This window comes from Lontra canadensis, unplaced genomic scaffold (assembly GCF_010015895.1).
Source record: "Lontra canadensis isolate GAN:19392208 unplaced genomic scaffold, GSC_riverotter_1.0 scaffold7, whole genome shotgun sequence".
Lineage (NCBI taxonomy): Eukaryota > Metazoa > Chordata > Mammalia > Carnivora > Mustelidae > Lontra > Lontra canadensis.
In genome coordinates this window covers 13,176,219-13,441,491 of record NW_022631001.1, presented here as the reverse complement: position 1 = coordinate 13,441,491, position 265,273 = coordinate 13,176,219, and the positions used below count along the sequence as shown (strand labels likewise).

Here is a 265,273-nt window from a genome sequence, read left to right as displayed (position 1 = left end):
AGAAAAACATGCAGCCAAGAATACTATATCCAGCTAGGCTATCATTGAAAATAGAAGGAGAGATTAAAAGCTTCCAGGACAAACAAAAACTGAAAGAATTTGCAAACACCAAACCAGCTCTACAGGAAATATTGAAAGGGGTCCTCTAAGCAAAGAGAGAGCCTAAAAGTAGTAGATCAGAAAGGAACAGAAACAATATACAATAACAGTCACCTTACAGGCAATACAATGGCACTAAATTCATATCTCTCAATAGTTACCCTGAATGTTAATGGGCTAAATGCCCCAATCAAAAGACACAGGGTATCAGAATGGATAAAAAAACAAAACCCATCTATATGTTGCCTACAAGAAACTCATTTTAAACCCGAAGACACCTTCAGATTTAAAGTGAGGGGGTGGAAAAGAATTTGCCATGCTAATGGACATCAGAAGAAAGCAGGAGTGGCAATCCTTATATCAGATCAATTAGATTTTAAGCCAAAGACTATAATAAGAGATGAGGAAGGACACTATATCATACTCAAAGGATCTGTCCAACAAGAAGATCTAACAGTTTTAAATATCTATGCGCCTAACGTGGGAGCAGCCAACTATATAAACCAATTAATAACAAAATCAAAGAAACACATCAACAATCATACAATAATAGTAGGGGACTTTAACACTCCCCTCACTGAAATGGACAGATCATCCAAGCAAAAGATCAACAAGGAAATAAAGGCCTTAAATGACACACTGGACCAGATGGATATCACAGATCTATTCAGAACATTTCATCCCAAAGCAACAGAATACACATTCTTCTCTAATGCCCATGGAACATTCTCCAGAATAGATCACATCCTCGGTCCTAAATCAGGTCTCAACCGGTATCAAAAGATTGGGATCATTCCTTGCCTATTTTCAGACCACAATGCTCTGAAGCTAGAACTCAATCACAAGAGGAAATTTGGAAAGAACCCAAATACATGGAGACTAAACAGCATCCTTCTAAAGAATGAATGGGTCAACCAGGAAATTAAAGAAGAATTGAAAAAATTCATGGAAACAAATGATAATGAAAACACAACGGTTCAAAATCTGTGGGACACAACAAAGGCAGTCCTGAGAGGAAAATATATAGCGGTACAAGCCTTTCTCAAGAAACAAGAAAGGTCTCAGGTACACAACCTAACCCTACACCTAAAGGAGCTGGAGAAAGAACAAGAAAGAGACCCTAAACCCAGCAGGAGAAGAGAAATCATAAAGATCAGAGCAGAAATCAATGACATAGAAACCAAAAAAACAATAGAACAAATCAATGAAACTAGGAGCTGGTTCTTTGAAAGAATTAATAAGATTGATAAACCCCTGGCCAGACTTATCAAAAAGAAAAGAGAAAGGACCCAAATAAATAAAATCATGAATGAAGGAGGAGAGATCACAACTAACACCAAAGAAATACAGACAATCATAAGAACATATTATGAGCAACTCTATGCCAACAAATTTGACAATCTGGAAGAAATGGATGCATTCCTAGAGACATATAAACTACCACAACTGAACCAGGAAGAAATAGAAAGCCTGAACAGACCCATAACCAGTAAGGAGATTGAAACAGTCATCAAAAATCTCCAAACAAACAAAAGCCCAGGGCCAGACGGCTTCCCGGGGGAATTCTACCAAACATTTAAGGAAGAACTAATTCCTATTCTCCTGAAACTGTTCCAAAAAATAGAAATGGAAGGAAAACTTCCAATCTCATTTTATGAGGCCAGCATCACCTTGATCCCAAAACCAGACAAGGATCCCATCAAAAAAGAGAACTACAGACCAATATCCTTGATGAACACAGATGCAAAAATTCTCACCAAAATACTAGCCAATAGGATTCAACAGTACATTAAAAGGATTATTCACCATGACCAAGTGGGATTTATTCCAGGGCTGCAAGATTGGTTCAACATCCGCAAATCAATCAATGTGATACAACACATTAATAAAAGAAAGAACAAGAACCATATGATACTCTCCATAGATGCTGAAAAAGCATTTGACAAAGTACAGCATCCCTTCCTGATCAAAACTCTTCAAAGTGTAGGGATAGAGGGCACATACCTCAATATTATCAAAGCCATCTATGAAAAACCCATCGCAAATATCATTCTCAATGGAGAAAAACTGAAAGCATTTCCGCTAAGGTCAGGAACACGGCAGAGATGTCCGTTATCACCACTGCTATTCAACATAGTACTAGAAGTCCTAGCCTCAGCAATCAGACAACAAAAAGAAATTAAAGGCATCCAAATCGGCAAAGAAGAAGTCAAACTATCACTCTTCACAGATGATATGATACTATATGTGGAAAACCCAAAAGACTCCACTCCAAAACTGCTAGAACTGGTACAGGAATTCAGTAAAGTGTCAGGATATAAAATCAATGCACAGGAATCAGTTGCATTTCTCTACACCAACAACAAGACAGAAGAAAGAGAAATTAAGGAGTCCATCCCATTTACAATTGCACCCAAAACTATAAGATACCTAGGAATAAACCTAACCAAAGAGACTAAGAATCTGTACACAGAAAACTATAAAGTACTCATGAAAGAAATTGAGGAAGACACAAAGAAATGGAAAAATGTTCCATGCTCCTGGATTGGAAGAATAAATATTGTGAAAATGTCTATGCTACCTAAAGCAATCTACACATTTAATGCAATTCCTATCAAAGTACCATCCATTTTTTTCAAAGAAATGGAACAAATAATCCTAAAATTTATATGGAAGCAGAAAAGACTGCAAATAGCCAAAGGAATATTGAAAAAGAAAGCCAAAGTGGTGGCATCACAATTCCAGACTTCAAGCTCTACTACAAAGCTGTCATCATCAAGACAGCATGGTACCGGCACAAAAACAGACACATAGATCAGTGGAACAGAATAGAGAGCCCAGAAATAGACCCTCACCTCTATGGTCAACTAATCTTCGACAAAGCAGGAAAGAATGTCCAATGGAAAATAGACAGCCTCTTCAATAAATGGTGTTGGGAAAATTGGATAGCCACATGCAGAAAAATGAAATTGGATCATTTCCTTACACCACACACGAAAATAGACTCAAAATGGATGAAGGACCTCAATGTGAGAAAGGAATCCATCAAAATCCTTGAGGAGAACACAGGCAGCAACCTCTTTGACCTCAGCCGCAGCAACATCTTCCTAGGAACATCGCCAAAGGCAAGGGAAGCAAGGGCAAAAATGAACTATTGGGATTTTATCAAGATCAAAAGCTTTTGCACAGCAAAGGAAACAGTTAACAAAACCAAAAGACAACTGACAGAATGGGAGAAGATATTTGCAAACGACATATCAGATAAAGGGCTAGTGTCCAGAATCTATAAAGAACTTAGCAAACTCAACACCCAAAGAACAAATAATCCAATCAAGAAATGGGCAGAAGACATGAACAGACATTTCTGCAAAGAAGACATCCAGATGGCCAACAGACACATGAAAAGTGCTCCATATCACTCGGCATCAGGGAAATACAAATCAAAACCACAATGAGATACCACCTCACACCAGTCAGAATGGCTAAAATTAACAAGTCAGGAAATGACGGATGCTGGCGAGGATGCGGAGAAAGGGGAACCCTCCTACACTGTTGGTGGGAATGCAAGCTGGTGCAACCACTCTGGAAAACAGCATGGAGGTTCCTCAAAATGTTGAAAATAGAACTACCCTATGACCCAGCAATTGCACTGCTGGGTATTTACCCTAAAGATACAAACGTAGTGATCCGAAGGGGCACATGCACCCGAATGTTTATAGCAGCAATGTCTACAATAGCCAAACTATGGAAAGAACCTAGATGTCCATCAACAGATGAATGGATAAAGAAGATGTGGTATATATACACAATGGAATACTATGCAGCCATCAAAAAAATGAAATCTTGCCATTTGCGATGACGTGGATGGAACTAGAGGGTATCATGCTTAGCGAAATAAGTCAATCGGAGAAAGACCACTATCATATGATCTCCCTGATATCAGGGAGAGGTGATGCAACATGGGGGTTAAGGGGGTAGGAGAAGAGTAAATGAAGCAAGATGGGATTGGGAGGGAGATAAACCATAAGTGACTCTTAATCTCACAAAACAAACTGAGGGTTGCTGGGGGGAGGGTTGGGAGAGGGGGGGTGGGGTTATTATGGACATTGGGGAGGGTATGTGCTATGGTGAGTGCTGTGAAGTGTGTAAACCTGGCGATTCACAGACCTGTACCCCTGGGGAAGAAAATATATGTTTATAAAAAATAAATTAAAAAAAATTTAAAAAAAATGATGGTATTATAAAGACATTCAGCCAGAAGACTGAGGAATATTTGGGCCTTATCTTGGCATAATCTGACCTCCTCCTTCTGACGTACCCCAAGAAAAGCAGGTAACTATTTGCCAGCCCTCCCTAAAAAAGTTTAGTCCTAGAACTTCCAGTGCATTTGAGGACCAGAGAGAAAGGAGCCAGAGATAGAACGATTCAAAACCCATGTCCCAATGCCTAGATTGCAGGCTGGGGGAGGTCTTAGAATTTTAAGAAAGAAGAAGTGCTACTAGTTGCAGACTCTGTCTTAATTCACTAGTCTGTGGGTAGAAGAGGAGGAAGTGGACTGCGCACAGGCCATCTTGAACAGCCGTGTGGTTTGGGCTATCTACGAAGGTGCCCAGTTCCCAGTTTTCTGTTGTTGCTGTAACAGATTACCACAAACCTAGTGGCTTAAAACAATATAAATTTATTCTCCTACAGCTGTAGAGGTCAGAAATCTGCAATCACTTTCATGGGGCTAGAGTCAAAGCGTTGGCAGTGTTCCTCTAAAGGTTTGGAGATGAGAACCCTTTTCCTTGCCTTTTCTAGCTTCTAGAGCCTTTCTTTGCCTTCCTTGACTCCTGGCTCTTCCTCCATCCGCAAAGCTAGTAGTGGAGCATCTCCCAATCTCTCTCTGCTTCTGTTGTTACATGGCCTTCACTTCTCCTCCAGCCAAATCTCCCCCTGCCTCTCTCTCAGCAATAGTTTTGACTACCTTTAGGGCTCACCTGATTCTACAGGATAACTTGCCCATCTCAAGATCCTTAATCACATTTGTGAAATCCTATTTGTCAGAGAAGGTGACAGGCACAAGTTCCAGGGGTCAGGATATGGGTGTTTAGGGGAACCAGTATTTGGCCTACCACAGGGTGGATGGGATCTAAAATTCAGCCCCAGCTCCACTCCACGCATCATGCCCTGCATCAGAAGGTAGGTGGTAAGACACTTGGAGCTGCTGCCGTTTTCCCTTGGGTCTAGGCTGCATAGCTGTATCTGAGGGCTTTCTTAGGGGTTTGGTTGGATTATGGAGGATTATGTTGGGGAGAAGGAAGGACATTCCACAATTCACGTGTTAAAGGCTTATTATGGTTTGTTTATGATGTTCTAGTCATATTTTGTAATGTTCTTTTGGTTTTTGTATAGTCTTAAGTTTTGATATCAGGGTAGTAATGACCTCATAAAATGAGTTGAGAAATGTTTCCTTTTCTTCTATCTTCTGAAAGACACTGTATATAATTGGTATTATTTCTTTCTTACATATTTGGTAGTACTGAGTAATGAAAATTACTTCCGGTCTTCTTTGCTGGAAGGGTTTAAGTGATGAATTCAATTTTGGTAGGTTGCATTAAGGACTCTCAGCTATTCCTGAATTTAAGGGCATAGAGTTGTTAGTAGTGTTCCCTTAAAATTTTTAAAAAAATCCTATTCATTTATTTGATAGAGAGAGAGCATGTACCGGGGGAAAGGCAGAAGCCGACTCTTCACTGAGCAGGGAGCCCAACACGGGACTCCATCCCAGGACCCTGGGATCATAACCTGAGCCAAAGGCAGATGCTTAACAGACTGAACCACCCAGGTGCCCTAAAGCTTTTTTTTTTTTTTTTTAAGATTTTATTTCAGACAGAGAGCAAGTGAGAGAGAGAGAGAGAGAGCTTGCACATGAACTGGGGGCAGGGGCAGAGGGAGAATCAGACTCCCCACTCCCACTGAACAGGGAGCCCAATGCAGAACTCAATCCCAGGACCCTGAGATCATGACCTGAGGTGAAGGCAGATGCTTAACCGACTGAGCCACCCAGATGCCCTTCCCTTATTATTTTTTTTAAGATTTTATTTATTTATTTGAGAGAGAGAGAGAGAGAGGGAACACAAGCAGGGGTAGTGGAAAGGGAGAAGCAGACTTCTCGCCGAGCTGGGAGCCCAACGTGGGGCTTGATCCCAGGACCCTGGAAGCATCACCTGAGGGGAAGGCAGACACTCAACAACTGAGCCACCCAGGCACCCCTTCCTTATTCTTTTAAAGTCTGTGGCATCTATAGGGAAATCTCTTCTTTGGTTCTCAATTTAAGTAATTTTTGTCTTCTTTTTTTCTTGGTCAGTCTAACTAGAAGTTTTAAGAACTATATTGGTCTTTCAAAGAACCAGGTCTTTTTTTTTTTTTTTTTAAGATTTTATTTATTTGACAGAGAGAGCACAAGTAGGCATAGAGGCAGGCAGAGAGAGAGAGAGAGAGAGAGAAGCAGGCTCCCCACTGAGCAGAGAGCTCGACCCCAGGACCCTGAGATCATGACCCGAGATGAAGGCAGCGGCTTAACCCACTGAGCCACCCAAGCGCCCTCAAAGAACCAGCTTTTGGTTCCATTAATTTTTCCCTATTCTTTTCTTCTCAATGTGATTAATTTCTACTCTTTATTATTTTCTATCTTTTGCTTGCCTTGAGTTTGTATCTGTGTCCTAATTTTCATCTCTTATGAGGACATCAGTTCTACTGGATTAGGGCCTGCTCTACTGCCCTCATTTTAACTTAATTTAACTTGATCTCTATTATTATTTTTAAAAATATTTTTATTTATTTGACAGAGAGAGAGAAAATAAGCAGGAGGAGAGGTAGGCAGAGGCAGAGAGAGAGGGAGAAGCAGGCTCTCTGTTGAGCAGGAAGCCCAATGCAGAACTCGATCCCAGGACCCTGGGATCATGACCTGAGTCAAAGGCAGAAGCTTAAAGACTGAGCCACTGAGGTGCCATAACTTAACCTCTTTAAAGGCTCTATGTCTAAAATAGTCACATTCAGGGGGCTCATGGGTGGCTCAGTCGTTAAGTGTCTGCCTTTGGCTCAGGTCATGATCCCAGGGTCCTAGGATCAAGCCCCTCAGCGGGAGGCCTGCTTCTCCCTCTCCCACTCCTCCTGCTTGTGTTCCCTCTCTCGCTGTGTCTCTCTGCCAAATAAATAAATAAAATCTTTAAAAAAGTCACATTCAGAAGCACTGGATGTTAGGACTTCAATAAACAAATTTTGAGGTATTACAATTCAGTCTATAACTGTATATTTTAGTCTTCATTCATCTGACAATGTCTTTATCTTGCTTTTATATCTGAAGGGCATTTTTGCTGGAAATAGCATTTTGAATGGACTTTATTCTACTGTTTTGGTTCCATAATTTCTGATGAAAAATTCAGCCTTTTAAATCATTGTTACTCTATATGTAATGTGTCCTTATCTGGTTGTTTCAATATTTCTTTATTTTACTTGTCAGTAGTTTATGATATATCTTTGGTGTGGTCTGTGGGGTTTATTATTTTTAGTGTTTACTGAATTTCTTGAATTTAAAAATTTTGCCTTTTACCAAATATGGGAAGGATTTGTCCATTATTCACGTATTTGTTCTGCACTTCTCTCTTCTCCTTTTGGGAACCCAATGAAATGCTTGTTAAACCTATTGATATATTCCCACAGGTCTCGAAGCCTTTATTCATTATTATTTTTACTTTTTTTCTGTTTTTCAGAGAGGATAATTTCTGTAATTTATCTTCAAATTCACTGATTCTTTCCTCCATTGTCTATGTTCTGTTGTTGAACCCACTGAATTTTACATTGTATTTTTTCAGTTCCAAAATTTCCTTTTTTAAATAGTTTCTAGTTCTCTTCTGAGAACATCTATCTTTTCATTCATTTCATAGTTTTTTTTTTTAATTTTTATTTTTTATAAACATATATTTTTTTCCCCCCAGGGGTACAGGTCTGTGAATCGCCAGGTTTACACACTTCCCCACACTCATCATAGCACATACCCTCCCCAATGTCCATAATAACCCCATCCCCCCCAACCCCCCTCCCCCCAGCAACCCTCAGTTTGTTTTGTGAGATTAGGAGTCACTTATGGTTTATCATTTCATAGTTTTTAATCTCATGGATTATGGTTATAATATTTGCTTTAAGGTCTTTATCTGAGAATCCCAATATTGAGGTGATCTCCGGTTGGTATTTGTTATCTTTTTCCTTGTAAAGAAGTTAAGTTTTCTTGCTTCTTTGTGTGTTGAATAATTTTGCACTGTATCTTGGACATTTTGAATATTATGTTGTGAAACTCTGGGTCCTCTTAAAATCCTCAGGAAAATTTTGATTTTTTTTTTATTTTTTTATTTTTGTATTGTTTTGAGCAAGCAAAATCTTCAAGTTCAGGATCAAGTTCTATCTTACTTTCTTTTTTTCTTCTTTTTTTTAAGTTTCAGAGGCAGAATTTAGTGATTCATCAGTTGCATATAACAGTCGGTGCTCATTATATCAAGTGACCTCTTTAATGCCCATCACCCAATTATCACTTCCCCCCACCCACCTCCCGGTCCAGCAACCTGTTTGTTTCCTAGAATTCAATGTTTCTTATGGTTTGCTTCCCTTTCAATTTTCATCTCGTTATAATTTCCTTCCCTTCCCTATGTTCATCTGTTTTGTTTCTTAAATTCTACATATGAGTGACATCATAGGTATTTGTTGTTCTCTGACTGACTTATTTCGTTTAGCATAATACCCTCCAGTACCATCCATGTTATTGCAAATGAGAAGATTTCATTCTTTTTGATGGCTGAGTAATATTCCATTGTTTATATGTACCATATCTTCTTTATCCATTCATCTGTCAATGGTCATCTGGGCTCTTTCTATAGTTCAGCTATTGTGGACATTGCTACTATAAACTTTGGGGTGCATGTGATTCTTCCATTCACTGTGTGTGTATCCTTTGGATAAATACTTAGTAGTGCAATTGCTGGTTTGGAAGGTAGCTCTATTTTCAACTTTTTGAGGAAACTCCAGACTGTTTTCCAGAGTGGCCACACCAGTTTGCATTCCTAACAGTACAAGAGGGTTCCCCTTTTTCTGCATCCTCACCAACATCTGTTGTTTCCTGAGTTGTTAATTTTAGCTACTATGACCAGTGTAAGGTGGTATCTCATTGTGGTTTTGATTTGTATTTCCCTGATGCCGAGTGATCAGCATTTTTTCACGTGTCTGTTGGCCATTAATATGCTTTCTTTGGAGAAATGTCTGTTCATATCTTCTGCCCATTTGTCTGGATTTTTTGTTTGTTTTTTTTGGGGGGGGAGTTGTTGAGTTTGATAAGTTCTTTATAGATTTTGGATATTACCTCATTATCTGATGAGACATTTGCAAATATCTTCTCCCATTCCATAGGTTGCCTTTTAGTTTTGCAACTGTGTCCTCTGTTGGGCAAAAGCTTTTTATCTTGATAAAGTCCCAGTAGTTCATTTTTGCTTTTCTTTCCCTTGCCTTTTTCTTCCCTAGAGGAGTTGTATCTAGCAAGAAGTTGCTGTGGCTGAGGTCAAAGAGGTTGCTGTCTGAATTCTCCTCTAGGATTTTGATGAATTTCTGTCTCACATTTAGACCTTTCAGCCATTTTGAGTTTATTTTTGTGTATGGTGTAAGAGCAAAAAATCCAGTTTCATTCTTCTACATGTGGCTGTCCAGTTTTCCCAGCACCATTTATTGAAGAGACTTTTTTTTCATTGGATATTCTTTCCTGCTATGTCAAAGATTAGTTGACCATAGAGTTGAGGGTCCATTTCTGGGTTTTCTATTCTGTTCTATTGATCTATGTATCTGTTTTTGTGCCAGTACCATATTGTCTTGCTGATTACAGCTTTGTAAATCAGCTTGAAGTCCGAAATTGTGATGCCAACAGCTTTGCTTTTCTTTTTCAACATTCCTCTGGCTATTCAGGGTCTTTCCTGGTTCCATACAAATTTTAGGATTATTTGTTCCAACTCTAGGAAAAATGCTGATGGTGTTTTGATAGGAATTGCATTGAATGTATAGATTGCTTTGGGTAGCATAGACATTTTAACAGTATTGTTTCTTCCAATCCATGAACATGGGATGTTTTTCCATTTCCACTATACTGATATAGTGTCCTTCATCTCTTATTTTTGTCTGATATAAGAATCACTACTCTAGCTTTCTTTTAATGTCCATTAGCATGATAGTTCTCCCCCACTCACTTTCAATGTATAGGTGTCTTTGTGTCTAAAATGAGTCTCCTATAGAGAGCATATTGATGGGTCTTTTTTTTTTAATCCACTCTGATACCCTGTCTTTTGATTAAAGCATTTAGTCCATTTACATTCAGAGTAATTATTGAAAGATATGAATTTAGTACCATTGTATTTCCTGCAACATTACTGTTTCTGTAGAATGTCTCTCTTCCTTTCTGGTCTTTGTTACTTTTGGGCCCTCTCTTTGCTCAAAGGATCCCCTTTATTATTTCTTGCAGGGCTAGTTTACTGTTCATTAATTCCTTTAGTTTTTGTTTGTCCTCTTTATCTCTCTATTTTGAATAAGAGCCTTGCTGGATAGAGTGTCCTTGGCTGCATATTTTTCCTATTTAGCACCTTGAATATATCATGCCAGTCCTTTCTGGCCTGCCAGCTGTCTGTGGACAGGTCTGCTGCCAGTCTTATGTTTCTACTCTTAAGGTTAAAGACCTCTTATCCCAAGTGGCTTTCAGGATTTTCTCTGTATCTCTGAAATTTGTAAGCTTCACTATTATATGTTGAGGTGTTGACCTATTTTTATTGATTTTGAGGGGACTTCTCTGTGCCTCCTGGTCTTGGATGTCTGTTTCCTTCCCCAGATTAAGGAAGTTTTCAACTATAAATTGTTCAAATAAACCTTCGGTGCCCCCTCTCTCTTTAATTTCTGGGGTTCCCTATTATCTGGATATTATTTTGCTTTATGGAATCACTGAGTTGTTGAAGTCCCCCTTTGTGATCCAGTAGTTGTCTTGCTTTCTCCTTCTTAGCTTCCTTATTTTCCATCATTTTATCTTCTGTATCACTGACTCTCTCTTCTATCTTGTTTATTCTTGCTATTAGAGCCTCCATTTGTGACTGCATCTCAGTAATAGCATTTTAAATTTTGAACTCATTAGATTTTAGTTCTTTTATTTCTCCAGTAAGGGATTCTCTAGTATCTTCTATGCTTTTTACAAGCCCAGCTAGTATCTTTATAATTATTGTTTTAAATTCTAGTTCAGACATCTTACTTATATCTGTATTAATTAAGTCCCCGACAGTGAGTACTTACTCCTATTCTTTCTTTTGGAGTGAGTTTCTCTGTTTCATCATTATGTTGAGAAAAGAATAGAAAAAAGAGAAGACAACAGTAACAACAATAGAAAAAAACAAACAAAATAAACCAGAAGAAAACAAAAACAAAACTCAATAAGAAGAAAAAAAAAAACAACAAGAAATAAAACAGAACAAAACAATGAACAATATAGAATATTATTAATTCTATAAACAATTTATACAGAATAAACAATAAACTAGATTCTCAGTGTATTTTGGTCTGTTTGTTAAAGGAAACTAGATCCCAAAATAAGAAAGAAAAACATATATATATATATATATATATATATGAAACAAAAATATGGGGAGCCTGGGTGGCTCAGTCATTCAGCATCTGCCTTTCGCTCCGGTCATAATCCCTGGGTCCTGGGATTGAGCCCTGTGTCAAGCTCCCTGCTTGGGGTGGGGTGGGGGCTGCTTTTCCTTCTTCCACTCTCCCTGCTTGTGTTTCCTCTCTCGCTGTGTTTCTCTCTCTCAAACAAAACCTTAAAAAAATACATATATACCATATAAAAAAGGATTAAAAACGGAAAAAATAAGAATATAGCTGAAAAAACCAGAAAGACTAAAGAATAATGTACCCCTTCCCCCATTCTATATACTCTTTTCCCCAAGAATGGAAGATTTACAGCTCTCTATGTAATCAGTAAACCTGGTGTGACTGAGCTGTTTGTGCTGGTCTTCTGGGAGAGGGCCTGTTGAACTGATTTTCAGGTGCCCTTGCACTTGTGGAAATGCGCCGTCCTTATAAGGGACTCTGGATTCCACTACGCGGCGCTGTTTTGCTCCCTGAAGGCTTTCAGCACTGGTGGACAGGATGAAAATGGCGGCGCCCAGCTCTCCAGCCCCAGAACTGTAAGTTTGCATCCTCCACTCTTCAGTGAATCGTCGCAGAAAAGCAGTCAGTCCCTTTTGTCTCCCTGGTCTCTGTCCGCAGTCTGTGTTCACCCAACCTTCGACTGAGAATTTTTATCTGAAGCACTGCACTAAGTTTCAAGGCGCCAAATTTTATAGACTGCGGCACTGTTCCTCTCCAGGGGAGGGGGTGGGGGTGTCACAAGGGGAGGGAGGGGGTTCTTGCTTTTTGCTGGGCGCTGCTCACAGAGTGGTTGCTTGACTGTGCAGTGGGTTCATCATTTATGGCAACACCGAGCAAAAATCCAGTGCCTACACTCGCTGTTTGCAGCCAGTTTCCCCGCTCCAGTGCCTGGGAATTCTGCTGCACACAGGCACCCTCATTCTTATGATCCTGGGGATCCTGAGACCACATTGTCCCACCTGGGATTCCACCTCTTCACCTCCTGAGCACCTTTTGTGCAGGGACGTCCTCCACTGGAGCAGACCTCTTAAAGTTGTAGTTTTGCACTCTACTGCTTACAATACTTTGCAGTAGTCCCCTTAAGCTCCCTCCTGCTGCCATATCCTCTGATATATTACCCCAGTTCAAGGCGCCTCACCTCCTACCTTCCAAAAAGTGATTGCTTTTCTGTTTGTAGAATTGCAGCATTTCTTTTCTCAGATCTCTGATTGACTTCACAGGTGTTCAAAATGATAACTATCTAGCTGAATTCCAGAGACCAGACAAACTTAGGGTCCCCTACTCCTTCACCATCTTAACTCCCCTCCCTCTATCTCACTTTCTGTGGATAATAGTTATGATGTTAGTTCAGTTCTGAAAGCCTGTGTTTTCACAGGTGCAACTGGGGAAGAAGCCTGAGTGAGGCTTATAGTGACTCACATGTAGAATTAGAGGATTTCTTTCTCTAGCTCTCTGTTCACTGGAATTTCTCCCACATTCTCAAGTCCCCTATTCCCAGTCCTCTGGCTATAAAGCCAGGGTTTTTCCTCAGAGTTTTGACTCCCTTTGTTCTCTCAAAGTTCTATATGATGGGCTGACCTTGGGGCAAAGCAGTGAAGGACAAGACAGTAAAATAACAGAAATTACTCTCATCCTACTGAAGAGAAGGGTCCCCTTTCCTTGTTTTTCTGGAAAAGACCGGATCCCTTGAGTCCAGGTGCTTGGAAAGTCTCCACCACTCCTGCTGCTGATGTGACCCCTGTCCAGCTTCATGATGTTGCTGGCCTTGCGGGCATGCCAGGGAGGGACAAAAGAGGAAATTAGGGTATTCTCTTCATACTGCCCAGCCCACAAGGAGACTTTTCCCTGGCTCCTTGGCTAGAAAGCTTTGCTATTAGGTCAAAGCAAGAGGAGGAATAAATTCACCAGTAAAGTCCTCACTATGCTACTCATTCTTCAAGTTTTAACTTACTTATGCAATCCATCAGCTATTGTGTACTTTTCTGTGTCCTCAGTAACTGCTTTTTGTGTTCTCTTCAGTTTGAGTCAGTTGGGGAGAAATACTATAGAGGACTTACTCCATTTTGGCCAGCACCAGAAGCGTATTATTGTCGTTTTGAGTCCTTATTCTTCCTGCTTTCCCCTTTTCTCCAAATCAGGTTGTACCTCAGTCCTTTTTTTTACATTTTGTTAGGATACTGCTTTAACAGAGATCAAATAACAGTGGCCTAAACAAGACAGAATTGTGTTTTCCTCCCAAGGAACAGTCTAGAGGTAAGCAGTCTAAGATAGTAGGGTGGCTTTACTAGGTTCTCCTGTGCTTTCTACCACTGGGTAGAGGCAACTGCTCCATTTCTCACCATCTCCCAATTAGCAACTCGGGAGCAAAGGGCAGGGGAACCAGTGTGCATTTTTTTTAAAGGAGTATAACCTGGAAGTGGTACCATTATTTCTGTCTATGTCCTAATTGGCCAGAATTTAATCACGTGGCCACACCATGCTGCAAGGGAACTTGGGAATTGAAGTCTCTAGCTTGGTGGTAATGTCTAGTGAAATACTCAGGGAATGCTAGTATTAAATATGGGGAAAATGGAACATAGGGGACAATGCCAGTCTGCCATAACCTGAAATTTTGGGGGGGGGGGTGCTACAGAATCATTAAAAATACTAGCTAAAATATTTTTTTAAAACTTTTTAAAATTTAAAGCTCTAAAAATATCTCCAGAGGCAAACACAAAGTGAGAATGAGAATCCAAGCAGAAAGCATCAGATAATTAGATATGACCTAGGCCTTTTAAATTAATGCTTGTTAAATTTCTACTTGAAATTACTTTAAACTTACAGAGAAGGTTGAAGAATGGTAAAAATATCCTCCTATCCCCCTAAATCCCAGGCAGAACTAAGAGCGAGCAAGTTGCTGACATAGGTCTTATCGCTTCTGAATACTTCAGGATATAGTACCTTACAAATAAGGATATTCTCCCATAAAACCACAATATAATTACCAAAATCAGAAAATTAACATTGATTCACTAGTATTATATAATTTAAAGACTCGGGACACCTGGGTGGCTCAGTTCGTTAAGTGGCTGCCTTTGGTTCAGGTCTTGATCCCAGGGTCCTGGGATCGAGTCCCCCATCTGGCTCCTGGCTCAGCAGAGAGCTTGCTTCTCCCTCCCACTCTGCTTGTACTCTCCCTCTCTGTTAAATGAATAAATAAAACCCTAAAAAAATAAAGACTCAATTCAGATTTTTCTAGTTGTCCTAATAGTGTCTTTTTTAGCAAAAGGATCGAAATCTATGTTAGATTTAATTGCCGTTATCTCTTTAATCGCCTTCAACTTGGAAAAGTCTTCAGCCTCTACTTGACTTTCATGGCTGACACCTTTAAAGATTTTAGTCCTTCCATTTGGATTTGTCTGATTTTTCCTCATCATAAAATTCCAGCCATGGTTTTTTTTTTTTTTTTTTTTTCCAGGAATATCACAGATGGGATGTGTCATAATCATCCTAACAGGTGCTTCACAACTCAATTTGTCCCATTACTGGTCATGTTAATTTTGATCATTTGATTAAGTGATACCTTCAAGGTTTAACGCTATCTTCTTTAATGAATTATTGTGTGTGTGTTAGATACTTTTGAATGCTAATAAGTAACTCATTCCTCATCAACTTTCACCCACTGGTTTTAGCATCTTTTGATGTTTCTTTGCTGAATAATTGTGTTGACACTTGTTAAATACAGATTTTACTAATTCTGCCATTCCTGTTCCATTTATTAGTTGGCATTCTACTAAGGCAGAGTGTTGGCTTCTCCATATTGATTTATTTGTATTGGTATGGATTTAAGGATTTCTATTTTATTCAATGAGTTGATATAAAAATCATGACCAGTGAGGCCCTTCAAACTGACTTCTCTGCTTTTGTTATATTTTAAATAATTAAAAAAAATCTTAGAATTGTTTCAGATACTTCCTTGTATGCTCCTCATCTAGTTTCCTGATTGCTAATATCTTACATTTCTATGATACCTTTGTCATAATTGAGGAAACAACATTGGTATTTTACCATTAACTAAACTTTACACTTTATTCAGATTGCACTAGTTTTTCCCAAATGTCCTTTTTCTGTTTCAAGATCCCATTTGGACATTAGGAGAAGGAAAGGGAATATGAAGGGGTGGGGGTGAATTGGAGCGGGAGACAAACCATGAGAGACTGTGGACTCCAGGGATGAAACTGAGGGATTTTTTGGGGGAGGGGATGAGTGAGCCTGGTGGTGGGTATTAAGGAGGGCACATATTCTATGGAGCTCTGGGTGTTATACACAAACAATCATGGAACACTACATCAAAAACGAGGTACTGTATCGTTATTAACATAATAAAAAAAAGTATAAAAAATTCCCATTTGGGATACCCAATTACATTTAGTTGGCAGGTCTCTTTAGTCTCCCTTGGTTTGTGTTCTCTGTCCTTTTGTCATATTCCTGTCATTCTTTGAACATTTCCTTACTTTCTGTCATAACAAGATGTTCCAGGCTACTCTAGTCCTCTTGTACACACATCTTTATTTCCATAACTATCTTCTCTATTGAAAATTAAGAGTTCACACAGATGCAACCAATTCCAATCCAAAATCCTAGCGTTAATTCTACTTTTCTCTCTATGTTTGTAACTCATATCTGACCGTGAGAATATGGATTCCATTACCCTCAATGTGTTACCAGATAAATACTTATGGAACACTTACTTATATGTTCTCTCCACTCTGCTTGGACGCTGATAGTCTGTACCAGGCTACTATTACCATCCGACCCTTGCGTGAAAGCCCTTTTTTTTTTTTTTTAAAAGATTTTATTTATTTGTCAGAGAGCGAGCAAGCACAGGCAGACAGAATGGCAGGCAGAGGCAGAGGGAGAAGCAGGCTCCCTGCCAAGCAAGGAGCCCGATGCAGGACTTGATCCCAGGACACTGGGATCATGACCTGAGCCGAAGGCAGCTGCTTAACCAACTGAGCCACCCAGGCGTCCCCGTGAAAGCCCTTCTTACTCACCCCTAGACTCCAGTATCCCCGCCTCCTCACAGACAACTACCTTGCTACACTTCATCTAGTGGACTGAGTTATTACAGAAGAAATGAAGGAAGGAAAAAGGAAGAAAAGAGTGAAGAGGGAGGGAAAGTGAAAGAAGAAAGAAATAGAGGTTTATTGTTATAGGCCATGCATAGACCAGGAAACAAAGCCTAGACATTTTATTTCATTTTTCTTGAAGTTTGGTTAACATGCAGTTTTACACTGGTTTCAGGTATACAACATAGTGATTTGACAACTCTGTATGTTATGTAGCTCATCACAGACGTAGCTACCGTCTGTCCATATACAATGCTATTTGACTATGTTCCCTATGCTGAAACGTTCATCCCTGTGACTTACTCATTTGATAAGTGGATTAAGTGGGAGCCTAGACCTCTCACCCTCTTTCACCCATTTTGCCCATCCCACCAGCCCCTTCCCCTTTGGCAACTACTGGTCTGTTCTCTGTATTTATGGGTCTGTTTCTACCTTTAAAAAAAAAAAAAAAGGACACCTGGGTGGCTCAGTGGGTTAAGCCGCTGCCTTCGGCTCAGGTCATGATCTCAGGATCCTGGGATCGAGTCCCGCATCGGGCTCTCTGCTCAGTGGGGAGCCTGCTTCCCTCTCTCTCTCTCTCTGCCTGCCTCTGTCTACTGTGATCTCTCTCTGTCAAATAAATAAAATAAAATCTTAAAAAAAAATTAAAAAAAGAAATATAATTAACATACATTGTTCTATTGTTACATACATTGTTATATTAGTTCCAGATGTACAACATACTGATTCAACATTTCTATACATTACTTAGTGCTCAAAGTGTAAGTGTGGTCACCATCTGTCGCCACATAATGTTGTTACAATAGTATTGGCTGTATTTCCTATGCTGTACATTTCATCTCCATGACTTATTTATTCCATAACTGGAAGTTTATCTATTCCACCCATTCCCCAACCCCCATCTCCTCTGGCAACCACCAGTTTGTTCTTTGTATTTAAGAGTCTTTTTTTGTTTGTTCATTTGTTTTGCTTTTTAGATTCCACACATTAGTGAAATCACATGATGTTTATCTTTCTCTAACTTCTATCACTTAGCATGATAGCTTCTAGGACCATCCATGTTAACACAAATGACTAAGATCGCCTTCATTTTATGGCATTGCATACATAACCACTTTTTCTTTATCCATTCGGTATCAATGGACGCTTGGGTCACTTCCATATCTTGTCTATTGTAAATAGTACTACAGTAAGCCTACAGGAGCATATATCTTTTTGAATTAGTGTTTTCATTTTCTTTGGGTAAACACCCAAAAGTGGAATTATTGGATCATAAAATATTTCTATTTTTAATTTTTTGAGGAACTTGCATACTGTTCTCTAGTGGCTGCCCCAGTTTACATTCCCAACAACATTGTATGAGGGATTCTTTTTCTCCACATCCTTGCCAAACTTGTTATTTTTTTGTCTTTTTGATACTAGCTATTCTGACAGGTATAAGGTGATATCTCACTGCGATTTTGATTTGCATTTCCCTGATGATTAGTGATTTGAGCATGTTTTCCTTTGTCTGTTGGCCATTTGTATGTTTTCTTTGGAAAAATATCTACTCATGTCCTCTACTCAATTTCAAGTTGGGTTATTTTTGGGGTGTTGTTTTGTTTGGTGTTGAGTTGTATAAGTTTTTAATATATTTTGGATAGTAACTCCTTATAGGATACATCATTTGCAAATATCTTCTCCCATAGGTTGTGTTTTCACTTTGTTGGTGGTTTTCTTCATTATACAGAAGCTTTTTATTTTGGTATACTCCCAATAGTTTATTTCTGCTTTTGTTTCCCTTGCTTGAGGAGACCCATCTAGAAAAATATTGTTAAGGCTGATGTTAGAGATTACTACCTATGTTTTCTTCTAGGACTTTTAGGTGTCAGGCCTCACAGTTCTGTACTTAATCCATTTTGAATTAATATTTAAGCTGTAAGAACTTGATCCGGTTCGTTCTTCTGAATGTAGCAGTCTAGTCTTCTCAGGACCATTTGTTGACCAGCCTGTCTTCACCCCATTGTTTGCTCTTGCCTCTTCTGTCATAGATTACATGACCATATGTGTATGGACTTATTTCTGGACTATGTTCTGTTCCATTGATCTAGGTGTCTGTTTTTGTGCCAGTTTGGGTTATTACGGCTTTGTAGTATGTCTTGACATCTGGTATTTTGATACCTCTAATTTTGTTTTTCTTTCTCAAGACTGTTTTGGCTATTTGTGGGCTTCATTGATTTCATACAAGTTTTAGTATTATATGTTCTAGCTTTGTGAAAAATGCTATTGATATTTTGATATGGATCATATTGAATGCAATGGCTTTGAGTAGTATGGACCTTTTAACAATATTTGTTCCAATCCACAAGCATGGAATATCTTTCCATTTGTTTCTGTCATCTTCAGTTTCTTTCCTCAGTGTCTTCTGATTTTCAGAGTACAGGTCTTTTACCTCTTTGGTTAAGTTTATTCTCAGGTATTTTATTCTACTTGGTGCAGATTTTTTTTAAGATTTTATTTATTCATTTGATAGAGATCTCAAGTAGGGGGAGAAGCAGGTGGGGTGGGGGGAAGCAGGCTCCCTGCTGAGCAGAGAGCCTGATGTGGGGTTTGATCCCAGGACCCTGAGACTATGACCTGAGCTGAAGGCAGAGGCTTAACCCACTGAGCCATCCAGGTGCCCCTCTTTGGTGCAGTTTTAAATGGAATGGTTTTCTTAATTTCTTTCTCCTATTTTGTGTGTGTGTGTATACATAATATAGAAGTGCAATAGATTTCTATATTAATTTTATATCCTATCACATTAAGATATTAGGATAAAATAGTGTTTATTTACTCTTAACAGATTCTGGTGGAGTCTTTAGGGTTTTCCATGTATGGTATTATGTCATTTGCAAAAAGTGATAGTATAACTTCTTCCCTACTAATTTGCACTCCCTTTCCCCCCTTTTCTTGTCTAATTACTGTTGCTAAGACTTCCAGTACTATGTTGAATAAAAGTGGTGAGAGTGGACATTCTTGTCTTATTCCTGATCTTAAAGGAAAAGTACTCAGTTTTTTACATTGAGGGTGATATTAGCTGTGGGTTTGTCCTATATGGACTTAATTGAGCATTTTCCCTCTAAATCCACTTTGTTGTGAGTTTTTATCATGAACAAATGAGTTTTGACAAGCACTTTTTCTGCATGTATTGAAATGATCATATGATTTTTATTCTTTATCTTGTTAATGTGGCTCATTGTCTTGCAAGTATTGACTCAAGAAATTCTACTTGATTATAGCAAATGAGGCTTTAATGCATTGTTGAATGTGGTTTGCTAATATTTTATTGAAAATCTTTACATCTATGTTCATTAGGGATATTGGCCTATAGTTTCCTTTTTTGAACTGTCTGGTTTTGGTATCATGGTAATGCCCAAAGACTAGATATTTTAGAAAATTCTACAGCTATTAGAGAGGAAACCTGAAGACAAGGAATGTCTTCAAGGGACTATGAAAATAAATGTCAATGCAAAATTATATACCCAGCAAAACAATAAGAATGAAAACCAAATAAGAGAATTTCAGAAAAAAAAAAACTCATTAAAGAACCAAAGGGGGGGGGGCAAGTCTACCAACAATTTCAGTAGTGAGAGAATGCATATTTTTAAGGTTATATAAAATATTGTTCAAAGTTGATCTTATACTAGGAGCTAAGGGAACCTCCAGAAGATGCTCCTGGGTAAATAAAGAATAATCTTACAAGAAAGGGTGGCGGTGCAAGGAGGAATAGTGAGCAAAGAAGCTGATCACATACTGAATAAACTTTAAAGACTGATTTTTATAAACAATGTAATAGGTGGTGTTAAAATGCTTGACAACATTAATATTTAAAGTCTATTAAGTTCCTTGAAGACATGGGAAAGTATTTAGAATGTTTGACTATTTCTAAGCTATTTTAGTAGTAAAAGAATAAAAAGGTATATGATAGGACATATATATGTTAGAGAAGTAGACTCCAGAGCCAGAATTTCACGATTTAAATCTTAACTCTGACATTTACTAGTTGTGTAACTTTGGGCAAGTAACTCTTCTGTGCTGAAGTTTATTATTTTTTTAAAAAATCAGAGCTATAAAAATAAAACTATCTAATTCATACAGTTGTTACAGCAAATGAATTTCTTTAAAGCCAGTTAGATTTAGAATGGTATCTAATCGGTAGCAGTTGGTAAGCTAAAACCACAATCACAACATCCCCAACACAGCAGAGGATTTTGGATACAGATTCAGAGGAGCAAAACCCTAATCCAAAAAAAATCAAGAACGGATGAAAGAAGGGATAAATATATGAAATAGTACAAAATGAGAGCAAATATAGCAATAATTAACATAATGTAAAATAATAAAATTATGTAAATTAACTAAATTAAAAGCATTAAATAAAATAATGTAAATTAAATTAACGAAGGTCTTCAGTTAAAAGACCAATATTGTCAGACTGGATTAAAGAAAAAGTCTAGGAACGTGTTGTTCCCGAGTCAGCTAAAACACGAAACCGCTGGAAAAAGATTTATCGTTCAGAGCCAATGGATGGGAATGGATGGAATTCTTCCCCCAATACCTTCTCTTCCCTCCCATCGTGGCGTCTCAGTCTGCACCACGCCTTCCTTCCCCAACCAGCCGGCCCGCTGGGTCTCAGGCTCATAGCTTCTCGGTGCGCCCTGCCGCGATTGGTGGAGAGGAGCCCACGTCACGCCTGCTGTGAAAGGGCGGGCTTGTGACGCAAGAACGCCTCCGCTCGCGGATTGGCTCCTTCGAGGCTGGAGCACAGTAGAGCCTGGTGTCTGGTCACTGCTGCCCCACGGCTGCCACTGCCACTCCCTGCCCCGCAGCCGAGGTCACCACTGCCGCCTGTGTCGCCGCTGCGGGACTGGTTGTATGATTAGGCCACAGTCTTTAATGAGTAAACAGGCTCCTGTCTGTGGTGTTCTCGGTCGCGCCTTTATGGAGTTTCTGAAGGGCCCCAGAGATTACTGCCAGGCACAGCATGACCTTTACGAGGACCAGTGAACTGTAGAGGTTCGTTGCTCCTCCCCCGAGCAGCCGCCGGCCGATCGGTTATCCTGGACGCGCACGTGTAGAGTTGAAATCCTCGGAGCGTTTCCAAGAATTAAGACCTGGATGGGGTAAACCTGGGCGGGCTTCCTTTCCACTGACTCAGTATTACTGAACTGAAGGACTGCTGCTTGCGAGGGGGCTCGTTGCGTTTCCTGTTACTCTCAATTACATTTTCCCAAGCATTGAGAATTTCCAGTGGAGTATATATATGGGTGTATACTTCAGCTGCTTAACATCACTTCTGCATTCAAGTATTGAAAACATTTCAACTAAATGAACATGGCTCCAACGAGCCCGCCAGCCCCCGTGGAAGTCACATACAGGAACATGAGATTTCTTATTACACACAGCCCAACCAGTGCAACCTTAAACAAGTTTATAGAAGAACTTAAGAAACACGGAGTTACTACAATAGTAAGAGTATGTGAAGCAACCTACGACACTGCTCTCGTGGAGAAAGAAGGCATCCAGGTTCTGGATTGGCCTTTCGATGACGGGTCATCGCCATCTAACCAGATTGTCGACGACTGGTTGAGTCTCGTACACATTAAATTTCGGGAAGAACCTGGTTGTTGTATTGCTGTCCACTGTGTTGCGGGTCTTGGGAGAACTCCAGTGCTTGTTGCCCTAGCACTAATTGAAGGTGGAATGAAAAATGAAGATGCAGTACAGTTTATAAGACAAAAGCGGCGTGGAGCTTTTAACAGCAAGCAACTTTTGTATTTGGAGAAATATCGTTCAAAAATGCGGCTGCGCTACAAAGACTCCAGTGGTCATAGAAACAACTGTTGCATTCAATAAAACTTGGCTCCCTTATGCTGTTGCCTTGGAAATGGAACTTGAGACAGGACTTAATTATCGTACATATTAGCCAACATGTAGGCTTAATGAATGACAAGTCTAATGAAGCTTCCATAGGAATCATGAAAAAACCACAAGCATGACAGAATTGCAGCCTCTATATTTGGCTTCATACTATTCCCATGCCAGAAAAAAATATGTAAGAAGTTGAGAGCTTAGGTGCCAAAATATCCAGCACAATACTTGTATATTTTTAGTATCCTACGTAATTAAAATCCTAGTAATTATGAACAGCACTGTAAACCATATGTGGTTTATTCCTTTAGTCCTTTCAAACATTGTAAGTAGGGCCATGTGGTTATTTTTTCCTTCATGTTTACCATCCCACATGAACACCACTATACATCAGATTTTAGCAAAAATCGATTTTTATTGGATTCCTACCAAGACTTAAGGGATTATTTAATGTCTTTCTATAAAACTCATTTTGTGCTGTTATGAAAGCCTCCATTTTGAAAAATCACAAATCTGTGGTTGAAAGTTCATGTAAAATACACATTGTACAGAGCACATGTGTGTAATGATTTCAGACAAAAACGTCTTACAGTTACTTTAATGTTTACACTTGGGGTGCAACTTAGAGGGGGAGGGTTTAAAGAGAGAGTGGGAGGAGGCTATGAAATATCTCCAGTAAAATATTGCCTTTGTTTTGGCAGGGTGTATAGAATAGGTCTTTTATTTAGCAAGAAAAAAAATTCTTTTTAAAGCAGAGATGCTTTATAGCCCAAACATTTCTTATTTATAAAATTTCTGAAATCTTGTAATTCCTTACCATGTCTATTAGAAGTTGTTCATTAACTGTTTTTCTTGGAAGCATGTTTTTTCCTTGTCTTCCCAATCAAAAGAGAAGTGGGTTTCTAGTAATGAAATGATCAGGCATCTAATATTTTATATGCTTTTTGAATTGTGTAACTTTGTATTTGGATACCTGATACTTTGTTTTATTGTGGAATTGATAAAATGATGACCTGTCTTAGCTCTAGTTTAACCATATATTCACACTGTCTGGGAATATAGTTCTTCAGAAATAATTTCAGTGTTCACCATTCACCTAGTACAGGAGCTTAACCATCTAAATAACGAATTGCAGGAGGGAGAAAGGATGGTAGAGATGTGTTATATTAGTAAAAGTAGAAGCAAAGGCGTTACTAGAGATAAAAATCTTAAAGTTTCAGTTCACCAGGAAGTTATAACAATTGTAAACTTCATGCATCAAACAACATTGGTCCAAAATGTATTAAGCAAATACAGAGAGAACTATAAGGAACATCAACAAATTTACCACAGTGATGGGATATTTTACAATCCATCTTGCAGAAACCGATCAAGTGGACAAAAATCAGTAAAGATATAGATTTGAACAAAATGATTAAGCTTATGAACATACAAGGGGCATTGCAACCGACAGTGAGAATCTATATTTTTAGGAGTAAGTACATGAAATATTTATTACATTTGACCATAAAATTTCAACAAATTTAAAAATATTTAATACTAATAACTTCTTTGACTATCATTCAATTAAGTTGGGAAAAAAGTTAATATCCACACATTTGGAATTTTGAAAACCTGTGTCTAGAGACTTCCACTTCCAGATAGTGTGTAGAAGTTTGCAGCATTATACCACCTACACTATAACAACCAGAAAAATAAGGAAAAATTTGTAAAGGAGTATGTTTGAAGACATGTCGGAGAGCTGTAAAAGCAACAAGAACTAGGTGAACAGGAGTTCCAGAGAGGGAGGAGCTCTCCTGAGGTTAGTGGTCAACTCCACCCCCTTCACCACCCCTCACCCCCACTGGGGGCATTCAGTGATTCTGGATGTGGACTAAGAATCAGACTTGGTCCAGGGCAGTCAGTGGGTGGGGGGTCTCTACTGAGGGAAAGAGAAACCCAGAGAGGCTTTTGGTGGTCATGTAGGACTGGTACAGCAGATTAGAAAACTGAGAGGTTTGTCCATTTTCCTCCACATGTAGCAAGTTGAGTTCCTCAGGAAACCTATACTACATCTGATATTTGCATTTGGAGATTTACTGGGGAGTTGGCTCAACACCTGTGAGGGAGCAACAGAACCAGAAAATGGTGGCAGTTGTTGAATGGCGATACATACAGTTAGTTGTAAAACTGGCCTTAGCCAATCTTGTAAGGAGCTCTCGAGCTGGGATGACCACTTAGAGATGTCCCCAACTGAGGCAAAGGGGTTGAATATTTGGACTTGAGTCAACCAGTCATTGTATGCAGGCTGTCTCTGGGGATGAAGCCATACCCTTGAATGAAGTACCTTCCTTCAGCCAAGTGCAATTCCCAGAGAGGGATGCAGCTGTGAACCTTCAGCTAATAAATATTTCTGGCAGCTGGGGAATAAGTGTTTCAGCCCTGCACAGGGATCTGGGTGGCACAACCACAACATCCAGTATCCTAAATGACACATGCTGAATTCTGGGGCTATGCCTGAGAGCCTGGGGAGTTAGAATGAAGATTTATTTTTTAAAAAAAGATTTTATGTATTTATTTTACAGAGACACAGTGAGAAAGGAAACATAACCGGGGGAGTGGGTGAAGGAGGCTTCCTGAGGAGCAGGGAGGCCGATGAGGGGCTCGATCCCAGGACCCTGGGATTGAAAAGACAAAGGGAGCTTTCTCTGAATTTCATAGTGCTTAGGAGACAAAGTGCTGTTAGAAGAGGTTCCAATCTTCCTCAACACCTACCGTCTTCTTTATTATAGCCATTCTGGTAAGTGTGAAATGGTTTTAATTTTCAAATGACCAGTGATATTAAGCATCTTTTCATGTGCTTATTAGCCATTCACATATTTTTTGTAGTATGCCAGTTCAAACATTCATCAACCTTTTTAATTGGGTGGTTTTGTCATTTTCTTACTGAACTATAGAAGTTCTTCATATATTCTGGACACAATACCTTTCTCAGATATATAATTTGCAAGTATTTCCCCTCAGTCTGTTGCTTGTTTTCTCTCTTAATCATATGTTTCAAGAGGAAAACTAAAAAAAAAAAATTGAATTACAATTTATCAATTTTTCTTTTATAAACCATGCTTTTGAACTATCTAAGAACTCTTCTCAATCACAGTTTTCTGCTCTATTTTCTTCTAGAAGTTTTATAGCTTTAGCTTACATTTAGGTCTGTGATCTATTTTAAATTAATTTCTATGTATGGTGTGAAGTAAATGTCTCTTTCAAATTTTTTTGACTTTTTGCATGTGAATATTCAGGTGTCGCACTATTGTTGTTCAAAAGACTATCCTTTCCCCCACTGAAGTATTTTGGTACGTTTGTGGCAAATCAATGTGCCATAAATGTGAGGACTTAGTTGTGAATTCTCAGTTCTTTCCCATTGATCTACATAACCATACCATCTTGATCAAGTTTTATAGCAAGTTTTGAAATTAGATAGTGTACTTTTTCTTTTTCAAAAATTTGGCTTTTTATTTATTTTTTTAAAAAGTATTGATTTATTTGAAAGACAGAGATCACAAGCAGGCAGAGAGACAGGCAGAGGGAGAGGAAGGGAAGCAGGCTCCCTGCTGAGCAGAGAGCCTGATGTGGGTCTCGATCACAGGACCCTGGGATCATGATCTGAGCTGAAGGCAGAGGCTTTAACCCACTGAGCCACCTATGCACCCCGAATTTTGGCTTTTTAGATCCTTTCCATATAAATTTTAGTATCAGCCTGTCAGTTTCTACAAAAAAAAAAAGTCTGCAGGGATTTTGATATAGTATTGAATTTACAAATGAGCTGTGGAGAAAGTTGCAGCCTTAACAATATTGAGTCTTCAAATCCATGAATATGGAACATCTCTCCATTTATTTGGATTTTTTTTCAGATCTTTAATTCCTGCCAGCAGTGTTTTATAATTTTCATCGTGCAAGACTTGTACTTAACTTTCTAAGTATTTTTTGATGCTGTTATGAATGGAAGTATTTTACTTCTAGATTGTTTATTGATCATATATAAAAACACAGGTGATTTTTGTTTATTGACCTTGTATCTTCTGACCTTTGTATACCGATTGGGGAGAAAGAGCGCTAGTGAGATAAAGGGTTCTATTCTTTGGCATTTTCTACATATAGCATTATGTCATCTGTGAATAAAGGCCGTTTTATTCTTCATTTCCAACTTGGATACATTTAATTTCTTTTTCTTTTTTTAGTGAACTGGCTAGATCCTCCATGTTGATGAGAAGTGATGACAACATCCTTGGCTTGTTCCAGATCTTAGGGAGAAAGTATTCATTCTTTCACCATTAAGTAGGATGTAAGGTGTTGGTTCTTCATCAGGTGGAGGATGTTCTCTTCTCGGTTTGTTCAAAGTTTAAGCATAAATGGATGTTGGATTTTTTCAGATAGTTCTATCACATCCATTGGCATGATCTTGTGGTTTCTGTCTTTCACTCTATTAATACCAGGCACTGTGAGGATCAGTTTTAAAATCTTAAAAGAATTTTGCATTCCTGGAATAAATCCCCCTTGTTCCTTGTGTGTAATTCTTTTATATTGATGGATTTGGTTTGCTAATGCTTTAAGGTTTTGCATCTATATTCATGAAGGAAATTGGTTTGTAGTTTTCTTGTGTTGTCTTTATTTGGTTTTGATATCAGGGTGATTCCAGTGTCATAGAGTGATTTGGGAGTGTTCCCTCCTCTATTTTCTGAAAGAGGTTGTGAAGGATTGGTATTATTCCTATCTTATTTTATTTTAATTTTAAGATTATTTATTTATTTATTTGTCAGAGAGAGAGAGAGAGAGAGCGCGAGAGCGCACAGGCAGGCAGAGTGGCAGGCCGAGGCAGGGGGAGAAGCAGGCTCCCTGTCGATCAAGGAGCCCAACTCGGGACTCAATCCCAGGATGCTGGCATCATGACCTAAGCCGAAGACAGCTGCCCAACCGACTGAGCCAGGCATCCAGTACTATTCCTATTTTATTTTATTTTATTTTATTTTTTTTAAAGATTTTATTTATTTATTTGTCATAGACAGAGAGAGAGAGAGCGAGCAAGCACAGGCAGACAGAGAGGCAGGCAGAGGCAGAGGGAGAAGCAGGCTCCTTGCTGAGCAAGGAACCCGATGTGGGACTCGATCCCAGGACTCTGGGATCATGACCTGAGCCGAAGGCAGCCGCTTAACCAACTGAGCCACCCAGGCGTCCTGCCTATTTTAAATATTTAATAGAATTCACTAAAAAAGGCATCTGGGCCTGTGCTTTTCTTGGTGGGAAGATTTTTAATTACTAATCAAATTCTTGTTATAGATCAATTATTTCTGTTCTAATCTTAACTTGCTTTGGATTTTGTTTGTTTCTGCAGGGACTTCATGTTATTGCTTTGAGACTGTTCTTACTGACAGAGGCATTTGTTTAGAGCTACAGAATTTTCCTCTAAGCAGTGTTCTAGATAAAACTCATTAATTTTAATATTTTTCATTCAATTCAATATATATATAATTAACCCTGTGACTTCTTCTTGGAACTGTGGGTTATTTAGAAATGTATTATTTAATTTACAAATGGTTAGAAATTTCCCATTTTTTTCTGATTTCTAATCTAATTATTAACTCTGTCCAGGATGACTTCAGGAACCAGTTGCATTTGAACTCCAAAGATGAATGAGGTCTCCAGCAGAAAGCTGCAGTGAGCTGCTATTTAATTGATAAAGGGCAGGGAATGGGTGGGGGAAGAACTTGGCAGATGGAGACCAAGCATTTAAAAGTGTACAGGCCTGAAAATGTCTGTGTTTAGTGTGATTGAAACAAAGGAAATGTACTTTGTATCTTCTTTGTCTGGTCAGTATAGCTACAGTTTATTTATTTAGTTGATCTTTTCAAAGAACCTGCTTTTACGTCATTGCTTTTCTCTACTACTTTTCTTTTCTATGACACTGAGTACAAAGGACATGCAGCTGGGGTACAGAAGTGGTGGGCCAGGACACAGAAATGACAGTGTAGAGGTTCTCTGGCATTGAGATTGCAGCTTCACTTCAAATCCTCTTCTGAAGAAGTTCTCATTCTCCATGAGCCCAGGGATTGTAGAACAGGGATGTTTTCTCAGGATGTGTTTGGCTGAGCACCAGCACCAAGGAAGCGGGTGTTGGAAGAATAAGACCTGGGCAAGGGGTGACTAGTGTGTCTGCTAATTACTGTGCTAGGAGTCCGACAGTCCTGTGACTGGGAGGTGGGGATCTTGAGGCTGAGCTGGCAGCAAGAGTTGGGGGTGGTAGTTCCCTTAGCATGGTTTACTGTTTTCTGTGTGATCCAATAAAATTAGAGGTTGAAAGAACCAATAGGTTCTAGAAATTTATCAGGGCCTTTGATTGCGACAGCCATAGGCTTTTCTCCACCTCTCCATCCCATGGTGTAGTCTCTGCTAGACAGGACGAGGTGAAAGCTATAGTTGAACTTGTCTAAGAAACCCCCATGACAGACTGAAGGCATTCTTTAAGAATACTGCTCTGGCTTGCTGAATTCCTTCAGAGTGAAGGGTGGGAGGGAAGGAGAGAGGGAGGGAAGGAGAGAGGGAGGGAGATAGAGAAGAGTATCAGAGTCAGGAAAATGAAATCAGGGCTTCCCTAGAACTTCATGATTCTCTTCCCCTCACTGCCTCTCTTCCTCCTCACTCCTTGGCCTGCTGACATGCCCACATTTCTCTAGTTTTCCTTTTAGTAATAACCAAAAAGGAATCCTACTATTCAGTAACCCACATGTGAGGGATAGTTTTTGATTAGTGAGTTGCCTTCAGCCCCTCAGCCTTCATATGCACCTGATTCTTGAAGGGTGCGTGTTCCTCCAGCTGGGATTGTGCTCCCTCACAGGTGGGCTGTGCTCTCTGCTCAGTGGCTGCCCTTCCCTTCCTCAGGTTCCCATGCCTCCTATCCATCTTTACTCTTGGGACTTTGCACACATTTCTCCCCTTGAAGCCTTCTCTTATGTTCTCATAGGAAGTATCTGCTCCCTTCTGTGAATACCTTTGACCTTTATCTGCACTTCTTTCATGGACTCAACCACTTTCCCCCTTGTGAAAAAATGAATTGTGTCCACATCTCATCTCCTTCACTAGACTCTGAGCTCTGTAAAGGCAGAGTTCTAGGAAGGATTCTAGATTTCCCACAAGATCTAGCTAATTGTTGGCAATTAGATGAAGAAATTCTTGGGCAGGAAGTCGGAAGAGGGTTATAGAAAAGTGAATTCTCAGGGCCTTCGTGGGCAAGGATGTCATTCACTATGTGCCTGGATATATCCCCTCACACCAGAAAGTTCAAAGGAAAAACACAGTGACAAAGATGGCCATTTTAGAACCCATTTATATTGTCGTCGTTACTCTGGGCTTGCTCCAGACTCACACAGCCTCTGAGACTGCATCAGACTGTTTGAATATTCATGGCTTCCTTAGGCCACGTGTAGCTGTCCAGTGTGAAGGAGTCATAGTCTGGAGTGTAGACCAGGGATCTTACAAAAGCCTCCTTGTCCTTGGGCTCTGGGTAGTAGGAGGCTAGGTTGTGTTTGTACGCGAAGTCGAGGACCTAGGGAAAAACATACAGGCTGAGGAAATGGAACTAAGGAGGAACCTGCCTAAAAGTTGCCTAAAGGGTACTTGGGAGCCTGTGGAAGGGTAACTGCCCCTGAGCAACCATAAACTGTCGTCCTTGAAGCCACTGGCTAGGAGGGATTTGGAGCTTTCCGCCGGGGTAGGGAGCTGTGATGCAGTGAATAAGCACTAGGCTGCATTCAAGAGGCCTCAGACTCAAGTCTGCACCTGCTTCCAACTGCCTGTGCGTCCTCGGTGGTGACATTATCCTTGCTGAGCCTCAGTTTCCTCATCTCTAAAGTGGGAGTTAGGAGACCTTTCTCTGGAGTAGTGTGAGGATAAAATTAGGCAACAGGCCACATCAGGTGTCCAGTACCAGATATCCACCCCCCCCACCCAATGTGGGTTGAATTGGGAGAAGAGCCTAGACACTGTTCTCTGGGTGTCAGGTTTGGTTTCAGAAGAGCATTAGTCTCTACATCCCCAAACAGAAGGAAATGGACAGTGCGGAGCTGGGGCCATGAGCTGGACTGTTAGTCTTCAGGGCTGACTCTCGAGCCTACGATGGACAGCTCATGGGGAGCACATGCGGTTGTGCAATGCATCTTCTGAAATTACAATATATATATAATAAACCCTAACGCAACCCTTATTCAACAGTTATCCATGTTGGGCCAGTCTTGATTGCACTGTGTTCTGATTCTCTGAAAATGTACCATTTCTGCAAGGTCTTTAGGAAGACATTTTTCCTTGGACTATTCCAGGAACCTGATCATCGTGTGGCCCAGGCATTCTGAGAAAAGGGGGAGGAATAAGCATTTACCCTACACTGAGTGTGGAGCTTTCTTGCTGTCCTCTTTAGTCTTCAGAACTCAGAGAGAGGAATTACCATCTCCTTTGGAAAAGGAAGAAACTGAGGCTCAGGAAATGAAGGGATTCCTAGAGCTCTTTTCATGATGCCATGAAAATTGGCCTTTCTGTATAAATAGGCACTTATGATTCAGTTTTAAAAAATTCCACCCACATTCTGGTCCACAAGACTGTGGACTTTGTTGACCTTTTTGCCTGGTGTTTGAGGGGAAATCCAGGAGCTTTCCCAGAATTGGCCTGAGTGGGTGTGGGGGTGGGGCTCGAGATGCAGGCAGGCATTTCTTGGCCAGAGTTGGCGTGGGAGCTTAGGATGCCACTACGGCTGCCCTCCCCTTAGCTCCCCTAAACTCCCAGCGAGAGGAAGTTGTCGAGCTGCGCTGGCCATACCACTGGTGGTAGGATGCTCCTTACTTTGATGGCGATTCTCAGAGACACGTCTCGGATGGTGCTGAGTGGGGGGTACAGTCTCCCCTGTGACAGATGCTGCTCGGAGACCTCTTGGGCAATTTGCTGGGGGGAGAGAACCAAGAGGAGTAAGCGGAGTTTCCATCTTCCCAGAACAAACCCAAACCATTACCCCAGAGACTCCCCTCACCCCTCAGCGGTGGCCAACCTGTGCAGTTCCCATTGTAGTCTCTGCCCCCTCAAGGCCCCAGGGCAGCTTAATGTTTGGACTTTTATTATTTTTTAAAGATTTATTTATTATTTTAGAGAGAGGGTGAGGGGCAAAGGGAGCAGGAGAGAGAGAATCTTAAGTAGGCTCCATGTGCAGTGTGGAGCCCAATATGGGGCCACATCTCACGACCCTGAGATCATGACCTGAGTGGAAATCAAGAGTCGGATGCTTAACCAGCTGAGCCACGCAGGCGACCCCATGCTTGGGCTTCTAAGCAAGGACACATCCTTTCTGTACTGTGCGACTGGCTGAGAGATTAAACTACATGGACCCTAAATTCTAAAGGCGATTCACGAAGACTGAGACGAATATACTTGAGACTTGTGAAGCAGACTCTAGGCTCTCCCCATGGCTGGTTCAGCCTATTGCACAGAGATCGCGGAGACCCTCCCCGAGTTCCAGCCTCTCCCCCGTGCTTAGTAACATCCTGGGTGCCCACCTAGGCCATCTTGTTTCCCTGTATTCAGAGCTCCTGCTGCTAGCTCTTCCAGTCCTGAGCAAAGCCTTCTTCCATCCGCAGTGAGTGACCGCGAATGCCAGCATCCTGGGAACAGCGCCTCCCACACCTTCCCTGGTTCAGAGCCGGTCTCTGAGGCCCAGTTCTCCACCTCAAGTCTCCTCCTCCAGCCTCAGACGCTGGAGCTCAGCCAGCCTTGCGGAACAGCCTCTGTTATGTGCCGGCTTGAATCCACTCCCGCCCAGTCATCTTGTGTCAGAGTTAAATCTGGGAAGAGCCATGGTACTCTCTGAAAACTGTCCCAGAATGGATGAGCCAGAGCAGCTGGTCTTGTCTCAGAGTCTGGCTGACCTCAGGGGCGTGGGCTTCCTCCTCTTCAGCCTCCGTTCCCTGCTCCTATCTCTCCTTTCCACTCATTCATTCAAACACTAACTGAGCTCTAGGATATGCTGGGCTCTGCACTCCTTGCTGAGGGTCTGTGGCAGAGAAGCCTTTCTCCTCCTGTAGTCTGGAGGCAGTGGACAATGACCAACAAACAGGTACAACAGTTATAACACGGAAGTGAGTGCAAGCACAGAGGAAGGCAGGGCCTGGTCGGCCATGTACAGGAAAGCTTCCCAGGAGATGGGACGGAGGATGAATTACTCGAAAAGGGAGAGGCAACAGCACATGCAGTTTCTTGGAGAGAGGCAGCAGGAGGGAGCATGAGTTCTAGATTGTAAAAAGAACATCGGCTTGGTCAATGGGAGGGCGAGGCTGAAGGCTGGAGAGAAAAGGAGGGCCTGGTGATGACATGCCTTAGATGGAAACCTTATGAAGGAGTTTGGGTTTTACCCTGTAAGCATTGAGGAGCCATTCAAATGTCTAAAATGAGGAGAGAGATGAACTGCTCTGGGTTTTTAAGGATTTTCTTGGGGGAGGTATGGAAAATCGGATCACGGTGAAGCAGGATGTCCACGGCGAGATCTGCATCTGGAGGAGTCTTCCTGTGGACTGGAGTGGGATGGTGGCTGGTGGTCCCTTCTCAGATGCTGGGCACTGGTGAGGCTCTGCTGTAGCTCGGAGGAAATCCTCTGGGGCCCTCCTGGTGCTGTTGCTCACGCACCTGGTGACCTTGGGCATGGATTAGATTCTCTGTGCCTTACTTTCCTGGGTATCCCATCGGGATGGTCACTGTATCTGGTTTAGAGAGTTGTCAAGGTGGAATGAGATATAGAATTCTCCTAAAAGTTACATCATTTTTTTTCCATAGGAAAATCAGGTTCAACTTTAATGGTCTTAAACTTTTAAGTACCCCTTTCAGAAATGTAACTTGCCAGCCCTTTAAAGACCAGACTGTCAGCTCCTAGGAGGGAGGGATCTTGTCCCGACTGCAGCAAGAGATTAACGAGTGGATTGAGGAGAGGTTCCTGACACCATTCATGAAATGATGGCGCTGACCAACGCCCTAAGCTCTAGGGGGTGAGGGTGTCTCTTGGGGTTACAGAGGAAGGCTGGAGCAGCCATCTTTCTGCACCACAGGGGAGTTTGCTTTAAGGCTCCTTCCAAGCAGGAAATGACTCCTCCCATCTGATGGGGGGATTCGCACAGCTCCACCCATGGCCACGGGGCACCACCACTGACAGAGCAGTAAGAAGAAAGATGCAGGAGGGTCACACAAGATGGGCAGATGCCTGGGCACAAAGGCATAGCCAGTGTGCACACGGCCTGGGGGAGGCTGACAAAACTTCAGGAGACATCATTTGCTGTCCTTGTGGAGCCAGTGCTCAAAGACCAGGGCTTCTAGAAGAGGAGCTGGCTAAGGCTGCGTGGGAGCCGTTCCCGTGTCCTGCTGGCCTGGGGCTCTCACCAGTGCCACGGGGAGGGGGAAATGAGAATGTGTCAGAAATCACAGAGCCTTTGAAGCTCACTGGGGATAAATATATTTAGTGTGTGTTTATAGTTTTGATTAGTTTACCCTCCCTGAAGAGACCTTTCTGTAGTTTCCTCAGAGAGAAGATGTCAAGTGCCTGTCGTTTAGTAACCACGGGGTGGATGTAAGCCACTGCGACTGGTAGGATTCACAGCCAACATTAGGAACATGAGCTGTCATTCTTAACAAATTCTTTCCTTGGTTTCCTCACTTCCAGCAAAGACTCATTTTGACAGTGTTTCTCGGAAGGTGCTCGGAGCAGAAGCACCCCTGTATCTGTGCTCCAGATCCCGGTCCTCAGAGCAGGCAAACCAGGCTTGTGGCCCATCCCTTCCTTAAAGAAAGTTGCCCTGGTGGGCTTTATTCTGCAACAAGTTCCCCCGGTAACGTGGCCAAGGTCAGTGGTCAGAAGACTCCGCTGCTGGTCATGGTCCATGAGCCCCGTTTGCGATGGCTCTGGTGGCCTCGCCTCTGTTCTGGGCATGCATGTGGACACTGCTGGGAGGCGAGGAGCAGACAGACAGACGTTCCTGCACTGCTAGCGCCTCCTGCCAGCACCTCCTCCCATGGACTATTCCTTAATTTCCCTTAAAAATGTGTGTGTTCTGAGAGATGTTTAAGCCTCGAGGGGATCTTGAGAGAAGCTTGAGGTTCACGCATCTTGAGGATCTACTGCTGGGGTGAGGGGCAGGCAGGTAGAGGGGATGAGAGAAGGAATCTCTGGGGGCTGGCATAGCACCTGGGAGAGATCACAGACCTGACTGGGAGCACGCACGCAAGGGAGCAGGGATGGGGCTACCTCTGCCGTCAGGAGGAAGATCTCGTCTGGGATGTGCCGAACGCCACCAGCAATGACTCCCAGAGCCACTCCTGGGAACACATAGGCATTGTTTCCTTGCCCAGGAATGAAGGTCCTGCCATCTTCCAGAGTCACGCTCTTAAAAGGACTTCCACTGGCAAAGATCCCTCGGCCCTGGAGGCAGGAAGAAAAGCAGAGATGGAGCCTGGAGATGGGTTTCAGGCAGTAATGGTGGCCTACCCTTCTTCATTCTCTCCCACGTGCTCGGCACAGGCACACAGCAGGTGCTGGAAGCACACTTGTTCCTTTAACCAGAAAGCTTAGCTCTCACTGAGTTACCTGGCAGCCAAGAAATCACTGAAAGGTGGAGGTTTTTAACCTGTCACCTCCCGAGAGGGCTAACCCAGGACACAACAGGAGTGCAGGTGACCTAAAGTCTATGAATGCCTCAGGTTCTGGTCAAAGCTCTGAGTCTCTAGAGGACCCTTGAGCAGTATGACATGATGGTGAGAGCCTGGGCTTTGGAGCCAGACCTGGGTTTGAGGGTCAGCTCCACTCTTTAGCAGCAATGTGACCTCAGGCAATTTATTTCATCATTCTGAACCTCAGTTTACTCATCAGGAAAGTGGGGATTTTTCTTCACCCTCATAGGGTTACTCATAATTATTACTATGTCCTCTCAGCCTGGGGAAGGAAGGACTCCCCGCTGACCTCAGTGACCCGGTAGCACTTCTCAGCTGTGCACTCGGCCTTGCTGGTGGGGTTGCTCAGGGCAAAGATGATAGGGCGCTCGTGGAAGGAGGCCATGTCCCTCAGAATCTGCTCCGTGAAGGCTCCTGCGATGGCAGCAACACCTACAGGGAAAAGGGGGGTAGTAGGGAGGCCTACTCTTTATAAACACCCCATTCCTCTTGGTGCAACATGGAAGACGCAGGAATCTTGGAGATAGCATCCACCATAGGGATGGATGCAGGAAGCCAAAGAGAAGAGGGTCTTCTTGTTTGAGCTAGGCAAGACCTCCTGTTCATCCCTGAGGGAACACTGGTCCCTTCAGGTCCCTGCCTGGTCCTTGGCAAAGTCCTTTAGAGTACGTGGCTCTCCCAACACAGGGAGAGATGCCAGGGTCCCCTCTTCGGGACAGCAGTGCTCACCTCCTCTCAGACCAGCCCTGTGCTTTTCCACTGCACTGTATAACTCTGCATCACTAAGCCCCAACTTGGTGCCTTAGTTTTATGATTTTTATAGAGTCGTCCCTCAGCGAAAGATGGTGGCACTGCGGTGGCCATGGGGTCGGGGGGAGAGCGTGGTTTCCATCGATTCCTTGCGCCTGCTGAGTCAGGCTGGGCCTTAGCTTCCACCTGCGAGTGAAGAGGGTTAGCTGGGCCGGCCGGCGGGCCTCCTGCCTCCTCCTACCTATGATGGCCGTCGGCTTCACCAGCCTCACCACCTCCTCCAGACTGCTCACTTCAGGATGGTCCTGGGCAAACATCTCCTTCTCGTGGTTCAGTTGGCTCCTCCCCTGCAGGGAAAGGAAAACATGATGCCTGTCAGTGAAAACACATGGGTGCCTCTGGAGATCCCGAGAACATTCCCCGAGAGCCCTGCGCTTTGGTCTGAGCTCTCAGAAGCCTTGTCGCTCACCCTCTTGACCAGATCTCCTGGGAAAACCTGCGGTGGAATCTAAGGATTGTAATGTGTGCTTGTGTCACAGTGTGGGGTTGTGGGGGGGATTTCTTTAGCTCAAACCACACATGGAGAATCCATAAAGCCTTGCTTTGCACATTTAGGGTCATGGTTCCCAGGCCAGGGCCGAAAGGCTCTCATGAAATGCCTGAGCTTGACCAAGACCTTTGGCCCCAAGGCAGCCAGCACTCAGGGCCAGTTGAGGGATGGGGGCCTGAGCCATCAGGATCAGAAAGCTAATTTGAATGTACTTTACAAGAGCCATGGACCGCCCTGTGCATAATAATAAGCTAAGCCCTAGGACAGGCTTGCCATAGCTGGCTTTTGCCAACAAGCTTAGGATCCTTTCATTTCTTCAAATAGGACTCAGGGGTTGACAGGCTGGCAAATGGTACAGGTGTTCTGATGACTCCTTTGGGTCAGCTGTCCTCATGAGAATCAGAGTGAAGACATCAGCTTTGAGATTGACTTAAGTAGGGATCAGCTTAATGGGATAAACAAAATAATGTTGAAAGGTGGCAAGAGGGGAGTGTGGCAGCCTCTGGCATCTTCTTCCTGTGCCGCCTTGTGCTTTGGAATGACCTGGGGTGTGAGGAGGAATTCCTTCTAGTGGTGATCTAGCTCCAGATGAGACAACAGAAGGTCAGTTTCTGCCGAGGGTCTCTTCTATTCTTGGTTGAGAGCCCCCTGGACTTCCCCCATTCTTATCTCTGTCATCTTTTTAAAAAGTCTCTCACTGACATTCTCTGTTAGTGGAATTTGGGGCACTAAAACGTGGAGCTGTCAGTGAAGTTCTAAGTTTGGAGGCTATCTAAACATGCCCCTCTCTGTAGCCCAGTCCGAAGTTAGATGGTTTCTTATTCATTCTTGCACTCATACCTCAAACATCATTACAGACTCATTACATGCCAGGCATTGATATGAAGACTACAAAGCCTAGTGGGGAGAGAGACAATTAAAAGGGCAACTGCCTTACAGTGTGGCAAGTACAGCGTATGGTGGGGGACGGCTACATGAGCGTAAATGTAGGAAGTGGACTGAGACCTAGATGCTCAGAGAAAGCCTCTTGGAAGAGGTAACAGCAAGGAGGAAACAGATGGGGCTGTGGGTTGAGAGTGGGTGTTTGGCAAAAGAGAAAGGCATTTCAGGCAGAGAAACAAAATATGCAAGGATGTGGACAGGAGAGCGCGTGTTACTTTTGGAAAATTATGATTTACTGAGGTTGGAGGTTAGTCCAAGGCAGGAAGGGGTGGGAGATAAAGCTGGAAGGGGCATGCATACACGCAGTCGCCCACATATTAAAGCTTTTGGACAGAGCAGTTAAGGCTACTTTGGGATGTATCTTCTGCTTTGGAGGGTAGAATATTACCCCCCTGTTGTACTGTGTTCTGTCTGAGAACTTTCTCCCTTGGAGACCTCTTACAGTCCAGTTCCAGTAGCTGTAGGTGTCAGGAAACCTCTAGGTTTCCAGACTGACCGTACCTTGACAATGAGCCCCTTGGAGTCCACCATCCAGATCTTCTTTATGGCCTCTGCCTTGGGTACGCCTTCTTTCTCTAGGGCCATGACAAGGAGGTGGGCGATACCCATGGCTGCCTGGGAGGGATCGTATAGTGGATGTTCAGACACAAGGCAAACAGCTGCTCAGCATTTGTCAGAAGCTTTACCAAGTTTCTCTCTTCTCTGCACCTTCCCCCCTCTTTCTAGGAGGCCCAGGAGTCCTTGGGACACCCAAATGTTGGTGCCCAGGCAGCAGCACTTAACACAGTATACCTTGGCTGCTTCCTCTTCTCTGAACCCCTGAGTACCCCCCTTCCTTCATGCTTCTCCACCCATCCTTGTTCTCCTGATGGCACCTACCTCACCCGCACCTTGAAAAACAAACACGTGATTGGAGAGCTTGTTCTTGGTGATCCGCAGAGCAGCTAGGATCCCTGCCACAGCGACAGAGGCCGTGCCTGCAACAGAGTGCCCTGAGATCAGTCTCTGGCCACTGGCTCCCCACCCTGAGAGAAGACCGTTGGCAGAGTCCCCCACGCCTGGAACGTGCGGCAGAACAAGCACCTCTCCTTAGCCCTTCGGAGGTCAAGGCTGCAGGCACGCAGGTTTGGGAGCAAGAATACGCCCTGTTCGTAGGTGCCTGTTCTTGGAGAGACAGCTCCTGGGTTGTGACTGGACCCTGGGAGGGAGGATGAGATAGTCAGCGGCTGCTCCCTCCAGCATTCATAAACGAAATGATAAGGACAAATATAATAGAAGCTGAAAAGAAGTGTGGGCCTCACAGGATAATTTAAGGGATAAATAGATAAAAAGCAAATTAAAAATGAGGCCACCAACTTGCCATGAGACATGAAGTGACCCTGTGATCTGAGCTGTCTCACCCACCAACCCATGCTGCTGGTGTGCCCAGCAGCATGCCATCATCAGTGGCTTGAGCCCATCTGGAAGGTACAAGTAAGTCCCATGAGCAGGTGGCTCAGACTCGTTTGACACCTGCTGTGGCACGATTTCTTCTCCTTCGATCCACACCTAGGGCCTTACTAGGGATTCCTTATGACCAAGGAGAAAGAAGCTTGGGCTTGGTCTTACTCTTCATGATACACCGGCATCAATGGGAAGTTTATGGTTGCAGCTGCACAGCCCCAGCAAAAGGTAGCCCTGAAGAGTGAGAGTGAGAAGAGTATTTCCTGATGGATAGGACTTGAAGTGGTAAATTTGGTGGTTCATTTTGGTCTAAGAGATGGTTAGGTCTACAGTCTACACTGATACATGGGCCATTGCTAATGGTTTGGCTGATGGTCAGGGACTTAGAACAGAATAGTAAGCTTGGCGATGAGGAAGCCTGGGGAAGGGTGGGATTGGTATAGATTGCGAACATATTTGTGCCATATAGCAAAGTTCACCAAAGGGCATGATGAAATAGATTCCCTCGATCACGCGGGCGAAGTGGCATGTCGTGTGTATCTTAGCGTCCTTCTCCAGCCACCTAGGGATTACACAGTGAGTTTCTGTATAAAGTAGTCATGGTGGCAAGGATGGAAGCTATGCATGGACGCCTGGTCACCAAGGCTGACCTACTATTGCTACTGCTCAATGACTAACCTGTCAATGGCAGAGGCTAACATGGAGCTCCTGGTATGGCACCATTCCCTGGGGTCCACCTACTGGGCAGCATGATTGCCTTGGACTCTTCCCATTATAGAGAGGAAAGAGATTTCTCCTCCCTGGAATAAACAAATACTCTGGATATAGGTTTTCTTCCCTTGTATATAAGACTCTGCCAGTGCCACAGTCTGGGGATATTTGGGATCTGGGGATGCCCTGTCATCAACCTGATAGATACCAGACAATAAGGCTCTAATCAAGGAATTCATTTCACAGTAACAGAAGTGAAGCAACAGGCTTATGCCCATGGAATTCAGTGGTCTTGACTTGTACTTGGCCACCCAGGAGCAGCTAGCCGAATAGATCGTAGAATGGGCTACTGAAGACTTACTTAAGACTCCGGTGAGGTAACACTCCACGAAGCTGGTGAAGTTCTGTCTTACAGGAGGCAATATAGGATTTGACTTAGCAAACAGTATATTGTGTCCTTTCTCCCACAGCCAGAATACTTGGGTCTGGAAATCAAGGGGTAGAAGTGGAAGTGGTTCCTTTCATCATTTCACCTAATAACTCATTTGCAGAAATTTTGCTTCCGGTCTCTTTAATTCTGTGCTCTCTGGATTGGAGGTGTTGGTTCCCCAGAGACAAGCACTTCTATAAGAGTTCACAACATGGTTCTACCAAACAGAGTTGAGATTGCCACCTTGCTATTTGGTTTTCTTTTTGCCACAAAACCGTGGACAAAGAAAGACGGGGTTACTTGACGGGCTGTTATCAGGCTACCTGATGACTGAGGGGCAACTGAGGGCAGGAGGGTCTAGATCCAAGCCCAGGGGATCCTCTGGGGCATGTCCTAGTACTTGCAAGCTCACTAGGGGATAGTAGTGATTGCTATGGCAACCAGAGAGAGGCAGGACCACTGAGGATTCACATTCTTCAGAAAGAAAGGTTTAGGTCACCCCACTAAAGAACCCTGGCCAACCGCGGTCCTGAGGACAGGAAAACATGGGATGGGAGGTTGAGCAAGAAATGCAGAAGCATTGACTATGGCCTCATGACTGATGACAGAAACAAGGACTATAGCATCTTGGCATAGTTTCTGCCTTGATGATGATGTGATTTACGTAATGGTATAAGCTAATTTAGTCTCCCTTCTCCTTCCTCTTATTTTTTTATATAAGTATTGTTGGAGGTTAATTCTACAGTTTAGTCTTTAGGTGACAGAATTTTCAAATGTGATTGTGACTGTGTTTAAAGGATAGTTAATCCTGCCTAGAGATGGGTAGTGTGACTATTTTCCAGAGACAAGTAAGAGGACTGTAGAGACTTTGTCCCTCCCATTCTGGGGAGAAGGTGAGAATGTTTTCATTTCTTGGAAAGATGTATTTTATTAGGTATTTTGTTAGAGTTGTTTTTGTTGTTGTCTGGAAGTACCAGGGTATAGAACTGTGTGTATGGAGGCTGAATGGTTGAAAGGATGGACTATGCCCATTATCGGGTAATTGTTTCTTAGTTTCAAACCCACCCTTCACTTGGCTTTGTCTGCAAACCACTTCTGAGCTTTGCCAACTGGCTCTATGCTGGGCTCTGCCAATAATGGGCACCACGGTGTGATGGAAAGGCTAGGTGAGGGGGACAGATGCTTTTTCCAGCATCATCCTTGCCATGTGAGATTGACGGATAAAATGTAGGACCCTTAACTTTGAATTTTTGATAAACAATAAGTAACTTTTTTAGGATACCTCCCAGGCAATATTAGTACAAATGTTCTAAAAAGTTATTCATCATTTCTCTGAAATTCAAATTTAAGTAGACATGTTGCATTTTCATACTTCTAAATTTGGAAACCCCACAGCCTTGGTTTTCCACTTCTACAGCAACAGAATGTTCCAGAAGCAGCACCTGAATTCAGTTTGCAGTTTGTCCATCACTTGCAGCACTAGCCTTGTAGCACACACCTTGGAGACACTAACACTAACCGGTTGCCATCTGGTCTTCTCTTTGTGCCCTAGCCTCAGGACTGGGAACAAGTCCTTAGGGCTTTTCATTTTCAAAATACATAGTAAGCAATATTTTGTACTAAGTCTTCTCTGTTAAAGCAACTGGTGGAGACACTTACTGATAGAGTTCACAATAAAGTAATCACATGGGCACCGTTAGCCTCCATGACAGTCAAAGAAAAGGAAGTTATAGTGGGACTGCTTATGGACTGTTAAACTTGCACAAATTGAAGAATTTGATGTCCTCCAAGCCTGGTGAGGGAGTGGTGAATAGTAAAAAGTTGCAGCATAAGTTGGATTTTAAAACACTATGACCTTTTTTGGGAAGCTATTTCCCAATATAGACCAAAGGCATAAAATGCTTGTGCCCTTTAACCTCATACTTCTACTTCTGAGAAGCTATGTATGGAAAAATCCACAATGCATGTCCTCGGATATTTATGACTGTGTTATTTATAATACAGAATGACTGGAAATAACTTAAACATTTAACAAAGGAGTAACAGTTCAGTAAATTAGCTAGTGCGGACACTCAGAATATACTGCACCATTAAGAATGATCATATGTAGATGATATGGCAACAGAAAAATGCTATTAAGTTTGTAACTAATGTCAGATACTGTTCCAAGTGCTTTACATGTCTAACTGCAAAGATGTTTAGTTATTTAATCCTATTATCATCCTCGTTTTATACCCTGGGAAAATGAAGTACAGAGTAGTTTGCCGAGTTATCCAAGATCACATTAACAGAATGAACATTTGAAGGGAATCCCAGGGAATCGGGTTCTAGGTCTTGTGCTTTTAACCATTAGACCATGCTTCATTGAGTTAGCTGGAAGGAAGAGAACCTTAAAAGGTTTAAATATCATGATTCTGTTTGCAATGAAACACACACATGGAATCTGGAAGGGACAACAAAATACTCAAGATGGCAGAGTGCAAATATGAGTGAATTTTCTGTTTTCTCTTTCCAGTTATCAAAGGCATTTGCATTTTGTAGCTCTGGGGGAAGGGCCTTCTTCCAGAATATGGGCTGGATTTGTACCTGGCTTAGAGGGCATGTGTTGGGCTAAGACAGGGGACACAGCAAACAGCTGGAGCCTAATAAATGCATGTTCATCACTGTGGCATCAGAAGGCAGGACCTCGAGGTAGGGACACAGAAGACAGGGTGCAGGCTCTCCAGCCTTCACACAGAAATGGCCTGGAGGAACTGCTCAAGTGACACTGGGTCCCACAGCCTGGACTGAGGATTGCTGGGGGCTTTTCTAACACCCTTCTGAGGGTCCCCAAGGAGCTCACAGTACATGTACAGAGGGCCTACCAGGTGACGGGCACCATGCTAGGCACTAGGGAAGGTGAATCACACATGGTCGCTGCCTTTGGGGAACTCCCTCTTCTCCAGGGCTTGGGCACCAATAACCGTAACATAATCAGTAGTCAGAGGTCATTGTGTGGAACTCATTGCCTTCATTTATTTATCAAGCATCAATTATGTACCAGACTCTGAGGTACCAAGGACACCCTTGGTAACAAAATAGGTTCATTCCTGCTTTGTAAAGAAAGTATTAGCTGGAAGTATAACTTTGTAAAGGAAGTCTAATCAGTATTAACTGATTGCAAGTGTGATGACAACTATAAAGAAGTTGTTCACGATATGCTTTTTGTTAGTTCATGTATAGAAAAGTATATCATCAGCATCAGCCTGCCTTCGCCTCCTGCCTCCCCGTGTACTCGATGTACCAGGCATGTTAGCGATCATTCCCTAACAGGTAATGTCTCTTTACACTTCTGTGCTATGCCTGTGATGTTTACCATCTGTAGGACCTTCTGCAGTTCCTTATTTATTCCTTAAGACTCAGCGCACAGGATCTCCTCTGCCAGACGCTCTGTTTTCCCTGGCCAAGCATCCCTAACCTCCCCTTCTTTTCCCAGGTCTAATTTTTATCTAATCTCAATAAATGGGGCTGAATCTTGGCCAGGCCCAGCCCTGTACTGCACTCAAAAGGAACACCAAGCTGACAGCCAAGAAAGCATCAAAGAGCAGTGAAGTCATTATTTAAATCGCTTACACAGGTAGTGAGAATTGCATGGTATGACCCTCCTCCAAATTCCTAAATACCCTTGTCTATGATTTTCTTAGTCTTATGTCAGACTAAGAAAAACTCCCGTTTCTGTCTTGATGTAAACACCTCCACTCGTCCTCGTCTCTGGCTCTCAAGAGCCACTTTCATTTTAGTTCTTCTGAGTCAGAGTCTGTATTTCCGAAGATCTGCAGATGATTTATATGCCCGTTTAAACCCGAGATGCACTGAGCTAGACAGCTTCTCTAGGTGAAGTACTAGTAGTTCCCTTCCCCTGGAGAGAGGGTGTTTTCTGCTCAACCGTGTTTGAGACCATCTTCTGCCTCCTGAAAGGAGATGTGCAAGACATCCACCACCAGATGGCGCCAAAGACATTCCAACAGAGAGACTCCAAAGACCACTTGCGTGTTGGGTCCTTTCCTTCTCAGACGCCAAGTAACCTGTGTTAGAACCTACAAGCTGAACAACTGGGCTTACCTGCAGAAATTCAGTGCTGGATGGGGACCGGAGAACATGACCTCCAACAACCGCACAGAGGGAACAGGCCCCTGCCAGTCACCCAGTCGGAAGCAAAGCAGGGCAGGGGTAGCCGGGTGCTACTTCTACCCCTTCATGGTCTCTGAAGCTCTGCCAGCTTTTCCTGACTCTGGACTGGAAGGCCGCAGGAGGGGCGGGAGGGGCTTTCCTGGGGGGCGGGGGGACAACTAGAGGGTGGGGGCATTGGAGGTAGAAGGAAGAGAATTTAGGCAGTAGTTGCGATGGAAGGGGTGGAGAACACAAAACAATGAGAAATCTGATAGGGAAGAATGGAACATTTCCATGAAAGGGTGCGAGGGCAACTGCCATTTATTGATCACTCACCGTGACCTTGACTCTGGGTTACGTGTGTGCTTAGCTGCATCTGCTCATTTAATCTTTACAACAACTCTACCAGGCAGGTGTTATGAGCCCCTGCCTTTTTTTTTCTCCTCTCAAAAGTGGAAAGTGAGGTTCAAAGAAAACAAACAAGCAGGAGAGAACTTCTGAATCCCCCTACCACTAAGCCTAGAAACCCTCTGCCTCCATGTCTATACATTTTGCTTTTCTTCCTGTTACCACCTGTTCCTAGCTCAACCACCTCTAGGCGTGGGCTAGATCCTGTCCGTTTTGCCTGCGCAAGGAATTTGTCTTGTAATTTTCTTTCTTTCTCTTTCTTTTCTTTCTTTCTCTTTCTTTCTTTCTTTCTTTCTTTCTTTCTTTCTTTGGATCCTCAATTTCTCCTCCGCTGGATCATTGCCATCAGCATGCAGGTACGTCATGAAGCTTCCATCTTTAAAAGGCTTTCTGTTGACTCTGCATAGTCCCACCCTATTTCTTACTTGTAAAGAACTGAATATATTTGTTGCCTCTATTTTTTTTCTCAGTCTCCCTGAAATCCATCCCAATCAAGCAACTGTCCCCATCTCTTGACAAGATCACTTGTCCCACCACATTGCCAAATTCAGCACTCAGTCTTCAGCTGCTTCTTCCCTTGACCTCTCAGCTGCTTTGGATACTGCCGCTCATTTTCCTTTTGGGAAACTCTCTCTGCACTTGGCTCCTGGAGCCCCACTCTCCTGCTCTCCTTCCTGGGCTCTTCCTCTGGGGCCATCCTATGAGGTGGCAAGTTACCCTAGTTACAGACCAGAGCCCAAGAGGAAAAACAGCAGTTCTCGAGCCCCATCTTTTAAAGTTTGGCAAATTGAGGCATCTCCATCATGAAGTTTCATTTTGGGCAGCTCTTGGGTAACACGTCAGGGATTTAAAAGTGGAGAGCAGGGGTGCCTGGGTGGCTCAGTGGGTTAAATCTCTGCCTTCAGCTCAGATCATGATCTCAGGGTCCTGGGATGGAGCCCTGCGTTGGGCTCTCTGCTCAGCAGGGAGCCTGCTTCCCCCTCCCCGCCTGCCTCTCTGCCTGCTTGTGATCTCTGTCAAATAAATAAAATCTTAAAAAAAAAAAAAAAGTGGAGAGGAAGGAAGCGATTTACCTTTCTGGAGGTAACCACCTGGAGAGGCCCAGGGGTCCAGGGATGTTGCTGAACCTGGCTTGTGCCCATGAATGCCACAGGCCACCCAGAGTGTGACTGGTTGTTTCCTATTCACCATGAAAGAAAAAACAAGTTTTCCTTTTCAGAGGGAGCTTTCCATAATTACATTTCCTGCAAATGGAGTATTAGAGGTGGTATGCTGAAGAAATAGCACACAAGGCCAAGCCGAAAATGTAGTTTCTAACAGTCACATTTGACCAAGTTATAGGAACTTCTATGCTGGACAACAGATTGTGGAGAAAAAGGGAAGAATGAGCTGTTTCTCACGTGAGGCAAGGGGGCTGTCTCAGACGGGGAGTTAGGCGTGGTCAGGGTCTACTTGTGGTGGCTTCGGAGGCTGGGGGCCATGAGGGGGATGGGTGTTGTTCCCTGCAAGGCCAGGCCTGCTTCCGCCTTCCCACAGCAGCTGGCTACTGGCAAGCATTTGTTCATACCATTCATTCATTCATTCGTTCATTCATCATTTGTGCCCTGGGGGCCTGTCCTGGGCCTTCACTGTGCTAGGCCTTGAGGCTAGAAGGATAAATAAAACTGTCCATTTGTAGGTAGTTAACAGCACATATGTTCAGAACATTCAAGTTCCTTTAATTGGATACCAAGCAAAGACCTTCTAGACCACTGCAGCTCTATTTCTGTGTTATGAAGAGATTTTCTGGAACCCATGGACTCTACAGAAGGCAGTTCCTGGCTTGTGCAGATGATGGGGTAGACCTCTTCTGACACAATTTGGGAAGAACCAGAGGGAATAATTACCATCTTGGCTGCTTTGGGGTTTTACCTGATGCAGCAGGGTAATGGGAGGTCCCCAAGGAGCCAGGATCAGATGCAAGAGACCTATAGGAACCTCAGGGCTAGAGACAGCCCGGTAAGGGAGGAACAGCCACAGAACACAGGGCTTCATGGGGGAAAAAAAAAAAGGCTCTGGAGAGAAGGTTGAGAAGGCCAGGGGAGGCCTCACTGCGAGGGAGAGAGATGGGAAAGGGCAGAGACTGCTGCTCTCTGTGTGCGGTGATGGTGTGAGGGAGGGGACAGCAGACCCCTGCGAGCCAGAAATAGCTCCTGGTATCTTGTAAACAGGAGAAACTGGCGGGAAAAGGTCTCCAGAGCTTGGCCATTCCTCATCTGCCCCTTTGGTATCATGTCGTCTGGGCTCTGGGGAACTTGGAGGCATTTTGCAAAGTGGGTGAGCCCTGGGCTCTGGGGAAAGGGGCGGTCAGCCAGACCACTGTGGGACAAGCCTGACCCTGGAGGTGGGACCCTGAAGGGGGTGAGGCTTGAGCCTTTAAGGAGACACAGAAGTTAGCCAAGAACAGAAGAGAATTCTAGGCAGAGGGTCCAGCCCGTTCAGAATCAGAGTTGGCAAAAATTCAGAGAACAGGGAGAAGAAGTCAATGGTCTGGAAGAAGAGGGGATACGTGGCAAGCGGCTAAAGGCTCTGCCTATCTTCTTAGGTCTGCCCGCTCCTGCGCTCTCGCTCGTCTCTCTCCTCACCCCCTGCAGAGCCACTCTGTGTTTGGCTCTCAACCCTTCCCCCGACTCTCACCTCTGTAGGAGCCTACTCTGCACCCCGGGTCTTCGTTCTCACACTGAGCACTGTTACATGCCTGTCCCTGTCTACACGTCACTGCTGTCCTTCGAATACCCTGGGCCCGCTAACAGTGGTCACGATGGAAACACCGCACGGTGAATCCGTGTAGGCTCCAGCCACCCAGAAGAAATGCTGACTTTGTAAAAGCATCCTGGTCATTCTGTCCATCCTGGCTGTTTATACTGTTATGTCCATTTTGCAGATAAAGAGGAGGAGGCTGTGAGGATTTAAGCTGCTTGGTCAAAGCAGAAAACAGAAAAATGGGGATGCAGACCTCGGCTTGTCTCAAGCCAAGGTCTGAGTGTTAAACGCTCTGGCGCACAAATTAAATAAAACTTGAAAATGTGCAAGGGTGACAGTGGTCTGACCTACCACGCGGCAGCCTGATGGCCCTCTGGCCCCGGGGATGTGCAGTGCAGGGCCAGGGCAGGCTGGCGGGGTAGGCGGATGCTGGGGAACAGACAAGCCAGCTCAACTTTCCTGGCCCTGTGCCCACGGTGTGCACAGCTCTCAGCGCGGGCTGGAGGGCCAAGGTCACTAGGCCAGCAGCATTCTGCATCTGACTCCTGGGGAAGGATACAGCTGGCCTGTTCCCCAGCATGACCATTGCTGTTGCTGGTCCCCTTCTGTGTCTCTCTCCCCTCCCCTAAGACAGGATGCTTCTCTGGTCCCAGATGAAACAAGTCACCTGAGCCCCTGCCTTTTCCAAAATGCCTGCAGACACTGCCAGCCATAGGTCAGCGCCTGAGCAGCCTGGCTCACAGAACCAGCCTGGGGCGGCAGAGGCTTTCTGAGTCAGCTGGGGTGGGGGCAGAGGAGACCGCTGGCAGCCCTGGGGAGTGCCTGACCCTTCCAGCCCTCGGGCACCTGAGGCCCTGCCCTGCAGACGGCCCTGTGGGGTCAGGGAAGCCCAAGCGTGTGGGACAGCAGCACTGGCCAGGACACCATCCAGATTAGGTGCTGGAGCTCCTGGTCAGCCCCTGGCATGCCCTGCCCTGCCCTCCCAGAGCACCGTCTGGTGGGATCCTGAAGCCTTCAGTCAGATCTTCCTTGTTCTACCAAGGAGGGGAGGCCGGGCTGGTATTCAGAGCAGGCAGCGTGGCCCCAGTCTCATTTTCACGTGGGCAGCCTGGTTCCAGTCCCTGCCACGTGTGGGGTTCCGGGCAGAGTCTGGCGCTGAGTCCCGCTGGGGTGGGCTGGGCCTGGCCCCAGCAACCACATGCGATTTGTTCCTCTTGTCTGTTTGCCCCCGTCATGCCTCCCTCCTTTCTTCCCTCCCTCCTCCTCTCTCTCAACCCTCTTCAGTTGTGCACTGGACGTTCCTTCTCTAGTTTCGAGCATGACCATAGAGCTCTAGGTCTCACTCCTCTTCACTGTGTATCTGGAGGGAACAGGGGCCGATCCTAGCATGAGCTCACTCATCCGTGTTGTCCCACGAGTCCCGGGATCCCTCGCCCATCTCCTAATTGCCCACTTAGCACCGAGAACACACATCATAGGCCTCCAGTCCCGGACCCGTCAGTAACCAGCCGGTGATGGCAACAAGCCCCTTCCCCTCTCTGGGTCTCCTTTTGGTCTGTAAACTGGGGGAGTTGGAGGAAGGGATGGGGAAGATGGGAGCAGCAGGCTGCTGGGGATCAGGGACAGCCCCATTTCTGTGGCATCTGGAATTTAATCCTTAGCAAGAAGACTTGCTGCCCCTCCTCATGCCCATGGGGGAACAGACAGCCCCTTGTCATGGAGACAGATGGAGAAGCCGAGTCGGAAGTAACTAGGTTCTAGTCCCACCTTGTGCCTCTCTGGCTATGTGACCGGGAGCAAAAGGTGATCCTTGAACTTCAGTTTCTTTACCAGTGACATGAGACAGCAATGTCTTCCTCCCTGAAGGGAGAGGAGCTATTCTGAGGAAGTTGTGAGGTACTGTGGACAAAAAACACTTTTCACAACTAAAATCCAGTGTGCATGCAAAATGTTATCACTTTGCACAGGTTGGGCTCCCTGAGAAGCAGATTCTGAGCCATGTGGAGTGTTCTGGAGGTTACCAAGAAAAGCCCTTGGGATCAGCACCTCTGGAAGGGGCTGGGGGGAGCAGGATGGGGCAGAGGGAAGCGGGGCTGTATGTAGTCCTCAAAGCCTCAGCCGACCCCGTGGGAAGCTCTGGAGTTCAGATGTCCCCTCTGCACTGTCCTGCACTAGTCCACAATGGTTGGACTTTTCTATTCCCTCATCCCTATGTGAGGGCATCTCTGGCAGGCAGGACCGTGGGCGAGGCGGCTCTCTCTGGATGAGACTTTCTGCCTGATGCAGCCGACAGCTCTGCCAGCAGGTGGGACAAGTCTTTTCTTGACGGAAGGTCCGGGGCGGAGCAGAGTGGGGGGCGTCCTCCTCCATGCCCATCTGTTTACGGTTGTCACTTACACGGTCGTACCTAATGTTCAGGCTGTCCTGATCAAAGACTTGATATTACAGGGGTCCTGACATTCTGGAACTATTTGTTAGTTCTTGCTACGCATTTTAGATTCATGACTTCAGTCTTTAATATCTGAGAAAAGAATGGGAAATTCCTCTGCGGTCTGCTGTGGGGTCCGGAAAACTTTCCCACCTGGCTTGCCTGGGAGCAAAAGGCAGTCTGCTGGAACTGGCTATAGACAGGAAACAAAACTGGTGAACTGATTTAATTAAAAATGCTACACGTGTGTGTGTGTGTGCGTGCGTGAGGGTGCACATGTGGAGATATGTCTGCCTCTGAGCGTGCATGGGGACCTGGACAGAGAGAGGCTGCAGGGGCAGGTGTCTGAGCTCAACCCGCCCACAGGAGCTGCAGGTGGGCTTCTGAGGAGGTCCGTGTGCGTGTAGACGGCATTCATTCACTCACTCTCCCAGTTCCTTAAGAAGCAGCTCCGATGGGCCGGACACCATGCTGGGAACTGGGGAATAAGAACGAGTGATGCAGTCTCTGCCTCGGGCGGCTTATCGTCTCCTGGGGAGACAGACGATTCAGTGTGGGCGTTTGGGGTACAGTGCGGTAAGAGCACTAGCCGGGCACCACGGGAGCTCCCGGTGGGGACCCAAGTCAGACTGGGGGAGCAAAGGCCGATGTGAGGTCTTCCCTGGGACAGGAGAGCCTGCCGCTGGGTGGTGGATGCCAAGCAGGGGTTCCTCAGGGGATGATGATGGGGAAGGACTGAGGATAGGAACTTCCATGTGGAGAGAGAACAGACAGGGAAGGAGGTCAGAGGAGTAACAGGAAGGGTGGGTCAGAGGACAGAGAGGTTGGTGCGGATGTAAGGGGGGCCTTATGCTTCTGGGGCGGGGGTGGGGGATGCAAATGTGCTTGTGACTGGGGAGTGGACAGCCCTAGTTCCATCCTAGCGGGGCTCTCTGGCAGCGGTGGGGGGCAGTGGAGGCAGAGGGTGGCAGGGCCCGGATGTGTGCCTGTGCCCGTGTTTGTGAGGTTGTACACACGTGACTGAGCACATCTGGAGTGCACCAGGTGTGCGGCCCCTGCGGAATTGTTTTCCACTTCCCCCTTCTGACCTCGGCAGCCTCGTGGGCCCAAGGGGACGGCTGTCCCCCTGCTGACTCACGAGTGAGGGCCGCAGCGGGGAATCGGTCAGGGGCCAGCCAGCAGTTGTTTCCTCGAGGGCGCCGTCCCACCCCTGCCCCCTGGGCTAACAGGGAGGTGCCCGGGGGGCGGGCAGGGAGTGAATGGGCTGTTCTGTCCATGCAGAGCACCCCACTTTCTGGGTGAGGCTGGGCTGGCGGCCAGTGCCTGGCCCAGGCCCATACATCTGGGGGGACAGCATCCCCTGGGTGGGCAGGGGTTGCCATGGGTCAGCTTCCCTAATTGGGTCTCCCCTCTCTGGCTACCCACTCTTCCAAGTGCTGAAGTCATATATTTTGATCTTAATTGTCTAATAATATGCTTAACTGTACTATCCCGCCTCTTGAAAATTTATGACCAATAAAAAAAAGTGCCATTTATCACATTTCTTTAGCCCTTAATGTAGGTCACAGGAAAGGAAGGGGCCTTTGCTTCTGTAATAGTGTAAGGTCTCAGAACAGTGTGTGAGTGATTATGAACTCAGAGTTTAGAGTCCAAATTTCAACGCTACACTTTCTATGTAAGCTACTTATTTTCTTTGTGGCTCAGTTTTTTCATCCCTAAGACAGAGATGATAAAATCTCATAAGATTAAAGGTGTAAAGTGCTTAGAACAGTGATGGATGTACAATAAATATTCAGCTCTAAATCTTAGCTATTACTATGTGGGTTTGAATTCTCCTGGGTGTAAACCTAACTGATGTGATGAAAAGTTGTGACCTTTTTGGGTCTCATCTGCAAAAAGGAAGTGTTGGCCAATCTTTTATTCCCAAGGACCAATACCTGTCCCCCACTAACTTGTTCTTGTTCTGACATACATCTTTGCTTTTGAAAGATTTTGCTTGCCAAACATCATTTGTTAAATAATAATCTGTACGTCCTGAGGTTTCTCATAAACTTATAAAATACTGAGATTTCCCAAAGTTCTTACTGAGAGGGTCTGGATCAGGAGAGATGATGTGTGAGCCCCGCCCCCCCAACTCCTGCTCCCTCCGGGTTCACATATTGGCATCTCCAAGCAAGAAACAAGTGCCTTCAGATATTTTGGGCCATAGAACAGGTAACCCGGTTGACCCTGAACTAGAAGATGCTTCTCATTGGCTTCTGGAGTGCCCTGGTGTCAATGTATTTCGTAGTTATCATTCTGAGTAGCATGTATGCCAGCCAAGCTAGGAGACAGGACTGTCGTGATTCCCTGAAGGGCTATACCCAGATTCCCTGAAGGGCTATACCCAGAAATCCAAGGGTGAGTTACTGTGGCTGGGAAAGGCCATTGTTATGGGGACTGATGTTCTGGTCTCATGAGTCCTACGTACCAGTACTTTCTATACATTGAAATGTATAGAATTTGAAATTCTATAGCTCTATATAGCTCTTGAAATTTTCATAATAATCTTCCAAGACAGTTCTTACCATTCCCAATGACCAGATGATACAACTACAGCTCAGAGATGTGATTAGGCCAAGTTCAACTGGCTAGAAATGGCAGCCTTGGGGAGTCTTTCTCTCAGATAAGGAATCACGTAATTCTGACTTTCCTCTGAAGCAGTAATCATATCACTTGTTGGTGAGGAAACTGAGGCCCAGCAAAGTTAAGGGACTTTTCCATAGTCAGAGAGCTAAGAATCAGCCAAGTGGGAACCGGCTCCAACACGAAGGCTCTTTCTTCTCCAGTGGCTGGCAGCAGGCGAGCGGGGGTTGCCCCCACTCTGGCACCCAGGGTGGCCTGTTGGGGAGGCCTTAGTCCTCAGTGGCTTTGTCAGGCAGGGCGAGCCTTACCTTGGATGTCATCGTTGAACATGCAGTACTTGTTGCGGTATTTGTGGAGCAGGCGGAAGGCATTGGCATTGGCAAAGTCCTCAAACTGGATGAGGCAATTTATTCCAAACCTGTAGGTGGGGAAAGGGAAGAATTCGTGATTGCCTTCCCACAGCCAGTCCCTGGCAGATCCCAGCCTGCCCTGGGGAGTGAGCAGGCACTGGACAAGAGGTAGTGGGGCTGGCATGGCTCCTGGACTGGGGTTCTTTGCCATCTGGCTGGCTCCTGGACCCCTGGGTTCTACCTGCCCCATTATGGATGAGGATCGGGATGGGAGAGAGCAGGAACGCCAGGCCTGGTGGTCCTCTGAGCCCCTAGCCCTGACTCTAATGTAGGCTGGGGCTACCATGAGCTATGGATGGCAGACCTCGGCGGGTGATGGAAAGACTGAAATGGGGCCTGCCCTTCTGGGGGTCTGCAGCCATCTGAAATCCCAGGAGCAAGATCACTCCCACCCAAGTGCATGCAGAGACCTCAACTTCCCAACCACTGGGGCCTGGAGAGCTCTGCAGCCTGCAGGTGTTTCTCCGGGTCTGAGACCGGGAGCTCCTCCACTAGAGACTCTGCTGGGTTCAGGTATTGTGTCCTCGTTCAGATGCAGGAAGGCTGGTAAAGGCCACTACATGAAGCCACTGTCATCTCCCCACCCTTTAATAGGGGTGTTGGCCAACTTATAGGGACACATGAATCAGTTCGTGACCTTATTCGAAATACAGAGCCCAGGATCATCTGCCAGAGCTTCTCACTCAGGGAGTTAGGGGCACAGCTCGGAAATGTACCTTAATTCCCTCCACCTTTATTGTGGTAGAATTGACAAGTAACAATCATCTATTTAAGCTGTACAGTGGCATACTGTGATACATGTATACATTGTGCGGTCATGACCACCCCCAGATTGGATTCTGACCATCCAGAAGTTTGGAGAAATCCTGCCTTTGTGGGTGAAGGCCTTGCCTATTAAGCTGCTTGACAGGCCTTATTCAAAATCTATCCTACAGTTAACTCTTAGACTTCAGGGTCAGGGAAAAGTCCGTATTTCCTACAAAGCCACTGTATCCGTAACCCCTTTTTCCTGTTGACGCTGTGAGACTGCTGAGCACTTGGTTTTCTGCTCCTGTGCTGTGGGTAACCTCAGCCTGCCCTTCTGCACACACCCGTCCCCTGACTCCATTCTTGCTCTTGGTCCTCATTGTGAGAGTTTCGTTCTACTGTGCCTTTTATTGGAAACAAGCACGGCACAAATTATTAGAAATTACCTAATACATAGACATATATACATCGGTCCATTTGTGTCTAACAGTATCTGAGTTCATGTTCATTGAGAAAAAGTGCCCTGATTTATCAGCTAGGAGTGCTCGGGCAAGGGATAGAGAGAAGGGGTCTGCCACTCCCCACCTGGTGTGAACCAGAGGCTTAGGACTAATGTGGGACCTGAAAAGATTTATGCCTCCTGCTAGCTGGGGCACGCAGCTGGGGGGCTCCCTGTGCTACTGGGGGCATGCTTCCGATGAGTCTGGTGGCTATGAGGGGTGCGTAGTACTGAATTAGCCCAGAAGCTTCTTTTTCAAACTCCTAATTTTGTGCCTGGCTTACCCTGCATGATAGAAATCCAGCGGCAGGTAAATACTTTCTCCTTCCACGGTCCTTCCAGAATCTTAGTGAGTTGAAGCTGTTGGGGGGAGGACTTGGAGGTGGGTTCATGTGACAGGGGCAGACATGAAGAGACTGTGACTTCCATGGTCAAGGTACTAACAGTGCTGGGCATGGGTCAGCAGGTTGGTGTGCCTGATCTCGTTCAGAGTGGTCTGACACCTGTCACTTCACTCCTCAATTCTGCCTCAGTTTTCCATCTGTTATTGGGCACAGTCATGTCTGCCTGGGCAACTGCCGTGGGCTCTTGTGAGCATGAAAACTGGGGTGATTTTTAGTTGTGACGTGCAAAACACACATGTGCTCTTGGCAACAATTCTCCTTCACAGTCACAGAGCAAGGGCTATTTGGGGTGAGGAGAGGGGCTTGCTATCTCTCCAGACCCACCATCCGGCCCCCCTGCTCCTATACAGTGGAAAAAACTGAAAAAGAAAACCCCCTGTGCACAAACCTAATGCTATTCTTGCTGAGCCAAAATTTACTGTGAATTTTTTTTCCAGGGTGTGAATTTCAAGTATTTGGTTTGGGAGGGGGACAGAATGTCTTTGGTTGCTGGTGACATTTTGCTATATATAATCCTCACAAGATGCCCAGTGTTGCCCCATGACTGGCCTGGAGCTAAAATTCTGAAAAGGTCAGACAACAAAGCAATGGGATGCACGTTCTTTCTGTCTTTCTCTCTCTCTCTTATACACACACACTTGACCTTTAAGCAACACTACTCTGAGGTAAAAATAAGGCAAGAATTAGAAATAAATACCTTTGTTCAGTGCACTATTACTCTTTCATGTTAAACTTAGTTTTTTAGGAGTAAATTTTTATCTTACTTTTTATTTTTTACTTTTAAATTTATTTTTTAATTCCTGTGTCGTTAACACGCAGTGTTATATTAGTTTCAGATGTATAATGCAGTGATTAAACAATTCTATCCATTACTCAGAGCTCATCAAGATAACTGTACTCTTAATCCCCTTCACCTATTTTACATATCCCGCCCCTCCCCACCTCCGCTCTGGTAACCACCAATTTGTTCTCTGTAGTTAAGAGTCTGTTCTTTGGTTTGTCTCTTTTTTAGCCCGTTGTTCACTTGTTTTGTTTCTTAAATTCCACATGAGTGAAATCGTGTGGTATTTGTCTTTCTCTGACTGGCTTCTTTTGCGGAGTGTCCTCCTCTTTTGCTCCATCCATGTTGTCGCAAACAGCAAGATTTCTTTCTTTTTTTTCGTGGCTGAATAATACTGCATTGTGTATGCAGACCACACCATCTACCGATGGATACTTGGGCTGCTTCCATAATATGGCTGCTGTAAAGAACACTGCAATAAATATAGAGGTGCATGTATCCTTTTGAATTAGTGTTTTCATATTCTTTGGGTAGATACTCAGCAGTGTGATGACTGGGTCATAGGGTAGTTCTATTTTTAATTTTTTGAGGAACCTCCATACTGTCTTCCACAGTGGCTGCACCAGTTTGCATTCCCACCAACAGTGCCCTAAGGTTCCTTTTTCTCCGCATCCTTGCCAGCACTTGTTTCTTGAGTTTTTAATCTTAATGATTCTGACAGGTGTGAGGTGATATCCCATTGTGGTTTTGATTTGCATTGCCCTGAAGATGAGTGATGTTGAACATCTTTTCATGTGTCTGTTGGTCATCTGTGTGTCTTCTTTGGAGAAATGTCTGTTCATTTCTTCTTCCCATTTTTTACTTGGATTATTTATTCATTTTTTTGGTGTTAAGTTGTATAAGTTCTTCATGTATTTTGGATACTAACCCTTTATCAGATAGGTCATTTACACATACCGTCCCCCATTCTCCCATAGGTTGTCTTTTAGTTTTGTTGGTTGTTTCTTCTGCTGTGCAGAAGCTTTTCATTTTGATCTAGTCCTAAGACTTTATTTTTTGCTTTTGTTTCTCTTGCCTCAGGAGACATATCTAGAAAGAAGTTGCTTTGACTGATGTCAGAGAAATTACTGCCTGTATTATCTTCTAGGATTTTTATGGTTTCAGGTCTGACACTTAGATTCTTACTCTATTTGGGGATTATTTTTGTGTATGGTATAAGGACGTGGTCCAGTTTCATTCTTTTGCATGTGCCTGTCCAGTTTTCCCAACACCATTTGTTGATAAAACTGTCTTTTTACCACTGGATATTCTTACCTGCTTTGTGGAAGATTATCTGATTATGTAATTGGGGGTTTATTGATGGTCTTTCTGTTCTGTTTTATTGATGTGTCTATTTTTTTTTTTTTTTTGCCAGTACCATACATACTGTTCTGATTACTACAGCTTTGTAATATATCTTGAAGTCTGGAATTGTGTTACCTTCAGTTTTTTTTTTTTTTTTTAAAGATTGTTTTGGCTATTTTAGGATTGTTTATTCTAGTTCTGTAAAAATTTTAGGATTGCTTTTTCTAGTTCTGTAATTTAGGATTCCCTACAAATTTTAGGATTTTTTTTTCTAGTTCTATAAAAAACATTGCTGCTATTTTGATAGGGAATGCATTAAATCTGTAGATGGCTTTGGGTACTATAGACATTTCAACATTATGTTCCTCCAATCCATGATATGGAATGTCTTTCCATTTCTTTCTGTTGTCTTCAGTTTCTTCCATCAATGTTTTATAGTTTTCAGAGTATAGGTCTTTCACCTCTTGGGGTAAGTTTATTCTTAGGTGTTTTATTCTTTTTAGTGCAGTTGTTAATGGGATTATTTTCTTAATTTCTCTTTCTGTTGCTTCATTAGCAGTGTATAGAAATGCTACAGATTTCTGTACATTGTTTTTGCATTCTATGACTTCACTGAATTCATTTATTAGGTTCTGGTAGTTTCTTGGTGGAGTCTTTAGGGTTTTCTACATCTAGTACCATGTCATCTGCCAATAGTGGAAGTTTTACTTCTTCCTTACCAAAATGGTTGCCTTTTATTTCTTCTTCTTGTCCGATGGCTGTGGCTAGGACTATGTTGAATAAAAGTGGTGAGACTGGATATCCTTGTCTTGTTCCTGACCTTGGGGGAAGAGTTCTCAGTTTTCCCCCACTGAGTATGCTGTTAGCTGTGGGTTTTCATATTTGTCCTTTATTATGTTGAGGTATATTCCCTCTAAGTTTAGTTTGTTGAGGTTTCTTTATCATAAATGAATGTTGTACTTTGTCAACAGCTTTTTCTGCATAACTACTGAAATAATCATGGTTTTTATCTTTTTTCTTATTGATGTGATGTATCATATGGATTGATTTGCAAATATTGAAACTTCTTTGCATCCCAGGAATAAATCCCGCTTGACTGTGGTGAATGATTCTTTTTTTTTTAATTTAATTTTAAAAATTTTTAATAAACATATAATGTATTTTTATCCCCAGGGGTACAGGTCTGTGAATCACCAGGTTTATACATTTCACAGCACTCATCATAGCACATACCCTCCCCAATGTCCATATCCCCACCACCCTCTCCTGTCCCCCCTCCCCACAGCAACCCTCAGTCTTTTTTTTGAGATTGAGTCTTTTATGGTTTGTCTCCCTCCCGATCCCATCTTCTTTCATTTTTTCTTTTCTTACCCCCCAACCCCCCCACATTGCATCTCCACTTCCTCATATCAGGGAGATCATATGACAGTTGTCTTTCTCCGATTGACTTATTTCGCTAAGCATAATACCCTCTAGTTCCATCCACATCGTCGCAAATGGCAAGATTTCATTTCTTTTGATGGCTGCATAGTATTCCATTGTATATATATACCACGTCTTCTTTATCCATTCATCTGTTGCTGGACATCTAGGTTCTTTCCATAGTTTGGCTATTGTAGACATTGCTGCTATAAACATTTGGGTGCACGTGCCCCTTCAGAGCACCATGTTTGTATCTTTAGGATATATACCCAGTAGTGCAATCGCTGTGTCATAGGGTAGCTCTATTTTCAGTTTTTTGAGGAACCTCCTCTACACTGTTTTCCAGAGTGGTTGCACCAGCTTGCATTGTGGTGAATGATTCTTAATGTGTGGTTGGATTTGGTCTGCCAATACTTTGTTGAGGATTTTTCATTTGCGTTCATCAGAAATACTGGCCTGTGGTTCTCTTTTTTGTGGTGACTTTATCTGGTTATCTGGTTTCTGTATCAGGGTAATCCTGGCCTCGCAGAATAAATTTGGAAGTTTTCTTTCTCTTCTAATTTTTTTTTGTTGTTTTCTGGATTATTTACACTAATGTGAGTGTTATCTAGTTGTAGTCATAGGATGAGGTAAATTTATAGTCCTCTTAAACCACCATCTTGGCCCCCTCCTACATTCCATTTTATATAAGAAAAATATCTCCAGGAAAAATTTGATGAGATAGAGTAAAACCTCATTAATTCAGGTCACTTTAATCCTAACTTGCACACCGCACATTTTGTGCAATTCTAATGTGAATTTTCTACTCAATAACTAGACTTAGTTCCCAGAACTTCATGGGATTTAAGGACCCTCAGAACCCTTAACCACCTCAGATACTCTTCCTAATAGCTGCTCCCTGCGTATTTCCTTTCCAGGAGCCACTCCTACTCCAGAATGTCTACTGTCCATGCTGGTCTCTGACAGCCTGTCCTTTGCTTCCCTCATTCCTACTGCACCTTGCATCTTTTGTCTCCATTGAGAACTTTGGGACCTTTACAATTTTTTTTCCCAGTTTCTCAGCCCCTCATGGCTTTTCATAAAACCAAACTACTGGCCTGTGTGAACCAAAAGTGACTACTTCAGTTGCTTTCAGCATCTTCCATCCATCTATTCATCAACACATCCATTCATCCTTCCAAAAGCATCTACTGAACACCTGTGATGAGCTGATAGTTTAGTTATCCAATAAATGTTTTATAAAGGGTTAGATATATGAAGGAATTGGTAGATGAGTGAGTTTGCCTGCCAACTTGTTAATGTAATTAAGAGCCCATTAAGAACAAAAAATTTTAAAGTGAAAAATCTAAATTGTCTAGATGAAAAAAACTTGTTCTCAGTTCATCCATGTACATTCAAATACAGGTAATGGACTTCACCAAAACACCCGTTTAAATGTTATAGAGAAGCAAGATGGTGGAGGAGTAGAAGAACCTCTTTCAATCAGCCCCCTGAATTGAGCTACATATCTACCAGAGTACTCTGAACACCATGAAATCAGCCTAAGATTTAAGATTATACACTTCTGGATCTCTACAGGGGAAGAAGATCATCAGTGGAGAGGTACAGAGGAGGGGGGAATGCATGGGCTGATATTGCATGATAAACAGAAGGGGGAGGGAGCCACCTGAAATGAGCCATTGGAAAGTAATACCCAATGTGAAAATGCCTTCTGCTAGGGGACCAGCAATAGCCTGGAGACCAGTGACTATGAGTTGGGAAGGGATTAATAACAGCACTCAAACAGAACAAAGGGACTTAAGGGACAATTGTTGGGACTGGGTGGCTGCAGGCATGGACCTAAGCCCACGGTCCCAGGATGGCCACAGCTGGCACCTGCTGGTGCCTGGGAGCCTGGCATGGGCTCGAGTAAGTGTTCCCTGGGGCTGGCAGCTGCCATGGCCACCACAGCTACCTCTAGTGCCTCCACCACCACCGGGGCTGAGTGCACCGGGCATGCGCTCCAGTCAGCAGTCCTGGAATCGCAGCTGCTGGGACCGGGCTCACCCTGACCAGTATTGCTCATGGTTTTTGTGGCATGGGGGTACAGAGACAAGTGGAGGCCTTGGGCGACCACTGAGAAGGTGGCTGGGGGTGCACCCTGCCTGTGGGAGTCTGCCATGTTCAATGGAGTTTGCAGGGGGGAGTCTGTGTGTTCTGGAACATTCAAGTAGGAGCAGACTGTAGCTTCTCTCTAAGGGGGAAGTCTGGGTACAGGCAGTTAATTTTGCTCTGACCCTCTGAAAAGGTGTGAAAAGCTGCCAAAGAACAAAAACCTCCAGAGAACAAAAGCCTGAAAAACCAGTTTCCACAGAGCCCAGCCCCTTGATAGGGGGTGGGGCAACTCCACCCAAGCAGCACTGACCGAAAAACAGTGAGCAGGTCCCTCCCCAGAAGACAAGCTGAAAGCACAAGAAGACAACAACCAGAGGGTCCCCATAAAACTGTAAAAGCCTGGGGGAGTAGGGAAGATGGCAGAGAAGTAGGAGACCTAAATATTATCAGGTCCCAGGAGTTCAGCCAGATAGTTATCAAACCATTCTGAACACCTAGAAACTCAACAGGAGATCGAAGAAAAGAAGTACAGCAATTCTAGGAACAGAAAAGTGACCACTTTCTGGAAGGTAGGACGTGTGGAAAAGTGAATCCGAGGTGATATATGGGAAGATAAACCCTGGGGGGAGGGGCTGCCTCCCAGCAGGCAGCAGAGCAGTGGAGCACAAAATTGGAACTTTTAGAAGTCTGCTTCACTGAGAGTCATTGATCCTGAGTCTAAGCAGGAGGTTGCGGGGGGGTGGTGGTATGGAAACATCGCTGCGACAGGGTTTCAGGACCCTCAGGGTTACAGAGATCAGGGGTGTCTGGGTGTGGCAGAGCTCCCCAGTACCAGAGTGGGGAAGCTGGCTGCAGAGAAGATGCTCAGGAGAGGGCTCTCAGCTTGGGGTTACTTTAAACTGTGATCTAAGGCACAGTCAGGTCACTGCTCTTTGAGTAGGGACCCCACAAGTGGCAGATCTGGGGAAACACCCACCTTCCTCCACCGGGAGGAGCAGTGCGGTATCAAGCTGCAGAAATCTGCTGGGTTTGGAAACTCCAAATGGGCCTGTGTACCAGAGATAGAAATGCTCAGTCACAGGCTGGGTGAGCACGGACTGTGGCCAGAGACCTGGGAGACAGGAATGATGGACTCCTTTTCTCTGAGGGCACACTGAGGAGTGGGGCCCCAAGCTATCGGCTTCTCCAGGCCAGAGATTGGGAGGCCACCATCTTCATTCTGTCCTCCAGAGCTGTACAGAAAGTGTTCAGGGAAGGGACGCCTGGGTGGCTCAGTTGGTTAAGCCACTGCCTTCGGCTCAGGTCTTGATCCCAGAGTCCTGGGATCGAGTCCCACGTCGGGCTCCTTGCTCAGTGGGGAGCCTGCTTCTCTCTCTGCCTCTGCCTGCCACTCTGCTTGCTTGTACTCTCTATCTCTCTCTCTGATAAATAAATAAATAAAAAAAATTTTTAAAAAAAAAAAAAAAAAAGAAAGTGTTCAGGGAAAAAAAGTTCCTGAGAGCAAACACCAGCTGATTGCTTAGCCTGGCCCCTGGCAAGGGTGGTACAATCCCCTGTCAGGCAAAGACATTTGAGAATCACTGCAACAGGCCCCAACCCCAGAAGATCAGCAGAAACATCCCTTCAGGACCAAGTCTCCTGAGTAACAGAGACAATCTGAGACTGAAACTATAATACACCAATGTTAGCAGAATATAGCACATAGAATTCATGGCTTTTTTCCCCATGATTCTTTAGTCTTTCAAAGTTAAATTTTTAAAAATTTGTTTTTCTTCTTTTTCTATTTTTTGGAATTTTTCCTTTTTCCTATTTTAACTATTATCAATACCTTTTTAAAGATCTTTTTTTCATTTTCATTTTTATAGTCATACTGAATCCTTTCATAGTATTTAACCTTATTTTTTGTATAGATATAAGTTTTTCTTTCTCTAAAATTTCAGGATACAGTTTCTTCTGACAGGCCAAAATATACTTTAAATCTAGCATCTGGCTTTGTTCTAGTCTCCAGCCTGATTACATTCTCTCCCTTTTCCCCCCATTTTTCAACCACCTTCTTATCAATTCCTTTTTTAAAATTTTTTTATTTTTTAAAAGATTCTTATTTATTTGACAGACAGAGATCACAAGTAGGCAGAGAGGCAGGCAGAGTGAGAGGGAGGAAGCAGGCTCCCTGCTGAGCAGAGAGCCTGGTGCAGGGCTCTATCCCAGGACCCTGAGATCATGACTTGATCCAAAAGCAGAGGCTTTAACCCACTGAGCCACTCAGGTGCCCCTTATCAATTCCTTTTAAAAAATATTTTTAAATTTTCATCTTTACAGTCCTATTCTATCCCTTCATCGTGTTTACCTATAATACATACACACACACATATGTTTTTTAAAATTTTGGAAGGCAGTTTCTTCTAACAGACCAAAATACAGTCCAAATCAAGTGTGTGGCTCTGGTCTAGTCACCAGCCTAATCATATATATATATATATATATATATATATATATACACACACACACACACACACACACACACACACACTTACATACATACATATACATACACACACACATATAATACACACACATATACATAGACACATACATACATATATACACACACACACACATATATATACATGTATATATACATATAGATATATGATATATATTACACACACACACACACACACACACACATATATATATATATATATGTATATAAAATTTATTTTCTTCTCCCCCTGGTTTTGGGTCTCTTCTGATTTTGTTAGTGTATATTCTTCTGGGGTCATTGTTACCCTTCTAGCTTTTTGTTTTCTCATTCATCTATTTTTCTGTGGACAAAATGACAGAAGGCAGAAAATCTCAACTCAAAAAAAAAAAAAGAACAAGAGGCACTACCAACTGCTGGGGACCTAATCTATACGGACATTAGTAAGAGGTCAGAACTAGAGTTCAGAATGGTGATTATAAAGATGCTAGTTGGGCTTGGAAAAAAGCACAGAAGATACTAGAGAATCCCTTTCTGGAGAAATAAAAGAACTGAAATCTAACCAAGTTGAAATAAAAAATGTTATTAATGAGGTACAATAAAAAGTGGAGGCTCTTACTGCTAGGCTCTTCCTGCTAGGATAAATGAGGCAGAAGAGAGAATTAGTGATATAGAAAACCAAATGATGGAGAGTAAAAAAGCTGAGAAAAAGAGAGATAAACTACTGGATCACAAGGAGAAAATCTGAGAGAGAAGTGATACTGTAAGACGAAATAATATTAGAATAACTGGGATCCCAAAAGAAGAAGAGGGGGGCAGAAGGTATATTGGAGCAAATTATAGCAGAGAACTCCCCTAATTTGGGGAAGGAAACAGGCATCAAAATCCAGGAGGCACAGAGAATCCCCCCCTTGAAATCAATAAAAATAGGTCCACACCCCATCATCTAATAGTAAAACTTATAAGTCTCATAGATAAAGAGAAAATCCTGAAAGCAGCTTGGGACAAGAGGTCCATAACCTACAGCAGCAGAAATTTTAGACTGGCATCAGACCTATCCACAGAGGCCTGGCAGGCCAGAAAGGGCTGGCATGATATATTCAGAGCACTAAATGAGAAAAATATGCAGCTAGGAATACTATATCCAGCTAGGCTGTCAATGAAAATAGAAGGAGAGTTAAAAAGCTTCCAGGACAAACAAACAACTAAAAGAATTTGCAAACACCAAAGCAGCCCTACAGGAAATATTGAAAGGGATCCTCTAAGCAAGGAGAGAGCCTAAAAGTAACAGACCAGAAAGGAACAGAGACAATATACAGTAATAGTCACCTTACAGACAGTACAATAGCACTAAATTCATATCTTTCAATAGTCACCCTGAATGTAAATGAGCTAAATTCCCCAATCAAAAGACACAGGGTATCAGAATGGATAAGAAAAAAATAAGGTCCATTGATATGCTGTCTGGAAGAGACTCATTTTAGACTCAAAGACACCTCCAGGTTTAAAGTGAGGAAGTGGAAAACAATTTACCATGCTAATTGACATAAAAAAAAAAGCTGGGGTGGCAGGCTTATATCAGATAAATTAGATTTGAAGCCAAAGACTATTAGATGAGGAAGGCCACTATATCATACTTAAAGGTTCTGTCCAACAAGAGGAGGTAACAATTTTAAATATCTATGCCCCTAACAAGGTAATAGTCAATTATATAAGCCAATTAATAACAAAATCAAAGAAACACATCAACAATAATACAATAATAGTAGGAGACTTTAACACCCCCCTCACTGAAAAGGACAGATTACCTAAGCAAAATATCAACAAGGAAATAAAGGCTTTGAATGACACACTGGACCAGATGGACAACACACATATATTCAGAACATTCCATCCCAAAGCAACAGAATATATATTCTTCTCTAGTGCACATGGAACATTCTTCAGAACAGATCACATCCTAGGTCACAAATCAGGTCTCAATTGGTGCCAAAAGACTGGGATTATTCCCTGCATATTTTCAGACCACAATGCTTTGGAACTAGAACTCAACCACAAGAGGAAAGTTTGAAGTAACTCAAATACATGGAGGCTAAAAAATACATCTTACTGCAGAATGAATGGGTCAACCAGGAAATTAAAGAAGAATTAAAAAAATTCATGGAAACAAATGAAAATGAAAACACAACTGTTCAAAATTTTTGGGATGCAGAAAAGGCAGTCCTGAGAAGAAAGTATATAGCAATACAAACCTTTCTCAAGAAACAAGAAAGGTCTCAAATACACAACCTAACCCTATACCTAAAGAAGCAAGAGAAAGAACAGCAAAGAAAGCCTAAACCCAGCAGGAGAAGAGAAATTATAAAGATCAGAGCAGAAATTAATGAAATAGAAACCAAAAGAACAGTAGAACAAATCAATGAAACTAGGAGGTTGTTCTTTGAAAGAATTAATAAGACTGAAAAATCCCTGGCCAGACCTATCAAAAAGAAAAGAGAAAGGACCCAAATTAATAAAATCATGAATGAAAGTGGAGAGAACACTACTAACACCAAAGAAATACAAACAATTATAAGAACATATTATGAGCAACTATATACCAGTAAATTTGACAATCTGGAAGAAATGGATACATTCCTAGAGATGTATAAACTTCCAAAACTGAACCAGGAAGAAATAGAAAACTTGAACAGATGTATAACCAGTAAGGAGATTGAAGCAGTAATTAAAAATCACCCAGCAAACAAGAGCCCAGGACCAAAGAGCTTCCCAGGGGAACTCCACCACATGTTTAAAGAAGAATTAATATCTATTCTCCTGAAACTCTTCCAAAAAAATAGAAATTGAAGGAAAATGTCCTAACTCATTTTATGAGACCAGCATTACCTCGATCCCCAAACCAGACAAAGACACCATCAAAAAGTAGAATTACAGACCAATATCCTTGATGAAAACGGATGCAAAAATCTCACCAAAATACCAGCCATTAGGATCCAACAGTACATTAAAAGGGTTATTCACCACAACCAAGTGGGATTTATTCCTGGGCTGCAAGGTCAGTTCAACATATACAAATCAAAGTGATACAATACATTAATAAAAGAACAAGAACCATATGGTACTCTCAATAGATGCTGAAAAAGCATTTGACAAAGTACAGCATCCTTTCTTGATCAAAACTCTTCACAGTGTGGGGATATCATAATATTAATATCATAAAAGCCATCTATGAAAAGCCCACAGCAAATATCGTTCTCAATGGGAACAACTGAAAGCTTTTCCCCTAGGGTCAGGAACATGGCAGGAATGTCCACTCTCACCACTGCTTTCAACGTAATACTATAGAAGTCCTAGCCTCAGCAATCAGACAACAAAAAGAAATAAAAGGCATCCAAATTGGCAAAGAAGTAGTCAAACTCTCACTCTTTGAAGATGATATGATACTTCATGTGGAAAACTCAAAAGCCTCCACTCCAAAACTGCTAGAACTCATATAGGAATTCAGTAAAGAGGAAGGATATAAAATCAATACACAGAAATCAGTTGCATTTTTATACACCAACAACAAGATGGAAGAAAGAGAAATTAAGGAGTCGATCCTGTTTATAATTGCCCCCACAACTGTAAGATACCTAGGAATAAATTTGACCAAAGAGGTACAGAATCTATACTCAAAAAACTATTAAGTACTCATGAAAGAAATTGAGGAAGACACAAAGAAATGGAAAAATGTTCCATGCTCATGGATTGGAAGAAAAAATGTGAAAATGTCCATGCTACCTAGAGCAATCTACACATTTAATGCAATCCCTATCAAAATACCATCAATTTTTTGCAAGAAAATGGAATAATCCTAAAATTCATACGGAACCAGAAAAGACCTCAAATAGCCAGAGGAATGTTGAAAAAGAAAGCCAAAGTTGGTGGCATCACAATTCCAGACTTCAAGCTCTATTACAAAGCTGTAATCATCAAGACAGTAGGGTACTGGCACAAAAAACAGACATATAGATCAATGAAACAGAATAGAGAACCCAGAAATGGACCTTCAACTCTATGGTCAACTAATCTTTGACAAAATAGGAAAGAATGTCCAATGAAAAAATGATAGTCTCTTCAACAAATGGTGTTGGGAAAATTGGACAGCCACATGCAGAAGAATGAAACTGGACCATTTCCCTATACCACACACAAAAAATTAGATTCAAAATGGATGAAGGACCTCAATGTGAGACAGGAATCCATTAAAATCCTTGAGGAGAATACAGACAGCAACCTCTTTGACCCCAGCTGCAGCAACTTCCTGGAAACATCACCCAAGGCAAGGAAACAAGGGCAAAAATGAACTTTTGGGACTTTGTCAAGATCAAAAGCTTTTGTCCAACAAAGGAAATAGTCAACAAAACCAAAAGACAACCGACAGAATGGGAGAAGATATTTGCAAATGACCTATCAGAAAAAGGGCTAGTATCCAAAATCTATAAAGAACTTATCAAACTCAACACCCAAAGAGCAAATAATCCAATCAAGAAGTGGGCAGAGGACATGAACAGACATTTCTGCAAAGAAGACATCCAACAGGAAATGACAGGTGTTGGTGAGGATGTGGAGAAAGGGGAACCCTCCTACTCTGTTGGTGGGAATGTAAGACGGTGCAGCCAATCTGGAAAATAGTATGGAGGTTCCTCAAAAAGTTGAAAATAGAGCTACCTTACAAACCAACAATTGCAATACTGGTACAAATGTAGTGACCCCAAGGGGCACGTGCACCCAAATGTTTATAGAAGCAATGTCCACAATAACCAAACTATGGAAAGAACTCAGATGTCCATCAACAGATGAATGGATAAAGAAGATCTGGTATATAAATACAATGGAATACTATGCAGCCATCAAAACCCTGAAATCTTGCCATTTTCAATGACGTGGATGGATCTAGAGGGTATTATGCTAAGTGAAATAAGTCAATCAGAGAAAGACAATTATCATATGATCTCACTGATAGGAGGAATTTGAGAAACAAGATAGAGGATCATAGGGGAAGGGAGGGAAAAATGAAACAAGATGAAACCAGAGAGGGACACAAACCATAAAAGAATCTCAATGTCAGGAAACAAACTGAGGGTTGCTGGAGGGGAGGAGGGTGGGAGAGATGGGGTGATTAGGTGATGGACATTGGGGAGGGTATGTGCTCTGCTGAGTGTGGTGAATTGTGTTAAGACTGATGAATCACATAATAAGATTGATAAACCCCTGGCCAGACTTATCAAAAAGAAAAGAGAAAGGACCCAAATAAATAAAATCATGAATGAAAGAGGAGAGATCACAACTAACACCAAAGAAATACAGACAATTATAAGAACATATTATGAGCAACTCTATGCCAACAAATTTGACAATCTGGAAGAAATGGATGCATTCCTAGAGACATATAAACTACCACAACTGAACCAGGAAGAAATAGAAAGCCTGAACAGACCCATAACCAGTAAGGAGATTGAAACAGTCATCAAAAATCTCCAAACAAACAAAAGCCCAGGGCCAGACGGCTTCCCAGGGGAATTCTACCAAACATTTAAAGAAGAACTAATTCCTATTCTCCTGAGACTGTTCCAAAAAATAGAAATGGAAGGAAAACTTCCAAACTCATTTTATGAGGCCAGCATCACCTTGATCCCCAAACCAGAAAAGGATCCCATCAAAAAAGAGAACTACAGACCAATATCCTTGATGAACACAGATGCAAAAATTCTCACCAAAATACTAGCCAATAGGATTCAACAGTACATTAAAAGGATTATTCACCACGACCAAGTGGGATTTATTCCAGGGCTGCAAGGTTGGTTCAACATCCGCAAATCAATCAATGTGATAAAACACATTAATAAAAGAAAGAACAGGAACCATATGATACTCTCCATAGATGCTGAAAAAGCATTTGACAAAGTACAGCATCCCTTCCTGATCAAAACTCTTCAAAGTGTAGGGATAGAGGGCACATACCTCAATATTATCAAAGCCATCTATGAAAAACCCATCGCAAATATCATTCTCAATGGAGAAAAACTGAAAGCATTTCCGCTAAGGTCAGGAACACGGCAGGGATGTCCGTTATCACCACTGCTATTCAACATAGTACTAGAAGTCCTAGCCTCAGCAATCAGACAACAAAAAGAAATTAAAGGCATCCAAATTGGCAAAGAAGAAGTCAAACTATCACTCTTCGCAGATGATATGATACTATATGTGGAAAACCCAAAAGACTCCACTCCAAAACTGCTAGAACTGGTACAGGAATTCAGTAAAGTGTCAGGATATAAAATCAATGCACAGAAATCAGTCGCATTTCTCTACACCAACAACAAGACAGAAGAAAGAGAAATTAAGGAGTCCATCCCATTTACAATTGCACCCAAAACTATAAGATACCTGGGAATAAACCTAACCAAAGAGACTAAGAATCTATACACAGAAAACTATAAAGTACTCATGAAAGAAATTGAGGAAGACACAAAGAAATGGAAAAATGTTCCATGCTCCTGGATTGGAAGAATAAATATTGTGAAAATGTCTATGCTACCTAAAGCAATCTACACATTTAATGCAATTCCTATCAAAGTACCATCCATTTTTTTTCAAAGAAATGGAACAAATAATCCTAAAATTTATATGGAACCAGAAAAGACCGCGAATAGCCAAAGGAATATTGAAAAAGAAAGCCAAAGTTGGTGGCATCACAATTCCGGACTTCAAGCTCTATTACAAAGCTGTCATCATCAAGACAGCATGGTACTGGCACAAAAACAGACACATAGACCAATGGAACAGAATAGAGAGCCCAGAAATAGACCCTCAACTCTATGGTCAACTAATCTTCGACAAAGCAGGAAAGAATGTCCAATGGAAAAAAGACAGCCTCTTCAATAAATGGTGTTGGGAAAATTGGATAGCCACATGCAGAACAATGAAATTGGATCATTTCCTTACACCACACACGAAAATAGACTCAAAATGGATGAAGGACCTCAATGTGAGAAAGGAATCCATCAAAATCCTTGAGGAGAACACAGGCAGCAACCTCTTTGACCTCAGCCGCAGCAACATCTTCCTAGGAACATCGCCAAAGGCAAGGGAAGCAAGGGCAAAAATGAACTATTGGGATTTTATCAAGATCAAAAGCTTTTGCACAGCAAAGGAAACAGTTAACAAAACCAAAAGACAACTGACAGAATGGGAGAAGATATTTGCAAACGACATATCAGATAAAGGGCTAGTGTCCAGAATCTATAAAGAACTTAGCAAACTCAACACCCAAAGAACAAATAATCCAATCAAGAAATGGGCAGAAGACATGAATAGACATTTCTGCAAAGAAGACATCCAGATGGCCAACAGACACATGAAAAAGTGCTCCACATCACTTGGCATCAGGGAAATACAAATCAAAACCACAATGAGATACCACCTCACACCAGTCAGAATGACTAAAATTAACAAGTCCGGAAATGACAGATGCTGGCGAGGATGCGGAGAAAAGGGAACCCTCCTACACTGTTGGTGGGAATGCAAGCTGGTGCAACCACTCTGGAAAACAGCATGGAGGTTCCTCAAAATGTTGAAAATAGAACTACCCTATGACCCAGCAATTGCACTGCTGGGTATTTACCCTAAAGATACAAACGTAGTTATCCGAAGGGGCATGTGCACCCGAATGTTTATAGCAGCAATGTCTACAATAGCCAAACTATGGAAAGAACCTAGATGTCCATCAACAGACGAATGGATAAAGAAGATGTGGTATATATACACAATGGAATACTATGCAGCCATCAAAAGAAATGAAATCTTGCCATTTGCGACAACGTGGATGGAACTAGAGGGTATCATGCTTAGCGAAATAAGTCAATCAGAGAAAGACAACTATCATATGATCTCCCTGATATGAGGGAAAGGAGATGCAACATGGGGGGTTAATGGGGTAGGAGAAGAGTAAATGAAACAAGTTGGGATTGGGAGGGAGACAAACCATAAGTGACTCTTAATCTCACAAAACAAACTGAGGGTTGCTGGGGGGAGGGGGGTTGGGGGGGGGGGGGTTATGGACATTGGGGAGGGTATGTGCTATGGTGAGTGCTGTGAAGTGTGTAAACCTGGCGATTCACAGACCTGTACCCCTGGGGAAAAAATAAATATATGTTTATAAAAAATTAAAAAAAAAAAGACTGATGAATCACACACCTGTAATCCTGAAACAAATAATATATGTCAATAAAAAACAAAACACGGAATCATATTGAAACAAATAAATTCAGCACATTTGGGGAAAAAAAATACCACCGTAAAACCCCAACATCAGGGGAAAACAATATATTAAGCTCCTGGTACTGCCTCAGAGCCCGTATATTTCTTATATACAACTTTCTCTCACTTTTTAAGAAAAATTCGTTCTCATGATTCTTGTTTTTATTTTTTTACCTACTTACATTTCAACTAGATGTTTAACACAACATATTCCATAGTAACCTTTTAACTTGAACTTTTTTCATACATAAACTTTTTTCTTCATATATATGTATGTATATATATGCGCTTCAAGGTAGTCCTTTTTCCCTATTCAGTTACACACACACACACCAGTTTTAATTTCCCTGTATCTCTGGAAAGTTGAGTACTCCAACATAGATAACAAAATACACCCAGGAAGAACTGAAATACCCTTCCTCACCCACATTGAGGGATTATAACCACCTTTCCATCAGCCCCCTTTTTGCTTTGTCTTTTTGTTTTTTTTCTCTTTTGCTGGTCTTTCTGTGTGCTTGTTTTTGTTTTTGTACTCTATAAATGTTATTCTTGGGGTTCATTTTGGCTGTGTTTTTCTTTTTCTTTTGTCGGTCTTTTTGTTTTTCATTTTTTTGGTACTTTATAAATCTTACTGTTGGGGCTCATTTTAGCTGTTTGGGTGTTTTTTTTTCCTCTTTCTCTCTTTTTCTTTTTTCTTTCTTTTTGGTGGTGACTTCCAATTGTTCTGAAACTTTTCAGGGTGTCCTTTACCTGGATCATGGTTGATATTTTCAGCTATACATCCCCTCAACCACCTCTCACCAGAATGACTAGGAGGAGGAATGCCCAATAGAGGAAAAATTCAGAGACTGTGACCTCTGCCACAGAACTATTGGATATGGACATAAGCAAGATGTCAGAAATAGAATTCAGGGCAATGATTATCCAGACAGTGGCTAGGTTGGAGAAGACCATTAGTGGGAACATAGAATCTCTAAGGACAGAAGTGAGAGCTGATCTGTCAGAACTTCAAAATGCTGCCAATGAGATTTAATCCAAATACTCTAACAGCTAGGGTAAATGAGGCAGAAGATCGAATTAGTGATCTAGAAGACAAACTGATAGAAAAGAAGGATCAGAAGGAGGATCAAAAGGAAAAAGAAAGAGGATCAGAAGGAACAAACAGCTTAGAAGCTGAATTAGTTCTAATTAATTAATTGTTAATTAGTTAATCTAATGAATTCTAATTCTTAGAACAGAATTAGAGAAATAAATGATACCATGAAACATTCCAATGTTAGAATAACTGGGATCCCTGAGGTGGTGGGGAAAGAGAAAGGACTAGAAGATACAGTTGAGCAAATGCTAGCTGAGAATTTCCCTAGTCTGGGGAATGGAACAAATGTTCATGTCCTAGAGGCAGAGAGGATACCCCCTCAAACTCAACGAGAGTAGAAAGAGGGTGAATTGATTGTGATTGTGAAATTCATGAATGGTAAATTCAGAAAAATGTTTTAAGGGCAGCTAGGGAGACGAGATTCCTTACATACAAAGGGAGGAACATCAGAATAACATCAGACTGTCCAAAGAAACCTGACAAGCAAGACACATTCAGGACACTAGATGAGAAGAACATGTAGCCAAGAATACTTTATAGGGAGAGCCTGACATTCAGAATGGATGGAGAGATAAGAACTTCCAGACCATCAAAGTCTAAAAGAGTACATGACCACCAAGCCGGCACTACAAGAAATATTATGGGGGGTTCTATAAAAAAGGAAAGACCCAAGAGTGATAGAGAACAGAAATTTAAGGAGACAATCTATAGAAACAAGGTCCTCACAGCAACATGATGACAATAAAAACATACCTTTCAATAATCACTCTCAATGTGAATAGCCTAAATGCTCCCATAAAGCAGCACAGGGTTGAAGGCTGGATAAAAAGACAGGACCCATCCATATGTTGTCTACAAGAGATACATTTTGAACCTAAGGATACATCCAGACTGAAAGTGAAGGGTTGGAGAACCATATTTCATGCCAGTGGGCCTCAAAAGAAAGCTGGGGGTAGCGATTCTCATATCAGACAAATTAGATTTTAGCCTAAAGACTATAGTTAGAGATGCAGAAGAACACTACATCATTCTTAAAGAGTCTATCCAACAAGAAGATCTAACAGTTGCAAATATTTATGCCCCCAACATGGGAGCAGCCAACTACATAAGCTAACTGTTAATCAGAATAAAGAGACATATTGATAAGAATATGTTAATTCTAGGGGATCTTAACATGCCTTTCTCAGCAGCAGACTGATCTAAGCAGATAATCAACAAAGAAACAAGAGCTTTGAATGACACACTCGGCCAGATGGACCTCATAGACGTATACAGAACATTCTACCCTAAAACAACAATACTCATTCTTCTTGAGTGCACATGGAACTTTCTCCAGAATAGACCACATACAGGGTCACAAATCAGATCTTAAACAATACCAAAAGATTGAGATTGTTCCCTGCATATCCTCAGACCACAACGTTTTGAAACTGGAACTCAACCACAAGAAAAAGTTTGGAAGAAATTCAAACACTTGGAAGATAAATACCATCCTACTCAAAAATGTTTGGATCAACCAGGAAATCAAAGAATAACTTGAACAATTCATGGAAACCAATGAGAATAAAGACACATTGGTCCAAAACCTATGGAATACAGCAAAGGCAGTCCTAAGGGGGAAATACATAGCCATCCAAGCCTCACTCAAAAAAAAAAAAAAAAATCCTGAATACAGAAACTCTCTTTACACCTTAAAGAACTGGAAAATCAACAAATTAAGCCTACCCCACACATGAGAAGGAAAATAATTAAGATTAGAGCAGAGATCAATGAGTTAGAAACTAGAGATACAGTAGAACGCATCAACGAAACTAGAAGCTGGTTCTTTGAATTAATAAGATCAATAAACCACTGGCCAGACTAATCCAAAAGAAAAAAGACCCAAATTAATAAAATTATGAATGAAAGGGGAAGGTTCATGACTAACACCAAGGAAACAGAAACAATCATCAGAAATTATTATCAACATCTACATGCCAATAAGTTAAGCAATCTAGAAGAAATGGATGCATTCCTGGAAACCTATAAAATTCCAAGACTGAAACAGGAAGAAATCAACAACTTGAATAGACCAAGAACTAGTAATAAGATTGAAGCAGTGATTAAAAACCTCCCAAAAAACAAGAGTTCAGGACCTGATGGATTCCCTGGGGAATTCTACCAAGCATTCAAAGAAGAAATAATACCTATTCTTCTGAAGCAGTTTCAAAAAATAGAAACAGAAGTAAAACTGCCAGACTCTTTCTATGAAGCCAGCATTACCTTGATCCCCAAACCAGGCAAAGACTCCATCAAAAAAGGAGAATTTCAGACCAATATCCCTGATGAATATGGATACCAAGATTCTCAAGAAGATTCTAGCTAATAGGATCCAACAGTATATTGAAAAGATTATCCATGAGGACCAGGTGGGATTTATCCCTGGGATGCAAAAGTGGTTCAACATTCGCAAATCAATCAATGTGATAGAATAAATTAATAAAAGAAGAGAGAAGAAACACATGGTCCTCTCAATTGATGCAGAAAAAGAATTTGACAAAATACAACATTCTTTCCTGATAAAAACCCTTCAGAGTATAGGGATAGAGGGAACATTCCTCAACTTCATAAAATCTATCTGTGAAAAACCCACAGCAAATACCATTCTCAATGGGGAAAAGCTGGTCTTCCCACTGAGATCAGGAACACGACAAGGATGCCCACTCTCACCACTGTTGTTCAACATAGTATTAGATGTCCTAGCAACAGCAGACAACAAAAAGAAATTAAAGGTATTCAAACTGACAAAGAAGAAGTCAAACTCTCTCTCTTTGTAGATGACATGATACTTTATGTGGAAAAACCAAGACCCCACCCCCAAATTACTAGAACTCATACAGCAACTCAGTAATGTGGCAGGATACAAAATCAACGCATAGAAATCAGTTGATTTCTTATACACTAAGAATGAAACTGTAGAAAGGGAAATTAGAGATTCAATTCCATTCAAAATAGCACCAAAACCTATAAGACACCTTGGAATAAATCTAACCAAAAAGGTAAAGGATCTATAATTGAGGAACTATAGAACACTTAGGAAAGAAATGGATGAAGACACAAAAAGATGGAAAAACTCATGGGTCCATGCTCATGGATTGTAAGAATAAACATTGTTAAAATGTCTATGTTGCCCAGAGCAATCTATACTTTCAATGCCATATCAATCAGAATACCATTGGCATTTTTTCAAAGTGCTAGAATAAATGATCCTAAAATTTGTAGGGAACCAGAGAAGACCCCAAATAGCCAAGGAAATGGGGAAGAAGAAAAACAAATCTGGGGGCATCACATTGCCTGATTCCAAGCTTTATTACAAAGCTTTGATCACCAAGATAGCATGGTACTGGTACAAAAACAGACACATAGACCAGTGGAATAGAACAGAGAGCCCAGATATGGACCCTCAACTCTATGGTCAAATAATCTTCAACAAAGCAGGAAAAAAATATCCAGTGGAAAAAGACAGTCTCTTCAATAAATGGTGTTGGGAAAATTGGACAGCTATATACAGAAGAATGAAACTCAGCCATTCTCTTATACCATACACAAAGACAAACTCAAAATGGATGAAAGACCTCAATGTGAGACAGGAATCCATCAAAATCCTAGAGGAGAACATAGGCAGTACCCTCTTCGACATTGGCCACAGCAACTTCTTTCAAGAAACATCTCCAAAGTCAAGGGAAACAAAAGCGAAAATGAACTTTTGGGACTCCATCAAGATAAAAAATCTTCTGCACAGCAAAGGAAAGAGTCAACAAACCAAAGAGGCAACCCATGGAATGGGAGAAGATATTGCAAATGACACTACAGACAAAGAGCTGATATCCAAGATCTATAAAGAACTCCTCAAACTCAGCCAAAAAACAAATTATCAAGTCAAAAAATGGGCAGAAGATATGAACAGACACTTCTCCAATGAAGACATACAAATGGCTAGTAGACACATGAAAAAAATGTTCATCATCATTAGCCATCAGGGAGATTCAAATCAAAACCACATTGAGATACCACCTTACACCAGTTAGAATGGCCAAAATTAACAAGACAGTAAACAACATGTGTTGGAGAGAATGTGGAGAAAGGGGAAAACTCTTACAATGTTGGTGGGAATGTAAGTTGGTGCAGCCACTTTGGAAAACTAGTGTGGATGTTCCTTAAGAAATTAAAAATAGAGCTTCCCTATGACCCTGCAACTGCACTACTGGGTATTTACCCCGAAGATACAGATGTAGTGATAAGAAGGGCTATATGTTCCACAATAGCCAAACTATGGAAAGAACCTAGATGTCCAGCAACAGATGAATGGATAAAGAAGATGTGGTATATATATACAATGGAATACTATGCAGCCATCAAAAGAAATGAAATCTTGCCATTTGTGACGACATGGATGGAACTAGAGGATATTATGCTTAGCGAAATAAGTCAATCAGAGAAAGACAACTATCATATGATCTCCCTGATATGAGGAAGTGGAGATGCAACAAGGTGGGGGAGCTTGGGGGGTAGGAAAAGAATAAATGAAAGAAGATGGGATCGGGAGGGAGACAAACTATAAGAGACCCTTAATGTCACAAAACAAAATGAGGGGTTTGGGGGGAGGGGAGTAGGGAGAGGTGGTGGGGTTATGGACATTGGGGAGGATATGTGCTATGGTGAGTGCTGTGAAGTGTGTAAGCCTGGCGATTCACAGACCTGTACCCCTGGGGCTAATAATACATTATGTGTTTATAAAAAAATTAAAAAATAAAAAGTCATTTTGGCTAGAAAAAAAAAGAAAAAAAAGGGTTATATGTATCCCAATGTTCATAGCAGCAATGTCCACAAGAACCAATCTGGATAGAGCCGAGATACCCTTCAACAGACGAATGGATAAAGAAGATGTGGTCCATATATACTATGGAGTATTATGCCTCCATCAGAAAGGATGAATACCCAACTTTTGTATCAACATGGACGGGACTGGAAGAGATTATGCTGAGTGAAATAAGTCAAGCAGACAGTCAATTATCATATGGTTTCACTTACTTGTGGAACATAAGGAATATCATGGAGGACATTAGGAGAAGGAAAGGAAAAGTGAAGGGAGGAGAAATCGGAGGGGAAGACGAACCATGGGAGACTGTGGACTCCAAGAAACACACTGAGTGTTTTAGAGGGGAGGGGGGTGCGGGGATGGGTGAGCCCAGTGGTGGGTATTAAGGAGGGCACAGATTGCAGGGAGCACTGGGTGTTATACACAAACAATGAATCATGGAACACTACATCAAAAACTAATGATGCACTGTATGGTGACTAACATAACACAATAAAAAGTTAATTATAATTGCCTTACATGTTCATTAAGATACAACTACTAACAACAGTAATAAAAATTGCTAAACTTTATCAAGTACTTCTTACTGGCTGGGTATCATGCTGAGCTATTTACATACATTATTTCAATTAATCTTCACATGACCTTATGCAGAAGGCGCCCTTTCAGAGAAGGAGTCCTGAGCTACCAGTGTGAGGCTCTTTGCCCAGGGTTTACTTACTCTCCTGCAGTTGGAAAGTGGTGGAGCTGGAATCTGAATCCAGCTCTGACTCCAGTGCTTATCTTAATAGCAATGTTACTGCTTCAACTTACCCTTAACTTAATGGCAATATGATTTTGTAAAAGATACAGCTAAACAGGTGACAGAGCTGGCTTTCTTTCTCCATCGGGAAAGACAGGGCCATGCGGTGAGAAGAAAACACCAAACCAGGAGACAGGCAAACTGCTCACTCTCTGTCTCTGACATAAACTCTGAGTCTTGGGTGAGTCCTCCTCTCTGTCTGGGTCTCAGTTTCCCTCCCTGAGAGTGGGGAGTTGTAGAGGAGCTACTCAGGGGATGGCTAGAGTAGATACACTATGAGCTTCATGCATATTTTTTTCTCCAAGTCTGAAGTAGGGAGGTTTGACCACTGTCAGGAAGAGCGACATGTGGCAGGAACATCTGAAGAGGGAGTATTTTCAAGTCTGCTTGGAGCGGAGACACAGCAGACCAGCTGAGCTCGTAGGGCGGAGGCAGGCCCCCTCTGGGTAGGACAGCAGCACAGAGGAGCCCCTAGGAAGGGGACCCGCTCAGGTGCGTGACTCTGGGCTTGGGGCAGTTTCCTGATTTTACTTCTGGCAGCATACGGCTGGCCTTCCTTCTTTCCTGCCTGAAGCTACCCGTCACCGGGGAGGCCCCTGCATCTCTGTCTCCTTCTGCACGTCTCAACTCTTCAACCTGAAGCCCTGGTGGGTGCTCAGGGTTACCTGGTGCTTCTGCGGTGGAGAATCGCTGTCCTGGAGGAGGAGGCCCCACTCCAAACCGGCGTGGAGCTGCCCGGACTTTTCCACCCTGCTGGGGACTCAGCTGGGAAATGGCCTTGGAGCTGCCAGGGAAGGCATTTCATGGCCAGGGTTCCTTTAAAGACACAGGGCTGATGGGTGGCTGGTTAGTATTGCTCCCCCCAGTGCTCGGGCATGAGGAAGCCTGCAAATGGCGACCTGTGTCCGGGAGCCTGGGACAGCTGGGTATGACACTGTGACAAGACCCAGACCGGCACTAACAGAGCTGGGTACCTGCCAACTGCCTAGGATGAGGAGATTCTAAGGTAGATGCTCTGCCCAACCCCCCAGCAAGCAGAGTGTTGCGTGAGGGACGCCATGTGAGCGTCCCAAAACCCAAAACATTCCTGGCGCTGCAGACCTGGTTTCTCTGTTCCATAGGTCAGGACCTGCCATTTTTTCAAACACCTGGGTCTAACCTCTTTCAGGCCTGAACAAACACAAGGGACCTGGGAGGAGCAGGTGAATTTGCTCAGCCTGTCTCCAAGCCAAATGACCAAAAGCAACATTCCTATTTCCAGGGGAGGCCAGTCTGGTCCCCCAACACAACCCCCACACACAGATTCTCACAGCAGCGTGCTCAGTGAGAACATCAGTTGTCACCCAGTGGAAAGCTATTTCTTTGATTTATCTTTTCCTCCCAGGAACTAGAGCTGACAGAATCATGAAAGCTCTTGGACTTTTTTTTTTTTTTTTTAATTTTATGTATTCCATTAAGCCCCAGTCCCTCGAGATATTCCCAGAAAGCTTCTGTGGCTTAATGTATTTGAGACACTCTGAATATTACATGTAACATATGCAATATATTTTGAAGGCTCTGAAAAGTCCTGTATTAAGAAACCTGTTAAATCTAGCATTCTTTAAACTTTGACCAGAGACTTTACCTTCTGTGTCCCACCCTCCCCACCTATGGAAGAGCACACTTTGACAGATGCAACTCTCCACAGAAAGAATTTTGTACCATAGGGGTCTGGGTGAATTCAGAGCAAGGCCATCTCTCTCTGGGATTACTGCAATTGCCTCTTCTGGCTAGGATCCTACAATAATAATCTTACCTCCCCCAGGTTTATTCCCCTTCCCCCAATCCATCCTCCTTGTCTTTCTAAACACAAATCTGTGCAGGCCACTTATTTTCTGAAAATCCATACGGGGCTCCCACTGCCTTTAGGATTATGTCCAAAAACCTTGGCTGGTACTCACTTTGGCCCCAACCTTAATGCCCAACCCCTGCCCATCCCATGTCTTCCCATACCCTGGACACATCCTGCTGTCTCCCAAATATCGTGGGTCCTTGCATAGCTCTGTGTTTTTATTCAAGGGTCTAGAAGGCCCCTTTTCACCCAGACCAACTCCTACTCAAACTGAAAGGTCCAGCTTAAATGTTACCTCTTATAGGAAGGCGTCCCTGTGCCATTGCTTTCCCTATCCTCAGGGTAGTACTAATTCTTTTCTTCCCTGGACTGCCGTGACACTCTGGGTATATCTTTATCATAGCATATATCACCTTGTGTTACAATTCAATTTTTTTTTTCTAGAGAGAAAGATGGGGGGTGGGTAGGGAAAGGCACAGGAAGAGGTAGAGAGGGAATCTTAAGTGGGCTCTGTACCCGGAATGATCTCCCACGACCCGAGATCATGATCTGAGCTGAAATCAAGAGTCAGACACTTAACAAATGGACCCTCACAGGTGCCCCTCTGTTTCAATTATTTAAGAAACGTATTCAGCAGAATATCCCCTTTGTCCTAGGATCTATCCTAGGTATGACCTAAAAATCCAATCCAGCAAACATGTCTAAGTGTCCGCTGTGAACAAGGGACCACCTTACCTGCAAGATCACAAAGGCAAATACAAGAACCTCAGTCTGATGGGAACCCAAGAAAATAAAGAAGCTATCGTAACCTACTGTGGCCAGGGTAATAATAAAGGTATGTGCTAGGTATGGGGAGGTCCTGAAGGGAACAGGCAGCTCTGCGGGGGGTGGAGGGTGGTGAGGGGCAGTGAGGGTTTCACAGGTGTGGCCTGAAGGAAGAGCAGGGGTTCACGGAAGGCTGTGTGGGTGGGGGAGGAAGAACGGCATCTCAGGTAGGAGGAATAACAAGTGCGTGTGGGATGAGAATAGGAGGCCTTCCTGGAGCTGCAGGAAAATACACAGAGCTGGAGCTTGGGTGGAGGGTGTGGAGAAAGGGGGGCAGCGGGGGGAGACCAGCCTGGGTACAGGCCTGTTTAAAGAGTCTAGACAGTCTGGAGGGCAGTGGGCCCCACTGAGGGGCTGGAGGCAAGAAAGTGCATGTATTTTAGGGAGTTCGTTGTCACAGTACAGTGGAAGATGGGGTGGACAGCTGGGAGGACAAACTAGAGGCAAGAAGACAGGTCAACTCCTGCAAGAGACCATGGAGTCTTCCTGGAGCCAGGCAGCACGGTCAGTGTGGGACAGAAGGCGCAGGCTAAACGGTGTGAAGGAAGACTGGCAGAGTGTCAGGGAGTGGAAAGAACTTTGGGATCGATGGGTTTGGCTCCATTGCACAATAAATGTGTGACCTTAGGCAAGTTATTTAATCGAAATTTCAGTCTTCACTGATGATAGAGCGGGCTAACAATACCTCTTTTGCAGTCCTGTTAGAATTGAGTAAGATAATGTGTATAAAGCGTAGCATGGCACAGGCGCAGTGTGCAGGGAGGGGATGGTTTTTAACGGCAGGAATGCGTTAACAGGCCAGGTGCAGAAGATGAAGGAGAACGGGAAGCCCAGGGTGGGGGACAGGGATGTCCACTGCTCACTGAGGTTGGGGATAGAGAAAGACTAGCAAACTTACTTGGTGAGACAGGCTTGGCACATGTGGATTGAGTCTGAGGTGCTGGGATGTCCGAGTGGACATGTTCCCAAAGCATTAGGCGCTCCATGAGGCTCCACAGACAAGAGCATGAAGTTCAGGGCCTTGTGACCAGTCAGAGTCATGGGACTGGATGAGGGTCTCAGGCAGAGCACATGCAGTGCACAGGAAGCAGGGTCAAGGACAGAGCCCTGGGATGCATGTATGTCCAAGGAGCAGAGGGAAAGAGAGTCCAGCAAAAGAAAGCCCACGGGGAAGCCAGTGAGGTGGATGGTGGGCCAGCAGAGCAGCTGTCACAGGAGCCACGTGACGGGCTATGGTCAGGAATGTCAGATGCTGCTAGGATGTCAAGTGAAAAGGACATCTGAAAGTATCTATGGAGGCTGGTGTTTAGATGATCACCGTGACCTTTTCCAAACTACATTCAGTAGAGTGGTGTGGTGGGGGAACCATGCTGTAGGGGGTTAAAGGGTAAATGGAAGGGGAGGAAAGGTCAGTGATTATCAGTTTCAAGAAGCTTGGCTATGAAGGAGGGGTGAGAGCCATTGGGGGATAAGGGACTGAAGGATGGATTCATTTTTGAGATGGGGTGTGCCTATAAGGTAAAGGAGCTAGTGGGGAGGAGAGGTGAGAGAAGCAGGGTTGGGGGAGATCCCAGGGAAATGGGGGAGGTAGGAACCAGTTAGAGTGTGATGAAGACATGGTCCCTCCCTCTGGGACCCCGCCGTCGTGGAGGGGTGGATATGAAGCCCTTATACCACAGCTCCACCCCAATGTGCACAAGGGAGTGACTCATTCTGCAGGGGGTTGGGAAGTTGGGAAGGGAACCACAAGCATGGTGGGAAACTATTCTGTAGGCGAGGAAATTGGAAACCATGGAGTGGAGAAAATGGGAATACTGAGCCTGAAAAAGAGAAAGCCAAGTGGAATGAGGCATCATTATTATCTTCAAAGACATGAAGAACTGTTCTGTTCTGTGGACAAGGACTAAAGTAGACTTATTTTATGTGGCCTTGGGGGAAAGAGCAGAGCCAACAGGTGGGAATTGGAAGGACCCACATTTCAATGCTCTCTACGGCACAGTTCAAACACTGGATGGAAAGAGGCTACCAGTCGCTGGAAGTGATGCTGTGGTCATTGGAAGTTGGCGACTGGAAGGTGTGGTCCTTTTTACTTGGCACAGAAGTTGTAGAAGGGATTCCAGCCAGGAGGTGAGGGTGGACCTCTGAGGCCCTTCCCTTCCTAGGTCCGGCCCTGGGAGATCCCCCTGATGTGCTGGGCTCTGGCAGCCAGACTGGCTGGCTCCTGTGGCTGGCGTTCTGGCCCGATGGGGAAAACTCCCATTGAGTAACAAGACAGTTACAGGAAGCAGCAACTTCTAAGCAAAAGGACCAGAATAATGTGGCCATTCCTCAGTCGCTGCTCTGACGGCCACCCCTAGCCAGATAGAAAACACTTCAGGAACAGTTTGGATTTCCTCCTCAATTTCCCAGTTTGTCTGAGCTCCTGGGCATGCATGCAAATGGCAACAGAAATCCCAGTGCTAGGAAGAGGATGGTGGCCCGTCTGCTGATTCCTTGGCCTCTCAAAGGTCAGAGGTCAGCACTGGGTTTCTCCTCTAGGACACAGCATCGTCACTTCTCAACCCTCTGCTTGTAAAGCCTGTGCATGTTTCCTAGCCACCAACCTACTGGCTGGTTCAGGGGTATCAGCATTTACACCAGCTCTGATCTGCCCAGATGCTGTACATTTGAGTTGTCATAAAGCCACTGAGATCGCACGAACCTTCTCTGACCAGCGTGGCCCTTTGTGATCGCTCTCTTCAGGTGGTTGACTGCCACATCCATCACATCTCAACCTCCTTAGCGTCTCAACTGCTCCTCCCCCACAAACCTGGCTAAATTTTACCTTGACTTACACTGGACTGGGGGGGAGGACAATAAGGTTGGAAATCCTGGTCCCGTGTGTTGGGCTTTCAGGACAGCAGAGAGCCACTGCGTCAGGGGTGGGGGAGGGGGGAGAAAAGGAACTACTCGGCTAGGTCAGGGGACAGATTAGATCAAAGCAGCATGGGGCAGTGTCCTTGAGAGAAGGGAGTGGTCTTATTTGCCCTTGTGGGACACAAAAGCTCAAGAAGGAGCTCTGAATGACTTCCTTTTCCGGCCTCCAGTGCTGGGCAAACAAGCAAGACCAGTGCCCTCTGTCTGCCCGGCCCAGTCGGTGCTGGGAAGGAATGGAAGCACGAATGACCGAGGGCGGAGAACAGTCCCTCCGCCGAGTGCCCCGCCGCGCACATCCATAAAATGACAGCTCCCCTTGGAGCCACACGCTGTTCCTCCAGAGGCCACAGCAGCAAAGTAGCCTTGGGTCACCTCCGTTCAGGCTGCTCCCTATACCTGCGCTGCTCAGGTTAACACAGGTGGGACTTCCCAGCCAGGCAGGGAGAGCTGGGGGGGGTTGTTGTAAACTGCCTCAGGTTTCGGACTCACATGGGTTTGGGGCAAGTCCAAACTCTTGTAATTTCTAGCTGGGTGATTTTGGACAAGTTACTTAACCTTTCGAGCCAGAGTTTCTTTATCTCTAAGGGCACTGTGATAATTAAAGCCCCCAGCACAGAGTGGGTACTCCGTAAAAGTGAGTGGCCAGCTCCTTTTCTGGGAAGAAGGCCATGACTTTTAAATCTCACCCAATGTCCCAAGGCCTTTGACCACTGCATTCCCCCAGCCACCCTGATCGACGCTGCAGGCAGAGCCCTTGGCCAGGCGCATGCTAGATCTACACAAACTCAGGGGAGAGATTTCTTTTTTTCCCTAATCAATTATAAAGTCCTTGAGACAAAGTCTATTTCTGACTTCTCACTGTGTTGAATAAATATCTGTCCTCTGAATGAACGCATATATGGTTAAACACAAAGAAATAAGCAAATGCTACTTAGAACGACTTTCTGATAATTGTTTGTGTCCAGAATACAATGTCAGGAAACAGGACTTCTCCAGGACAGGTCTACTCTTTGTTTTGGCCACCACTGGGGAACAGAGAAAACACATGATAAATACAGGCTGAAAGGAAGCTTGGAAGCAATTTCAGGAATTATGCGATCCAGAGCAAGCAAATGGGTAGGTTCCCCTTGACTTCCCACTGTCTTTATCATTATCTGACCATGGGGAAATAATTTTCTTCCTGGGCCTCAGTTTCCCCACCTGTAAAGGGACAGAGTCGGGTCAAGTGAACCGGCTGTTTCTTGCTCTGGTATTCTAAGATTGTGAGATGACAGTCCTAGGGAGCCCTGGGTGGGAAAATTTGGTAAGACACAGCTCGAACAGCAGAAGCTGTTCCTAAAATTCAGTATATACATGAAAATACTGAATAGTGACGGTCTCTGCTAAGAGGGACTCAGAATGGGAACACTCCCTTGAAACCTTATAATCAAGGCTGGGAGTGAACGCTCATGCTCTTTACAAGCTCTTAAAATTAAAATAAAATCTTGAAACTTTCTTTGTAGTCTGGATGCCATAAGCTTAGGGGTTTTCCTTTGTTTACCATTTAAAAACCACCAGAAGCTTAGCGCCAGAAAACCTCAGCTTTTCCTGTTGGGGATGACTGCATGGGGGTGGGCTTGTAGTTTCTGAAAGGACTTGGAGGGGGCTCCCAGCCTGGTGAGTGATGGGGCAACAGGACCACCTGCCATTTGGTGATTAAAGAAGGAAGAACCAAGAAGGGCCAGCTAATCAACCCAGGTGCTGGAGAATTTTCCCATCACAAAAAAGAAATGATAATTATGTGATGTGACAGAGGTGTTCGCTAACCCTGCGGTGATCATCGTATTGCAATATATTTATCAATTCCGGTCACACACCGTAAATTTACACAGGGTTCTATGTCAATCATATCTCAATAAAAATAAAAAGCAAACACAAAGTTGGTGTTTTCCTCACTGCCGACAGCTGCGGAGTTTTGAAAATGGGAGTTGACAGCTGATTCCTCCAGAGCTCCCCTTATGGTGAAGATGGGCAGGGCACTAACCCTGCCCTAGCACAAGCTGGGAAGAGTATGCTAAGTCGGATAGCTTCCAAAAGACCTTCCACGCATTTATCTTCCTTGCCTATTGTATCAAGAAGCTGTCTGGAGTATGTTGGACTGTCTTTCATGTAAAAGAACAGAAACAGAAAGTATCCAAATGAGAGGGTGGGTTCTGGAGTTTGACTACCTCCGTTCACAGCTTGGTCAACCATTAACCAGAGGTGTGACCTTGGACAAGCTCCCCAACCTTTCCATGCCTCAGTTTCCTCATCTGTAAATTGTGCATTCATTCAACAAGTGTTTATTGACAATCCAAAGCACACTCAGCATTGTGATGGGTGCTTGAGATGTAACAGTGAACGGAACAGTCAAAGATCCCTCCCTGCAACTTCTATTTTAGTGGGACAGGATAAAAATTATCTACTTAATAGGATTAGCATATTAAATGACATAATGCATGCGAATTGCTTTGTTGTCTGCAGGAGCTTAGGTTAGCCCAGCACTGAATTCACCAGAGGGAGATGGGGTGGGATGTTTGCTTGCTTCTTTCTTTCTTTAATGGACTGTTTTTGTTTTGTTTTGTTTTGTTTTGTTTGTTTTTTAATACAAAGAACTATTTCTGGGAAAGAATTGATGCTTAACTCATCATAAAAAAATTCATTATTTTTTCTAGTCATAAAAGAGATGCTAGTGCACAATCAAATGATATAGAAATGAATGGCTAGGGAAGCAAAAATTCCAGGCAACTTCATCCTTTAACTACAGGCACTGTTACCAGCTTGGTGTAGATGCATCCAGATACTTTTTTCTTTATAGACCTTATTTTGATGAAATCTTTTGTTTTTCAGAGTTTTCCAGTTATCCAACCTTATCAAAAAACAACCTAGTTAACCTAATAAAATGCATGTGGCAGAATAAGAAGAAACCGTGTGTGTGTCTGTGTGTGTGTGTGTGTGTGTGTGTGTGTGTGTGTGTGTGTGTATGAACGAACAAGACACAGAGAAAGAGAGACAAAGAGAAAGTGAGAGGAAAGGACCATGCCATGGGATTGTTTGGAATTGCTATATCCCCTCTGGCATGGAATGAGGAGGCTTGGACCTGGGGCCTCCAGTCTTATCCACCTTTTCTTTCCCTTGAGAGATGCTGTGTCATCAGTAGCAGCTCAGAAAAATCTTCCCTGAGTGGCGCCTGGGTGGCTCAGTGGGTTAAGTGTCTGACTCTTGATTTCGGCTCAGGTTATGATCTCAGGGTCGTGAGGTTGAGCCCATGTCAGGCTCCCTGCTTGGTGCAGAGTCTGCTTGAGGATGCTTTCTCTCTTGCCCCCCACCATTCTCTCTCTCAAATAAATAAATAAATCTTCAAAGAAAGAAAGAAAGAAAGAGAATGAATCTTTCCAGATAAAACACCTTGGTGTCCCATTTCATTTCTGGATAATCAGGCAGAAGAATGGAGAGTCTCTGAAATGCCCCAGGCAGTACTTTTCCTTCTTTCTTTCTTTCTTTCTTTCTTTCTTTCTTTCTTTCTTTCTTTCTTTCTTTCTTTCTTTCTTTCTTTCTTTCTTTTTCTTTCTAAGATTTTATTTATTTATTTGACAGACAGAGATCACAAGTAGGCAGAGAGGCAGGCAGAGAGGCAGGTGGCGGGGGGAGCAGACTCCCCGCTGAGCAGAGAGCCTGATGTGGGGCTTGATCCCAGGACCCTGGGATCATGCTAAGCCACCCAAGTGCCCTCCTCCAGGCACTACTTTTGAGGACATGGATTTTCTGATGGTGTCCTGCCCTAATGCTCTGCTGGATTTCTACGAGTCTGTTTTCCATTTTCAGAAGGTTTTTTTTGTTGTTGTTGTTCTTTTTCAAATTTGCTTGCTCTTTGTTTTTTTTTTCTACAATGTTGTGCAGTTTCCTTATTACTTCATTCTTGTGAAAAGTATCTCTTTAATATATTAAGCAGAGCTACTCTCTACTCTTTCTGAGAATATTCCTTTTCCTAGGGTTCTTCTACTAGTTGTGTATCTGATTTTCCCACAGTGCAGACTGTTTTCATGTGGATTATAGTGAATCATGAATTTATTTTCACTGGGGAGTTGTTTTTCCCCTCGAGGAATTCCACACAGCATGGCCTGTGGGAGTGTCCTCACAGAGAAGTGTGACTCTGCCTTCTGCCAGGAAGGTTCTTCAACCGAATCGCTGGCAGGACACAATAATTTACACTCATTTCTGAACCATGTGTATCTTATAAATGCAGACCCTAAATCTACACGTGGTGAAGGTTTCGTGTTTTGGTTTCTTCCAAGAGACATTCTTTCCCCACACAAGCTCTTTGTCGTTTGCCGGACTTGCCCAGCAGAGCCTGGCTCTTCTCTGAGGGCGGAGTAGCCCCCGGAAGGTTCCTAGTTTCCTGCAGGACTCTCAGCACCAACATCCTGCCTTGTGCGACCCTGCTGCCTGGGTGTGGACCCATCTCCAAGCCTGAATCGATTGGAAGGAAACAGCCCTGAAAATGGAAGGATGGGGTTGCCTAGGTGGCTCAGTAGTTAAGCATCTGCCTTTGGCTCAGATCATGATCCCAGGGTCCTGGGATGGAGCCCCTCATCGGGCTCCCTGCTAAGCAGGAAGCCTGCTTTCCCTCTCCCACTCCCCCTGCTTCTATGCCATTTCTCACTGTGTCTCTCTCTGTCAAATAAATAAATAAAATCTTTAAAAAAAAAAAGAAAATGGAAGGACATTCAAGACTAGGGAAATAAGCGTGTAAAGTCTCTGCGTGCAGCTCTCACAAAATGACATGTGGGGGACATGACAGAGGCTGAGGGAGCAAGAGAGCCAGTGGTGGCAGGTGAAGCCATCTAAGGCTTCCTTCTGGCTCCAAGAGCAAAGCACAGGGGGGCTGGATGGGTAGCCTCTTAACAAGTCAGTATCAGTGGGTGGATCTTGGAGCAATCTAGTAATTTTTTTTTTTTATCTTTGGGAGAGTCTCCCTTTCTCATTTTTGTATTAAGAAATGTTGGGGCACCTGGGTGGCTCAGTGGGTTAAAGCCTCTGCCTTCAGCTCAGGTCATGATCTCAGGGTCCTGGGATCGAGCCCCGCATTGGGCTCTCTGCTCAGCGGGGAGCCTGCTTCCTCCTCTCTCTCTGCCTGCCTCTCTGCCTACTTGTGATCTCTGTCAAATGAATAAATAAAATCCTTAAAAAAAAAACAAAACAAAAATAGAGATAGGGAAAGTTTTTTGTTTTTTGTTTTTTTAAAGAAATGTTGTCACATGAAAAGATGTTGGGTTTGCAAGGGGACAGTGATGCCCCATAGACCATGCCTCCTGGGATTTTTGTCTTGTGTTCTCCCACCTCTTGGAATCTGGTAGGATCTGTGATCTTGTAGGATCTTTCATAGTGGAATGTGGTGGACATTTTATTGTGCCAGTCTTACTCTGGTGTGAACTTCAGGTATCAAATGTAGGGTGGTGTGTGCACGTGTGTGTGTGTGTGTGTCTGTGTGTCTCTGAGAGAGAGAGAGAGAGACAAAGAAGGACAGAGAGAGATTGAGAGAGACTGAGAGAAAGAGAGAGAGAACCAGACATATATAGATGCAGAGACTGAAAAAGAACATTTTCCTGGTGCTAAAAAGCAGATGATTTTTTTTTAAAGTCAGGTTTGTTATTATTTTTTAAACTATCATTTACCTTCTTTTTTATCACTCCTCCCAGCACCTTAGGAACCTCTATTTTAGGGTTGGGAGCCAGAGGAAAGGGGGTGGCTTCCCTCCTGAGCCCATGGAAAGGCAGGAGCTGCTGCTGACCTCACCCTCTGTCCAGGCAGCAGACGGGGCTAAGGCCACAGGTACAAATGGAAAACAGACTGTTCCCATCAGTTCTACTGTAAGTAACCCAAACAAAAAAAACACATGGTAGTGGAAAGGGCCAGGGAAAGTGTGTGACTCAGGCACCAGGTTCCAGTTCTGCAGGGCAGAAAGAGAGAGAGAGAGAGAGAGCAGGGATGCCGGAATGACTATGTTCACCCTGGGAGCCAGGGGAACCGAAGGCTTTGTCTCAGCTCTGAGCCCGCGGAGATTCCTTCTGTCTGGGTGTGCCCTCCCCAGCGGCCAGACTCCAGGATAGTAATGGAGCCACAGTGACTCTTTCTCTGGGCCAAAACCCTTAAGTTCTGCCCCGTTAGTGGACAGGGGCAAGGAGGTGGAGCTTCTCAGTAGCAGGATGTTTAGAAAAAGACAAGAAAGTTGAAGGCAGGAGTCAACATCTCCAGAAGGGCTTTCTTAAAATACATTGTGTTTGGCTTCAAGGCTGCTGACTCATACCCCATCCTCTCGCTTCCAGGCAGTCCATCCTGGGGCTACAATATTCCCCAGAGTGCCTGGGGAGACCAGCTCATTTCCCACCTACAGTATCCACAGAAACATCTGCTTTAGCTTATTAGACAGTCAAAACAAGCAGCTGTCAACCCATCATCATTTCCACTTGAGGACACATTCCTCCTGGCTGATGCGTGCCCCTCCCCAGACCTCCCCACTGCCTGCTTGCCTGTGAGACTGGCAGCTGATTCTGATGATAAATGGGAGCCCTTCTCACAAACTCATTTACCTAACCTCCTCACACGAAGAGCGAGACTTCTCTCTGGGGAATCGTGGAATGACTTCTGACTCATTGGAGCTGCAGCGCGCCCGGGGCACAGGAGGCAGAAACCGGGCTCTCCAAGCCCATCGCATCCCCCTTCTCTTCCTCCGCAGGGAACTCAGCAGGGTGGAAAGCAGACTGCCTGTGTGGCCAGCACCCACGATCCCCCTGCAGTCCCGGTTCCTTAGACTCCTGGGGCCCCAGTGTCCTCCTCCATGAAACGGTACAGTAATACCTATCCTTGCCAGCCCCACAGGGATCTTGTGTGGTCTGAATAGAATCCCGGGGTAGAAAGGCATCTTAAAGAGTCTCTGAGGCTTACCTTTCCTCCTGTAACAGCACCACCCACAACCTACACTTGAACACTTTCTGTGACAGAGAACTCATTCCCACAGAGAGTCAGGTGTGCTGTGAGATAGCTCTGATTTGTTTTCAGCTGAAAACTGCCTCCTTTGCCATTCTACCAACTGGTTCTTCTCCCTGTGGGTACACGGAAACGAGAGGAGCCCCTTTCTGGAAGAATAGCTTTCAGATATCTGGATATGGACAGAGAAGTCCTTAAGTCCTCTCCCCACTAGGCTAAGCTTTTCTCTCCCCTTGCTGTCATGGTGACTGCTCTCCAATGGCACACAAGGTCTTTACAACCCTCACAATAGCCAGTCTGGAACCGAATGTGGTGTTGAGGATGGTCTGCAAGGAGGAGCATGAACTGTGACATTCACCTCTCTTGTTCTAGATGCTATGCCTCTATTAATGCAGCTGACCCTCAGTTTGCTGCTTTGGTGGTTACTTCTCAGTAGCAGTGCCTCCCCTATGATCTCAGCTGTGAACACCTTACTTCCTGATGGCCACCTCCTCTCTGTCTAGCTCATTTTACCTTTTACCCAACCCAATCATTCCTAAGCCTCATTAGGACTTACCATCCCTTGATCATGCATGCCACGGTCCCCTCTCCTGCCCACAATGTCCTCATGTCCCTTCTTACTCAGCATACACCCCAGGACACATCATCATAATCAGCCCCTTGAATATACTCACAATTCTTTTCTCTTTTTCTCTCTTGCCTATCAAAATCCAACCCTGATAAAATCCTACTCTCTGCCTCTTCCTGTCCTGCATCCAGACACTTGAAACTGGCTAGAGAAAAATACAGAAATCGTTAAATTTATGACCAGCGATCTGCAGGGGGGCAGATCTGGGGGCCCCAGGGGGCCATCCAGCAATCATCCCCTAGTGCCCTAGTTTGGACACTGTGGGTCATACCTTTTCCAGGCTTAAACCTCCCCCACCTCCGCCCCTATCCTCCCTCTCAGTGGATGACCTTGCCCTCAATCAGTGGGCCTCCCACACATCCCCACCCCATCTCCCCACCTGCCTGCACCTGTGCCCAGCGCTCTGCTCCCTGTCCACCCACCCCAACACATCTGTGCTCCTGTCTAAGGCTAAGCCCTCCAGGTGTGCACAGATCCTCATCCTCTCACGCAGGACCTTTGGCCCCCCTACCCTACACTCCCTTCCTAATGACTTCTTTTCTATAAGATCCTTCCCATCCCATGTAACAACAGTATTATTTTCTTTCATCTTAGGAAACAACAACAATAAACCATTACAATGATAAAATGCTTGCTTCTTATCCCCAGATAAGGAGACTTACAAACTCAGTCACCTGCTCCATGACGTCACAGACCTAGATGTGGTGGGGTCAAGAGTCAAATCCAATTTTCCTGCCCCCAAAGCTGCAGATGCTGGAGCGGCGCCCTCCCCAGCTTACTGCTTCCGTTTGTTCCGAGGAGCGCAGTCAAGGGAGGCCTTTGCCAATGACGACCGGGCTAGCCCTGCCATGACCTGGGCACTCTTGGGACAGTGAGAAAGGTTGGAGGTTTTCAAGAGACTAGGGGACCTGCTGGGTCTGCAGGGGCCTGCTGAGTTGCCAAAACTCTATCCTCACTGACTTGCCCATCAGACTAAATGTGGGTTGGGGGAGGCACTGTTTCCAGAACTCCATCCCTGTGCCACTCCAGCCACAGCAGGGTGTGTGTGTGGCCGTGATGGCAGACAGACGGGGCAGGTGATGGGGCAGAAGCTGCCAATTATCACATACACCAGTGCGCAGATGACACCTCATAAATCTTGCAGGCCGACAGCCCATGTGGCCTCCCTGATGGCTAATTAACGCCATCGGGTCCTCACGTACGGGTGGAAAAAGATGGCTCATGTGGCAAGCTGCCTTCCAAAGCCAGTTTGTCAGATGGGTACACTTCTTTTCTCCACCACTCACCACATCCCTGTTCATGCCAGGAGACCAGAACAGCTCAGCCAAGGGGGTTTTCTTCCTGGGACATCCGACATGTAACCACCGCCCAGTCACGAGCCTTCAATCATTGGCCCTTTTCTTTCTCTTATCGGCTCACAAAGGTTCTCCACAGAACAAATCCACTGGCTTTGTGTCTGCCAGAGACGTGGGGTAAAGTTGCAATTTTCAGACCACCCAGAGAAACATGCATTTCTTACCTCTTGTTTGTGTGTCTGCTGAAATCAGTGTTGACTTGAGTCATTCTATCTCTGCAGAGTCCTCTTTCAAAAGGAATAAGATGACCCACTTACTTGTCCGTCACGGCTTGCATGAACTCGTCCAGCAGATCATCGTACTCCTTCCCACGCACGCGTTGGTGTTTCAGCCCGATGTACAGAGGGTCTCTGAGCAGCTCCTGGAACCGAGAGCATCCGTTTGCCCAACAGTCCTGCTTCAGCGGGAAGGACCAGAGAGCAGAAGGGAGGAGGCAGCTGGAAGTGGGCTGTCCACCGCCTTGTCAGGTGTCATCTCTGGAAGGGTCTGGAGGCTAAACCATCGGCTGAGGTGGGACTCCTAGGTGGTTCCAACTTCAGGAACCAAGGATGATTTGATACAGAAAATCCTCTCAGACTAAGTCTCCTAAATCCTGGCTGCAGGTGCTCTGGGTTTATTTTAAGGTTTTTCAACAGTGATGCTCTTAACATTTGGGCTTAGAATTCTTGGATGGGAGGGCTGAGCTGCACACTGTGGAATATTTAGCAGCATCTCTGGTCTCACTAGAAGTCAGCAGCATCCCCACTGGTGACCAAAAAAAAGAAAAAAAAAGAAAAAAAAGAAAAGTCTCTAACCATTGCCAAATGTCTATTTGGGATCAAAGTGTCCCTGGTTGAGAACCGCTCCAGGCAGCATCTAGATTGAGGTATTGGGTCTTGTCCAAAGCCACTGATCTGGACTTGAGTTAGAAAACACTTTATTTGCTCAAAGAAAGCTTACTGAATACCTTCCATGGGCCTGGCACTGCACTAGTCCCTGAGGGCACAAGGGTAGATCGTACACCAGAGATTTCAGGTCAAGAAAGAGGCCCATCTGAACACCGGCCTGTGGAGGTAACCCCTACTCTACCTCCTGCAGCTCTTTCTGTCACAGCGCTCACACACTCTTCTCTGTCTGCCCCTGGACCCCTCCCCACTTCTCTCTACCTCCTCACACATACACCCTGCACAGAATCAGTGGATGCAGTCACATACATGTACAGATCGTCTATTGCTGCTGACGACCATTCTCTCATACCATACACAAAGATAAACTCGAAATGGATGAAAGTCCTCAATGTGAGACAGGAAATCATCAAAATCCTATAGAACACAGGCAGTAACCTCTTCGACATTGGCTACAGCAAGTTCCTTCAAGATACGTTTCCAAAGGCAAAGGAAAGAAAAGTGAAAATGAACTTGTGGGACTTCATCAAGATAAAAGGTTTCTGCACAGCAAAGGAAACAGTCAACAAAAACTAAGAGGAAACCCCCAGAATGGGAGAAGATATTCGCAAATGACAATACAGACAAAGGGCTGATACCCAAGATCTATAAAGAACTTCTCAAACTCAACACACACAAAACAGATAATCATGTCAAAAAATGGGCAGAAGACACGAACAGACACTTCTCCAAAGAAGACATACAAATGGTAACAGACACATGAAAAAATATCATCACTAGCCATCAGGGAGATTCAAATCAAAACCAGATTGAGATACCACCTTACACCAGTTAGAATGGCCAAAATTAACAAGTCAGTAAACAACATGTGTTGGAGAGGATGTAGAGAAAGGGGAACCCTCTTACTATTGGTGGGAATGCAAGTTGGTGTGGCCGCTTGGGAAAACAGTGTGGAGGTCCCTTAAAAGATTAAAAATAGAGCTACCCTTTGACCTGGCAATTGCACTACTGGGTATTTACTCCAAAGATACAGATGTAATGAAAAGAAGGGACACATGCAACCCAATGTTCATAGTAGCAGTGTCCATGATGGCCAAACTGTGGAAAGAGCCAAGATGCCCTCCAATAGACAAATGGATAAAGAAGATGTGGTCCATATATACCATGGAATATTACACCTCCATCAGAAATGATGAATACCTAACTTTTGCAACAACATGCACGGGACTGGAGAAGATTATGCTGAGTGAAATAAGTCAAGCAGAGAAAGTCAATTATCATATGGTTTCACTTACTTGTGGAACATAAGGAATAGCATGGAGGACATTAGGAGAAGGAAGGGAAAAATGAAGGGGGGGTTAGAGGGGGAAATGAACCATGAGAGACTGTGGACTCTGAGAAACAGACTGAGGCTTCTGGAGGGGAGACGGTGGGGAATGGGTCAGTCCAGTGATAGGTATTAAGGAGGGCACGGAGGATTGCATGGAGCACTGGGTGTTACATGCAAACAATGAACCCTGGAACACCACATCAAAAACTAATCATGTATTGTATGGTGACTAACATAACATAAAATTAAAAAAAAAAAAAAAAGGTGGGCCCTGCCCTTCATTTCTCATTCTCTTCACCCTGGACTCTCCCTCCTTGAGACAGGTTAGGGTTCCGCCCTGGCAGGATTGTGTGTTTGTGAGCTGAAGGATGACAGGAGGCACATTGGTGCTCACCCTCACATGCCCCCTTCAAGGTGACCCTCTGAAAACCACTTAGAGGCAGCAAACTTCCAGCCAAGGGTGAACCGTAAATGTGATGCCTTGATGGAAAGCCATTAAAATTGATGGAAAGCCATTAAAATTGGTGGTTTTTAAGATAAGGCAGCTACCTGGACTCATGTGCATGAGATTATCAAAAGTGAGAAAGGCGGGATGCAAAACTACGCAGATGTAGCTTAACTCTGAAACACACACATGCAGCCCAGAGGGTGCACACAGAAACCATAAAGCCGGTATCACTCCTGACACCTGCAGGGAAGATTCACAGTTTTAGTTCTTACAGAGACTTCCAGGGGCCACAGTGAGTTGTAACCTGTAATGTTGCCCAGCGACGGATCGGGATCACTGCTACATCAGGCAGCAAAAAAGGCAATTTCTCGGTGCTGCATGTGTGGTTTGTGGGGCAAATGAAAATCTCCAGGAACATTGAAGACTTTTAGGATTTTCCAAAAACTTCTCAGTATATCCGTGTTGAAAATCAAAGGTCAACCATAATAGGTTACCACTGAGAGAGACAGGTGGCTCTGACAGCTTTAAAGCACTCCTTATATTGAAACGTTTTATGCCTGAAATATTTCCTACCTAAGCACACACACACATACACACGTGGGAAAGAAAGTTTCTATATGGAGAGAATACTAAAAACGAGCTCCTTCTGTTTGTATAGAACTTTCAAGTAATTCACTCCTGAAGCAAAAGTAATTTGATCCTTCCACCCCCTATGCTCATCCCCACCTTACAGACGAGGAGGGTGGAGTTGGCCAGAAAGTGGCTGAGCTGAAATGGAGCCTTGCTTTGACTGGATCTCAGGACAGGGCCCCTTTCCCCCAATATTCCATGCTGTGGGGGCCAGGAGACATGGTGGTTGTTCCGCACCCCCTGCCCGGTCCTCTGGAGGACCTCAGTTGTGGCAGGGAAGATGCAGGCTGTGATCCTGTAGAGGAGGCAGGGAAACAGGGACAGCCAGAAAGGAAGCTGGAGTTGCTGTCGCCCGCCAGCTGGGCCCACAGCACACGGAGGACACTCCTGGCTGTGTCGGCACAACATGAAACCAGAAGTCCCCGTCTTGCCCTCTGTCCCACTGAGTGACGCAGCCATCAGAACGGTCACCAGCAAGGTGTGGGACCTTTAACCGGCCTGGACTCTCTCCTTGCGGCCCTCCTCAATCCTTGACTTTCTCCCATGAATGCTTAGAAGTGTTTAGCAGGAAGTACTGCTGGATAAAATACAGAATGCCTGGTTAAATTTAAATTTCAGATCGGCAAGAATTTTTTTTTAGCCTCACTATGTCTCCACAGTTTTGCATGGAGCGTACATGGGACATCTGCAAAAATACAATTAGCTATTTATCTGAAATTTAAATTGAACTGGCATCCTCTAGTCTTCTTTGCTAAATCTGGTGGCCCTCGCGGGAGAGGCAGAAGGAATCTTGAAAGCGGGCAGGAGGTGTCTGTAGAATCTTGAAAGCGGGCAGTTGGGCAGCCCTGCTCAGGGTGCCCCCTCTGAGCTCCCTCAGGCCGGTCTGGCTTTAGAATCAGAAGGGGGTCTGGGCTTTGGAGATGGACAGACATTGGTCCAAATTTAGGCTCTGTCCCTTTGGTCTGTGATTTTAAGTTTTCCTTGGAGAACAATTGTCATGGAAAACAAAAATGGTTTCCTCCTCTTTACTTGCCCTATACTTGCTGAGCACTGGCTTTAAGCGGGAAGAGAGATGAAGCTGCTGGCTGGGAAAAATACTTCTCTCCTGTAGCGACAGGCCCACGGAGAGGTTCCTCAGGGAGCATGGGGGACTGGGGAGGTCCTGGGATTAGGTTCACGCTGCAGACACAGCACAAGTTCTCCCTCTGGGTGCAGGCCTGCCTACCCTTCTGTCTTAGGGGCTCCGTTAAGCCCAGGGGTCAGCTACGAAGATCCTTGGAGGGGTGCCCTCGAAGATCACGCGCACACAGAGCGAGCGCGTCTGACAGCACCGCAGGCCCAGTGCAGGCTGTTCATCAGCTGCGGTAATGATACTCTCTTGTGAGGTGGACATGGCCCTTCAACCCCAGCTCTGCTGGCAGACCCATGCTTCCCCGGGACTCCAACAGCACCCCCAGGGCCCCGGTGGCTGGGCTCTGTGGACAGTCTGTCCCCATGTCTCTCCAAAAAGACATCCACCCATTAGAATCCACTGAGGCTCAGGCGCCTGGGTGGCTCAGTGGGTTAAAGCCTCTGCCTTTGGCTCAGGTCATGATCTCACGGTCTTGGGATTGAGCCCCGCATTGGGCTCGCTGCTCAGCAGGGAGCCTGCTTCCCTCTCTCTCTCTGCCTGCCTCTCTGCCTACTTGTGATCTCCGTCTGTCAAATAAATAAATAAAATCTTAAAAAAAAAAAAAGAAGAATCCATCAAGGCTCAAGACTTCTGCCAGGAGAAGCCTGCTAAGGCTCAGAGGCCACCTTAAAGCCAAGCCGGGTGTCGCCCTGCAGGACCGATCATGCAGAGTGTCGTGAGCACTGGGCTTGGAGTCAGACCTGGGGGAAGCTATTTCTGCTCTGTGCCCCTTCTCCTGGGTGAAATGAGGGGTTTTATGAGAAGCACATCTGATCCTTGAACAACAGCTTTGAGTGGCACTTGTCCACTCATCTGTGGATTTCTCCCAATCAATAGAGTACAGTGCTGTAAATGTTTTTTCTCTTGTGATTTTCTTAATAACACTTGCTTTTCTCCAGCTTACTTCATGGTAATGGTACAGTATATACATACTGTACAACACACATCATACATACAGCACACATGATATGGGCTAACTGGCTATGTATGGCATCGGTAAGGCTTCCAGTCCACAGTAGGCTATTAGTAGTTAAGCTCTGGGGACTGGAAAGTCATACATGGATTTTCAGCTGCGTGTGGGTCAGCACTCCTCATTACTGTGTTGGTGAAGGGTCAACTGTAGCTCAGACCCCTTCAAATGTGGGCAGCCTGTGACACTATCTGGCTGCATGTGGATGAAAGAAAAGATATAAATCAATCCATGCACAGCCACCGAGGCCGCCAGCTGGCGGGCTTATCTGGTGGTGGGGGACTCCCTGACTTTGTCCCTTTAGAACTTAATCATGGGATAGCCCCTTTTCATGGGCTCGCTGCCCCACATATTTATTTTTCCAAACTTCCTTGGGGTCGGCATGTAAGAGTGACTCAGAATTTCAGGGCGGTGGAGAGCAGATGTTTTCCTTCAATAGGAAACATCAAGGGCTGTTGTCCTTGACTCTGTTCAGAGCTCCTGTAGCCTCAGGCGTTTTCACAGAGACACACACACATACAGACAGTCTAGTTATCCTGACACCATAGCTCCTCAAACAGCACCCTCCCTGTATGGACACCTGGATGAGAGGTTAAGCGTCTCTCTCCTATCGCTCTGGCTTACTCTGAGGGAGAGACACCCCAAGACTTCCAGGGAGGAGGAAATCTTGCAAATGGACTCAGTTAAAAAAAAAACAACAACACAAAACTATAGTGTGGGAGATCACATGGTAACTGCATTTGAACAAGAACGCAATGACCATCTTCCCAACATTGGCCACTTTGTAACTCTGGATTTTTGTGTCTTGAATTTTGTGAAGAGGGTCCGGTGGGAGTTTGCCTTTCTTTGGGGCAGGAGGATTGTGCTCATGGCATCGGTAACCCCTGGGCCTGTGCATGCATGGGGCCCCTGCCTGCACCTCCTTTTCTGGTCTTCAACACCAAGTCTATAACACAAAACACCTAACCCCTTGAAGCTGTGAGCCATGGTGGACAAGGGAGCTCCAGAGCCAGAGAGCGGGTTCCAACCCTGGCTCTGACACAGCACTGGGGGGCCTGAGGTGTATAGCTCACGTGTGTGGGTCTTGGTTTCCTCATCTCACACAGCTGCGGGGAGAGTGAAATGAGATTCAAATCCACAACGGCCTCGAGCTAGGCCTGGCACACTGCAGTGCTGGGAGCTGCTTTCTCTCCCCTGCCCTGGGGCGCGTGTGCCTGCTCTCAGCTGGGGACTACTGTGGTCCTTCCTGACAGGAGGGGGCAGCCCCAGGGAAAGTGCTCTCCCTTCCACACCCAGGAGGGAGAAGTGATTCAGAGGCCCAAAGCCCCAGGGGGAGAAGCAGACATGGGGAGAAGAAGGAACATGTTAGCCATTAAAAGTGGTCAGTCAGGTGCTGGCATTGAAACACTGATGACTAGAATATCCTGCCCACGCCCTGGCTCTCGCGTATTTCCCTCATGCCAGGCAGAGTGCCTGACACCTACTAAACATTCAGTGAACTTTTGCTAAATAAATAAAAAATGTTCATAAAATAACATTAATCAAAAAAAAAAAAACCGAGAACAAAAATACAGGCACATTACTCCATCTATGTTGATGCATAGATGAATATTGGAAAGGAACACGGACGGATCATGGTGGGAGAGATGCCATTTCCCTTTCCTTTCAAGATTCTGAATAATGCGTTTGGGTTACTTTAGTAGCAAAAATTCTAAAAATCATGAAATGACCTTTACTTCTGAAGCCGCAGGCACTCAGGCAGTCAGGTGTGGTGTGGGCAGAGGAGGGCAGAGACGAGGATCACGGCCCTGCCACTCCTGGCAGATCTTTTTGGGCAAATTCATTTCTTGGAGTTGTCAAGCTTAAACAGGGTATGGCCTGTGAAAAGTGTCTGGCCATGACTTACTCTGTGCTTCCTGCCTGTCTTCGTGTGGCTTTATTACAAGTTGGGGCTAGCTCTCAGGTCAGCACATCATTGCAGTGTTAGACCTTCAACGACACGGGGTCTTAGGCATCTGCTAGAGGCAACCCACGCCCTTCCAGGGGATACAGTGGCCTTAGCCTCAGACTCAGTCTTGCTTGGAGCCAGCTTTTAGGAATGAGTGAGTCAAGGTCTCTATTAAATCCAGGAGGAATACAGCAAGAGGACCTGGATGAGAGGAACAATCAAAACAAAATTCACTACCCTCATCCTCGCTGGCATGATTCAGTGCATGTTGTGACCGAGGGACCATTTCAGCAGGACCCAGGCATCCGGTCTAGGGAAGAGAACCACAGCACACAGCAGACCTTGAAGACTGCTCTTGCCACCCTGCTTTCTGTCTCCTAGGCTGGAGGGGAGGCATATGGAGAAGAGCTTTAGAGGCAGAAACCCTCAGAAAACTTCTGGTTCAGTTCCTCGTTGTACCATGAGGAGATCAAGTCTGAATAGGTGTGGGGACTCACCTGGCTGCCCGTACTGTCAGGACCAGGGTCCCACTTCCCAGGGCAGTCCTTCTCCCCCTCCCCTTGTCCTCTCTCACCCCACTCCCACCCCTTAGGATTTCCCAGCTCTTAAGTGACGTGTGCCTGGCTGTCCTCTCACTTGATGGCATCTGTGGCTAAAGCCCGCATAAGCATCATTCCACCCGAGGAGCCACAGTGCTCACTCTTGTTTAGAAATAGGGGGATGGCCACGCAGAGACACGGCAAGTGTCTTGAGAAAGATCACTGCAGAATGCGAATAAGATAACCTTTTCAACAAATGTGAGTCAAGAATCTAAAAAGTGACCACTCCCTTTGCTTCAGCATTTCTGCTTCTAGGAAATCATCCTAAGTACATGATCACACACGGAAACAAAGACTGATGTGCAAACATGGGCTCAGAGTAAAGATTGTATTTGCAAAAAGGCAAGAAGCAACCTGAGTATCCAGCTGTGGGAGCTTTCCTTCGTAAACTATGACACACCAGGGAGCTGACATTGTGCAGTAATGGCTAATGACCTGGGAGAAAATTCCATACATATAAAGTTTCAAAAAGCATATACAAAGCTATATATTCAATATAAACCCTATTTTGGTTTTATAAATGTTTGGGGGGGTGGGAAAGGCTGCAAGGAAATATATCAAAATGGAAAGCATGATTGGTACTGGTGTATAACTGATATTTTTAACACTTCTCTGATTTTCTCAATTTTTTTTCCCATTTTAAAAAAGATGAATTTGCACCAACTTTAAACTCAGAGATGCACATCATTAAGAAGGAACTCTTGGGCAGTGTTTTGTCTCCCCTGACACAGAGACCCAGAGCAGAGCCTGCAGACATGCACAAACCCCATGGCCCAGGATGGTACCTGGAGGAGCAAACTCTTGCCTGTGGTTTGAGCTCCTTAAATCCCAAACCATGTGGAATCTGTAGGAGGATCTCACCCACAGCTTGGGGCACCTTCTCTCCCTGGGCCTGCAAGACCAACCTGACTGATTGAGCTATTTCAGCCCCTGGCCCTGGTGCTTTGAGCCTTAATTCTTTAATTGAGGCAGTCTACCTCTACAATGCTGGAAAAATACCGCCTAGCAGCCTCTGTCACCTGGATCAAGGGACCCTCTTCACTAGTGAATCAGAGAGAGAGGCCACACAGGGCCACAGAGTGGGCAAGCAAACAAGGCCCAAGCTGGGGTCAAGGAGGGCACAGAGGGCCTTGAGGAGGGAGGAGAGCCAGGAGACCCAGTAGTTGGGGGAAAAGGAATGGGCTGGGCCAAGGCAGGGAGGAGAAAGGTCCCTACCTCTCAGCCAAAGGGAAGGGCATTGGCGAGGGGGACCCAGGAAAGAAATGTCCCAACGCTGTGTCGATATAACTGTCCCTCAAAAGTGCCTCCCCCACCCCACCTCCAGCCATCAGCTTCTGGCCCCAGGGCTCCGGGCCTGGGCAGTGCATTACCTCATTGTTGGTGCCCACATCCAGCAGGACGGGGAGGCACTGCTGTGGGCTGACCCCTCCGCACGCCGTGTACAGCGCCAGCTTGCCCACGGGGATGCCCATGCCGTAGCAGCCCAGATCTCCCAGGCCCAGGATGCGCTCGCCGTCGGTCACCACCACAGCCTGGAAACAATCAGGGAAATGCCTCTCGTGACAAAGTGCTCGTTTTGTCACTCCTCCCATCAGGCCTGACAACTAGGCGCCCACCTCCTTGGCTGGGGGATGGAAGGCTGGTCAGGATAAGGGCCAAGGGATTCAGTCCATGGCAGGTGGCAGTCCTTCTCCCTGTCCTCAACCCTGGAGGGCTGGTGAGAAGCCCCACTGAGCTGGGCGGACACCTTCCCCCCATTCGGAGGTTTAGGGTGGGGGCTGCAGAAACAGCTGGAGGGAAACCATATCTGGTCACTCCCCCTCCATGAAACTAAGCAAATATTCCCAGCTCGAGATCTGGGCACAGGGACATATTGAAAGGAGACCATGAGGGACGAGTGTTCATGCTGCAAACACAGGCCCAGGGTTTCGAGGCTCCTGGGGTACAGCAAGTCCAGCCTGCAAAGGGCAGGGCTCTTGTGGCAGCTGCTGGGGTCACTGCTTCCTATGAACCCCGGAGGGATCTCAGGCTGTCCTGGGGTTACCACTGTGATCTGGCAAATAATCGCTGGAGGCATACTATGTGCTAGCTTGGGCTTACTTGCTAACAGATGCCGGTGAGGCTGACGGTGGTAGAAATTACTACGATTTTGACAGATATTCATTTACTCATTCCTTCACTACATATTTATGAAGCAGCTACTTGGCAGACACGAGGCCAGATCCTCTGCTCATCTGTAATCACAAATCTGTATGGATTCAGGCCTTAAAGGACTAAGGGGCAAAAAAAGAGATGAAACATGCCTACTTTGAATTAATGACTCTGGGGGGAGACTGAGGGTACGGAGCAGCACAAGGGCAGTGGGACTGAGAGAAGGGAGAGTTACTACCTGTAGGGTAACCTTTTGTAAGGGAGAGAGGACCCATGTGCCACCCCTTGGACAGGGGGTACAGTGCGGAGGAAGGAGCTTGATACGAAAGGAAATTCAGAGGCAGGATAGCGGCGGGGAGGGTGTGGGTGTTGTGTGGGGAACAAGGAGATGCTGGTCACATGAAAGGAGAGAACAGGAAGTCAGGCAGGAGTCAAACCGTGAAGGGTCTTGAAAGTGAGACCACAGAGATGCCCCCGGGTGACAGTGAAGTTGTTCATAGGTCACCTCAACCCACTCACCATCATTGCCTTCCTCCATCTTGAAATGAGACGTTTATGGGGCCACCCCTCCCTCCACTGGAGCCTGGCTCTGACCAGGGCTTAGGAGGAGCTGAGGGATGGATGTCCCGGAGCCCCACATGTGGTGATTCCGGGCATCATGGGGCTCAGCTCAATCCAATGCAGGTGCCACACTGAGCTCTGAGAATAAAGACATGAAGACCCATTCTTGCCCTGGGAGAGTTTATGATCCAGTGCCCAAAAGGCCCATGGCATCTTAAGCACTTCTATTCTCCAGCTCTCTAAGGATAAGGGCACGCAAAGGCTGGTGCTGCCTTTTGGTAGCAATTAAGTACAGAGATTCTTACAAACACTCCTCTGCTTCTGGAAAGGGGACTTGGGGAGGAGGGACAAGAGACCCACGACCATCATGATTGTCCCCCTCAGACTGATCCACTGCCTCTATGGGGAATGTTCTCAACCTGCACGCACCTGATTCTCCCCACGGCCCTGGCAGGTAGGTGAGTCTGGGACTCTTATCGCCATCTCACAGGTGAGCAAACAGAAGCTCTAAGATACTTGATACATATGTTACGTATCAGCCAGATGCCAGGCACTGGACTGGCTGTTTCCACATTAGGTATCTTAGCAAGATTAGATGGCCTACCACAGTCACCTTGCTTGTGCACAAGGCAGATCAGGATTCTAACCTCCGTCTACCACCATGGCAACCAGGTTAAAGCACCTGTGCTCTTGGTCAAGTTCTGCACTGTCTCTGTGTGACCCTTTCCACAGCTTGCCTCTGACCCTCCCACCCCTGGGGGAGCCTGTTACTTCATGCTGCCCAGACTCGGGGCATTTCTCTACCACCTCTCCTGATCAAAGCTTCCATATTCGATTCCCATCCTCTCAGAATTTCTCTCCATTGAGGGGCAGGGCATTAACCAGAGGTGCGGTAGCTCCTACTCCAGGGATTTATCCCTACAACTCTGGGGCCTTTCCAGATGGTGACTGGGATCTGCAGGGCTGCCTCCCAGCCTGAACTGGGCAAGGGCCCTCTCCTGCACGGCCGCCACCTCACTTCTGCTGCTGCCCTCTCTCCATTGCACGGAGCTGGTGGCTGGGTTATTACAACAGCTTCACCCCCAAACTCATCTTTCCTCCTTCCAGTCTCTCCTGCCAACCAATGTCACATACATTGTGTCAGAAGCCCATTTTCATTACTCTGTTCCCAGGCTCAAAGACCTTGAGTGACTTCGAACTGTCCATAGAATAGAGTCCAAAACATTTAACGTCTTAATGATCGGAGCCCAGGATATGTCCTGACTTATCTCTGGCTACTCATCTGCACACAAGTACCTACGCCAGCCAAACTGGCCTCCTCACACCTCCCAGACATACTCTGAACTCACATATGATCTCCTCCTTCTCGGCCCAAGTCCTCTCTGCTAGAAGGTCCTTCTCTTTCTCCTGCATGCAAAGCCTGCCCATTGCAATCTATTGTGGTCTCCCCTAGCACTTACGGCTGCCATGCAGCTGGCCTGCTTGTCCCTCTTGAACGCCTGCCTGCCACCAACATCGACGGGATGCCCACCGCTGCCAAGCCTGCACCAGGTGCCGCATAAACGTTTGGGTTCTTATTTAACATTTTTAAAAATGCACATTTTATCTCACCCAACAACCCAAAGGTTAATGGCAGGGGTCCTGGAGTCTGATAACCAGTATTTAAATTTAGGCTTCTCGATAATGCACCATATGTAATCTTGGCTAAACAGATCATTTTTCTGAGTTTTAATTTTCCACAAAATGGTGGGTAATCAGACCTAACTCATCATATTTTTGTAACGATGAAGTAATATGAGTCTCATTTTAACCAGGTGCCTTTAGTAAGTGATCAGTGAATGGTTGCTGCTCTTTTGATGATAACAATGGTTATAATTTGGGACAAAGATCCTATATTGGATTTTTAGTTATTTTATCATCTCTCTAGTTCAGCATTACCACAAGAAGGGCATGCCATAAGCATCTGTTAAATCAGTGAATGAAATGGAACCAAGAGGAGATCATGGCCCAGATCATGGCCAATGGCCCAGAAAGTCAGCCATGCAAGTCTTGGGGCTTCCACTGTCCTCTCGAAGTGCACATTGCCACTTGAATGTCCAATAGTCCTCCCAAATTCCTGAGTCCCTAACCAAATGAATCTGCTTTTCCCTTTATTCTTTTTATTTTTAGTTTTTTAATCAAAAATTTTAAAAGATTTTATTTATTTATTAGTCAGAGAGAGAGAGAGAGAGCACAAATAGGCAGAGGCAGAGAGAGAAGCAGGCTCCCTGCCAAGCAAGGAGCCCGATGCAGGACTCTATCCCAGGACCCTGGGATCATGACCTGAGCCAAAGGCAGCAGCTTAACCGACTGAGCCACCTAGGCGTCCCTCCCTTTATTCTTCTAAACCTTTCACTTCTGCTGTCCTCCCTCCCTCTGTTACCTTGTATCTCCCAAGCTCAACACTGTCCTGTTACAACTCCTCTCTGTCATTCGTCAACCACAGCCAACTGGTCACCAAATTCTGCTGAGTCAATCTGCTCCTTACTTTTCTATTTGTTCCATGCATTGTCATTGCCTTGGGTGCGCCCATCCATCTCATCTGACCACTGCAATGGTCTCCTGATGGGTCTCTCCACTCTTGGATTTCCCCTTGGTCCATTTCATTTTCCAAAGCACACCCAGCTTTGTCATTTCCTTACCCCAAACCTCCAATAGCTCTCAATGCCTATGAAATAAAGCTTAAACATCTTCAACTGGTGGTTAAGGCCTTCTGCGGTCTAGGTCATCTGCTTTTTGAATTTCTTCTTTATCCAAATAAAATAATTCCAACCTTGTAGAAGGTTTGTACTTTCCCGACTACATGCCATTTTACCCCTCAATCCCTATGATCTTCCTGATCCGAATCCTACCATCCTTGTGTGCTTCCAGGAACAGTATGGAAGTCACCTTCCTCCGTGCTGCTCCCTTTCCAGAAGTTGTCACTCCTTCCTCTGAGTTCCCATGGCATTTTTCTCTCCAGAGCACTTATCACTTTCTTGCTTGTATTATAGTTAGATGAGAACCTCATCTTTCATAGGAGTTCTAAGCTCTTATGGGCAAGTAAAGGTTCTTGTCATCTTTGGTTCTTCAGGTGCTTAGCATGTTGCCTGCAGTGTGAGAGGAACTGGATAAATGGTGGCCAGTGTGGATCCAACATGGAGAACAGAGGCTCTCCATGGGACTGCTTCAAACCTGGTGTGAATGAACAACTTCAGGGAGAAGATGATGGGTCCTATTTTTCATGACATCAATGGAGTTGGAAGCCAAGGGCCACTAGTACAGTAGAGGTCAAAATCTGATGACAAGCCTGAGCACGGTGGGTTTTAGAGTCCAGAAGTAACTATCAGTGAACTGCAGGATCAGCGTTTTCTTGTTTGGATGGCATCTGAGACTCATACCTTCTCTGTATCTCAGATGACTAAGGGGGAAGTTGGGCCCATTCTTGCTCTGTCCACCTAGCTTGGACCTACAGCTTTTTCTGACTTATTGCCCATGTCCCTTAGCTTAGGTGGACCCAATGGGGATGACCCGAGACTGACCTTTCTTGCTCTAGCCCCAGTTTCTAGCCCCTGGACTTGTAGATGTGTCATGGGCTCTCCATAGACCTCATTTCCTCCCGCCCTCTCATCATTCCTTTTTTCCTCCCCTTCCTCTTCTCTCTTGCTCTCTCTCTCCACGACATAACACACAGTCTGCAATTTCAAATCTTGGTTCCACCCTCCATAAGCAAACAGCCAGCATCTTTATCTGTAAAATGGGGGTAATAATAATCCCCTCCACTTACAGGTCATTAGAAGTTGATGAAGTCACTTACGTAAAGCACTTAGAAGATGCTGCTTGTGGAGGATATGAAGATGTGCCCCCACATCTCTCTTTCAGAACCCAAGGAGTCATTCCCTCAGCTGAGCCTCAGGGGTCAGCCCACTCTGTGAATTTCCTTGACCGAAGAGAGCCACTTTGCCCAAGTCACACCCAGTTCTGAAGGGCACCCGCCCACAACCAATGACTGATGGATGCAGGGCTATAAGGCCCGGCTCCCCTGTCCTGACTAAGGGCCACCCTAACTCCAGAGGCTCCTCATGGGCTCAGCTGAGTCTTCCTTAAGGCTTCACTCTGCCCAACCTCTCCCTTGGCTTTCTCCTGTTTCTCTCCCCTCTAGAGGTACTGATCCCTGATAGACTAACATCCATCTCAGAGAATGTTTCCAGGGACACCCCCCTTCTGACCCCGAGGACAGAGTGGGTTTGTCACATGGTGGGCCTGGGCATAGCAGGCAGGCACCTGGCACCAGCACCTGGTCCAAGTTGGGATGCCCACTTGGCTGGTGCTCAACCCCAGAGGCTGCTCCCAACCCCCACCCCCCATCCAGCTGTCTCTCAGCACCTCCCCCGGAAACTGCTGCTGGGCCTGGGGTGAGGGAGAGATTTAGGAGACTGGGAAAGCTGTGGGGAGGAGAGCTGTTCTCAGCTCAGTCTTCCTCAGGCTTGAGGCAGTGTCCACTGTGGGAAAGAGTCAGAAAAGCAGTTCTCACTTCTCTCCATCCGTGATTTATGCCGGACAGCTCTCCGGGCGGCCTGGCCCACCCCCTCCCCCCTGAACAAGAGCGGCCTGCAAAACTTCGTGGTCCCCTAGCCCTGGGCTTTGGCCTCACCTCCCTCCCAGCCTGCTTCTCCGATACCGCGGTTTGCAGTTCTGCCTTCTGGCTGGGAAACCACGGGAAGTCACCCTTTATCTTCTGAGTTGGTTCAGAAGCTCCTCTGAACCATTCCTTCCTTCCAGCCAAGAGGCTGCCGCCATCAGGGTGTAAAGATACCCGTGCCCTGGAAAACCGCCTCCTCGACTCAGCAGCTGGGGAGAGGGTGGCTCAGCTATAGGGCTCTGGGGGTGTCAACTCCTACTCAAGGATGACTGTGGGCAAGTCACGGACCTCAGCTCGCTCACCTGAGAAACGACACACCCCTACCCGTCCTTCAGGACCCACTTTGGGGGTGTCAACTGCACCCCTTCCTTCTCCACTCTGATCTCAAGGATTGTGAGAACCGAAGGATACAATGAGAGGGAATCCACACCAACTCCAAAGTACCCTGAAGGGGATTCCCTGCCTGGGGAGGGAGACCTTCATCTCTTTTTAGGGCAATTGGAGGTAACACACAACAAACAAGAAAGACTAGGGCTTAGAACATTCTGAACCTTTGAAAGGGCAGCCTTAGGGGTGAGGAGAAAGGACCCTCTAGAAAAGGGAGTGGACGGGGCAGGTGGGAGACTCGGGTAAGCTGGGGGTGGGGGGAGGTGCCTGAGCAGCCCTGTCTTATTTACGTGCCCAATTACGGGCCCACTATTTAGCCAAACTATGAGCTCCTGGTTTTTCTAGAGAAAGCCATAAATCCAAGTTTGTATGTTTCTTTTTCTAAATGAAGTCTCCAGATTTTAAAATATTGCTTACAAATTCAAAATTTTCAAAAATAACCGAGGGCCAAGTCAAACGTGTCTAGGGGCCTCATTGGCTGCCCCTTGGTGGCCCGTGATTCCCAGGTAAGAGGGCCTCCTCCTGGGCTGCTCTTGGGCGTCTACTCTCTCTGCCCTGCATGGCTGCATGTGCCAGAGCCGTCCCTTCCACCTCCAGCAAGGACAAGGCCCATTCGAGTGCCTTCCAGTATTGTACAGACTTCATAGTTCGTCCTCACCATAACAGAACAAAGACCAGAGAGGTTATCTGCACATCCAGCAAATGGAAGATTCCCGATGTCTGACTGCAAAGCCAGAGCTGGGTCGTCTATATAGTTACCAGGGACTGATCTCAGGGTCTCTCCAAAGGGAGATAGAAATAAAGGGCGGAGGGGAGGAGGCAGCCCCAGGCATTCCCTTGTCTGCTCTCAGCTCCTGCAGGGGTAGAGGCCAGCCAGTTGTCAGGATGCTAGCTCCCTGCCTCTGGGCTCCTCTCTTGGGCATCACAGACACAGTCTATGCAAGTGTTTCCGGGTCAGTCACTCCCACCAGACTTTGGGCCTGTACACCTTCTTGATTTTGAGAACTACAGGGAAATCCTACAGATGTTTACTCAAAAAGTGTGGAGGGTAAGGGAATTAGATGCATTGGTCCAGATGTGCCCATGGAAGCTCTGTTTTCCCGAGAGGCTTCAGACACCTCTCTCTGTCTGAGGCCTGCTCCAGTCCCTCCTGCTCTGCGATGACCTAAAGCTCCATTGTTCTTCCTCTGAAATTAAAAAAGTGGCTGTCTCCAGCTAATTGGTACTTAACACTCACTATGTAGAAGGTTCTCAAACTACGTGTGTTGAAGTCAGGCAGCAAATATTTTGTGAGTTGTGCCCTGACCAAAGGAGCAACTAGAGCCTGAAATCCAGCCCATGAGCCCCTCACCGAGCCTCTGTGCCAGCCCGGAGAAAGGAGCACCTGCTTCCTACCGGTTAAGAGGCACCGGCTTCCTGTCTTTCTCTTCAACAACTCGTAGGTTTGTGCAAAGGCGTGCATGTGTTGGTGGGGGCTGCACGCCCCTGCTCCGGGCTCAGTGCCTGTGGCCTCGGAGATGCTCCTCACGGCTGCTCCCTGGTTTCAGGCTCCTTGGACGCCTACTGCGTGCCCACTCTGCACAAGCTTTCACCGTGGGTGAGCAGCCCAGGCGGGAGTCCGGATCAGTCCATACGGCCTCAGCAGCCTGTCTGCACAGGGCAGGCTGGAGTTGCCTATCTGTCCAGTGAGCCGGTTTCCCTGAATGTGCTTAAGATTTTATTAGAGCTTCATCTTTGACATGCCCTTGCTTCTTCTGGGACTGAGACCAACACCCGCAAGGCCCAGGCCTGCACATTCCGGAGTCTGAGCAGATAAGCAGAGCAGAAAAGCCCACACTCAGACAGAGATGTACGAAATGAGCTCTTCACTGCAGCCCTAAAGGCCACGGCCCGGGCAGTGGCTTGAGCCCGGCTCTTAAGAGCCAAGCTTCTGCCTTTCCTGTTCTGGCTCCGAATGCTGCCACTCCCTAGATGGCCAGAGGTGTGTAGGGAGAAGCTGAGCTCAGCACCTAGCGGAGGGAGACGGGGGTAACTGAGGAAACTGGCAGGAACGGGAGGGAGAGCCTGGGGAGGAAGCCATGATGGAGGGCCTCTGCCTCCCATCAGCTCCAACCCTTCCCCAGCTCGTGTGCCAGAAATGCCCTTGCCAGGCAGCTAGCAGGTGTTTTGCATTTTTGCGCCCGTCATTTGCAGAGGCAACGATGATCGTAGACGTGAAAGCCCATCATACTCTTCCACAGACGTTCCCTGTGGCAGGAGGTGATCTGGGCATGTAGCCAGAGGCTAACAAGTTTCTACAGAGCTGCAGCTTTTAGATTTCAAAATGAATATATACTTTGCATATTATAATAATCCTGCTTATTATACAAAAATGTTTTCTCCTTAGAGTATTTGAGTACAGCTTGTATTCCAGGCAGAAGTGGCAGGTTTCTTTCATCACTCTGCATACAACTACCACCTGTCCCCCGTCCCCCCCCCCACACTTCTGTGTGGGCGAAGGTGGGCAAGTTCTGTTCACCATAAGCTTTGCCTCTTCTTGCAGAATGTCCCCACTCTATATCCTACACTCTCCAAAGCCTTATCCAGTCAAACTCTATCCCTCAACTCAAGGTCCCTGCTCCAATGTCACCTCCCTCATGGAGTCTTCCTAGATTCCCCTGAGGCTGAAGGTAATCTCTACCTTTTGAGCACACCCTCAGCTCTCTCAGTGTGCTTCATTTACCTCTGACCAAGTTCCTTGTTAGTCTTTTGTGTCTCTGTCTTATTTTCCCCAGAAAAGTCAGCTACTTGAGAAGAAGGTCTGTCTGATTTTCCCGTATCTGCCATGGAAGCTGGCACTGTATATACAGTAGGTACACAATACATGCTGAACAGGATCTTCAGAACACTGCTATGAACAAGAACAATGATGAGGGCAATGTCCCCTGGGTGTGGGTGGCGGAAACCTCTGCTCTGTGATGCATTTCTGCCTGGCTCTAACCTGTCAGGCTCTGGGCCTGGGAAAGCGGGGCAGTGTCTTGCCCTCCATGTCACAATGGCTCATTTTCTAGCTGGCTATGACACTGGTCCAGGTTGAAAGGATTCACCTAAGAACAGAGCAGTAACAAAGAAAACAGGATCATACCTTAATATCATCTTCTGGCCAAGAGTTCAGCATTGTTGCAAGGTGGCCCTTGTCATGAATGGTGATGAACAGGCCACTAGGAGAAAAAACACGTACACACAGAGAAACCAGGCAGTCAGACCAGAAGACTGTATACCATTGCACTGTTTAATTTTTCCCACAGACCTGGGCAAGGGAGGGTTCCCTGGCCCCAAGAGTTGAGAGGGCCCAGCCCTGGCCTTCCTCCAATTACTCCTCTCCACCAAACAAGGACTCCATGTGCCCCTATGGGGCTTGTGCTCTCCAGAGGTAGCACCCTTCCTTCTTCCATCTAGACCAGGCACACAGGACCCCAGAATTCTTAGACTGAGGGACCCCAAGGCTGCTTCCAGAAACCCATGTTGGCTTCTTCTCCAGGTCCCCCCTTCTGAGCACAGACCACACCATGGTGGGCATACCCCTAGGCCTGGGGCTGTGACTGGAGCTTAGACATGTGGGTTGTGGTGTCAGACACAGGTACAGGATGCCCCAGGCAGTGGGGGACAGAGCTGGGGCAGGGGTGGGCTCCCAGCTGTGAGCCATGTCTCCCTGTAGCGCTGAAGCATGGGACTTCTAAATTCAGACGTGGCCTTCCAGCCTAGTGGGAAAGTACGTCTATAAAGGCAGGAGGGTGGATTGTATTTTACTTAACAGTATATTCGCTTGGATTTAGAAATTTTATTTATGTTTAGACCTCTGTATGTGGACCTGGGATCAGGGGTGTGAGTGTGTGTACCTGGGCTGGTCTGTGCTGCTTCCTTCCTTTCCTTTGTTCCTCCAAAGCATCTAGAACTGCTCTTCTTGCGAACAAGGCACTCACTCTGGGTTGCCAATGTGAGTAGGCTGGGGAGGTGTGGGAGAGCAGCCTCCCCCACTCTCACTGCCCTCACTAACTCAGAGAAGACTTCCAAACAGTACTTTTCATGGCTTTGTGAGAGGCTAGGATTTTGGATCCATTATTTAAATCATGCCCTAGTCAACACCGCAAGGCTCGTGGCCCTGCTCTTTGGTCCCAGCAGTCTTGTAAAACTCCCAACCCTGGATATACCTACTGTCTGTTCCCCGAGTACTCCACCCAGGCAGCCAAGGGCAGGGGGAGAAAGCCTGACCACGAGGCAGGCTGACTGGCATCACCATAAATGCTTCACCTGCAACCCATGTGCACTGTCGATCACTGTCCGGTCTTTGCTCTTTCAGTGTTTCTCTGCTCAAGAGTCACTCTTTCCACTCTTTGTAAAGACCATTTTAAACTTTTCCATTCTCAAACCTCCAACAGCCTCACCTTGCCCTGACTCCACTAGTGACCTTGCCTCTGATGTCACATGAAGCCAAGGGACGCATCTCTGTCAGCTTTCCACCACCAAGCCCGCAAACTTCTGCATCCGCAGATAATTCATTTTTTCCGTTCCAATGACTATTCTAAAGTCTTACACTTAGGGATGCTTCTCTCTCTCCCCTAGAGCCATTATCATATAGCCATAAAACATCCTCAAGTCTGTATCATCTTAAAGACTTCTGGCTTGGGATGCCTGGATGGCTCAGTCAGTAAAGTGTCTGCCTTCGGCTCAGGTCATGATCTCAGGGTCCCGGGATGGAGCCCCGCTTCAGGCTCCTTGCTCGGTAGGGAGCCTGCTTTTCTCTGCCTGCGATTCCTGCCACTCCCCAAGCTTGTGCTCTATCTCAAACAAAAGAAAAAAAAAAGACTTCGGTTTTTGTTAGTGGCAGTCTCTTGAACAGAGTAAACTATCTGCAGACAGCAATAATAACACTGTTATTTTAAAAAAATTTAAAAAATATTTGAGAGAGAGCAAGCATGAGCCAACGGAGGGGCAGAGGGAGAGGAGACAGACAAGAAGACTCCCTGTAGATGTGGGGCTTGATCCCAAGACTCTGTGATCATGACCTGAGCCGAAGGGAGATGCTTAACTCACTGAGCCACCCAGGCACCCAAAATTGTTATTTTTAAAAATTTTATTTTATTTAAATTCAATTAATTAATAGAGTGTATTATTAGTTTCAGAGGGAGAGTTCAGTGATTCATCTGATGCATATAATACCCAGTGCTCATTACATTATGTGCCTTTCTCAATGCCCATCACCAGTTACCCCATCCTCTCACACACGCCTGCCCCTCCAGCAACCCTGTTTTTTTCCTATAGTTAAGTCTCTTATGGTTTGCCTCCCTCTCTGTTTTTAGCTTATTTTATTTTTCCCTCCCTTCCCCTATAATTCTGTTTTGTTTCTTAAATTCCATGTATGAATGAAATTATATGATAATTGTCTTTCTCTGACCGATTTATTTTGTTTAGCATAATACCCTCTAGTTCCATCCACATTGTTGCAAATGGCAAGATTTCATTTTTTGAATGGCTGAGTAATATTCCATTCCATATCTTCTTTATCCATTCATCTGTTTCTATAGTTTGGCTATTGTGGACAATGCTGTTATAAACATTGGGGTGCAGGTGCCCCTTCAGACCAATATATTTGTATCCTTTGGGTAAATGAATAGTGCAATTGCAGGGTCATAGGGGAAGTTTTATTTTTAACTTCTTGAGGAACCTCCATACTATTTTCCAGAGTGGCTTCACCATTTTCCATTCCCAACCATAAAAGCGTTCCCATTTCTCTGCATTGTCTCCTCAACCTGAGTTGTTAATTTTAGCTATTCTGACTGGTGTGAAGGGGTATCTTATTGTGGTTTTGATTTGTACTTCCCTGATGCTGAGTCCTGTTGAGATTTTTTTCATGTGTCTGTTGGCCATTTGGATGTCTTCTTTGGAGAAATGTCTGTTCATGTCTTCTGTCCATTTCTTGACTGGATTTTGTTTGTTTGTTTTTGGGGGTATTGAGTTTCATAAGTTCCTTATGGATCTTGGATACTAGCCCTTTATTTGATGTCATTTGCAATTATCTTCTTCCATTCTGTAGGTTGTCTTTGGTTTTGTTGACTGTGTCCTTTGCTAGGCAAAAGTTTTTATCTTGATGAAGTCCCAATCTTGATGAAGTTCCCAAATGAAGTCCCCCTTCATCTTTGCTTTTCTTTCCCTTGCCTTTTCCTTCCCTAGAGGAGTTGTATCTAGCAAGAAGTTGCTGTGGCCAAGGTCAAAGAGGTTGCTGCCTGTGTTCTCCTCTAGGATTTTGATGGATTCCTGTCTCGTGTTTAGGTCTTTCATCCACTTCGAGTTTATTTTTGTGTATGATATAAGAAAATCCAGTTTCATTCTTCTGCATGTCGCTGTCCAGTTTCCCCAGCACCATTTGTTGAAGAGACTGTCTTTTATCCATTGGATATTCTTTCCTGCTTTGTCAAAGATTAGTTGACAATAGAGTTGAGGATCCATTTACAGGTTCTCTATTCTGTTCCATTAATCTACGCGTCTTTATTTGTGCCAATACCATACTGTCTTCATGATTACAGCTTTGTGATACAGTCTGAAGTCCAAAATTGTGGAGCCACCAGCTTTGGTTTTCTTTTTCAACATTACCTGGCTATTCAGGGTCTTTTCTGGTTCAATAAAAATTTTAGGATTATTTATTCCAGCTCTGGAAAATGCTGATGGTGTTTTGATAGGGATTGCAGTAAATGTATAGATTGCTTTGGGTAGCATAGACATTTTAACAATATTTGTTCTTCCAATCCAGGAGCATGGAATGATTTTTCATTTCTTTGTGTCTTCCTCAGTTTCCTTCATAAGTGTTATATAGTTTTCAGAGTACTTATCCTTTGCTCTTTGGTTAGGTTTATTCCTAGGTATCTTATTGGGTGCAGTTGTAAATGGGATCCATTCCTTGACTTTTCTTCTGTTTCACTGTTGCATATAGAAATGCAACTGACTTTTGTACATTGATTTTCTATCCTGCCACTTTGCTGAGTTCCTGTATGAGAGCCAGCAATTTTTGGAGTGGAGTCTTTTGGGTTTTCCACATAAAGTATTATATCATTTGCGAAGAGTGAGAGTTTGACTTCTTCTCTGCTTATTTGGATGCCTTTTATTTCTTTTTGTTGTTTGATTGCTAAGTCTAGGACTTCTAGTACTATGTTGAACAGCATTGGTGAGAGTGGACATCCCTGCCACGTTCCCGACCCTAGGGGAAAAGCTTTCAGTTGTTCCCCATTTAGAATGATATTCGCTGTGGGTTTTTCGTAGAGGCCATTTATGATATTGAGGTATGTTCCCTCTGTCCCTACACTATGAAGAGTTTTGATCAGAAAGGATGCGGTATTTTGTCAAATGCTTTTTCTTCATCTATTGAGAAGATCATATGGTTCTTGTTCTTTCTTTCATTAATGTGTTGTATCACATTGATTGATTTGCAGATGTTGAACCACTCTTGCACCCCAGGAATAAATCCCACGTTGTCGTGGGATAATCTTTTGAAGTTCTCTTAGATCTTACTGGCTAGAATCATGGTGAGAATTTTGGCATCCATGTTCATCAAGGATATTGGTCTGTAATTCTCCTTTTTGGTAAGGTCTTTGGTTTTGGGATCAAGGTAACGCTGGTGTCATAGGATGAGTTTGGAAGTTTTCCTTCCATTTCTATGTTTTGAAATAGTTTCAGAAGAATAGGTATTAATTCTTTTTTAAATGTTTGGTAGAATTCCCCCAGGGAGCCATCTGGTCCTGGACTCTTCTTTGTTGGGATATTCTTGATTGTTGCCTCAATTTCTTTGCCGGTTATGGATCTGTTCAGGTTTTCTATATCTTTCTGTTTCAGTTTTGGTAGTTTACATGTTTCTAGGAATGCATTGATTTCTTCCAGATTGCCTAATTTGTTGGCATATAATTGCTTATAACATTCTTTTATAATTGTATTTCTTTAGTGTTGGTTGTGAGCTCTTCCTTTCATTCATGATTTTATTTATTTGGGTCCTTTCTCTCCCTCTCTCTCTCTCTCTTTTTGATAAGTCTGGCTAGGAGTTTATTGATCTTATTAATTCTTTCAAAGAACAAGCTCCTAGTTTCATCAACCTATTCTTTTTATTTCTATTTCATTGATTTCTGTTTTAATCTTTATTATTTCTCTTCTTCTGCTACATATATGCTCTACTTACTGTTCTTTTTCCAGTTCCTTTAGGTATAAGGCTATATATTTGAGGCTTTTCTTGCTTCTTGAGAAAGACTTGTATTGCTATATACTTCCCTCTTAGGACTGCCTTTGTTGCATCCCAAAGGTTCTGAATTGTTGTGTTTTCTTTTTCATTTGCTTCCATGAATTTTACTTTTTTTTTTTTTAAGATTTCATTTTGAGAGAAAGCGAACTTGAATGGGGGAAGGAGGAGAGGCAGAAGGAGAGGGAGAAGAAGCAAGCTCCCTGCTGAGTAGGGAGCCTGATGCAGGGCTTGATCCCAGGACCCTGGAATCATGACCTGAGCTGAAGGCAGATGCTTAACATACTGAGCTACCCACATGTCTCACTTCCATGGCTTTTTACAATTCTTCTTTCATTTCCTGTTTGACGCATTCATTCTTTAACAGGATACTCTTAAACCTCCATGTATTTGTGTTCCTTCCAAATTTTCTCTTGTGTTTGAGTTCTAGTTTCAAAGGATTGTGGTATGAAAATAAGCAGGGAATAATCCCAATCTTTTAATACCAGTTGAAACCTGGTATGTGACCCAGTATGTGATCTATTCTGGAGATTGTTCCATGTGCACTTGACAAAAATATGTATTCTGTTTCTTTAGGATAAAATGCTATGAATATATCTGTGATGTCCAGTGTGTCAGTCAAAGCCCTTGTTTCTTTGTTGATCTCCTGCTTAAATGATCTGTCCATTGCCCTAAGGGGAGTGTTAAAGTCACCTACGATTATCATACTGTTATTTATGTGTTTCTTTAATTTTGTTATTAATTGGTTTATATAATTAACTGCTTCCAAGTTAGGGGCATAAATATTTACCATTCTTAGATCTTCTTGTTGGATAGACCTTTTAAGTATTATATAGTGTCCTCTTCATCTTTTATTATAGTCTTTGGTTTAATATCTAGTTTGTGCAATCTAAGTATTGCTACCCCAGCTTTCTTTTGATATCCATTAGTATGATAAATGGTTCTCCATCCCCTCACTTTCAATGTTGAAGTGACTTTGGGTCTAAAATGAATGTCTTGGGGAACATTCCTCAACTTCATAAAATCTATCTGTGAAAAACCCACAGCAAATATCATTCTTAATTGGGAAAAGCTGAGAGCCTTCCCACTGAGATCAGGAACACAACAAGGATGCCCACTCTTACTGCTGTTGTTCAACATAGTATTAGAAGTCCTAGCAACAGCAATCAGACAACAAAAAGAAATTAAGGTATTCAAATTGGCAAAGAAGTCGTCAAACTCTTTCTCTTTGCAGATGACACGATACTTTATGTGGAAAAACCAAGACTCCACCCCCAAATTACTAGAACTCATACAGCAATTTAGTAATGTGGCAGGATACAAAATCAATGCGCAGAAATCAGTTGATTTCTTATACACTAACAATGAAACTGTAGAAAGGGAAATTAGAGATTTGATTCCATTTACAATAGGACCAAAACCTGTAAGATACCTTGGAATAAACCTAACCAAAAAGGTAAAGGATCAATACTTGAGGAACTATAGAACACTTAGGAAAGAAATGGAAGAAGACACAAAAAGATGGAAAAACTCATGGGTCCATGCTCATGGATTGGAAGAAACGATGTTAAAATGTCTACGCTGCCCAGAGCAATCTATACTTTCAATGCCATCTCAATAAAAATACTATTGGCATTTTTCCAAAGTGCTAGAACAAACAATCCTAAAATTTGTATGGAACCAGAAAAGACCCGGAATAGCCAAGAAAATGTTGAAGAAGAAAAACAAAGCTGGGGGCATCACGTTGCCTGATTTCAAGCTTTATTACAAAGCTGTGATCACCAAGATAGCATGGTACTGGCACAAAAACAGACACATAGACCAGTGGAATAGAACAGAGAGCCCAGATATGGACCCTCAACTCTATGGTCAAATAATCTTCAACAAAGCAGGAAAAAATAACCAGTGGAAAAAACAGAGTCTCTTCAATAAATGGTGTTGGGAAAATTGGACAGCTATATACAGAAGAATGAAACTCAACCATTCTCTTACACCATACACAAAAATAAACTCAAAATGGATGAAAGACCTCAATGTGAGACAGGAATCCATCAAAATCCTAGAGGAGAACATAGGCAGTAACCTCTTCAACATTGGCCACAGCAAGTTCTTTCAAGATATGTCTCCAAACGCAAAGGAAACAAAAGCGAAAATGAACTTTTGGGACTCCCTCAAGATAAAAAGCTTCTGCACAGCAAAGGAAACAGTCAACAAAACTAAGAAACAACCCACAGAATGGGAGAAGATATTCTCAAATGAGACTACAGACAAAGAGCTGATATCCAAGATTTATAAAGAACTCCTCAAACTCAACACGCCCCCCTAAAAAAAAATTATCAAGTCAAAAAATGGGCAGAAGACATGAACAGACACTTCTCCAAAGAAGACATACAAATGGCTAAAGACACATGAAAAAATGTTCATATCATTAGCCATCAGGAAAATTCAAATCAAAACCACATTGAGATACCACCTTACACCAGTTAGAATGGCAAAGATTAACAAGGCAAGAAACAACAAATAATAGAGAGAATGGGGAGAAAGGGGATCCTTCTTACACTGTTGGTGGGAAAGCAAGCTCGTGCAGCCACTTTGGAAAACAGTGTGGAGGTTCCTCAAAAGATTAAAAATAGAGCTACCCTATGACCTGGCAATTGCACTACATGGTATTTACTCCAAAGATACAGATGTTGTAAAAAGAAGGGCCACATGTACCCCAATGTTCATAGCAGCAATGTCCACAATAGCCAAACTGTAGAAAGAGCTGAAATGCCCTTCAATAGATGAATGGATAAAGAAGATGTGGTCCATATATACAATGGAATATTACTCAGCCTTTAGAAAGGATGAATACCCAACTTTTGCATCAACATGGATAGGACTGGAGGAGATATGCTGAGTGAAATAAGTCAATCAGAGGAAGTCAATTATCATATGGTTTCACTTACTTGTGGAACATAAGGAATAACATGGACATTAGAAGGAAAAGAAAAGTGAATTGGGACTGTGGACTCTGAGAAACAAACTGAGGGTTTTGGAGGGGGGTGTGGGGGGATGGGTGAACCTAGTCGTGGGTATTAAGGAGGGCATGTATTTTGCATGGAGCACTGGATATTGTCCATTAACAATGAATCTTGGAACACTGCATCAAATGCTAATGATGTGTTTTATAGTGACTAACAACACAATTAAAAAAGAAAAACCCACAAAAGAAAATAAAATAAAAGGAGTCTCTTGTAGACAGCATATCAATGGGTCTTTTTCTTTCTTCTTTTTTTTTTTTTTTAAATCCAAACTGATATCCTGTGTCTTTTGATGGAAGTATTTATCCCATTTACATTCAGAGTAATTATTGAAAGATACAAATTTAGTACCATTGTATTGCCTGTAAAATCACTGTTGCTTCTGGTCTTTTGTTACTTTGGGCTCTCTCTTCCCTTAAAGGATCCCCTTTAATATTTCTTGCAGGGCTGGTTTAGTGATCACAAATCCTCTCAGCTTCTGTTTGCCCTGGAAGCTCTTTGTCTCTCCTATTCTGATTGACAGCCTTGCTGGATAAAGTATTCTTGACTGCATATTTTTCTCATTTAGCACCTTCAATATATTTCTGGTCCCTTCCAGCCTGCCAGGTCTCTGTGGATAGGTTTGCTGCCAGCCTTATATTTCTATTTTCTTGGTTAAGAACCTCTTGTCCCAAGCTGCTTTCAGGATTTTCTCTTTATCTCTGAAATTTGTAAGCTTCACTATTATATTTTGAGGTGTTGACCTATCTTTATTGATTTTGAGGGGGGGGTTCTCTGTGCCTCCTCTACTTGAATGCCTGTTTCCTTTTTTAGACTGGGATGTTCTCAGCTATAATTTCTTTAATCTTTCTTTGCCCCTCCCTCTTTCCTCTTCCTCTGGGATCCCAATTACTCTAATATTGTTTTACTTTATGGCATCACTGATCTGTTGACTCCTCCTATCATGAACCAGTGATTGTTTATCTCCCTTTTAATCAGCTTCACTATTTTCCATCATTTTGTCTTCTGTATCACTCACTCTCTTCTGCCTTGTTTATCCCAGCAGTTAGAGCCTCCATTTTTGACATCATCTCAATTAGTCTTTTTTATTTTGACCTGAATAGATTTTAGCTTTTATTTCTTCAGTAAGAGATTCTCTAGTGTCTTCTATGCTTTTTTCAAGGTCACCTCGTATCTTTATAATCCTAAATTCTAGTTTTGAATTCTAGTTTTGACATCTTACTTATAACCATATTTATTAGATCCCTGGCTGTGAATACTGCCTCTTGTTCTCTTTTTGGGGTGAGTTCTTTCATCTTGTCATTATGTCCAGAAAAGAACAGACATTAAGAGAGGGAAAATACTAATAGGGCATCAACAACACGAGAAAAATATACACTACACTGATCAGAAGAGAACATAAGCCAAAAGAATAGAAAAAAATTAGAATAAAGTCAACAAGAAATAAAACAGAACAATAAACTAGAGTCTGAGTATATTTTGTTCTGTTAAATGAAACTAGATCTCAAAACTGGCAAGAAAGAAATACAGTGAAAGGAAGCCAAAAATGAAAAAAATATATAAACAGAAGTGAAAAGATGAAAATGAAAGAGACTTAAAAAATAATCGATAAGAAAATAGTTGAAAAGGATAATAGAATATAAAACTGAAGGACTAAAGAATAAGAACTAAACCAGAAAAATATACACTACTACACTAATCAGAAGAGAACAGAAACCAAACAAAAAAGGAAAGAAAAAAAATGGCAATAAAATCAGGCAAGAAGTTGAACAGAACAATAAATTCGATTCTGGATGTGTTTTGGTCTGTTAGAGGAAACTAAATCCCAACAAAGGTAAGATACACACACACACACAAAATGAAGCTGAATAGATGAAAATCAAAAATGAAAAAATACATAAACCATAAGTGAAAAATGAAAATTTAAAAAGACTTAAAAATTGATACAGTAAGAAAATAGTTGAAAAGGATAATAGAATATAAAACTGAAGGACTAAAGAATAAGAAAGAACCATGAACGCTACATACTTCTTTCACCAAGAGCTGGAGGTTTACACTTCTGTGTGACCCGTAACCTTGGTATTAGCTGGAAGGTTCTGCAGCTCATCTGAGGGAGGGGCCCGTGGCCCTGACTCTCAGGTGTTTGTCCCAGGTGGAATCACACCGTTCTTGCCAGGGGTCCAGACTCCCTGTGACCATCTCAGGAGCCAGTTGGGGGATGAAAATGGCGGCGCCCAGTTCTCTAGCCTGGAAACTGAAATTTCGAGCCCCCCACTCCTCAGAAAGCCCTCATGGAAAAGCAGTCCATCATCACTCTGGTCTCTCTGGTCTCTGCCTGCTCTCTGTGCTCACCCAGCCTGTGACCAAGCTTTTTTTTTTTTTTTTTTTAATCTCACACATACAACCCAGTTTCGAGTCTCTAAAGTATACAGACTCCTGCAGTGCACACCCTGTGGGAGGGAGGGCAGTTTTGCCCTGGTTCTGCCTCTTGCTGGGCCCCCGCTCAGAGAGTGGTCCCTGGTTGTGCTGAGGTTCGGGGTTTCTGGAAACCCCTAGCCGAAAGCTGGCACCTGGTCTCCCTCTTTGCAGCCAGCTTCCCCGCTTTGGTGCCTGGGAGCTCTGGAGCACTCCGGCCCCGTTCTTTCAGTGACCCTGGGGATCCTGAGACCTCACTGTGCCACCTGGGATTCCACCCCTGTTTGCCTCCTGAGCACCTTTCTACAGGCAGAAACATCACGCACTGGAACAGACTTCCAGAAGTTCTGATTTTGGGCTCCACTGCTCTATCCCGTCCCTGGACCAGCTGGTAGAAGCTCCCTCCCCCACCCCGCAGTTTGTCTTCCCATTTATCTCCTCAGATTCACATCTCCCCACCTCCTACCTTGTGGAAAGTGGTCGCTTTTCTATTTGTAGAACGGTAACAATTCTCTTCTCAGATCTCTGGTTGATTTTGCAGGCGTTCAGAATGATTTGGTAACTAACTGTTTCCATGGACCAGACCAAACTAGGATGCCCTACTCTTCCACCACCTTACCTCCACTCAGAACTGTTTGTTTTTTAAATAATACTATTGTTACAACATTTAGAGTGTATAAAATACACATATATTTTAAGGCAATGGAGGTAGTTTCTACCAAAGCAGGTAAAAACTGAAGGCGCATCTAACTTTGAAAGCAGGTAGGATACCTCTCGAGATTTACGAATTTGCAGCTCTTTGAGGCAAGTCTAATCTGCAAACAACTTAAGGCAGCAGGGAGCCGAAGCCTTACTGGCTTGAGGGCCTGGAAGAACATCCCGGAAGCAAAAGGGGGCATTCTGGGAGGGAAGGAGCCACAGAAAGAATGAAGTTTCCGGTCTGTGTATGAAAACCACCCACATTATTGACCTGCCAACCATCACCTGTGCATGCATGAGGGCCTGGCAAAGCAGCAGCAGCTGCGAAAACTCAACAGGCATTTCAGCGGCTGATCAGGAGAGAGGGGGTTTACACAGAGGTCCTTTATAATACTCTGCTTACTTTATGCATGTTAAGCATTTTCCATAATAAAACATTTTAAACAAAATAAACCAACAAAAACCCACCACAGAACCCCAAACTATTCTTGGTTTCCACATTCCTTGACAATACTGTTCCTTCTCTCTCCTCCGTTTCACAGCCAAACTTCTTAACGGTGCTGTCTACACTAGCTGCCTCCAGTTCTCGACTCCCACTGCAGGACGTCTTCTCTCAAAGCCATGTGGCCAAAGTCATGCTTGTGAAGGCTACCAATGACTGCCGTGTCCCAAATATGACTGGAATTTTGTCTTCATTGCCTTTGGCTTGTCAGTAGCATCTGACACTTTTCCCTTCTCCCCCCGACAACCTTTGGCCTCTGTGACTCTGCTCTGAGTTTTCCTCTTCCCTCTGGCGGCTTGAAGTTCTTAGTCTTTCATACAGGGTCATCCAGCTATTAGGTGTTGCAATTCTTCAAAAACTTACACTCGTCCATTTTCCTTCTTACTCTTATTCTTTCTCTCTGTGAGCTCATCCCTGGGCCAGGCTTTGGGCCAGTAACTCAAAGATCTGAAGACCAGAGTTTCTCACCTTGACATCAGGGTTGGGTAATTTTTGCTGTTAGAAGTGAAGTCCTGTGCATTATAGGAAGTTTAGCAGTACCGCCGGTCTCTATCTACCATGCCAATAACACCCCACCTTTGTGACAACCAAAAATATCTCCCGACAGTTGCTAAGTGTCTCCTGGGAAGCAACACCTCCCCTGGTTTTAGAGCCATTGTTATTGACCTCCCTGACATCTCTCTCTGCATGTCTCAAAGGCATGTCAGACATAACACGTTCCAAAACCAAGTCTATGATCCTAATCTTCCACTACTATGACTCAAAGACAAGACAAAACAAAGACTCCAAACAAACCTGATTCTCTTCCCTTCCTCTTTTCCTCAGTGAATGTTACCCCCACTCCGTACTAGGACATCTAGGACTAGATATATATCTAGTTTAGCAATCCCAAATCTCTGGAATCAGTCCTCTCCTCTTTTATATAACCCGATGCCAGGTCCTTCATTTCTACCTGCTTGTTTATTTATTTATTAGTTTTTTTTAGTTTATTATTTATTTATAAAAGATTTTATGTATTTATTTGACAGAGAGAGAGATCGCAAGTAGGCAGAGAGGCAGACAGAGAGGGGGGAAGCAGGCTCCCCGCTGAGCAGAGAGCCCAAAGAGGGACTGGATCCCAAGACCCTGAGATCATGACCTGGGCTGAAGGCAGAGGCTTAACCCACTGTCACCCAAGCACACTTACCTTCTTCTTTTTTAAAGATTATATGTATTCGTTTGACAGAAAGAGAGCACAAGAGAGCATAAGCTGGGAGAGCTGTAGAGGGAGAGGAGAAATAGGCTCCCTGCTGAGCAGGGAGCCTGATGGGGGGATCCATCCCAGGACCTGGGATCATGACCTGAGGCAAAGGCAGATGTTTAACACAGAGCCACACAGATGCCCCTCAACACCCACTTTCTGAATAAGTGTGGAAGTGAGCACATGAGCTTGATGATGGCTGGAGACTGAGGGATGAGCACGGAAAGTGTTGAATAAAGTTTGAGTGAGGGGAACTGTCCTGTGTGCGATGTTATAAATGCTCAAGGGATAGTCTAGGCTGGGTGGGGCTGGGCTGGGTTAGGCTGGGCCCTGTGGCTTAGACCAGGGAAATACATGTACGGAGGTAGGTGTACAGTCCAGGGAAGAAGAAATCTCCAGAGCCTAAGACTTACAGGGCTTTTTCCACCACACTAATGGAGGGCAATGTGGTGTTTGAATTAACTTATTCATAGGCTTGAAAGCAAGTTCCAGGCATTTACTGTGCCATTTTGAAACAACCAGGGGGCGCTCAGTTGTATCGATCAAGATGAAAACAAAGCACTGGATTGGCTTCTTGGAACTTGTTTCTAAGAATCATCTCTAGGAAATTTGGAAGATCGTTATGTTGGTAATAATGAACTTCAAGGACTGCCCTGCATGAGAAAAGCAGCCTCATCTTCGGAAGTTTGAACAGGGGAACTTGCCTTGGTGGCAACAGAAGGGTGAATGGGTCAAGGCGAGCATACAAGCCTGGAACTTCTAAAGAACCACCTCTCCACCTCTCAAACCAGCCATTGCTCTGAGGCCTGGCCTGCGAAGGTCTCGTTAGGGGTGTGTTTCTGCCAGTTTTTACTTTCCCACAGCTGCGTTTCTAATATCCATAAGTGATTTCCCCCTGAGGCTGTCCAGAGCTAGTCGCATGGAACAATAACGCCAACAGGATGCCGGTTCTTCCGAGCTGGAGGAACGGAGTCCCAACCCCAGGCTCACTGATGACTCACTGAGTGACCTTGGGGAAGTCATTTACCCCAGTGATGCATTAATTAATTAATCCCAGTGACGCATTCCTTGGCCTCTTAAAGGCTTTAACACGCCCTTGTTCTGGAAATGTTCCTCATCCAAACAACTCTGGTTTTCAATGTTCCCCTAAGTAGTGATACTTAACAAAAAGCTCATATCCTAAGGGGTACGATTCCTATTCTAGATCTTAGCAAAGCTCTTATGTGATTAAGTCTAAATACAGGAAAAGTATGATTACAGAAATTCTTTGATACATTAAAAGAGTCCCTCTTCGCTGAAGATAAGGACAGGGAGGTAGGACACTTGAAATGAAGGTTTTTACATTTAAATTTGAGCTACTAAAATTTCAACAGATCCTCTTATTCTCATTTTTGGCATATATAATTTAATGCTTGGCAGAGATCATGTTGCAAAAATAACACCTTTTGAAATGAATTAAGAGCTTTTAATCACTTCTCAAAGTGCTTCTCCATCTATTATCATAATTGTAGTTACAAATGATCCCAAATGGATTGACTGGATGGGGATTTTGAAATATCTAGTCCAAAGACCTCATTTTATAAGAGGACCTTGATACCCAGAAAAGTAAAGTGACTTGTTCAAGGTCACACAGTTCATAAGCATCAGAGCCTGGTGGAACCCAGGTCCAGAGTCCATGGTCTTTCCATTGACTCAGACTTCTTGTTCCCACAGCTAGAAGTTTAGAATGAAATGTACCAGAGATGCTCTTTGGGGCCACTAATGGAAACTTTTTCTCTGATGCATGTTGGTGAGGAAGTGAGATCCCCCAGCAGAGTGAGGGAGTCTGATGATAAACAAATAGATTGCAGGTTCCAGCAGGACCCTATGGGGGTCTCCTGCCCATCCACCCATTTCCAGACAGAACTGCCTCTAGAACAGCTCAGGAAAAAGAAACTGCCAGGGACGTAAACCCTTCAATGCCCTCAGCAACCTGTTTGCAGCTTCAGCCACTTTCCACTCGGGGGAAACTATCTTGCCCAGCAGTACTTGGTGATGGGATTTGCTGTTTCCATGAGGTTCTGGTCAAGTGAGAAATGCAGACAATCACTCCCCTGCATTCCTCCTTAGTGACTTCTGGAAGAATACATAAGTGCCGTGGGAGGTGCACCTACCTACACCTGCTTAGTCTCTCCTGAGACCTCAGACCCACCGGAGTCCCCGAGGCTGCAATGGGGATTTTCACCTAACTTCCAATAACGCAAAGCACTGAACATGATGGGGCTACAAGTGAGTCAAGTGAGGTTTTGGTGAAATAGCAGATGGAAGGTGGCACAGCCTAGAGGTTAAATATATTAATAAATAGAGCTTTACAACTATAGCACCTGGGTCAAAGCCTGCCTCTGCTACTCACCAGCTATGTGGCTTATGGACAAGTTACCTCCCTTCCTCAAGTTCAGTTCCTTATCTGTAACATGAGACCATGACACCAGCTGCTTCATACCTTTGCTATAAACACTAATGAAGACAATGTGGATTCAAAAGAGTTTAGTATAGTATCTGTTGGCATATAGTAAGCCCTGAACAAGGGACAGCTCTTAATGTTGCTTGGCTAGTGCAGACTCAGGAGTCAGACTGCTTGGGTTCAAAAGCTGGCAAAATGCCAGTGAAGCACCTGGCTCATAGTAAATGCTCAGTGGATGTTAGTAGCTAATTATGAATTTGCATTTTAACTAGAATGATTCCAAGTCAGTGTGCATGTTGGTGAGGAGCTGTGACTGGCAGTTATATGTGCCTTTGGGGAAACAGGAAGACAGTCATAAAGTTTGGTGGAAAATATTCCATTATGTGGGTCACTGAGTGAGGGCCAAACACTGTAGCAATACACAGTTGGGGGACTAAAAGTTTTCCATGTTCCCTGCAAAAGCTAGCATTCAGTGAGATTGGTATCAAGGGCAAACTGAAAGGAAAACCACAGCACAAATGGGCAATATTCATTTATTCACTCACTCATTCACCATTCGTTCACTCATTCATTTGTCCGTCCATCCATCCATCCATCCATCCAATAAGCATTTTGAGCATCTCTGTTCCAGGAACCCTGGTAGGTCCTTTATGTACATATCTTAATTCTCACGCAAGACTACCAGGTGGGCATCACCACCATTCCACAGAGGAGATTGAGAACTACAGATGTGAAAGCAGAGATGAGATCAAAGCCCAGGTCTTTTAGATCCCAGAAACATGGCTCCTTTAGTGTGTGATTTGGGCAAGTCACTTAAACTCTCTGTGCCTCTGTTTCCTCTTCACTGAAATGGGAGCAATGGCTTCTCCATGACGGAGTGACTGAGGATGAAACAAGGCAAGTGCCCAAAAACTCCGCACCCTGGAAAGCCCTACAGACAACGTGAACCTTGGTGCTCGTCTGACCTTGTCCAACAGGGTGAGTCTGAGGCAGGGCTAATGTGAAGCCCTCCTAAAGCAGGCCAGTCTCTCTGGTTTCCTGATGGCCCATGATGGATGGATGGGGCCATCACTTAACGTGTCGAGGAGCTGTCTACGTCCACAGCTGGGCCTGCTTCAATCTTCTTTCCATGAGAAGGAGCTGGAAGCCCCTGAAATAAGCGATGCCCTTTGACAGCTGGTGAGATGTTATCATCCTGCTCTGAGGCAAGAAAAGAGGCAGGAAATTGGGAAGCCCCAGGAAGCCCTGGGCTGAGACACAGAGGCATTTCCAGCTTTTGAGTGAGTTACAGGCTCCCCCGGGGGGTGCTGAGGCGCTGAACATCCTGCGGTGAGCTAACGTAACCTGAACATTCATCAAGGCTAATGACTCTTCTGAGTAATTGGAATGGAGTGTCCTTCACGGCTCCTGGGGCTGCGAAGATGGCCATCTGGGACAGCGGCCCTCCTGGGACTCTCTTGCTGTTAACAGTCATTCCGTGGAGCAGGAAAAAAACAAAAATAACTTTGGCTATTGATGACTTCCCCAAGATTTTCCTGTTTACTTCAAGGAAACAATTTTGGAACTTGAGGGAAGAAAAAAAATACCTATAGTGAATATGGCCAACTGCCAACCTCTGGAATCCAGGGCTTACCTGAATACATGCCCTGCTTTACGTAACATGCAGCTTATTCTGGAAAAGTTGTGAGTCAATAAAGTAGCTATACTTAAAATTGTGTTGTATGTGGACTTGTGAGGTTGCTATCTAAGGGGAACCCCTGCTGAGAACGGTTGGTGAACACTGACCGCTGTCCCCCTGATATGGCTTTTGCCAATTTGGACTTTGCAACTTCAGTTTCTAGAAACAGAACCCAGATTCTCCCTTAGCTGATGCCGGGACAGCAGGACCCGCTGACCAAGCTGAGAAGGAGGGGCCAGAGAAGCGGGGCGACCAACCGCCTCCAGCATGGAGCTTTGGGATACATGTGCAGACGGGGAAGGGAATGGATGGATGTGTAACCAAAACTGCACTGAACACCGGCCCCCTTCTTTCCCGTGCTCATGCCACGTGGCCTGACAGGCGTCTTTGTGACAGGCTGTTCACCCTGCACCAGAGTCTACATTGACCCCTTGGGGTGCAAATGTTTCAGGGCCGAGGTATGATTCACCATATTTTCTTTCCCCTCCCAAAGCCACCTGTATGGTTTCAGATGGGGTGACTTCAGGAGCCCAGTCCCAGAGAGAGGAAGGCCCAAGTAGGAGGCCCAGCTGACCCACAAGGGACACGATGCAGCAATACAGAACACGTTTTGCTTTAAGAGTGGACAATTTTAGGGCCGTTTTGTTCCACCGTGTAACACAGTCATGGTACACTCCATTCAACAAAATCTCTCCTCGATGCCCATTAGTTAAGAAAAGATGTCAGAGCTCTGGCTGAGCAGAGGTGAGGGCCCCCATGCTCTGCGGAAATTCTCACTGCTCTTCGTTTCAGCAGTCCCATTCCTGTAGTGGATCTCAGACAGTGACATCAGAGAGAAAGAATTCCTGCCTGGAAAGGGCACTATGGCAGTGTGAGTTAGGACCTGTCATTTAGGAAATCGTGTTTTTTATGTGCACCTCCTCCTACTAGACTGAATGTTCTCTGCGGACTGGACAACACCCGTCTCACTCACTGCTGTCCCCCTGCCCCACACCGGGCCTAGCACAGCACCAAGCACCCATAAGTACCCCAAAAGCAAGATATGTCTTGGGTATGCTGAGTGGCTCAGAATGTGGATGCCAAAATGAGACAGCTCTGGGCCTTTATTTTTGCAGTTATGAACAGGGCATATAGTAATACAGGCCTCAAAGTCCTTGTGTGAGGATCAAATGAAATTACCTGTAACAGGTGCACTGTGGAGCACTTGGCCTGTGAGGAGGGCTCTGTCAGTGGCAGCGGATATTGATGACTTGGGCTAAAAGCTGAGAACATAGCCAAGTATTCTCCAGGTGAGAAAAACTCCAAGCCAATTGTTACAGGTTGACTTGTGTTTCTCCCAGAAGATACATGGAAATCCTAAACCACGGTACTTGTGACATTATTTGGAAATAGGGTGTTAGCAGACATCATGTAATTGAGGTCACAAGGGGACCCTGATCCAGTGTGACTGGTGTCCCCATAGCAAGAGGTAGGGATACCCAGGCAGAAAACCACCACGTGGTGACCAAGGGGCGAATGCACCAATACGTCTGTAAGACGAGGGACCCCAAGGACCACTGGAAAACAAGGGGAAGTGGGAGAGGCAAGGAAGGATCCTCCCCTACTGATTTCAGAGCGAGCACAACTCTGTCGACACCTTGATTTCACACTTTTGGCCTCCAGAACTGTGAGACAAGGAGTTCCTGTGGTTTTAAGGCCCCAGCGGGTGCTGTTTGGCTACAGCAGCTTTAGGAAGCGAATGCATCAATACGCCGCCTTCCGCGCGGTGGCCAGGGCAGCAGTGATCAGGATTCCTTCCCCGTGCAGCCCTGAAAAACCCCAGTTTGAGGGAATGCTGCAAGGGCTAGCGTGCGTGAGGTTTCCTCCATCCAACCAACAAAGCCTGTCAATTACATCGTTATCTCCAGTTTCCATCAAGAGCCAGAAAAATCCTCTGGAATGTTAGAATTCAGTGACACCAAAGAGAAAGAAAAGCCAAGATAACGTTCACTTAGGAGAATGTTTTTTCTTGAGAAAAAGACTCTTAACCCTTATCTCTGCCTGCAGCAGAGTGACCCTCGGAAGTTTCCTAAAATAGAACCGGGGGAGGGGGGGACTAGCAAAATCCACTCCAATAGACAACATTCATTTAGGCTTCTTGGCAGCAAGTGCAACACAAAAGGAGGACTTAATTAAAAAGGGCCTGTGACATTAGGCAAACCACTGAGACTGGGCTCGGGGGTGGGGGATGGAGGGCGGCACATTCAACTTGGGAACAAAGGCTCCCTGTTGCCACAAAACCATCATAGCACCTGTTCTTTGCCAGGACAGACACATTTTGGGCAGGAAAGGAAGCTATCCTCTGAAATGCAGAAAGAGGCTATGGGTAGGGTCCGGTAGCACAGCAGGAGAGGAGGGTCTGAGAAGTCCCGAGGGCCTCTGCCGCCCAGCAGCGGGTGAGGCCCCGCCTGAGGTCAAGAGGAGGAAGCTGGCCCTGCCTTGGAGGAACTTACAAATCATATTCTTCCCTGCTTTGGTCAAGTGTCTGCAGGGAGTGTGGCTGAAGTAAGGGATGGGTTCGTGGTAGGCCACTCACGCTCCTTCTTTGGTTTTATTTTCTACCATGAGGAACATTTTGATTATTTTTAACCCACTGACCAACCCTAGCTAACTTCCTGTACCTTGAACAGCCCATCCTGTTTGCTTTCTGACTCCCTATAGGTGGGATGTTACAAAGCCCCCGTGGAGGCCCCTCTTCCTCCTCCCTATCCTCCCAGGTAACAAGTGGTGTGGAGTGTTCCTGTCCTTGGAGTGAGGCCTAAAGGTGAGGAGTGAGACATCCGCCCACGGGCCTCCTTTGGGGGGCCTCTGAGTGGGCTGCGCTTCCTGGCTCTCTCGTGCTTGAAGATAAAAAGTGCCTTGCCCCCTGCACAGGCTCCATTCTGCTTTGCACCATGCATTTTGCTGGACACATGGGAAACAAGGAGGGATGAGACTTTACCTCTGATTTAGTCAGGTTTTCTGGGGGAGGCAGACCAGAAAAAAAAAGAAGAAGAAGAAGAAGCACACTGGGGTATGACAGAGACATTGCTGGAAGAGGGCAAGGACCACAGAACAAGCAGGCCCAGGAGGGCTGAGAGAGCCGCAGTCTAGGGCCCTTTGGCTCCACTGCCCTATTTTCCTCCCTCTCGCTTCTGTGGGATGATTTTCCCCAAGTAGACTTGAAGCCTCAGAAAGGCAGGGACCAAATCCACCATTTCCATTGATTTCCATGGGTCCCCTATACAGCCCAATGGACACTGTATCCCCTTCAGAAAGGGATTTCTAGAAAGATGATCTATTCCTTTCTCTCCTTCCCTGAATGTGAGAATGGAGCAGTCAGGACAAGGGTGCTAGGGTTTCCACCACTATGTCTAGCTTTGTGAATCTGAGGAAGTTCGAGGCAAACCAGACCTCTTGGAATCTGTTTTCTCCCTCTGAAAAATGTAAAGAAGATGAGATGACCTCTAAAAATCTAGGATTCTACAACATACTCTAGCAAGATCTGCACTTTCTAGGTTGTTCTCTGCAAGGACGCAAGGACATGAGGAAAGGCCATGAGTCGGTCATGCCAATTCTGTAGTTCATAACAAGTAGGTACAAAAGGAGAAACTGAGTAATAAAAGCACGTGATAAAACCAAGATGGAGCTTTCTTAAATTTTTGTAGCAAAGAAGAAGAAGGAGGAGGAGGAGGAGAAGGAGGAGGAGGAGGAAGAGGAGGAGGAGGAGGAAGAGGAGGAGGAGGAGGAGGAGGAGAAGAAGAAGAAGAAGAAGGAGGAGGAGGAGGAGGAGGAGGAGGAGGAGGAGGAAGAGGAGGAGAAGGAGGAGGAGGAAGAGGAAGATGAGAAGAAGAAGAGGAAGAGGAAGAAGAAGAAGAAGAAAAAGAAGAGGAGGAGGAGGAGGAGGAGAAGGAGAAGAAGGAGAAGGAAAAGAAGAAAGAAATCCATGGAATAGTAGCAATAGCACAGATCTGGAGTGAGACACACCCCAGTCCAGCTCCCAGCTCTAACCAACCCTTACTTGCTGGACAACTCTGGCAAATTACTTAACCTCAGTATTAGTTGCTTATTATTTAAACAGAACTCTAATTAACCACTAATTTATTAAATCATCTCATTGAGTTTGTGTGCGCACTAAATAAAATAATACAATGTTACTCGCAGTGTCTTAATTAATTCTTAAGTTGGAACCCAATAAATGTTTTCCAAAGGAATAATATCAGTTTCCCTCCAAGAGATGCTTAATTTTGTACCCTGGCTCACAGACAGGGTGACTACATAATCTGGTTTGCCTGTGTCTTGGCACAATTATTGTTTGTTTTCCTTTTCACTCTCAGAAAATGTACTGATCTGCCGGTCCCGTCCATTAAATTCAATACTGAAGACATTTATAGGGTGTCCACCATGCAAAGTCAAGCTTATCTTTCTGGTGCCTTCCTTTGGAATCCTCTCTCTGTGTCGTAGTTAATTTGAACCTGGCGAAGGACACAGAGTGCTCGTGAAGTGGCTGCGATCACCCACGGTCTTTTGCTCTCTCCGCTTTCAGGAAAGGTGGACAGCACACTCTGTACCACACTGCAGAGGTGGGGTTGAACCCAAAGGATGAAGCCTTAATAGCGGTAGACCTACCAGCCTCAGGCTGGTCTTGCCTCCTGGTGAGTCTTATCCTGGGCCTTGGGTAACTCATCATTTCTACTTCCGGGGTGTAGAAAGCCGGAAATTAAAAAAGAAGCCAAGATTTGTTGAGCTCCTGCTACGGTCTGAACGTGTTCCTCTCCTCCCTATTCACATGTTGAAATCCTAGGGCCCACTGTGATGGCATTAGGAGGTGGGACCTCTGGGAGGTGATGAAGTCATGAGGATGGAGCCCTCAGGAGAGGGATTAGCGTCTTACAAGAGGCCCTGGAGAAGCCTCCTGAGCCTTCTGCCATGTGAGGGTAAGGAGAAACCTGCCATCTGGGAGAGCCCTCACCCAACTAGGCCAGCACTCTGATCTCAGGCTTCTGGACGCTAGCTCAGAGCTAGAGTTTACAGCCACCCAGTCTGTGGTATTTTGTGACAGCAGACTGAACAGACTCAGACACTCCCCCTGGGCACATTTTACAGATACTACAGCATTGACTCATCGCTGCAGATCTGGGAGACAGGTGTGGTTCCCATTCACACCTGAGAATACTGAGGCTGGACCAGAGGAGGTAGGATCCTGGAGCCGAGTAGTCTAAACAGCACAGGTGAGCAGGTAAGAAGGCAAGAAGGCACTGTGCTCTCCAGCGTCTCGTTGGATTTAGGAGGTATTTGTAAAACCCGAAGCCCCTTAGGATGCACGCTTCTATTAGCAGAAAACAACCAGAGTAACTTTCTCATTATTTGTCTATATTTGCTTCCTGGAATTTGCAAATCTCAGATATTGCTCTGGTATCAATGATCATGAATGCTTTTTGGCAGGAGAAAATGGTTCGAGTCGCATTCCAAGGGTTGGGAGAACTTCTCCATCTGTTCTCTTTGAATCAAAAGGATCCTGATAAGGTGTACAAATTGCTAAAGAAGAAAGTGTGGTTTTCATCCTAAAAGCACGCATACATGGAAAAGCTGATGAAGAGTGCCTTGTATCCCCATCACATCACTGGCTGACTGGACAATTTATAAACAGGAGGGGAAAAAAAGGTCATAGATGGAAATTTCAGCTGAAATTGACACCCCTGTCCAAATAGTAAATCAGTGCAGAATCAAAAAATTCTAATTTTACAATTCACAGATGCTTCCAATTAGAACAGGGACGGTTAATGTGGTTTCAGCTGTTACTTGAAAATATTAAAATGTGCCAAGGAAACTCAGACAGAGTTGGTACAAAGGAGTTTCTTTTTCTACTGAAATATTTACTCTTCCAAAAATAATAATCACGGAGGCTTCAGGCCCCCTTTTTCCTGAGAAGTCACACTTAACACTCTTCAGTTTCTTTTATGGTTGTGAACATGGCACAGACCCACACATGCCTCCACTTTGCAAAATAAACACACACCTTCCTGCTGTCTAGAAGACCGCTAGTTAATCTGGGTCTCTGAGCAGTAAGCGTTTTGGAACATGGCTCTGTTCTAACATGAACTTCTGATTTTTCCAAGCAAATAATCATCAAACCTGAGAGTCTGAAATTGCCATTCCTCTAACTCAGGGGCCCTGCCAGGGGGCCTCTTGTTTACAGGTATGTGAAAGATAAAGAGGCAAAAAAACATCCTATGTGTTGATTTTTCCGAAGCGGATTTGAGAAGTAGTCACACAGAGTTTTTCCCATTGAGTCATACATTTCTGTGGCCTTTGAGAAAGGGGCTAGGAGCTCAGAGCCCTAGCAAGACCCTCTGAAACTGTACAGGCCCCTAGGCCAAGGACAAGCTGAACTTGTAAAAGCTCACATCCATTTTATGCTAGCATTTACGAGACAATTCTACGAGCAGGCATCTGCACCCTATCTTGAAGCAATTTGTAAGCGGAAGACTCTGCCCACTTTCATTTATTATATAAACATTTCTAGAGCTATCAACGCATATTAGTCATGAAAGCTGGAATTTAATAAAGGAGAGCAGAATGCAGTTTTCAAAAAGGACAAAAGTTCACTGAGAAAACATATGTACAAACCTCAGGGACCCTGATTCCTAGAAGCACATGTAAGAGACAGTTTAAGCGCCTGGAACCAAATGTCTAAAAGGGCCACTCATCAGGAGTGATGGGGGAGGGGGTGCGGGGAGACATCTGACCTGTCTTTCGGACCAAGTGTAGCTTCCCAACTATAAATGTCTTTAAAGAAGAAGTCTCAGAAAACTCAAGATCAGGAATGTTCAAGGACAAGAAAGTGTTTACTTTCAAATGATGGGGGAAAGATGCCAGCTTCTCGGGTTAGAAATAAGTCCCAACTGAATCCACTCAACTCAAACACCAGCGTTATTGTGAAGCTCAAGAGCAGAGGCTCAGACGCACACAGACGCCAATCTCAAGTCTGCTGGTTCGTAGCTCAATGACCTTGACAAATGACTACTTTTGAGCCTCAGTTTTCTCATCTGTAAAACAGAGATAATGAAACATTTCTAATAAAGTTGCATATGACAATGAAAAGAAATAACATATGGAAAACAGTACAATGCCTGGCACGTTTGGTCAGTGCTCAATAGAAGAAAGCTATTTTTCCTATATTCCATGTAAACTAGCCTAGGAAATCCTTCGCATCCCGGGCTTATGTTAATAGAAGAATGTAATGAGTAAGGTTATGAAAAGTTGACTTGATCGGATTTATGTACGTACGAGCTATATGCTTGCAATATTATTGCTTTCTCTCAATTAGAATACCCTGGGTCTGTATAGCCAACCCCCAAGCTATCAGATGACAGACATATCAAATGGGGATCTTATTCTGTTCAGGAGACTGATAATATTGGTGTCATTATGAATAATTTTTGCCGTTATGCTAAAAAACATAGTAGGTCCAGTCTTTCTTTTCTTTCCTCTATTTCTCTCTCTCTCTTTTGAAGATTTTATTTATTTGTCAGAGAGGGAGAGAAAGAAAGAGGTAGGCAGAAGGAGAAGGAGGCTCCTGCCTGAGCAGGGAGCCCAGTGAGAGACTCGATCTCAAGACCCCAGGATCATGACCTAAGCCGGAGGCAGACACTTAAGCGACTGAGCCACCCAGGTGTTCCCCAGTCTTTCTTTTCTATTGGCTTGTGTGTGGTAAAGCACTCGTTCATGAACTATTTCAATAATTACTTATTAGACGCCCCCCCCCCAATGTAACAAGCACTATTCTAGGCAATCGGGAAATTTATCTCAGTTAACAAAACAGACAAAAATTCCCGACTTTATGGGGCTCATATTCATTCTAGTACATGGGAATTGCCATGCCAGGGGTGACAGAAAGGGAAAGGACAAAGACACAAAGAGGAATAGACACACAGTCTAACGGTATAATAAGCTCCCTGTCTGATAAAGCAGATCTGTGAATAACCACTGGGCAATACTGCAGTGAGTTCATTAACATTATTAGCAGAAAGGCTCTCTGCACAGATAGATAGAGGGAGGGGCAAAATATTCCACCATGAGGGAGGGAGGAGAGAGACCAAGGAAGTGGCAAGAGATGAAGACATGGGGGCTGGATTTTAAAGCGTAGGTGGGAGTCTGTCCTGGGGTGAGGGCATCAGGCAAAGGGAAAACTCCTGGTTTCTGTCAATTAATGAAGCATTTAGCAAAATGTAAGCTTAAAAGAAAGTGCACTGTACTAACTAAAGTAGCTTATTATTGTTTTGTTTTTAAACTAGGACTAAGTAGAAAAGGGCCTTTATTTTCCCTAAGTTTTTCCAACAGGTGAGAATAGCAGAGTCTGCTCCGACTTGATTTCTGGTGCTCTGTGTTTACCCAGAGCAGAGTTTATGAAAATAGGGTCCATGTGATGCCAGTGTAGTTCTAAAAAACTTCCGGGGGGGGGTGTTGCCTACAATGAGCTGCAGGCAGTTTCTAAACGGAGATCCTTGTACCCCACTCCTGACATAGTGAATCAGAACCATGGGAAAGAAAGCTGGCAGCTATAATCTGTGGTAAGTGGACTTTTACAGAAATCTAAAATCACTGGCCTCCGTAGAGGTTTTACCTCCCAGTCTGATAATCAGAATAATTTAATTGAATATTTATCTTAATTATTCTAGCTAGCACCCTAAGTGTGTCCTACTGTTACTCGAATTCAAATTTCCTGTACCATCTTCGTCTAGAAACAGAGAAGTTTCTCTTTCTCACCCCTGATGACCCCAAACCCCACCCCCACCCCCATTTGCTCAAAAGAGGTTCACTCTGGCTGCATCTGTTCTTCCGGTTGGTAGAAACGTTACCATGACAACCTGATGTCTACAGGAGAAGCACTGATAGGCTCCTGCAAGGTCCAGGCCACACTGGCCAACAAGTGCTACCTACTGCCTTGCTTCTGTGATGAGGACTGGACATGGTTATTTATCCTCTGGAACCCAAGATTCCAGAAATGCAGGTCCTAATCGCATTCCACTCTATTTTTAAAAAAGATTTTACTTATTTATTTGAGAGAGAGCAATGCTCGGAGGCACAAGCTCAAATGGGGTGGGGGTGGTGGGCAGAGGGAGAAGCAGGCCTCCCACTGAGCAGGAAGCCCAATGCGGGGCTCAGTGCCAGGACCCCTGGGATCATGACCTGAGCCAAAGGCAAACGCTTAACCGGCTGAGCCCCCCAGGTGGCCTGCGTTCCACTCTAGCTATTGATCTTCCCAGCTGATAGGTCTGGGTTTGTGGATAAAGTTATTTTGTAAAGAAGGGGATAAATTTTATTCTTTAATTATCCCAGTAACATAGAAACTCTGCAATTACTTTTATCTCCCCAGCTTAGCTGTTACATTCTATTAAATTCCAGAAACACTTAGCCTGGCACTTACTGAACGCTACTCTCTCTCAGGTCCTGGAAGGTCTACCTGCTAAAGATTCTTAAAGGAATCAAATAACTTTTAGGTTAATGTTAAAAAATTAAACACTAGGGTGCCTGGGTGGCTTAGGCGGTTAAGCAACTGCCTTCGGCGCAGGTCATGATCGCAGGGTTCTGGGATCAAGTCCCACATCGGGCTCCCTGCTCAAGCAGGGAGCCTGCTTCTCTGTCTGCCTCTGCCTCTCTCTCTGTCTCTCATGAATAAATGAATAAAATCTTAAAAAAAAATTAAACACTAAGAATTTGAAACAAAATTAATAAAGTTAAAGATCTTTGTTTTTAAAGAGTTGTTAATAGAATCTCATCTGGGATTCTTTTTTTTTTTAAAGATTTACTTATTTTAGAGAGAGCTTAGGGGGAGGGGCAGAGGGAGATGGACAAGCAGACTCCCTGCTGAGTGGGGAGACCCACGATTTGAAGTTTGATCCCACAACCCTGAGCTCATGACCTGAGCCAAAACCAAGAGTCAGATGCTTAACTGACTGAGCCACCCAGGTGCACTTCATCTAGGTAGGATTCTATTAGAAGTCATCAGGGAAATGAGACTCCCAAGTTTGTTTTATCATTACTCCTATTCTAACTGTGGATCCTTCCATATGGCTTCCTTCCATCCAACAAGGCCATATGCCAGGCTCAGTGCTGGGCACTGGGTATCCAATGGTGAGCTAAACACACATGACTCCTGCCCATCACCAGCTTACCATCAAGGGGGAAGAGTCCTGGATGGCAAATAGAAACAGTTCGGTTCTACCTCTCACTATTTGTACAACCTGGGGTTCTAAATGGGTGAAACCCTAGAAGAGTGTCTGGTGCATCAGGAGGTCTCAAAAAACCAACGTGAGCTGCTGCTATGTGACCGAGGTGACTCAGGCATCCCCTCAGGAAGGGACACTGCTTTCGGCTGCTAGCAACACAGCACTGACTCAACTGACTGGAAAGAGGAAGTTCATTTCACATAACAAGAAGTCCAGGGGAAGGCACCTCCACGATTTGTTTATTCAGTGGCTCAACAATGTCACTAAGGATGCAGGCTGCCCGCATTACCATTTGGGGCATTACTGGACTGGCCTCTGGGCTGTTTTCTTCATGACAGTAGAATGATTAACAGAATTCCACGTATCCCATGCGGACATGAAAATGTCCCGGGAAGAAGGAGCCCTCTTGGGACGAGAAACACCTTTCCAGGAGTCCTCTGGCAGACTACCCTCCCCTCTCTTGGCCCAGAATTGTCATTGGCCAAAGGACTTTACCATGATTGGCTGGGATTAATTAAGACCCACTACTTGGTGATGGGAAAGACCAAGACTTCTTCAAAGCCCATGGCCACTGGGAGAAAGAAAGATCACTGACAAAGCAAAACAAAAACACAACCAGGGTTTTGTGAAGGAGGAGGAAAGGGCAACTAGCAGTGTCTTTTGTGTTCCCAGTCCAGAGCATCTGTGATTCCTGGCTTGTTCCAACCATGTGTCTGACTCAGGCAGTTCTTCCTGCTTGGAGCTCATCCACAAATCTCTGCATGCAAGGGATTGTGCTGGGTCATGTTCCCAATGGGAGTCAAAATCTGGTTTTCAAGGTTGAGATCAAGAAACAATAATTCAGTGGAGAGATTTCTTACCACAATGAATTACCTGCCTACTTTGGGAATAAACTAGACAATTCCCACCACACTTTACTAAGTGGCTTACATTGCTTTAGAGATGCTCTTCTCAGCTGGCCTGTGAACTCCTCAGGTTCAGAGACCTGGAATAAACTATCTTATTCCATTTGGATCTTCCGTGTACTCGACGGTGGCCAACCATAAAGATGGTGCTTAATCAAGGCTTGCTGAACCTAATCAGAAGAAGTCTTTAAGTGTTATGTCTGGTGTGTCTGCAGGCACTAGGCTCAGCACCATGGGAGACATAGAGAAGAACAAAACCTAGTTCATTTCCCTCCTGAAGGCTGGGGTCCAGGAGAGGAGCTCATATGATAAGAGCTGTCAAGCTGGAGAAGTCCATCTTCTACCACCCAGATTACTTTTTATTCTTTTGACTTTTTCACTTGTTCCCCTCCAGTAACCTCTGGACAGCATAGAGGCCACACTGGGCGTCCTGCCACAGCCTTGTTTCCATCTGCAGCATCCCAGACAGAATCTTCCTGATCTACTCCTTCCCATCACTCTCCCGTTCCCACAAAAACCTATCCTTCCTAACTCCCAATCCCCGTGGGTGTTTTTGTTTTTTTTTTTTTTGTAAGATTTATTTATTTATTTGAGAGAGAGAGCGGGGATGGGCAGAGAAGGGAGAGGGAGAGAAATCTTCAAGCAACTCCTTGCTGAGTGCAGAGCCAGACACAGGGCTTGAACCCAGGACCCTGAGATCATGACTTGAGCTGAAACCCCAAGAGTCAGTTGCTTAACCCACTGAGCCACCCAGGGGCCCGCGATCTCTTTGTTTTTAGGAAACTCTGATTCAAGATTAGTCTCTAAGAAACCAGTTAACTGATAAAGTTTTCAATGTTACCCATCCAGGGCACATGAAACATTTGAGGGGATTCCTGTAGGTGCAATGAGCCAATCCAAGGACCTGACTATAAGAGTGGATTTTAGGCATCTGCCAGCTGGGGGTGGAGTTCTTTTCTGGCAAGGCAGAAATTTACTCTTTTTCAAGAAATTCTATAACAATGATCCTTTATTCTTCATCTAGTCCAGAGCCTTTCAAAATATGTTGGGGGCATCTCTTATGAAGCCACTCCCTTTGGACTAAACTTAGCGTAGCAAACCCAAGTTGCCGTGCATTTTACAGGTTAATGAGAGATCAAGTTTATTTGAGGAAAGGTCTGCTCAACTCCTGCCTGTATGTACGTATTTCCTTCTCAGTAAGGAAATTCTCCCACCCCTGTTCTTTTGATCACCATGGCTGGGGATTGCCAGGGACAAAGGAGGAAAAGGACAGAGTCCGATAAAAAAGAAACAAAAATCAGTTTGTTTAAATTGCCAGGGAAATCTGCCTTTGGCTAAAGGAAGTCAAGCCCAGAACATCCTGTTCTAGTTAATAAAGCTCATTTTCTCCCAGCTTGAGCAGAAAAATAGAATCTCCGTGTCTGTGGGGGCAGCTCAACCTTTCCCACCTTTACTCTCAGCCCCTACACCCACACTCATGGATGGCTAGGGGCTCCTCGATCCTCCCCAAAAAGCAGATGCTCCTTCTGGATGCTAACGTCCCAGGCAGGTCCCAGGCAGTTCAGTACAAACTCACTTCTTTTGTACGTAAATCTTCAAACTTCCTCTGCAAAAGAAAAAGGCAATTCCCTGCAATTCAGACACAAGAATAAACGGTCCTTCTCTCCTCTGTGTTTCTCTGTTTCAGAGTGTTTCAATGACATGGGATCCAGACACAATGTAACTTGCTTCATGGGACATTGGTGTCAGATAAAAGCTGGACCACCTCATGCTTTGGAAAGACTCCTGGTGGCACCTTCTTAGCTCTTTTCCAGCATCAATTTCCAAGCACGGAACAACCTAAGGCAGACCCTGGACGGCCCAGCTGGTCTGCCTGGGAAGGGGCCCACGTGTGAGTCAGAGCTTTTCAGCAAAATGACACTTCTGCGGATAAGCCTGCAAGCTTTTTCTTGTCAGAAAATGGTATGTGTTTCCATCTCCTCTTACATCTTCTTCCTTTCAATGCCAGACACCTCAGAGGCAAATGGATAGCCACAGTGCTCCAGTCCGCTCAACATTTACAGACTAGAAGGGTTGGAACTGGAAGACGCCCCCGAGACTCCCTAATAAAATTCTCTTGTTTTATAGATGAGCACACAGAGGCCCAGAGCCGGGACAGTCACACTGCCAAAACGCTAAAACTGGCACAAAAGCCTTCGTCTCATGACTCGCAGCTTTTTCTACGAACACACAGCGGGGCCTGGAAGTATCTGCTCCTTCTGCTTCCGGCAGATGGTCTCCATTTAGTTTTCAGGGGGCAACCTTTCGCCAGCTTTTCATCCAGTGGCTTTCAAAGTGTGGTCCCTGCCCCAGCAGCATTCGGGTCACCTCGAATCTGCGTTTTATCAAGACTCCGGGTGCTTCTGATGCAAGCTGATCTGTGATGCCCTATGGTTAACCTGTTTGCCTCACCCACCCAGTTCATCAGGGGGTCAGGACGCTAATCAGATCCATCTAATTTCACAGCCCTTTTCCGGCTTAGCTCTTCAAGTGACCTGTAAGGTGGGCATTCACTTAAGGTACCCCTGGGGAAATAGTTTATGGTAAATTTGGGACTAGAAGCTGGAGTGGAAAGCTAGGGACCAGTACTCACTCCGCCTACTTCCTCCTGTCGCTCCCACCTGCGCTGCTGTCCTCTCCCCCCAGATCTGCTCATTTACTTCCTTTCCCTCTCTTCCTTCATAGCTGGCATCTGCTTTTGGTCTACTATGACCCGACTCTGACGTCTAAACCATAGCACACTTTTTGCCTAATTTCTCTTCCTAACTGTAAAATTCTCCTTACATAACTTTTCCCATTTTTCCATCACATTCCTGTCAAGGACTCCAATGGGCCCAGCCCATCTTCTGAGCCAGGCCACGCTGGTCACTCCAGTGCTTGGTGGTCTTTGGTCTGATGAGTTTTCCTGTCTAATCAACTGATGAGTGTGCATTTTGGGAGAGGGAGGACTTTGGTGCACTGATCGAGGCTTCAGGAAGAAATTGGGGGAGGAGAAAGGAAGCACCCAGGGTCTCCTTCCAACCCGCCCCAACCTCCCCACTAATCCTGTGAATGAGATACGAGGGAACCTGGCAGCGGCTACAATAGTTAGGCTTGCTGAGGGGTGAATGGAGATGGAGGTTCTGTTCTATTATCATGACCTTAATCTTCGATACACTGCCAGGCTGGAGTGGCCTAGGAAATAGGGATGGCAGGTTATTGATGCCCTGAAAGTCACAGAAGATCAAGCTGGGAAAACTGTAGAGATCACCCTGCACAGTGGTTTGTGGCGTGGGCTGCCCATGAGAATCCCTGGCAAGCTTTTGAAAAGGAAACCTCCCCGGGACCCACCTTGGGGATTCTGTCTTCAAAGCTCCCACATGCTTTTAGTGCACAGCTGTCACTGAGAACTACAGCTTTAACTTGACCCTGTTTGTTTTCCAGGCGGGGAAACAGGCTCAGCTATATAATGTGACTGGGGCTCATTCAAAGATCTCCTTCCTAAGTTGGTTATAGAGTTTGGGTTATTAGATCATCAGTGGCTAGAGCTGGAAGAGATCATAGAAGCCATGCAGTCCAACCCTATGCTTTGACTTGAGAGTATAGAGCTCAGAGACTTGCCTACAGGGTCAGCCGGGAAGCAGGGCGAGGGCTCCACACCACGTGTCCTGACTCCTCCCCCAGTGCTCTGCGCCCAGTGCCAGGGCTGCCGGAGGAGAAGCTAAGCAGACCCAGCTACGGGCCGTGTGCTTGCTGTGCTTTGGGGAGCCTTCTCAGTGGCATGGCGGCAACAGCTTGGCAGAGAAACCTGGTGTAACCGGATGGGGCATGGGCTCGGCCAAAGGAATCAGCGCTTTGGTGCCCTGAGAATGGGGAGCACAAGCCGGTCTGAGGATGCTAACCCTTGCTTTCTGCCTGCCTTCCAATCATGCTGGGAGCATGTGTGTCTGTCCCTGACCAGCTGAGAGTGGGGCTGGGGTCCACGTGATGATGGGCTCAGAGGCAGTCCCTGGGTGTCAGAGGTCTTCGGACATTTGCTGAGGTAACGTTGTCTTTGTTTCCCAGAGTGGCTTGAAGTCAAGATGTTGGTGCCCCCTGGTCCTGTGAAGGGCTGGCAATGGCTTCAGCTGGCATTTGGGATGCAGAGGCACGTGGCCCAGGGCCCTTGGGTATGTGTACGCAGGGACAGGTGGTGGAAGCGGTTGAGATGGTCGAAGATAAAGAAGTTCCAATGTAAAAACAAAACCAGATAAAAGAGTAAAGAAAAGCATATAGGGATTCAAGCACAAAAGCAAAAACAAAATGAGGCAATGGCTGAACAGATATAGTGAGGAGGAAACAGGAAGCCCAAGGAGGTGAGTACGAGCCTTAACCACGCCCCTTCTGGACGCTGGGGTGAAGGAGAAGTGATGAAAAAGTCGTGTCTTTGGAAGCTTGTGAGGAACTGGACAATGGAGAAAGCGCATTCACACACATTGAGCTCCTCTGACCTTTATGACGTGCCCAAGAGGTGGACAGACCCTGTGATCTGGGCTTGAGGAGGGCGAGTAGCTGAGCTCTAAGGCCATGTGGTTAATGGGGGAGCTGAGCTATTTCCCCTGGGCCCCAGTTCCAGTGCTCTGTCCACCATGGGATTGTGTGTGTCTGACCATCATGTGTGCGGGCCAGTCATGCAAGGGAACTTACATGAAGGCAAGCATGCACATGTTAATCCCTCAGGTGTCCCACTGACCAGGGTCATGAGCAGCTCGACTGGGAATGCAGGAGAGACACAGGAAACTGGCACTGGGTCAGCAGGGACGTCTTAGACAAGTCAGCCTTAGTTTTTTTTTTTTTTTTTAAATTTTAATTTTTATTTATTTATTTGAGAGAGAGAGAGATCACAAGTAGACAGAGAGGCAGGCAGAGAGAAGGGAGAAGCAGGCCCCCTGCAGAGCAGAGAGCCTGATGTGGGGCTCGATCCCGGGACCCCGAGATCATGACCCGAGCTGAAGGCAAAGGCTTAACCCACTGAGCCACCCAAGCGCCCCAGCCTTAGTTTTGATCTGGGAAAAGTAAGAAGCCCCTTTTGGGGTCGTGTAGGGCTCAGGGATAAAGGACTTGAAGTAACTAGCCGGGGGCCTGCCAGCTTCTGTAGTCAGCATTCCATAAATGGTAGCCGGTTACTGTCCTGTAAACATGTCACTGGATTTGCAGAGAAGGAAGACAATAGCCTGGCTTGGGGCCCAGGGAGGCTGGCTTTGTCCAGATCCAAACCCAACTTCAGGTGTGTTCCACAGAGCCTTGGCCCAGTGATGCCAAGGCCCACTTCCTCCCCTCACCTCTCCCACGCATCACAGCCTCTAGGTCTGCACCTGTCCCTGCCAACAGGGACACAAGTCCAGATCATTTCAGGTCCACATCCAAGGAGAGAGTGTGGTGGCACTTCAGAGGACCGGACTGCCTCAGCCGGGGAGGGTGACTCAGAGTCAGATGACAGAGCCCGGGGACACGGCTGCTGAGCACATAGGAGGGCAGGCCCTTGACACACGGAATCTCACTGACAAGCAGCCACACGAATGGGCATCACTCCCATTTCCCACATGAGGAGACTGAGGGGCTGCTAAACCATCAACAGTCATCGGAAAACAGTCATCAGAAAACAGTCATCGGAAACGGGGATTCAAGGCCAAGTCTGCCTGGCTTCCAGGTCCGTGCTCCTTCCACTTCCTACAACGTAGCCCTCATCACCCATCCAGGTGGGACCACACACAGTGGGTGGGTGATGTTAGGGTTCCAGGGATGTGCACATCTCTCAGAGCGCAAGAGGAGGGCGGTGAAGACAAGGTGTAAGCTTGTGAGGAACTGGACAATGGAGAAAGCACATTCACACACGTTGAGCTCCTCTGACCTTTACGATGTCCCCAGGAGGTGGACAGTTCCTGTGATCCAGAGTTGACCAGTTTGGTCAAGATGGAGGTGCCTGGGGGAGGGAGGGGATTCCCTCTCACTGGACAGCAGTCTTACACCCATAGTGGCTTCCCCACAGCCCCCTCCTTATCTGAGTTGCATTTTGGACTCCTGCCTGGGCTCCCCCAGGGCTTGCTCCTCTTCTGAGTCACATGTTAATGACACTCAAAGGCCTTGCTTCAAGCCAGGCTCTGTAGGATCTATGGCCCACAGAGGCACACGCAGAGGGTGTGCCAAAGGAGGAGAAGGAAGGCTCCACAAAGCCCAGAACCTTCTGCCGTGTTTAACTGCCTAGGGATATTCAGGTGCCCATGAAATAGCCCAGCATCTCCCTCAAGGTGGTGAGGCGATGCAGAAGCACGTTGGAAGTTCAATTTTAGCATCGGCTGGACCTGATTAGTTAGTTTGGAGGGGGGTAGGCCCTTTCACAGAGGACTCCATTGTTCCTGGGAACCTGGCAGGAATGTTTATCATTTCAGAAACCCAGAAGGAGCTGGCTCTCTCCCTCTTGGCCTTGGGGCTGTCCTCCTTTCAGATGCTAATCCATAAAGCCGTTCCAAGCCAGGCCTCAGAGGTAGCTCAGGGCTGAGGTGGAGCCTGTATTCTCAATTCCTTCAAGAGTGAGGCAGGTGTGGAATCAACACCTGGAAAGCGGCCAAATGGAAACCTGGAGCAACAGCTCAGATGTCACATGTCAAATAGTTTCGTTGGGTAATCATCTGAAGGAAGGTTTGTGCAAAACACATGCGGGAAGTCTGTACCAGGAGTGTGAGGGAAGAATCCAAGAACACAGTTCAGTCTGCCCATGCCTGCCTCAGCCCCACACAGCCTCCAGCCCATTCTCTTCCAAGAGAGGCTCAGCAAACAGGATCTAGTGATCAAATATTCCTGGAGCCCCAAAAGCCCACCAAATGGGACCACTCCCAGACCGCAGCAGGCAGTGGAGCTTGGTGGTACCCGTCCACATTCCGGTTCACACTGCATGGGTTGGCACACAGGCCTTGCTGGGTATGAGCTGTGTGACTTTGGGCAAGTCATTTCTCCGTGCCTCAGTTTCTCCATCTACAAGTGGGATGATAGTCATACCCACCTGTTAGGGGATTGTGCTAATTAAATGAGATCATATATATAAAGACCTTAGGATAGTTAGTACCTGGCCTTCAGCAGACATGCATTGTGATTATCACCCTCTTCTGCTCTGGGTAACTGCAGGTCTGCGGGGATGACAACATGCCTTGTTTTCCACGCTATGTGTCTAGCTTCTGTAGTACACTGACTGCACCCACTCAGGGCTGACCTGGTTCTCTGGGCTGGAGTTGATGGCAAGATCCTGTTTCCACCCTTATGAACCCCTTACTCGGCTGCCACGTGCCTCTCCATTGCTGACCCACTGGAGAACTGCCAATGGGGCCTGAACCCAAGTGACACGGCTCCCCGTGACTCCAACCCCTTGGGCTTGGGTGGGAAGGGAACCAAGCACTTTCTTCTTTTTGGGCAGAGACACTGGTCAATTCTCCTATCTCTCTATTCTCCCGTTTCACCCACCACGAGGTCCCAGAGGCCTTACATTCTAGCAAGCGGAAAGGTGGATGTGCCTGGGTCAACAAATAATTTTGCCTCCATTCTTTGCTTTCACCTTTTATGGCCCAGCTCAAATGGCATGTCTTTGATGTGGCTTTCCCTGATTCTCGTGGTCAGAATTCTAACTTCACTGGTTGCTAAACTGTGATGTTGGACAAGTTCCTTTCCTCTGGCTACCTCAGTTTCCCCGTCTGGGAAATGGAGATACTGCTACCAAACTAACCTGACAGGACACTGGGAGGATCCAATATAAGCCTAGCTCCCCTACCCCACTACCTTACACTCCTTGCCGGCACAGGCGATAGGGAGAAACCCAAGCAGGCTGACTACATAGGTGTCTACAAAACCAAGCCCTTTCCTGGAATGGCCATTCCTCCTTCTTTACTCATGGAACTCCCAGTCATTCTCCTGGACCAGCTCAAATATCATCTCTTCTGTGACGCAATCCTACTGCCCCCAGGGAAAATAAATTTCTCCCTCCCATGTACTCCCATGTAGTTCTTTGTCTCTATTAAATCTCTCTCTCTCTTTTTTTTTTTTAACTTTTATTATATTTAACTTATCATTATTTCCTGTCCCCTCATTGTGCTAGGGATTTGCTGGAGGTCAAGAACCGTATTTCATTCTTTGGGGGTAATTTCTTGATGCCCAGCGCCCAATAGCTGCTCCATAAATGTTCATGAACTCAAGTTTTGCTTTGTGTGTTCCCTGGATTCTAGAGTGGGTTCTGGAGGCAAATCCTACCGGGTATGCAGGATCCTGACCCTATTACTAGTTCATCTGGAGCCCACAACTAAATCTACCACCTAATCCATGGAGTCTGTGGAGAAGGGCTCCCACACAGCCTGGGAGCGGGAAGGCTTGCATTTCCACAGGATCTTAGCTGCAAACCAGTAGCGGCCGTGAGCTATGGCTAAAGGATTTCAGGAAACAATGAGTTCTGGAAGAGCCAAATCGTGTGTGTAGGTCAACCTGTGAGTTCCTTAAGTGTTCAATGACTCCATTTTCTTTTAAAAAATGTAACGGCATCTGTATATAATATGACTCTATGTTTAGCAATTCTTCCTTCTTCCTGTAACGGTCACTGAAGGCAAATGGACACTCACATTTATGCCAGGTCCCTTATCCATGCCTCACATTTTACCCTCACAATGATATCTGAAGTAGGTAGTATTGTTACCTGCATTTCATAAATGTGGAAATTAAGGCTGAGAGAGGATAAGGAACATGCCTAACATCAAGGAGACTAAAACTCACAGCCAACAGCAAAGACCTAGGTCTTCCTAGCCAGTATGCAATGCAGCTTTCCCATTAGAGTGTCAAGTGCTTGCCCAGTACTGGTCTAGTCCACACAAATGGATCTGATGTGTTTCCAGCCCTCTTAAGAAATTTGCGTTCTGGTAGAGACAGCTGATATACACATAATTAAAAACATTAAGCATGAAAACTATAACTATGGACTAGAAGTATGTGTGATGACTTAAGGGGGAGTACGAGGGGGGCATGAGCCGTTCCACCCAGCGGGGATCAGGGAAGACAGAGAAGCCTAATCTTGGGGGACTTGAAAGTCTAGCCTCCATTCTGATGGACAGAGAATGAGGAGAGGAGAGCAGGCAGATGTGGGAGGCGGAGAGGACCACGAGTGTGAAGGAGCGGAGAGGTGGAGTGCCAGGCGTCCTTGGGCATGGGGAACAGATTAGAGTAGCTAAGGCATGGGATTTCTGAGTAGGAGTTGACCTGTGACAGACTCGCTCTTGTCAAAGTGCTGGACTTGTTTCTTTCAGCCTTGAAGGCTGCTTAAGGCCTTGGAGGAGAAACATGAGCTGACCTGCACTGGGCAAGAGGGAGGGCCTGGGGGATCATTTCTGAGTAGGGACTGGGTGGTAAATAGTGTCCTGCATCTTCAGAAAGATACGGTCAGTTTCCAAGGTCTCTGCCAGGACGGGTTTTGGAATGAGAATAAGAAAAAAGGAGTCTCTTTCCTGTTGAAAGAGAGGTTGAAGACTAGAATTGCTCTGGAACCCGATGAAGCGCCCCCCACAGGACGGCAGGAGCATGGCTATTTCGAGGGGTGAGGACTTGTGGGCATCCACAGCTGCACAACCCCCCACAACATGAGGTCTGATACACTGCCCTCTGCCAAGGGTGATATAGGGCCAGAAAAGGAAGGAGGGGAACCAGCATTAGTCCCTGGGCTCTCAGCCTGCAAGGCTCAGCCCAAATGCTGTCATCAGCGCAGGAAGACCGTTTTTTCCCAAATTAACAAAAGATGTTTGAGATCCATGATTCCATGTTCATCATACATCAAATGATATATACACACAGATTTATAAATTCTATAGAAACATAAATGACACATCTCTGCACAATACACTATATCTTTACATGTTCTAACACAGACCAAAACAATGTCCCATTACATATAATAAATGCAGGTCTCTTTTTTTACTGTCAGTGTTAGAAATACGTATTGATAATTACCAGGCACCTTGTGCTGAGGATTTTTGGAAAATACTCCCATTTTTCCTTTTTTAATATACTTTTAAAAATATATCTTCTAAACTCATCATGGAAAACAAAACAAAACAAAAAAAAACCCCAAAAACCAAAAAAAAAAGCAATCTTTTTAGAAAGCTGCCCTCAAATTCTTTGTCTATTAAAGAAAACCTAATGCCAAATTTTTGCCTAACAAAATGACATTTTAAGTGGAATCTGAGTCAAGCCCCAATAAAGGAATGAATACTGGTTCTCTGAGTCAGCAGAAGAATTCAGTCTTTGGTATCCAACACTCCATTATTCATTGGCCTGAATTGGTAAGAGAGCTGTCAATGCTGTGGAGATGACCAGAAAAGTGGGGGCGGGGGTGGTGGTTTAGGTGGATAATGAGAGAAAACCAATCCGAAATACCTCTCAGGACAACTTTGAACAATATGTTGGGCATTTATCATCTGGAGGGGGGAGGAGCTCCGCTCTCCCCTTGCTTCCATACTCTCTCCACTCATTGCTCTGTGCCTGGGGTAATTTTCTGAGCAAGTGCTTAAAATCAAATGTCTTGTCAAGCCTCTGGCTCAGTCAGGCACAGCCTCCAGAGTACCATTAAGCAAGGTCAGAGGAAAGAATTGATTCCCATTGAGGAGACAGCCCCTCCCTGAGCCCGTGCCCCAGGATGGCTCACCGGGGCCTGCGGAAGGTCAGGCCGTAGTGCTGACAGGCCAGCCCCACGGTGGGAGTATACACGATGGGCATGAATTTCTCCACGTCTGACGTCAGCACGCGGTAGAAGAGCTTCTCGTTGCGGTCCTGGAGTGTCATGAGAATGATGTACCTTGGAAAGGGAGACAAGAACCAAGCTGGTCACCTGGGCCCTACAGGTGGGAGCACAAAGGGCCCTTGATGCAAAGACCCAGGACTCCCACTAGGCTACGTACAATGACACGTTCATGGGAAAATCACCATCTCTCCTCAGCATGAGTCTCATCTTCTATGAAATGAGGAGAGAATCATCTGTCTTATAGTACTTACTCTTATTCATGGCATAGGCACAATTCTAAATATTTTACATTAATTCATTTAAAACTCCCAAGGACTTATGAGGCAGGTACTAAAATGCTGACTACTTTTTAGAGATAAGGAGACTAGGCACAGAGAGATGAAATTGCTCCCCCAAGGTCTCGTGGCAGAGTAGGGACTTGAGTCTAAGCAATCTGATTCTCGAATCTCAACCACGGTGCCAGACGGTTAGTTATGTTATCACTATGTGGACATTGAGAAAAGACAACCAGGCTGGGACGGAGTGGGGTCCAGGAAGATACCGAACACACCAGTGATGTCTGCATTGGGCTTTCCCACCCCACGTGGCTGGTTCCTGTCACAACCAGAGCTCACAAGTGTCTGAGTACCACCTGACCTCAGAAGGCACGCTCCAAAAAAATCTCTTTCTCACCTGTTCCCTGAAGCCTAACATCACGAAGCCAAGAAAACAGCCTTTCATTTCACAGTCCTGAAAATGCAAAAACCCTAGGAGAAAAAAGACCCAGGGTCTGAAATTCATGATGCGGTGCAGATGACTACTGACATCACACCCTTCCTGAACAACAGCTTAGGAGAGCCTGCAGGCATTTGAACCCTGGCATGGAATGGGTGAGAGTGATGTTCCCATAGGGCAATGATCCCTGGGTGTGGTAACAGGGTCCTAGGTTTGAATCCCGGCTCTGCTGTTTCCTAGTTTTGTGACTCTGGGGAAGCCACATGACTTCTTGGGGCCTCAGTCTCTCCTTCCTTCCCAAAGGCACTGGTCCAGAGCTAAAAATAGTGTTTAGAAGGAAGGGAGGATTTCTGCTTAGAAAAGCCAGCATCTCAGCTCATTACTGGTGGAAGCATTCTTGTCCTCAGTAGTCATTTACACACATCTCTTCCCAGTTCTACATTCAGTGATGTCTAGTTGGTAACTTGAAATTGGTCACGGTTGGGAATATTCACATCATGGAAATGGGCAAATGCTACAAATCAGGGCTCCCTTGGTGCCCCAAAACCAGTCAGTAAACATTTACCAGCATACCATTACCCTTACCCAGAAGAAGCTGGGGAGCTTCCTTAGCATTTCCCTGAGCACCTGCTGAAATAAGGAATTCTGGGAATGAGTGGGTCAGAGAAGTCAGTGGGTCAGTGGGTCAGAGAAGTCAGCAGAGCGCCAGGAACAAGCTCTCTGGAACTCCCACGATCAGGCAGGTCTCCTGCTCCCGGGGCCCGCCATGTCTTCCCCGCTATATAGGTAAGTTCTATCTAGCTGAAAAAACCCAGAGAGGTATGAACAAAGAGGATTTCACGTTAGACTTTAATTCTTTGTAAATTTAACAGAAGAGGGAAGCTCAGGTTGTTCAAAGTTAGAGCATGTAATGCTGTCGGTTGAATTCATTGTGTACGTTCTGGTTGGCTCTTCAGGGTGATGTAGCAAGACCCAGTGTGGGTAGAATAAACAAGAGGGAGTGAATATCTGACCTGAGCTGCAGTATGGCCTTGGAGTTCATGGGCGTGATATCCACAGCATTCAGCCCTTCAGGAATGCAGGGGTGGGGGGGTGGGGGGAGTAGGCCGAGATTTCCTCATTCACTACCACTTGGAAGCAGTGGCTACTGTGAGGGGAGCACAGGAAGGTGGGAACAGGATCACCCTAACACTCTGCTGAGCTCTACCCCCAGGAGGACAGCCACACCATCAACAACCCCAAATCTTGGCCATTAAGCTCTACAGATATGTAGGGGGAACCCATATCCTCCCCCTAAATTTCCACTGAAGCCCATAGCAAGGTGCCGTATTTATTTTACAAGCTTTTGCAAAGGGCCTCCTGTTGTAAGTTACAGTTACTGTGTAAGTGTTCTGAGCGTGTTAGAATACTAATGCACTTAAGCCTCATCATAAACGTATGAGTTTGATACCACTGATCTACACATCGTACAAATGAGGAATGACCCAGTGAGGGGTAATTTTTGCTATTAAGTGGTAGAATGAGGATTGGAACTTAGTCTGACACTGGGGTCTAGTCTTGTAGCCATTAAGTGCCAAGGCCTTCAGCTGTGGCATAGCAGAGCAGTTAAAGGCAGACTCCAGAGAGAACTGTGTTCGAATCCTGGCTGTACCAGTTCATAGCCATGAGACTGGGAGGTCACGACCTTCTGTAGGGAAACTGACGAAGCTGACCTTGTGATCCCTCAGTTGGCTCTCCATGGAATATCCTCCCTAGGAGAACCCAGAGCGGTGGCAGGGTTGGTTACAGTTCCCATAAACCTCTAACATAGGATATCCTTGGTCCTCTCTGAGGTGTTGCTGTGCATTTCCACTTTGCTCCCCACAACATTCCCCTTATTCTAGGGACCTGGACCATGGACCACTCTCCCGACACACTTGTCCCACTCGCTCCCCTTATTACTGCTGAGTGAAATGCCTTTTATGAACCCTACCGCTGTCTGATGAAACCCTAACTGTGCTTCTCGGGCCGACTCGGGTGCCACCACTTCCCAGAGGACCAACCAGATTGCACCTGTTGGAAGTCAGTCTCCCTTCCCAGTTCTGACTATGCCTCAGTCCTAACAAGCCCAGTCCCTCAGGGAGATGGCCTGGGGCTGGGGCTGGGACTGGCGCTGGGATCTCTCAGGGGCTCTCAGCCTCTCCTCCTGGAGACTACCAGACAACCCGTGTGCCGCAGGAGACAGCTGAACTTGGGGCTTGGGTAGAGGGAGCAGACTCTAGGCACTGACTTGTCCAGGTCGCTCTGCTGCCGCTCGTAGTATCTCATGATCCGAAGGAGCTGGACGTCCTGGCTCAGGAAGCAGGGGGGGATCAGGCCGTGGATTCCAAGCTGCAGCCTTTCTTCCAGTGTAAATGCCATCCCCTGAGAGAACAAGAAAGAAACACACCCATGAAGGGATATGCGTGAAACTGAGGAGCAGGGAGGTCCCATCAGCAGAGAGCCAAAATTCACCTTCTGCTGGCATTGGTCTCATGTTTTTCTCATGACTCAGTGGGGTTATGGGGTTTTAGAAGGAAGACTGCAGAGGTGAAAGGCCATTTTACTCACATCAGATCGAGAGCCATACTCTCAACATGACTTATCACTGTTGATATCAACCTTGATCACGACCTTCATCACCAGGCTGGGTTGTGCTTGCCAGTGTTCTCTGCTGTAAAGCGACTCCTTTTTCAGAACTCTTCCACATGGGAGATTTGTCTCTTCTCCCCCATGTATCTTTATTCAATCACTTGTCTATATGAAAAGGGACTTGTGGGTATTTATTTTAAACTTTGGATTATAATCCAATTCTGCTTTGTTTATTTTTTTACTCAAATTTTTCCAGCTTTGGCCACTGGGAACTCTTTCAGTCAGTTCCTTGTGTCCCTTTAACATATTCTCTTAAGTCCTTCCTTCCTCCTCCCCTTTACCTCCCCCTTCCCTCCCTTCCTTCTCTCTCTTCCTTCCTCCTTTTCTTTTCCTCCCTTTCTTCCTTCCTTCCCTCCCCCCTTCCCTTTCCCTTCTTTCCTTCCTCCCTCCCTTCCCTTCCATCCATCCTTCCTTCCTTCCTTCCTTCCTTCCTTCCTCCCTTCCTTCCTTCCTTCATCATTCCCTCCCTTCCTCCTTCTTCCCTTCCTCCCTCCCTACCTTCCCTTTCCTCCCTCCTTTACCTTCCCTTCTCTTCCTTTCCCTTCCTTTCTTCATCCCTCCCTCTTTCCCTTCCTCCCTCCCTTCTTTCCCTTCTTTCTTTCTTTCTTTCTCTCTCTCCTTCTCTCTTTCTTCCCTTTCTGTCTTTCCTCTCTTTCCTCTACTTCTTACTTTCTGGCACAGTATGCTCCAAGCCCATCTTGTATATTGCCTACCCTAGTCCTAGAATCAGCCATTTTTTCCCCAGTGAGGTCTGATTCCTTCCTTGGAGCATGGCATTAGAACCCAAGATCTGGGCTCTATTTAATAAATGTGCTATGGGGTTTTGTTGTTCCTAGTTCCTCTCAGCTGAAAGAGCAAGGAAATGAATCTATACTAAGCTAAACATAACTTCATCCAAATGTCTCTATTCCATTACCACATGGGTCATTCTAGCCTCACCACTTCGCTAATCTGTAAATTCTCACTCCACCCAGGAGAGACTCAGCTACCCCCACCTGCCGTCTATGTACTTAGTTACTAGATTCCAGCACACACACAGAGAAGTATCAGAATTGTTACCTTACGCCGCAAGGGGAATCAACTTAGTACACCAGAGTATAGTGCTTACGAGCTGTTCCTTTTGCCTTCAGTCTTAGAAACTCCACTTATTTCCCAAGTTACTCAGGTCATCACTTTTCCTTCTACCCCCTTCACTGAAGTTGTATCATACATTTATAACACAGTTATAGTCTCCTGTCACAATCTGCCTTCTTTCGTGGGATCCAACAACCTACTAAATGATTTGAGAAAATCTGGATACATTAAGATCCATTCTTTGTACTGTAAAGTTCTATGAGTTTTGACAAATGCATAATATCATGAATCTATCATGACAGCATGTGCTTTATCTATCAATCCCTCCCTTCCTTGCCTTGGACCTCTGGCAAGTATTCTTTTTTTTTTTTTTTTAAATATTTTATTTATTTGTCACAGAGAGATATCGCAAGTAGGCAGAGAGGCAGGCAAAGAGAGAGGGGGAAGCAGGCTCTCTGCTGAGCAGGGAGCCCAATGTGGGGCTCAATCCCAGCACCTTGAGATCATGACCCGAGCTGAAGGCAGAGGCTTAACCCACTGAGCCACCCAGGTGCCCCACTACTGAATTTTTTTTTACACCGTCTGTACAGTTTTGCCTTTTCCAGAACGTGAAACCACTGGGATCACACAGTGTGTAGCCATTTCAGACAAGCTTCTTTCACATAGCCATAAGCATGTAAAGTTTCATCCATCCATTTTTGTGGCTTCATAATGCATTTCTTTTCTAAAGATCTTATTAATTTATTTGAGAGAGAGAGAGACCAAGCAAGGTGGGGGGAATAGCAGAGAAAGAAGCAGGCTCCCACTCTGAGCCACCCAGCTGCCCCTATAACTCCTTTCTTTTCATCATGGGATGACATTCCACAGTCTGGTTTTACTGTGGTTTGTTTCCCCATTTATCTATTCATCTTGGTTGCTTCCAGCTTTTGGTGAATATAAATAAAGTTGCTATAAATATTCATGGGCAGGTTTTGTGTGGACATGAGTTTTCAAATCAGTTGGGTAAATACATAGGAGTGCAATTGCTGGACCATATGGTAAGACTATGTTTAGCTTTTTAAAGAAACTGCCAAATGGTTTTCTAAAGTGGCTTCACTACTTTGCATTCCCACCAGCAGCCACTGAATTTCTCTTGTTTCACACCGTCTCTAGCATTGGGTGGTGTCAGTTCTTAAAATTTTAGTCACTATAATAGATATGGTGTGGCATGCTATTATTGTTTTAATTTGCAATTCCCTATTGGCATATTGATGCTGAGGATTTTTTTTCATATGCTTATTTTCCATCTGTCTATCTTTTGGTGAGTTATCTATTCAGATTTTTTGCCCATTTTTTGTTTTGTTGTTTTATTGTTGAGTCTTAAGAATTCTTTGATCGACAGTTTCAATGCAACCCATGTCAGAATTCAAATGGCCTTTCCTGCAGAAATAGAGAAGCCAGTCCTCAAAATCATATGTAATAACAAGGGCCCTGAACAACCAAAACCATTTTTTAAAAAGAAGATTTTGAAATGTAATACAAAGCTACAGTAATCAAAACAGTGTGGTACTGCATAAAGACAGATAAATAGATTGACAGACTAGAATCAAGAGTTCAGAAATAAACTCACACATCTATGGCAATTGATTTTTTACAAGGACATCAAATCCATTCAATGGAGGAGAGAACAGCTTCTTAAAGAGTTGGTGCTGGGGCAAGTGCATTTCCACACGCAAAAGAATAAACTAGGATCCCTACCTCACACCCAATACAAAAATTAACTAAAAATGGATCAATAACCTAAAATATAAGAGCTTAAATCATAAAACTCTTGGAAGGAAACATAGGGGTAAATCTTTATGACTTTGGATTTAGCAATGAATTCTTAGATATGATACCAGAAGCATTAGTACAAAGGAAAAATTAGGTAAATTGACTTCATTTAAAAATTTTCATACAAAAAGGACACTATCAAGAAAGTGAACAGGGACGCCTGGGTGGCTCAGTCAGTTAAGCCTCTGCCTTCGGCTCAGGTCATGATTCCAGGGTCCTGGGATGGAGTCCCTTATCGGGCTCCCTGCTCAGTGGGGAGTCTGCTTCTCTCTCTGCTTGCCACTCACCCTGCTTTTTCTCTTTCTCTCTGAGAAATAAAATCTATTAAAAAAAAAGTTAAAAAAAGAAAGTGAACAGACAACCCACAGAATGGGAAAAGCATCTGGAAATAGCGTAAGGCATTTAATATCTAGAATCTATGAATAATTGCTACAGCAGAACATTCAACAGAAAGCAATGCCATTGAAAAATGGGCAAATAAGCAATTTGGAAGTACATTTCTCCAAAGAATATTCATAAATCACCACTAGTACATGGAAAAAACGTCAGCATCATTCATCAGGAAAATGCAAAATCAAAACTAGAGAGAGATGTCGTTTCACACCCATGGAGGTGGATGGAATAAAAGCAACAATAGTAAATAGTAATTTACAGTAGTAAATAACAAGTGTCGATGAAGATGTGGAAAAAATAAAACCCTCGTACGCTGCTGGTAGGAACGGAAAGTATTAGCAGGCCCACCAAAAGCTAAACCTAGAACTACCACCGTAAGACCCCAGGAATTCCACACCCACGTATATTCCAGAAGGAACTGAAATCAAGGACTTGAACAGACACTGGTACACCAACACCCAATGCAGCATTATCGACAATATCTTCAAGATGGAATCAACCCAACATATGAACAGACCAACGAGATGCGTATGTGTGCAGTGAGGGTTTATTCAAACACAAAGAGGAATGAAATTCTGATCCATGCTACTTCGTGGATGAACGCTGACAACAGCATGCTAAGTGAAATAAGCCAGATAGGAAAGGACAGATACATGATTCCACTTACACAAAATACCTAAAATAGGCAAAGTCATAGAGACAGAAAGTAGATTAGAGATTTATTTATTTATTTATTTTCAGTAATCTCTACACCCGACGTGGAGCTCGAACTCACAACCCCGAGATGATGAGTTGTACGCTCCACCAATGGAGCCAGCCAGGCTCCTGTAGAAAGTAGATTAGAGATCGCTAAGGGCTGAGATGGGCATGGTGAGTTTTGCTTAATGGATACAGAGTTTCTGTTTGGGATGATGACACAATTCTGTGAATACACTTCATGCCACTTAACTGTACACTTAGAAATGGTTAAGATGGTAAATTTTGTTCTACTTTCCCACAACTTTAAAAAATTAATAATATACAAAACCTCCAAAACACTGAGTAGTACACTTTAAATGGGTGAATTATAACTCCATAAAGCTGTCTTAAAAGAATTCTTTGCATGTTTTAGATCCGAGTCTTGTATTGCCCATGTATTCTGTAAATATTTCTCTGAGTATGTGGCTTGTCTTTTCATTCTCTCACAAGAGTCTTTCACAAACAAGCCTCTTCTGGTTCGGGAACTGGCAGGAAGACGGGGAATCAGTGGGGCTCATGGAATCTGCCCCCTGGCCTGGTTAAGCCCTGTGGAGACATTGTCTGCTGGCAGGAGTACAGGGACTGGTTCCCTAAGGGACACTGAGACGCATGGGGACCACAGCTGTTCCACCTTTATCCCAACATGATAAGGTGTCACCCATTGTGTAAAGGAGACCCCTTCTATGTAGAAGTCAGCCAGCACGACCTCAAAGCTCCTGGCTTCCTCAGACCCCTGGCTTTCTCGTGAAGGGTTCCAGTGGTGATGACAGTAGCAAGCCCCAGAGTAGCTGTCATGGGTGGAGGACATCAACAAGGAAGGGACCAGCATCCCCATGGGTGTTGTGTAGGGAACTCTGAACAACCCTTAACTAATAATTAATGAACTCTATTTATAATGAGCCCCAGGTAATGCTAGGTTCCTCCTAGAAGTGCAGAAGGCTGTGTGGGTGATAAAGCAGACCTAGAGTTTTCAGAGGGCAGTCTAGCTTCCCCCAGACCCCTTGGGGGTGGGGAAGCTTGAAAAGGCAGGGAGCACCAGAACTCCCCACATTGCTCTGCCAGCTGAAAAAGACTTCATCTCCTATAATTACTACAAGCTCTTCTACAGAAAGATCAAGAGTGACAGGGAGATGCAAGCCCATTTGTTTATATCAACACCACATCCAATACCCACAGGGTTGTTGGCGATCATTGGCTCCAAGAAAAGGACTCTAATAAATACTCAGTCTTACCATATCCTTACAACCACACTGTTATATAACCTCCACTTTCTAGATAAGAAGGCTAAGCAAGAGAGATTATGTCATGCTCTGGAAGTTGCATAGCTATTCTCCATGTTTTATTGCATCTTAACCAGGATGCGTTTTATAATCAGGAAGTCCATTTGGTGGGATAATTTTCTTGTGATGATTTCTTTGACCAGAGGCAAGTGACAGAACCAAGATTTGATCACAAGCTGCATTCTTGCCCTTACAGTATTTTCCTCCTAGGACCTTGGTGATACGGACCTCAGAAAATGTGAGTGGGATGGGAGTGTGAGGGAAGAATGGAAAGAGAGAAAAATAAAGAAAAGAAGCAAATGAAAGTTTAGACTCCTTAGTCACTCCTAATTTTCTCTGTTTTTGTTTGTTTTGTTTTGTTTTGTAACTTAGGAATCTCAGAATACTAGGCTCCTCTAGTGTTTTTAAAAAAGCAATAATGGGGCGCCTGGGTGGCTCAGTGGGTTAAACCTCTGCCTTCAGCTCAGGGCATGGCCTCAGGGTCCTGGGATCAAGGCCCGCATCAGGCTCTCTGCTCAGTGGGGAGCCTGCTTCCTCCTCTCTCTCTCTGCCTACCTCTCTGCTGCCTTGTGATCTCTCTCTGTCAAATAAATAAATGAAATCTTTAAAAAAATAATTTTTAAAAAAAGCAATAATGATACCTCAACCTAATGAAATTCTGAAAAGTAGTCCCTCCTCTCAGAAGAAGTGCTGAAATGGTAAGAAAGATCTACCCAAAGATAGGCTCCACTTTGTTTGAAAGTATGACTCACAGAGAATTCTTTACATACTCTCCACACAAGAATACCAAACTTTTTCTTTATCAAAGTCCGAAGTCACCAGTTCATAAATCTCCTGTCCTGGCCACCAGCTTTGCAAGCTGGTACGACACTGAGGTCCCTGATCTTTTCACAGGAACCAACCCCCCCCCCCCCGCCCCACCCTGGAGACTGAGCACTTTCACCAAACACCATTAGGCAGGTGACTGTTCACTGGCTTGGTAAAGACTGTGAATCGTCTCTTCTTGGCCCTGGGGATCCCAGGAGGGCCCAGGCCCTGAATGATGACATCACCTTCGTTAATGACCGCTATGGCTTTTAATAACAGCCTGCTTCTCTCTACAAGCCGAAGTTGTTTCTCTTGGCTGACTGCCACCAACTTCTTTTGTATTTGAGGAAAAATTATGACTGTTTAGCAACTGCTAATTTCAGGGATTAAAAAAAAAAATACTTCCAGAAGCTTCTTTTCATCCTGAAGCTAATGTTAAGGCAACTTCAGATTTACAAGTTTGTACAGCAGAAATGCAGGCACTTCACAGGTACCATGGCCTCCAAGATGGGATTGGCACAAGCTGATTCACTAGCCTGTGGGAGAGAAGTATTAGAATTTATATTTCTCTACAGAAGAAATAAACTTTGCTAATTGATACTGAAAACTCTAGGTCTTTGTGTCAGAAAGTCACATAATTCCCATAAGGTATACCAGGAATCCTAAGATAGAAGTCAGGCTTGTGCAACGTGGATTTGGCAGTGGGGCCCTTAATCATTCTTATCACATTGAGAAATTATAGTTTCTGTATGCCTGGTTAAGGAAAAGTCACATATTATATTATCTAGTTTTAATAAAGCTCTCAAAATAGAACAAGTGGCTTTTGAAAAATGGCCAGCTCTTTTAGTCATAGGTCAACCTTGCAGTGTTCAGCACATAATAGTAGGTACCTACAGTTGTTATGTAGAAACAATTGAAATGTTTCAATTGTTACAGAGCCACCGCTCTGACCACTCCCTCAGCCAAGTGGATTGCTCAACCAGCTCTGGCCTCTTTCCGGGAACTTCTGGACCTCGCATTCCCGTCACAATCCAATGGCCAAGGGGTTAAAGTCAGGCAGAGTGGGTGGCCTCCAGACCCTATTCTAGAACTAAAGGCCTGGGACTGTTTTGAGTGGTCAGTGCCTAAACTGTACCAGGGTGAATCTTTTAAGTGTCAGCCCTGATTTTCCCTCAGTTATCATCTTCTCTGAATGATCATCTCTGGTCCAGCTGCTGAAATCTGCCCAAGGGCTCAGCATTGCCCAAGTTTCCTGGACAAAACTTTCTGACATCAGAGAGATTTCTGCATAGACCCCACCGTCCAATGACAGGGCTCAGAGGCAGCAAGCTGCATCGGGTTGTGCCCCTGACCCGCCTTCTGCTGTTGAGACATCCAAGCTGCCCAGGGCCTCTGTGACTTAGCTTTTCTGAGGGGCGACCTCCCCATCCCACTTGGTGATCTGCCTAGTGGTTCTGGACCCAGAGCCTTGTGATGCACTTGACAATCTCTTCTCATCCTTCCACAGGCATTGGTGAGTTCCTACTTTGTGCCAAGATGACCTGTTAGACACTGGGGAGTCCCAGAGGAAAGAGGTGCTGCTCGCTGCCCTCCTGAGTCGATCAGAGGAGTCACGTGGATTAACACATGATGGAGATTCTGGGCTTCTGCCTCGGGCAAGCCACTTCTTTGATTGTTTTCCCATTATGGGATTCAGTGAAACAATGGGCGTGAAGCACAGAGGCAGAGTTCAATGACAATGGAGAGAGCTAGGTGTTCTCCTGGTAGCTGTGACTATTTTGTTCACAGGGCAGTGGCCCAGGAGAGTCCATTCGCAGATGCCAGAGATAAGCCCCGAAGCATGCTCAAGAGCTAGTCTGGTGGAAGGGGCTGGAGGAGTAGGGGCCGTGGTGATGTCACCACATTCCAGGTGAGTGCCCGCGCATGGCTGGGCAAAGCTCCTCCCCAGGCCCTGACAGGCATACTCTTTCTGGCTGCCACACACGGCCACACACCAGGACCCTGACCACTGTGCTCTGACGGCTTCCTTCCTCCATCTCCCAATCCACAGTCAGGGCCGCGAGGCCGTCGCTGACACCCCATATTACACAGCCTTCCCCCCTCCCTCAGCATCAGTGTCATCAGCTTTAGCACATGAATGTATTTTTTGATTGACTTCTTAAGCATTAACTACTAGGTCCTAAACTTGGGGTGGTACGCAGCAGGCAGTTCAAAGCAGCTCACACAGGTCTGCAGGACGATAATCTCATTGTCAGTAACAACAGCAACTGTTACCTCTACTGAGCACTCGCGGGGCTGGGTCAGACACTGAGACATGCGCTTCTCACTTGGCTTCTCCAATCCTCACAGCAACCCTGGGTTAAGAACCCTGTAATTATTATTTCCACGTGTGGACTAAGAAACCGAGGCCAGAAGGGTAACTGCTCAAGGTCACACAGCAAGTCAGTGGAAGAAGCAGGAGCAGAACCCAGGTCCATGTGTTCCCAAAGTTCACACCATTTTCCTCTGCGCTGACCAACGACTCCAGAGAGTTCACAGGTTAAACAGGTTGTTGATTGAGCTGGCTTTCATCTGAGTAGGGGTGAAAGTATTCTGCTTCTCCAAGTAGAGGCAGTGACCTTAACAGGGCAGCTGCCACTGAGAGATCTTCTGTATCAGCCTCGGGTCCGTCAGCCCATCTGCAAACAAGGGTGAGTGCACCCTGAAGATCACGTGACACACACACAGAGCCACGTTTCCTCTGACCAGTGTTATTATGGAAGGAAGGGGAGTAGACACATCCATAACAGTAAAGGCACTCTGTTCCACCATCATGACATCAGGTTTGGAGCAGACTGCTTCTGCCCTAAGCCACTTCCTCCATCCATCAGCTGAGGGAGGTTCCAGCTGGGACAGAGCTATGCGCACCAGCTCCCAAACTGTACAGTGAAGGCTGATGAGCTGCTAGAGGACCAGAAGGCATTTTCTCCTCCTTTTGCGTAGACTCTATCCATTTGGGACTTTCATGAGTTAGGGTGACATGGACTCTTGGAGGTAGGAAGTAGGGTTATAAGGCTGCTGTTCTCTCGCTGACCCCCCAGCACCAGGATTATGAGGGCCCTGGAGCACACTCCTGGGATGGACATTTGTGGGACTTACAAACTCATGCATTGGGAAGTCTTAGCAGACACAGGGCTGAGAATGTTGTCCCTCCACCCCAGACATAGTTCTGTGATCAGGTGCAAAATTACAGATCCTGAAACACACTGAAAACTCCCCAAAGTGGAGGATACAGGGCTCATTAGTGCCCAGAATGAACCCGAACGCAGTTTTGGGTTCAAAGACTAGGCTTTGGTGCTATGGGCCGCAAATTCACCAAGGCTGTCTGTGACGGTTTCCATCTATGATGTACAGAGAAGTTCTTGTTCTGGTGGGAAATACAATCCCGTTTTCCCTCCATGGGATAAGGACCAGGACATGAAGGTGCCATTATGGGGGAATGGGAGGGTAGCTGTAGGTAAAAGTTTTACATTCAGTTTCTCTACTTTCAGGCTGTGTGTCCCTAGAGAGGTTACTTCACCTCTCTGAGTCTGCTGCCTTCACTGGGTGATTGTGTGAACCAAATGAGAATATGGATGTTGAGATTTCCCAAATTCAAAAAAGTGGCAGAAGGGCTAAAAAATAAAGGCTGTGACAATTGGAGTTTTAAATCCCTCTGAGTTCAGGACCCTAAGCAACTGAGCAATTACTCTTGATGGTATTTCTTTCCTTTTTGTCTCTTTTCCCTTCAAGATAGTAAGTTTCTTGAGGACAGGAATTATGACTATATGAGCCGTGTGCCCTTTCTGCCTAGCACGACTTGCATATTTTTTTGCTTTGTTATTTCTGAAATGGTCTCAGAGAGTTCATGTCATTTAGTCCTAGACAGGGCAGGTGTTGTTATGCCCATTTATAGAAGAGGAAATTGTGGCTCAGATGGGTCAGTGACATGGTGAAGGCATGTGGCTAATATACACTGTTCAAAAGCATGTGAGAATAATGGCTATTCCAATTGTTTTGCCATCGGAAGACTGGCGTATGCACAATTGTTGGATAAGGACCAACATGCAAGAGAAATGGAAGAACCCACTCCTGAAATACTTGGTGACATCAGGATTTTGTCCTAACCAAATAAGGGGAGAGAGGTAGATAGTTGGAAGCCTTATGAGTCATTCTCTTGGCAAAATTCTCTGTGGTGGTTCGAATGCCTCATGACCCTTTCTTCCCAAGAGACTATTATTTAAAATTTAAATAATATTTTTCTTGGCACCTTGAAGGCCCTCTTACTCAGCTGTTCCTCCATAGTGTAGCAGCAGAGGAAGGTGACAGACAGGGGAGCAGCTGAGGGCAAGGGAGGACCGCTTCCTTCCTCCCACAACACAGCCCCAGCCTGAGTGGCCTGGGTCAAAGAGTGAACCATGACCAGAAAGAATCAAACAAATGGACATAGTTGGGAGGGTCTCTGAATAGGCATTGTGCATGTATCCCCGGTACAGGAGAGTGAGTGCACGGGGTTGCCAAAATGGCACGTGAGACTGCCCAAGGACAAGTTCATCCAATGGAGCAATTGTCCAGCAGGTTGCTATTAACCTGTTACAGCCCTGATGTCAACCAAATCCTCCTCCTCTGCATCCACCTGATCAGGAAGGAGGGCATTTTGACCTGGGGACACACGGGAGACTGGAGCAACCAGCCTTTTTCTCTGTCATGACATCGGGAAGCAGGAGCTCGAGGCCCAGAGTCCTTCTGGACTGACTTTATAACAACTGATTCTATTTAACTGGCTCTTTAGGTTTTACAGAGCAGGTTTGTTTCCTTGGCTATGTTTGACAAGCCCCCCAAAAGGAAAAAGAATATCCCTATGACAGCGTTTCTAACAGTTGCTACCCATTAAAACCACCTAGGGAACTGTTAAATGTCCAGATCACATCCCACCACATCAAGTCAGAATTTTGGGGACAGAAACCTGGATGAGAAGTTGCTAAAGGTCCATGGGCTACTCCTAGGTACAATAAGGGTTAGGAACCACTGCCCTATAAGGCGGGCTGTGAGAGTGTTATGCCCATTTTGCAGATGGTAATGCTGAGGCTAAGAGAATTAAATGATTTACCAAAACCAAGTCCCTAGCAACTTGTAGAAACAGGACTTGAACTTTGAATTCCATTTCAAATTTTTGGTTCATTAATTTTTAAGTAACATTTCACTTAACGAGTATGTTTTGAGGATTAGCCATGTAATAGGCAATCAATATACAGTGAGAGACCAAATATATCTGTCCTCTGCGTCCGTGGAATTTCAGGCTAGTGATCTTTTCATTCAAGCCAGTGGCCTTTACACTCCTTTGTATTTTGGAATTAATTTGGAATTATGCAGACTAGTTTAGTGCCTGGCAGGCTGTGGTGCTCAGCAAAATAGCAGAGTTCAGGTACACAAAGGAGGAGGGAGATAGGGCTTTGAAGATACTGGCTCTGGATTCAAACTGTGGCTCTGCCCCCACTAGCTGTGTGATCCTGGACAACTTTCTTAACCTCTCTGACCCTTTGTTTCCTCATCTGTGGAATGAAGATAGTAATACCCATTTCACAAGATTGCTGTGAGAACCAACTGAAACCACCTGCCTGGTGTGCCCAGCAAATGGCCGGCACATGTGAGGCACTCAGTCAACGGAGCTGTGCCTAGGTCCTTACTAGATGCTGAGTGTGGCAAAGAAAGCAAGGGCTGCATGACTGTCGTGCTTCTGAGAGGCACAGCAGCCTAGAGCATCCTTAGATTTTCCCCTCCTATGTATTCTTCCCTCTCTAACCTCTACCCTCAATCTACTGTGTTCATCTTCCTTGGTACTCAGAGATGGGGCACCGAAATTCCAGGGTAAATCCTGGAATTTAAGAGTAGGCATCTGATAAATTTTAACTAGTAATGAGGACTTGATGCAAATCTAAAATTAATGAGAGACGCTCAAAAGGGATTGGACTGCAAGGTAAAAGCTCGAGTACCAGGAATGTTATCTGAACTGTATTTCCATTTTTATTTTTTTATTTTTATTTTTTTTAAAGATTTTATTTGTTTATTTGACAGACAGAGATCACAAGTAGGCAGAGAGGCAGGCAGAGGGAGAGGGGGAAGCAGGCTCCCCACCGAGCAGAGAGCCCGATTTGGGGCTCGATCCCAAGACCCCGAGATCATGACCTGAGCCAAAGGCAGAGGCTTAACCCACTGAGCCACCCAGGTGCCCCTGTATTTCCATTTTTAAATCAGATTTGTATTAAAAGAGAGGAAAAGGAAATGTTGCTCCACAAGCTCACACAGCTTGTTTCTGTTCGATTCACAGTGCTTCGATTCTACAATCAGCCCTGAACTGGGGCTTTGTTCCCCCGTGAGATAGACTCTCATCTTTGCACTTAATGAACTTGAAAGTCTTCTAAAAAAGTTCTTGCTTCATAAATATCATTAGCTCTGGGCTCTGCATGTTTCAGAACGACATGCACTTAATGAACTAGCTCTTTCCCACCGACAGCTTCTGGACAGGGTCCTGGGATTCCCACACAGGCGGCATGGGTGGTCTAGAGTGACACAGTCTACTCCAAAAGGACACGTGCAGATGGCTCAAAATAAACAACTCTGTGCCCAACACATTTAGTGACACTGAGCTGCCAGCCTCTTCTAAGACCTACATCCTGTGCTGAGGGAAATCAATATTTAAAGTCTCCTTTAAATGACCTACTAAGAGCTGGCTGATTCTATGCATCATTGACTGATTGACGGGTCATTACGGAATAGTCTGGAATATTCAGTTTGTAAGTTAGTGTATACATTATTATTTAAATGAATAAAGATATTAATGATATGATTAGATGATGATATGATAAGATATGATTTAAATGAATAAAGATATTAATACTATTTCCTCAGTGCTTACTAAGGGACAGGCTCATGGTAGGTGTTGAATGAACCAAAGTACCACTTCAATATTCTCCTCCCACAATATTCTGAAGTAACTCATCTGCCTGGCGGGATGCAATAAAGAAGCTGTAGAGCTGGACTAGACCCCAAGGCCTGGGTGCCACTGAAGTTCATACTAGTGATCGCCGTTGTGCTCACACACAGCTTTGCACCACGTTCTGTGTTGTGGTTTTGCACATTCTGCACTAACCTTCATGAGCCCCGTTAAAGACGAGGTTTAAGGGGTGCCCAGGTGGCTCAGTGGGTTAAGCCTCTGCCTTCGACTCGGGTCATGATCTCAGGGTCCTGGAATCAAGTCCCGAATAGGGCTCTCTGCTCAGCAGGGAGCCTGCTTTCCCGCTGTCTCTCAGCCTACTCGTGATCTCTCTCTCTGTGTCAAATAAATAAATAAAATCTTAAAAAAAAAAAAAGATGAGGTTTGATCCATCTACACCACAAAGTGAGTGTTTCCTGGCTGGCCTCATCCCACTACACCCTAGCCTTTTACCTTTAAGACCTTCTTGAGTGAGAAAGGAGGGACACATGTAGCAACAATCAGCGTTCTCCCCTCAAAGGTTGGGGGAATGACCAGGCCTGGGAAGAGAAATGAATTACATGCCCCAGGAGAACAAAATAGAGCAATGTTTGTCAAACTCAGTCAAACTCTGGCTGTGAACTCAATTTAGTAGGAAGTAACCACCATTTTAAAAGACAATAGGGGCGCCTGGGTGGCTCCATCTGTTAAGCATCCAATTCTTAATCTCAGCTCAGGTCATGATCTCAGGGTCATGAGTTCAAACCCTGTGTTGGGCTCCACACTGGGCGTGGAGCTTACTTTAAAAAAAAAAAAGATGATAAAGACTTGAGTAGAAAAATATCAGGTTGCATTATTAGTAGCAATAAGGGTAAGTACTGGGTTGTTTTTTTTTTTTTTTAAGATTTTATTTGTTTATTTGACAGAGAGAGAGAGCACAAGTAGAGAGACCAGCAGACGGTGGGAGAAGAAGGCTCTCTGCAGAGCAGGAAGTCTGATAAGGGTCTTGATCCCAGGACTCCGGGATCACGATCTGTGCTGAAGGCAGCTGCTTAACCAACTGAGCCAGCCAGGCGTCCCAGTGTAAGAGCTGTTTTTGTCACTATTTACATAGCTGTCTGCGTGAGCGTATGCACACATGTGTAACGGGCATCTGTGGGTGCTGGCCTGTGATATAAAGTGCACTTTTAACCACAAGTGTGACTTCAACATTTGAGAAACACTGTAGCACAGGAGAGTGATTACTGGATTGCCGGTTCGAATCCCTGCTCTGACCCTTACGAGAGGCATGGCCTAGATACCTTACCTAACTTTTCAGGTTTCAGGTTCTTCCTTTGTAAGACAGATGGTTAACAGTACTTATTTCATAACATGTGCAGCAGGGTGTCTGACGCTTAGTAAGACTCACTAACTTAATGCCAGTGACTGTTACATTCAATACAACAGTCTGGGTGATCAGTTGGTGGCAGGAAAGGGCAATGGTTTGCATCATGTCCCCAGAATCATTTAATTCCAGATGCATATATCCGTCTGCTCCCGCATGCTTACCTATATGTCTCAGAAGCCTGTCAAACCCCACATGGGCCAAACCAAACTCCTCTCCCTTGCCAGACCTCCATCCTGCATTCTCTCCTCAACACTGGAACCACCCATGAGCCCAGGAGGAACTTCAGAGGCAGATCCTGTGTTCCTCACAACTCTACCCATATCCACAGTCATTGCTAAGTTCAGATGGAGTTTTATCTCCTGAATGGTTCTAATTCTTCCTCTCTTTTCTGACTTCTAATGTTCATCATCCTGTTCTCTTCAGTATCATCCCTGGTCTCCAATCAACAAATGGTTCTTCAGCAGCTGGACTCTGGGCTCTGGGCTCATCTACTGTCACCCAAGCTTTCATTGCCCTGAAATACACCTTCTAGAACTTCTGCCAGACAGTTTCCAAAAACCAAATTAGACCATTTCACTTCCTAACCTAAAACACCTTTATCAAAGTCTGCAAGGTTTTTCATGAGCTAGGGATTGTTTCTGGCTTCATCTCCTGCCAGCCTCCATGGGTAGCCTTCAATACAGCAAGTTCCTTTATCTTTCCTAGCAAAGGCCAGCATTTCCATGCCCCTGTGTGGGCACATGCTGGGTCCTCTGCTGAGAGTGCACTTCTGTGTGTCTGCTCATCACTAAAGTCACAGAAGGATGAAAGGTCATTGACTTAAACTTATAATTAAGTACTCTGAGTCTCAAAGTTCACTGTACATCAAGAGTACCAGGGTTGCTGGCTTAAAATTCAAGCACGAGGCCTCCACCTATAAATTCCGATTATTGTGGAGTCAGGGATTTTTCACCTGTACCTCTGGGATTATGACAAACTGCACCAGAAGAGGAGATGAAAGTTTTGCACAAATTCTAATCCACAACATGCAGATTCAGGAGGAAAGGTAAGTGCTTGGTCCTTGGGAATTTTCACAATAGAAATTCATGTAGGACAATTTTTAAAGGAGGAGAGCTGGGTAGATGTTGACTTATTAGTAAAGGTCTGTCTTTTTAAATGAGCAGCAATGACAAGACGGGAAAATATAACTATTTAATATAATTCTCTATCAATGTTATTGCCTTAAAACATAAAGTCGGCCTAGTGCCAAAGCACAATGATACCACTAATCATAGCACACTGTTGTAGCAAGGTATCTCTCTGTCCCTAGTGGAAAACCTTGATGAGTGTCTTGGCACTGGGTAGGTTTATAACAGAGAGAAAACATCAGCTGCCATGCTTATGGAGAAGACAGAAGCCAAGCTGTGTCTACTAAGTCTGGAACAAAGGGATTTCTCTGTTATTTTCCCATTAAAAAAAAAAAAAGAAAGAAAAAAGAACAGAAGCTTCAAGTTAAATATCTGGGCTTTTGGGGCCATTAAACCTTGGTGAGAAACCAGGATCAGAGGCTGGCTTTTCACAGGGAACAAATCTTTGAAGTATTTTTATGGCTGAAAGTTAATGCAAACCACATAATCCAAGGCATGAGATAAGGACCTTAGAATGATTTTCTCACTGCTGTCTCTGCTGAGATATTCACCATCTGCCCATTCTTCTTAACCTACACATCGTTCATTCATTCATTCATTCATTCAACTAGCACATATTGTGTGAATATACAATTCTAGATACAGTTTTAAAGAGAGATGAAAAAGCCTGAATCTCATGTTCCAGCAGGGAAAATTAACATAGAAGATACAAGACAAAGTGATTTGTTGTTCAAACAAAGTTACAAAACAAAGCGATGACATTCATTTGACAAAAATTTCTTGAGTGCTTAATCTGTGCAAGGCAGTATGCAGGCTGGGGGTACAGCTGTGAAAAAAGAGAAGTTCCCATGCTAACAGGGAAGACACTTATTAAATAAAAGATTACCCAAGGAATCCGTTTATGATAAGAAATACTACAGAACAGATGCATAGGATGCTATTTAGGCATGGGAGGAACTGGGAGCACTGATGTAGCTTCCTTTGGAAGGAAGGTGATTAGGAAAGCCTTCCCTAAGGAAGCAACTCAAGATGAGATATGAAAGCTAAATAAAGAGTTAATTAGGCTAAGTGCCAAGGCAGAGTTGAGCAGAGTAATACTCTAAGTGGAGAAGGAACAGCATGTTCAAAGGCTTGGAAAGGGGAAGGAACACAGGCAGGACCAAGATGGTGCAGCATGTAGGTGACTTTGCTAAGGACTTGGGTTCTCAGCCTCAGGGCAATGGGAAAACACAGAAAGGTTTGAAACAGAAGAGATATAATTAACTTCACGGTTTTCAGTTTGTTTGTTTTTGCAAATGATTGCTTCAGTTACAGTGAGGAGAATTTTTGGAGGGACTAAGAATATGCTAATAACTTGGGAGATTCCTTTAATAGTCCAAGTAAAAGGTAACAGCAGCTTGGACTAGAATGGTGGGTGCAGATGGAGAGAACTGGAAGGTATGAGATGTATGGAGGAGATAAGATGCACAGGAGCTGGTGACGGATGAGATTTGGGGTTGAGTGGGAGGGAGAGGTCAAGGATAGTCGCCAACATAACCAGATGGATAACTGTGGTGGCACTGCTGAGGTGGGACACCAAACAGTGAGGACCAGGATATTTGGGGAAGGGGGTGGAAGGAGAGGAGCACATCTCAGATTGTACTTGATACATACTGAGTCTGATAGCCTGTGAGACAGCCACCTGAAGATGTCCAGTAGGCAGCTGGAGATCCATATGTCTGGTCATAGAGAGAGAACCAGAGAATGAATCTGAAAACTGTTAGCTAACAGGTGGTAATTAGAGACTCTATAGAGAGACTTTAGAGTGGGGAAAAGCCTAGGTCTGAGCCTGGAGAAAATCCAGCATTTGAAGTCTGGATAAAGGAGGATAAGCTGCTGGAAGAACCTGAGAAGGGACAGCTGAGAGGCAGAAGGGGAACCAGAAGTCACAAGATGGCCAAAGAGGAGTGTTTCAGGAAGGAAGGAAGAAAGGAGTGGTCAACACTGCTGAATTTCTCTGAAACATGAGGACTGAAAGCCATATATATTCAGCAAAGAGGAGGTCCTCTGTAAGCCAGTGAAGGTCAGCTCCAGGAAAACCAGAGTTTCGGATAAGAGAGCAGGAAGTGAGGAAACAAACAGAAAACACATAGAACTCTCCAAAACTTTGGCTACTAAATGTGTGTGGTGTCAGGCAGAAATGCTTGAGCATGTTGAAATGCTGATGGGGGGAATTCTTCAAGAAGGTAGAGAATGGGAGACCCCATATAGGTGAAAGGAGGTCCCCTCAGCTGCTATAACAGGACAGAAGGAAGCACTGACATGTGGAAGTGCTGTGCACTTTCATGCCCCATGCAGAAATCATCTGTGGGGAGGGAGGGTTGGTGATGTCAGAGTGGAGAAGTTTTTGAAAGACAGGTTGTGGAGAGTGTGAGAATAAGGTGATCAGAGAAACATGAAATTTCTGAGCCCCAAGAAGGCCTCTGTTGATGCTGGTGATCACCGGGTTTATCCAGGGTTGTGATTTCTCTCAAGAGTGCAGTGAAATATAAAGGTGCACAATATCTGGGGTACTTCCAGGAGGGGTGGGAATTGGACCATGCACTCCAAGCTGGACTGGATTAGGATGGTGACCAGGAGTGATGACTGGAACAGGTAGGTGGGTGGGTGAGGTGGATTGTTCAGGAGACAGAAGACTGTGGGGAGCACAGAGAGTTGGCCAACCACACAGTGTCTCTGGTCAGAGCATATTGTTACAATTACCGATTTCTATGATTCCAGGATTTCTGTGGTTCACGTAGAGGAATTTCACTCAGTGCCAAAGGTCCAGGGTGTGACTCTGGGAGCAGCTTCGGGGGAATGCAAAGGAAATGTTTCCCGGTTGGGCGACGCCAGAGTGTTAGAGGAGCCAGCCCTACTGATGCTGAAATCCTCCAAGATGATAGCAGGACTGGGGTAGAGAAAGTCTATAAGCTGGTGCCAAAGTCCTCAAGGTATGAAAGGTGGTTAAGTGACAGTGATGAAAAGGAGAAAAGGTCAGTGTCTCTAAATTGCACAACTCTTAGAGAAAGGAAGCAGACTTGGTTGCTGTGGAAGTTACTTGTTTGTTTAAATAGGAGGATGGGAGAAGGGTTTTAAAATAAGAGGAAATGAAAAGATGCTTACCTATGATCTGACTTGGAGGGCTGGGCAGTGTGAAAAGAGGTGTGAGAGTGGTTAACGAGAAGTCAACTCAGGGTGAGGGTTACAGATGTTAATAGATGGAGCTGGAGACAATGTTCTAGAAGGGACTGAAGATATAAGGAAGGTTGTTTTTCCCGTAATTCAAGTGGATGGGTATGGCGCAAGGAATGGAAGGCTGGGTCAGGAGCAAGGATGTACAGACATGAATAGAGTCTCAGAATATCAGAATAGAGAAACAGATACAAACAGAGCATGAGTTGGGGGTATAGAGAAGGGAGCTAACTGCTTGGGGTCACATATATGGTGGATGGGAAGGGTTTGCAAAGATGGTTAAATCTAAGCTAAAATTAGGCATTCTGGAAGAAATAGATGCATTCCTGGAAACTTACAACCTATCAAAACTGAAACAGGAAGAAATAAAAAACCTGAACGGACCCATTGCCAGTAAGGAAATTGAAGCAGTCATCAAAAACCTCCCAACAAATAAGAGTCCAGGGCCAGATGACTTCCCAGGGGAATTCTACCAAACATTTAAAGAAGAATTAATACTTATTCTTCTGAAGCTGTTTCAAAACATAGAAATGTAAAGAAAACTTCCAAACTCTTTCTATGAGGCCAGCATTACCTTGATCCCCAAACTAGACAAAGACCCCAACAAAAAGGAGAATTACAGACCAATACCCTTGATGAACACGGATACAAAAATTCTCACCAAAATACTAGCCAATAGAATCCAACAGTACATTAAAAGGATTATTCACCATGACCAAGTGGGATTTACTCCTGGTCTGCAAGGGTGGTTCAACAACTGCATATCAATCAATGTGATACAATAAATTAATAAAAGAAGGACAAGAACCATATGATCCTCTCATAGATGCAGAAAAAAGCATTTGACAAAGTACAGCATCCTTACTCGATTAAAACTCTTCACAGTGTAGGGTAGAAGGAATATACCTCAATATCATAAATGGCATCTATGAAAAGCCCACAGTGAATGCCATTTTCAATGGGGAACAACTGAGAGCTTTTCCCCTAGGGTCAGAAACATGGCAGGGATGTCCACCATCACCACTGCTATTCAGCATAGTACTAGAAGCCTAGCCTCAGCAATCAGACAACAAAAATAAACAAAAGGCATCTAAATTGGCAAAGAAGAAGTCAAATTTCCACTCTTTGCAGATACTCTATTTGGAAAACCCAAAAGGATCCACCCCAAAATTGTTAGAACTCTTACAGGAATTCAGCAAAATGACAGGATATAAAATCAAGGCACAGAAGTCAGTTGTATTTCTATATACTAACAATGAAACAGAAGAAAGAAATCAGGGAACTGATCCCATTTACAATAGCACCCAAAACCACAAGATACCTAGGAATAAACCTAACCAAAGAGGCAAAGGATCTATACTCACAAACCTACAGAACACTCATGAAAGAAATTGAGGAATACACATAGAAAAGGAAAAATGTTCCATGCTTGTGGATTGGAAGAACAAATATTGTTAAAACGTTTATGCTACCTAGAGCACTCTATACATTCAATGAAATCCCCATCAAAATACTATCAACTTTTTTTTCACAAAGCTGGAATAATCCATTTGGAACAGAAAAGACCCCAAATAGCCAGAGGAATGTTGAAAAAGTAAACCAAATCCCGTACTTCAATCTATATTACAAAACTATAATCATCAAGGCAGGATGGTACTGGCACAAAAACAGACATGTAGCTCAAAGAAACACAACAGAGAACCCAAACTTTATGGTCATCTAATCTTTGACAAAGCAGGAAAGAATATCCTATGGAAAAAAGACAGTTTCATTAACAAATGGTGTTAGGAAAACTGGAAGCCACATGTGGAAGAATGAAACTGGACAAATTTCTTATCCCGTACACAAGAATAGACTCAAAGTGGATGAAAGACAGAGATGTGAGACAAGAATCCATCAAAATTCTAGAGGAGAACACAGACAGCAACCTCTTTTACCTCGCCCGCAACAACTTCTTGCTAGACCTATCTCCAAAGGAAAGGGAAACAAAAGCAAAAATGAACTACTGGGACTTCATCAAGATGAAAAGTTTTACACAGCAAAGGAAACAGTCGACAAAACCAAAAGACAACTTACAGAATGGTAGAAGATATTTGCAAATGACATATCAGATAAAAGGCTAGTATCCAAAATCGATAAAGAACTTATCAAACTCAAAGAACAAATAATCCAATCAAGAAATGGGCAAAGGACATGAAGACATTTCTGTAAAGAGGACATCCAGACGGCCAACACACACATGAAAAAGTGGTCCACATGACTCAGCATCAGGGAAATACAAATCAAAACCACAATGAGATACCACCTCACACCAGTCAGAATGGCTAAAATTAACAAGTTAGGAAACAACAGATGTTGGTGAGGATGTGGAGAAAGGGAACTCTCCTACGCTGTTGGTGGGAATGCAAGCTGGTACAGCAAGTCTGGAAGACAGGATGGAGGTTCCTCGAAAAGTTGAAAATAGAGCTTCTCTATGACCTAGCAATTGCACTACAGGTTATTTACCCCAAAGATAAAGATGTAGTGATCTGAAGGGGCACCTGCACCCCAATGTTCATAGCAGCAAGGTCCACAATAGCCAAACTATGGAAAGCGCCCAGATGTCCATCGACACATGAATGGATAAAGAAGATGTGGTGTATATATACAATAGAATATTACTCAGCCATTCAAAAAACGAAATCTTGCTATTTGAAATGACATGGATAGAACTAGAGGGTATTATGCTAAGCAAAATAAGTCAAATAGAGAAAGACAATTATCATATAATTTCACTCATGTGTGGAATTTAAGAAATAAGGCAGAGGATCATAGGGGAAGAGAGGACAAAATAAAACAAGACAAAACCAGAATGGGAGACAAACCGTAAGAGACTCTCAATTATAGGAAACAAACTGAGAGTTGCCAGAGGGGACAGGCGGGGCAGGGGTGGTGAAGGGATGGGTAACTGGGTGATGGACATTAAGGAGGGCACGTGATGGAATGAGCACTGGATATTATATAGGACTGATGAATCGCCGACCTCTACCTCTGAAATTAATAATACATTATACATTAAATAATTGAATTTAAATAAAACAAAATAGGAAACACACACACACAATCTAAGGTAAGATCAAGCAGAAGTCTGGCCGATGGGCAGAGGAAGAGGAAACATTCCAGGTTGAAGGATCCATATGCACAGTGATTCTGAGGCTCAGGAGGCATACTGCTCAAGGCCACTGCAGTCTGCCCCAGGGGTCTGCTAGGCACAGTAGCAGGAGATGACAGGGCCAGGGGCCTGGGCAGGCACAGGGAAGGCAGGCCCAGGTCACAGGGGGCTTTGGAGTCTAGCTGAGAGGCCTGTGGCTTAGGGAGCTCCTGTAGGCTTTTAAGTGGGGTCAAGGCATGATCTTCAATTGTCTCTGTTCCAGACAGGTGGGTCTCTTCGCATTCCTCATTGCCCCTTCCATGCTTTGGCTCCCACTGTGCCTGGACAGTCCAGCCTCAACTCTCTGGTAAATATTACTCATCCCAAGCTTAACTCAAGCCTTAGCCCTGGGATAAATCCCTTCATAGCTGCTCTTGTCCACACCTTCCTCCATTTCCCAAAATGTTTTCCATTCTTAAAGTCAGAACCACATCCCAAAAGAAAGACTGTGGAAAAGGCTGTCCTTCAGCGTTTGTATTAGCAAACATGCTCCTCCACTACCAGAAACCTGGTAGGACATAAAATTATAAGTGAGTAAACTGTGGTTCATCTAAAAAGAAGGCAGAACAAGAGTTGTTCCTAGAACACTGGGAAGACGGATTCCTTCTCTTTTCTTTTTAACTTCCGGGTTCAAGTATACGCAAGGGTTCAGCTGGAAAGCTGTGGGTTAATGCTGTTGTAGTTATGGCCGGCTGTGGAGCCATAAGGAATTTACTCAACTTCTCAGAGCCTCAATATGTTAATCTGTAAGTGGGCTAATACCAATTCCACAAGGTCATCCAGAGGTCATATAAAATAATTTGCGTGTTCATTCAACATATTTATTGTGTGCCTTCCTGCTCATCAGGCAGCGTGCTAGGAGCCAGGCTATGGCAGTGCACAAGACAGGCACAGCCTTTGCCTTCCTGAAGCTTGCAGATCAGAGGGAGAGACATTATAGAAATAATACCACAGTAATTGCCCGTTTAATAATGTAGGGAGCTAGGCACCAACTTCGGTGCCCGGTTCAGAATGCATGCCCAATATGCACTAAGTTCCCTCACTTTCTTAACTTCACCCAGAGAAAGGTAACACGTGCTGTGTGCAAGTGCATGCAAGTTCCTTATTTTGGAAATGTTTAGGGGCTCTCGCTGTAAACAGGTGCTATGTCAGGCCCTCACAAACACAGATGGTGCCCTGAGGAGACCACATCAAGGTGACTAAATTCAGTTCTCTCCAGGCTCGTAAGTCAAAGGAGACTCAGTAAAAAATGACCACATCAAGTCACATATCTCAGTCTCTAAAAGCCTTTGGCTCACTGGAGCAGAAAGAGTGAACCCATCAGCCGACAGGGTAAGGCATTGTCCCAGGCCCTGGGCCATGAGGGGCAAAAATGGCAGCCTCCAATGGGGCCTGGGAATGCTGCGACCGCCCTCTCTACGGCCTGTCCATCCACTGGAATATGAAGGGTCGGGGAGGGCTCTTTACTAATGAGCTCAATTCATTTCTGGCGAGAGAAAGCCTGGGTTCCCTAAAGTTTCCTCATGAGCGACAACTAGATTTTTTAAAAAAATTTTTAAAAAAGATTTTATTTATTTATTTGACAGACAGAGATCACAAGTAGGCAGAGGGGCAGGCAGAGAGAGAGGGGAAGCAGGCTCCCCACCAAGCAAAGAGCCCGACGCGGGGTTCAAGGGTTCAATCCCAGGACCCTGAGATCATGCCCTGAGCCGAAGGCAGAGGCTTTAACCCGCTGAGCCACCCAGGTGCCCCATGACAATGGGATTTAAAGATCTCTGGGCACAAAGGCTCTCTTAACTCCCTAGAGCCCGAGGACCAAAGAATCGGGCCAAGGAGCCGGCGCCGCTCTCTGGGCTGGTGGCTGTGTGTCCTGAGTCCCCTGAACTCCATCACCATCCAGGACCTGCTCTGTGCCCTCAGCACCCACGCCGCTGGGGAGACCGTCTGCGTTGGGATGTCTGAATACGAAAAGTCCCTCTTTTATTCCTTTAGCAGCAGATGGCGGGAAATAAATCTCCCTGGCCTGGGAATAGCGGCCACTTTATTTTGGACACTGACTGGAGAATCAATTGCTCTCTCCTTTCTTGGTGCTGACCTCTCTGTCACCCACAAGACTTGGAGCTCTAAAAATAGCTGTCAGATTTACTGCAAGTGTTTGTTTACAAGTCTGACTCCCCATTTAGACTCTTAGGTTTCCTCATGGCAGGCACTATGTCTTACTTATTTTTCCCTTAGTGCTTGTGTGGTAGTAGGAGCTTAATAAATGTTTGAGGGGTGGTGAGAGAGAGGGAAAATGAATGACTATAAATGAATGAATGATAAATATCGGTCTTCAGGGTTGGACAACGAGATTGGGAGAGGCCAGGTGGACTTGAAGGACTGTGCTGGGTCCTCGGAGTTTCTACAGAGGAGTTAAGCAGAGTGTCGTGGGAAGAGTGATCTGTCTTGCTTCCTCTACTACAGTGTAACCCAGGTTTAGGATACTCCTTGGGCTTCCTTACCCAAGATTTCCTCTGAAAGAAGAAGGTTCCACGGTAAAGAGAAGTGTCTGAAAGTATTTGCGTTAGATTGTTTTTTTCCCTTAGGTCCCCTCCAGCTTTGCTATTTTCCCCGGTGGCCAAGTACTTGCATCTCTTCAGCTTCCAAATGCACTGATAGAACATTTTTCTGCATATTATTCTTGAAAGACCACAGAGGCAATGAGGTAAGGGGACTCACTTGCGGAGTAGCCACGGTGGGTTGTTTTCGGGCCCGAGCTCCGACAGCGCAGCCGCTGCTGTCTGGCCCCCGCATGCGCAGTTCTTACAGGTGCACTGCCCCGGAGCGCGGTGAGGGGGTGAGGGGCTACGGCACTCCTGCGAACAGCCCCACAATGGGAGGGGACTGGGCCCACAAGCACTGCAGAGCTACCCCAGGCAGAAGGGTCATGGACGCTGTCAAAGACGAGTTCATTATTCAAGTTTGAAAAGAACATCATCAGACAACCTGGTAGCCTCCCAAGCACAGACCAACAACAACGCGATGGAGAGACTCCCTGACTCCATGTCTTTACTCAGCTAGAGCCTATTAAGTGCGTTCTGTGCAATGGGCAGTGCGGGGCAGGGCGGTATAGAGATGAAGTAGAGAAAGGCCCTTCCTTAAGGAGCTCCCATTCCAGGGATGGAGACAAAGTTAAGAAAAGGAAACAATTCAAGATCTTAAACACACAGAGAAATGTATCAAGTGCTCTGGGGGTAGAGAGTAAGGAGAGAATGATTCTTCTTGAGGGCTGGGGTGAGCAGTGGGAAGGCTTCACAGAGAAGCTACATTTGAATTAGACCTTGACTTTGGACATTTCTTCAAGCCTAGAGGCAAGAGAGGGAAAGCAGGACAGGCTTTCGGAGGAAGACAAGAGATCTGGGGAGGGGGATCTTACTGGGGGCAGGCAGGGCTGAAAGGCAGTGTTAGGTCAGGCAGCAGGATTTGGGGTGGGGGGAGGTCTGACCAAACTGAAATGCAGGTCTGAGCCTGCAAGCTCAGCTAATTAGAGTGCTCTGGAGGCAGCAGGGAGCTCCTAAAAGGTTTTAAAGCATGGTCTTCACGTGCCCTGCTAAGGAACGCTAACTGTCCTGTAGGCAATGGGGAAGGCAATCACGCACACAGGTGAGGATCTAGTCTCCACGTTAAAGAGCCCTCTGGCAGCCGACTGGAGGACCGGGGAGGGGCAGAGCCTGGAGGCTAGGGGGCAGTGACAGGCCCCTGCCACTGTCCAGGTGAAGGAAGAAGATGCTCTGTACCAGGGCAGAGCAAACAGAGAGAAAGAAAGGGATAGATAGCTTCAAGGTCCATTTCAGAGCGAGAGAAAGCACGGTAAGTTGCCTCCTTGTGTACTCAGCTATTTGGGGAAGGTAGAAAACGTGCAGGGCTTAGATGTTTCTAAGCCAGGGAAACTGAGGCCAGTCCACATTTCTATTTCTCAGCACTGCTTAGGCATCTGTGCTGGGATCCTCACAGTCTCCCTGACACTTGTCCTTTCCTAGGGTCTGATTAGCTACGCCAGCATTGGAGGAGTTGGTGGACATCAGCCTTCATGGTTTGGAATGTGTCGAGTAACTGTTCTATTCTGATTCTGATTCTGATTCTGTACAGGTCTCCCTTCATAGGTTGAATTGTTTCCCTTCCCTGCTCATCCCCCACCCCCCAAGTTCATGTGGTACAGTCCTAACCCCTAGTTCTACAGAACATGACTGTAGTTGGAGCTAAGGCTTTTTAGAAGAGGTAATTACAGTAAAACTGGTTTTGTCCCATGGATCCTATTCCACTCTGACTGGTGTCCTTAAAGAAGAGATAAGGACACAGACAACACAGACAGAAGGAAGACTGTGTGAAGACACAGGGAGAAGCAGCCAAGTGTGACCCTCAGAAGAATCCCAGCCTGCTAACACCTTGGTCTTGGACTTCTAACCTTCAGAACTGTAAGAAAATTAATTTCTGTTGTTTAAGCCACACAGTCTATGGTATGTTGTTATGGGAGCCCCAGCAAAGTAACATACCTCCTGTAAACAAAAATCTCACCCAGAGCCCCAGCCTGCCTGCAATCAGAGTAAGGAAGGCCTGGGAATTGGAGCCATGTTCCCTCCCGTTATCTCTCTGGCCAGACCAGCTTCTCCACTGGCCAATTTTGTTTTTGTAGTCACAGCACCATGAAACACCAGGGGCAGGTAAGTCCAAAGAATTCAGTCACTGTGACAAGAATGGCACTGGGTTGTTACCAGCAGTGGACTGGGGCTTTTCTCTAGAGTCCCTAGTTGGTTCACAAAGCTGACAACAACACAGCTCTCATCATATGCTCAGAGCCACTTTCTTGGCATTGGGAGGGAGACTGTCCCACAATGACTATTGAGCTGTGTTGAAAAAATACCACCTGGAAGAACAATATAAACAGAGTCCAGCTTCAAGAGACGAAGGCTATCAGAGAGGTCAAGGAACACTTCCCTAGCTGTGGTGACCTCCCTAAATTCAAGGATGGAAGTATGAGGCCTATAGCCTTGAGGGGGCAAACATAGGGCATCTCACTGTAACCAATGGAAAGCATGGTTTTCACAGATAATTGCTGGATGTTAGCTAGCTTGGTCTCCACATCTGAGATAAGCCACTTATCTAAGGATTATTCCTGAAACCAGCCACAAAGGAGCATTTTACCCAATTCCTATCCAGATTCTGGCTAGCAACCACAAAAAAGGTTAGCACTGTACCATCTGGAATATGCATGGAAATCCTCAAATTCCAAAAGACCCGCTGCACAAACTGCCTGGTCACTCTTCTGGAAAGAGGGCAGTGAGGCAGAAAGAGCCCAGAACTGAGGAGTCAAAGAGAGCTGTATTTGAATTCCGGCTCCCCCGGTCACTAAGTATGTGACTTCAGGCAATTTGTTTACCTTTCCACTGGCCTCCGCTTCCTCATCTAAAAGCTAACATAGACCCCTCTGCACAGGGTTATGACGAGGATTCAGTGCGACCATGAGTGAAAAGATAACAGAGAAGGGCATGGAGACGATGTCTGTGGGTGTGGGAAAATGACTCCCCTCCGCGCACCAGCGCTGCGGTTCACCGTCACCCTGACAAATCGGCACAACAAGCCAGCCATCTGCCAGACTCATACTACACAAAACAGACAGGGTCCCCCTCTGGGAACTGACAAGGTCAAGCCCAACCTGTCCAGAATTCCACCACCCATCCCACAAGGACCTCACGATGCTCGGCACAGCGTTCTCAAAAGCTGCCACTTCGCTACCCCCGGGAGTAAGAACAGTATCAACAGCCATCAGCACATCCTTTGGTTTAATGCTTAATATTTTGTGAAACACACATACATGTTTCACAGACATCACATGAGCTACACAAAGTCTCAGAACATCAACACACAACCTGCAAGTTGCAGAGAGGGGAGAGGAGTCTCAAGCCTCAGCGCCAACCGACTCTGAGTTCAATAGGGATTTTGTAACATCTATCTTTCCCTAAATTTAGAAGTAATATATGTTTATTATCCACTGAAAAGTTAAGAAAATTAAATAAAAATTATACCTAGTCTCATCATTCAGAGATAAACACCGAGTCATTTGGTCTGTTTTCTTCCAACATCTTTTCTATGCTTAAGAAAAACACTTGTTCAGGGGTGCCTGGGTGGCTCAGTGGGTTAAGCCGCTGCCTTTGGCTCAGGTCATGATCTCGGAGTCCTGGGATCGAGCCCCGCATCAGGCTCTCTGCTCAGCAGGGAGCCTGCTTCCTCCTCTCTCTCTGCCTGCCTCTCTGCCTGCTTGTGATCTCTCTATCAAATAAATAAATAAAATCTTTAAAAAAAAAAGAAAGAAAAACACTTGTTCAGACAGAGTTGAGATCATACTCTATATGAAATTTCCAGTTCTTTTTTTCACTTAAAATTATATAAGCATTTTCCCATATCCTAAAACTTCAACTTTTAAAGCATTATTAAAAAACTGAAAAACACTCCAACTGATTATCTAATAATTCCTGTTTTGTAGAATTGTTTCCCACCTTTCACTATCATAAATTATGCTTTGATGAGCACGCACTCGGTTTGCATTTCTGGTTTTTATCTTATTTATCTTATCTTTTTCTGTTTTTTAGATTAAACGGCTATGGGCCTTTAGAGACTGATAATCTCATTCATTCATTCAACAAAAGGTAATGAGTACTTGCTAGGTGCTGGACAATGTTCTAAATCAATAATATAGTAATAAGCAATAACAAACACATTTCAAAACAGACAAAATATCCCTGCCTTCATGAAACTTACATTCTAAAGTGGCCAAGCAATTTTAAGCCTTTTTAGGCACATTGCCAAATCAGTATATAAGTAACCATCCTACTGCATTTTCACTAGCACTGAGGATTATGGTCTAAATTTTTTTTGACAATTTCATTACAGTTAACGGCACTGTTGCATTCTTTAAGGACTTTCCCCCTTTCTTCTCTGCCTCCACGCATTTACCAACTCACAAAATACAAGTAGATTGAAGAGACGTTTAGATACACATCCAAATGCCAAGTTTCGAAGTTATTTTTTTTTTCATCCAGTGAGAAAACAATCCCAGCCCCAAATCAGGGATGGCAACAGTGAAATCACCTCCTATATTTTGCAAGGGAGCCCCTGATGGTAGTAGGGAATGAAGATGGAAAATCTGTGTCCTGTTAGGACTGGATGCGTCTAGGAGCAGAGTCAGCAGCAAGTTTCTCCAGCCAAATGCCAGGTCTCCTTGGGAGAGCAGGCAGGACAAGCCGGGGGGCGGGGGAGGTGTCTCTGCAGGGCAGGGCTGAGATCAGGGTCAAGTCCGTTCTTCCACTAAAGCACTTGGTAAACTATAAAGCACTGAATGGTAAAAGGGAGAACTTTGGAGGATTTTGAAGACTTTGAGAGGGTCTTATAATGTGTATGGAAATATATTTTAAAAAGTGAATAAAAGAAAATAAAAAATAAAGAAAATGAAAATATTATATATAATGTTTGGGGAGTGTTTAAATACCTGTTAGAAACTTTCAGAATATTCTTTTTACCATATATACAGATATAGTGGTTATAATGTATCCGGCACTGCTTTGAGCATGGTTGACGCATATAACCATTATAACCTGCTTATGATATGGATCCTACCATCGTCATTTGGTAGATGAAGAAACACAGTTTAGGTCAGGAGGGATTTACTGAGTATCTTCTATGAACGAGGCGCTGTGCTGGCCCGGGGTCACAAAGCTTATGAGTGGGTGGGCTGGGAGTCTGCATCTGGCTCAAGATCTACTTCCAGGCCCTCATTGTTTCTACTATGTTTTGCTTAAGGGAAAATGTTGTCTTGTTTGGGTTGATGTCTAAGAGGCAACTCTGGCCCAGGGCACAGTGGAACAAAATGCCTGAGCTAGAAGAACAGAAGCTCTCAGCTGTTTTGTGCTTGAGGCGGGGGGCACTGGTGCTCCTAGACACACCTGGGGGGCCCCCCTCTCTACCCCTTCAAGCCCCCATCACTTTAATATGATCCAGGTGATTTAGAATATATCTTTTTGGTTCAGATTCCTCCATGCAAGGAACAGCAGTCTTTAGGAATTCCAAGAAGTTCTATAACAATCCTAGGCCTTGGCATTAAAATCAGTTGAACCTTCAGTTATTGAAAATTCTTTTATATTTTTCCCCTGACAACTTGCCCTGTGCCTCAGGCTGCTTTGATAGCTCCCTTAATGGTTGCCTTCATATTTCAAAACCTATAAAATTACATATTTGAAGGGATTATTCATTTTTTTCCTATGGAAAGCACACACACCCCATAATGCTTTAATAATGATAACCAGATGGGTTGAGGGGTCTTTGACAAGGGGTTTCTTCAGCTAATTTGAGAACATACTGAATTTCAGCTTTTCTGACTAGTGCAAAAACAAGCAGAATGTAAAGTGCCCTATAAATTTCCTACTTGTGCCATTTTAATACTTTCATCATAGTCAGATGAAATATATTTAAAGCCAACTCTCCCCCTTCTCCATTTTTGAAGGCACAGTTTTTGGGTTTTCCTCAGTCAAGTCCAGGAAAATGTTCAACCAGAAGGACTGGATACTCCTAAGCAGTTTCCACTCAGAATTCAGCCCGTAACACCTCCAGTCAGTGGGGATGCTCCAGCCTCCTTCCTTCCTCTCAGAAGAGTCCAAGAAACTTTCAGGAGGTTTCTTAACTACATGTAGAATCATAAAATACTGGCCAGAAGGGACCTTAACAATCATCTGGTCTACCTCACTCACGTTGTAACAGAGGAAACCAATTTTAGAAAGGTTCCGGACTTGGCTAAGGTCATGCACATGGTAAGTGGCCGAGTGTAGACTTGAACTACATTCTACATGTACTGTTCATTCGTGATGTCACCATGCCTCTCTTTTCTGTTTTCCTTTCCTGTACTTTCTCTCCTTTTTTGTTTTGCTTTCCATCTCCCCTGTTAGAACCAGGTCTTGGATGATGAGGCGGTGTGTCAAACCAGAGTGGATAGGGTTGCGGATAACAGCCATAGTGAGGTGCAACAGGAAACAGAGGAAAGGCTCTGGCAACAGGCAGCCAGAGAAAGTGTGACTGACAGGTCCAGCATAAGGTAGAAACTCAGGTGGATAGATGGTATGTGGAGAGCTGGGAATTCAACATTAGATAATACCCAGAAATGTATAAGCAGATTAGATGAGTGGCAGAGACCCAGACTCATGAATGGCTTTTCAGGAATAAGGACTCGCATTTAGAAGACCTGAGGTACGGTACCAAAGGATGTGACCACAAAGGTCCTAGTACTGGGACTCCGAACTAGAAATGAGAATTCAGCCCCAAGGAACATGTTTATAAGGTCAGGTCAAAACCAGTAGTGAACCTCTTCCAAACCAGTGTGGCAGAGACAGTTAGCAGCTGACCAAAGAGGCCATGTACCTCCACAAATCTAGCCTTCCTTGCAGCTGGACAGGGGCCATGGATATTTCTGGTCACAGAACTGTGAAGGGAAGTGGAGCCACATACTTCTTGTTGCTGGGGAGGAGGAAGCCCACTAGACACCTACTGAGAACAGGCTTGTTGTGGCTCCTTGTCCACCCACCCAGCTCTGTGAAGTACCGGGGGACACAGCATGACCTTCTCACATGAGGACTTAATGTCTACCTGAGAAACGCCTTGAAGCAAGAGAGCACACTTGGCTCCAAAGGGGCCATCTCCTAGACAAAAGAAGGAGCCAAGAAGTGTCCCCTCATAAAACCAATGTTCTCTGCACATTATAACTTCTTGTTTTGTTGAGAAGCAGTTGAGAACTGGATAAAAGGGAATTTCTATATGACATAAATGTAATCATATACAAATATATTTAAATTACATCATGTAAATAGATTAATGTGTCTGTAAGCAGACTTACATAGGTATAGACTTACATCTCCTGACTCATTTAGTCCTCTCAACAACTGAGGCAGGTGCAATTATGATTCTCATTTGACAGATGAGGAAACTGTGGCACAGTTTCTGTAAGTAATCTGGGAGACAGTTCACCCTTGAGTAAAAAATGCAATATGTTAGAGGAAGCTAAGGCCACGCTGGGGTGAGGCCCTCACTTCATCTGGCGACTACACTGTGCCCAGCCACACCCGCTTAGCACTTACCCACCCTTCTCGGAGCTTGCCTGCATCTATGTGGCCCTCAGCCTGCTCCATGAGGAGGGGACAGTCACGGAAGATAAGATCAATGCCCTCATTAAAGCAGCGGGTGTAAGTGTTGAACCTTTCGGGCCGGGCTTGTTTGCAAAGGCCCCGGCCAATGTCAACGTCAGGAGCCGGATCTGCAATGTAGGGGCTGGTGGACCTGCCCCAGCAGCTGGTCCTGCCCCCCCCCCCCCCCCCCCCCCCCGCAGCACAGCCAGCCCAGCTGAGAAGAAGATGGAAACAAAGAAGAATCAGAAGAGTCTGATGAAGACATGGGCTTTGGTCTTTCTGGCTAAACTTCTTCTGTAACTTGTTCAATAAAAAGCTGAACTCTTAAAAAACAAAAAATGATAAGTAAAACCCACTAGATTAGAAATGACATTTTTAAAAAAGATTTTATTTATTTATTTGACAGATGGAGATCACAAGTAGGCAGAGAAGTAGGCAGAGAGAGGAGGAAGCAGGCTCCCTGTTGAGCAGAGAGCCTGATGTGGGGCTTGATCCCAGGATGCTGGGATCATGACTTGAGCTGAAGGCAGAGGCTTTAACCCACTGAGCCACCCAGGCAGCCGGAAATGACATTTTAATAGATAGTAAGAAAATTACTATTGAATATTACTATACCTATAACTGTAATTTAAATGTGTGTGTGTGTAGATATAGATACAGATATGTGTATATATACATACATATTTTTTAAAAGTAGGTTCCATGCCCAGCAAAGCCCAAAATGGGGCTTGAACCCGCAACCCTGAGATCAAGACCGGAGCCGAAATCAAGAGTTGGACACTTAACTGACTAAGCCATCCAGGTGTCCTTATGTTTTATATATTTTTAAAACTAAAATTAACCATTTAAGAATGCATTTAGGGGGCATCTGGGTGGCTCAGTCAGTTAAGTGTCTGCCTTCAGCTCAGGTCATGATCCCGAGGTCCTGGGATCGAGCCCAGCATAGGGCTCCCTGCTCGGTGGGGAGTCTGTTTCTTTCCTTCCCCCACCCCGCCCTGCTCATGCTCTCTCTCTCAAATAAATAAATAAAATCTTTAAGAATAAATAAGTAAATATGCATTTAGCACATTCACAAGTTGTACAACCAACACATTTATGTAGTTTTAAATTATTTTCATCATCTCAAAAGAAACACCCTCGCCATTCAGCAGCTGCTCTCTGTACTCCCATTCCTCCATCCCCTAGACCTAAGCAGCCACGCAGCTACTTTCTGTCTCTATAGATCTTGCTATTTTGATATATTTATTCTAGATATTTCATCGAAATGGAATCATATAATCAGTGACCTTTTGGGTCTGCCTTCTTTCACTTTAGCGTGTTTTTGAGGTTCGTTCCTCTTGTAACACGTACCAGTGTTTCATCCCCTGTCATGGCTGGCTCATCTCCACTGTACAGGTGCGCTCCTATTTGCTTATCCATACCTGTGGACATCTGTGTGCTCTTTCAACCTTTCAGCTGCTGTGAAGAGTGCTGCTAGGGATACTCTTATACATGCGTTTGTTGGAGTGTCTGTTTTCCACTCTTTCGGGTATCCACCTAGGAGGGGACTTACTGGGCCATATGGTAATTCTATGTTTAACTTTTATAGGAACCCCCCACAACAAATTCCATAGTGGCTGAATCAGATTCCACAGCAAATTCCACAGTGGCTGAGTCATTTTACATTCTCACCAGTGATGTACAAAGGTTCCAGTTTCTCCACATCTTAATCAACACTTGGTATTTCCCAGTGTTTTTTTTGTTTTTGTTTTTGTTTTTTAGTATCACCATCTTTGTGGATGTGAAGTGGCATCTCACTGTGATTTTGATACACGTTTCTCTAATGATTAATGATTCGGAGTATCTTTTCCTGGGCCATTGTCCATTTGTACATCTTCTTTGAAGAAATGTCTATTTAAGTAACTTTGTTCATTTTAAAGTTTCTTTATCTTTTCCTTGTTATAAGAGTTCTTTATATATTCTGGATTCTAGATATATGACTTGCAAACATTTTCTCCCATTCTGTAGATTATTTTGTTACCTTAAAGCTGAGTTTCTAAGTCTCTTACTCAAACAGACTTCCTAGGATAGTATAAAGTTTATTTCAATATTTATAAATACTGTTATGCCCTTGACACTATAGATGTTTGCTATGGAAAACTGCATTTGTCAAAATTTGTTATTGAAATTTGTTACTAAACTTTGTAGTTTGTAATAGAAAAAAATTAACAAGTATTTACTAAGCATCTACTATGTCTCTTGTCCTCGAGTTATTTTAATTTACTTTGGAGCAAAAGACTTTAACTACAGACATGGTTACAGCCTACACAACCCAGTGTGGTGTAAAGTACTAGAATGAGAGCCAGCTTCTTGGCCTTTCCAGCCCAGGCAGGCGCTTCACTTCTGCACCTTGGTTTTCCTCATCTGTAGGACAGGGCTGGTACTAACTGCTTTGCTTCCCTCCCAGGGCTGTTGTGAGGATAAGTTGAGAAAAATGAGAATCTGCACCAGGAATTCGAGAGCTCTGTGGGATCCCCCTGCCCACCCTAACACACACACACACACACACACACACACACACACAGGCACTCCGTAAACTTCACCCCTGTGCCGATGACCTGGGCAAACCAGGCAGGATGGTGTCTGCACAGCACTCCTGGAGTGTTTCCTAAAACACAGGTCTGACTAGGTTACTTTGTCCTCTAAAGTCCTACAGTGGCTCCCTGTCTTCAAAGAGAGACTTGGTGATGTGACTCTTCTTCATCCTCTCCTCTGACTCTGTCGCTCTGCTGCCCAGGGCCCTGGGCCAGGCTGTGCCAACCTGGTTTCCGGTCTGCACTGCCCTCCATGACTCCTCAGAGCACCTGGACATGCTGTTCCACCAGCACTCAGAAGGCTGGAGGTGCTTCTGAGTCATAGGCTCTGACACCTATAAGCGTCCTGGGAGGGCCTCTATCTCAGAGGCTTGAGGGACAGGAGATCACTCTGGCTTTGAAGGCTGTGTGGACAGTGTGACTCTGCTCCCAATAGCTGTGTGACCCGGAGCCATGCTCTCTGGTTCTCAGCCTTCTCATCTATGATTCAGGGGAGCTCTGAGTCCCTTTCCGTCTAGGACCCAGCATTTCCTCTGCGAACAAGTACTTATTTTTAGCTTTACTGAGGTATAATTGACAAATAAAACGGTAATATATTTAAAGTATACAGCAGGATGAGTCCTTATATGTACACCCTGTGTCGAGTTAATTATGTAACCATCATGTCACATAGTTACCGTTTGTGTATGTGTGTGTGTATGTGTGTGTGTAAGAACACTTCACTTTCACTCTCAGCAAATTTCGGTTACACGATACAGCACCAGCAACTACAGTGACGATGCTATGCGTAGAGCGGATCCTTACCGAAAGTTCATACCTTTCACTAACTTCTCCCTATTTCCCCCAGCCCTAGGCAACCACCATTTAATTTGCTTCCGTGTGTTCACCTTCCATTTTTGTTTTGAGATTCCACATGTAAGTTTGCCACATGTAGCATTTGTATGAACAAGTATTTTTTGTTGAATTACAGTTGGCCCTTCTCGAACACCACAGGTTTGAACTGCACGACCCCACTTCTACGTGAATTTTTAAAAAATAAATACAGTACAGTACTGTAAACATGTTTTCTCTTCCTTATAAGTTACTTAATAACCTTTTCTTTTCTTTAGTTTATTGTAATAATACAGGATATATAATACATACAAAATATATGTTAATCCTTTGTGTTAACTTACAAAATACGTGTTAATCAACTGTTCTTACTATAGGTGAGTCTTCCGATCAACAGTAGGCTATTGGTAGTTAAGTCTAAGAAGTGAAAAGCACAAAAGGATTTTCAACTGCTTGGTGGTTGGTGCCCCTAACCACCACCTCATTCCTTCTAGGGCCAGCCATATATTGAAATCAGTGGTACTTAACAATAGTCATTATTCACTGATATTTACTATTTTAGGCTCTATTAGACTACATTATTATTTTTTACAACTACTTATTTATTTATTTTAGAGAGAGAAAGTGCAGATGGAGGGGAAGGGATAGACGGAGAGGGAGAGAATCTCAAGCAGATTCCCCTTGCGCACAGAGCCCAACATGGGGCTCGATCTCATGACCCTGAGATCATGACAAGAGCGGAAATCAAGAGTCAGACACTCAAACAACTGTGCCACCCAGACGCTCCTGAACTACATTATTTGAAATCACTATAACAACCCTTTAAAAACAGATTTATAAAAATCACGCCCGCTTTTACAGATGGAATGGACAAGCAGCCTCCCTGAGTCATAGAGCCAGAGAGGGAGGAGCTGGCTAGGCTTCGAACCCAGACAGTCTGACTCCAAAGCTCAAAGTTTTTCACTTCAAGTCTCTTCCTCCAGGACACTTTCAATGTTTTCCCCTCCCTGAGGAGAGGGCCCCAACTTACTGGCCCAGAAACAATGGACTAGTTCTCCACTCCAACCTTCTAAGAGCTTCCAGAGCCTTTATGTGTCCCTCCCAGAGAAAAATTTGGGAGTCGGCGGCTGCAAGTTGTGGCTAGGAGAAGACTCCACCTCCCCGCCCCCACCCCCACAGCTATCCTAGCTCATCTGAGAAGAGCAATAACAGCCATATCATATGACACTTACACAACAACGAGCAATCTATTCATTGCTGTATCTTATCTTATGAGAAGGCCACAGCAATCCCCGTAAGAAGAGTGAGGATTGACTTTATAGTTGAGGAGAAGGAGGCTCAGGAGTTCCCCTGCCCATGACCACATGCTTGGCTCCAAGTACATCACTTCCCTCCTGAGCCTTTGACACACCCTGTGGAGCTAGAGTTTGTGGAAGTCTCTCAGGGACAGGCCTTCCTAAGTTTCTCCTTGTGGTCAGCAAGGGAAAGGGGTGTTTCTGGCCACTTTGAGCTACACACACAAATGCCACTCAATTGGAAACCTGGCCTTGACCCGAAAGAATCGATCGGTGGTCCGCCTTTGGTGAAGTTATTTTCGGGTCCCCATCAGCGTTCTCACATTCCTTTACGCAGGCTTCCTCCTGTGGCCCCTGAGCTTGCCAGTACCTCAGAATACCCCTGACAAGCTCAGTAACTGATGCTCACCAGATGCTGCTCAGGCCTCATGTTCTTACTCAGGGATGACAGAAAAAATACACCAGTGCCCACTGGGAACTCACTGATAGTTCACAGTGCTGATGACTCTCCCCATACGGAAAAGTGGAGAAATTTTGGTGGAGCGGTGTGGAGACTTTGGTCAGTTGACTGGTTTTGATATGGAGGTCATTTGTCTGGCTTCAGATTATCTGCTGCTTACCCCTCCTGTCTTAATCACCCCTATTTCTTTTTCTAATCCATGTGTCACCAGGAGAAAGAAGTGTAAACATGTGAGGTTGCGGTTTTCAGCAAATTCGTCGGAAATCCATGCCAGACCAGGCATCGCCTGAAAACCAGTCTGGCACGGAGAACAACTGAAGGAGACAGGGTTACATTTCTTGTAAACCAACAGCTTGATTTTCATTTTGGCACATTGTGGGTTTTGTTGTTATCGTTGTTGTTGTGGGCTGAGGGATAGGTTTATTTTCCATGGCTGGGTTTACGGCTCAATGCAGTGTTGCTTCTTGAAGTTTGCTGAATAAATTCTAGTGAACTTACACTCACAGCCCTTAAGAATTTGAGCAATCCATTCTCCTCTCAGAGTGATCATTCTAAATTGATCCATTCCTTGTCTGGGATATTCTTATCAAAAATTACTTTGCAGACTTACTGATATTTATCTGGTATTCTAATAGCACTGAGACATAGCTAGCCACTGTTTTGACTGGTTTAGATCCCAACTATACAGGTCATTAAATATTTTGAATATCACACCTCCTTCTTAACTTTTACTTCTCCCCTTACCCTGAAGGCACTAAGTCAAACCATTCCAGAAAATGCCTCATGCCTCGAATAAACCAAGATCTTTCATCTTCTCATAACTTTGCCTTGGAGACCCCCAGCCTTCCCTAATTCTCTCATTTTTCAGTGTCATCAGGTCTGTGAGGCCTTCCCTCACCTGTCCTCTCTCCCTTTCCCACCACACACACTGCCATTCTGTCTTCTCTGGTTCCATTAACACCAATTACACTAATACATATAATGCCAATGACTGTGTAACACCAACGACTTAAGAGACACAGTTTTTTCACCACAGGGGAAAAATACCCCAAAGAATCAAGTTAATATCACCATCAAGAGGCAAATAGGGAAGCAGGCCCTTCCCATAAGAGAGTCACAGAATTGCAGAGTTGGAAGGGATCTAAGAGTCCTTCCCACCCCCTAGTGCAGTATCCTTGCTAGATGTTTCTTCAGCTTCCAATCAAACACTTCCAGAGATGGAGCAGTCAGTGGTTTTTAGAAAGTTTTTCTTTACATTGAGCAGAAGTTGACCTCCTACTCAACGCTACCTGTATGCCCTTTGTGGGTCTTCTGGAGATGCAGAGTAAGTCTACTTACCATTCTGCCCGATGGCCCTTTGGATATTGGAGGAGGGCACTCCTCTACTTTCTCTCCTTCAGAAAGAGACTGGGGTTCCAGAATCATTCTTTCAGGCCCACTCCCAAGAAGATTATGCCTTGACTGACCCATAAGCCAAATGTACCCATTACGTTATTTTCCAAGTGCTCGGAACCAGGCTGTTGTTTAGAGGAACAGAAATACATTTTACCCCAGAGCTGATTAATTTAAGCATGAGCAGTACACTCCTTTAAGTATAAGGTTACAAATGAAGAAAACAAAAAACAAAAATAACAGGAGGTATTTCTTAGAGACAGGAAAAGCTCCATACATTCTGGGATAAATCTAGCAAGTTAAGTTTAGCAGCTGCTCATTATTTGTGAAATGCTATGCCTGCTTCTAGAAAAGGGACAAAGAGGCAGCCAAAAGATAAGACACGAGTCTCTTGGAGTTCATGCACGCTTGCTTAATTTAGGAAAATTCCTAGGAGGGGCCACTGTGGGGAGCTGGAGACCACTCTGAAAGGAAACCTAATTCTAGTAAAATTAAGTGCACATGTGATGGAAGCAGGCTGGGCACTGTTTGAATCTAGTTTGGAAAATGATCCTGGAAATTTTCTCCAAGAATCTACTCATGATAGCAATGTTTTCAGGTACGGTTTAAATGCAGTTTTGCCCAGAGGCAAAGCAATGGACTCAAACACCCCGTAAACTCCCTCTAGAGGTTCAAGTGTGCAGCCCTCCTGGGCCTGGAAGGCTGCCCCAGTTTCCAAAGGGAATCAAGAGACATACAAGAAGTTATCATTTTTTTTTTCTGTGAATTAGAGCCAAATCTGTTGGTTGAACAAAAATCAGAGAACAAAACAAAACTTCCCCATTCTCCAAATAAAGCAAGGCTGGGATCAAATACATTGTGAATGTATATACATTCTTATCCTAATGTTTCAAATCAGGTAACAGGCTGATGGTTGATAGCGCAATGAAGAAAGCAAAAGTTCCTGATGCCTCCTAGCTATGCTAACTCCTAAAAAGGCATGCATCTTCTTGTGAATGGATGACATAATCAATATGACCATCGTAAGAGCTACCAACTGCTGAGCACTTTTTATGTGCTAGGCACTATGCTAAAAACCTTACTTGCATTTTTTTATGTCATCGTCACAAGCCCCCCCTTTAGGTAGATACTAGTACTAGCACTGTTTACAGATCAGGAAGCAGGGGCTTATGGGAGTTAATCCTTTCTACAAGAGCAATGCAGTTCCTATGGGCTGACGTTAGGACTTGAACTCTGATCTGTGCTTTTAAACACAATAGAACAGTGCTTTCTCATCAGAAACTGGACTTTGCAAGCTGAATGACGAGTTCCGAACACCCAACAACAAGAGGTGCCATTAATGAGAGGCACGGCTGAGAGTGTACATATGATGCCTGGTCCGTCATGAATTTTCAGTGAAATCCTTCTCTAAAATGACCACCAACCTGAGTATCTGTCCTGAGTGTGTCCTTCCAGAACACAGACACCCTGGGAGGCAGTCCATGCAATTTGATTTTTATATCTTGTCACCTAGACCGGTATGCTTCCTACACTGGGTGCACACATCAAAGAAAGACTGAAAGACACTGGCTGTCTTCTAAGAGCTTACAGTCTGCTAGCAATGTTCAGGATTTGCACACACACACACACACACACACACACACACAGCCCAGTATAATTATATTAGTCAGAAGTGAGTTAATATATGTTAAAGTTACATACCAGCGATTTCACATTCTTCGTTTACATGAAAGCCAGAAAAACTTGCCCACGTACAAGGAGACATGTACCAAAGTGTTGGCTGCAAAATTGTTTCTAATAGCAAAAATTGGGAACAATTAAATAGTTCTTAGCAGAGGCCAGGAGAAGTACATTTCAGTTTACTAATATAATGGAATGTTATACGTAGTGATTAAAATAAATGGACTGAAACTGTATTACATGGATAACTCTTAAAGTATAATAAGTAGAAAATATAATGATAATAATAGCTAAGATTTATTTAACACTTAAGTGGCAGGTAGAACTTTATGTGTTTTGCATGTATTAACTCATTTCGTCCTCACAACAAACCTTTAAAAAGTAGATATTATCAGCAAACCCATCTTAGACATGAGGAAGTTGAAGCATACCTACTTTGACATAATTGCTAAGATGTTGAAAGATATGCAAAAAGACCATAATTTAAGAATACATCCATATGTATTAAAAGCATTAAAACATGCATGGGAATTATTAAATACCAAAATTATGATGGTGATTACCTTAGGGGCGGCAAAAAGGAGAGGGCTATGATCCAGGAGGGGATTAGAGAGGACATCAAATTGTATTGACAATGTTTCATATAATGACTGCCACATATTCTTTGTATTTATACTTTTTCTATGTATGAAATATTTCATAATAAAAAATTACCAATAAGCAGAAACTAAATACCTAAATATTAAATAAGCTCGAGGTAAAGAAACACTATTCCTGATATTGCATGGAGAAAAAGGTATTTATTTATATATTTTAAGATTTATTTATTTATTTGAGAGAGACAGAAGAGGGGAGGTGGAGAGGGAGAGAGGGAGTCTTGAGCAGACTCTACGCTAAGCATGGAGCCTGACCCGGGGCTGGATACAAGCCAAGGCTCAGTCTTACACCTGCGATCACGATCGTGACCTAAACTGAAACCAAGAGTCAGACGCTTAACCATCTGCACTACCCAGGGGCCCCCAAAAGGGGCATTTCCATTGGACTAACAAATGTGGGAATCAGAGGGTACGCCAGGCAAGGAATGCTGTGCACAAAAGTGGAAAGCACAGCAAAGTCAGACTGAAAGACATTCTTACTTTCCATTCCAAGGCCCCATGGAGGGCCCAGTCTGAGGGACTTAGCCCCTGGACTTGGTGGCTCCACTGTCTCTCTGGCCTCCTTTCTGTGGCTGGAGACTGGGGAACTGGGAGGCCTCAGCCTCTTGGTCCAGGGCGGACAGGGGTGGCTGGCTTGACTCTGACATCCTGTAGCTCTCCCTTAAATCGTGTGTGTGTGTTGGGGAGGAGAGAGGTGCTTATCTGCCACCCAAAGACAGACTGGCTATGATGCAGAAGTCTGTGTTGACAGGCATGAATGATGACTGGCTGTATGCTTTTGACTTCAGGAAGAGATGATGGGGATTCAACTGCAACTCAAAACCCAGACAGTGACTAGCTGACAACAGGGGCTAAGTGCTTCACTGACCACAACTGAACGAACCTTTGGCCAGACAGGCCAGGGCACAATGGAAGACCTCAGGCAGTCCAGTTTTAAGGCAGCTGTGGCTCTGGGTTAGAACAGCCCCCAAGTCCAGATATCGCCCCAGGCCAGATGACACTGTCCTGAACTTGGACCGTAGACCCTTCACACCCCATGCCACCACTACTCTTTGCCTCCATCCACCCCTCCACCACCTGTACCTATGGGGACTACCCCCACCCCTGCTCACCTGTTCTCACTGGATGTTCAGCTGCCTGGGTTCTGGATCAGAAAATCTGGGACAGCATAAGTGGCCACTTTGCCAGAGTCTCTGGGGACAAAAAACTGGTTTCCCAAGAGCACAAAGAGAAGTAGCTGCTCCAAAAAGACTTATTTGGCTGATACAAATGAGTCTCTGGTTGGTGCTGCACTCAAAGGAAGGCATTGCCTTGTCATGCAATGGGAAGACCTAGAGGTTAAGTCTGAAGATGGGGCCATGAATGTTGGCTCTTCCTCTGCTTCTACGTGTCTGATCTTAGACAAGTACTCAGCTTCTCCTACCTCAGTTTTCTCCTCTGCAAAAGAAGGGCCACAACAACCATCACCTAAAGGGGGATTGTGAGGAGAAAAGATGAACCTTTAGGTGACAGTTGTTGTGACTGCTGGGCGTTCACTATGTGCCTAACTCTGCACTTGGGACTCTGAAACAGAATCTCGTCTAAACTTCTCAGCACCTCCGAGAAGGAACTGCGCAACAGAGAACTGAAGTAATTTGCCCCAGTCTTACAGCTCATAAACTGTGGATCTGGGATTCAAACCCAGGTGTGTCTAGCCCTGAAGACTTACAGCACTTGAGGTTGCAAAGTGCTTTGAAAATATTATTTCTACAATTCATGTAGAAGTTGCAAACTCATCTCAACTAGGTTCAAACATCCTCTCTTGAACTGGCCTGATTTGGGATTAATTTAGATCCAAAACACACAGGCTGGATTACGACATTGCCACGAGTCCAAGACCCCTTTATCGCCACATGAGCAGACTGGAGACCTGTTTTCCTTTCTGTCTGGACATGCAGGGAGCCAGGCTGGACATGAAGGGCTCCCCAAAGTGAGAACAACCTTCCCTGGGGAACCCGAGTCTCCCAATCCCCAAGGTGGTTCTCTTACCTTGGACCTCAGTTCTTTGTCTTCACAGCTTCTTGGCAACGGTCACCAATGAGGTGTCTAAGGAGTTATTTCATGGTCTCTGAAAGCTAGGTCCTCTAACCCAAACATTCACTTCGCTTGCCAACCCTGAATTAAGGGCTCTGGAAATTAAGCATTTCAAGCTTCACTGTATCCCCTAGCCTAGAACAAGTCAAGCTGTTTCTTTTATCCTGGCATTATTCTTAATATTTTATTAAATATTAAGTGTTTGGTGCTAAAGTTCTATAGCATTCACCACTTTAAATAAATTAATCAGCTTCTTCTTCACATAATGTCTGAAATGTTAAATCATGTCACATGGGGCCACAAGAGAACTTTTAGGATTTTTGGCTGTAAGAATACATCCGCTCTAGCAGATCCACATTCTTTTTTTTTTTTTTTTTTTAATGTGATCCAGCTTGAAAAACCAAGAGCCTTCAGCTGGAGGTCCTTTTGGGACATGTTTTTCTGACTTTCAGAAATCTAAGCTGGAATTTATACACCCTTCTTCCAAGCAAATAGATGTTAGTGAGCTTCTGGTCACATTTAGACCATGCCTGTATTTTTCAGAGTCACAGTTTCAGAAGCTACAGCCTCTGGATAAATGGAATCACTGCGTTTCAGAGGTCAAGGTTGCCCGAGAAATCAATTAGTAGAGCATTCTCCGATTCCTGGTGAATAAAAATTAATAGTTCTATCACAAGCCATTATATTAAAGACCATTCATTGGGTACTTACTATGTACCATGCACAGTTCTTCTTTTATTTTTCCCCTAATTTTTTAAAACAGATTTTATTTATTTATTTGTCAGAGAGAGAGAGAGAGAGAGCACAAGCAGAGAATGTGGCAGGCAGAGGGAGAAGCAGACTCCCTGCTGAGCAAGGATTCTGGTGTGGGACTTGATCCCAGGACCCTGAGACCATGACCTGACCCGAAGGCAGATGCTCAACCGAATGAACCACCCAGGCGCCCCTTTTTTAATTTAATAAAAAATTTTAAAGTAATCTCTATACCCAATGTGCAGCTTAACTCATGACCCCAAGATGAAGAGTCACATGCTCTATGGACTGAGCCAGCCAGGCGCCCCATGTCACTATTCTAAGCACTTCATAGGTATAACTTACTTTGTCCTCTCCCAAAACTCACAAGGTAGATACTGTTATCATTCCCATTTTATAGATAACAAAACAGAGGCACAAAGGTAACATTATCTGCCAAGGTTCAAATCCAAGCTGTGGGACACCCCCTGGCCACTTCTTTATCTCTTGATTCAAGATCACAGAGCTAGGAAGTGTTCCCCTTAGTCTCAGTCTACAGTCAAGAGGCTACAGGGAAGCACTTTGCCTCTGGAGGGCTGTCAAGGTATGTGAGTGTTTGGAGTGGGGGTTGCTGATGGTGGTGTGAGGTGGGTGGTGGCAGAGCACCTCCTCTTCCCGACCACCCCCCAACCCCAAGAATGTTAGCTTCTGACCTGGGTCTGCTGTGGCTTGGGGATTAGAGAGAGAATGAGGCCCAGTTCATCTGTCTGGCTCTCAAGGATTCTTCCTTGGTCAGGGGGGAAATATATATATAAATATACATATAGATAGATAGATAGATAGATAGATAGATAGATAGATAGATTTTTTTAACAAAGGAAAACGTAAACATCCTAATTGCACAGAATGTATTGAAAAGTAGAAAGAAGTAAAACTTACTCATAATCCTACCATCCACCAACCACTGCTGACATTTTTGTCTTTTAACCTGTAGTCATTTTTGGACAATGCATACATCATTAGCTGTGATAGTGATAAATACACAATATTGTATCTAGCTTTTTCCACTATATATTATCTATACTAATATTTACCTTTTATGAACATCATTTTAAAATGTATATATGTGTATAAAATGTTGCATGTTATACCATCATGGGGATATGCTACAATTTATGTAAATATTCCTCTGTTGTCAGGCATTTATGTTATTTTTTGAACATTGTATTATCGTAAGCAGCATTTAAGAAACTTTTTTTTTTAATAAAATGTTTGCCATATTTAGGTGTACTTCTCTTGGAAGGATTTTCAACACAAAAACATTGGAACTTCTCTTCACTTGAACATTAGGAATTTATTAGGAATTTCTCCACAAGCTGTCAACTGGCAATATGGAAATAAGTCAGTCATCATGTGATTTCTCATTATGTTACAAACTTAAATGAACCTCTGTCTTTTTGTGTTTTTCCAAACCACACTGCAGTTGTAGTTGCTTCTCAGGTAGAATGGCAGACAGAAATATAATGCCAGTGTATAACATAGGCATGACTGAAAGTGACACAGGATCAGGAAATTTTTTTTTTTAAAGATTTTATTTATTTGTCAGAGAGAGAGAGGGAGAGAGAATGAGCACAGGCAGACAGAATGGCAGGCAGAGGCAGAGGGAGAAGCAGGCTCCCCGCTGAGCAAGGAGCCAGATGTGGGACTCGATCCCAGGACGCTGGGATCATGACCTGAGCCGAAGGCAGCTGCTTAACCAACTGAGGACCCAGGCGTCCCGGATCAGGAAATGTTTAAGAACAAGGATTCTACCTCTGTGATATTCTTTCAAAAAACTCATGACCCTAGTCTAATCATGAGAAAACATTAAACAAACCCAGTTTGGGAGATAGGGGTAATTCTATAGGATACCTGACTAGTATTTTTCATGATTGCTAAGATAGTAAAAGCAAAGACTGAGAAAGTATCCAGAGCAGACAGATTAGGGGGACATGGCAACACAATGAAATGTGGTTCCAGGGATTGGATCTTCGAATAGAAAAAGGGTCTTAAATATGGTACTGGCACAAAAACAGACATAAAGATCAATGGAACAGAATAGAGAGCCCAGAAATAGACCCTCAACTCTATGGTCAACTAATCTTCGACAAAACAGGAAAGAATGTCCAATGGAAAAAAGACAGTCTCTTCAACAAATGGTGTTGGCAAAATTGGACAGCCACATGCAGAAGAATGAAACTGGACCATTTCCGTATACCACACACAAAATAGATTCAAAATGGATGAAAGATCTCAACGTGAGACAGGAATCCATGAAAATCCTTGAGGAGAACACAGGCAGAAACCTCTTCCACTTCAGTCGCAGGAACTTCTTCCTAGAAACATCACCAAAGGCAAGGGAAGCAAGGGCAAAAATGAATTATTGGGACTTCATCAAGATCAAAAGCTTTTGCACAGCAAAGGAAACAGTTAATAAAACCAAAAGACAACTGACAGAATGGGAGAAGATATTTGCAAATGACCTATCAGATAAAGGGTTAGTATCCAAAATCAATAAAGAACTTACCAAACTCAACATCCAAAAACCAAATAATCCAATCAAGAAATGGGCAAAGGACATGAAGACATTTCTGCAAAGAGGACATCCAGATGGCCAACAGACACATCAAAAAGTGCTCCACATCACTCAGCATCAGGGAAATACAAATCAAAAACATAATGAGATACCACCTCACACCAGTCAGAATGGCTAAAATTAACAAGTCAGGAAATAACAGATGTTGGTGAGGATGTGGAGAAAGGGGAACCCTCCTACACTGTTGGTGGGAACGCAAGCTGGTGTAGCCACTCTGGAAAACAGTACGGAGGTTCCTCAAAAAGTTGAAAATAGAGCTACCCTATGACCCAGCAATGACCCTACTGGGTATTTACCCTAAAGATACAAACGTAGTGATCCGAAGGGGCACATGAACCCAAATGTGTATAGAATCAATGTCCACAATAGCCAAACTATGGAAAGAACCTAGATGTCCATCAACAGATGAATGGATAAAGAAGAGGTGGTATATATATACAATGGAATACTATGCACCCATCAAAAGAAATGAAATCTTGCCATTTGCGATGATGTGGATGGAACTAGAGGGTATTATGCTTAGCGAAATAAGTCAATCAGAGAAAGACAATTATCATATGATCTCCCTGATATGAGGATTTTGAGAGGCAGGGTGGAGACTTGTGGGGTTAGGGAAGGAAAAAATGAAACAAGATGCGATTGGGAGGGAGATAAACCATAAGAGACTCTTAATATCACACACACACACACACACACACACACACACATAAAACTGAGCGTTGCTGGGGGTATGAGAAGGGATAGAATGGCTAGGTGATGGACACTGGGGAGGGTATGTGCTATGGTGAGTGCTGTGAAATGTGTAAGCCTGATGATCTACAGACCTCTACCCCCAGGACAAATAATACAGAATATGTTAATAAAAAAAAGAAAAAGGGTCTTAGTGGAAAAACTGATAAAATCCAAATACAATCTGGAGTTTAGTTAATAGTGATGTACCAACATCCTTTTCTTATTTTTAACAAATGATTCTGGAAATGTATGTGCCAACCTGGGTAAAGGGTATACATGAACTCTCTGTATTTTCTTTGTAACTTTTTTGTATATCTAAAATATTTCAAAATAATAATCTTTGTTGTTTGTTTGTTTGTTTAAGGAGATGAAGAGAAGGGTTCTGGAGCCAACCTGATTTGGTTTTGAGTCCCGGATCTGGCATTTGTTACAGCTGAGTGACCTTGGACAAATTATTTCTTTGAGTGTTTGTTCATCTACCACAGGGGGTTGTAGGTCTTAACTATAATAAGGTAGATAAATCACTTAGCATTATTCCTGGTATGAGATAAGTGCTTGATAAGTCTAAGCCATGGGATTATTTTTTTTTAAGATTTTATTTATTGATTTGACAGAGAGAGATCACAAGTAGACAGAGAGGCAGGCAGAGAGAGAGAGAGGGAAGCAGGCTCCCTGCCGAGCAGAGAGCCCGATGCGGGACTTGATCCCAGGACCCTGAGATCATGACCTGAGCCGAAGGCAGCGGCTTAACCCACTGAGCCACCCAGGTGCCCTAAACCATGGGATTATTTTGATTAGTTTGAGGGTTCTTCATTCCAGTTCTTAGTTCCCTCTAAGGTAAGAAGAAATTTTTATGCATAGCTATGTAAAAAGTGGAAAATTAAATAGCCTCTTTAAAATTTCAAACTCAACATGAAGGAAACTGTTATGTGAATATGGAAACAGTAACTGGTGTGGGCTTTTAGGTCATTGCTCTTATTTTCTATGTAGCTATTGGGTCGTTTCCTAAGGGTAGGTGTAGTGAGAAGATGCAAGGTTTTGAAATGAGACTACATTCTAGCACTGATTGGCCAAAATAACCAACTTACAAATGCCCATTGTGAGACATGGGAATTCTTTCATTTGAACCGCTTAGAAAAATAATCTTGTAGAGAATTGAAAATGGTCTGTGCTTGGCTTCTACCCAAAGACTAAATTATTTTAGTATGAAAGTCTAAGGAAAATAATTTAACCACAAGCTATGTGAGTAGGAAAGGAAAAATAACCAAAGGATAAAGAAAAATACATTCTGGCTCTATCATATATAAAATTTCTTTTTTTGGGTGCTAAACTGCAGCACAGATGTGAAACTTGATCTACAAGTAGGGTCCAAATGACAAAAAGAAAATAAATAATTCAAGATCTAAAAAATATTCTGAGATGACAGCAAACTTCAGTGAAGACTAAGTAGGGCAGGACCAAAGCTCATTATTCAAGACCACTGATCCTAGCCTGAAGTCTAGGACCTGAATTCAAATCCACTTACAAGAGGTAGGACATAAATAACCTAAGTAGCTTCAGTTTCCTCAGTCCAGAAATTGTGATAAGAATATCTACATCACAAGATTCTTTATAAAACAATATAAGGAGTAAGTGAGATAGTGTGAAAAATGCCTTGCACAGAGCTTGCATATAGGAGACAAAGAATAAATATTAGCTGATCGAAATTTGAACGTATAAAACACTGACCTGGTCACATTTATGACCTTGTTTCTAATGTTAAGGAATCTGCAACCTCATTGCTGAAAAAACTATTCATATGAAAAATTATAGAATAATACTAAAACTGCATGATAGAGTATTAGAGTGTTAAAAATATGATTCCAACTAACGTCAGTGCTCTTTTGGTCGCCAAATTTGACCTTACTTGTCAACACGGCTACCTTTGGGAAGTGGAGAGGAGTTAAGGGCTTGTATCAAATACCCTACATTAATTAGAGCAGCAAATGTATCCCTCTGGTGTAAGCCTGATTGGCTGACTAATGCTCTTCCAACTTTGGGATTCACACTAATTCATAGCAACCTATCCAGGGAACGAGCTCTTTCATTTAAGTAAATTTTCCAGTGTAATTAATTGTGCCCTCTTAAATGCTAAAACTTCAATATCTCTGGACAAAATTAAAATTGTTTACATTATCTCTTTCACACTCCAGACTACCAACACATCTTCCTTTAAATCTCTAGCACCAAGTGCCTGGAACCTACTACGCATTCACTCCACATCCTACTGAACTGCAGTATATGATACATATTTTTATCTTAAGTAGGGTTTGATGAACATGATTCAACCTTATCTTTACGACTGTAATCACCATTCTCAATGCCATAAATGCCTAACATTTCATGTGAATGAAGTCCTCTGGGGCTATTTGCCTTCATAAAATGGTCTCAGATATAGGATCTAATTTTTCCAGCTTGTTTCTAAGTTTCCAATCTCTTCTCTTGTGATCAAGGTGTCAGTGATCACTGCTAGCTGCTGTCACATTGCCACCTTTTAGGATCTTCCCTTTTCTAAAATGTTGTAAGGTGGGAAACCAGAGAGCCTATTTGTTGGGATGGTACCAAAACTAAGGGCCAACAGGGCTCTGTGCAAGGGACTCCAGGGCCGCCCTCAGAATAAATCACATGTGTTGTGTTGCATAGGCTCTTTGGTTGCTTGGAGACTTAGCTTGCATTTACTCGTTAAAAAAAAATGTATTGTGCTGAGTGTCTTTTTCTGTGCCAGTCACTCTTTTAGGTGCAATATCAGTGAAAGAAACTGATACAAAACTCTCTACCCCTTTTAAAGGATATTTCATTTGGGTGACAGATAATAAGCAATAAACATGTAAGTCAACAAAGAGGTGTATTAGCAATGAATGCTAAGAAAAAAAAAGTCAAATGTGATATGGAAGATCTAGAGGGAGACATGGCCAGTAGAGCAGGTCACAGTCTTAAAAATGTCGGTCAAAGTTGGCCTGTGAGAAGGAGCACTTGAAGGAAGGGAGGGGGTATGCCGAGCAAAGTGGAGGAAGCAGGTTCCAGGCTGAGGACAAAGCGCAGCAAAGCCCATAAAGCCAGAATAGAGAAGAGCCGGGAGGCTGGCTGACCAGGTGGCATGAGCAAGAGAAAGACCAGGAGGAGATGAAACTGCCCTGTGGAGAGGACAAGCAGGTAGGGGCTCATGGGCCATTGGATTTTCCTTGTGAGGCAGAGGCATCAGTTACCACTGTTAGCTGTTGTCACATTGTCTCCTTAGAGGGTCTTCTCCTTTCTAGTGTATTAGAATATATGTCTTCTCTTTCCTAATACGTCAGGCTTTATGCGAGAGAATTCAGAGCTAGCGTCTGAACTCTGATCGCTGGATTACAGAGGCACTCCTCTTTCTGTCATGCCATAGAGTTGCAGGGGGAACGTAGATCAGGTGAAAGTGAACAATCATTTAAGGAGGTTGATCACATGCTTAATTTCGTATTTATTCTGCGGATTACAAAGGGAAGGTTCACCTTCTAGGCATCTCTACCAGGCAAGGCTCATTAAGGGGATAGTCTCAGCTACTTGTGTATCTTCACAAAATACATCTTTTTCTGGTCAAATACTTTATAATTCAGACATTTTACTAATTCAGCCAATCTCTCTGCCCTCCAGGGCCTTAGTCCAATTTCCTGAGGCTTGACATAATGGGCTCCATCTGACCCAGGGCCACTTGTCTTAGTTCATTTTCCCATCAGAGTGTGAGGTTTCTCAGGCCTTGCAATTGGTTAAATAATGGAACACAGCCCAAGATCGGGACTCGGCCTCCTCAGAAATAAGGTCTGGGTTTGGATCCAGGACATAGTTGATGTCAAGGGAACCCTTCCAGACCTCACAAAGGACTGTCCAGAACCAAAATGTTTCTGTTTTGAGTCCAAATCAGAATATCAAAACCCACCTACTCATGCTAATTCCAAATTTCTCCATAATTGCTTTGGGAAGATAGTTTGCCTGCTTAAAATATTCATTTCCCATCCCAACACAATGTTCCTTGAGGTTAATAAAAGGAGCAAAATCACCATTTTCAGCAATTTCAACCCAGTGCCAATGGGAGAAAAAAATAACTAATGTTTTTATTGGCACAGAATTCGTGGAACTTAAGAACAATAATGGTCAACTGTACCATATTTTAAAAACTTTTTTCTCCTTAGGCTTGCTAATTTATAAGCATCATCCTTAGTATTCTTAAACAAAAATGCAAAACTTTGAATTATTTACAACCGGTCTAAGAATTTATAAGGAATCAGTAGGCCAGGCCTGGTTTCAACACTTCAGAAAGTTTTTATTTATATTTTTTACCTAAAATACTTTAAAATTTAAGGATTTCTTTCCTTTTTTTAAAGTTTTCTTAAATATTTTTATTTATTCATTTATTCATTTATTGATTTATTTGAGAGAGAGAGTAGGAGCGTGTGCACATAGTGGGAGGGGCAGAGGAAGGAGGAGAAGCAGAGAAGCCAGAGGTGGGGCTCAATCCCAGGAGTCTGGGATCATGACCGAGTTGAAGGCAGACACTTAACTGACTGAGCCATCCATGCCCCCCTGCTTTTAAACTTTAAACTTGTCCTTCTAAATAAAGCTGTATTCACATTCAAGTCAATCTAAAACATAAGTTTACAGTCAAGTTAGTCCAACGTCTTAGCATAACTGAATAATGAAGATTTACAGGGTTTTCAGTACAAACAACATTCAAATCGTAATTACAGTCTAGATTGGAATAATTGGGAGAGAGAAGGTCTGCTTGAGACTTAAGAAAATCAAAATATGAAAACAGTTGTTGCATGAATTTTTATAGGCATGAAAATGAACCCTTTAAGACAAACAATGAAATTACTTTTTTTTTCCTTGAAGAACACTATGAATTTTCAGAGTTTACAAGAACTCTGTGGATTATCTACTGTAGAGATAACATGTAAGTTTCAAAGGGAGGCCAACTTTAAGCAATTGTCAGTGGGTGCCTGGGGCACGGTGATTAATACAGGGAAGTGAGCTCAGTCAGGAGTGTCTGATTGTTTACTGTCTGCCCTGGGCAGAGCGGGATGCAGAAGGCAGCAGGACTGAAGGAAGGACTTGTGTGGAAGGACTTTTCCAGATACTTCCGTTGGTCCAGTCTAACCTATATCCAACCTTGACAAAAGAAACCTTAAACTGCAAAGAAATTAGGTACCTGCCATGGCTAGTTTGTGACAAAACTAGAATGAAAGCTTCGCAGTCCGGGTTCTCCTTTGAGATATTACTATCAATGCATCATTAGAAATCGTGCTACACACTTCCCTGCCCCAGAAGCTGGTTTAGGGAAGACACTGCCATATGCAGTGAGGCCTCCAGGGTCCTGGGGGTATGCAAAGCTGTCTGCGGCTCACTTGGGGCAATCATGAAATGAGAGTACCTAACAATGTCTGCGAAATCCTGTGGTCTTCTGGGAGATATGATAAACTTCTGATTCAGTCCAGAGCAGGGGCCAGACAACTGCATTTTTTTCAAGGGCTTGTAGGTCTAAGGACCAAATTTTGAAAAACACTGGGATGGTGTTTCTCTGCTTTTTGCCAGTTCCGTGCTATGATTTCCCGACTTCACACTGCCTCACAGCACCTCTTTTGCCTAGTGTTTTTCTCCTTCCATCCATGTTTTTGTGATGGTTTCTTGCCTCTTCACTTTCTGGTGCAGCACCTCCTTCCTAGCCCTAGCTGCCATCGTCAGCCGATGAGTTCCTCTTGCTTATTTGGTGGATGGATCCAACCCAGAATGTCTTTCCAGCTTTGTCTTTGGAGCCTTTCAGCCACTCCCTACCACTCTCCCGGGAACACAGACTCTGGAGCTAGGCTGTTGGGATTCGAATCCTGGCTCCACCTCTTACTGACAGTGTGACCTTGAGCAAATGACTTTGTCCTCTGTGCCTCAGTTAGCACATCTTCAAAATGGAAATCATAATCACATCCACCTGATGCCATTGTTGTGAGGATTAATTTAGATGAATTAACAAAGAGCAAAGTGCTTAGAATTAGGTCTGGTTTATTAAGGTACAAGGTAAGTCTTTGCTATTATTATTATTACTATTACTACTATAATTATTATTATTTTGTTTCATACTGTTTGAAGCTACCAGATGGTCAAGAGTCAAATAACCAAGGCACTGTTATAGAAGTAACAGCTTACTCCACAGTTTAATCAGTAGGTAAGTTCAATAGCAAGCCTTCGTTGGCTACCGAACACTCTGGGTATATCCACATTTCCTTATGGTGATTACAAATGCCTTTTCCTTAACACAGTGAATATCACCACTATGACCCCACGCACCCTCCAGAAGCCCAGACGTACAGTGTGGCCTCTTCCCTCCAGCGGTGACTCAACTGGGGGTGGCCACCCAACTCAGGCCGGACCAGGACATTCTCTCTCTCATAATTTAGTACTGGGACTAAAAGATGGCCAAGTTAGTATCTCTTTGAAATTGGCATTTTAATGTAAACTTGGGAGCTGTGGAGCAGCCATATTTCCCACAATGAGAAACTGAGAAGTCGAAGAAATTAGCTTGTTGGCAATAAGGGAGGAGAGAAGCTGGAACATTCTGAGGGCCTCCCAGTCTCTGGTTCTAGTGTCCCCCCAGGCCTGCCCCGAATGCCAGTGACTGGATCTGTCTGACACCCCTCTAGCCTTCGGTTCTCTATTTTACTTAATCTAGATCAAGTTTGTTTTAACCAGGAGAGATGTAGTACCTACTTTCACTAGCGGTGACTTTGAAATTTGTGAATTCTCTAACAGACCTCTCCAACCTAAGAAACACAGAATCAACTAAAAACAATATGCTTACCATACAAATGGAGTTTTGAGATGATTCCCCTTGCCCCCCCCCCCCCCCCCCCGCAGGGCAATGAGATTATTGCCCGGGGTCACACCTAATACAGAGTTTCTGGAGCTGCTACTGTTCATAGGAATATCCGAGACCACCAGCACAGGGAAGTGACATCGATTTCACTGGTCTCAAAATAGTCCATGCAGAAAACTGGCTATTATACCCACTACATGTTATTAGTGAGTTGGAAGGTTAACAATGAACGAAGGTTAGTAAAACCCTCCGTTCTTCTGCCTTTCTCTGCTTTTTCCCTCCAGTTCCCCTGAGCTTCTGCTCTGGCATCAGACCAAGGAAAAGAGCCAGGGCCAAAGGGCTGCTCTGAGGGCCAGATCACAGAGGGCCTCGTATACAGTTGCGGGGATGGTGGCTTTGTTCTGAGTAGAACAGTACTGCAAAAGGTTGCAAGAAAAGAGAAAATGAAGCATGGGGATTCCAGCAAGTATTTGAGCTTTGTCGGGAAGAGAGAAGAGAGACCAGAGATGCAGACGGGAGCAGCAGAGGACATGCTAATGGGTGAGAATGTGGACCTGAAGTCATGAGCACCCTTTAACTTTGTTCCAATTTGCTAAAAGAACATGATTTTTTCTATATTTTAAATTAAAGATTTTTTTTAGTGTGCTATTTGAAAATGAAGTCCAAATATTTTATTCCCTATGCTGTATGCAGAATAAAAAGGATAAGAACCCCTGCCCCCATCGCTAAGCTCCTCATCAGACATAACCACCGTCAGTTAACACGGTGTGTGTCTCAGAAAGCTTTGCTGGTGTAAGAGAACGGTCGAGTTTCATTCTTCTACATATAGCTGTCCAATTTTCCCAGCACGTACACAAAGATAAACTTGAAATGGATAAAAGACCTCAACGTGAGACAGGAATCCATCAGAATCATAGAGGAGAACACAGGCAGTAACCTCTTTGATATCAGCCATAGCAACTTCTTTCAAGATATGTCTCCAAAGGCAAAGGAAACAAAAGTGAAAATGAACTTTTGGGATTGCATCAAAATCAAAAGCTTCTACACAGCAAAGGAAACAGTCAACAAAACAAAGAGGCAACCCACGGAATGGGAGAAGATATTTGCAAATGACAATACAGACAAAAGGCTGATATCCAGGATCTATAAAAAACTTCTCAAACTCAACACACACAAAACAGATAATCATGTCAAAAAATGGGCAGAAGACATGAACAGAGACTTCTCCAATGAAGACATACAAATGGCTATCAGACACATGAAAAAATGTTCATCATCACTAGCCATCAGGGAGATTCAAATTAAAACCACATTGAGATACCACCTCACACCAGTTAGAATGGCCAAAATTAGCAAGACGGGAAACAACATGTGTTGGAGAAGATGTGGAGAAAGGGGTACCCTCTTACACTGTTAGTGGGAATGCAAATTGGTGCAGCCGTTTTGGAGAACAGTGTGGAGATTCTTAAGAAATTAAAAATAGAGCTTCCCTATTTACCTATTTACCTACTGGTAAATACCCAGTAGTGCAATTGCAAAGATACAGATGTAGTGAAAAGAAGGGCCATCTGTACCCCAATGTTTATAGCAGCAATGGCCATGGTAGCCAAACTGTGTAAAAAACCAAGATGCCTTTCAACGGACGAATGGATAAGGAAGATGTGGTCCATATACACTATGGAGTATTATGCCTCCATCAGAAAAGATGAATACCCAACTTTTGTATCAACATGAACGGGACTAGAAGAGATTATGCTGAGTGAAATAAGTCAAGCAGAGAGAGTCAATTATCATATGGTTTCACTTATTTGTGGAGCATAACAAATAACAAGGAGGACATGGGGAGATGGAGAGGAGAAGGGAGATGAGGGAAATTGGAAGGGGAGATGAACCATGAAAGACTATGGACTCTGAAAAACAATTGGAGGGTTTTGAAGGGGTGGGAGGTTGGGGAAACCAGGTGGTGGGTATTAGAGAGGGCACGGATTGCATGGAACACTGGGTGTGGTGCAAAAACAATGAATTCTGTTACGCTGAAAAGAAATTAATAAAAAAAATTAATAAAAAAAAAAAGAAAGAAAGCTTTGCTGGAAGGCCCCACTCCCTGGTTTGGAGACTGTATAGAGCACAATGATTTTTCTCATGCGGCATGGCCAGGGAATGCAGAATTATAGCTGGTCACACATTCTGGATAACCCAAAAACCACAAGGAACACTATCATTTGTTCAAAATACAGAGAACAGTGGGAAATTTATAGCACCTCAAGGCCATCCTTGGGAACTTCATGCATCACTGGCTGGCAAGCCCTCATGGGCTCGCTCATGGCTGGGGAGAATATGGGCTCCACAGTCCAGTGCATCTGTGTTGGAATCCCAGCTCGGACAGTTAACCGTTGGCTTCCCTTTTCTTGGACTCCCATATTCATCCATTCAACAACTATTTCTTGAGAGCCTTCTGTGTGTCAGACTGTGTGGTGGGCCCAGGGGACACAACGGTCAGCGGGAAGAGATCTGATGTCTGCCCTCATGAAGCCAGTCTAGTGAGGGAAACAACACGGAGTCAAGATTCACAGACGTAAAATGAAACTAAGGGGCAGTAGAGGGTGGTTTCCCAACACAGACCCCTGGAGCAAAACCGCCTTAGTCCACAGGCTGGTTTTTCTGCCTGCCAGCTGAGTCAAGCCATGAGTTATTTCATGTCTGTATGCCTCCATTTCGGTATCTGTAAAATGGGCATGACAGAGTATCCGTCTCTGGTTGTTGGGAAGACTTCATCTTGGAAAGGACTTAGAACTGTGCAGGTGCAGTCAGCACTGTGTAAAGTGCTTGCTATGACCCCCCAGTTCCAGCCGGAAGAGCTGCGGAGAAAAGACACGCCATGGAATAAAGACACGAGAGAGGGCACCGAGCACACGGGGAAGTTCAGGGAAGGCTTCCTGCACCAAGTATTGCATGATTATGCTCCAAACCTGTTCCCCAAACGTCTGTGCTGTGATCTGGGGGCTGGGATGCTGCCTTCATGCTGGGCTCTACCGGAGGGCACAATGGAGGGAGACTGGAAGCCTCGAGGGGACAGAAGGACCTGCTCCTTCCTGCCCGCCTCCTGGGGCGCTTCTGCAGGCTCCCCGTACCTGCATGTGGCATGTGTCCCCGCAGGGCTTTCTGGGCCAGCAGCAATGGTCTTGCCTGAGGCAGTGGTTCAGCGGACCGTGCGGTCCCCTGTGCCACCAGGCCCCACCTCAGAGACAGTAGTCGGTCTGGGTCCGAGGACTTTGGGCCGCCTCTTGAAATTTCTGAGTTTTAGGAATTTCCACTTCCATTCCCGCAAACCGGGGGGCGGTAGCTGCGTTTGCCAGCCGTCACCCCTGTGATGCCTCAGAGCACAGGTTGTCACACTTTTCTGTGAAAGGTCAGAAAGCAAACACTTCAAACTTTTTGGGCCCCGGGCTGTCTTTGTTGTGTATTCGACTTCTAACAGCTTTTTTACTGATGTAAAATCCATTCTGAGCTCACCGGTCATAAAAGCCTGACGTGAGCTGCATTTAGCCCATGGGCCATAGTTTCCCAGCCCCACCTTGGAATCTCCTTTTTTTTCTTTTTATTTATCTAGTTAATAATTTTGCAGTTGTTCAGTGGTTTGTTATAGGATAGCCCCTTGGATCAGATAACTGTTTTCAGACTCCTGCCTAGATCCTCACGGATACACTTCCCTTGGGATCTGAAGGAGGGGCTGGAACCAACTGGTGAAGAGTGGCTAGAGGCTTTGGTGTGGGGCATGGGAGAGAGAAGCATGCCTGTAGGTGCCCTATAGTGGGAAGGAGCAGACAGACCATGGGTAGCATGGGACCAGCCCAGCAAGACCCTGTAGGCCATGCCATGGATTGGTTTTGTGTTCCACAAAGTTCTGAAAAGCCACTGACAGGCTTTAAGCAGATGGGTGATAGTCTCATATTTGCACTTTGAAAATATCTTCATGGGTAACATAGTGTGAGGCAAGTATCTAACGATTTACTCTTCCAAAACAACTTGTGAATCAAATAGTTGCTCAACAATTTCCTTCTTCGAGCCCCTTCTGTATCACAGCCATGAGGACTGTTGCTGGACTTCTGACAAAATTCTAACCAAAGTTGCTCGTCCTTTGTGATTTTCAACTTCGGGAGAACAACTTTTTCAAACTAAAAGTTTCTCAGCCCAGAAGCATACAAATATTAAGTATGTGATTTCTTTTATTCTTGCCTGGCCTGAGACCACAAATGTAATTTTTCAATCAGACACACAGTGAAATTTCCAAGGCTCTGAGAATCAGGTACACAGCCATGTGGCAAGCACGTTCTTGGCAGCTTTTTTTTGCTGACTTGTGAAGTCTGCCCCTTTCTTCTCACTCTGAAGGATTCAGTATCAACCTCAAAATCACAACCCGCCGTACCCCGTGAATCTCCTTACAGCTTCTCTGCCAAGGCCGTCCTCACCAGCTGATTTGCTGTGAGGCGAAGCCTGTGTACCTGCACCAAAGGAAAAGCAGGGAGGCTAACGTTCTGGCAAGAGACCCACGAACTTGCCAGAAAAGGGTGGCTTTGGTTACAGTGTACACAAACATATCCCCATTTCAGACACCAAAGCAGAATGGCTTCTGGAATAAATGAAAGTGAAAATATTACCCTTTCCATAGATGACCATGCCCCTAGATGAAGATGCCCCCATCCTCCCCACCTCTAGGCACCATGTGCCAGGCCTTTCTGCTTTGCAGCCCGGGAGATTAAGAATAACTATAGGTCCTGCCCTCCTGATCACAGAGTTTGGGGATGATGGCAGAGATGGTAGATATCTTTTGGGTACTGGCATCTCAGACTCTGAGGGGGCTTATAATCTGTTTGGGGAGTCAAGATTTAAGTACACAAAATAGTAACAAGCTTGTACATAAGAGTCGACCTTTTGGCACCCACAATAATCACCGTAGGTAGTTAGTGTGACAGTTTGGGTTCCAGCCTTGGCTGATCTCTGTTGCCTGCCTTGTGTTCACCTCCTCCCCAGTACTGCTGGGACCACTAGAACCCCTTCTGGGTCCTATACCTGGTGCAACAGGTATTGAAACAACTCCAGCCTTACATTCCAAGATACCATTTCTGTTTTTCCTAAGCAGTGGTTCTTGATTTTGGCTGCACGTCTGAATCACCTTGGAGCTTTTAAAAATGTCTGATGCTCAGGCCATATCTCAGACAAATTTTATTGAAATCTCTGGAAGTGGGACCTGCCATTGGTATTATTTAAAATTCATCAAATAATTCAGTGCCGTCAAGGTTGAGAACCAGCATCCTACAGTTGTGTCTGCCCCTGACCTTGTAGATGATTTGATAACTAAAAACGTGATCCAGACATTCGTCCTCCCTGGTAACTTTAATACAATGTTCCTGTTCTGGCCACCTGTCTAGGATCCCAGCTCCTTTCTAGGTAATGGATTAGGTAACCAAGGCAGGAGGTGGGAAGGCAGACTCTGGATTTATGTAGACCAGTGTTCCAACCCCTCCACTATGTGAGTCTTGACTAAATTATGGGCTTCTGTGGCTCTAGCTTCCCAGTCTTACCGACAGAAAAGTCTACACAGGTATGGGAAAAACTTCACATGGCGAAAAGCCTCTAAATCTAGTATTTCCTGTTGGCAAATACAGGATGAAAAAAATCAAACAAGGAAGGTGACTATGGTTGTCATCTGATTAGCCCAAGCATGGAACCAGTCCATTCTTCCTCCATGATGTTCTCCATGGACACACCCCATAGTCCCCACAGACAGAAACCTGTGAGCCCCATGCACCCCCTCCCCTTGCTCCTACAAAAGCTGACTGGTTATACAGAGAATTCAATAGGACTGAGTGATGATTTGTCTTTTGGGAAAAGAAAACCCAGGCTTGGAAACTGGAGCCCTACTATCTCTCTCACAGGGGTCATGAGAATGTTTAGTATTTTGGGTTCATGTCCCTGAACTTGTAGTCCTTTGTTACAACATTTAGAGCAGCTGGACTATTCCCAGAGGCGTGGCTCTCTCTATGGGGCTTCAAAACACATTGTGAGAGAAAGATGCAGAGCTTCTAATCATTTGTTTTCTTAAGGAAAAGCTTTAGAAAACAGTTGTTTATCATTATTAAGATTTTTATTTTTTTTATTTAACACAGAGAGAGAGAGAGATCACAAGTAGACAGAGAGGCAGGCAGAGAGAGGGGGAAGCAGGCTCCCCACTGAGCAGAGAGCCCTATGCGGGGCTCGATTCCAGGACCCTGAGATCATGACCTGAAGCTGAAGGCAGAGGCTTAACCCACTGAGCCACGCAGGCGCCCCCCAAAACAGTTTAAAAAAAAAACAAACTTAGGAACACTCTCTTAAGCTGAAGAAAGACGACTGACCACATGTTAAGCTTTAGACAAGATGCTCTTTCTCCACCTCAGATTTCCTATTATCTCCCACGAACAGGTACACTTAGACTGGTTACACGTTCCTTCATCACTGGGAGCCATAAGCACTGTATGAAGACCAACCACTAAAAGCTCTGGTTTTCCTCTCTGATAGAAACAGCGCTGGCCAGTCTACACTGTCTTCCCATCCTAAAGTCAGTTCTGTCTGTCCTGGGTTTCTTCTGAGCCCTGGGTTTCTGGCATTGCTTCCAGAGGTCAGATGCGGCCCACCTGATACAAGCCAGGGGTGCCTGAGGTTTTGGGCAAAGCGATCACTCTTACCTAATAAGGCAGCCTTCAGAAATTACCCTGCTGGCTGAGCGTACCGCCCACCCGCTCCTGCCAGGCACCTCCTTAGTCAGCTCTGACGGGCGAGGAACTGTGATGAAGTTGGATGTGAATAATAAACGTGAACTGTTGAGGTTTAAGGCTATCCCTGCAGCATGACAATGAAGCTGTACGAAGCACACAGGAGAGGAACCCACATCTGAACCAGGCCTGGAGCTCTCAGAGCTCCAGAACCCAGGGAAATGCAGGGGCTCTGCAAACAATGACTTACTTGCAAGTAAAGATCTAAATCCCCCCAGTGAACCTTTCATTGCTGTTACCTGTTTTCTGTACAGGGTTTCCCAACAAAGTTCTTCTTTTTTTAAAGATTTTATGTATTTATTTATTTGTCAGAGAGAGAGAGAAAGAGAGAGCACACGCAGCAGGAGTTGCAGGCAGAGGGAGAAGCAGGCTCCCTGCTGAGCAAGGAGCCCAATATGAGACTCGATCCCAGGACCGACCTGAGCCGAAGACAAAGGCTTAACCAGCTGAGCCACCCAGGCGACCCCAACAAAGTCCTAATGAAGAGAGCTCAAGGCCACGTTGAAGCGTAGGAGCCATCTTGACTCAGCGCTGGTATTAATAAAGGAAACAGGATGGAGCAGCAGCAGTTTGGATTTCTGATCACAAGACCCTGACTGAGAACACTCCCTCGAAGAGTTGTAATAATGCAGATGGACTCTGCAGGCTTGGGGCTCCCACCCCAGGGGCCTGAGCTGGACACCTCATTGGATTTTGTCCCCAGTGACTCTCCTGTGTCCCTCATCCTGCTATGGATGGCACCACTTTTGGGTTTCCATGAAAAAGACCCCTAGGAATTTGTTTATGGCCTTTTCTTCGCTGTGGAGGTTAAACAGCAACTTGGGTGCTTTATACACGAGCTTCCAAGCCTAAAAGCAACATTACAATTTCAGGTAAAAAACCAAACCTCCCACAGTGTTTACTTCAGACACGTCCAAATGCCAAGAAAAACCGACAAAATGAAACCGATTTGGTCAAATGAGGCCTCTGGCCCGGAGAAAACACACTTCTTGGCGTCTTCTCAGAATGGCAACATCCAAGCATTTCTTCTCAGAAACCGTAGTTATTCCTTGAATAATCATGTTAATAAGTCTGAGTGGGCTAGTAGAGGACTGTGTCAGGATTCTTAAAGGGCTTTTCAGGCTGAGGTTGGTGCCTGTACAGGGCTGCCTGGGTCTGTCAGCAATAGGGAGGCAATGGGTAGGGGGAGGGCTGAGAGGAAGTGAGAGTTCACCAGGAGTCCTTGGGGGAGAAAAGTTGGGGGCCACACAGACCCTAAAAAGGGGGTAGGCAAGGCTGGCAGGAAGGGCGTGAATGGAAAAGATATTGGAGAGGACGTACCGCCCAGGTCACTGACGAACCCAGATCACTGCAGGAGGTGTGGGGAGCAGGAGGCTGGAGAACACCGCCTCCCTTCCCCCACCCCCATTCTCTAGCCTCCTGACCCATGGGGGGCAGATGTTCTGTACTGGATTGTAGGTGCTGAGTAGAACAAAATGCATAATAAGCACTTCAAAAATGGGGGTCCTGTGGCTTGCCTGGGGAGTTAAAGGAACCTGACAATAAATGACATAACCTTGGATTCAAACAGGGATTTTCAATCCTGAAGCCGGGATTTTCAGCCCCTGTGCTCTCCCGCCTCCTGAGAGGACATAGACCCCTCCCTTGTTGCACATCCATGTCTTGGTGGGACGTAGCTCATTAAGACGGATACAAATTAGAGGCCCCAGTCAGAATTTTCCAAAGCTAAGTTCAGCCCACCCACAAAACTGCCTTTCATTTGTAGAGAATGAAGAAATGGGAAAGAACTAGAGCCACACTCACGATGGGAAAACAGTGGGCATGGAGGGGTCTCTGTGTTCCCAGATCCAAACACACAGCTGAATCTCCTTGACAAACTTGAAAGAATATTCCCATCCCCATCCCAGACTTGCTGAATCATGCTGTATCTTCTACAAAGCTCCCGATGCATCAGGAACCACTGGCATGACAAAGGCAATCTGAGAGACGGTCTTAAAACGAGTAGGTAATAATACATAACAGACCCTGTTAGATGCCTGCTTGGTGCCAGACACTGGGCTCAGGATTGGCTGTCCTCATCTCTGCTCATTTAGCACAGAGAACTGCAGGGTTTCTGGGAAAGAACACAGACTTGAGGATCAGTTCTTAGGTTTCCAGTCCTGACTGCTGCTAACTCTCCTGCTTCCCCTGGGACATTGGTCTTCACAACTACAAAATGCGGAGTGGCCCTAGGCCCCATTCCCAAGGCTCTTCCCAGCCCCGGATGCACTGATTCTCTGTGACAACGTGCTGAGGAGACTGAAGGCAGAACTGCCATTCCAGGGCCATGGGTGGGCACAGGAGGTGTGAGTGGTGGCCCAGGCAGGCAGTTTCCTTCAGGGAAACGTGGGGTGTGCTGCAGTTACACGAACCCCCCATAGAAGCCCTGGGCCATGGGGCAGGGCTGTACTGCCAGGAAACACACACAGAGACCTGGGCTTGCAGAGCCCCCTCCGCTCTCTCCTCTCATTCATGAGTCAGTCACCACAGCCAAATGGCTGCTCTTAGTCACTCTCCTCCCCAGCACCACACGAGCCCCAGCGCCCAGGGACGCAGAGTCAGGATGTTGAGGGTTCCCACAGAAAAACGTTGTGGGTCTCCAATATGCATTCCTGCAGTGACCACTGAGTCACCATCGAGCACTGTGTGGTCTGGCTGGGGGTTTGGTTTCTTAATCCTTAGCCACAGAAACTCCTCTTTCCAGAGTATCAGGTAGCTTTACGGTTTCCAGTCAGCTGGCTGGCACACAGGAGAGATGTGACCGAGGACAGACTGACATTGAGTCACTATGTGCCAGATATGGTGCTGAAAGCTTTGTGGTATTAGCTCATTTCACTTTCATTAATGACGACAGGAGGGGTCCTATTGCTAATAACCCTGTTTTATAGATCAGGAACCTAAGCACCACATGCCTAGACAATTTGCCTAGAGTCACAGGGTTAAGGGAGACAAAGCTAGAATTTGACCCCATAATATGCTGGTTCTACAGTCCTTCTTCCTAAATGCTATGTTCCACTGTCTATATTAAATAACTAGAAAATAAGGGCATAGAGGAGAAATATAACAAGAGAAATAAAAGGGAACCAGAAGGGACATTGGGACTCCATTGCTATAGAAGTGGAAGCAAGGGAGAGAAGTAATATGTGTTATAGGTATCTGGGATACAAATCCAGGTTGATCTGAAATCCAAATGCTTGTTCTTCCTCAGGCCAGACAGCGACAGAGATCAGAGCTAGAAGGATTCTGAGGAGGAAGAGAGCATCTTGAAAGTTTTCGTAAGAAGTATCTGCCCTTGGGGGCACCTGGGTGGCTCAGGTGGTTAAGCATCTGACTATCGATTTTGGCTCAGGTTGTGATCTTGGGGTCATGAGATCAAGCCCACATCAGACTCCGTGCTCAGTGGGGAGTCGGCTTGAGGCTCTCTCCCCCTGCCTCTCCCTTGCTCTCTCTCAAACAAATTAATTAATTAAAAAAAAAGTATCTGCCATGAGCATTAGGGTTACTTAGGCACAAATGAAGGTGGGGTGGTGGTGGTCTGGGGAGGTCCTTTCAGGTGGTGGGATGGCTTGAGCGAAGGCCAAGAGGCAGGGAGGTCCAGGTACTTTCAGGAAGAAGGAAGAGTGTGTTTTCTCGTGTCACAGTATGTGTGAAGGGAAGTAATGGGGGAAGCCAAGCTGCAGCGCTCTCCTCACAGGAGACTTAAAGCAACAGGCCAAGAAGTTTGGGTTTATTTGTCAGGCTGTCGTAGCTGAGTGTTTCCGAACGGGACGATGCATGACAGAGCAAAGCCCTCACAAGCTGTTTTGGGGCAGGACATGCGGTCAGTTGAGGCGGGAGCAGAGCAGCAAGCTGTCAAGAGGGCGCTGTGAGAGAAAGGCAGCATGCAGTGGGACTTGGCCCAGGATAGTGGCACCAGGTAGCTAAGCTGAGAGATACTTTGGGAAGGAAGAATCAATAGGACTTTGGGACAGGAGACATGGGGTGGGGAGAAAGTATAGAAGAATTCAACAGCCCAGAGGGGCCTACCCTGAGTATCCAGTGGAACAGGGAGGAAGGAGGTGAATTTCATAGGAGACAGTATAGAATCTTGGAGGAAAAGCAGACCCAGTGAGGTGGCAGGCGAGATGGGCTACACAGAGGATGGTGGCCCACAGGGGAGGGGACTGAGGCCAATGGACCAAGGGAAGCCAGGTAATGGGACGGACAACATCTACTCTACCAGGACCCATGCATCTTTGTCCTTGCAAGACTACAGCTCATGTTTACAGAAGCGTGGTTGAGAGCTCAGACTCTGGCGCTAGCGTGCTCTGGTTTGAATCCCAGCTCCACCACTCACTAGCTGTGTGATCTGCAGCAAGTTGCTTCATTCTGTGCCTCAGTTTCAAATTCTATACAATGGGCATATAATAATAGCACCTACCACTGGAAGTCATCATGAGATACAAAAGTTAGTATCTAGAAAACGCTTAGTTCAGTACTTGCCCCAGGGAAAGTGCTATGATAGATGGGAAACTTTTCAGCAGGTGCCTTTGAACATGAGACTTGGCTTGCTCCCTTGAGGACAAATATTATAGTTAATACAGGTGTTAATATAAATGTCACTTTTAGGCCTCTCAAGCCATGTTTGCCTTTGCTATCTCACTGGGTTATCATGGTGATATTGTAAGGTTACATCCCAGCATCTCAGTGTAGGACCCGGGACTCAGGGCAGTTCAATGGCTGGCCCACCAGTAGCGGCCGAGCTGACATGAGAGCAAGGCCACCAGCTCACAGTGCTGTGCTGACTCTGTCACCAAGGTGCCTTTGGAGTCCAAGATGGGAGCAATGACAAGAAACAAGGATTTCTTTCTTGCACTTACTCCCCATTGACCCTGATCCGTTCCATTAATTCAGTCCCCAGTTCCTACTCAAAATACACCCCGTCCTTCCACTCCAACACACAGCCATTTTGGGGCATGAGAACGGGAAGGAAGAGGGAGAGGGAGGAAAAAAGTGGGAGACCTGAGAGAGGTGTTCAGGGAAGTCTCCCTGGTCGGTCCGAAGTGGAGGCCCTGATTTAAATCCCCCTTCCCCCTGCCAAGAAAATAAAATTAAAAAAATAAATAAATCCTTCTTCCCAAATAAACCAGGGAATGCGGGGGCCACAGCCCATATCAGTGAGCCACATTCACCCCTGCCTGAGCTTACTGTTGGGCCCCAGCAGCCTGAGCAGCCATGAGGCCCCACACCTGCCTCCCGACAGGGCTGGCTGGTCCTGTGGGCTAAGGGGCAGGCAGCACGACCTCTGGGAGAGCATCTTAAACACCGGACTTCCCAGGGCTCTTAGCTCATAGTCAGATCCACTGCTTACCTGTCTTTCAGGAAAGTTGTGGCTTTTGGTTTGAAATTAATGATCTGTGTCTCCAAAAGAAAATTATCCAAACAACAAAGTGGCTGGTAGCATTTTAGTCCCACCCCCGAGGCATTGTTTACTCTGCATGAAGGCTCAGGTAAGAGAGAAGGCCACATTTATGGGCTGGAAATGGTTGTGGGTTTTGTGTTTGTTTGTTAGTCTTTTTGGGTTTTATTGTGGTGGGGGGGGAAGTCATAGATAGCAGCGGGTGTGTCCACTGTTGTCTTTCTGGGAAACTTTTCGGCAGGTGCCTTTGAACACGAGACTTGGCTTGCTCCCTCGGGGACAAACTGAAACTCTAATTGATGATAAGGAACAATGAAAGTTAATTTAGATGGAATTCTCCACTGCGATTCTTCAGGGGTGAGACTGTATCTTTGCTCCGTTCTGGATGTCACTGGGCACTGTTAAAGAATTAGGAACTGCCCGTGAACTTGAGGCATGAGAGCTTCGCAGGTGACCTTAAGATGTCCCCCAAACTAGGAGGTCTTGGTGGCTGGTCCTGCAATCTTCTTCCTTCTCCTTTTTAACATCATGATGATGAATATTGCTGGTTGATGGCTATTCCGGACTGAATATTTGTGCCCCCCAACCCCGTTCATATGTTGAAACCTAATCCCCAGTGTGATTGGAGGTGGGCCTTTGGCAGGTGATTAGGTTAAGATGAAGCTGCGAGGGCAGGGTTCTCCTGCTGGAACAAAGAGACACAGGAGCTTTCTCTCTGCACAGGTGCCTGCACACGGGAGAGGCCTTGTGAGCACAAAGCGAGAAGACCACCGACTACAAGCTAGGAAGATGGTGCTCACCAGAGCCCGGCCACATGAGCACCCTGACCTCAGACTTCTAGCCTCCAGGACTGCAAGAAATAAATGTCTGTCGTGTAAGCCACGCAGTTGATGGTATTTTGTTAAGACAGCCCAAGCCAAGGCAAGGGCTTTACAAATATCCGAGAACCTATGTCACTCCCAGAACAACTCAGTGATGTTATCCTCATTTCGTAAAGAAACAGACTCAAGGAGGTTGGGGGACCAGCACGAGCTGGTGAAAGGACAGAGGCAGGACAAGAACTCTGATCTTTTGACTTGGTTATTTCCCTTCCAGGTCTCCTGGGGCTACCTTGTTTAACCTAGTCCCCAGGTCTTGGGAAGGTTCCGGGCTGAAGCTCCCACAGTGACAGGCAGAGGGGGCAGACACCATTTACTAGTCATCAGGGTAATAGACAGGAAACCTCCATGGGCCCTTGCAGAAGCCTGTTGCTTCTGACGGGTGAGGGAACTGGAGTCTGTTCTGTGGATTGGTGTTGGGAGGCAGGGTGAAGGAGGTCTGGCCTCAGACTTTCTAGGTTTAATTCCCTGGAAGGCCTTAATGATGCCTATTACCCTCTCTGTGCCTCAGTTTTTCCTACCTATAAATGGAACTAATTATGGTATTCCGGTATTTGCCTCTTAGAGTAAACAGTCTTAAAGAGGAGGATCAAGGGCATGGTCTGGGCTGGAGAGCAGTGCCTGACCACCACAGCCAGCACTCGTTCCAGAGAAGCCTCGTCCAGGCCAGAGGCCATGGGGACAACACTCCCCACACCAAGAGACATGGGCCACCCATCCTCCCTTCCTCCCCTGACAGCCTAGGAGACGACAGATGGGGAAACTGAGATTTGGAGAAGAGGAAGCCATCAGGTAGAACAGGTGCAAGTTTGAGAATCAGAGTGGCATGTATTTTGGCTTTTATTTGCTATGTATGTAATCTTGGGCAAGTGACTTAACTTCTCTAATTCTCACTCTCTGTATCAACAGAAAGAAAGAAAGAGAAAGAAAAGACAGATGGACTTAATAAACGGTGACCTCAAAGGGTGTTGTGGGGTTGAATGAGAAAGTCATGTCACAGCAGTGTCCCCTAAAAATGTTAGTGTTGGTTTCACGTTCAGTGCCTTGCTTGTAGTTACACAGCAGCTGGTAAGCAGCAGAGTGGGGCCTAAAATCTAGGCTTTCAGAGGCCGTGAGGCCACCAGAGTGGATCTATGAAAGGAAAGGAGAAGCTAACGATTTGTGTGGCAAGGATTTGCCATTTGCCCACCACGATTCTTGCATCTCCACAAGAACTAAAAGTATAAAATGGAATCCAAAATGAGCAAATCTTTACAGAGGTCTGTATCCAGAATCCCCAAAGGGTTTCAAGACCGACAACGGCTGGGTCTTACCCACAGCAAACATCTACACACACACACACTTAGCGCATGAACTCATGAGCTCCCTCAGCCACCGAACTGAGTGATGCACCAAGGCAGGCTCTTGGGGCCGATGGAACCGTCCCTGCTGTGGGGGACCCTAGCACAGTGGGGAAGAGAATAACAAGATCATCACAAGAACGTGGTAAGAGCCACAGCGGTGGCATAACATGGAGATACACCCGGGGAGAGCTTGCATTCAGTCTGGAGGTGTCAGGGAGGTTTTTCAGAGGAAGGGACCCCGGGGCTGTCAGAACGAAGAGGAGCCAGGGACCAGCAGGCACAAAGACTCGAAGAGGGACAGCCTGGTGTGCACTTGAGAACATTCGCGAGTCTGGTGTGGGCAGGCAAAGAGTACAAAGTGAGGACGACAGATGAGGAGGCTGGATTGGGATTCCCTTGAGAAAAGCCTTGGACATTGTGCTTGGGAGTTTGCACCTGTGGTTATGGGTGGGAAGAAGCCACAGAAAGTTTTAAGAAGGGGAGTGAGCATGTTTTAAAAATCTCATCTAGTGGAGGCTGACATAGAAGCTCGACCAAGGGTGGGAGAAACTGGAGATGAGGCGATAAATAAGGAAACCATAGGCACATTGGATGAGAACAGATGAGATCCTGAACTACGTGCACACAGACTCGCACACTCACACACACACACACACACACACACACACTGACACACACCTGGTTCTGCTTTTACTGAAACAACTTAACATCAATCCTACCCAGCTTCCAGCTCCCACAGAGCCCCCCTCCCCACGCCCGGCTCTGCATCCCCAGGGGTTACCTGAGCCACCAGCACCACTCCCCCACCCCCCCCATGCTCCCACTTCCCCTCGGTGATAAGCCCAAAGGGCTGTTCCCTTCCAGACTAACCTCAAGCCCAGAGTCTGAGGTGGAAACCTCCTCCTGAATGATGAAAGGACTGGGAGCCCCGGGGGCAGGACACCCACAGGACCCCCAGGGTTGTGCAGATGGAGAACACAACAGCTGCATTCATTTCTGCAATCAAGACCTTTAAAGGAACACAGCAATTACAGCCACCAGGGGAAAGGGAAATCGGCATTTGCTACTGATTTTTATAAACAAATGCAAGAGAGAAAGAAAGAAAGAAAGAAAGAAAGAAAGAAAGAAAGAAAGAAAGAAAGAAAGAAAGAGAAAGGAAGGAAGGAATCGCAACCCACAGCACTCATGGAAGGAAGCCGGCATTATTTATTGTGTCTTCCTTAACCGAGAAGCTCTTAATGGAAAGAAGGTGGAAGCTCCGTGGAGAGCAGCGTGTGGCTGAAGGATACATGATCTTGCAGGTTTCTGGAACTCTTATATATAATGGGATGTCAACAGCAGTAAAAGGGTCAGGGAGCTAAGGAGAATATGCTGGGTTCCTACGGTGCATCAGGTGCTGGGTTAAGCAAGCACTTTAGAGATATATTAACTCCTTTTTTAATACTGAAAACGACTCTGGGAAGTTGGGATGGTTAGCCACGGTCTGCAGACATGAGAGGCAGGGAGAGAAAGATCTAGTAGCCTATCTAAGATCACACGGCAGGTAAGTGGCAAGGGCGGGATGCAAACCCACGTCCCTCCAGGAACTCCAAAACTGGAGTTCCTCCAAGGACCCTTCCCTGCTCCCCTCCTCGCTGAAATGTGAATGGCTCTGCCTTCTCCCCTGGCCGGAAAGCCCGTCAGGAAATCACCCTCACGGTGCCCATTTTGAAAGTCAGCCTGGAAGGAGCCTTGGAAGAAATCATCTCCTGACCTCCAGAAACAGAAGCTGGGAGATGGGTGCGGATCCTGTCCCCGGGCCCCATGAAGGATCCACAGCCAAGAAGGATGGCTGCTCAGCTCTTCTCTCCTTAGCCAGCGTTCACCTCGCTCTGTGAGCCTGAGGTTTCCTGTCTCAGGAGTCAGGGCTTTCCCACAAAGGCTTGTTATTCTTGTTTTTGTTCTTTTTTAATAATGAGATTTCTATTCTCATCTGAGTCTAAAAAGAAGCTGGGAAGGGAATAATGCCTTTTCCTTTAACAGATCTATTCAATGGGAAAGCATGACCTGCGTCTCCCCAATGTACATAATCTCCCTCCACAGGATCCTACAAGAGAATGAGTAAGATGTGATTGAATCACAGCAAAATGGCTTTATTTACCATCGGTGCTCAGTGTCTTGAAACACAAACCTCCCACCCAAATATTTGTCCCAAGGAGAAACATCTCCCCCACATGTTGTCGTAACCGATTACTGCTGGCACAGAAGCATACATCTGAGCTAGGATATAAATGACGACTTCCCTAAAAAGGACTCAGAGGACGCCCTTGTGTGGTGTTCAAATCCCAGAATCCTAGACCTGAGTTTTCTATTGTGTCTGAATCCAAAGCTGACCTTTCCTCAAAGGAAAAAAAAAATTCATAAACTCAGCCATGCTGATCTCAGTGAAGTCATGGACAGAATTCCCCTCTGTTTTCTACAGACTAAAATGCTCACAGGCATGAAAATGAAGCAGGAATCCTTAAGGTGAAAGAAATGAGAATATTCTTTCAAATTAAGCTAGAAACACAGCTTTGCTCTAAGAGTCATGTGATTCAAAGTTTCCAAGATGGGCAGAGAGTGGTGATACAGTCCTTTTGTTCTGCGTGGTTGGGTGGGTGACTGGAGCCGGGTGTGGTTCGTTGGAGGTATAAGGGAATGGAGCAAGTGGAGCTGATGGGAATCAGAACTCACCTTTGGGCCTGTGGTCTGAACATCTGCCAGTGGCAGGGAGAGAGTGGATGTGAGGCCAGAACTGATCTCTCGACTCAAGGTCAAACCACAGCCACCTGTTGGTTTCTGCCCTAACTTCTAGAATTCCTTCACTAGTAAGATGGGGGTACAGGTGAATGATAACAATTTGAGAAGTCCTTGATATAGAGAGAAGAGACAACAAAACAAGACTGTGGGACAGCTTTCTGGTGCTTAGACAAGACTCTTCCAAGGACATCTCTGGTATACTGGCTCCCACAATAGGAGAATTCAGGCTTGGTGGAGATCCACAGAACATATTAGCTCTGGCCCTGATGGCTACCACAGTATGGAAACAAAAAAGAGTAGAGTATGGGGTTTCCCAAAGCTAGAGGGCCTCTGGGTCTTATATCCTTGAACTTTGGTGGGGGCGGGGGGTGACTGATGTCCTTCAAACTGCGGCTGTGCAGGGCAACTGCGGCTGTGCAGGGCAACTGCCACAGTATGCAGAGGTGAGTGGCTGTGAGCCCAAGGCTGAGCAAGAGCTTGAGCCTGAGACCACTGTGTGCTCGAATGACACCATCTGGGACCTCAGGCCTCCTGCACTCACTGGGCCATCTGCAGCTGTTCAGCCCAGTCTGGCTTTCTTAAGAAGCTGCCTTACCTCTTCAGAGGTTCCCAGACCCACCAAAATGCTAATGCTCCATAGGCAGCCAGCGGTCATCCATTCTGACCTTGAACTATCCTACCTTACCTATCATGGATCTTGATCCTCATTCCTCCGCCTTCACCTCTCTTCCTATTATTATGGTCTCTAACAAGACACACAACTCAATTCTTCTTGGCCTTCACCACTGGCCCACCTCCCCACTCCCCAGGTTCTCTTCTCTCCTTCCTGGCTTGGTGTCTCCCCTATTGCTACTTTGGGATACATCTTTCCCTTTCACCTTAGCCCCAGGATCTTGCCTTCAGACTTGAGCCCTTAGTTCTGATGGGAAGAAATGGGGAAGAGAGGGTTTCTGAACCCTAGAGGCTAGTATCACCATTCTCAACAACTGGGGAGTCAACCAAGCACACATGATCTGATCTCTGTTTCACTGGGGTCCATGAAAGGCACACGTTAGTACATTTCAAAAGCATGAATGTGTAATATGTATCTAAATTAAGTATAATTTTTAGTGACCCCTATGCAACTCTAGGGGGCTAAATACCACATCCTGACACCAAGAAGACAAGAAGGAAGTAGGAGAAAAGTCTTACTCACTTGGTATGGAAAACAAAAAAGTGGCAGTAAAATTAATAAAACAGTTTAAGACAGAAGTAGAATTATACCACAAACACCAGAGCAAGTACATCAGAAGATGTTTTTCTACCAAAGATATTACTGTAGCATTTCCTCTCTGAGTGGGTTGCTGGGAACTCCACTTCAGAGGCAAAACCAATGAAATAAATGCTTTCCCTGTGGAACGCAGGGAACGAAGAGTCCCTCAGATCTACAAACCAACAGCTAAGTGGATGCAAATGTGTTTACAGCCTTCCTTCTTTGAAGCTACAATATTATGAAATGTTTACAGGGTTAGGCCCCATTATAAAAATTCACTCCCTTGAAGAAGAAGAGAAAGACGACTACTGCAGTGATAGGACACAATGAGTTTCCCAAGATCAAAGTCTTGGGAAACCCATGGTTGGATCAAATGGGTTTGACCAAAGATCTTTTACAATTCTGCAAGAACTATAAGACTATTAGCCTCCCAAGAATTCTCACTTTGGAAAGCTTGTTTTCATCATTGGACTTTTTCTATGATGTTCATAGTTTCATGATTATAGTCATAACATGTGACAGAGGGCTTTGCCCAGAAGACACCAAAGAATGTAGGAAAAACAAGAGTTGGCTCACTGTGGTATTTGTGCTGCTGATTCTTTTAAAACTTCACCTCTTTAAAAATCTTTAAATAGCTTTTTACCTAGACGAGTGACTGATGCTGGGTGGAATTAGCTCCCCTCAAAAAGAAAAAAATTCCTATAAACTTGTGACTTTCTATTTTCCTTCTCCAGGAATCATGGTCCATAAAGACAAACCAGCACTCAGCAAAGAAAAAGATGAGCTAAAATTCAATCCAATGGTGAAAGCAGCAACACTGCCCGTGGAGGGCCAAATCTGTGGAAGGCTCATATTGCATGAATCTCAAATCCTTGTTTCTATTCCACCTAAATCTTCTCAAAAACAAAACCAAACAGAGGAAGGAAATTCTCATTGAGAAAATACACTTTTCAAACAATGAATATTCTTTCCATTTTCGATGTGAGGAGTTACTGTTTTTCCAGGGGACTGAAGGAAAACACGGAAGAAAACGCAAGGCCCTTGGACTCCTGTAGGTGTTAAAATAGTCTTGCCCAATCTTTGTGGTGGGGGAAGGGCAGAGATGGCAATTACCATATGGGAGGCAGGGCGATATCTCCATAATGACAAAAATGCTGTCCAAGGTGACCTTGGTTAGCTAGATAAAGGCCAGTCACACCAGTATTCAGACTAAAATACTTAAAATAAAGCAAGCTCAAGTTAGCAATTCCTCATTAGTAATTTTCCCCAGTGCCAAAGTACTCCTTGTGGAATTTCATGTTTTGAGAAATCCTGCACTTATAATAATTTCCAACGTTTAAGACATACAACGTGTAAGCCAAGCGGAATTTCTGATCTTGGTATAAGATAACCAGTATTAATAGTTTTACTCTGTTTAATTTTAGGCAAAGACAAAGGAATATAATATCCTGATTAAGCTGTGTAAATTCCTGATGGATAAATATTAGATTTCCATTTGTTTTTCTGGGATACTGACAATAAATCTTGGACTTTTACTGCTATGATGGAACTCAAGGAATTCTGGAATGGATGCAGATTTCTGCTTCCTTGGCACCTCTCACGTCTGTGTCCACCTCATCTGCACCATATCAGGCCCTCCTCATCTCCCATTCGGTAATGAACTCCTTCTTAAGGAGACTCTGCTCTTGTGCCCTCCACTGGCCAGAGTGATCCGCCTACTGCTCCAATCTCCTAGTGTCACATTGGAGAGTCCCCCCCCCCCCCCCGCCCCTGCCCTTCAGGATAAAGGTCAAACTCTTCAGGCACCAAGGAGCTGCCCCAGAGCCCCACCCAAGTCTGACCCCTGCCCTGCTCTCCAGCCTCCACACCCTGCACACTCTGTCCTTCAGAATCACCATACTGCCTCACATGCCATGACATTTTGCCATATTTGCTCGGGACACCTTTTCCCTATTGTGTCCACCGAGGAAACCCCTTTATATCGTATAGATATTTGCCGTGACACAGCAAGGAAATTAAGTAGTTATCTCAGTAGAGAGATCAGAGCAGATTCCCCTTTTCACTTTATGGAACACATAAGATAAGGATCAAAGGTCATCCACTTTAAGAAACTTCACCCTTCTTTCTCTCCACTGGACATTATTAATAGCATATTTTTAATGTACTATAAAACCTATCACACTGCATTACATTTATGAGGTTTTAAGTCTGAACCGTAAGTTCCCTGAGGGCAAGGATCACGACTGACGCATCTCATTCTTTTTCAAACCCAACACAGTATTGGAACACAAAAGGTGTGCCACAGATGTTTGTTTAATAAACCAGTGAAGTCTCAGAGGATCTGAATCGATCCCTTCATTGCATCCCTTCATGGTCTGAGAGACTCACTTGGGCTCTCTGGGCCCTGGTCTCCCCCACTTAGAAAACAAATGCCTGACTCAAGGTTTTTGTGGGGATCCAATGAGATGACCCATCAGGAAGCACTTCCTAAGCTCCAAAGGTAAAACACCAACCTCCTACTTCCTTATGATTATGAGGTGTTATGAGGTGTGCTGAGAAAGGATAGGAGGTAAGGCAGTACACGGCGGGGGGGGGGGGAGAGGGCAGCTGCATGGAGGGTAGGCGGTGTGACAGGGAAAAATGCAGGATGGAGTCTTGGCGAAGCTGAAGGAGGAGGACACAGGGTCCTGTCCCATCCATTCCACCTTCAAACGCCATTTCCAATCCAGCCACTTCTCTCCTCTGCCCTGCCACCCCCCACGTACCAGCCCCATCTTTTCTTGCTCCCATTGCTTCTGCAGCCCCTTCTGGTCTTCCTGCTTCGACTCTGGCCCTCTGACCTGTTCTCCACAGATCTTTCATTGACATAAATCCACTTATATCACCTCCTCGCTTAGAAACATTTAATAGTGTCCTGCTGTACTGGGAACGAAGCTAGGCCCACAGACTCCATGGCCCTGCACGCTCTGGCCCCCAGGTCCTCTCCACTGGGATTTCGGGCAGCCCCCTCCCCTTGCTCATCAAGGGAGTGCATGTTGTCTGTGCTCAGAATCTTCCAGGCCAAGCTGCTTGCTGCCTCCAGACTCTGCACGCACCGTTCACTCTGCCCAAAACACTCTTATCCTGGTTTCCCCTCTTACATTAGGGACCTTCGCAAATATCCTCTCCTTGAGAGGTCTTCCCTCCACTGAAGTCAACCCTCTGTTCTTTCCTCATACTGGACCCTGCTCACTTCCCCTCCACCACCAACAACCGCCTGTATACTTCTGTTCGTTGACTTGCTATCTCTCTCATAGAGAGCTACAGGAAAAGTTAGCTTTCTTCACCATTTTTTCTCCACGTGGCAAGAATATACGTAAAGCATCTATAAGAGTACCTGGGAGGGTAGGCATTCTGTACATGTCTATTATTATTATTATTTCTAATATTATCATTCCAGCAATCATGAGTTCCAGAAGACACACCTGACTCGGTGTCCAGCTGACCAGTAGAAGGTCACGGAACACCAGAACACTGATCAGCTCAGTCAACAAAGGAGCAGCTGAGGATGCTCAAGGCCCTGCAGCCCGGGTGGCGTCCTGGAGGCAGGACGGTCCCTCTGCTCGGCAGGCCCTCGCTCCCAGCGCCTCCTGGCAGGCACCTCACCTGCACCCATGCCATCATCTCCCACAGACACAGCCAGGCGGCTCCCAAGGCTCCTGAGATGTGAGGAGAAGCTGCTGCCAGTTCCTGGAGTGTGAGAACAGTGGAAATCTTTCAGCTCCAATGGGCGGATTTCAAAGCCCGTTTCTAAAAATGGCCGTTAATAGGGTTTTGTTTTTGTTTTTTTTTTCCCCCACACCATCTATATCTGTGCCTGTTTTATCAGGTGGCAATAGCATTGCTATTCACTGTTTTATGGCCTGAAGAGATCTTACTAGTCAAAACAAATAATCACAGGGTGGAAAAGACCAAAAATAAAAGAGGTAAGAAGGGAGAGCACAACGTGAGGGGTAAGCGTTCTGTCAAATGCTTTGTCTTCATGATCGTGTTACTGCAGAGGAAAACACAAAACCTGAAGTGAAGGTGGTGGGAGTCGGGAGCAGGTTTGCTCTTCAGAAACGGACCCCCGAGGGGTGACAGCAGGAGCTGCACCAGCACATGGTCAGATGAGCAACATATGACAATGTCAATATTTAAGCATCTCCTTTCCGTGGGGAGACTCAAAGGCACGCCACGTAAGTCGGTGAGGCAGATTCAGGCGCTATTTTCGGAGGGCAAGTGAAGTGCTACCATTCAAAGGCAGCAGGTCTAAGGGACACAGACACCATCCAAGAAGAGCCAGGGTCCACCTCAACTCACTTCCTAGGCAGGTTGTCTGGGTCTCTGAAACCCTCCCTGTAAAATCGTGGTATGTGTTAGGATATTGTCTATTCCAAGAAGGAGGGCTGGACAAAGTGATTTGTGAATAGTCTTTAGAGGCATGCTCATCCTGATTCTAACAGACTGAGGATCCTCATTTAAAATATTTTTAATTTCAGTATTTATTAATCACCCACAGCCAAGTGTGTGGAGACGGCAGGACTTGCTTAGGCTCCCCACCCGGTCTGGCCGCCAGCTCGGTGAGGTGCGCCATGCCCGATTTAGCTGGATTTGAAGCAACATTTTAACTTTTATGCTAAACTGCCAGAGCTGACATGCTCTTGTCTTGCTGTCTTGATACCATAATCTCGGGAGACTGAGAGTGCTATAGTGATAGACAGAAAGACAGAGACATGTTACAAAGACAGACTGGCAGATAAACAGATGAGCTAAATTTGGATTTGTTTTTCAGAGTCAGTTTTTAAAACCTTGGTTAGGATGTGCCAAAATATTGGGACAAAGTCCCAGGATTCCTGCAGGGTATGATGGTGGCCACTCCCTTCGACTTTCAGAAGTACCAGCTCTTCAAATGGCCCTTGAGTTTTCTGCTGCTACAGACATTTTTACTCAAGTTTCTTTCAGACAAATATCTAGAACATCCAGCTTAAGCTCCATCAAGTACAGAGAAATTATTGTGTCTCCACCCAACATGCCTCTTCCTTGACTCATTCCTCTCTTAGCAAACCTCTGCCAAAATCGGAAGTATCCATGCCGACGTAAGATGAGTTTGGATCTCTTGCTCCTCCCTTCTCCTTGGGACTAGATGCTTTAAGAGGGCAGGTCCACACCCTACAGGGTGATGCCTTGTGTTCAGAATGGAGCAGAAGCTTCAGAGACATGGGTTGACTGAGAACTAACCAAGCACTTACAATATGCTTGACATACATTATTTCATTTAAACATTAGAGCACCCTTGTGAGATAGGTATATTTTGTTATCCTCCCCATTCCCGGATGAGAAACTGAGACTCAGAGAAATGAAATGGACTTTTCAAGGTCCCAGATCTAGTGAATGAGAGTTGGAGCTGGAACCTTGGGTTTTTCTGGGTCTCAGCCCCTCAATGGTAGCCTGTGTGCTCTGCTGCATAACACCTAGTCACAGGCCATGGCCCTGGGAGGCCACACGAAATCAATCTGAGCTATGTTCCTTCAACCTCCAAAACCGTTTAACCTGCCGTTAGTTACAGCAGGCCTAAATCTAGAGTCTCCAAAAGACCAGAATAAAGAATCTCATCGTAAGCGTTCTGTCCCTTAGATGACATACATCAGGCAGGCCATCAGAGCAGGAGATTCTCTTAAAGCAGTAGATTCCCAAAACTTCTATGATCGGAATAAAAGATTTCCCTTCACTTTCAAAATCCTCAAACTCCCAAGGAGAATTGAAACATAATTTATATCGTCACCATCTTTTTAGAAGAGATGGCCAATGGGGTTGTATATTATCCGTCTTCGCCATAGTGGTTTCTGACCTGTCCAGGGGGAAGGGAAAGGGATTCATCTAACTAATTGTTATTGAAGGTACACTACAAAGAAGCCATTGTGGCTGGCCATGGCAATGCCTCAGATGTGGTCCTGGCTCTGAAGATGACATCGAAATGGAGACAGTCATGCACACTGTGTCTGTAGACTGAGACCAAATGTGGGAGAGAGCCATGACTATGTAAGCTAAATGCCGAAGGAGTGGGAGGAATGAATGAGTCACTTCCATGTAGCTCATCAAGGAAGGTGGAGTGGCAGAGGTGGCCCCAGAGAGCACGAGTACCTATGCACCTCCCATTACACAGACCTTCTGAATTAAACTTCCTGCTTCCTAACTGGTTCCACCGTCACCCTGTTTACACTATAGGCTCCTTGAAGGCCAAAGAAGGGTTGTATTCGCCACTGGGTTTCCACTGCCTAAAAAAGAACAGATACGGAGCAAATGTTGACTGAATAACTTTGATAAATAAAGCAGTCTTGGGAGAATTACACACATTTAAAGGGTGAAGAGAAGGCATCCAATGATCCTTGAAGTTCTCTCCACCTCCTGGAGTCTGATCTAACAGAGCCGGTGGAAGGGCTAACAGTCCATCAGAGGCCCATGACAGAGAATGGCCCAGAGCCGTCAGACTCTACGCGCCAGTCTCAAGTGATAGGGCACTTGGAGCCCGGAAGTGGTTGTGCATCACAGTGGGGGAGGACGTGGACATACAATCAGATGGCCTGGGTTAGAGACGCAGCTCTGCCACTATGATCTTGGGCGAGTTAGGTAACCTAGCCAACCTCCTTGGGCCTCAGTTTCCTCATCTGGAATGTAAGAGCATACATCACAACGCTATGGTATTATATGAAATGAGTTAATGCATAGAAACTGTTTAGAACAATTCTGGGCACACTGCATGTCCTAAAAAAATGCTACTCCTATCATCATTCCTTAAATTCCCACCACAAGACATTCTCCTAGGGAAGGAAATTTGGTACAGAAGGAATCTGGCTTGGAAAACCACCGCATCCTTCAGAAACCAGAGAAAGAGGGAGTAGAGACTGTCTACTATGAGTGGAGACCCAGCTCCTCTTCAGACATGAAGGCACTTGGCTTCCTTTCTCTTAATTGGGAAAGTCATGGGACACCTCAGGAGCTCAGGAGGGATATGAACTCGTGCAGACGGTAGCACCCTCCTTCTGTTTTCTGAAAGAGCAAAGCAAAAAGGACCCAAAGCAACTACCAGAGTCTGCCCCCTCCAGAGATCCACACCTCAGGGGAGTATGTTTCAGGGTTAAGTGTGCTCTGGGCATCATGTAGCTCTGCTTTCCAACAGTGGCCCAGAATCCAGACAAAATGCTTTAAAAAAATAATATTCTCAAGTTGCTAATCATTCAATTCTTTAGTCCCTCCAGCTTTCAATAAAACTTTTAAAAGCAAATGCAGCTTTGATTTTCTCTTTTCAAGTTTCTCAAAGCTGACGATCTTTCCATCAAAAAGTCCCTCTCCTCAAATGACTGGGTACATTCTACTCCTTACTGAGTCCTTTCGGTCAGCGCCGTGTTGTAAGCAGGCTGCCAGGCAACCATTTGGTACAGAATGAAGGCATGCTTTTAACCACTGACCTCAGCACCCCAACAGGAGGGTATCCCTCAGATTTTCATCGCACCATCATAGAGCGTCTTTTGTGCTCTGCATCAGGCGGGCAGTTGGACTCCACCCCGAAGGATTTCCCAATGTACTTTCTACACATCAAAGTGAAGGTCTGGAAGCGGACTATAGTCCATGTCTTTGCAAACAGAAGTGCCGCACATGAGTGATCCCCTTGCAGGGGCCCTGTGAATGAAAGGCCTTTTCCTCCCCTCTCACTACAAAACTGGCATTTGGAAAGAAGAGGGTAGAGATAAACCTTTGGTAGAAATGACAAAAATGCCAAGTAAAATAAAGCCATAGCCCTAGAGCTTACAAAGGTCCAAGAGGACCAAGAGAAGCTGGAAACAGGGAGACTGGGGATGAGCCCGAAAAAGCATCTACAGACACCCCACCTTGACAGCCCGGAGTTAGACTGGCTTAGAGGCCAGCTGGCCCAAGTCTGAGCCAGAACACACATATTTCTGTATGGCATGTGCCCTCCAGCGTTGCTATTTCCATGATCTAGATTTTGTTGTTTACAATCATTTTTAGAACAGGTGGCAGGATCCCTGTGTTAACATTTTATTACATGAAAATAAACATACTGCCTCTAGATAAAACTAATGGTATGCAGGCAAAGCTTGAAATAAGACTATTTTGTGGGGTTTCCACAGAATACAAATGTCACCGAAATGAGATGCATGAACTTCCAAAAGTTGGTCTGAACGTTATTTACTTGGCCCTGGTGATCTATAATCCAGATAGAGGTGATCCTGGGCATATCAACACTGCAAAGGGGGGCCCTGGGGAAGAAGAGTTACCAGGGTGAAAGACAGAAGCTTTGGTGAAAAGGGAGGTGAAGGGAAGGGATGAGAGGAAGAAGCCTCAGCAGATGTCTCTGAATGACTCACTCATCCAATAACTGTTTATTGAGCACCACACACGGGCCAGGCACTGTTCTGAGTGCCTCAGATACATCAATGAACAAATAAGACAAGAATGCCTGCCCATATGGAGCTTACATCGTAGTGAGGAAATGCAAACAACAAACAAGGATATTTTCAATAAGGTAATTAAATAATACATTAGGAAGTATCAAAAACCTCCACATTAAGGAGGGCCAAGAAAAGTGCAGGGCATTCACAAGGACATCTGGTGGGGCAGAGTGGGTCTCACTGAGAAAGGGAGAAGCCTTGAAGAAAGTGAGGGAGTTAACATGTGGCTATTGAGGGGACATGTGGTCAAGGAAGGGGGAACAGCCAGTGCAAAGACTTGAGGCAGGAGCATGCTGAGAGTGTGTGAGGAACAGCAGGGAGGCCAGCCAGCAGCAAGTGAGGCTGAGCAGCAGCAAAGACGAGGTCAGGGGGGTCCAATGAGGCAAGCTGTTCTAAGGACTCTGACTGTGGGGTTTGAGCAGAAGAGTGACATGGTCAAACAGTTTTAAAAGGATCACGCTCGCTGCTGTGCACAGAGTAAACAGGAGGAGCTCAGGGGGAAGCAAGGACAGCAGCGAGGAGGCCCCTGCAGTTTAGGTCAGGGTGGGAGCCATGGTGAGCGGGGGCTGGATTCCAGACCTGTCCAAAAATAGAGCGAAAGAACTATTTGGAGGACTGGATATGGGGTCTGAAGGAAGGAGAATGGTTAAGGATGTGTGCCAGGTTTTAACCTCCCAAGATGTGGTTATGAGAATCAGAAGGAAGACGATGGGAAGGTGGTAGATCAATGAGCAGGCTCCTACAAAATCTAGACATGAGATGATGAAGAGATGGACAGGGCTAGGTGGTAGCAGGGATGGAGAGAAATGGATAGATTTTAAAGTTTGGGGTAAAGTTGACACTAAAAACGTTAAAAGTTAAAAGAGTTTTTAAAAAGTTAAAAGAGTTAAAAGAGTTAAAAGTTAAAAGAGAAACATTTTGTGGCAGTTTCCCCAATATCCTTAATGGTGTAGAAATGTTAGCTGCACATACGGAACCCTGGCTACAGACTGCATTTCCCAGGTTCTCTTGCAGCTAGCTGCAGCCTATGACCAAGTTCTGGCTAGCTGAATGTGAGTGAAAACGGCATCTGCAATGTTCACATTGTGCCCTCAAGAGGCGTTTCCCCTTCCCTCTGGTTTCTGTGTGGAATCGTTGGCAGAGGCTAGGGCAGCCATCTTGGACCACAGAATGTAGCAACACACACAGCAACAACATGAAGCCACACACTGACCTGCAGTTGTCTACCCAGGACTGTTGATAAGAGAAACACACTTCTATCTCGCTTAAGTCTCCGTATTGGGGTTTGCTTCCTTACAGCTGCTTAAACTTTGGCCAAACTAATACAGGTTCCATTAGCCACTCCAAGCACAAAGCCCTGACACCAAATGCTGTCAGTCCCATGAAGCCAGAACAGTAGTCAACAAGGTAGGATTTAATTTCAACCTGCCTCTGCTTGTTTGTTCTTAAAATACTGGAACAATATTTGAGCTTCAACACCCTGAGTCACCGTACAAGAGGCGCCAGTGTAGAATGAACTGATACGTCATGGAAACAGTGTTGACTTAAGAACCCACTGCTTCAAATCACATGGTTGAACTCAGTGTCAATTGATATAGTAGGACACTCTGATCCCAGTGGTAAAAGAGTATGAGGTTACATGGTAAAAATGATGGATACAGGATGGATAAAACATCGGGATCATCGCTGCAATCACTCACAAACTGAGAAGAGCTTTTCTGTAATCTTAAGCTTAAAAATGAATTATTAAGCTTCTTAGCTATTGAAAAAAAAAAAAAAAGAACCCAATTCAACATCCTGCCCGAAGCACGGGTCTCACGAAGGTACATTATGCTGTCTGCTTTGGGGACAGAAAGCAGCATCCCCAACAACTGCTCAATCTCTATACCCCCAGCCACCATCTCCTGACAGATCGATGAGCCAAGTGTGGGACAGATTCCCCCATGCAAAGGAGGCAAGGTCAAGTTCTAAGCTGGCACCAAATGCACTGTGTGAGAGTCTAATGACTCACCACTGTGTACAGAAGATGGAGCTGAAACCCGTGCCACCTCAGACGTGCAGCTAATGCCGCAGCACTGGCCACTGGACCTCCACACGTTCAGTGACCTCCAGGCACCAGGTCCACGTAGGAAGGTGGTCACCTACAGGGCCCTGCAGCTCGGAGACCCCACGGCCTGAAACGCGCAGGCGCGTTATCACGGTGGTCTGAGCACTCTTCTCGCTCATTCTTTCCCTGCGTATCAAGCCCAAGAGGAAAAACTGCCAAGAAGCAGGCGGTGGGTGGTGGAAGGCAAAAATCCATCACTGGCATGTGGGTCAAAGGAGGAGGTTGATGTGCTCTGGGAAATAACAGACTTGTGCAGTGAAATGTCCTTAAATGTGGGGAGATAAGAGCCAAGGAGGTCTTTTTCCTTCACACAGGCCATTGGTGGGCATTTTTCTAGACAATGAGGGCATCAGGCTAACTATAAAGTAGTGGCAGTAGGATTAATAACATTGAGAGCAAAGGGGTCATGACTCAGTTGAGGTCATTTCAAGAGCAAATATTCATTGAGCATCTCAAGTCAGACATAGAGAATATCATGTGTCAGAGAGAGTCCGTCTGCAGGGTACCCAGGGCCCAGGGTGGAAGACACACCAACCAGACCTTATAACAGGTGCTCAGGGCCAAAAGGAAACAAACACAGAGAAATAAGACAAGCGGGGTTGGTGGGGGCGGTGCTCAAATCTTGTTTCAGGAGCAGGGAATAGGACAGCCCTTCCTAAGAGAGGCTATAGGTAAGTTGAGCCCAGAAATGGTTTGAAGGCCCATTTGCTACCTGAACAGAATGGGGATGATACCTGCCTATGACAATGAAATAGAGTTCATCGTTGCCTATTTAATGTAAGTAAAATATGGCTGACATCTTGTAATACAGAATGAAAGCTCTGCTCTGTTGCCACAGTCACCATGGATAATAGAAAAGGTCTGGTGCAAATCTGAGATGAACGGTAGGAGTAAAAAAGGAAATAAAAATTGATGTACCAGTGCATTTGTATGACTTAGAAAACACAGACTCCTGCAGGGAACTCAGAATCATCTAGTTCCAACCCTGTCATTATTAGGAATCTGTCTAAATCAGCCAAAGCAGATGTACATGGGAAATGTCATCGCTGTTCACTGGCCTGAAATTCAGGAGGTGGGCTGCTTCTTCCCACTTTCGCAACCAGTGACAGTCTCTGTGGGGTTACTTGACTTTCTCAGTCTGGTCCCTCATCTGAAACTGACGTGTTGAATGAGAACAACGATGTTCAAATGCTTTTGTTTTTTTAAACAAAAATCCACAGTGAAAATTGGCATTTCACACGGTGATTTAATACTCTTCTTTATTACATTTAATGCATTTGCTGTTTTTAAATTCTATTCTAACCCACTTTTAAAAAAATTAAGATGCTGGTAAGACCCACTAAGCTAACTTCATGTCCCACAATTTGTGACCCGTAATCTGAAAACTTCCAGACTAGGTCTTCTCTACAGGCTTCTCCGGTCCCAGCTCTGGGAAGTGTCCACATGATCATCTGATTATCTCACCACAGTTTTCAAAATGATTTCCCAGGCATCTCCCATGATCCTTACAACAGTGGTGGGACAAGGGCAGAGGGGTCCCTGAGCTTGTCACAGATCTCACAGTGAGATTATGACAGAGCAGGAACCAGACCCATTCATTATAGAACAGTGGTGCTGCTTGGTCTATTTAGCAGCTGTTCTTCTGGAGAATTCCACCTCCTGACAATGCTCTGCCCTCAAGCTTCTTAAATGTCTCTCCTGACCTATCTAAAGCCCAGATGTCCACTGAGAGATGAATGGATAAAAAGGATGTGGTGTGTACACACACACACACACACACACACACACATATATACACACATTGGAATATTACTCAGCCATCAAAAAGAATGAAATCTTGCCATTTGCAATGATATGAATGGAACTAAAGGCGATTATGCTAAGCAAAATAAATCAGAGAAAGACAAATACCATATGATTTCACTCATATGCAGAATTTAAGAAACAAAACGGATGAACACAGGGGAAGGGAAGAAAAAATAAAATAAAATAAAAACAGAGAGGGAGGCAAACCAAAAGCGACTTTTAACTCTAGGGAACAAACTGAGGATTGCTGGAGGGGAGGTGGGTAGGAAGATGGGGTAACTGGGTGATGGGCATTAAGGAGGGCACTTGATGGAATGAGCACTGGGCATTTGTATGCAACTGATGAATCATTAAATTCTACCCCCTGAAATTAATAATATAGTATATGTTAAATAAATTGAATTTAAATTAAAAAAATTTTAAACATGCAATCGAAGAATACTCATAACGTAGGATGCAAATCTAGTGAACACATATACTTTACATCCCTGTGACTTACTTATTTTATAACTGGAAGTCTGCACCTTTTAATCTCCTTCACCTATTTCACCCATCCCCCCACCTCCCTCGCCTCTAGCAACAACTGCACCTGACACTAATACACTGAATGTCAACTATACATCAATTTAAAAAAATAGTTAAAGATAAAAATTAAAAAGAATCTAGTAAACACACTGCAAGAATGTAATGCTAATATTCATGTTCATGGCCTTGCTAGATCTTTCAGGAACTACCCTGTGCCACCACAAATGCATGAAACACAGCCCCTGCCCTGGAGGTGCTCACAACCTAGCAGGAAAAAATCCACCCACAGACCCACGCTCTAAGTGCAGTTCCCTGCCAAGCTGCCATTCTCTTATGTTCTCAGCGATAACCTCAGTTGTTCTGTTTAACTCAGCAGGTCTCCCCAGCTGCCTGATGGAAAGAGCCCACTCTCTCGGAGTGCTGTAAGTCAGCAGAACAGCAAGAGGGACGCTCCAGAGGGAAGTGAAGGGCGTCCTCAGCAGCTCCCTGCCCTGCTTCTCCTTCCACTGCTCCTCCTCCAGCCCTCTGCATCACCCCAGATACCTGCCTCACCCCAGACCAGCATCAACGGACTTCAGGGACATACAAAGATTTTGGAACATTACAAAAGGTTCGATCCCTTAGATTTATGGACAACGTCCCACTTTTACTAGTTAGGAGGGGAAAAAAATTATATCAGGGACAAGGGAAGAGTGTTTTTAAAGCGCCCCAAACTTAGGGCTAAAAAAGAAGACATTCAAGCCCTTCCTTTATTTTTTTAAACTAGTCCCAAAGCAGTAAGTGGTGATTGATAATATGCCAGTATTTCTAAGGCAAGTATTATCAAAACCCCTGGAGTCTGTAGTGGGAATTTATTGTTTTGCTTTCCAGCACCAATCCCTTCTTCGTCTGATGACAGGACACAGATTTGCTGTGGAGGAATCACATCCTTTTACTCTAAACCAGTTGGAGTGATCCTACCTTAAACTTTCTCTTTAATTTCAGGGGTGAGCCCTGACTGGCTTAAATTAGGAAAATTGGTTTGAGAATAGGAAGGGAATTCAATCAGAGTCAATGAGACAGAAGGACTCTTTCTCTGAGGCTTCAGAAAGTATCCTCCTTTCCCAAAGAAAGTGTCTTTCTATCCTTGCACAGTGTGGTGTGAGAAAAGGAGATAGGAGATTATGCCAGCATTGAGGTGAAAGGCTCCACTGCCTGAAGCCTGAGGACGAAGCTGACATTAAAGAAGCAGAACAGAGAGCCAGAGAGAACCTGCATCCTTAGAGACGCCATCTGCACTGCAGGGTCAAGCCTTGCCTGCAATCCTTTCTGTACATATTTAGTAAAAGAAGGTATTTGTTGGTCAAGCCAGTTTGCTACCAAAGCAATTACAATTCATAAGACACTTTAAGTATCCCAAAGTAGTAATATACAAAAGATTTACAGTCTTTTGGGGGGGGACCAAGGAGTAGTGCAATAAGCAGAGGTTGAAAGATTTTTTTTTCCTTAGCTTCTTCTATTAATTCTGTAGGAAATAATCCTAATACTTAGCATCTGTATAATATTATTATTTCTCAAAAAAAACCTTTCCACATGTGTTTTCTCACTTGCATTTCACAATTCTGAGTCAAAGAAATTATTAAAAATTTTATTTTGTAGTGATTACCTATTTATCAAGTACTCTATATAGCTTAAAATAGTATTTCAAGTTTAGTAATTCATTTGATTGTCACAATAACCAGATGAGGTAGGAATGGTGGTTCTGTCATTATATCCATTTTAGGCAGGAGAAAGTTGAACCTGAATATCTACGTAAAAGTAAGTATTAAATGAGATGCCCAAGTTAATCTGAGGAGGTGTCGGGATACAGGCCTTAAATCCAGGTCTCTGCTTCCAGGGTTTTAACTCCAGTAATACTAAACTCTACTCCCAGAATCTTAAGCACCACGTTCTGGATTCCAGTGGCAGGGCCAGAACTAACTAGCTGGTGACCTTGAGCTAGTTTTCTTTGTTTTGTTTTCTCATCTGTAAAAGGAGAGGTTTGAATTAGGATCTTTGATGCCCATTAAGGTCTAAAAGTTCTGTAATTCTAGCCTTCCTTTTCCTCCCAGCTCTCAAAAATGATCTTTTTCTCAGAATAACAGTTATAACCGTAGCTGACATTTGTTCTCACTGGGTGTCAAGTACTATGCTAAGAACTCTGCCTCCATTTTCTCTCTAAATCTCACTACACACCAGGGGCAACTGTCCCTCATTTACAGATACGAAAACGTGCTTGACAGAGGCGAAATGAACTACCCGCGACCAACAGAATTAGTAAACCTCAGGCGGAGCTCCGACCACAGGTCAGACTGGTCAGAGGACCTTAACCAGTCTTTATTGTTCTTGTGGAAGCGACGAGGCTCCCTGCATTACCGGTCACCGCTTTCCGCGCAGAAGAGCGGGGAGGGGAGGGAGCCAAACCGACAAACGCGAAGCCTCTGCACGACAAGAATGGAAAACCTCTGGAAGGGCGCCTGGGAAGATCCAGCCCAGACCCAGGGGGCGGGGCGCCCCTCCCGGCCCGCCACAGGACAGCCGCTAGGGCCACCGTACCCTCCGCGACCGTTACCTTGTTGAGATGCGGGTTTCTGGTGACATCGTATCCGCGCTTCTTCAGGGGCACGGGGCGAGCCGGGCCGGATTTGGAGTGGCAGCCGCGGGCGGGCGCGGAGGGCGTCCAGCGCGAGACGCCGCCGCAGGCCTGGCCCCGAAGGAGCGCCAGCCGCGCGCCCGTGCCCAGCGTGGCGCCCATGGTCCTTGCGCAGACCTGGCACCGGGGAGAAACCAAGGTCAGGGGTGCCTGACGGCCAACCAGGAGCCACGCGCGCTTCAGGGCACCGAGTCAGAGCCCGGGACGCCTCCTGAGGGAGAAGGCAGCGGGTCCTGAAGGGCGAAAGGCACCAGCCTCCGCCCCTCCTCGGCCGCCACCTGCGCGGCTTTCTCCGCTAGCTTGCGGTGCGCAGGCCTAGCCAAGCCCCCGCCAAAGCGAAAGCAAGCCCGGGAAGCAGATCCGGTGCGGGTGACCGCCCGCGCCACCCCCGCCCCCATCCCCGTGAGGAAGAGGCAACTGCGCGGCGAGGGACCCCGAACCTCCAACGTCGCTCGGCGGCTCGCGGATCCTTCCTTCCCCAGCCCACCTGTCCTGCGCCCGGAGCCGGTGTCGCAGGCGGGGCGAGGCGCTGCGGTCCGATGTTCTCCTCCTGCCAATGGCTGCACCGCACCCGCGGCCGCGAGAGCGCAGGGCTTATGCGTTCTGGAAAGAGAGGTCCCCAAACCTTTGTTCGCAGTGCGGGACTTCCCCTGAGGACGCGCGTGGGGCGCCTCATAACCCTGTGCACGTGCCTCCCCAGGGGCAAAATGAAGCTCAGAATGCCTCCTATTCGTCTCCATCTTGACAAGCTGAACGCACAGAGGGTGTTAGCGTTTAGGGAGTAACATGCCCTCTGCTCACTCACCTTTGCGGGAAGGCCCTGGCTTTGGGAATCAAAGCTGAAATCCTCAGACACCCAGTATTGCTTTGCACGGCACGGTACAACAGCCATTAGCCACATGTGGATCTATAAATTTAAATAATTTAAATGGAAAAAAAAATTAAAAATCCATTTCCTCAGTCACACCTAGCCTCATTTCATGTGCTCAAGAGCTCCTGTCTAGCAGCTTGGGATTGGATAGCACAGATATGGAACATTTACATCTTTGCGGGAAGTTCTATGGGACATCACTGATACAGGGTCTACAGTTACGAAAAGGGCTCCTGCATACCTTGTGGAGCCCAGGCATGGATTGCTGTGGACAGACAAGGACCTGAGGTCCATCTACTTCTGAATTTAACTTTATACTTTGCCCACGTAGTAGCCAGGAGATTCCTTTTAAAGCAAACATTTCATTGTATGTAGAATAAAATCCAAACTCTTTTGGATGTCTGTGGGTTATCCCACAGCCTGCCTTCTGCAACTTCTTCGGGTGAACCTGAAGAAGATGAACTTCTTCGGGTGAATCTGAAGATAGGGTGAACCCTATCCCACTCTCTCTCTCACTGCACCATAACCACACTTGCTCCTTCCTGTGTTTCCACCCCATCCTGTTCTTCCCACCCCAGGGCCTTTGTACTTGCTATCACCTCTACTTACAGTGTTCATGCTCTCTGGTCTCCACAAAACTGTCAACTGAAGGCCTTTCTTCCACTTCATTCAGTGTCAGCCTCCACGAGGGACTATAGAGAGAAGGATTTTTTCCCCTCACAGAACTTGCCACAGCCAGTCATTAGCTCATTTCTCTAATTATTTATTGTCTGTCTCCATCTAGAATGTAAGTTTCATGTGGAAAGGCTCTTTGCCTGTAAACGTCTGTATCTTCACTTCTTAGCTCAGGGTGTGAGCTGATAAGTGAATTTTGTACAATTTTGTACAACTAATAGTTGGGTGAATGAAGGAAAGGGACAGCCACTTTCATAAAGATTGGACTGTAAAGAAGACTGAAGGAGATTCTTCCTGAGGGAGAGGAGAGGATCCTGAATCTAGGCAGGGGCAGCGGCAGACATGGTGAACCCTTGAACTGCAGATTTACGTAAGCCAATACATGATTTAAACAAACAAACAAACAGTTTGTGTTGATACTTTCCTCTCAATACTGTTTTTATATGTACACATCTTCCCACTAGTCAACAAATCTTGAGAGGTGAGATTGTGTATTTTCGTCTTTGATTCCTGACACACAGCAAATGGTCAAAACCTGTTTGTTGAATGAGTCTGCCTGGCTTGATACAATGACCTTTCTCTCACCTGGAGAACACTTAATAGGTAAACCTCAGTCATTCGAAACTGTACTGGAAGCCAGGACGGAAACAACAAAGGTTCCAAACAAGCCAATATAATTTTTATATAATCTATTCACCTAAGCATGCACAGTTCACATATTATGAGAGTCTCTCACATGTCCCCATCTGTGGCCTCTCCTTTCTTAACTCAGACATAATTCTAGTAATGTTGTCTTTCTTTCGTGTGTGTTTGATCTTTGCCCACAGGAAAGGAGAGGTGCTAGCAGCAGAAGGCAGTAGCAAGAGGAGGTGAGGGCTCACTGCCACAAGAGCTGTTCAGGAGCCCATGTCCTTTTTCCAGGTGTCCTACTGTGCCCAGAAGCACTGAAACCACATGGGCTTCCCAGCCAGTGGAAAGGGGGAAAAAGGAAGTGAAGGGCACTTCTTTGGGGAAGTGATGTGTAAGTTACCTACATGACTTTTACTCACATTCTATTGATGAAAACTAAGTCACAGTCAAATTAAACTACAGGGAAGCCTGGAAAATATTGTCTGTAATGGGAAAGGCACATATTCTACTACAAGGAAGAAGGGGAAAATGCGTTCCTGGGGACTAAAAAACTACATGTCTAGATATAATACTCATTTTATATTAAAGTGTTTGGCATAGAGTGGATACTCAGACACCATTAGCTCTTATTATTGGCACGTACAGTTTCCATCTCTGCTTTTAGGACAATTTCTTTACTTCTACAACTAAACATAGTATACAGAGACAAGGTTCAAGTCATAGAAACTTTCCAGAACTTCTTCCAACTCCCTACAACTCTGACTTCCTTAGCTAGCCAGTGCTGTGATCTGGTCCAGCACTAGATAAAACTAATGAGTCTCCATAATTTGTCTTGGCTTCTCTCCCTGCATGTCCCATTTACTGCCATGGTTGTGATGCTGCTTCCTGGGGTGGCTGGAAAGGAATTCCATTCCCATCCTCCCTGGCCACTTTCCATATTCCCAGTGCACTTAGTACCTTTGCTTTTCCATTTTGGATTCCCAAGATTTGCATAGCTATCCGTTACCCTACTGGATTGAGCTCCTTGAGGACTGGAACCACCATTTGCAATTGTTTGCATGTTCAATACCTGAGACAGCACCTGGCACCAAGAATGCATTCAGTTTGTTGAATTAAATAAAATTGAAGTGAACCAAATATGTGCATAACCTTCCAAGAAGTGGACTTGATTGAAACCAAATTTGGTGTACTGCTGAAAGGATATCGTAATAGCTTCAAATTAAGAGTTTTAGTTCAGTCAGCTATCTTAAAACAAGACCATTTGTCTTTTGTAAGCAGATCTTAATGTCTCTACGTATGGGTTTAAAAAAATGGAGGTGCATTAAAAATTCATTAATTTTTGGCTAATCCCATTGTTTCACAAATGTGTAATATTCTACACATTTCATGTTCATGATTGCCCTAAAAGAACTCTTTAATTCCCATTAAATTATGTTATATTTGGAGATAATTCAACTCCACTGTTTATGCCAAAGGAGAACGATCAGGAACATTTTTGTCCCAGTCCTCAGACTCGGCACGCATGCCTGCACTCTGGGACTTAGCTCAAGTAGTTTCTTCTGCTTCTGGCACTTGCCAGTTAGACCCTATCCTTTCTCCCCGGCTCCACTCAAGCACCACATCCACCAGCAGGTAAGTCTGCCCAGATTCCCCAGCCCACAGCGGCTTTTCTGTCTCCCGCATGCTCCCCAAAGTCTGTTATTTGCAACTGTCCTATTGCGCTTTTATAGTCTGTTTCTCTGTGAAGTAATTGACTTATGTGCTTGTCTTTTCTGTACCTCAAAGGGGCTCAGAGAAGTAAAAGCAACAGCTTTGCATTCAGACAGTCTTGACCTCACCAGTGACGAGCTTGTATAACCCTGGGCACTTTATGTGACCTCTGTAAGCCCCCTCATCTTCGTGAATAAAACTGGGATTCTAATATGACTTCCTACATTGGTTTTTGGTGGATTAATGTATTTATTTGTTTTTTTAAAAGCATATTATAATGTATTTCCACATGCCAGGCACTGTTCTAGTGCTTTATAAGTATCAACTCATGTAATGCCATCATATTTTTATAAAATACTGAGCTTGTTTTTAAGCTATTTCTCTCGGCTCTAGATCTACTTTTTTATCCTCTGGTGTATGGCGGGTGCTTAGACTCTGCAAAGCAGTTCTTCTTTGCATGCAAGTTTCCTATTAATTTCTGCCAATAGGGGGCGAGAGAGAGAGAGAGAGAGAGAGAGAGAGAGAGAGAGAGAGATGGAAGACCAGAGGGGGGCATTGCCTCCTTTCTCTGGGTTTGCTTTTTTTTTTTTTTTTTTTTTTGCCTTTCAGTATCCCCTCACCCCCCAACCCCCCAGCATCAGCAGCAGATGCAGCCTCCACTGTCCTCCCACATTCTATAACAAGCTTCACAGGCCCCCATAAACTTCAGGGGTCTTCTCCTCTACAGGTCTAGCTTCTTAGCCGTCCAGGCCTCTTCCCTTGGTTCCTTCAGCCTTAGAGGTGGGAGCTGCTTGCTGTGGCTACCCTCTGTGATTGCTTCAAAACTCCCTTCCTTCTCATTCAGCCCTGGAGTACCCGTGAAACCAGTTCTTTCTGTTAAATCCTGACTGGACCCTGCCTGATACGGGTACCATTATTGTCTCCATTTTACAGATGACAGAATAAAACCTGGAAAAGTCAAATAACTTTCTGAAGTGGACCAGGATTTAACCCAGGCTCCAGAGGCCCTGGCACTCTCCAGGATACTAAGGGCTTCTGTTTGGGAAGCGCTTAGCGAGGCCTGGTACGGGTGAGCTCCAAATGTACCGGGGTCATCTGATCCCCAGTTATCATCCTCATTGTTAACTCATCAGCCTTGTATCTTATACCACACCTAGCACAGGGTTCTTTGCAACAAATGCCCACTGGACCGCGTTCAATCCACATGAATGGGGAAGGCCAAAGTGGTGCAGAGGGCATGAGTTAGAAATGGATGTGGAGGAGAGGGGCCACGGAGATGCTGACCCCTCCTTTGGGGTTGTTTCCAGGGTGACTGATTTTCCCTCTCTTCTTTTCCCTCTTTCCACCTCCCTGACACCCTCCCCTTGTCAGATCCAGTGGGCATAAACAATTCCCTGACATTCTGAAAATGCCACAGGGGGAAACGAAACAGTAATTTTGCTGGGTAAGGGAAGAAAACATGTTTCTTATTTTTCTATTTCATTGCATTCCGTTTCCCTGCTCTTCTGTTGCACTGCCATAATTTTTAATACCTAATTTTCTCAAGAAATGGGTATCTTTGAAGTACCCACTTTTCTCATAGAAGTGGCTACCAGACTCCATTATCCCTGTATCCTGTTATCACAAAAACACTTTGAAATCCTTGTTTATAAACCCATTCAGGTTTCTACTCAAGGAGTTGTGGTACCACACGTAATTGCTTCCAGAGAGAAGGATACAGCGTACAGCATTTCTTTCTCATCAGACTCCCTGCCTGATTCTCACTTATTTCTGCACTAATCCTCGACAGGTCTGCTCCCTTCCTGGCCTGGCCTACGGGCCAGCTCTTATTTTCATGGCTGGTTTCGGCACAAACAATCTATAATCCATTCACACAGGCCCACTGCTTCCGCCCTGCAACAGAAATCCCAAGAAAATGCCCTTGATCGGAGTGACTGGGGAGAGAATGAATAACCAGCACTTCATATGTGTTCTCTAGGCCTCCGGATTTCCCAGAGGTTGTTTAAGAAAAAAAAATCTATTTTCTGCCCCTCTTGAAACACTCCATTCAAGCCCTCAGTCCTCTGAACAGCGACCGCGCCATCTCTCCATTATGCTCCTGGCCCGTCGGCCTCCTCCCTCCTCACACAAAAGTTAGACAAAAAGGCAACTGTTTGTAAAAAGCAGGACGCGGAAACAGAAATTCATGGCAGCAGCTGCTGAGCTAAGCAGCTGATAAGGGGGAACAAATTTGTGCCCTGGGTGTTTGTTGGGAGGTCAGGGCAGTGGCCCAGCAGTCGAAGGGGAGAGTTCTTTGTCCATGATGTGATTTGCCCATCTGGCCCATTTAGCCTGCTGACCCCTGCTCCTCTGGCTCCTTCGCTTCTTGGGCTCCAAGCTTGTTAAACTGTAATGAGCGTGGCCTGCCGCTTCCTCACGGACTTCGAAACAGTCCCAACCCACTCCCATAATGGGAAAAAAGAGTATTATCCTCTGTCGACAGTGTTATTCCTCAGTGGAACAAAAATGGAGCTTTCTGGAGGCATCTTGAGGAATGCACTAGAGTTTGGGTTACTTTTTGTTTTCATATGAAGGCTTCTGTGAAGGTGATCCGTGAGACCGACAGGCTATTCTCAGAGAACTTCGGTTCTCTTCAGCTCCCTATCCCCGTCTCACAAAATTTCACCACTCTACCCCTCCTCCCCGCAGCTCAGAGTAAGCCTCCAAGCACCCCTTGCCGATTCACTGAGCCTTGCCCCCAGAGAGGTGTAATTTGCCTCCTTTGTGGATCCCCTGTTAGATTTTCTGGCTTGCACAGTTTGTCACTGCGGCGGACTTACCTGTGTCATCGTTCAGATGACAGAGCCAGCGTTCACTGGGCGGGGAGGCTGCATGTGGATTCCGACCCAAAGGCCAGTGTTTCTCCGTCCAGGTCCCACAAATTGTCCCACGTAGGCCGCTCATGTTAGGAATCTGCGCTTCTCGGAGCAGGTGGATTTAATTCTCCTTAGCTTGAACCTGGGGCTTGGTTTCGAATCTAAAAGACTAGCTTGTAAAGGGTGAAAGTGGACACCCATCAAGCAGCATTCAGGTGATAGGGACTGGACTGGAAGACGCCCTTTTTCTCTTCAGGCGTCAGAGTTAGCTAAGTGCCTTTTTATATTTTACAGGGTTGACCCTGATGTTCATAGCAGGTTTTCAGAGTGAGCTGCACTAATATGTTATTTAACACCTTACTTTGCACAATAAAATAAGTAAGGGATAAAATAAGGGATAGAAACCAAGGTCACCATTTGGGGTTTTCATCTGAGTATTTTGCCAATATACACTACAAGTTCTTTGTATGGAAGCTGAGAGCTTTCTCTTTGCAGTCAGATACTTCGGGGTTTGGATTCCTGCTCTGCCAGTAATTAGCTATGTGATCCTGGGGGATTTGCTTCATCTTCCCGAACCTCGATTTTCTTACCTATAAAACTAAGATGATAATGATAGTACTTATGGTCATGAAGATGCAGTATCTGGTACATAGTAAATCTTCAATAAATATTAACTATTACTATTTCAATACTTCCTCTGTGTTCTCTGTGTAATCATTCCTGATTAAACATTGGTTAAATTGTATTTAACTGAATTTTCAAAGGTTCAATTTTCAAAGTTTCAGTGTGATATACTGGTATAGCTCTAAGGCAGGTAACCGTAGAAGCTGAATGTTCAGTAAATTTTAACTATGTTTTAATAATCATAGAATGAACACACACATACACACATACACGGGAGTGTGAGCCTTTTAGACACTGTCAGGTTCTATTAAAATGGGAGTCCTGTGAATGTTCCCCAGCCCCCACCCCTCCCGTGTTGTAGGGAAGTTCCTTTGGCTTTTAGCTTGCAAAATCTGTCTCCCTCCACCTGTCAAATGTCAGGATCTGAGTGCACTCAAACATTGTATCTAGGAGCCTGCCCAGAAGAGAGGCAGGTTTTATAATCTGAATTACGCCTTTGACTCTTCTGCTCCCCCTGCCCCCTGGGGCTGTGGCCTCCTGATCCAGTCCCCAACACTGGTGAAACTCTGCTCAGATTCCCACTTAGTGGCCTGGACCCCTACACCTCGGAAGTCCTCAGGGTGGCTGCCTTCTCCAGCAGGACAGCCTGAGAATCTCAATAATTCTTCCTGTCTCTGAATTCCTCTGATTCCCCACTTTTTCTCTCTTACCAGACTCAGAGTTTAGCTCTCTTCATGGTGGCAGGCAAAGGCAAAGAAGAAGGTGTAGGACTCCTTCTGGCATGGTTTTTTCAGATTTACCTGGCAGAATGGCATGGGCCTCTCTGGACTCATTTATTATATCTCTTCCCTTCTCAGAGCACACAAGTGTTCCTGGGGAAACACAGGGCCCCACTGGATTCCAGAACAACCTCATGCCACACTTTGAACCTCTGCTTCCTCCTGTCATGGTTTCTAATTTCGCCTACCGTGCAAATATCCTTTGTCCAATATGATTTTTCTGAAAGAGAGGCATTTTCCCTGTCCAGCTTCAAGGTTCAGTTGGCCTATCGGGTTCAATAGACATACGTATCAGTCAACCAAGATGAGGCCCAAGTTTCTTTTCATGAATCTCCAAGGCCTGATACAAAACGGAGATATGTCCAGACAGGGCTTAAATGTCTAAGCACCCTGTCACCTTGAAGACATCTGTCTGCCTAGAGCATACAGAGGACCTCCAGTAGAAGCTGTGTGAGTCTATGGAACTGCATCCAAAGCCCAGCTCTTACTCAGTCAAGATGGCCTGACACTTGTCTTTAAAAACCTTTGCTTTACCAAGATGAGTGTGACAGAAATGAAGAGAGGATTGGAGTTTCTTTACAAACCAGGAGACGTATTGAAGTTGAGTTGGGGACTTTCTAAAACTTCCAGTAATTACTAGAGTATATGCAATTACATAATTCTAATGTTGGAAAGGACCTTAGAGATCATCCAGGTTTTATAACAAATCAGTGATAGTGCCAAGAATACAAACTTTGCTCCCCGGAAAGAACTTTCTGGAAGCAGGGAGACACTAAACATTCATGTAGCAGCGGGGTTTCTCTCTCTTTTTTTTTTTTTTTAAAGATTTTATTTATTTATTTGACACACAGAGAGAAAGAGAGTGAGCGTGTGCACAAACAGGGGAAATGGCAGGCAGAGAGTGAGAGAGAAGCAGGTTCTCCTCTGAGCAAAGAGCTGGTCATGAGGCTGGATCCCAGGATCCTGGGATCGTGATCTGAATGGAAGGCAAATGCTTAACCGACTGAGCCACCAGGCACCCCTCTCACTTTCCTCTTATAAAGGAAAAAATGCTTTCCTACAACATGATGCTTGAAGAAAGCTGAACAATGTGGGGAACAATAAGGCAGTTGAGTGTGATCATTTTTTAATCACAAGGAATGGTTTTCTTACTCAAAGGACAGAATTTCCTTCATTTCACTAGAAGCTTCACTCCTGCGGGGCGCCTGGATGGCTCAGTCAGTTAAGCGTCTGCCTTCCGCTCCGGTCATGATCCCAGGGTCCTGGGATCAGGCCCCACATCCAGCTCTCTGCTCAGTAAGTAGTCTGCTTCTCCCTCTCCCTCTTCCCCTTCCCCTTCCCCTACCCCAGCTCATGTGCACCCTCTCTCTCAAATAAATAAAGATCTTTAAAAAGAGAAGAAGAAAGTGAGAGACTGGAAGATACAGGATGTGCATTCTGAGCACTGGAGCTAGCATAGAGAGAAAGTTCTTGATAATTAATGAACTCTAAGTTCTTGACTTGTACCAAGCCAAGATGAAAATCCTGGACAGAATAAGAAATAATTGATAATAGATTAGAATTAGTAGAGAGGCTATCAAATTGGAACAATATATTTGCATTTCTGAAATCTTGCTTACTGATCTATATACCATATGACAGGATATTGAATGGGATTTTTCTTATTATCTCAGGATTTCAGTTATACCCCCAAGCTAAGGAAAATACGTGGTACCCCACATTCTAAAAGGAAGCAAGGAATGGCCTGCAGGGTTGCTCTCAGCCCCCCAGGGCAGAAGTCCAGAGCCCATGGCTCTTTTGTTGTTGGTATGCAAAGAATGAAGCCTCCAAGGGACCACATAGGAAAGGGGGAAGAAGAGGGAAACAACAAACTATACATACCCTTTTCTCCCCCAGACATTTCCCATTGCATGTAAAACAGGCCTAGCTTAGAGAAGAGTCTTTGAAATGAATGTGAGATTGAAATTTTAAATTGTACCTCACTAAACCTATATCACCTCAAAGTAACTTGTAAGTTTTGAGATCGGCCTGATATTTTCTCAAGGCCTGGTGGGGGTTGGGGTTGGGGGGCGGATCTGACCAAGCATAACCAAAGGTCATGATGGAAAAGGATAAAATGGGCGTTTCCTGTTGTATTGCACTGGGTCGGTAACACTACTTCACTAGTTACACTAGTAATACTTAATGGTTTATGCTTTTCTAACATAAGAGTTTTTGTTTGCATGTTTTATTTTTTAATAAGAAAAGAAAAATTTTGAGAGAAAGCATGATATTACGTGTTTTCAGGGACCATCATATAAGGAAGGGACTAGCTGTTTGGAGCAAATATCCATTGGAAATCCAAACTATAAAACTGTACTAAATGTCAATCACCAAAGCAGAAAGAGTGAAAACACGCAATTCTCTTAATAGTAGATTTCTCACCCACCTCCCTCACCCCCAACTCCAGATATGGCCTGATAAGGAAGGTCCAGTGGGACCCTTCCTACCCTAATCCATCAAAATTCCAAAAATGCAGCCTCAAATCACTTGAAATGTGTAAGAGCTCACTGTTGGATAGGTTGGGTTGTCATTAATAGAAGTCCGAAGGTCAAATGAACAGATGAAGAGACAAGCGTCTACTTGAACAATTGATTTTTTTTGAGATTACAGAAAATTTCAAAACTAAATACCTCTTTGTTCTTTCATGCTTTTTAATTGTAATTTTGTTCATGTTTGTTCAGGTTTGGCTCTTGTTTCTGCTCGTTGCCATCTCCACAGTGTTGCCTTTTATTTCTGATGTGTTAGCTCTTGCTCAGAGTTTTGCATCGTCTACACATTTGGCAAATTGGCATTCTTGGGACCACACTAACGGGAACTTCGGGACGAAACTGAGCTCTGTGGTGAGCCGGCCTGGGCCACTGATCTTGTACCCGGTCTGTTAAAAAATCGACACTCAGATGCTCTTATTTAGTTATGCTTGCAGGACTGGAGTATTTAGAGAAACATTAACAAAATGAAAGAATATCAAAGTCAATAAAATAAAAAATTACATGGTAAGGCTAGACTCAATCTCATTTTGCCCAATAGTCTTTCCCATCTACCCGTATAGTTACAGGTCTACAAAGTGAGAATTCATGTTGCGTTCAGAAAGTTCCCATAATTTCAAGACCAAAACGAGCCCAAAATTGGGTTAATTCACCTTCAACAAGACATGAAAACAAAAAAGATCCATTTAATTCCGAGTTAACTGGAAAAATCTGTTGTCTAGTTACCACTATTCTCTGATTTTTGATATCAGTCTCCTATTCTCCTTTTCTTTACCTTAAATGATAGTGGGGGGGTTATAATGAGAAAGGGGTTAGAGGGAGAACTGACAAGAGACATGAGCAGTACATGAAGTTCAGAGATAAAGTGACTGTGGGGCACAGGCATTTAGCATATAACTCATGGACCAAATACCATCATTCTGATGGAGAATTTTAGCAAAAAAAAAAAAAAAAAAAGAACTAGAAGGCCAGAGTTCTATAACTACCTGTCTGACTCCCATTGTGTAGAAGTAGAAGTGCTACTCAGCGGACTTGGACTCATTTATTAATCATTATGAAGAAAGTGAATGAACGCTATTATCAAATTTTGAGGTGTTTAAGCTTAAATACATTAACAGTACATCACAATACCAGAGCATTAAGGATTACCGAGTATAGGAAACATAGATTGCATTAAGCAAACATGACTCATATTTGAATCTCATTCAATAATCCATGCCAGGCATGGAACCTCTTGACTCACTATTGTTATTAGTGAAACGTCATGCAGACTCATGAAAACCCCTGGGTGTCTCTGCCCTGGATGTCCTGACAGGGCCTGGGATCCGATACCACATAGCTTTTTCCAGACGGTCTTGGTTCCTTGGGAACCCCAGAGCAGATTTGCTCATAACCCTCTCTGACTCATAGGGACAGTACATGGTGAGTCCCAACAGGCAAAACCACCCCAAAATTGGTAAAGCAGAAAAGATGAGCCCATAATGACTCTCAACTCTAGACTCTTTGGTTGCTAAAATGGATCACAGTGCGTGTTCTATACTTAAAGCCTGTGGACAACAGTGATCTTTTTTATAAGATTAAAACAGCTACTTGGTTGTTAGGATATTAGAAAAGCTTAAGAAGAAAGACTAAAACCAAATCTTAACTGAATGTATTTAACCCAAAGTTATAGAATTGCATGTGGATTAAATCTTGTGTTTTTCTTGGAACAAATATAAACATCAGTAGTTTGGTGACAGAGTTTTAATCAACAAGTTTTAACTAAGCGTGCATATGTGTGTGTGTGATATGTATACAAATAAATGACACATCAACATGTTACATATTATTTTTGTTCCTTTTTTATTGATTTTATTGTAGCTTTATAGTTTCTATTGTTAACAGCACAATGTAATAGATGCCTTAGAAATAAGTAAAAGGTATAGAATAGGAAATATAATATACTCTTAACTTGCTTTGAGATTAACAATCTCACAGTTATCTTTTAAGATATCTGCAATTTCAGCTCATCAAGAAAGGGTATGGTGAAAACATATTTGATGGACTTCCTTCTCTGAGACAGGAGGACCATGAATGCATTGATGCCAACCTCTCCCACTTGGTAACTGAGGATACTGTTCTCACCTTGCTCCCCCTTACTTCTCTTCTAGCAGCTACCTCCTCCTGGAGTAGTCTTTACCCACCAATATCTAAATCAGAGGTATTCCCCGCTGCCTGGTTCATATGCCACCTATCCTTCAAGCCTTCTTAGCACATCTTTCCCCTTAGAACCACCACCACTCAAAGTCTTTGTCTGTGCTTCAAGTAGGTCATTTCCCAAGTCTTGATCCCCAAGCCCTATTCTCCCTTCCATGAATTCCATGTTTTGAAAAAATGCATCTCCCAAGTAAACAAAATTTATAAAGAAAAAGTTTAGCCATTCAATTAATGATTTTGCTTGGGCAGTTATTGTTTAACGATCAATAATGTCATTTCTATTTAGCATGATGAATTGTGTAATCACATGAGTCATTGCCATGACTGTGGCACTAATTATAATAATGAGGAGAAAGTTAAGTCAGCAGTTACTGGCCTAACACCAGCTGTTGTGCTATGATACTTGTGTCCAATGCCATGACTCTTCCAGACATGTTCCATTGGGGTACTAAAACCACCAAATGTGTGTCTGTAAGAACATGTTACCCACCGACTACATCCTAGAAATTCCAATGTCATCAACAAGCCATCAAAGCTATTGACCAACATGAGCTAAACAGTGTTAACACAGAAATGGTGTGCTCCAGCCTGAAGAGAGTTGACCTCTTATTTTAGCTGGTGTGACAAACTTTTGGTTTCTGCAAAGCTTTATTTAATGCTGAAAATAGCTTTTGAACCTTCAGCTTTACTTTCTAAAGCCCCTTAGTTTCTGGGAAGGCTGAACTGAGAATGAGGAGGCTTTATTTTAATCCTTTCTGATACTTTCACTAACCCTCCGCTGAATTCAACACTGCTATGACCTCAGAGGTCTGCTTCCAGAAAAACACTGACCATAGATGACTGTCCAAAATGTCAAATAGTAGCTATTAAAGGTAAACCTTGAGAGTCAACTATAGTGTCCTGCCTTTCCAAACACATGCTTGGCTGAGCTTGAAATAAACACTTCTTCTCTTCAGTCTCAATGAGACAATTTGTATAGAGTGAATCATAAGAATGGTAGAGTTATAATGTACTGCAGTCCTACTGTGTGCTGGACACTGATTTACACACTTCACATTCATTATTTCTATCCCAACAGCTTTACACATTAGGTTTTATCATCTCCATCTAACCCATAAGTATTTATATTTTTGTGCAATTAATTTTTTTCTCTTTAAAACTGATGGCTTTACTCTGTTCCAAATCACATTTGACACTGGCTACCCACAAGTTACTGCAACAGAAATGACGAGAGAACCAAAAGAATATGGTTTTGTCTATCAACTCTGAACAACAGACTTGGAAGAACACTTTAAAAGTGAATTTTGACTGTAGCAGAAAAGATACAAACTCTTTGGATTGAGGGTCTTTGAAGAGGGTTACAAAGACAAGGAATTCCCAATTTCACCCTATGTCTGGAGTATAGTCTCATATACCCTATGTCTAGAGTATAGCCCTTTGGGGCCCCATGGAGGATCTGGATTATCGACTAGTGTCTCTTCTCCTTAGAAGGCCCTGAACTCTGATTTTTATCTTTCAGGTGTAAGATAGAACAGTAAGCTCAATGAGCTTCTCAGCCTCCTATCAGCTGCTTTTGTTTGAGGCTTCTTAGGACCTTGCAAATGTCTCAAGGACTCACTTCTCTGCACTTTCCTTCCCTCAAGCTTCCAAGCCCCTCAAGTCCTGCATGCTTTGGTGTTTTGGTTCATGCTACAAATATCCCACAGATTGGGTGGTTGAAACAACAAACATTTACTTCTCACAGTTCTGGAGGCTAGAAGTCTAAGATCAGGGAGCTGGCATGGTTGGGTTCTTGGTGAAGGGCCTTTCCTGGTTTCCAGATGGCTGTCTTGTTGTATTGTGGTGGTGAGGAAAAGGAGCACACTCTCTCAGTCTCTTCTTATAAGGGTATTAACCCCAACAGGAAGGCTCTTCCCTCATGATCTAATTACCTTCCCGAAGTCCCAGTTCCAATATCATTATATCAGAGATGAGGATTTCAACATACAAATTTGGGAGGGCTGCAAACATTTGGTAACCTTAGACCATTTTTGCATGCTGTCTCTGTAAGACTGTCCAGGCTTTGCTCAGGGGCTGCTTTCTGCTTTTCTGTTTACCCCTTTTCACACCTCATTGCTTTTGAATGTGTAAATATCTCAAAGGAAAAGCACTGTAGAATAGGACTGTGGCACGCACTCAGAGTCTTTATGGCCCTCGGTGTTCCTCAGTGAGCAGCAGAATGTTTTCCCCTGTGCTATGATCTGTAAACAGCTGGGTGACACCAGTTGCTGGCAGACCCAAGGGACCTGACAGTCTAGAGGGAAGGACACAACAGCAGATGATGACCAAGGAAAAACTGCCTAGTGCCTGCCCCACTCACATACTTCAAGGCTTATGTCTCCTTAACCTTCCCTTACTCCTAGGGAAAAGAGAGAAGAGGAGAGGGAGATAGAAATCTTACATTGGCTAGGACTCAGTTTTCACCATAAGGCAGAACGGGGACTCAAGATAAAACTTCGGTTCAGCCATATAAAAATAAAGGCAATTATTTGCGACGAAGTGGATGGAACTAGAGGGTATTATGCTTAGCAAAATAAGTCAATCAGAGGAAGACAACTATCATATGATCTCCCTGATATGAGGAAGTGGAGATGCAATGTGGGGAGTTTGGGGGGTAGGAAAAGAATAAATGAAACAAGATGGGATCGGGAGGGAGACAAACCATAATAGATTCTTAATTTCACAAAACAAACTGAGGGTTGCCAGGGGGAGGGGCGTAAGGAGAGGGTGGTAGGATTATGGACATTGGGGAGGGTATGTGCTATGGTGAGTGCTGTGAAGTGTGTAAACCTGGCGATTCACAGACCTGTACCCCTGGGGCTAATATTACATTATATGTTTATAAAAAAATTTTTAAAGTATTAAAAATAATAAAGGCAATTATCATATATTTTTTGCACATCTGAGTTTGTGGCCCATGAAGGTCATTCCTGATAATAGGATCATACCATAAATATTGTTCTGGGACTTGCTTAGCAATATATCATTTGAAATTCCCCCAGACAATACATATAGACCTATCTCTTTCCTTTCATAGTTGCACAGTATTTCCTAGTAAAGTTGTACAAAATTTATTCCTTCCTTCTACCATTAATGGGTGACCAGGAGAGTTTTCATTGTTTCTATTTAAACTACATTACCATGTTCTTATGATTTTACTGATGAAAGACAGAAGGCCTAGAAGTAGAAGTGTCAAATTAAATATATCCACATTTAAGATTTTAATAGATAATGGCCAATTCCTTTTCTCAAAGTTATAGCAGTTTATATTCCCATCACTGGTATACAAAAATGTTCCTCTTTTCACACTTATAAAACACTAATGCTATCAGTCTCATTATTTTTGTTAATCAGTTGGGAAACAACACTTCATTATTATTATTATAATTTTTACTTTCCTGACCATTAGTAAGGGTGAGAATCTTTTCATATTTTTATCACCTAGTTATAATTTCTACAAAGTGACTATTTGTTTCATTATCTCTAGGATTATTAGGAAAAGGATTATTCAGTCATTTTCCTGATAATTTATAGACATTCTTGGGACACCTGGGTGGCTCAGTCAGTTAAATGTCTGACTCTTGATTTCGAATCAGGTCAAGATCTCAGGGCGGTGAGATCAAACCCTGTGATGTCCTCTGCACTGGGTGTGGAACCTGCTTCAGATTCTCTCTCTGCTCCTCCCCACCCCCATCCTGCTCGCTCGCTCTCTCTCTCTCTCTCTTAAAAAAAAATTATAGACATTCCTTTTTTATTGCCTTCTTATTAATCTCTTTTCTGCTACCTGGTAATTCTGATAGCTAATATTTATTAAGTGCTTAAGTTGCCAGATACTAGACTAAGTGCTCTAAAATATTATCTCATTCAATCTTTACAAAAACCTCATGTTATTACCATACTCACTAGAGTGGCTAAAATAAAAAAACATGGACAATATCCAGTGTTGGAAAAGAGATGGAACAGCTGGAACTCAGGCATTGCTGGTAGGACTACAAAATGTACAGCCACTCTGGAAAACAGTTTGATATTTTGTTATAAAGTGAACCATATTCTTATCATATGACCCAGCAACTCCACTCTGTATTTGCCCATGACATATAAAAACATATGCCTATAAAAAATTTATTTACTTGAAAGTCTACAGCAGATTTATTTATAATAACCAAATAGCCCCAAATTGGAAAGAACCAATATGGTTTTGATTGTGCTTTTATCAAATTCTCCTCATATCTCTAAGAGTTTTTGTCTTATGCAGTTCAATCCTATTTTGGTTGGTACATCAGCCTTTGTGGAAGTTGTATTTTCTTTTTATCATTCAAAATACCCTTTCCTGTCTTATTGAATCTTTTGCTCTGAGTTCTACTTTATTTGATATTAATTCTATCTCCTTGCTATCGTTTGGTTTCATATGTCGTGTACACTTTTTGATCTTCCTCTGACAGGGTTGGCAGGAAGCTGGTATTTGCTGACACACCACTGCCAGCTTTTTATAACAAACATCTCTTCTAACTGGTTAGCTTCTATGCCATTATTGTTAACTATTTTAAAAATCATTTGGGGGGCATTTTTCTTTATTTTGATTTTCCTCCTGATTTGTGACCCTTTGTCATTTGATGAGATAACTTATTACACTTATTATTATTATGGATATGCTTAGTTTTATTCCTTTCATAATATATTTATACATACTATTTATTACCTTTTATTGCCAATTCTTTGTTTTCTTCTTTTCGCTAGTTTGATCAAGTTTTTAAAATTTTTTCTTCCTTCTATTAATTAGTAGGAGGGTTACACTGTTTTTTGATGATAATGGAGTCATAGTATAAGCTGTATTTTTCTTGGGACACCTGGGTGGCTCAGTCAGTTAAGCTCCTGCCTTCAGCTCAGATCATCATCCCAGGGTCCTGGGATCAAGTCCCACATCAGGCTCGGTGCTCAGTGGGGATCCTGCTTCTCCCTCTGCCTGTTTCTCTCCCTGCTTGTGCTCGCTCTCTCTCTCAAATAAATAAAATCTTTTTTTAGAAACCCTGTATTTATTTATTGATATGAAAATATAATCCCAACCAAAAGTAGATGTTTTTATTCATTAGCTTCTCTACTCTCACTCCTCTAACCCTAACTAAAATGAAACTTGGACTATGCTTTTTATCCCCCCATCTCATATATCCCACAAGAGTTAACTTTTCTGAAGCAAATGACCATTTGTTTCGAGGTTACAAGTTACAAGATGTTACAAGGTTACATCTTCCTTAGAGATGCCTCTTTTGTGTCAAGGATCCTTCTGTCTGTTCTCAGAGTTTAGCATAACCTACTTTGGATTAACTATTCATTTTTAATAGATGAATTCTTTATTGCCATTCTTGACAACTGATACAAACAACTGACTTGCCACAGTAGGTAATGAGTGTCTGGACAGGTAAGGACAACAATTGCTACCTAAAGTCATTACAGAAAGCTTTGTGGAGAGGTTGAAGTTTGAATTGAGATGGACGAGACCTCCATAAAGAGGGAAATAGGTAGAATATTGCAGTTAGAGATAAAAGCATGAGCAGTGCAGTCAAGTGCAAACACTGAAGAGTGTTTAGAAGAATTGACTGAAGAGTGATGAGAAATAACATTAGAAAATATTCTGGGACCAGATCTTAAAGGGTCAGAATGTCAAGTTGAGCCGTCTGAGGTTTATTAGTTCTGTGAGGGGCAAGCCCGGGGAGGTCTGCCATAGTGGGGTGAGAAGAGGATGAGCATAGGAACCGTTTCTCTGTCCCAGGAGAAATATAGTGATGCCCTGTGTGTGGCAGTGGCAGTGGGATTGAAATCTATGTTATACCCTGTGCGTGTTAGCCAAATAGTGTTCAGCATAGGGTTTGGAGGAGTTTCAACTCCTATTATTGGAGCAATAAACATGGTGGCAAAGACTGCCTCTGGGCAGGAACTTACAATCCGTAACAGGTGGGAAACCAGAGAATTAATTGTTTTTATAAAACCATCATCTGCTTGACCCATTGCACATTAGAGCATATGCGTTAGGAACAATAATTTCTTATTGTAATAGGCTTATTTGCTCTTCCATAAATTCTTCCAAAGCTCAAATGCAGAATTTGGCAAGCCTGCATACCTACATCAGGGTTCAAGATCCTCACTGTTTTATGCATAACAACTTCATGTTTTCAGGATTTTAGCATGGAAAATGTTGCATAAAACTGAAAGCCAATCACCTTTTATCAGAGCTTCTACCTCCTTAATCAAACTTATCCCTTAATGCTTGTAGCCTCTGATAAAAGCAGTGATGTATTGTTACTTTCTATCCATCCATTCATTCATTATTTATTGAATACCTTCTTTGTGCAAGGTACTACACAAGACTTTTTATACAGTGTCTCATGTAATCCTCAGAATAACCCTTTGGGTTGGCTGGTATTATCTCCATTTTATAGACAAGGAATTTAAGGCTCAGGAATAAGACATCTGTGAGCAGCGTCTCTCTCTTTCTCTCTCCCTCCCCTGCACCCCCAAAAAACTGAGCCTACGTTTACAGGACCTGGCCTCTGGAAGCTATTTTTGGACAGAACCTTGCTTCTCTTGTCATTATTGATTGGGATCACCCATGAACACATGATCCAAGCTGAACCAATCAGGTTCTTTCTCCTAGAAATTTGAAATTGTAATTCAGAGACTGCAAGTCCCTGCTTGTGGCTGGAACACATAGACTAGACAGCCTTGGGGAGGCGGATTGCAATAATATGATGAACAAGGGATAGGGGCAGAGAACATGAGGATAAATCTTCTGCCAAGAAAGAAGCAGAGATGGGAAAACAGTCATGGTAGCCTTCCATCCCTTCTTGAGCTCTAGCTATCTTCCCACTCTTGATTTCCAGAAGATACCCCTTCATCCTTATAACAAATGCCCCTTATCAGCATAAACTAGCTCATTTGTCTCTGTTCCTCGTAATTAAGGAGTCTTCACTAATACAGCTAGTCTATGACAGAATTTGAACCCAAGCATAGTTTTACACTCTGTTAATAGCCACTACACTATATTGCCTCTCTAGGCAAAGAATTGCTGAAGTCATGGACAGTGTATTAATTCAGGATGAAGGTATGAGGATCATGCTAGTGACTTTTTACCATTAATTTATTTCAATGGCAGAGGAAGGATTTCACCAATTTATATACTCACTCATCTACAGATTTAAAAAAGCAAGATAACTGAATAAGTTTTGGTGGTAAGCTCACTGACCTGTCAGGAACAGCCCTCCTGTCATCATCATCATCACCATCGTGTTCAGCAAGGTAGACTATGTGGGACCATATGCCCCGGAAGATCTCCAAATCATTGCAAATTACTTGACTCCAAATCACTGACGTGCAATGACTTCAGAGACTATGGCAGACACTATGGTAGGTTCACTAAACCTGCTTCTTCTTCCTCCTAGACACAATTTCCTTACATTTCCCAGGCACCCTTGAAGTTAGTATGGCCATAAAACCAGGTTCTAGGCAATGGAATATGAACAGAAATGATCTTAGCAATTTGCAGGCTTGGCCCATGAAATCACCTAATGGCTATCCTCTGGGCTCCTTCTCCCAAGTCAATGATCTTGGAACCCACATACTGAAAATGAAGAAGCTCCAAGATGAGAGGAGCATGGGTTCCTTAATTATTCTTGGAACAGAACTAACTAGTAAGAAGGAAAATCCATTTGAACTTAAATGGGCAAGAAGCATATTTTTATTTCATTAAGCTATTAATATTTTGTAGTTTGTGGGTTATAGCCACTAGCATTAACCAAAAAGGGATTATCTCTTTGGTTAAGAACATATGCCAAGACGGGAGGACCTCATTAATGAATAGATCTTATAAGAGTTCTTTACTACTAACGGGTCATACTTAGAATTTTTCCTTTTAAGACTTGACTACATACCAGGTCTGCTATGGAAATAGGATGACTCTGGTTAATGAGCATCCTGGGCCTTTGAGTGATGAAAAAGTCCAGTGTTTCCAGCCCTTAATTGATTAATCACATTTCCAACAAGAAAATATTAACCCTCAATTTTAGCAGTCACTGTGGTGGTAGGAGAAAATTCCCCCAGGCCAGGACCCCTACTAGTTGTTTTTGCAAAGATGAGTTTTCTTCAAAGACATTGATTCACAGTTTAGGCCATAAATAGTTAAACAGAGATAGCTTAATGTGATAAGTGCCAAACAAAACCTCTAATGGTAGGAGTGAAGCAATTCTGTGGCTAATCTCTTTAACCACAGAGATCAACACTCCAGAAGGTTTGGGCCACACAGTGGGTTATTGCTGTTGTTGTTATTATGGCTACTAACTTATTTTTTTACACACTGTAGACCAAGTGAGCTCAAATCAAGTAGGCTGTCAGTCTAGTAAGAAATGTCTCTTTATTCTCTCTGTCCACCGTCTCCTTAACCTGGAGTCAGAGTGTACCTCACTGGTTATCTGCACAGTGCCAATTCACAGAGAATGCACAGATTTCTGCTTTATTCTCTCCTGATATCTTTGGTCTATGTGGGCAACCTCAAACTAAACTGGGGAGAAACAATGGGTTTCATACTTGGGAATACAACATCTCAGGTGACATTTGATGGCCAAGACTACAGTAGAACTAGAATGAGTCTGGTCAACTTGCTGGGGGGCAAGCAGAGATCTGGGGTGAAAATCCTGGAGAATAGTTCAGGGGTCATTGTTCCAATGTAGCTAGCTGGTTAGACCTCGCTACTCTCGTCCAGGAAGGTCTGTGTGCAGAGCGGGGGGCCCCGGGCACTCAGCCACAGAACGGTGTGGATGCAAGTAGATGGAGAGGAATCCAGGCACTGAGGCACAGCTCCTTGCTTCCCCAGACTCCTGCGCACATCCCTGTCCCAGCTTTTCTCTTAAGCTGCTGTGATTTTTTGCTGTTTCCCTCTGGAGATTGTCACCTCCATGAGGACATGGACCACAGCTCTCATGAAAATAAATTTTTAAAAGATGTCTATTGCTGGTGCAAAACAACTCAATGGAGGAAGAAGGCTAATCTTTTCAGCTAATTATTCAGAAACAACTTGTTATCCTTAGGCAAAAAAAAAAAAAAAAGAACAAAAGAAAAAGAAAGAAACTTGGTCTAAACCTCCACATCATATATAACCATTCAAAAATGGATCATGGATTCAAATGTAAAACATAAAACTATAAAACTTTCAGAAAAAGAAAACATAGAAGAACATCTTCAAGACCTAGATTTAGGTGACAAGTTATAAGAACCTGATGCCAGAAGCATAATCCATGAAAGAAAACACTACTAAACTGGACTTCATCAAAATTAAAAACCTCATTCTGTGAAAGGACTTCCCAACAGAAGATCAAAAGGCTAAAGACTGGAGGGGCACCCGGGTGGCTCAGTGGGTTAAGCCTCTGCCTTCGGCTCAGGTCATGATCTCAGGGTCCTGGGATCGAGCCCCACATAGGGCTCTCTGCTCAGCAGGGAGCGTGCTTCCCCCTCTCTCTGCTTGCCTCTCTGCTTACTTGTGATCTCTGTCAAATAAATAAATAAAATCTTAAAAAAAAAAAGGCTAAAGACTGGAAAAGAATATTTGCAAAACACTTACCCGACAGAGGTCTTATATTTACAAGATATTAAAAAACCCTCAAAACTCAATAGTAAAACAAACAAAAAATGCTCAATCAATCCAGTTATACAGAGGGAAAAGAAAGAAACATATATTTCATTACAGAGGAGTTATAGATGGCAAGAGAAACACATAAGGAGATTTTCAACATTGTTAGCCACTGATGAAATGTGAATTAAAGCACTAGGAGAAATTACTACAAACCTACAAGAGCAGGTAAAATATAATTGGGGGATGCAGAGAAACTGGATCGCTCATGCACTGATGTAAAATGGCACAGCCAGTCAGGAAAACAGTCCTGGAGTTTTTCACAAAACTAAACGCACACTTGCCATAGAACCTTGTGAGCATACTCACGGGCATTTTATTCTAGAGAAAGGGAATCTGACATTCACATGTCTTATGCGTAATAGCAAAAAACTGAAAACAAGCCAAATGTCTCTCAAGAACTGAATACCTTCTGGGACTTTCACACCATGCGGGTGCTACTCAGCAATAAAGAAGGACAAACTCCTGATACATGGCAGACTTCAAGAGGGATACAGGAGTTATGGGTCTCTGCAAAGAGGGATTGGGTGATCTGGCCTTCCTGAGAGAGTGATGTTTAAGCTGAGACTTTCCCTTGCACCCCAAAGTGCC

At 44.6% G+C, this 265,273-nt stretch overlaps 2 protein-coding genes and 1 pseudogene across 3 annotated transcripts; 2 read left to right on the top strand and 1 right to left on the bottom strand.

Moving 5' to 3' along the window:
- The first annotated feature begins 22,256 nt into the window (after positions 1 to 22,256).
- Positions 22,257 to 22,989, top strand: LOC116865300 (protein tyrosine phosphatase type IVA 1-like). Its single transcript, XM_032853572.1, has one exon. The coding sequence runs from the start codon at positions 22,266 to 22,268 to the stop codon at positions 22,791 to 22,793; it is 528 nt and encodes a 175-aa protein (XP_032709463.1). The 5' UTR covers positions 22,257 to 22,265; the 3' UTR covers positions 22,794 to 22,989.
- Positions 22,990 to 30,147: 7,158 nt separating this feature from the next.
- On the bottom strand, positions 30,148 to 242,809 carry ME3 (malic enzyme 3). 2 transcript variants are annotated; one of them, XM_032852862.1, is made up of 15 exons: positions 242,543 to 242,809; positions 242,022 to 242,219; positions 153,457 to 153,590; positions 150,378 to 150,527; positions 111,367 to 111,442; positions 101,854 to 102,015; positions 92,761 to 92,864; positions 53,012 to 53,121; positions 38,647 to 38,744; positions 38,269 to 38,382; positions 36,517 to 36,622; positions 35,815 to 35,957; positions 35,104 to 35,277; positions 31,671 to 31,769; positions 30,148 to 30,384 (listed from the first exon to the last, which is right to left on the bottom strand). In XM_032852862.1, the coding sequence occupies exons 2-15, from the start codon at positions 242,202 to 242,204 to the stop codon at positions 30,223 to 30,225; spliced, it is 1,815 nt and encodes a 604-aa protein (XP_032708753.1). In that variant the 5' UTR covers positions 242,205 to 242,219; positions 242,543 to 242,809; the 3' UTR covers positions 30,148 to 30,222. The 2 variants fall into 2 exon arrangements, with proteins under 2 accessions (XP_032708753.1, XP_032708754.1); XM_032852863.1 differs by having other exon boundaries at positions 242,590 to 242,807.
- Positions 184,698 to 186,358, top strand: LOC116865231 (annotated as a pseudogene).
- Positions 242,810 to 265,273: the final 22,464 nt, after the last annotated feature.

Coding starts and splice junctions, on each gene's coding strand:
- ME3 (XM_032852863.1), bottom strand. CDS start 242,778: ATGAGGCGCCCCACGCGCGTCCTCAGGGGAAGTCCCGCACTGCGAACA. Junction 92,865..101,853: donor ATGTGGGCACCAACAATGAG/GTAATGCACTGC, acceptor TCTCGGTTCCAG/GAGCTGCTCAGAGACCCTCT. Junction 35,958..36,516: donor GAAGCCGACGGCCATCATAG/GTAGGAGGAGGC, acceptor TTTTCCCTGTAG/GTGTTGCTGCCATCGCAGGA.
- LOC116865300 (XM_032853572.1), top strand. CDS start 22,266: ATGAACATGGCTCCAACGAGCCCGCCAGCCCCCGTGGAAGTCACATAC.